Below are 214,211 nucleotides of genomic sequence, written 5' to 3'. Positions count from 1 at the left end.
TGCTGGCAGGTATGAGAAACACCCTTTCCTTCTGTAATTACAGAGACTTCAGTCTTTCTTTTTATAGAAAACTCTGAACTGAAATTCACAACTCTGCATTGTGAATATACTGGGGGGAATTACATATATATTTTTATATATATATGAAACTTTTAGATATATATACACACATATATATGTATTTGTCCCCACCCTCCCTTCCCCCTCCTCCATTCTACCACTTCTTTGCTAGAAGGAGGGAAAATGTTAACTGATAGTCACTTGCAGAGGTTTGTCACATTTATTTTTCTCCTCTCTGGAGCACTTAGGTGATTGGTTTTGGTCCATATTCCAGCAGTTAACAGCCACTCGGAGTGCTCTCTGTGAGCCCAAGCTATGCTGGGATGACAGCCCAGCCTACATGTCAAGGGTGTCTCCTCTTCATTTGACAGGTATGTGTGAGAAATTCTTTTGGTAGCTTCAACACATTTCCCAGTGGCAGCACATATAAATTGATCCAAGCAAACTGGAAGCCTTGAGCAAATCCCTTCTGTGTTGCTATTGTTTATGCAGTGTTGTGTCATGAGACTTGCACAGAAAATAAGAGCACTCTATTTCCATAGGAAAGCCTTCCAAAAACAAAAAAACCAAAAAAGAAGAAGCATAATCTGATGTCTTGTCCTATGTGAGATAAGGAAAGTCAAACTGCATGTTTATTAGGGAAAAAAAAAATGACAAAAAACCCCCAAAACTGAAACAAACCAAAAAGAAAGAAAAAACTCAAGGGAGACTTTGTAGGAACAGTGAAGTAGTGCATAAGTCCAGGCTTTCTCCCCTTGGCTTTCCTGCCAGCACCACTTCTGCCGGTGAGTTTGTTTTGTTAAGGTGCTTCAGGTCCTGCGTGGTCTTCGAGCTAAGCAGCGACCTCAAGTACTGCTCCTGTGCTGTTGCTTCCCCTCCCAAAGCGTGCCGACCGTCGGGCTGATGTTCCTCCCCTGGAGCCACAGAGGTGCTGCACCTGCTTCCTTCAGCACTCATCCTCTTGGTATATTTGTTCATCCAGTTCCTGGGATTCAAGGTGCTCCAGGCGGTCTGTCCGGCCGCTCATGATCTCGTCTGGGGTCTTCATGAACCTGCAAAACACAGAAACAAGTGCATTTCTCAGGGCTCTCAGCTTTTATCTTCAGCAGCTTGTTGAGACCCCTGAGCTCTCCAACTCCCAACATAATCTTTGCTGTATCCTCCCAAAGCCTTGGCATTTCCCAGCTTCTCCCCAGGTGGCTTCCCTCCTCCATACCTTGAAAGGAGACAGAGAAATCACCAGCCTTTACCCTGGCTTCTTGAAAGCTCAAATCTGAACAAAACCCATAGATTTTTCCAAAGAATTATATTTATTCCTTCTCCCTCATATTGTTTGCTGTTTTCATGTCAGATGGCAGCTTGGCCCAGGTGCACTCGTGTGGTGTCTGGTGACAGAGACATGAGAGGTGGTGATGATCAGTGTATTTCAAAGCACAAGCCCTTGCAAGGTGTGGGGAGGCACAGGGTTACTGGTTTGTGCAGGCCTGCGTGTAGGTGAGTGAGAACAAACAAAAAGAGGAGGAAAAAGACAAGGTCCAACTTAGAGCAAGTTCCAGGAATGGAAAAAGCCCTGAAGGAAGAAGGTTTAGGGCTAGAGAACTGTAAGCAGAGACAGTCTCTTCCTGTGTGCTTGGACAAAGTGTGGCTGCAGTGAGGCAGCATCCTCTGTGGTGAATGCCATGGCTCCCAGCACCAGTGTCTCAAGGCAGGAAGTCTGCAGGGTGCTGGGACACAAACTGCCTCTGGGGAGGCATGGCAGCAGCAGGGAATGAGAAAGGACATCCAGCAGCCTGCAGTTTAAGTCTGCAGTCGTGGTTTTTGCCAGGACACTTGTGCACAGAGGTAGCACAGAAAGGCTCTGCTTTTTCATTTTCAATTTTATGATGTAGGAAGAGAGAGTGGCACAGGAAGGATAAGAGACTGGTTTCAACACAAATCAGTTTCCCAACTCCCAAGCACTTCTGGAGAAATTAGGATGAAAGATGTTTATGCTGGAAGTGGTACAAAATTTCACAGTCTTTCATTAACAACATACTGGTTAACATGCAGCAGTATGAAATGTGTTAATTGTAGGAGCTGATTTTATTTCAGGCTGATGATACTCTCAGTGTCCTTGCCCCAGTGAAAACAAAAACAACCAGCAGGAGCCTGGTTACTAGCACTGACTCAGAATGGTCACTGCTAGAGCCTCCCAGCAAACACAGCATAGCCTGGAACTAACCTTTTGCCTTCCCTTCTAAGTTTGGAAATCATGTGCATATATGCATTTAGGGGGAAAAAAAGGGCTATGACTCACTGCTGTGTCACTGCTGGAAAAATGCTGCTGCAACAAACAGTGTTACAGTGGTGAAAAGCTTGTATGCAGGAGTGGTGAATCAGTGCCTGGCTACACACTGCACCACAGCCCACGGCCAGACTGTGCCCTGATTTAAACCCTGTGACTGTCCTGCTGATCTTGCATGGCAATGAAATCAAAACACAGAGTGGTCCCACTGCCTTGGGACCCTTTCCATGTGGGCCATGGGCTGATGTGAGCTGCACCACAGGATTCTGGATATTCCTTCTGGTCTGTGCTTTAAGCTACGTCAAGGAAACCACACTGTGGGCATTTCTAAGAGCATTTGATTACATTAAAAAAAAAACCAAACAAAAAACAACCCAACCCAGAACTGCATGAAAATTAAGACACACTATCTGTGATCTATTTTGTTGCAGAAGACACCCAGCCAACCTATTAGAAATCCTTTTCTGACTCCATCTTACTTAAAGCTCCATACAGATATCTGCAGATGACAACTGCCTGCATGTAAAGTCACATTTCCTATTATTTCTCTGCTTGCAAGGAATAGCCAAAAAAGGCACATTAATAACTTGATTTTTTGCAGCTGTTCTTTTTCTCTTCAGATATAAATAGGTCTAAGAAAACAACATCAAAAAGTTTTTATTGGGAATTGTGCAAAGAAATGTTCTGCTGGGTTTTTTTTTCCCAGTTTCCAAAGGAAATGAAGTTTATATAGCTCATGTTTTATGCTCTCTGGTGACCTTTGAATCTGTTGGTCAAACTGGCCAAGTCTGACAGAGCAACTGAGGTCTCCAAGGGCATTAAGCTACAATGGTTTTGAGAAAACAGGCAGCCTGGTTGAGAAGAGATGGAGCCCTGTTTTGTGTATGCCCCCACTGAAGGGAAGCCTTAAAGAGAAGCACATTCAGTGTTCAGCATCAGGAATTCCCCCAGGGGAAAGCAGTCTTCTCACAAGGCCACAGAGATACAGGTACCCTTGGTACTGATGCAGCAACCTTGTTTTAGCTTTCCACCAGAAAAAAATTTACTACTGAACACTTGAATTTGCCCATGGCTGCTCCTTTCCTTCACTCTCCTTCCCTGTGTTTCCTTCTAAGAGCTGACATAAACAAGTCATTCCAGAGAGCCCTTTTCAGCTGAAGGGAGTTTGAGTGCTAATGCAGTTCTGTCAGCCATTTAGGAAAACAAATTCCAAGACTGCCTTCCTATTGTTATCACGTCCAAACACACTGTTAGATCCAGGCCACTGACAGCAAAGCAGCCTTTGGGCTGAGTTCAGTGCTCTGAGGGTCAGATGTGCACTAGGATTTGCTGGTGGTGTCTGAAGAGGAGTGGAGTGCTCTCACTCTCAAGCTTGTACAAGTAGCTCCCTGCTTTAATGCTGTTTCAGGCTCTATTTCCTAAATTCTGGCTGTAGCTGTGCTGATTTATGAACAGCTCTTGCAGCTCCCTCTCTTCCTTCAAGGCAGCACAAAGACGTGGTCATTGAGAGCTTCTCTTCTGTGATGCCCTTGAGGAAATGCCTGATCCCTGCTCAGCTTTCACAGGCAGCTGTGTTTGAGAAGTCCATCTGCAGTAGGTTTTCCAGCAGTTTGACTGAACCCATTTATCTAAGGTCTTAAACAATGGCATAGCCTGCCCAAAGCAGTGAAAAGACTTCTGTTGTCTCCACTGATCATTGAGACAAGCCTGTGTTTTTTGTAAATTGGTGGGGCTGCCTTAAAAGCTGGGAAGCACTGCTCTATACAGCTTTTACATGTATGGCCAAGTTCACCTGTGTTATAACTGTGGCAATGAGGTATCCCATACACAATTCCATCTTCCATCCTCAGAAACTAACTGTCCATAGAAAGAAATTGCAAAGAAAGAAAATTACCTGAACAAAAGCCTTTGTCCTGGCTCCTTCCGGATAATATTTAATTTGTAGTAGTGGCGTAGGGCTCTGGACATTTTCTCATAAGTCATATTTGTTCTGTTCTGTTTTTTTCAAAAGAAAAAAGGAAAAAAAGTGGTGAGATGATTCATTAAAACCTTCCTAAGGCTCAAAATGAGTGGCAGAACTATCACAGCTGCCTAAAGTAACCAAGACAGTCCAAGAAATTACATGTACCATTTTTTGCTGCTTGCAGGCCCATTCTGCCCCCACAGCCCTCACCACCTAAGTTTTGTGGGTCTCTTTCCACACAGAGCAATTTAAGCAAGGAGTTTAACAAGAATTCCAAGCAAGGCTTTTCTACAGTTTCTTGGAACACAGCTAACAAAAGACTTAATTAACTACGAGAGGAGACATTAGGTGGAGGGAGATGCTCATGCCAAGTGGGATGTGACAGGCTTGTTCTTAATGAAAACACCTTTTGTAAGAGCCTGGGAGTAGTGGCTAATAGGCTGGATCTGTCAGCAATCCCTGCTTGGAGCACTGTTCCTCTGGGATTCCCCTGCATTCACTAGTTAATGCTCACAGAGCACTGTGGGGACTGAGCCTGCTTCTCCTCTTGGTGTAAACCAAGAAACCAGCTGGGTTGTACATCTGCTTCTGTGACAGCTCTCCCCTTCACTCTGGGAGCAGCTGGCCCCAAAGGCCATGGCCAGAGCACTGAGGGACACTGAAGTGTGAGATGATTCATTAAAACCCTCCTCAGCCCCCAGAGGAGATGGCTCTGCTGAAGCTGAGTCACAAGGAAGAAGTGATAGGCACTGACAGCAGAACTGCCCCCAAATTAGGGACTTGGATGAGCAGGATCTGCCCTTTAGGCTGTGTCTACACCAAGGAGCAGTGGCTGCTGTCTGGCAGAGTCTCCCAGCAGACACAACTCTGCTGGCAAATTTGTGTCTTAATTTTAATTCCTGCCATGGGCAGGAAACGCCGGACCAGGAGAAGCTCGTTTTTGCTCTGGGAGTCTCCATGTCAGGAGTTTGGCTTCATCAAAGGAGACTGATCCCCCTGCCCAAAACACCCAGTAAGAGCAGACCCCCCTGCTTGCCCTGACTACAATAACTCTGCAATGGAACACCAAGAACTCCTGAGGCAATGGAACACTGACAGGGACAAAGTTTTCCCTGCAAAATCTCCTAGACTGCTCATTGGGAACCTCCCTGAAATACTGTTTGTGCTTCTTCCATTTCTTATATGCTGAAAGGCCACTGTGTTGCCCAAATGGTCTGAAGAGGCTTCAGTTTTAGACACCCAGCATGAGACCTGATGGCCCAATTATTAATGTGCAGGTTGGGTAAGTTGGTGAGTTTCATAGAATTCCCATTAGCCCATATCTCCAGCATGTTCAGAACCACACAGGTGACAGCACAACCCTCTGGTGTGTCAGCCACTCCTCCCAGTTTTGTGTTTCTGAGAATCTGTCCCATCATCCAGGTCATTAATGGACATACAGCACTGCCCCAGAATCAATCCCTGGGGTAAAATGACTAGTGACAGGATTTTGTGCCATGGATCACCATCTTTGCAGCCCAGCAGATCAGCCAGTTTTCAATCTCCCTCACTGTATTCTTGTCTAGGTCATTAATTAGTCTGTCTTTGAAGCTGTTATGAGACAGTTTCAAAAGCCTTTCTAAAATCAAGATAAGCTATACTCACCATTCTCCCTGAATCCACTGAGCCAATCATTTTGTTGTAAATGGATATCACAGTGGTCAAAAATGATTTCCCTTTTGTAAATCCATGCTGACTATTCATACATTCAAATGAATGTACTTATACACATATACAGAAATACCTATGCATAACTCAACCCCAAACTATCAAAATCAGTAATGGCTTTCCAGAGAACAAACTAGGACCTGCCCTCTTAAAAGGAAATATATAATCCTGCAGCATTTGGTGTCTGTGACAGGGCAGCCTGTGGAATCTGGGAGTTGCTGCAGACAGGAACACAGAAAGCTCCTGCTCTGTAGTACAGAGCTCCTTGTAAACTTCATCTCACCAGAATATCCTCAGCATCAGGTTTTGAGAAGAAGTAAGATGCTTTGAAAGAGAGGGATTCTTGCACTCCTTATAATTTCATAATTACATGCATTTATAACTAAAGGCCTTTAAACCAAACCAACAAGCTCTCTCTATGAAGAATAGGTTTTAGTGCTTCAAGATGGATGCTTTGTATTTCTAATGTACATAGAATAAAAGATTCCAGTTTTCCAGCAGTAATTTATAGGCCATCTTTTCTTCTTGCCCCCTGCTTACAACTGAATCCTGTGATGCTGCAAGAGGCAAAGTGGCACTGCTTCCTTACCTTGTGGTTTCCCCACAGCCGGGCCAGCCCATTGGGATCCACTATCCGAAAGATTTTGGATTCTTTATCTTCCCATCGAATAAAATTTTCGTACCGGCTGTCAGAAAGCAGCTGATAAACATAATCCCAAAGCAACCTACAGTCTGTGAAGAGAGAAGCAAGAAAAGAATTAATTTTCCTTTTTTTTTCCCTTGTGATTAATTCTGGAAAGTTTTGGGGTGGATGGATGTATGGGGAAAGGACAGTGGGGATCAGGGCTGGAACAGCTGCTGTGACCTGAAATGAAAATGGCTTGGCTGGTATTGAGGAATGTTTGCAAAATGGACTGGAATATACAGCCTCTTCTGATGCATCCCACTTCTCCTGACACTGAGGGAGCATCTCCATCTCATCAAAAGCTGTGTGAGGTGACCTGCTGCTCTTAGTTGTGTGTTTATGGTTGTACTGAAGCACATAAAGATCACATGTTGGCCCTGATGCTGTTGCTGGCTGTTTTAGTGGAGAAATCACAAATCCTGCAAGCTGCTCTCCCTGCTTGAGGCTGCCCCTTTCTGTGCTAACCTGTGAGTCTAAAGCATGGGCAACCTTACAGCTTTCCTTTGTAGACTCCATGTGATATAAAACTGAGCTTCTCTCATTTTCAATTTTATTTTTTGTTTTACTTTTTAAGGTTCCTGAAAAGAAACAACACCTAAGTATTATAATTACTTGAGTGCTATTGAGAGGTTAAATACTTTCTATTTGGATAATTGAATTCAAATTTCCTCTTGGCAAACACTCCTTAGGTCGCTAATTAAAGGTCTAACAGACACTTAAGTTTTAGTTTAGTGTTTTTCAGTTTCATGGCAGTCTCTGGAGACTGAGGAAGCCAAGAACTGAGCTGCTCCTACTTCCTGTTTGCAATGTGGGTGTGCAGCACAGAATAACTGGGAATATGGAATATGGAATGTGGAAGTGAATTGTACAGAGCTGGGGGTACTGCTGCTGTCAGGAACAACAGGATTTTCACAGCTCAGCTGTCCACATTTCTGAGGTGGCTGTGGGGTTGCATTTTACTCTGAAAGCAATACCAGCCTCTGAGAAATGGATTGTTAAAGTTGTTCAAGGGCTGCCAACCAAAGACATCCAAATGCTAAAATGGATTCTTGTCAGCCTGTCTTTCCATTCCTGTCGGTCTGTCTGGGGCTGGCATGTGTTATAATGGGCATGATGACATGGGAATATAAAATACTTTCTGAGAAAGGCTATGAATAACACATTTAGTGAGCACACCTGAAATGGATAGAGATTTTAAAGTTATTTTCCCACTTCCAAACTGCAAAGAGTATCTCTGACACCAGTACTGTCTCTAAAACCAGAGTTTAGTTTGCCAAAGCCCTTGCTTTATTCTCTCCCTGCCAGTCCTACAAAGAATAAAGCATTTTGTTTTGAAGAGATGGCATCTGGCAAAAATCACAAGTTCCCATTCTGGCTCAATGGTCACCTCATCCCTGACATCTACAAGAGGAGGAATGTGAAAGGCAAGAGACAAAACTTTTTGCCTGGAAAAACTTTCTTTTCATTATCATTTTTCATAGAAAAACATTTTCCACAGAAAAATGTCCATCCCTAAAAATTTGGGATTTTTCTAGGTTTTAATTTAAAAAATGAAATCTGGGCACAAGTTTCCCTGGTCTGAAAATTGAAGTTGAATTCTACCACTTGAATTTCTGTCATCCCCCCTCTCACAAATTCACAAAACACAATTCCTACATTGCCTTTCTGTCAGTGTTTTTGCATACACTCACAGAGAAGAAAAAGCTTATTTTTTACACTTCATTTATGATTCAAGACAAGGGAGATTATATTGCTCTTCTGGTTTGTGCCTTTTAATATTGTGGGAGGTTTTCAGATAAAAGGGTAGTAAGGTCCTGCTTAATGGTTCTTTGACACATGTGCAATTCATTCTAGAACTTTTTCAATGCAAGAAGTGTATAAAAATGTCTTTTTTAGTGCAAGAATCCTTGGAGTCAGCTGGAGGGATGGTGCTCCTGAAGCAGCAAGTCAATGTCAGGCTTTGTCATATTCCTGAATGTTCAACCCAGGCAGACAACCTCCAATTACAGCACATTACGGATCACATTTACAGTTCTGCAGAGATATGGTTTACACTCCTCTTTACTTTCACCTCACCATTTGCAATAGGCAATGTTATTTTTAATCTCTCTCTCTCACATTCAAACACACACTCTGGGCTCCCTTCTGCGCAAAACCAAAGAAGCACATAAAAAAATCAACCTGAGATGTCCAGGTGGAAACAAGGAGAGCTTCAGATGCTAAGAAGAGCTAGGATTCAAGTGCAGATTTGGTTTTTTTTTTTATTTTTCACTTAGTTTTTAGGATGGATTCAGGCATAATATAAATACATTTCAAATGAGACAAACAGATCTGCATCTTGAGATCTTCACAAGAAAAATCCCAAGTGATCAAGGGCCCCATCCCATATTCTCAACTGACTGAGCTGCTCAGACTTGCAGAGGTATTTAACAGGCTGGTGGAATTCACAAAAAACCCCAACCACCCAAGTATCTGAGACTGCAGTTTGCTTCAACAATAAAACTGAAAATCCTTGAAAACTCTGCTTGGTTCCTACCACCACTTAAAGACTTGATTTCAAACCATATGGTTGTCTATCAGCAAATTCAGATCTATGACTCAGTTGCAGTAATTCACTGAGCATCAGGGCAACTGTGGTAACTGTGTCTCAAGGAAATAGGAAACAAAAGGCATTAAACACCAGTAGGAAAGATTCAGGCTCACTGCATTTCTTCTCCCCAGAGCTGAGAGCTCCAAGCACACAGTTAGTTATTTTGCAGCAGCTGATGCTTTGCAGCACACTTGAGCTGTGTATGAGCTCTGCCTGCACAGGCCCTAAAGCAGCTTTGCTTCCTTCTACTTTCACCTTTAGGAACCTGAGCACAGGCACTCAAGGGGTTTTGTTTGTTTTTAACCACAAATGGTTGCCATACATCTCTTTCTCCACAGATTGCACAGTAAAACATATGAGGTGTGGAGGGTTCTCCCTGACTGACAGAGGATCACTAATTAAATAATTCACCAGCAGAGACCATCTTTAACAGGACATTAGAGACAACGAGTCCAGGCTATCTGGGAACTCTTAGAGCTTGGATTATAGCAGAGCCCATCTGCAAGCCTGTGAAATTGGTCAAAACCCAAGAAGAGGTGATGCTAGAAAATGCTTTTAAAAGGAGCTTCTCTGCTAGGAAAAGAGGCACCTCCCCAAAAGGCTGCTGGAAATGACAGACAACGTGCTCAGGCACAGGGTGGGACTCTTGGGCTGCCCTGTGCTGGGCCAGCAGTGGGACTATGATGATCCTTGTGGGTGCCTTCCAGCTCAGGATTCTCTATGATTCTGTGATACAGAAAGTTGCATTTTCCAGGAAGGTCAAAAATATTTTTAGGAAGGACAGAGGAAATGGAGAGAAGGACTTGTATGTGGCTGGTTGTTTTGTAAATGTCAATCACTTGTAAGAGGGAAGTCTGGATGGTGGAAATGGCTCCATGAAGATTCAATCTCCTCCCTGGCTGTCTGAAGGCCTCTGAAGGAGCTGCTGCATGAGGGGTGTGTGCTGGCTAGTGAGTAATAGCAAAAAGCACATGGATGCTGCTGAGACCAAGCAAGTTTAGAAGTGTGGGAGATTCAATCAGGGAGTTGAGTCAGGGCTGGTACCTAAATTGTTTGAGCATGCTGTGATTTCCTGCCTTTTGGCTAAAATAAGCTTACTTAGAAAGCAACTATGCCTCCCTAGCACAGGGAAACATCATTTCCCCCCAGCACACACAAACTTTTTTTTTTAAAGTGAACTCAGATGGTTGAACTTTGCATGTTCTGCAGCAGATAGAGTTGGGACTGAGAGGCTTTAAGGTGATGTAGTTGGGAGTGGTGAATGGCCTCATCAATGTGGAAAGGGCTCCTAAACACTGGCACTTCCATGCCCTACCATTTTCTCAGCTGTAATACTGAGCAAGTCTGAGCTGTGTAATTAGCTGGGAATTAGGGCAAACTGCAGCTTCAAATGGAGAGGTATGGCTACAACCTAGCTAATGCTTCCAGAGGGACTTTTACAGTTATGTACAAGGTAGTGATAAGGTGTAGAGTGCTTAGCTGGTTCTCAGATTGTCTGCCACAAGCACTGCCCTACATGTGCAAGAGGCAGCAGTTTCCCACTCCTGCTAATAAAAACCATGTTATTATTAATTGATCAGGCAGAGTCTTCTGAATACACACCTAAAGAATACCAGCATATAAATACTTCCTAATAGCTATATGATAGTAATAAATATCCCTTAGAATTGAAATACCATCTCAGAATGATCTGTAAATGAAACATTATGGACCTTAGGTTCCTGGTATTTTGATATTTGTCCAGCCATTACAAATGAGTTCTCCAGTATCATTTGGCCAAGGTCATCTTCATGTTGCAGTAGTGAGAGGTCTCACATCTGTGCTCTCTAGGACTAAATAATGCTGTTAACAATATAGACATAGGCTCTTTTGTCCAGGATATAACATTCCCCATCACTGAAATATTCTTTAAAAGCACACTCTCTATCTGAGCTCTCTGTTGTTTAAATGGGACCCATGGTGCAGAGCTGGCCCTCTTCGTGTAGTAACTACCAAAACCCTCTGTAACCACAGAAATGTTTTGTGAGACCCACCCACATCTTGCACTGGAGAGCATTATATAAAAAGTGTTTGATCTGGCTGATGACTGCCTTGGAGCCCAACATGGCTCCACACAGGAAGAGATGCCAAAGGAATGTTGTCATACTCCCTCTGACATCAGCTGAGGCCTTACCCCTTGCTGTGTAGGTTAGCCTAAAATCTCTCCAGCATGATATCATTTGACTTAAATGGTTCTGTGATTTCTACCAGCTGAAGAGTTCTCCCAAGCTCAGCCCCATTTATTTTACAAGTTTATTTGTGCTTCAGCTGCATTTGTTCAGAGTGCAGCAAACAATGGCTGTTCACAACTGAAACTCAGGAACAGAACCCTGCAAGTTCTCTGGCACTCCGGTTTCTCTAAGTACACCTGAAGTGTGTCTGAAGACAACATGGTGATGCCCATGGTGTCAAAATGATGAACTGATGTAATTCACAGTCACTGGAGCTGGGGAAGGGCTTTCAGTCCCAGAAAGTCTCTGACCTTGGGAGTGTCACTGTCCGAGTCCCAGGAATGGTCTGACTGGGGATTTTCCTTAAGACATGCTGCAGGAGCATAGTGCTGTGCTGAGATACAGTCCAACCTCAAGATCTATTATTTTAGCAGAGAAAACCAAAAGAAAAAAGTAACCAAGTCTCATGGTTAAGGGTTCAAATGGCTCTGAGGCCTGGGGGAGCACTGGCCAATCCTGAGATGGAGCATCCTGGTCATCAATGTCTGTTAATCCATGTCCAGGTCACTGAGGGAAAACAGTTTTCTTTCTGTGAATGTTGGAAGCAGGATGGTAAGCTGGTACAGCAAAGCCAATGTTTTTGTGTGGAGAAACCTCCTGACAGACAACTGTTTGTTCAGCTCAGTAAATTCAAGCTGGGGCTGAGTAAAGAGGTTGCCAGATCACACAATACAACAGTTACATGTTGCTTCTGTCTTGTACCCAAACACTAAGTGGGAGATCAGGCAGAAGGAGAGAGGAAACCTGAGACAGTCATGCTGCTAACAGTTGTACTGTGAGGTTGTAAAAATAACAGAGCAAGATGAGGCCAAGCTCTGTCTTTGGCAATAAAAACTTGTACAGGGAAGGAGGATCCAAAATACACCTCATGTGGTTGTAGAAAAGAGCACTGAAATCACAAGGAATGTGTAATAGATGGATCACAGACCATTGGATAGATGAAGACTTTGAAAGCTAAAGACAGTTGTACCTATCTTTACAAAAAATACTGTATTTTTTCTATTTTTTCTTCTTCTCCTCTTCTTCTGCTCCATCTCCCCATCCCCACCAAACAGATGGGCATTTTCAGTGTTATCTTCAAGTGCTGTTCTTTTCCTGCTCCATCACAATGGCAGAAAAGACTCCTGCTAAAGAAACCTGATTCTCTGATTCTCCTGTGGCTTTTCCTCAGCTTTACTGCTCATGAGAGGCGATGACTGGAAAAGAAATTCAACCTCTGCCTTTTCATATGCACTTCTTACAAACACCTCACAACCTCTTTGACATCAGAAAACCAGCCAAACACATTCATGATGGGAATTGAACAATTAAGAATGATGTTTTACCTTCAGAATTGTACTTTAGAGAAGTTGGCAAAAGCAGGAATTACTTAATTGCGGCAAAGGCATTTCCAACAAGGGTAATAATTTTTAACCCCACAATGTGAGAATCTCTACTATCTTCTGACAGTTCAGTCTTAGGTTTAGACTTCTGTTTTTTTCCAGGTGCAGAAAATCACTGTAATAGATTGCTCCCTATGAACCTCACTTCTGTGTTCTCTCAAAGCCCAGAGTACTGTGGGAGGTGTGAGCATGGTTGGAGGACACAGCTCCTGGTTTGTTCCCGGGAAGTCCCTCCTGAAGGGACTTCATAAGCCATAAACTGGTGACTTGCCAAAAACAGAGATGTGACCTTCCCCTCCCCATTGAGACATGGCCTTCCCTTCCCTTCCCTTCCCTTCCCTTCCCTTCCCTTCCCTTCCCTTCCCTTCCCTTCCCTTCCCTTCCCTTCCCTTCCCTTCCCTTCCCTTCCCTTCCCTTCCCTTCCCTTCCCTTCCCTTCCCTTCCCTTCCCTTCCCTTCCCTTCCCTTCCCATGAGAACAGCCTTACCAGTTTAATGTTTGCATTTTAAGGAACATAAACTGATGTGTGTTCTTGTAAGTGATTGGTATTAAAGCCAGATTTAAACAAGCCTGTCTCTGGAGACACTGAAGTGTCAACACTGTAAACAAACAGTGTTCTCTCCTGGTTTAACTAAGAGGATTCAAAGTGATCCAAGTTTGCTTTGTAGAAGAAAATCTGAATTACTGAAACAACTCTAGCCTGAAGGAAGTGTGCAGTACACAGGGAAAATAATGGACCTGTTTCCATTAAAAGGCAAATTTCTTAAAAGAAAGTGTAACATCCTGCTGACCACCAGGGATGCTTAGGGTACTCTGAAGCCACTTATCTGTCTAGCCATGGGATGCAAATGGGTGCTACAGTACAGTAATGAGAAGAATGAAATCTAAATGCCTGAGCTTTCCTCTGGCTTGGTCAGTCCTGGCTTTTGAGTAGACCTAAATAAGCCCAGAATGCAATTTCTGCTCCTGTAACTGTGCAGGAAGAATGAGACAGCTGTGAAGACACTTCACAGAAAATCTACAACCACCTATCCAAGCCATTGCTATTCAGCCATTGTTTGAGTTGAGTGTCATTAGTTAAATTGGCAGGGAAAGCCCACTTTCATGCCCAAATTAATTGTTAATGCCATGTTAAGAAGACTCTCAAGGTTATAATGAAAATTCCTATGAATATGAGCTCTATGAGCTTGACTGTCATGCACACTTCAGTCTCTCCAGCAGTCTGGCTTTCCACAGGGGCTCCAAAAGACATGGCATGTAATGGAAATGTAAAAGTATACATTATCATTGTCATGTCCAAATGGAAGTGACAGGCCAGCATTACACCAGGATTTTCATGTTCTTGCAGGGCTCCAATCTGTCTGCATGAGCTGCTGCCCTACAGGAAGGAAGGTCAGTTCCCTGGAAAACAGCTACTACCAGAACTCCCACCACTCACAACTCAGAACTGCCAAAGAGCTGCTTTGGCTTTCTCTAGGCTGCCAGTCTGTAACATGAAATTGCTCAGCTGCTGCAACCATCCTGTCAAAGCTGCCCCCCAAAGTCTGTGTGTCACCAGAGCCCCACCAGCCACTTCTGGGCTGTCACATCCTACTGGGTTCATCACTCAGGACAGTGGAGAAGACAGCCCTGGCAGTCTCAGGTGGGTACACAGGTAGGCTCCAGTGGTATTAGCAATGTTATGTGCTGTCCTGAAATCAGCTGGGGTTTGATACACCCCAGATGTGGTTTGCCCTCCTGCTGAGCCTGGTGTTGGCCAGCACCCCCAGACCCCCCTGTGCAGGGATGCTCCCCAAGACATTTCTCTCCCCATTTCTATTTGTACCCAGCACTGCTCCACCTAAGGTACAGAATCTGTCAGTTGGAGTTGTCAGACTTCATCCAATCAACCACAGCCCAATGCTCCAATCTATACAGACCCCTCTCCAAGGCATCTTGTCCCTCAAGAGAGCCAACAGCATCTCCCCACTTTGGTACCATCAGTAAAATTGCTAAAGGTGCATTCAAGTTCTGCATCCAGATCACTGATAAATACATTGAACAGGACTGTCCCCAGAAGTGAGCCCTGTGGAACAGCCCTGTGGAACACTGCCAGCCAGATGTGGCCCCATGCCCTACAGCCCCCTGAGCCCTGCCCTTAGACAGTTCTTTGCCCAGTGTACTGGGAACCTGCTCATCCCACAGCCGTGCAACTCAATCCTGCTGTGAGGGACAGTACCAAAAGCCTTCCTTAAAATGCAGAACAACTACACCCACCACCCTCCCTCAGTCCACTAGCTGGGTGACCTTATCATACTAAGATAGCAAATTAGTTAGAAGATATTTACCTTTGTGACTGTCTGTGCCTGATGTCTGCATTATTCTTTAAATATCTTTCAATAATACCCATTATTAACTTTTCCATCATTTTTCCAGTTCTTCTGTGAGGGCTAATGGTATCAGTTACAAAAGCTGTAACTTTTAAGTTGTGCTTTGATGCTGGTTTTTACCCTCTTCACTACAGAGGCAGAACTGTTCTCTGCCTCCTTTCCCACTCTCCCTCCCTACCATCCAGCATATGCCACTGCAAACTGTGCCTGTACAGCTGTTTTGTACAGAAAGAAAAAGAAACTAATGTGTTGTAAGACATTATAAATAATAAACCAGTGTGGTGCATTTGCAAAAAGGATTTTGCTGGTGCATGAGTAAAAAAAAAACCCAGAAGATGATCCTATGATGTGACACAGTTGTAAATGTGCCATGGACACATCTGGAGCAGCCATGGGCACTGGGGCTCTGGTCCTAGTAGCTGAGTAGTGAGGAGACATTGCTGAGGTGCAGTGGTTTGAAGTTTGGTGTCTTCTCATGTTTAAACTCTAAATGTCTATTGTTACAAATCTGACAGCTCAGTCAGCTGAGCTTTTCTTATCCTCATTTATACTTTCCAGAGTATAAACAGAAAAAAATACCAGTTGATTTGCACTTTTTTAAAGCACTGTATTTGTGAAAGGGGTATTCCAGTGTCCTGTCTTTTCCCCTCCCACTGAGGTAATTTTTTCAAACAAAAGATGAGAATCCATGACTCTGTTCCCCCTCCAAACTCTATTCCCACATAAAACAATCCCCTTGGGAAGGCCTCCTCATGCTCAGAGCCCACGCCCATCCCAGGTGCTGCTCTGTAGATTTCAGCACAATGCGAGTCATTCATGGCTGATGGGCTCTTACCATGGGACTGCATTTTTGGTTTTGGCCATCAGACTGTTTTTATTGAGATGCCACTTACACATGCCTTGCCACAGGTCCATGGGGCTCATGCTACACCCCTGCACTCTCAGGATGTGTGGCACAGTGAGAGGCTGAGGTAAACCAGGAGCAAGTCTGGAGGCAGCCCTCTGTCACGACTTCAGCAAGGTAAGAATCCTGTCCATCCTCATTCCAACAGCACTCAATGGCTTTATGGGCCTAACCAATACAGTGGCAGACAATGTGCTTCCAACAGTTTAAACATTGCCTGGCTTTTCCTCACACTCCTGAAGGGGAAGAAACAAATCCAGCAGCTCACAAAGTCAGATACAGCCCAGCTGCTAAGGTAACCCAGCTGATAAGAGCAGCCGATAGATAACACCAGGCACAGGACTCAACTGCCTTCAGATTTCAGCATGCTGTGGATTAGTGAACAAGTCTTTCAGTCCTAGAGCTGCTACAGAAAAGACAATGGGAGCTGGAAATCTCAGGGATCTGCTCAGCAATGTATTCCCCCTAACAAGAACTATTCAGATTTGTATTAGTGAGTTTTAAGTGACTGAATCAAAAGTGAGGTAAATAGCACCATGTCATTACCTTAATTTGGATGTTTCTGAGATTGTTTGAATGATGTTTCATTCAACCTCTATGTGATAAAGGTTAGGATGAAACCAATCCTGTTATAGTTGGATAGTCCCATAACTGCCTCTTGCACCTTGGGGAAGTACCTTTTACAAGATATCAAAGCCCTAAAATCCTTGATAACAAAACCTTCACCTGAGGTTCATGGGGAGTAGAATTTCCAAACTGCAGAAGGGCTAATTTAATCTTGATTTAAACTGCAATTGTGTAAAAAAAAAAAAAAAAAAGAAAAAAGAAAAAATGGTATCTATTTTTATGCCATAGGGAGAGATATCCTTGGAGATAGTTTGTGGGGAACCAAGATTGACTACTGAAAAATAGTAAGCCATATATAGAATCCTGCTTGCTAGAGTCCAAGTTAGGACTTGACTACCAAAAGTGTTGCTGCTTTGAATTAGCAGTTCCAGTAGGGAAAACTCCCCATTCCCCTGCTCTGCTGAACTCCCCTTTTGAGGGGAGTATTTAGTATTTGTCATATTTTCACATGCTGTTAAGTAGATGGCTACTGATGCCTGAGTTACTTTGTTTATCCCTTGCCTGGTGTATTTACAGGGGATGCAAACCTGCTTCTTGGTCATCTCAACATGATGACCTCCAGTTCTGACAAAGTTATGCAAAAGACTTGTGCACATTGTGTTGAGAAGACAGCTAACCACAATTTTCAAAATCAACTCTAGCCAATAATGAATAATATATGTGACCTTAATGAGTAATATAAAGATACTTTATGCCTCTGGCTTTGCTAGAAAAGTGTTAAATGGCCTTAGATGAAAAGATAATAAGACCTTCAACTTGAAATCCTTTGCTGTAAAAGGGAAAGTGCTTTACCAGTAAAATTAATATTTTGAAAAATGGTATTACATAAAAAGGTAGGAAAGATTAGTCAGCCAGTGAGTAGAGGTCATTGTTTTGTCTGACAGAAAGCCCAGAGCTTTATTGATCGACCTCCTGAAAAGAGAGCATTGTGTATAGCAACAAGCAAAAACATTATTTTCTTTCTCAGCACCAACTAATTGCATGCTGCATTTAAAAACCCATTCAATCTACAAGTAAATAGATTCATGAGGCTGTTAGGTGTCTTAAGTCCAGGGAAAATTTTTCTACAGTATAAAACATCTGAGCTGGGAACAGAAGATGTTCTGGAGCACAGCCTAAGGTTTTAGTCAGCAGCCTACCAGGCTTCCCTAGCAGCTCCTCATCACCATCCCCCTGAAAATCACCTGCATCCAAGTGGTTAAGCCATAGGAAGTCAAGGCTCTCCTCACCAAGGTAAGCAGTTGAGTACTTAGCTCTGGCACTGGACTCTTGGTAAATCTTTTCACTGCCCAACCCATCAGTCATCCTCATCCAGCAAATGGAAGTAATGCCAGTGATCTCTAAAAAGCCCCTTTGAAGAATTCATCTGCATTGATGTACATTTGCAGTTTCAGAGGCACATCTCACACCTTTCATGGTCTCTCACACTGAAGTGGCAAGCATGGCTGGTCAAGCACCTCCATGTTAACTATGGCAGTAAAGGTGAGGACACTGAGATGAAAAACACATTTATGATGACATAAAAAATAAAACACTTATTGGCAAGAGCAGAGAGATGGGTGGGAAGCAGGTAGAAAGCTATTTTCTTTCTAGGGGGCCTAAGTATTGAATTCAATAGCTCCAGTGAAGTTAACATCAGGCACGAAGCACGGGCTGTCTAAATGCTTGGTAGTAATCCAGTTTTTATCACCTATAAATTAGCTGTGAGCTCTTTGGAGGGTGTCTCTGCAGTTCAGGGGCCATTACAATCCAACCAGAGAAGCAGTGGCTTGTACCTGTGCAGCAAATGAGCCATGTGAGCTTTTGCAATTAAAGGACTTGGGCACCGATAGAAGTACACTGGCCAATTTATCAGCAGAAATCTAATCAATCTAACCATGAGCTCTGTAATTCCCCAACCCTGGGCCATAAAACACTGCCCTCATCTGAACCAAATGCTTGAACACACTCCAGGTTTTTCTGGCATTAAATAATTCACCAGCTATTTCAGGTATGCCACCCTTGCTTGCGAGTCTCAGCCAAAACATGGGCCTGAAGGTGAAAGCACCTAAATCTACAGGTTTAGCTTTTGGAAAACATTTTTCATGGCTACACATACTTGCCAAGCAACTGTGTTAGGCCCAGATTTCCAAGGGCTTGGGCTCTGTTGCCCTGCAAACAATATAGGGATAGAAAGGATATGGGAATTACTGGGGCTGGTGTCACTGGACCCACTGCACAACGTGCAGAAACCAAAGATTCCCAACCATGTAAGAAAATTCCTAAGCGTAAAGGAGAAAAATTACACCACCACATACTCCCCATATTTTTTCCTACATTTATTTCAGACTTGGGTTTATTCTTAAAGAATGTTTTCTTCTGGAAAATAAAAATTAACTGCCTTGATCTCCCAATAACACTTTCTGGGAAGGAAATCTCCAGTGATGCGACCAGTAGGGTATTTTCTCTGCCATAACTTTAAGTATATTTATTAACCTGCTGAGAATTTTGTGGGTAATAAAAATCAAAAGGAGAGAGACAAATGTCAGCCTGGCAAAAATGTCAAAGGATTAATTTCTGTAACTCATCTTTCTGTTAGTGAACGGATCATGGTCCTTGCTGTGCTTGATCTTGACTAGATAGTAAGATATGTATCTTTGGAATTTAAAGTGGCAAATCTTAAGAAAACAGAAAATCTTCCTCATTAAAACTGAGGCAGCACCACATCTGTAACAAATTTAAGGCATGTAAGGACAAAAAAACCCAAGGTGTTTGTAGCTCTGTGGACAAGTGTAATACCTCACAGGAGCTGGGGATCACATCAGGTCACTGCTGACACAACTGCATGGAATCTTTCTGGGTGTGGTGTGCATTTGCATCTCTCAAAAGAAATTGGTTACTGGGGTATTCAGCGTATTTCTGAAGTGGTTGGATTCCTCTTCCCCCTCTCCCTGTTTACAGTTCCCTTTGGAGTACAAGAAACATTTTCTGTAACCTCAGCTTCCTGATTCAGTGGTTGTGATGTCAGTTATTTACGATAACAAAAGTGAGACAATGCCTGTGGTTTGTGTGGGACAAAGCCAACCTCGTTTCTGTAAAAAGGGACAGTCCTGATGTGAGGAGCCCAGGAAAGGCTATGAAGTAGGACTCTGAGGTGGTATTTCATTAGTCCTGCCAGCTTCATAATGGCCTTGACACTGCATTATTTCAAAAGCCACTGACAGAGGGTTTCTTCATTTCCACAGGGCTGGACACTAATGTGAATGGAACTCTTGGAAAATTCTCTCTTTGCAGAGCAAGGCTTCAGAGATAGGTATCTTGGGAAATGAATGGATTGCTAGTGGGTGGAGAGGTAGCGAGTGTCAGGATGCAAATATTTCAATAGCAATTACACATTCTGTGGTCACAGGCAAGTCATTCTGCACCTCTGCTTACCTGTCACGAAACTCATTTATTAATACTGCACTGCCTAAGCCACAGATGTAGTGAAACTTGCACAATGCCAGGAAACTCTTGATGTCACAGAGTAGCAAAAGGAAAGAAGAAACCCTTAAAACAAAGCATGGTTAGTTATGAATGAAGAGCCCCAGCTTTGGTGTAGCCTGTAGAATAATGTCCCTTACCTGCTATCCTGCCGATGGGCATGGCGTGGTCCTCGGGAGGGGAGACAGACACCATGATGTGGTTCATGTAAGCTAACTCTTCTCGGTGGGACAGGTTGATGGGCTTCACATCCCTGTGCAGCCCATCCTCAGACAACCTCGGAGGTTTGAAATCGGAGTGCCTGGGGTTCAGTATCAAAGGATGCATGATTGGGCTGGGCATCAGCTGGATGACCCTGGTGTTCTCCTGGCGAGGGCTGCAGGGCTTCTGGAGCATCTCGGAAGGAGGCGGGCAGTGGTTGTTTTCTATTGGGGACACTGAGAGAGGATAGGGCTCCTGCTGGTTGTTCTCATGCTGGTGCCTTGTCCCTGGCATCCTGTCGGCCGGGGACAGGCGGCGCAGGGTGCTGTCCATGGGGGACTTGAGCGGGCGCTGCTCGAGGTCTGGCGATGGACGGTGGTTGTTGGTGATGGGCGAGCGCGAGCGATGCAACAGTTCAATGGTTGGGGGGTTGTGGTGGACTGCTTCTGCAGATGGCCTCGGGGTTCTCTGCACAAAGCTATCTGTGGAGGAAAAAAACAGCCCCAAAATACAGATTGTCTACTGTGATCAAGGTGTAGGATCTACTGCTGACAGCTTGGAAATGTTTTTTATTTATGTGATCAGTAAAGTTCTGCATAAATGCAGATAGTTATTAATTTCTACACAGAATGAAAACAGTGAAAACAATCTCCCTCCACCACCATGTTAAAACACTTCCTTGGGAAACACACTAAGAGAAATCCCGTTTTGAGGAGCTGAATGAACACTTATGAAGAAAGTGTGTTTCTGCACAATTTTCTTGAAATTTTTCTCCTGCCATTCATGCCTCTCTGTGTCATTGCTCTTACTACCATAATGAGCACTTTAAGGTAGAAGGAATAGAAAAAAAGGGAAAACGTCTCCTGGAAAATACTGGGTATTAAGTTTTAGATGGTAGAGGCTTAGGTCAAGGTAGAGAATAGCTCAGCTTGAAATGTGAACGAGGTTTAAAAAAACCCTACTGGTAGGAAGCTCATTATGAAACCCTATGTTTGATCCCTGCCTTAATTTTAAGAGCATGTTACATCTTCATAAGGACATTTTCATCTCCTTTTATTTAGTCTGTAGTGTCTACTGATGGAATGCCCCACATAAGCACTTACATGTCTTCATGAAGCAGAACTTCTAGCAACATTTTTGCATGAGCACACTTTCCCAGCTGTGATGCTTAACACTAGTAGGGAGATAAATCACTAACAATCCTCTCACTAAATTAAAATTTTTGCCAGTGCAGACTTTCAGGTTAGCTAAGGCCATCAATTTTGACTTGGGAAACTACTGACAAAGAGGAAAGTACCACCAGAGCTACAGTGACTAACAGGTTTTTATCAGAAAAAAACAAAGATCAAATTTCAGTGCTGTTTGTTGAAAGCCTTGGGTGATAAGAGAAGGAAACTTCTGGGTACGTGTCAACAACTGAAACAAGTAGCTGCCTATTTGAGGCTGCCTGTTTGTTCACTCCATTTTCTCTGAATATGAAATTATTCTCTTGCTCTCTTGCCAAGGCAGTGATACCTGTTTGAAAACCCTGTTGAGGTGAAGACTGAAGGGCTCCTGCTGCTCTGGAAGCCAGGCAGGCAGCAGGAGATGGATCAGCACATACCCAGGGAAAGGCCTGAACAGGAAAAGCTCAAGTCCTGAGAAAATGCAGTGCCAGGCAGTGACATAGCATCTGTACCAGAACACTAAAGTCTACAGGAAAACCTGGAATTTTAGGCAGAACCTACATTGCTCTAGAATACTTATTAAACACACCTGTGGTCCCAGACAAGAAAAAGGCATTTGTAGGGCTGTTCAAGATACAGTGGAACAGCTGGAGGACATGAAACTCCAGAGCTATATATTGCTCTTGCTTAAACCCAAACAGTTTTAAATACAATCTGGCCAGCAAATGTGGGATAGCCCAAATGAAGATCAAAGAGGGAAAATTTACTACTGTACCTACCCTGTGTGGCTGTCTTTCCTTAAATTCCCCTTTCTTTGCCACAACAGAAAGAAAATCAACTCCCAAATTTTACAGTGTCCTATCTTCTACAGACCATCCACCCCCATCACTGTGCATTCAAATGCACTGTGCTCATTCTTGGCCTGTAAATACAGACCAGAATATTCTGTTGTTTGTCCTATTTATTTAATGCCTTGGCTGAAGAGAGCACCTAACTTTAAAGCAGAAAGGAATGCTGTGCTGTGCTTTTCACCAAGCTCTCTGAAAACATTAGCTGGGAAACTCCAAACAGAGGTGTTCCTACCTGTCTGCTTCCAAACCATGGTGATGCTGAACCTGGACAGAGAAAATAGAGACCAAGGAACTCTTGGAAAAGCAGGAAGAGGAAACACCACAAATGGATACACACTAATGGTTCACTTTCCTTCAAGATCTTTTTCTTAAAGTACTTAACAAAAGAATCCCCTCATGGCCAAAGATGCTGTTTGCCATAAAACAATTCCAACAGCTCTAAGCAGGACTGCTACAAATGACCCTGAACAGAATAAAATCCTCATCACATTCATTCCTTGGCACATCTGGTGATTGTAAGCTGAGCACATATGGTATATCATTTCAGGCAGCACTGGATTCACTCTGGATCTTCATTCCAAATGAGCAACAGTCTTTTCTTGAAGACAAAGCTGTGAAAAGAAATTCATCTCCCAGGAAATTTGCTGACCTATCCATGCAGGGATGGGTGGGGCTGCACTTTGGGAGTGAGCAATTGCTGGCATGACAGTCCCAAAGATTGGCACTCTCTGCTTAGCCATGAAAGAAGTGCAGGCAATGACAGTGGAAGCTTCCTGCATGGCATCCCATCCAGTGACTCAGAGCTCTGTCAGAGGGACCACTGCAGATGAAGGTAATTCACTTTCCATTGCTCATCCCTCTTCCAAGCCAATACCCTGAACTGCAGTCAGTTGATTTCTAACAGCCAAACCCCCTTTGTTTAAGCCTACTAAGAAACCACTAGAGAGAAAGCATTTAAAAGCAGGATCATAAGTATATAATCCATTAGGAAACAGGCAAAAGAGCCAGAAGATGGAAAAGATCACTGCAGTAAGGAGAGATTGTAATAAAGACACATCACCTGTGAAGTTTAACCACTCAGAATGGGGCCAGGGTAAAATCTGTCCCCAATGTCACAGTCTATGAGTTAGCCTGGGTTACGTTCTGCTCCTTGCATTCATTCTCCTTTTTTAGGTTGTATTTTGCTGAGGCAAAATGAAAACTCAATTGTGATAGTGTCTCCCAAGTGACTTTGTGAAACAGAAGAAGAAGTAATGTCAAAATAAACGAATTCACCTGCCTGTAAATTTTTGGCATAGAGTTTTTTGATTGCTCAGTCTTGTGGCAGGCAAGCTGTAGTTTCTCTTGCTTATTTAGAAGTTCCTCTCACAGCAAACCAAGAACTCATTTTTGTCATTATAAAGAGAAGTTTTAAGTAATAGCACAGAGTTCTCTGAGAAAAGCAGTGCTGCTATCAGCAGCCAGAGTATTGTAAGGAAGAAATCTAAGTTGTTTCTTAATCACTAGATTGTAAAATACATATTTTTTAAATGACACACATGAGAAACCAACTGATCATCCTCTCTAGCCAAAGTTGCTCCATATGTTAAATGTAGGAGTGTCTGAGAGAGCAGCTAGTATTTCTGTTTGAAATTTAGAGTGGGAACACTCATGGGTGAAGGCCAAGCTTGAGGAAAATACAGATTTTGCTAATGGTCTGAATACAGCGGGCAACTGTCTCTGGCTCAGCTCTGCCAAGTGAACCTCAGCTAACCTGGAATATTTACACAGCTGTGTGGAAACACTTTGGAGTGTCCTTCTTCCACCTGCTGCTGTCCTGCTCTTGGCTCAGTCTCAGGGTTTTGCTGGTGCCATTTGACTCTGGCTACCTCAGACTGGCCACAGGCAACTTATACAGGTCTGACAGCACTCCTGAATCTTCTCTTGCAATCCCATGTTGAATCCTGAAATAGACTCATGTCAAATAGGATAAGCACACCTTTTCTCCAGTGAGCAGAGACCAGGGTGACATCCCAACTCAAATTCTCTTCTCCTGTTTACTCAAAAAAAGAGTAACACTACTTTTTCCTCGATTTTTAAATTGAAAATTGAATTCATTTTTAATTGAAAAATATTCTTCTGCCTGATACTTTCGTGGAAAGGACTTCTGAAAAAGTTTGAGTTTTATATTTTCTATGATATACTCAAGAAATCCAAGAAGTACTTCAGTATGTGTATTTTTAAAGAAATTAAAACCTCAATTTTCCAGTGAAAAGAAGCACACTTCCATTTTCCAGTAGAAGAAGCCCAAATATGCAATTCCACAAACTAAACTATTCTTTTTCCATCACCTCTGATAATCATGGTATGTGTGCACACTACTAGACCTAAGCAAGTAATTCTGATAGTAAAAATGAGAGAAAAGCTGCAGAAGCCCACTTCTCCCACCAGGAACTGCTCACCCAGCCCATCAGCTGAGCCATGTGATGGGCTCAGTGCCAGGAGCTCTGGCATGCTGTCCTGACAGACTGCCAGTGAAGGGAGTGGGAGCTGGATATTCCCCCTGAGCCTGCCCTCCCTGCCCTGCCAACAACTGCATTCAGCTGCATCTCCAGGATACTCAAAGTCCACAAAGCAACTTTGTCTACCTAACTGGGTGTGAGGAAAAAATGAATCAATAGGGTCAATAAAATGCTCTGCTTTTTAATCTGTATCAGACATAGCTTTTAAAGGTGCTTTGGAGACAGAACAAAATAATAGGAGATAAATGGAGAAGGGCTTGTTGACTCACTAGACCATTTGATTGCTCCAAAGCTATGGAGTCAGAGAGAGGAGAGCAGCTTTATTTAAGTAACTCTGGGGCAAGAAAATGCCATAATTCCTATTTGCCTCTGTAAAGGCAGCTCCTGCAAGAATGAGACCGAGTTACCTTCATCATGATTCTGGTGCAATATGACCTCTGGCTGAGCATGGATAGAGTTCCCAGGGTGGAAGAAGGGTGTGAAGAGCATCCGAGCTTTCCTTTGCTTCAGGATTTGCTGAAGGAGTTCATACAAAACATCACCTGAAAGACAAACAGCAGGAAAAAGGAAATGAAAATGTAAATAACTGATGAGAAGACTCATTTAGCCATCTGATGCATGAATTCATGGCTCCTGGGTGCTATTTTCAGACCCAAAAATGTAGCAGTAAAATCCTGCATTTCACTGCTATGCAAAGTCCTCCTGTGAAAGGGAAAAAAGGCTCCTCACATCTCTGAGTGTGACTGTGGCAAAACAGAACAACATTCCCTGGCACTATAATTGTATCTTTCCTTAATGGAACATAACACCACAATATCCAGGAGACCAGTGGACTAACTGCTTATTTTGTGCCTTTTATAAATTTCATCTTGCATGGATGACCTTATTCCAACATCTACACCAAACACATAAGGTACTGGTGCATTTGGTCTGGTGTAACTGGTTGTGCATTTCAAAGTGAAATTGCACATCACAGGATAGGAAGTCTCTTGACTTTTCACTCTGCCAGCTCTTTTGTTTGTCACTGCTCATATTACAGAGGAACAGGCTGCAACAATTACATATTATCTGAAAACCAAATTAGTGAAGCTTCATTGAGGAAACCTTAGATTTTTTCTGGGAGAGTTTTCTCAAACATGGGGGGGTTTTTAGTAGTTTGAGTAGTTTCTATGAGATTGTATCACTTGTCCCTTGTCTCTATAAATTGCCAATATTCTAAATTGTGGGCAACTTGAGTTTCTTGCTGTGAAACTGTTAAAGCCATACTGCTTTCCATAGTTCTATTTCCTTTATTTTTAACATCTAGGCTGCTTTTACTGTCTCAGCAGTGACTTTAGGGCATTTTTAAAAGGTGATTGCAATATCTGAAAGCCTAATTAAAAACAAAGCCTTGAGCACTCAGTTACATGAAAGTCTAAAAAGTGATTTTACCACATAATTTCCATCACTGAATGCAACAGTGGCATAATCATAAATAACTAGTGCTGTGACACTCAGAGCAATAAGGTAGCAAATTTGTGCCTCTTTTGATTGGCTGGACAGACTAGTGAAAACATCCATAAAGCTATCTGTGTTTTTGGGGTGTTTTTTACCTAATGAAATAGCTGAGACTTCTGCATCACCCAGATGCAGCAGTGTTAAGATGGTGAAAAATGTTTTGTACTCTCTCCCTCCCTGGGCAGCCCCTTTCTTGGCAACACTGTGGGAGTGATGCCCTTCTCCTGCTTTAACCATCAGGGGAAATGATACAGCTTTCATGTGGCCTCAGTCTGGAAAAACTTAATGCCTCTGTGGCAAACATTATTTCACAGTTCTTCAATTTCACGTACAGTTAATTCTGGGAAATGCTGAGCTAATGTCCCTTCACCTACAGTTATCTCAACTTTTAGGGACTGACTCAGATAACCTCCATGAGGTTTATTATCAGTGGGGAATACCTGGAGGGAAGAGACAAAATGCAAGGGAGGAGGGCTTTAGCTGGGTTATTTCATTCCAAATTCAGCTTAACCTTCTGAATAAAGTGAGATTTTGCAAGTCAAAGGCTCTTCTCTGGGAACACTCTATTTCCAGCCTAGAAACATTTTTAATCCTGCTTATTTCAAGTGCCCTCACAGCACACAAGGGGAAGAACAGGAACATAACTTGCAGGCAGGAAGGGGAGTTGCAGACAACATATATAAAGGTGTCCCTTGCTGTCCTTGCCCACATTCCTGCTTTCAATACTCCTTTTGCTTCAAGCAAGGCTAATTTCTACACTCCAGGTAGTGTACCAGAATTTAAAAAAAAAAGAAAAAAAAAAGAAAAGGAGACATTTCTAGGCATCAGTTCTCACTAATGTTTTACAGTGACAACAGACATTAATGTTTGGGCTCTTCCATACAAAATTAATCCTGGATTTGAAGCACATCCTTAAAAAACTTTATATATATTAAACATAAGCAACAGTTTGTGAGGCAGATTCTGCAGGAGGATGGTTGTGGAGAGTGGCCAAGCAAGTTGGTGCAGAATCAGCCCCAGAGTTTGATTATCAGCTGGATCCCAGCAGCACCAGCTGTACTCCTGCACCTTGTAAGCCTTGCACTGGAAGCCTCCTCACAGCAATTCTGTCACCACTTGGTCCAAGCTCTTTAATCACCTACAGTGATTGAAGTGCAAGCCTTTCTATTTAACAGGAGTACCTCGTGTGGTCACAAAAAACAAAGCTCACAACTCATATTTAAACATCCCTGACAAAGGAGGGCAGAGGCTTACTCTGACTGTACACCTGGAGCAGACAGACCACAGGGGATACCAATACAGGCAGGCAACACACACATTTCTAAATCTCCTTTGTGAATAAATGAAGACATGATTTGAGCAATAGGCAGGCTGATTCACACACCTGTCTGTGCTGTGCTGAGGGCTGGACTCCAGCACATGTGAGAATATGGTAAAGCAAAGCAAAACCCACAGGGGCTGTTAAACAGAGGCGAAGTCCCCAAGGAAGGAGTTTTGCAGTCACTTTTAGCAGCACCTCAGCCAAGACAACTGGGAGGCAAAATGCTAATACAGGCTGCTTAAAGAGGCTGGAGCACTTGATTGACTTGCTGCTGTAGTTGGGTCTGTGAACAGATAAGCCTTTACAGGAAGAGCTGGAAGTCACAAAATGCTGCCAGAGCAGCTCGCTTTCTGGGAGCTCTGCAGGAAGTTTTAACTATAAACAGGTTGGATGTTTGGGTTTGAATTTGCATTCAAATATGCCTACACCTCAGGTGTATCAGGATTTCCTTCTCTCTTTGTCCTTTCAGTCCTTGCCTCATACAAGTGTCTCTGTCCTCCCTTTCCCCTCCCTTTCCCAGTCCACCTCAGCAAAGGTGACCATTTCCTCCTCTGACCCTCTCCAGCTTTTGCTGCAGCTTTCTCTCTCTTTGCAATGACAGCTTCTGTGAGTAATCCTCACCTGAATGAGGGGACCTGTATCGAAAGTCCTCTTTGGTCAGGAGCAGCAGAGCTTTGCCGTTCATCTCGAAGGTGCTGCTCTCAATGGGCCTCAAGGAAAACTCCTTCTCTGCCCACCGGAGCCACTGGGCCACATCTTCCCTGCTCCAGTAAACTGGCTGCAAACCTGGGCAGAAAGAGAGCACAGTTCTGTTACCAAACTGAGACACGGCACAGGAACAGGCAGACATCACTGAATCCCCCTTTTCTCCCCACAGCATAACCTACAGAGTCTCAGGGGAAAGGGAAGGAGAGCAATGCCATGTTGGTATAGGATTCCTCCAACCACTGGACTGCGAAACACTTTGGCACTTTGGTTTATCTGAGACACACTGAGAACCAAGAATTGACTCAGCAGCCTGAAGAAAGCTCACAGGACATTATTTCATTCCAGGTTTCCACTGTGCAAAAGGATTTTCCTCCACGTGCTCTGTCTGAGGTGCAGAGCAAGCAGCAGGAAAAGTCCTTGGTGCCATCCATCCTTGGTGTGCACATCCTCTCTTCCTTTTACAGAAAGCTCTCTCTTCACACCCATGTACATTCATGGGTCAAGAATAATGAAAAGGAAAATCTGTCAAAGGCAAAACAGACAGCCATGGCTTCTCTCCAGGAGGCTGGGGTGGGGTCTGTAAGGAAGGGCAGCTGGAATACAGCCCCTGCAACAGAGTGATTATCAGCACATGTATGTGGAGAGAGGTGCATTCACACAGGCCCACCCCTTCTCCAGGTGCCATTATGCGAGCAGGTGCCATTCCCACACTGGAGAGTGAGCCAGGGCCAAGATTGTGCCCCCTTTGGCACTGCTTTAGTCTGTGTTTCCTGTATAGCAATCAAATATTACCAATGGAACTAGGTCCATGTAAGAGGGTAGACCATTTTTTAGTAAAATAGTAGGGATATTTGGTTTAGGGACAGATTTTCCAGGGTGCCAAGGAGAATCTGGCACTCCCTTTCTGCCAACCAGCTTGTACAGTTTATACAGCCTAGGCTATTGTGTTTACCCACAGAGGCCCAACCACATTACTATCAAAGACATTTTGCCTGCTACCTTTATTGGGCCCAGGCAAAGAAGCTTGGGAGGTATGACAATTCAATATCTGTTCTACACACAAATTTAAAATAGCTTCCTACCCTGGAGAGAAGGCAGCACAGTGAAGAGCTGTTTATACCCAAGTTGAGAGATTATCTCCAATCCAATGGGCGATAAAAGCTTTATTTTCCTTTCCCCCTCGTGAGATGACTCATTGTTTGACTTGCTACAAAGCTTACCCACTGTGCACAGGAACATAAAATTTGCCATATCTGATCAGATCTCTGGTACACAGCCTCTGGCAGGAGCCAATACCTTATGCTTCAGAGGAAGATGAACCTCCCTTCCTTATATTGCACCTGGCTGATTGTACACTGCACATGGGAAGAAATTTCCTTCCTGGCACACCATCCTCTGAGATCTGATTACCCTCCTCCTACCAAGCACTAAAAGAAGCCTGAGAGAGTTGTACCACTCTTGTTTTGGTTTGGTTTTTACTTCTTTAACAGATAGGCAACCCTTTTATTTCTGTTTCAGCAAGAGGTAACATGAAGTGAATTGCATTCTGCTGCTTTGCCAGATTCCCAGACACGGCTTTGGAAAGTCCCAGAGCCACAGCTGCATACAGAACTGAATCTCTGTCAGAAGAGGAATTGAGATTGTGCCTGAGAAAGGGTCAGAGCTGACCTAAGGAAGGGATGCCTGTATGGCCATAGCAAGAATTTCCATTAGCTCTCAACTGTGGCATACTATTGTACTACAGAAACAAGTAGTAGCCTTTAATTATTTATGAAGCAAATTCTCTTCCCCCTGTGAATTAGGGCCTGCTTAGTGAGGTCAGAGTTTTCTGCAGGACCTTTATTTTTGAAGGGACTGGGGTGAGGTGTAGATTTGCTCAGAGACATGGAAACTGTCATCTAAAATGCCAGAGTGAGGCTCATCTTCTGCTGAATTAAGGGCTGTTCCTGCAGAAAATACACTCCAGACCCCAGGCTGTTGCTGTAGCTAAAAGAGAAAGGGGAGACATGATGCAGGCAGACCACAACATATGAAAGGGTTTTACAAGACCATCTGAGGAGTGCTTGAAATGCTTGTGTGTGATTTCTTTTGCCTCCCTCTCTGCCATGCCATACAAGCAATAAATTGCCCAGAGGAGAATTGTTGTGTAGAAATCTAACTGGCCTTCTGATGTGTACTTCACCTGATGAGGCATTAAACAAAAGAGAACATCACTGTGAAAATCAGGCTGACAAGGACAGAGCTGTACCATAACTTCAACAAGAGGTGTGTGCTCCCTTACAGATAACAATGTAATAAATAAATCTTTCCCTGTACAAACACAGATCAACACTTCCCACCTGCAGGTGACAGCACATTTTTGCCTTCTGTTCAATTAGTACAAAAGTACTGCGTCCAAAGAGAGCTTTAGATTGATGAGTGCTAGACCCAGAACATCCAAATAAGTTACACAGACTGGGAGCAGCCCCATGAGCTGTGCTGGCAGCTCTGAAACAGACCCAACACTTCACACTGCAAATGAGGTCTCTGCTGGGTTCCAGTAGCACCTCTGAGACTTGTGAGAAAAGCCCCAAAGTAATATGACCCAGGACCACTTGGCTTGAAATTACTGAGAAATCAGCAAGCAGCCAGTGTAATTCAGTTTGGCTATGGCTAAACGGAGCGGGTGGATGTGCCACATCACTCCACCCCTGGGGTGATCCCATAATTAAAATACTTACATTGTGTTTGGAAAACATAAGGTGCCATAAAATAAGTAAACTGCTTTTCCCTAGATGGATTTCTTATTCTCTCACTTCCCTCCCTTCCTGCCCTGCTGCTTTCCTGGGAAGTTCAGTTTCTCAAAAAAACATGCCCCCACCACATGCCCATTTGTTTTGTGAGGCTGAACCAGTTCAGTCACAGGAGGCTTTTCTAGGGGTGCACAGCAGTGCTGCTAAAAAGTGCCTCAGAAACTGTCATTCAAAAAATAATTCTTACATGAGCAGTACAGTGTCTACTAAACTTGAATGCCACCTTCTTTGACCCTTCTTAAGAAGAAGTAGTTGGTTTTGTGAAAACAAGGTCATGAGATGGTTGGCTTTGCAGCTGAAGGGATTTTACAGCACAGTGTGCACTGCTATCAGTAGGTAATGAAAATGCCTTCCTGTACTGTCCATGGAAGAAAACCTAATCCCACTTATACTATTTTTCTTCTCTGGATGCTGTTTCTTATTTTCCTCTCTCCATCTTCTTTTATTGTCATGCCCACAGTGGAGGAAAATGGGCTCTTTTTATCTCTCTGGTTTTATTCTCTGCAGAAGCTAACAGCACTGTCTTTAACTAACAAAGATATTTACCAAGGAGAATAAAGTGAGGAAAACAAGAGCTGTGTTGCAAAAAGAGAGCAGAGTTTTGCCTGCTGAACTGACTGCTGAAATCAGTGTGAAGTTTTTGCTGCTTTCACTAGGTGCAGATCAGACATGGGGGATGCTGCCTTTCCACCAGCCTGCCCTCTCGGCGGCCATGGACTTCCCAGGGTGATTTCTGACCTAAGAGTCAGACCTGGCTCTGCTCCCATCTCTGCCTTTGCACCTCTGGTTGAAATCTGGCAAGCAGTTCCCATCATGGTCTCCCTATCTGTGTAGTGCAAAAATAAACAACAACAAAAACCTCCTGAACTCAACAGCTGAAAGCAGGTTAGACAAAGTCAAGCAAACCATCAAAATCTGACTCTATGGGATCCAGTGTATTCTCTGTCTTCTGTCAGTTTCCAAGCACCACCTCCAGCAGAGTAAAACAGTAATTTACTGGCATGTTTATAGACTGACAGCTTTAGATGCGTTAAACAGGGAGCAAAATCCCTGCTCACCTTTCTAACGCTGCAGGCTGATGCACTGGTGTCTCAATAGATTATCTACTTCTGCAGATACTCCTCACCTAAGTCCTGGTTCTCACACCTGCTACTCTGGTGACCTTATAAATGATGAGGACAATAAATTCTCACACTGCAGGGCACAAGCTGGTAACCAGCCTGAGTGCTGAGGACAAATCCACTCTTTGCTCCTTTCTATTCCCAAGCAGCAAAGCAAAGCACAATGGAGAGGGACTGATGGGGTAATTTACACTTTGGAGTAGCCAGTAAACCTGTTAAGCACCAACAGGAATGCACTGGTCTGTTGGACAGTTTAGGCTGATGGTCTCTGAAGAGTTCACTTCTGACAGAGAGCCCCTCAAGAAACTGAAGCATGGTCAGGCTTTGAGGACAGAAAAACAGAGTGCTCTGCTCAGGCAGTATAACCTCTGCACTTAGAACTACACAGCCAGCAATATTTTCACCTGACCACAGACTTCTGGTAGGCTTACAACTTTGTTTTTTGAACAGATGCAGCCAATCTTAAATCATGCAAAGCACTTGCACTCAGCAACCCCTTCTTTGGTTTGGAAGACAGAGTATGCATTTTACAGTATGAGTTGCTGTGTTCAGCGAATGCAACAGATACACCTAAAATGTGAAGTATAATGTACCACAGGCTGTTTTCACCTTGACTCATTTTGGAACAATCTGAGGACACAAATCCAATGCAAAATGTGATGCACTGTGCCACCGAGAGCTGCTGCTCTGCTTTAGTTTCGAGATGAGGACACAGGCACAGGACAGCACGCACATGGAAAACAGCATTCACAGCAAGTTCTGTCTCACTTTTTGTTCCACTTCAGCTATGCTCTCCATCCTCCCCCTGGCAGGCAGGATGATGGTGTGAGAAGGGGCTAAAGACAGACCTCTCATTTATCCCTGCTTTCTGCAGGGCAGACAGAATTGTTCACACTCCCACGCCAAAAACTACTTAGCATGGTTGGGCAAACAGCAAAGGGCCAGTGCATGCAAATCAGCAGCTGGTTTCCAAACACCCAGGGACAGATGCATCATCACTGGCAGCATAGAGAAGCCAGCTCAAGTCTCTAGCTACTGTGAGCCTTTAGTGGGAAAATGATGCTGGAGAAGTTCAGAACACTTGAATGTCTCCTATCAAGTAACTCTTTAGGAACTGATGCTCTCTTTCTTTGTTATTGATTAACAAAATTTTTCCTTGTTAGATGCAAAGCATAGTATGTGCCTCTGCATGCAATGGTGTATGTCAAGCAGGAGAGGTGAGGTGGAGGAGGTTGTGTTTTGGTCTTAATTTTTGTATAAAGGCAACACAGTCTGGAAGAAAAGCATATGATTAGATTTAAATCCTTCTCTCAGGTTCTGCCAGAGCAACTTTTTAAAATCCCTTCCCATCTCACATCTTTCTTTGGAATGCTGGACTACCAAAATGCAGAGAGGTGTCACAGTGCTTTGCCAGTTAAGATCCAAAATGCTCTGAAGTGCAAATTGCTGCACAGCTGCTTCAAAGACACTGTTTCAGCATTGCCATGGTGCTGTGTGTGCTGCTCTCTGGTTCCCTCTTTGGACACACTGATGGTTGCTGCAGACCAGGGGCCCTGTTCTGGTATGTGCTTGGACATGGCAGAGCCACCACCATCACCACCACACTGCTGCCCAGCAGGGCAGTGCTGAGCTCAACAGCAGTGTGGATCATGCTGAAGGCCTTTCCAAACTGAGGCAGCAATTCTGTGCTTTCTCTGCTGGGGCTGCTGCATCCATCTCTGAACCCCAGTGACCTCCCCAAAGCACCCAGCACCCACAGGCTGCTCTTCAGAACTATCACTTCTGTGGAAGGTAAAGGCAGGAAGGGCAAAGATCTTGCTTTCTCAGGAAGCCTTTCCAGTTCCTCAGAGCTAACAGAGATCTGTGGCATGCCTAGCTATTCCCATGCAGATGGAGAGTGTAATTAGGTGCCCTCAGGGACCATTCTGGGGTTACATACATGAGGGAGATGCAGCCCAGCCACAGGGCAAATCCTGCACTGCCGGAGGTCTGTACTCCTACTTGCTGTTAGGAGTAGGGGACAGAAATCTGTGTGCAGTGATTGCCTGACCCCTTGCTCTTTGCAGCAGGTGCCCTTGGCCCAGGCAGTGGAGAAGCAGTGGCCTCTCATTGCTGTTGGCTTGCAGGGACTGCCTCATCCTACACTAGAGAGCTGGCTCTGCACTTCCCAGGCCAGAGATAAGCAAAGGTAGAAAATGAAGAAAAGGTTAATCCTGGCTAATCCCCAGAGAGAATTATTTGGGAGGTGAGTATGAAGTGGTACAAAGGAAATGCATGGCAGCAGATAAAAATGCCCCTTTACAGGTCTTGTTGAGGAAAAAAATTATTGGCTAGGGAACACAGCTGTGGCAGGAAAAGAAACCACAAGTGAGGCTTGCACATTCTTCAAGAAGGTCTGAAAGTGCCTGTAATCAGAATGACAAGGCTTTGAGGAATCTCCTACACTGCTGGGAACAGAGGGCAAACCACCTTTTTCAGTAGTAATCTGAAATAAAAGGCAGAGCTTATTTCTCCTGGTGTCCTGTTGAACAAGGAATTAGAGGTAGAGCACAAGTGCAGGTAATGCTCAGTGCACTGTGCCTGCTCTGGGGCCTCCATGTGTGCAGACGTGCAGAAACCAACCCAGCAAAGCTCTGCCATGGGTTCCTGCCATGCTGGCACTGCTGGTGTGGTGCCCTGTGACCCAGCCCTTCTCCTTCTGCTGTCTCTACAGAGACCTGGGAAGCTGACACATCCGAATCCCTCAGGGCTTCGGGGTCATAAAATAAATAAAATTGCTTTCCTAATGCAGCCTTTGGAAAGTCTGTAAGAAACATATTGATTGGAAAATGCTCGATTAGAACGAGCTCTCATACAGGGAAATAAATCTTTTCAATTGCCCACACCCTGTGCCAAGCTCAGCTTCCTGGAAGCAACCATGGCCCTTTCTGGAACTGAGGTGAAAATCCCATGTTCCATCACCTCGCCTGACCTGCTGACACTACACATGGTTTGCATTTGCTGATCAAATGCACAAGCAGGACTCTAAATCAGCTTGCTGGGCTGAGACAGCTCACTGATTAATGATGGCAGATGAAGTCACCAATACAAAACCCCACCAAATATGAAGCCACACTACAGAATTCAAAACGAAGAATATATTCTTTCGCACTCTGTGCCCAAGCCCTTTTCTATGTAGTAAAGTCAGTAAATGAAGTAACTCTCTCAGACAAAATTACTCAAATATGTCTAAGACCCCCAGCCCCAGCAAGTCAGAAAAGTCCCCAAACACTGCTGACCAATTCCTAAAGTCCTTGAAGTTGTACCTGATGTCAGACTAAAGCTCCCAGTGCAACCCCAATGGTTTAATGTGGCCAGCTGTGCTGTGTTTCTCATAACTGAGACCCACATTCGACCCACAGCAGCCACTAGGTCTCCCTTGTGTCTCCACTGCATCATCCAGAGCGAACCTATAGAATAAGTGGATATCAAGACGTCCTCTGTGAACTGCCCCCCCTTTGGGATTAGTCAGAAACAGAAAATATTACAATGACAGGCAGTTTGTGCCAGAATTCACCCAGGCCAGGACAAACCAGTCTAGATAGTGGTACTGGTTTGTGTGTTGAAGATGGATTTCAGGTTCTGAAAGAGAAAAACTACCAAAGAAGTGAGCAACCACAGAGGAGATGAAAAGACCAGTGGGTTTTCTAGGCACTCATTCCATGAGCCATGTCCAAGAGCTTTTCAGAACTCTGCAGACAGCTCCAGCTTCCTTTCATGTTGTTTGCAAAGCCTTCCTAGAAGCCTGACAAGAGCTCTCCTTGCAGGGCAGGGTGAAGGCTGGCTTTTCCCATCTGGGCAGCCCGGTCAGAGAAGGCCAGAGTGCAGCAGGGGCAGGGAGCCACGGACAGCAGGGCACTGCCTGGCTCCCACAGCTGCCCAGCAGCCAGTGCAGCACCAGCAGTGGCAGTGGGATGGGGAGGGGGCAAATGCTGCCTTGGACCCCCTCCCTGTTACAGCCTTAATCTACCCCTGACTTCTCAACCAATTTTTGGCTGTTGTCCATGGAGCAGACATTGCTCTCCTACTGCTCCCTTCCAAAAGGAGCTGAAAGAAATGTTGTCTGTCGTTTTTTTCCTTGTATGTGCAAAAGCTATATCCCAAACAAGAGCAGCTGAGCCCTGACAATGTCACAGGGTAGCTAGCTCAAGAGACAATGCTGCCAGAAGCAAACAGTTTTGCCAGTAGAAGTCAAGGGATTATAAAAACTTTCATTTTCTTCTCAGCAACTCTTTATTGTTTCAAACCAATTTTATCTTCATCCAGGTCAAAATTCCATGTCTAAAAAAGCATTCTTTACATTTTTTCTTCACTGGCTACGGCCACTGCTGATATTAAGTAACACTTGCCCATTTATACTACACAGTGCCTTTCAAGTGCAGACAAATTAGATTGTTATATCTGTTTTACAGATGTGAGGCACAAAGGCACTGGATGCCTGCCCATACACAGAGGGATCAAATCCAGGAACTCTGTTCTGCTCCTCTTTATAACTCGACACATGCAGAGCATCTTTACATCCTTTACACCTACTTTACCTTCCTACTTCTTGTATCAATTATTTGATGCATCCTGGCAACAGTAATTTTAAGGTAAACAACCCAATCCCATATTAGAAGGAACTGTCAATACATGTTGTTTCTTTCTTTTAACACAATATGGCCTTGATCTCTGGCTGAGGGGTTGAAAATTTGAAAGTAATCAGAAATAAATTGATCTGGGTAGTCTTGACCTACATGTGGTTTTATTCAAGTCTTTTGTTTGCTACCTAATTGCTGTACAGTGCAGCAGAGTGCTCAGATTGTTACCATGCTTGCACTATTTGGCAGTAATGCTGGTAACCAAACTGGAAGCTCCAGGTTTAGGAACCTGATCAACACTGCTGAAAGATTTGAAAAACTGAAGAAATAGTTGCAAGCTGCAATAAATACAGCTGCCTAAAATTAAGATGGTTCCTTTCAGCAATTTATCACTTTAACCTACCATCAGCTACACCACCTTGATCTTCTGGTGGATGCAAATTTAGAGAGATCCTGGAGTTCTGTAAGAGAGGGGTCAGAAGTCCTTTTTGTACAGCTGAAATCAAGTGGAAAGTTTTGAAATCTCAGTTTCACATATCAACAAAACACCACCACCAACATCATAATCCTCCGTATTAAGAAGCTGCCTCTTTCTCACAGGGAGATTTTGTTCTCAGCGGCTCACATCCTGAAGAAGCTGGGTCCCTTTCCCTTGAGGAATTTTGGCTGGGACTTTGTTTCCTAACTCAAGTGTGACTGTGAGAGCTGGGGAGGGGTGAGTGTGTACACAAAGAGCATGTTTTCCAGGCTGTTTCCAGGGAACATGGGGCCAGCTCCACCAGAGAACAGTCCATGCTGTAACAGCGAGATGTCATCTGCTGGCTTCCTCTGCACTGGGGCTCCTGAGCTGCAGCTGCACTTGTGCTGCTACTGTAAAAGCAGATTTTGCCAGCACAGCCCAGAACCATGGCTTACTTTGCCTGTAACCATTAAGCAAATCACCATAGGAAAAAAAAACTGCCATCAGCATGTGGTAAAAGTATGTCATACTTTTACTGTAAGTGATTTTGCTTTTGGATGTCTTGCTCCTGCAGGCTTTCTCTGTGGAGTCCTAATGCAGGAGGGCTGCTTTAGCCTGCTTCAATTCACCAGTACATAAGTTTTTCTGTGTTTGATGCAAAGACTTGCCTTCAGGTGAGATTAAATATTAAATTACTGGTGGAAACTGTACAAATTCCAACTTTGGACACTGCACAGTGTACTTCTGAACCACATCTTTGGAGGTAAAAGCCCACTCTTAGCATGCTGCATACATCTCTCGCTCCCAAGATGCTGCAAACTGGAGTTCTGACATCATTAAAAAGTCCAGATTTAGCTTCATTTCTTGAAGGTTCCTTAATGAACCAAATCCCTACAGCTCTACAAACTGTCAGGCATTTATCCAAGAAGACATTGTCCTAGAGAAAGGTGAAGAGCTTCAAAGAACAGCATCAGATGCCAGAGATCCTTTTCCACATTCAGGGGACAAGGAGGCCACTGAGATGGACTCCAAGGTGCACCACAACACATGACCCATGCAGGAGAAGTAACTGCATTACAATTCCATGGGGCCCTTTAACCTTCCAGTGCAACTTGTGCTCAGAAAGGCCTCTTGTGCTGAGGTACTTGTGCTTGAAATACATTGATAATGAGAACGAATTAAGTGTGTGCTCTTTGATTATCAGATGATAAATTATCATGATTATCTTTGCTGCATCTTGAGAATTGCTTCCTCTCCAGCATTTAACTCCTTCTTGCTCTGAAGCTAGTCAGCATACCCACTAACTTCTCATACTGGGGCCCCAAAGAACTGGCTTGCATTTATTATTTCTATGGAAGTCATACAAAGCTGGAGCACTAGTATTTCTACTCAGGACCACTTGAAAATACTGTTACAAGGAATAAGAAATGAACTTTATCATTTGGGACAAGATCCTGTTTGGGATAATTTTTGTCTCAGTGCTGGGGTGTCTGCATTAAGTACAGTGTCCTTCAAACAAGCTTGTTCTAGGTGACAGCTTGGTCAATATGTAGTGTTTAGTGACTGTGCTGACTTTGTCATGTTTTCTGGCCACTACATTGATGTGCCAGTGCATTTGGTGGAGGAGCTATGCTGTGTTATTGATGAGAGAGAGAATCTGTGTTCATGTATATCTGTACACTGTTTTTTGCCAGATCAGCTTTCTGAACACGATTAAGAGCACAATTGAACTAACAGTTAGGCCAACACAACTGGCAGGGAGGTGGCAAATTGCAAAAAGAATAACAGCTGGATGTGGTGACAGAAAATTGAGAAAATGCTTCAGCTGGTATTGTTACAGAACATGTCATTCCACTGAAAAATAATGCATGGGCTTGCTGCATCACTTGAGTTTAATCTGGATGATGTCACTGAGAAAGGCTTGCTTCCAGGAGTGGAAAAATGATTGCAATGTCAATAGAGGCAAATGATTTACCTATGCAGTTCCAGTAAAGGATCAAGCTTTGAATGAAAAGGAAAAACAAATGGATGAGCTAAATCACAAGAAGGCCATGTCTCATCCTGCTTTTAGGGTTTCTTGCCACTGTAAAGGTGCAGTGAGAGAGGCTGCAGCCACCTAGTAATGATGGGTAAGTGTATTATCCCAGAATCACAATTCCTAGTGCCACATAATCCTATTGTGCTGGTACTCAGTGACCTCGACACCAGTGAATCTATCTCCAGGACTTCTGTCCTTCCCACCCTTCCTTTCCCACAGGAAGCATGACCACCCCTGTGCTTGCTACGATCAAAGAACTGCTGCAAACGTGCCAGGGCAAAGGGACACCTGTCCTGGAGAGGGGCACTGTGTGCTCTGAGCCCCAGAGCTGGCCTGGGCTCTGGAGCTGTGACAGCAGGGAGGAGTGAGGATCTCACCCCTCAGCCCCACTAACAGGGCCATCTCTTGAAGGGGTGAGGCTAAATAAGGTTAAATAAGTTTAAGTACTGGGAAAGAGACTCAAATTGTATCACTTGTCAGAAATATTTTACAGCATCTAATGGCTTCTTTACATGACAGCTGTGCCAGGTAGCACAAAACACTGAGGCAGGAGAACCACCTGCCTGAAGAACATTGCAAAATGGGCAGACAGGAGAGGGAAGGGATTCAGAATAGCAGCATGATGGTGTTCATACCATGCCCATGTCCCCAGGAACCAACCCCAGGAAACTACTGGAGTCCTCATACACTTCATTATGTAGCTATTGAGAAAACAAAGTTGAAATGCTTTTTCACCAATCTGTCTAATTAAAACTGTCTCAGCTGCACTCCCCCGTATATTGGCAAGTTTTAGTCAGCTCTGTGAAGGACAATTGTCTAATTATTTTATCTTATCTACTGCAGAAATCCAGATTTGTAGGTCTGTCTGTTCACACACCACTTGTACTCACAAAAACTCAGACAATCACAATGACATTGAAGGCAGGAGAGCTACAGAGGTGTCTCCATGAAGTAATTTCTCTTCTATTTTTCCAATGATTCACAACTTGCTTAGTTTACAAAGTCCAAACCAGTTTTGCTTCATTCTTTTGTATCATAACTTCCAAATCATCTCAAGTTTTCGCTCTCCTGGGAAGACTGACTCACAACCAACTTGCAAAGCTTGGAACATCATTTTTAAAAAAGACAGACTGGAGAATTAAGAAGGTTGGAAGTGAACACAAACATTAGGAAAGGATGGTGAACTACACTTTGAAGAAAGGGCACCTTCTAACCTAACTTTTCAGGTTGGCTTAGCTTTTCCCTTCATGCCTGCTTTTATAATTCCTACATTACAGAAATTACTAAGCTCTCTGGTACCCATAAATACAAAGCAAGTTAACATTCCCACGTCTTTTCTTTCTTCTTAACAAGTTTCAAGTGGAAAACTACTTTTCTAAAATACTTTGCTTGCTGATGTGATTCCCTCCTCCCCCACCCCATGACTGGGGTCAATCAGTTTGGCACTGACAGCACGGGGCAGAAATGCAGACACGGGCACGTTGTCAATTTGAGGAGTGGGAGAAGCCTTCTTCAGCAATTTCACACAAAATGACATTAGGGAATGCAAAGTGTCAAAAATTTCCCGTGAAGCCCTGAGAAAATCTGCAAACTAGATGTCTCACACCTCTCAGGCAGATAATAAACACAGAGCATATGGACCCAAGTACTGAATGTTCATGAAAACGGAGTCCTCGTGTTTGAGACCATGCACAGTTTCTGAGGACATGAATGCAGTTTCACAAAAGATTTACACCCTTGTTATTCAGGTGTTTGGATAACCAACAATGCAAATTCAGAAAAGGTTTATTTGTGAGCTGGCTTATTCCTTAATAAATTACAGCATTTCTTTCTTATATCTTCTCCCAAATCTGCTGCAATGGCCATTGGTCCTGTTCAATATTGTGTCTTCCCTGCTGTGAGCAAATTTGTTGATTTAGGTCCAGAAACACTACTTCCCTGTAAGATTAACTCTCAAAAGAAAGCACTGTGATTGATTCTTAACAAAATGTTCTGTGATATCTCATTTGGGATTTTTTCTAGACTACCTCTGCCCCCCACTGCCCCTGAGGTGTGCACACTGTGTGAAGAGGAGATTCCTCTTGCCAACCCAACCTCAGCCTTATTAATTTAGCACTGTCACAAGTCATGCTTTTGCAACTCTGCTGACGGAATCAGGTGGGAGGAGGAGGAGGAGGAGGAGGAGGCTGACTCGGCAAGAGGAACCTTTTGTTTGCACGTAAATGCCTTGGTGTTATCAGAAGGAAAACAAGGAGTGAGCAGCATGCATTGTACAAAAAAACCATGGCACAGTTACTGTTTTGCCCCCTGGTTCTTTTCAGTCTTTACTCTTTTGCTTAAGTCATGCTGCACACATGGTTTATCTTTTAAGCCTGGGAAGCAGCAACTTGAATAAAGCAGCAATGACACACTGGATGTACCCTCAGCATGTGCACCCAACCCAAAATCAACAATCCAGCCAACCCCTTCATCTGACTGTACCCTCTGGTTGCCTCCTGACATCTGAGTCCAACCCCAGCTATGAAAAACCCTCACCAATACGTCATATTGACCAAAAATTCAATCCACCCAGCTGAAAGTTATAGTACAGACCAATTAGTGCCTGCCCAAGGTTTTGAAAACACTGGCTTTCAAACTTGAAAAGCATATCTGCATCTCCTGTGAAAAACATGGTAATGGTTCTTCTTGCCTTCTCCCTTCAAATTGGAAGTCAGGATGGATGGATATCAACACCTTGAAAGAAATCTGAGACTCATTCTGTGCCCCTGGCAAAGCCTAGTGGCTTCTTTGCTCCTTTCATTTGCTAGAACCTGTATGAAATTGGAAAAATGGTACTGGGATATCATCGGGGTGCTTGCCCTCTCCAAGATTCATTTAACACCTCTGCCACCCTCTTAAAAAGACATAAAAGAGGAGGCAATTTTTAATCTCCTTTCATGGTGTGGCTGCCAACAACCCAGGCTAAAGCTGCATGTCCTCAGGAAGAGGGAGCTGAGTGTGTCCATAGCTGTTATTTCCGAGTTGGCAGGCAGGGTGGAGAGGCCTTTTGCTTGCCCTGATAAGGTCATTTGCATAACCCTACTTTGCATATATTTTTTCCCTCTTCTTTTTCTTTCTCTCTCCACTCTCTAAGTTCTCCATGTGCCAGAGAAGCACTAGGAAATCTTATATTAGCTAATCCCAATATTCAGTCTATTAAACATTTACTGATTTATTTCATTTCTTGTAAAAAGCTGGTGTACATTTTGGTAACTCTATTCTTACACAATGTGAAACAAAGAAAATTGTACTGTTAGTGCAAAAAGAATTCTGCTTTCTCTGTATAGGTTTCCTTCACATTCAGTCAAAATGTCTGTGTGTTTTCTTTCTGTTTTTAAAAGAAAGCCTACTAATTACTTTTGTTTTAAAATTTGTTCAAACCAGAAGTAATTCTAAACAAAAGTGTGATATCCATACTTACATTGTAAAATTGAGATAAATGTAAAATTGCAAAGCAACCCCCATAAATAGTGGAAAGGAAGATGAATAGCAAATTGCATCAGTTTAAGTCTTGTTTAAGTAATAAACAAGACACTGAGAGCTGCATGGTTTAACTCATATTCCTGTGAGCAGTTCCAGTGATTTTAGTGGGGTGTCTCACTTGGATAACTGCCATTCAGGAAAAGAAAGGACTCAAAACCCTGTCCTCCTCTTAGTCAAATTCTTTCTTAAAAATACACATTTTATCATGGTGTTTGTGTGTCACCTTAATTCCAGATTTTTTACTCTGGAAAGGACCATGCTGAAATTTGAACACATTTCTAAGTTCTTCCTATCAAAACAAATCCTTGCCTTATTTTTCATGGCAGTTTAAAAATATCAAGGATCTTTAACTCAGTGGCCTGGTGCTCTGTTTGTACAGAAAGACTCAACACAGTTATTTCCCTACCTCCAGCAGCTCATACTGTAAGGCCCTGGTCCATGTGAAGGGCCAGGAGATGCTAATCCTAATTGAAATCAAATGACCTTTATCATTTAATTCAACAGGCCTGCATTATTACTCTGCATAATTGTACTGTCTCAGCTGCAATCACAAACCAGGACCCCACAGTGTGCTTGGCAATGCACAAACAGGAGAGAAATACTATTTTTGTCCTGAGAGCTTCCTTGGATTGTAATCTCCATGCAGAGCTATTAAGAGGATGTCATTTATTGGTATTTTTCCCAAATCCCCAGATCATGAAAGCTGAACAAAGGAGAAATGATGGGGTAACACCACAGATTTTGCTATAGAAGGCAGCATTTCGATCTCCATGGGCAGTAATTGAGGGGAAAAGGAAAACTGAGAGTTAACAATACTTGGGAGAATGGTGAGACCCCAACAAAGTTTGTCTGAATACACAAAATCAGACCCATTGAAAAAATAAAATGGGAGAAATTTGCAGTATTCCAAGGTTGGCAATAATCCAACCACTTGCATTCCAATTGCAGTCAGGATGCAAGTTCTCTTTTGTGTTTTGGTTTTGTAACACCTACTGTAAGATCTGCTTTGAGTTTTGGAGTAAGAAAGAATTTGAGGTAAGCAATATTTTCAGAAATTGTTACAAGAACCAGTTTGATAGCCAGTTCTAAAACTTCTTTATTTCAATTTAGAATATTTTAGCAAAACAGCAAAAATGTTACATAGGAAGAACTTGTTTTAAAGACACTACTTTTATAGTATTAAAAATTTATGTCAAGAAAGTTTATTGACAGATAAGGTCTATTAATGACTTCAGTTCTGAACTTTACTATTTATATTTACAAATTAAAGGGTGTGAATTCTCAGTTTACTAATCTGCCAGTTGGAGCACTTCTTTGCAGCCTTGAGCTGTTTCACTTTACTTCACTGAAAATATTTAATAGCCAAACTGTAGTGAACTTGAATTTTCCCAATACTTTATCATGTTTACACACTATATCACAGATTTCCTAGTGTATCATTAGCATTACATATTATTAAAACAAAATGACAGTTTTAATGAACAACACAGCGTTTTTTCCTGTCATTATCCCCTCTACTGACTAAGGTTTACCCTCTTTATCAGTATTTAGTGAAGTTATCCATCCAGCCCCAGAGCCCACACTTTGCAAGCCCTGCATGTGCTGATGCATATGCAAGGATTGCATAATTGGAGGACCAAGGTTCTCACAGGCAATGTTAATTCTGACATTTCTTCACCTTTAAAACCTTAGGAGCTATAATGCAGAATAAATAGATTGAGTGTAATTTTTTCCCTTGTCTTTAAATATGAGTAGTGGAGAAAAAAGAAAAACACCTCAGAAATTCCATTGTGGCATCATAATGAAACCTGCATGGGTCAGCAGCAGGAGGGTTGGGCCTTTTGCAGCCAACTTTCAGACCTTTGGCACATTTTGCTAAAGGGACAACAGATAGCAGCAGGAATGTGCTGTCATTTGTTACAGGAACCAGCACTCCAGGAGGGCATCAGACACCCTGCCATAACTCTGGCTCACCTTCCCAGCAAGTTGTGCAGCAGCAGGTGTATATGACAGCAGAAGGAAGGTGGGATTGAGAAATCCATCCTCCTAGCTCAACTTCACATCCCTCTCTCTGGAATTCTAGCTGTGCCAGTGGGCAGTGCTGATCTCCCTGACCCAGCCTCCTGGCTGCAGGCTCTTCCTTCTGCCCCACCCCAAGTTCGAGCTCTTCTCACTGCTGCCTGTGCACAGACAGACTTCTGTCCTGTCCACATGGGGTACTGAGGGTACAGGAGAGAATTCCTCTCTTTCTTCAAGTCTGTTCCAGGTCTTGGGGCACTGGACATTTGGAGAGTTCATCATCAATGTACTGATCTCTGTCGTGGCAAAGAAATTGTCAACTGCAACAGCTAAGAAGTAGAAAACCTATCAAACCCCAGTTCTTATACCGGCAACGGTCTGGAAACATGAAAAACAAGAGGATCAACCACTCACCCCAGAAAATGAGCCTGCAATTTTTCCCAGATACCTTTGATCCATGGCAGGTAACAAAATAGGGACTGATGACTACATCTAACTCTGAAGTTGTTTCTTTGCTTCTTTCCTGGCAGTTGCAGGCAGTTCCTAAGAGCTCACCAAGCTCCAGTGCTGCCCAGCACAAAATGACAAGAGATCTTGGCACTCCACTCTGATGGAGCCTGGAGTGCCATTCACAGTAAGTTGACAGTCAGAACATCCTTTTTGCACCAAGACAAAATCCCAGTAAGTGATACAAAGTGGTTCTCCAGAAACTGCCAGGGTCAGCCATGGGCTCAAAAATTATAATGGTACCTAAAGAGGGGACCCTCCCTCTTTAGGAAAACAACTGGTAGGAGACAGGCAACATTATCAAAATGTGCTGTTCTCCCATCAGGCAATGACTTTTTTCCTCAGCTGGTTGCAAGCTTCAGAGCCCACCCAGCTCACAGTGGGACCCTTTATCAGAGACTTTCTTCAGAGCCCAGTAAGTGCTGACCTCAGTGACCCATGGGGGCTCCCATGATAAAAACTCATCCACAGCTTCCAGAGACCTGGGCTCAGCACCACCAATTATGGTGCCCAGCCCAGTGAGGGCTCCAGCAGCCAGCCCACAGCAGCCGTGGGGTTTCCAGTGAGCAGTTCCCCTGTCCTATCAGCCCAGATCACTCCAGACAGCGGCTGCCTCTTCCTGCCCCAGCCTCCCCGGCCAGGTGACGGCGCTTCCTCAGCCGCTGCGGTCTGCGGCCCCCAGTGCCTCCCTTATCTGCCCCCTGCAGCCTCTCCTCTGACAGGAAGCTTCCCCAGAGTTTTCCATCACAGGAAATTTCCTGTGGGGAAGCACTCAGTAAGCAAACAAAGAGTTCCTTGGTACAAAAGAAGAGTGAACATGCACACAGCTGTGAGGAAAACACCAAATGCTGAAGCAGCAGAGGCGAGGGCACCAGGTCACAGCCCAAACTCTGAGAGGAGCACCAAGCTACCTGAGAGGCTCAGAAATTCCCAGGTGAGACCACTGTGGTCAAATCTGGCTCACAAGGCTGGAGTTTAAATGTCATAGTCAGCTTCTATGTGACTTCTCTGACGAGTCAACAGCCTTAATGCCACACTGAGCACAGACAGGCACCATTTCTGTGCCGGGGGTTTTTCTGTGGCAGTGAGGCCAAGGACTGGTACAGGCACACAACTGTCCCCAAAGATGAAGCTGTGACTGCAGTCTAGCATGAAGTGCCAAATGTCCATATCAAGCTCACTCTGCCATCACCTAGCAATGGGTTTGACACCCCCTGCATCACGAATTCCCTCTTGTGTAGGATTGAATAATGCTCTGTACACACTCTTACAAAAAATACATTTGTCTTCAGACTGGCCAGGTTCCTTTTTTATAAAATTTGTGCTCCTGGTGTCTTTTTTCTTTTGTCCTCAACTCTTTCTGCCCTTTGAACTACTCTCATTTCCTCCTATTATCCAGTTGTCTCTTCCCTTCTTTTTCACTACAGCATTTTATGTTAGTATCCTGTGCCCTTCCTTTTTTGTCTCCTCACTCCTCTCTCCAGAAACAAATCCCCTGCTCCCTGCCAGTGTTGTTTCAGAGGGCTGGGGAAGGAGATGCCCACCTGCCACAAGCAAAAATAAAGATCACTCAAAAAGAAGGGTCTTCCCTGCTGAAAGTCAGGCAATCAGCACAAGTTTCTGGCATCCCACAGATTTAATACAACATGTGGGACATGGCTTGTTTGGCAATTTGAACTTGCCTGGAAGTACCCACAGGGAAGCCTCATGCAGGGACATGGGCAAACCCTGCTGGAGAGTACGTGCTGACTGGGAATGTCTTGTAAATCCTGCAAGGGACAGTGGGGTACAAAGTACAGGTACCATGGACTCATTTCAGTGAAGAGGTCTCCTTTTAGCACCATCAAACTCTGGGACAGTACCATGTGCACCAAGTTAGTCTGTCAGGTGGGCAGGAAGGATGGGAGTATGAGCAAAAGTGACCTGAAATTTTGCATCATTCTTATTTTCTTTGGTTTTGAGAGTAATGATCTGCAAACCCACTCTGATTTCCCATTTGTTTATGCTGTGGATTTTTAAGTGTCTAGTTCAGGCTCTTCTGAGCTATGTGACTGCAAGAGGCAGTGCCAACTATTTTCCACCCTCTTCTGGTTAATTGCAGCTGTGGTAAAGGGACTTCTGCCAAGGGACCCACAATGCTCTGTTCCACAGGAAGTCCTAAGATCTCTTCCTGCACAGGAAATTTCCTGTGGTCCAACAGACATTCCTCTTGGCTTTTATCACTCACATACATTTGTTTTGGCAAATATCTGTTCTTAGGAACAACAAGAAATGGACAAAGAAAAAGCAAACACTGCCACAAAGAAGGAAAAAAAAGGCAGCTATGGTTAAGAGTAACAAGCATGATCAAATTAACCTCTGTCACACATGAAAAAATATGCTACTGGAACTGACTTGGGAGGTTTGCTACCTTGGACTCAGAAAAAAAGTCTCCTTGATATACACAGATACAGTGTTTTTTAAGATTCCACACACAAGCTTTCTTTCCCTTTTAGAACATTTTACTGTTGCATTTTCCTAGAAGCACGCTAGGCAGTGTAAAAGGAATTCTGGAGCTGTCCTCTCTTTGCAAACTTCATGTAATTATGGCCCTAGCTCTGATCTCTACCACATCATTATCAGCAGAGTTAACAGAAGGAAATGCTTAAAAAGAAATGCTTTGGTTGTATTTGGAGGAGACACACCCTGCTGCTGCAAATCAAGGACTTTCCCAATCCTAAATCATTCCTCAGAAGCACAAGAAATGTATTATTTTAGAAAGGGGAAGAGAATTCAGTTTCAATCTTGCAAATTCTTAAAGCTATGAACCCCAGGAGACATCAGATAAGATTTTCAGATGCTTTTCCATGCTTCAAAATAAAGGTAAGGGCTTAGGGGAACTCCTAGAAGTGCTCATGAGAGTGAGGGATCTAGATTGCAGATACACTCCTGAAAAACCCTAAAGGCCCTGTTTGTTACCTTCATTCACCTAAGGGAAAAAAGTCTAAGAGCAAAAGGATCAGATGGGAAAATCTTTTCCCTATGAGGACAGCCAAGTGCTGGGACAGCTGCCTAGAGGTGTGCAATCTCCATCTTTGGAGGCTGAAAAGACCCAACCTGACAAAGCACCAAGGCACTTTGGCCCCAGAGCTGACCCTGCTTATAGCAGGAGGTTGGAGTAGAGACCTCCTAAGGTCCCTCTGGACATGAATCACTCTGTGGTCCCAAATGTCTCTGTAAATGCAGCTCACTGCCATTCAAGTTCTAATTGGACACTACTTGAGAGCAGAGTTAGAGTGTACTATCCCAAATAAAAGACAGAATTTTTGAATGAACTTCAGTGAAAATAAAGGGGAACAGATGAGATCCTGTAAACGAGGTTTTTCAAATAATTTAGTGAATGCTTATGATTCCACACTCTTCTGAAAGTCACTTAGCAACTACAGCCCCTTCAGTCCCCTTCTCCCTACACCAGCTCCTCTGCCAGGCTTATTTATCCTGACAGCAGACTAAGGAGAACACTCAACAGTAACCTGACATTCCTTCCTATAGGCTTTTCCTGGGGTTTGCCAGCCTGCACACAGCACAGAATCACAGGAAAAATGAGGTTAGAAGGTATCTTAAGGCAAACCCAACTTCTGATCAAAACAGGGCCAACCAGAGGAGGCTGCTCTGGCCCACATCCACTTGGGTTTTGAGTATCCCCAAGGACAGAGACTCCAGAACCATTCTGAGGAGCCTGTTGCAGTGTTTGGTCATGGCCCACTTGAGGAGATTTTCTTCAGTGTAAATGGAATATTTTGTATTTCACTTTGTGCCCATTTTCTGTGTCTTCTTCACTTTATGCCATCAAATATTTATACATAGTGACAAGACACACCCAAGCTTTCTCCTCTTGAGGGTAAAGAGCTGCAGCTCTCACAGCCTCTCCTTCCATGTTAGATGCTCCAGCCCCTAAATAAACTTCATGGCTCTTCACTGGACTTCCTCCAGTATGTCCATTTCTTACCTGTTCTGGGGAGACCAGGACTGGACAAAGCACTGCAGTGGGAAAGAATCCCCTCTCTCTACCTGCAGGCAAGGCTCTGCCTAATGCATTGCAGCATTGGCCTATCTGTGAGACTAAGGCAGAAAAATTATATATTTCTATGCCACCATCAGAAATATTATATCCTACTATCAAACATTAGATCAGGTTAACCAAGAATTCAAACATGCAGGGTCAGAAGCAAAGCTTTTCCTTTCATTTTTAAGGAAAACAGATCACTAAGAATTCAACTTTTTTTTTTAGAGGTGCTGTGCTTTAGAGGAGTTGTTTGCAAAAAGAAAAGCAAAACAATCCCCAAGGCAAGGAAAAGACATCAGAGCTGACCGTGCTGTGAGACAAAGCTTTGTTAGGAAGCCACCAGGGATGGAATGATGGACCATGCAGGTGTGAGCACAGCCCCCAGGCTGCAGGGGGATGGCTGAAGCTCACTCCTCACTCAGCCATCCAGGGCAGGAAGGAGAAGTGCCAGAGTTAATCCAGCAGGTACTGCAATAGACATTTCCCACTTCCAAGGAAGGCAGTGTGACAGAGAACTGTCCTACAGCATAGATTAGGCCCTGGCACCAAGGACTGCCAGTTGGACACTTCAAGTGAGTTTAATGCTTACTTTTCTTCTGAACATCTAATAATACCACAAAAGCTTTAGTGATCTATTTATTATACTTTGAATATACAATTGCACCATTTCCTGGAATGTTTTGCTCTCTGGACCAGATAATTTGTTATGTTGAAAGTGCCAATGTTACACCCTGTCCAGTAAAAGTCATTACCCTTGTGCAGTTTGAGAAATGTGCTGTGGGCATTGTACAATCCATAGAGAACTTGGAATTTTATACACAGATCATTTGTACACTTGCAAGTACCCAGGGTTGGTTTCCACTCAGGTTTCCAAGACTTTTAGGGACATTAAGATTTGTATTGGGATTTTATTTTCCCCATTACACCTCCCTAAAAATGTGCCTGAGTTCTCACTATTTCCATTCTTCTTGCTTTCAGACACTATTTCCTCATTGGCAATTCCCCATCTTCCTCTCCCATTCTCAGACAGTGAGACACAAAAGCACTGAAATTTAAATACATGCTTAAACACACCCATCTGCAAGCTAACCAAGAAAGAGAAATCTAGTGCAAAGTAGCACAGGATGACTATAGTTTTGAAGCAGGCATAGTACATAGTATAAAGAAAAAAATACATCAGGTAGCCAGGATGATAACTGGCAATTTGATCATAATCAATCTTTTAAAGCAGCAACAAATTTCTGCAAGTCAGCAGCAGCTGACAAAGCAGATGCAGACACACACACACTGAATGACCTCACGAATTCCATCAGCACACACAGGTGTGAGCTAAGAACATGGATGCACTGGGTGCACATCTGATCTCACAGACTAAAATGGGCTGGCTGACTCTGAGACCTGCTGTGATCTACACCACAACAACACTCCATTCATCAGCTGTTGATAAAAAATGCACGTGCCAGATAATCAATAAGCAAGAAGAATTATTGATGTGGTGACCTCATTCAGCACCTTGTTCCTGTTTCAGGAAAACAAATCTTCACATGCTTAGAACGAAGTCCTAACAGTCAACGCTCAAAATTAACAACCCCAAGTATTTCTCAGCACAGCCCCTGAATTGAAAGACAGAACAGAAACTGAGACATAATTAAGTGTGCTTAGAGCTGTGAGCAGTGGCCATGTTGCAAGAAGCTCTCTGAGAGGGGAGCAGAGTAAACCCTAGCAGATTACAGCCTGCAACCACCAAAACGTGCCTCCTAAGGAAAGCACCAGGAAACAGAGCTGGTAGGAGGAAAATACTAGAGCTTTTTTGTCTCTGTTCCTGACAGCATTTTACTAAGTCAAAATCCATAACACCCATCATTTATGTGGCAGAAGCTCGGATGAAGTTGCCTTTAAAGAGATGACCAGGGATATGAACTCCTGAATTTTGAGAAGCTTCTGAATTTTGAGAACTTCTTCCTTTGAGAAGCTGCAGAGGACATCCCCAGTGCTATCCAGCTGTGTGGTATCTGCCTCTGCATCCACCTCAGAGGGATGTCACATTATTCACATGGCATCACCAGCAAAAGTCAAAACCCTGTGTCTCAATGTTCAAAGTTAAACATGTCCTTGCACATGCAAAGACTACTCATGCACCAGCCAGTATTTTTATAATGCAATGAAACAAGGACCTTGCCTGAATAAAGCCATGTAGCAATGGTTTTCCTGAAGTACACTTTAAAAAAAGTTTAAAAAGCAGATGCTGGACCATTAAATCATAAAGCAAATCACTGACACAGAGCTTATTACCACTTGACTTCTTTTGATCCCTATCATACCTCTAAAAAAGTGAAGTCTCATTCTTCTGGTGATACCCTTTCAGCTGCAGAGATAAGGTGGAAGGCTTTTGCAGGAGCACAGCAGCAGGGGATTGGAATGCTCCTTAAGGAACCTCGTACAGTTGTGTTTATTCTAATTGTCATTGGGATGATCACACCTTTCATGATTTTCAGATTAAAAGTATTTCAGAAACCAGGGAGAGAAAATAATGGAGACTCAGGGTTTTTTTAAGAGCTATGATACAGCCTCACTTGTTTTCTTTTTGTCTTGTGTGTATATGGAATTTACAATTTAATAGCAAGTTCCTATGAGAGGACAATGAACCCCAGTCAGTGTGTTCTGGGATACATTCAGACAAAAGCTGAAGGAGCCCTGGCACATGTGAACCTGTTTACAGGACTTCTCTTTGCCTCATACATCCTTTTAAAGCTGAAAACCGTGCCTTGCCAGGAAATAAGCTTCAGGAAAAATTGCTTCCTTGTCCTTTTTTTTCCCCTGGCTGCTCTTACATTTGAGGAGCAGAGGCTTCCCGCCCATGGATCAGTCAGCCATTATAAAAACAAAAGGAAAAAACCACTATAACCAATTAAGTACTACTATCAGGCTGTGGGGAATGTCTCTGCACTGCTTTGGAGAGCACAGATGAGGATTACCAGATTCTGCATCTTGCACTATTGGTACCACCTCTGCACTTTCTACTCATCCATGGCCTCTGTGGGCTGGGCAGGCTGGCTGAAATTCAGATGCAACACCACAAGAGTGCCTTTGCTGAGACCCTGTGCATGTTAGCTTAACCAGAGTAAAGCTGACTTGGGGAAGCCCCCAGGAGTGATGCCAACAAACACTTCAAAAGGCCATCTACCTGTACCTCAGGCCAGAGTTTTATGAGCACTTTGGGTTGGTTTAAAATGGCACTGTGACAATAAACAACTCCTACCTACTCCCATCTCGTGTTCCAGTTTTCACACAGCTCCCCTGAAACTTGTTAGTGTTCAAGTAGCTGTACAAACACTCTGATCAGGGAAATTAGCAAGGTAAAAGAACCAAACCTGACCATTTTCTCCCAGCATTAGTTTTAACCCAGAGGAATTTCTCAGTCTGAATATTTGAGCAACAGAAATTTTGCCAGCAGCCAGCATGCAGGTGGGAATAACAGCCAGAGCAGCAGAAGGGCAAGACTGGCATTTTCAGCAGGGGCATTACATGACCCTACTTTACTGTATCTGGTGAAACTGGAGCCTCCATTTCCCCTTCTCCAGAATGGACAATGGTAATAACATTAATACCCCCTTCCTCTGGGGGAACTCTCAAAGTTTTGAAAGTCCCTCAGCAAAAATGCTATTTCAGAATCTTGGTTATCATCATAACATACACTCACATTTAGCAGCGGCCCAACCAAGGGCTGCACAGCAAACAAATCCCAGTGAATGCTACATGGTCCAAGGCACAGAACACTACCAAGGCTTTCATATTGCCTCTATGGCATGTACAGACAATTAGCATGTTGTCAAGGTCTTCCACTCCTAAAGCCTGTGAAAATACATCCAATACACTGCCTTCAGCATACCAAACAATTTATTCATAAAAGAGACTTAATCTCTTAATAGTTATTTGCTGAAGAGCTCCTTGCTGTGTTGAAGAGAATTATAATAGCTGATGGTTGGAATCCTTGTACATGTTTTGTTATTATTGTTTTACTGATGATTAAAGTCCTAACTGTGAAGGAAATGCCGGGGGGTGAAGTGACTGACAAAATGCTGAGTTTTCTAATTTTTTAATTTGTTCAGTTGACAAATGGGTTTTTTCTTGGCTTCCCTCCCCCTTCTGATGCTGCACCATGCAGTTAAGCTTTCTCTATCACTTTCCATGACACTTCTGTGTCAGCAGGGAAGTCAGTGCTTGGGAAAGCAGGAAGCACCAGCCACCAAGTGTCTCTACTATGCAGACTAGAGAGGAGGCACTTTACATGACTCTGCCTCAGGCCTGGGATAACCCCGAGACACAGGGGTCATTCTGAGCTTTGAGAACCTGTTTTGCTCTCTGATTCCTCCAGGCCTGGCAGATACACCTGAGCTCGCAGATACACCTGCAGTTTCATGATAGGAGATGGATGTGCATGGACAGTTCTTCAAAGAGAGGCCAGATATCATCCATTCACTTAGCAAAAGCCACTGGATCACCACCAAGTGTTTATTTGTGATCACTGCTTGTATGATTTGGACTCAAACCAAATCTCTTCGTGTTCCTTTGATCCAGTCTGTCCCCCCTTTTCCCTGGCCCATTTTCCCCCATTCTTTTCCTTACTCTGTTCTGTGACTGAAACAAAAATTGATGCTTAGTGGGTCTTTAATGCATGCTACATGGTTTTCATACCTGTGGGTTCTGGAGAAGTGAAGATGGTGTGATGCTTTATGAAGAAAGACTATACCAAAAGGACAGAATTAAAAAAGTTTAAAAAACCCCAAAACACAATAGACAGGAGATATAAGGCATAACAAGCTCCATCATCAAAACATTTGAATTCTGGTGTGTTTGAGGATTTGGGAAGAGAGGGAAGAAAGTTGTTAGAGCAGATTCATGTATTGCAACCAGACCTTACACAGCTGAAGTTGTTCCATGTCTCTGTCTGTGCCTACATGAGAGGCTGAGAGTCAGAGGACAGGGATCATCTCACTGGAACAACTTCTCTAGTGCAGCCTGAGATTCCCTCATCTGTCCTTATTATCTCTGCAAGGATTCCTGTTTTAGTACCTTGTTTCTTGCACTACAAGCATGGAGTGTGATAAAGCAGAACCTGGCCCAGAACAATCACAGCCACCAGTAATAGAGTGAGACTGAACTTCCTAATTTCCTTTAGCATTAAGAACACCAGAGCCTCATGTGAAAGAAATGACTGGAAATGCTGGCTCTGAACCAACCCCAGCAAAACTGTTTCTTTGTTTTCTAAACTTCTTGAAGTTACCTGGACTATGAGGAGCTTATGTCCTCCACTTAAAATTGCTTATTTAAGCTGAAAATTGTAATGCATTACTGCACCAATTTTGTTGGCTCTCAACTAGCAACAACCTTATGTCCTTCCTAACTCACCTCTCTATAGTTGCTGACACCTCTGTGGCACTGCCAAGGAACATGTTTCTTCAAAGACAGCTACTGTCTTTTAATAGCCACCTCTTCATATTTACATAGTTAGTAGTCATCTTTATATTTACCTGGAAAGTAAATAGTTGGAAATATATGACTGACAGAAAGCACCCAGGTCACTAAAACACCACAAATGTGAAGTACTTCCCTTTTGTTACACAAGTGTAACATGTGCCAAGGCTTTTAAAATAAGACAAAGGTAAATATCAGTATTGGTCTCAAATACTGAAGCTTAATTCTCTTTTCCTTTTACACAAGTTTTGCACTGCTGAAGATCTTTTTCACTGAGATCCTTCTGAAATGACGTCAAGAAGACAGAAAACCCCTTTATGTCAAATAGTCGAATCAGTGGCTCTTAAAATGAATTACAATTACATTGCCTTTCATACTACATGAAACACCACAGAAAATCTGCTGCTGCTTCTATGTGCTTGAAGAGGAACATGCAGCAAAATCCCACAGGGGAAACAAAGTCAGAGCAGCTTTTTCTGAAGCTCCCAGCATGTGCATTCAACCACTGAAGTGAAAAACCACACCAACTAGTTTTGTTTAGACCAGTAGCACCAGAAACCTTTACCAAAATGCAGCCATTGTCTGTCAGTGTTTGCAGACTCCCCTGACCATCTGGGGGATGGACCATGGAGCAGAATTAATTTGTCACAACAAAGTCCTGATAACTACAATGTGTCCCCGGCTCAGTTTTGTTCACTCTCTTTGCTTTTCCAAGTTACTGTTGTGTGCTACAGACTTGCCACCCATCCAGTGCTGACTTTGGAAACTCAGATGTGCTGGAATAAGGCACTGTGGGGCTCCAGCTTCTCTCAGCATGGCTCAGGGCAAAGGCACATTGCTGCATCCAGCTACCCTTCCTCAAATGCTCTTTAAAGGCAAGCTGTTAGATAGATAAACTTCTATCTGTCAATGCCTTTTGACCCACACTCCCTATTCTTCCATCCTCTTCAGACAGAATCATTGCTAAACCCCTGGAATAATGGAAATAAGCACCTTTCACTGGTGGATTTAAACATATTTTCTAGAAATTAATGTGTTTATCCTTGCAAAGGACCTTCTTCTAAATAGGAAAAGTAAGGAGCATCATGCAATAAATTGTCACAGCCAGTAAAAGATTGCAGAAGGCTTGATAACCTGTAGATCATTAAATACAGCAAATAGGACAGTTTTTACCAATAATGCAAGCCTTGGGCAAACTCATGTAAGTGAAGAATGACATGTAAACTCTCTGTTTGACAGTCAGATAAAGAAACCACATCCATCATTCTGCTGAGGAGTCTCACCAGTTGATAATCACCCAATAAAATGTAAGACTATACTGATTCATTTATATTCATTGACTAAGCCTTCAGAAAAAATCAACTGTTTCTGCTGGAATAATGTGTTCTGCACACATTTGCAAGCCACATGATGCCAAATATGCCAGTTTTCTATCCCAGGGCAGGTAGCTCATGTCTGGATCCCTGTTTTTCTTTTTTACAGAGTAGACTGAAGGTCTCTTGCGTACCCTCCACTCTTGGGTTCACAGAAAGCACCTCTGTAATTCCCTAACTCCTCACATAATCCTTTTGCTCCTATCAATTCTCTCTCTCATCATCTCAGTCTGAGCTCTAATCCCTTCCACAAATATACACATGTTCAGTCTGCATGGGACACAGGTTTTTGTGACAAGTTATAACCATAGGAAAGTCAATAAATCTCAGGTTTTGCACACATCTCAGGCAGTCACATAAACCTTGACTTGGAAAACTCTTCTGAGAACTCCAGATTCACATGAGCAGCACACAGGGCTTTAGGGCCTCCAGGTTTAGAAGAGACCCCTAAGTGGATCTGTAGGAGTGGAGGAATGGTTGAGTGGCACAAGACTGAACGAGTTAAAAGTTTGCTGAGCTGGCAGAGTGCCTGACTCTGCCTGGATGTTGTAAAATGTACTAAGTACCTTATTCTACTTGAGTATTTTAAAGTTTACAAGCAAAACCTGTTATTGACCCTCCTGAGAATTTGGCTGTTTCTCCCATGCACCACCCAGGGTAAATCCAAGTATCTTCCCTTAAAACCATCAAGCAGGCTGGGGCCTTAGAGAATCACTCTTCAGAAAGTATCCCCAAAGTGAATCCTTTCTACACCAATCCTATTTAAAATAGTACCAGCTCCATCAGCTCCTCAGACTGCTCCAGCCATTAATCCTGCAGGATGATTCTTCCAGAATCCCACTCCTCCAACAGGTACACATCTGACATATCCCACATCAACGTGCTCATGGCCATTACTGGTTTTGGTTTTCACTCATGCAAAGGCAGAGGCTGGTACTGGATTTTTACTTACCTTAATCACTTAATTATCTTAATTTCTGTAAGACTCATCCCTACAATAGCCAAGCACCCTTGTAATAATGGAAGCTGTAGCACTGAAAGACAAAAAAGGTATTCTGCCCTTACAGGCATAACAGGGCTTGAGATGAATTTAGAGAGTGGAAACAGCAGTAAAACAATACAACCTGGTAGATCACTCATGGGAGAGTGCCTAGGATGTACTCTGGTGGGCTTAAAGTTTCTAGGTAAGAACACAATGTTATTTAAGTACAGCATGTTGCTGAAATGAATGTACATAATTTCTGGGTTGGTGCCTGCATTGCACCTTTCACAGAAATATTTGTGGTGGAGCTGGAAGTTCTTTCTGTATCCCAGAGTAGCTGCTGTCACAGCCCATACAGGATCCTATGAAAGTACAAAGGAAAATCTTTAAAGCACTAGGAAACACTTTAGACTTTCAGGGCACAGCTTTAACACCAACAGCAGCGTTGTGAGTATTTTCCCTTAGTGCTACTTCTCTGACTGCTTGGTGAATCTCAGGCAGCAGCCCTCCAACAACTCCTGTGGTTTGGCACTGCACACACACTTAGCCAGGCACTACCCATTCCCTCCTGTGTGTTAAGTCAATGAACAGGGAAGAAGAAAGGTGTATTTATTCTCTCTGTTCCAACAGCTACAGAGAATGCACAGCCCTTCAATGCGGATGCATCAGTGCTCATGTTTATTTAGTAACTCAGATTGTTTCTTGAAATTGTGCAATTCAGCCCATGGAAATTTCCTTGTTTGCATAATTCTGTCATGTCAATGTTGTTGGGGTTAAACTCAAAACAAAATATTGCAGGATGATAATTTGAAAACTAAACAATTTCTTATGGTATTAGTAAGAGGGGGCATATTTTTATACTTTTCTATTTTGGTGTTGGGGTTTTTGGGGGGGGGGGGGGGGGTGATTTAAGTTGACTTCCAGTAAGGCTCAGAGGTCACTCTGAGTTGAACAAATTGCATTCACAAGTCATGCTCTTCTGAGCATAAGCAACACAATTCCCAGAGTCTTAGACATAACAGCTAAAATGGTATTTAGTAGTTCTGGCTCATCAGCTCCCAGATTTCCTGGTCACTAGTTTAACACATACTAGAAAAACTTGAATTAGTAACAATGAAATACAGAAGCTCTATCCTACAGCTTTTCCCTTTTCTGACCAGAGTTTCTCATACATGTGCAAAACTCCATCCTTAACCCCTGCACAGAGCTCTTTGCAGCTGCTCACCAGCAGATAAAGCATTATCCTGATTTTCATGGCAAATCCAACTCATCTACTACTGTCCTGCTTGCTGTGCCTCCTTTGTGCTTTTCTTTTTCCTCTCTGAATTTTAGACTGTGGCATTAAAGTGCACACCCTCATTAATGGCAAATAACAGCAACCAGGCTTTGGCTTTACTTATTTTGTTATATCAGAATGGTTTCGTGTTTTCCAACCAGGGCCATGAATCTGTAGCTGCCAAGGATGTAAACAGGCCCACTTATGGTGGGTTAAAAAAGAAAGAACAAGGAAATGTCAATGCCATGTGCTTTTAAAGCACTCTTTCCTTTTCAAATAGTTAATAGAAAAGAGCTCCTTCTGAGTGGCCATTTTCATTAGTCACTGGTACGTCACCAACGGCCTTTTCCAGGAAATGTGTAATCAGGGCACTCCCTCAACTCATACTGGATTTAAAAATAATAATAGTTATTTCATATGACTAACTTCCTTAGAAAGGAAATTTCCCTAAGAAAAATATAATTTTGTATCTCTTAGTTTTTCACAGATATAAACAATCTTAGTGTCAGTGTGAAGAGAGAGATCACATCCCTTCGCCTGCTTCAAAAAAGCTGACTGCCCATCCTCAAAAACACTTCAACCAGACAGTTATGGTCACATTAGTCTAGCTAGGGAGAGCTGAATCTCTGACATGCGTAAAAGAGTCAAGGGAAATGCAAATAATTATGGATTCGAGACTGCTGAACTGAAAAGACATTCTGTAAAAAGGACAAATACTTTCCTTTTCAAATTCTAGCTCTTGGATTTCAGAAAGTCTTTCAAAGTATTTCCAAGGAAGCTTTGAAAGATAATTGAAAAAGTAAACCTACTGTCAATACCCCTTGCTCAGTTGAACTCTGCTTGCAACCTGTCCTGGAAAAAATTATAAGAGAAGCATAGGGAGAAAAAGATGCATATTACTAAAGACTATAAGGAGTTTGACTTTGCCTGTTTTATCTGTACCTTATGCTGTATTTTAATTCAGGCCTTCACTGCCATGTTATCCATCTTTTAGTAAAGTAAGTTCCATGAGGAGCCACATCTTTTTTCACCCTTTCCCTTCAAGTAACATTTATTCAAATACCAAGAGACGAATTTCCCGGAGAAAAGCATTACATCCTTCAGCAGTTGAGAAGTCAAACCCTTTCATATACAGTCAGACACAGTGATTGAAAATGCCTAAATAGGGATTGTGCAAGAGAGGAAACTCATGTCCCTAATTTTCTCTTTCAACCTCTCCACACCAATCCAACTTTCTCATGGGAAGCAAAAGCAGCTGGTGTAGGACAGCCTCTGTTGAAATTCCATGTTGAATTTCCATCACAGTCACTGCTTGGGCAACATACCAACCAGCACTGTTGCTCACCTCTCTCCAGATCCTCAGGAGATGAACCTATCTCAGCTCCCAGAGCTCCCTGGAAAGCTTTATTTTATTTTTAATTTTAAAGCTCTCTCAACACAAACATATAGATATTTAGAGGAAGTAAGACACAGTTGAAGTGTTTACATTTCTTTCCTGTTAACATTTCTTGCTGCAATAGATTTGTGATTGTAAATTACACTGAGGTGAAAAAGGAAGCATTTCAAATGATCAGGACAAAATCCAGCTGGATAAAACACCAGTTACTGTCCTGACAACCCACAACTTAGAACAGTAGAAGAATCTGAAGAACAGCTACCTGGAAATGATCTTTGGCTTTCCTATTCCTTCCCCAGCTTTTCCAATACCAAACCTGCTGAGCTTTCACAAACATTGCATGTATTTCATGCTGCACTGTAGCAGAAGCAAACAGTTTAGCAAGAGAAATGCCCACAAATATTTGGTAGCAGGCAAACATACAACGACAAAAGGAACTGTTCTGGAGCAGGGACATGTACCATGGCCCAGCTTTCTAATTTCATGCAGAAATACAGGCTACATGGAGGGACAGAGCTCAAGGCCCTAAAACATCATCTGCAAGAGTAAGGGTAGTAAGATGAATCCAACCTCACTTCTCCAGCCTTTCCTTTGTCCTCAAAGACCTTGCATTGGTCTTCCACAGCTATTCCTATGACAGGAGTAATTACCTACAATTTATTTAAACTTCATCATGGCTGGTTTTTAGCTGATTAGAGAAATCCCAATTGACCCACAATTTCCAGAAGTGAAATGTAAGATTTCCCCCTTCTGCCACACCAGCAAGAATGTCTACCAGGAATCTCTGAGATTTCCACATGGAAGCAGGAACAATACCTTTGGAGATCAGTTGTGATTTTCATGTCCCTTTTCTACCTCATTTCCTTCCAGCACTCTCTTGATATCAAGCCAAGAACAAGCAGTGTGTGCATTTAAAGCAATAAAAAACCAGCACAAATTGAGTGTCTTCCCACCCACATTTTACTGGAGCTATCATGAAGCTGAACAGCAACTGCAGTGGCACCTGATTAACAATGCAAACCTGTTACACACAAAACCTTGGTGAAACTGTTTTATTTTATAAGCAATTCATCACTGTGCTCTCACTCAGATTTCCTCCTGGCATGGCTATAGCTGGCACCATTACAGGATGTCACCTGGATCTTATTTCTGAGTAGATTAGAAGTAATTCTGCATAGTTTTTGCTCAGAAAGGTGGCAGAAATGAGCACCATGTTGTCTGGGGGGAAGATAAGGTAATGGGAGCTCAGTTTTGGAAAGGAGGGACGAACATCCCACAGCTGTTTGAGGCTGTGCCAAGCACACAAAGAGAGAAGGGCACATCACCCCAGTCTAAGCAGGAGGCAGGCAATATACAAAGTCCAATGACATTTCTTTGGGTGGAGATTAGCTGATACATTAGCAAGGACAAAAGAAGAACAACTTATGCAAACAGAATGTAGTTTATTGATTTTAATCATTTATTTAATGCTATCAAGAGGTGGTGACAACATAAAAGTTATGAGCCCAGTGTTTATCCACTTTGGGGTCCTTTGTACCTGACTTCTGAGCCATGTGAACACTTTGTCTAGTTTTTCTTTACATGGGCCAAAAACTTGCTTTAAATAATACAAATAGAACCTCAAATACTTTCACTGTCATGGAACTAACTCCGTCATAGGCATTTTTAAGAAAATTTTCCCAAAAACTACAGCACTTATTATAAAATCATGTAGTGGTCTGCCAGTGATTTTAGAGTTTCAAAACTCCAAAGGAACTCACTAAGAAATGGAGAGGGATAAGGCTCCCTTGGAACAACAAGGCACATAACACACACCAATTCTGGGGAGTCCTGCAAAGAATTAAAACAGTTTTAATTGCCAGCCAAATAGGAGGCAGGGAACAAAGGCTTTCTCTTCAGGGAGAAAAGAAAATCCTGATGCCACACTTGTATCAGTGCATGGCAGATCACTTTGTGGAACTAGGTGCTGTGGGCAGAATCACCCATCAAGTTCAGAGACAATACAGTTGAGACAAAGAAAGGTAACATGAAACTCTCACTTGTTAGGTCCCCTTAGCCCTGTGCCCTCTGAAATTATATCCTCCATCTGCAGGTACCACATATTTGGCAACCCCAGCAGTCTGATCAAAGCTCTTCACCCAGCCCAGCTGAGCTCACAGCTCTGGGCATCCCCTGGGGCACAGACACCCACAAGCACTCCCCTTCCCCACAGAGCATGACAGGGCAGAGCAGGGAAATGCAATGAGCTGGTTGGTGCCTATTGAAAACAGCTCTGGCCATGCCCTCCCTCCATTGTGTCTTGACCAGGATGGAGCAAAGGTCCTTTTTTTCCTCTTATTTAACAGGAAACAGTTATCTGCAACACTTCCTCCCAGATATTTTCATAACCCCACCAAGACATTCCTTACAGGCACTGACTTAAACTTTGAGGATATCTCGAATTTCTCCTTGCCACGACTGCATCAGCAGCAACGGCAGCCAGCTTTGAGGGCAGCCCTGTGCCATTGCTGTGACTTCCACCCAGGGCACTCCCCCTGCCAGCCAGCACAGCAGGGCTTAAACCAGAGCTGCCTGCTCCATGGAGGAAGGAACACATTTAGCAAACATTCCCCAACCTCCTGTGCCTGGTGGTTAGAGGGGGCTGCAAAGGACAGATGACAGTGAAGCAAATAGCAGGGGAAGGGGAAAGGAGGAGGAAAGGGAGACCTACAGGGAGGAAGGCTGGGGGGAAGGATATGGTCTACTATGGAGAATCCTGTCAGGATGCAATTTATTTTCATTCTGTGCAGGAGTATAATGGTGCACCGCCTGAGCTCTCTCAATAGCTGTTTTGAAGCGAACCAGGGCTGGTATGTCTTTAATTTATCATTTCATTATGAAACGGTTTCCCTTCCAAGAAGCCTTCAAGTCAGGAAGCTCTGTCTGCCCACACAGGAAATTCCTTTGCAGCAACTTCCCCAAAAAGGAAATTTCCCTCAGAAGTGAGCCCAGCTCATGCCTTTGAGCAGAGCTGTTTGAAGAGGCTGTGGCATGCGAGCCCCGCAAACAGCGCTGCCTGCACTGGGACTGCAGCTCTGCCCTGCAGCTCCCCTCTCCCCAGGGACAGCCAGCAGCGCTCTCAGGGCACAAGGCACTGCTTTTTTACCAGAGAAAAATATCTTGAGAGAGGCACAGGACACACAGAGCTGCCAAAGAGCAGAGCAAGAGGAAGGGGAGCTGTAGAAAAGCTTTGCAAACTATTGTAATCTCCCACTTGAAAATCAGGGGGAAAATTCTAGAGCCTATCTTTGATCTCTTCCGATGGTATGTCAGGGATTGCACTCTGTCCCTTCCATGTACTGTGGCTTTCATTTAACGAGCTCGAAAACAAAGGAGAAGGGAGGGGAGGATATACAGCGGGAAGGGGGAGAACCACATTTACAAAAATGAATCTCACAGACATCTTGTGAATCACTAAGTGGGAGAGAGCCAAGAACATCCTGGCCAGAGTGAATAACGACATACGGTATTTTATGAAGCACCTTAGCAAAGGGATACAGATCAGAAGCAGTACCAGTCTTCCAGCTAGATTTAATTTACCATTTTATATCACAAATAATACTGAATAACTTTTTTTAATCACTACACCCAGAAACCCAAACTGTTGTTTGGGGCAAGAGAGAAAGCAGAACTGAAATTCATGTTAACATTTACATGGATGTGAGACAGGCCCATAAAAAGGGGCAGAGGTTAAACTGGATCTTGGACTGAACAACAGCAGAAAAATGAAAGCAATCCTTTGAGGGTGTATGGGAGAAACAAATGCCAGGGATAACAGAATTGCATATGGGGGTGACTACAATCCGCTGGAGGCTTATATGCTATGGAGAGAGGCTCTCTGCATTTTTCCCAGTTTCAACTTCAAAATTTGTTTTTCAATCCCTTGGAGCAAACCTGGTCCCTAAAGCTGAAGCTCCAGGAGGTGGCTGCCTGCCCTTCCCTCCCATTCCCCCCTTACCAGATAGCTTTGCCCTGTTCCCTCGCCAGCTCATTTACATTACTTTTTTTTCCCCTCTCTTGCTGCCCTTGGCATTACATTCATCGATCCAGTCAGCTGTTGTATAAAAGAGACTTTTGTCAGAATTGCTTAAAGGCAAATCCCCCCACTTAACTTTTTTTCTGTGGCCTCTAGCTGATGAGTTAGTTATCACCTAAAAGAGCCCTCTGGCGTAGCATATGCGTACTGAATATATATCTGCTTGGATGGCATCCACACTACTGTCAAATCACTGGAGATGGTTATGACATGGGGAAAAATATAAAAATTACCATACTAGGAAAGATCCCCAACCCATCTACCCAAACATGTACAGCAGTTGATGTATAAGCAAAAAGTGAAAGGAACAAGAAAACATGAAGCAATCTCTACTATAATACAGATTACTTATCTCAGCCTCTGTTAATCTGTGTTTTAAGGAATTCATGAGCTGTGGTTGCATGCAGGCCACTGTTTCTTTACTGACCACATGGCCAATCCCTCTGCACAGGTTTATCTGGTTCCTTTTAGAGATCCATCCACACTTTCAGCCCTGCAAACATCTTCCTGCAATGATTTCTTTCATGCAGCGATGCATCCTCATTCTTGTTCCTTTTAGACATGTTGCCCAATGACTTATCTTGGATCTCTGGATTTGCTGTTCTGTCAGGAACTGTGAATAATCATTTCCTGGTCATCTTCTCCATACCAAGTATGATTTCATAGCCACATTATAACTTTCTCCCTGCAAACCTATTCACTTACAAAACTACCTCTTCTTTAAACTGCAGGGTCCTATTGCCCCTCTCACTTCCTAGGAATAGGAGGACTGGGGAAGTTGTCTGTTCTAAGCTCCCTAGCACACTAAAAATGACCACCACACCCACAGTGGGACAGAGTTTGAATAAATACAAAGCATTAAGACACCTCCCCAGGAATTCATGAGCTTTAACAAGCCTGTGTCAGAACTTCAATTGCCTAACAATTCTGGGGCAAAATTGTGGCATCTATGCACAGTTGCTATACAAATTGGAGTCTGGTGACTGATTTTTGACAAATATTTTTGTTTAATCTACTGTCAAGGGACATTCATAGGTATTACTGTAAAACCACATGAAAAAGTCATGACCTACTCACATCAATAATTGTTTTCTGCTGAACAACCACAACATCCTTCTGAATGAGATTGACTTGTACTGTGGTCCCATATGAAAAGCTGAGAAAAATTATCAAAATAAGGATAGTTTACTTTCATCCCAATTCTGAATGAAATTAACTAAATTAACTGAACAGTTAATTTTTATTCCTACTGAAATTAATTTTATTCCTACTGAAAATGTCCTTGCTCTTCTTGACAATTGTCAGGATCTATTGAATGCAACTGTCATGATGCTCAAATTATTTAAAGCATATGTGTAATTTATAGCTGACCAAGAGACATGTTTTGTAAAGCAAATGATCATTTTACAGCCTTTCTGTTGTTGATGTGCAGTGAAAATGCTTCAGAGGGGGGCCAAGTCATTTCAGGATAAAATTATCAGTGTGAGCTACCTTTATTCACAATAGGTTAGAATACTCTGATTTTTTCAGCTTCCAAACTGGTGCCAAGACTATTTGTGGATTAGACTTCAAATTAGTCCTCCTCAGGAAGTGGCCTATGGAGTGCATGCAGTAAGAAAGCATTAAAAACAGCTGACAGAGCCCCAGCTACAATTTGAAGCCAACTTGGAGATTTCACACATATATGGCTGACTCTGTACACTTGAACCAGTAAAACCAGACTGAAAGACCCCTTCAAACCTAAGCCTCTGGACTCAAACACAGCCTCACCCTCTTGTGTCTGCTGGTTGCTGCTGAGATGTGGGGAGGCAGCAATTCTGAGCCTGCTTACAAACTCCTGTGACACAAAAGGCACCTTCTATCATCTTCTGCACCCATTTTTTGTTTCATCATACACAGTATTTTACAACTCTGCCTAAAAGAAATAGTTGTAATGCATTCTAGGTGTTAATTAGTTTCAAAAGGAAAAGAAAAAGTTGCAGTCTCTCTGCATAAAACCTAAGTACTTGAGCAAGCCTTCTTTCCACAGGATCTAAATATGTACATGCACATGGAGATACATGTGTCAGACTATAAAAAAAAATCAAAATTTCTCAGCTTTAAAATAAATTTTGATTGTTAACTCTTGTCTGAGTTCCAGTGGAGGTTTTGTGCACGCATGTTCTCAGTGCAAATGTGAAGCAGCAGAAAGGCCATGCGTGAGAAGCTGTGCTCTGAGGGTTATTTGGGACTAGGTATATTCTCCCAGAACTCTCACAAGAAAATCATAATTATGGAGAACTCACCATAACACTACAGATCCAACCAATTTAAAAGACATCTGGATTTACTTCTGGGTGTTCTGTTGAACTGAATCAGCGCCAAACCTTGTGAGATTCAGCCATTGCTCTTGCACACACTGATAATGGTGTGGCAGGAGGCCAGCAGCAAATACTGACTCCTTTAACAGCCCAGCTGCTCCAGGTCTGCCCATCACAAACACAGCTCAGCTCACTGGCACTGCTACCTCTGCTGTCACTCCCAGTTCCTCCGCTTCTTTTGCATTCTGCATGATTTTAAAACTGAGAGGGGGTGCAAAACTTGAAGATCTACAATGTTTTTGCTCTTACAGACATTAAGTACTATCCCTTGTTTCTATTTTGCTGAGCTCCAAGGCTTCAAATCCTGCACTAAACCTACTGCATGTGACCAGTTCACCACTACTCCACACCACACACTGCATCCCTGAGAACATAAAGTGGAAGTAGAGAATGACTCCTCTGAGTTGGTTATGCTCACTTTCAACAAGCAAAAAACCACCAAGCAAGCTGTACAGCAGCGATGAGACGAGCCCATGTATTTAATAACAACATTTGTCACCACTGCCTATTAGTATTTAAAGAGCAGTAAAAGAAACCAAACCTCTAATAAAAAGAACAAGGTGCTTTGAACAATTACACACCCGGCAACACAGTAATGACTACCCAGAGTAATGAAGCTAAAAGCCCAGAGGTAGTAACACTACTAAGGAACTTTCCAGGGAAGCAAGATACAAAGAAGTACAACACAGAAAAAAAAAAAAAAAAAAAAAAAAAAAAAAAAAAAAAAAAAACCCCAAGAAAAAAAAAAAGAAAGGGAACAAAGAAGTATTTTGTACAGAGGGTTTTTCTGACAAAACGCCTTCAGTGAATCATGGAGAGGAAGCGAAAGCCAGCAAAGAAGTTAAAAATTGAAGGAGACAGGTTGCTTGGAAGAAATCAGAACAAAAGAGAGAGTAGGAAGGAGGAACTTATATATATAAAGGGAGATTTCCCCTACTAGGAAATGCACAAGGACCCACTCAAGTGGCAGAACTGAAATGAGTAACTGGTTTGTGGACCAGCAGGAACTGGGGCTACTTCCTTCTGCACTACCGAGAAGGAGGAAGTACAAAGGGAGAAATTCTCAGTATTGCACAAACCAAACAGGCACAGTCATTCTTTCATCTCTTCCCCCAAACACTGGCCAAGCAAGTAGAAGCACAGCACAAGCTTACAAATTTACTCGCACACACACGTGTTCAAGATAAAACTGTGGGAACTGCTGGAGACAGTGAAACAACTCCTGTTTGTTTCCTCAAGTCCAGTAGGTCACTTTTCACACCTATTGAGCTGGCTCAACCCCAACATTTTCACCCAGGACTTGTGCAATTTTGTTGCTGATGGTCAAGCTCTGGTTATGCTTTCTGAACCCTCGTCCTTTAGCAGCACCACTTCTGCTGCTGGTGTCCAGGGTGGCCAAACCCTGCGCTCTGGAGCCTCTGCAGAGGGAGGGTATAAATATCACAGAATCTCTCTGCTGGCTTGACTTGATAGAAACGTTCTTTAAAGCTCAGCATCAAAGGATTCACTTTATAAGCTGCAAGCCTTGGTTCTTGTGCCAGCAGTGAGTTCTCCCCATAATTAATTAATGCCGTATTAATTGTGCATGTTCCACGGGCCTGTTGGGGAGGTGTGGCAAGGCCTGCACACACAGACAGATCAACCTTGCTGCTGCAGCCAGGAGAGGAGCTCAGGAGGGGAGGTAAAACCCCTCTGGGTGCCTACAGAGGAACACAGTGTAAAGCAAAGAGTGGAGGGCACGTGCTGAGCCCTGCCATGTCTCTGCAGCCAACAAGGAGCCAGAGGGGCACGGGGGAATCTGCCACCAGCTGCGCCCTTGTGCAATCGCTCGGCGGCGGGCCAGCCGTGAGCCAGCGGCCAAGAGGAGCAGCCCATGGCAGCTGAGGGCCCTCACGCACGGGCAGGGCTTGGCCACAAGTCACAAGATCCTGTGAAATGGCTGGAAGGAGAAAGGGGGAGGAGGAAAAGGGGGATTATTCCACCTCATCTCTGTTGCGTTGATCCCCAGCTCTCTGAGGACGCGACAGCGCGGCCTTGCAGGGGCTTTGGCCATGGTTCAAGCAGGGCTGTATATCCAGCCCAGCACATCCACCTCACCACCCCCTGGCAAAGCCGGGAGTGCTCAGGACAGGAACAAGTGGGAAAGGGGATAACCCAGCTGCCAACACCCCCAGTGGCAATTCTGCTGGAGATTCCCATCCATCAGAGCTATGCAGGACATGCCAGCCTGCACAGACCCTTCCCTGCTGCAGCACAGAAACCAGCGACTGACTAAGGTCCAAGTGCTGCTCAAGATGATTTACAAAGCACTCATCCTCTACACAACTCTCAAGGCAGTGGACATGTATGTATTTTCAGCTGTAATCTGAATGACTGCTATAGTTAGCTTGAAATCTAACCTTCAAAGACTTTCACATGAGCTCTTGCAGTAAATTTATTCATCTCTGTAAATTTTCGTGGGGGTAAATAATTATTTGTTTCTCTGAAGGTACTGCATGTTTGGTGTTTGCTTTTTAAAGAACAAAAAAAAGTAGGACTGGCAAGGGAAAATTTTAGCAGAAGTCCAAAGTGAAAGCATGAAATTAAAAATACATGAAACAACTGTAAAAAGGGGGAAGATAATGCAGAAAACTCAGAAGGTTATTAAACTAACTGCACAGAATCGTCTCAGCAAGTTACTTTTAGAAAAAAGGAATTTCAGTCTAACCATGCATTTGCTACAGCATATCCACAGCAAATGCGAAAGAAATGCAGCTGAAGATCACACTACTTATTCTGAGATGACAAAGCACCTTAACAAACTATACATAGAGAAGCTCTGAAATATAGGCACAAAGCAAAAGCACAAAGAATTCTGCACAAAGCAGGTAACACTTTCCCTTCATGAGGGAGGCAAAATGCAATTTATGTTTACCACACAAAAAGGTGGTTTTTGTTCTTTTATAGTGTTGTGAGAAGGATGAACAGAAATAAACAGACATCCAGACTTTACAAAATTAAATCTATAAATGCAGATTAAAAACTTTACTTATCTGGAAAGCAAATGACTACCAAACCTAAGACTTTTATTGTACACTGTGCTTTTCTTTCAGTAGTTTGAAGTAAAAGCTAAACAGATCTCCCTACATTTTTTAAAAATAAAAAGGAAGCTATTTATAGCTGCCTTTATTGGAGCCGTTTCCTTATCAGGAAGTACGTAGCTGGGAATTACTATCTGCCTGCATCGGAAATTCTTTCAGGGATACAAAAACCCAAAAAGGAAATTTCCCTTCAAAAATATTCTGTAGGTTTTTTTTTGCTGCTGGTGGGCATTTTAAAATAAAATGTCAGTGCTCTGACCAGCTCACAGCCCCTTTGGGATGTTTATTCTGCAAACAAGAAGCTTTAAGACACCTGAGGGAAACATGAAGAAAAAATGCTCCTAAAGAACTCGAAGAGGGAGAATGCTGAGAACATAGTATGAAAATAACCCTTTTTATCAGGATGCTGAGACAGTGCAAATTCATTACCAGTGCTACAGGATCCACCTCTGAAATATGTGTGTTTGTAAAGTTCCCAGCCCCTCCTGACTGAACTTCTGTGGCTCAGCTCCTGTGTTCCCCCTGCACCCTCAGGGCAGGAGTGGTGCACAGTCCAAAAGACAGTGAAATTATCACTCTTGCTTAGAGAGGGGATGGAAAAAGCCCATACAGGGGTAGCACACCCTCCTGCACCTCACAGCACCAGGGCAGGGCAGGGGCCATGCAGGACATGGGGAGAACAATGCTTTCCTGCAGGACAGGTTCAGGTGCTCACACCCCATGGGATCCAGTGCTACAGGCAGCTCTGGATTTGGGATAGTGAATCTCCAGATACAAAGAGCCCCACAGTAAACTTCAGACTGGAAAGCTTCCACTGTCTCCAAAGCAACCCCCATAACCAAGAATTTTCCTTTATCCTTTCCCTTATCCTTCCTCTCTATTGCCTGCAGAACAGCCCATACTGTTCCTGTGGGCTCCAAAGGCAGGAAGAACATTTTGGTTAATCATTGGAGACATTAATTTAATTTTTACTTGTCATGGTATAATTTAACATTTTCATTTTCTGGTCTGTATAATTGCCACAGAGCTACCTGACCATGCTGCCAGTGCAGAGCACTTTTTTTTCCAGTGGGATACAAAAGCATAGGGAGATCAAAACCAGACAGGCAGATGGAGTAAATAAAGCAGGGAGCTTCAGGCTATTCCTGGGGTATGACTTCCATGCACAAAAACTCATGAGGAAAGATTTGGAGTTAAGCAAGTTTCCTAATGCTTTGACTCTCAAAAGCCAATCAGTGGTGATTGTTTATTAACTCACAACATCACCAACCATACGCCTATTAAATCTATAACTAACTCATAACTTCTTGAACAAGGATCACTGCTACATTAATAGGGCCATGCTAGAACCGCACAAAACATTTTACGTGAGAAGTGAGCACATTCAAATGTATTCATCCCATAAAAGTGCACAAGCATTCCACAAGGCTGGGATGCCTGATGCATTAAGAGCTCCACCCTCCCAAGAACCTCTGGAGAATGACACTGCAAAGAGGCTCTTGGCTGAGGTGTTGGGACTGGGCCTCCAAATCTGGATGGAATCATTTCACTAAAAATGTCTTCAACAAACTCAAGAATCATTTCGCCCTTCTGCTCCAGCAGTAAAATGAGGAGTTCTAAAAATGGCATAAACCCCCATTTAATGGATATTTTACCAAGCTGCATTTGTTAAGCACCCAAAGGAGTGCCAGCACCAGAGAGGAAAGACATAAAAGTACAGCAGAAAGAAATCCAGCTTCTCATAAAGGGCATCAAATAATTGTTTTCCTTCTGTGTGTGTACACACATGACCTATCACATTAACTCCTGGGACCTCAAAGCGACAGCAGCTTTCTCCTCAGACACTGCATGTCCCTCTCAGTGCTGGACAGAGCTGTTCTCTCCCAAGAGGCAGCAGCTCATCTCTGCTAAAAGATCATGATGCCATGCTGTTTCTGCAGGGTTTTTTACCACACTTGTGTTTTGCTGCAAGGCTCTCACCACACAATGGTTTCTTACTGTGGAGTTGTTAGTCATGGCTTACACGCAGTTTCTCTTCTGTGTTTTCTCTGCTTGTACGGCTGTTTATGAATGCTGCATTCTTTGCATTCATTTTATTTCTTACAAAAATAATTTTTAAAAAAGAGCATGGAAGCACTTATAACATAATACAAATGAAAAATCAAACAGACATTTGGGACGGAAAGAGAAAAGCAAGCTAATTTTAGGTACACTGATCGTGACAATGTCCCTTTAAGACAAAGCTAAAAATGCTTCAAACCCAGCAATACCATAAATGTCCCGCTGCTTCTGCTTCTTATTCCTCTCCACACTTTCCAGGGGAATTCCACAAGGGATCAAGCCTGAATCCCATATTAAAGTGACATGGCTTCCTTTCCCCTCTGAATAGAGGTGACTGTGTATTTTGGAGATTTAAAACCCTCCAGTGAAGCTCTCCAAAAGGGTAAAGGACTGGCTCAGCACCACTGGGACTCCCACCCACACTGCCAGCCTTCCAGATCCTGAAGCACAGGTCTCTCTGACCTCCCACATCAGAACTGCTTTGCAAGTTCCCACTGAGGCAGGAAGGCTCTTACCCCTCCCCACGCTTCCACTGGGAATGGCCAGAGCAGGAAACTGCTGCTAACTCTGGGCAACAACCAGGCACACTGGGAAAAATAAACCACTTGATTCGAGAATCTCTCAGGGAGCAGAAAGCAGCTCACAGCAAGTGAGCTTCCTTTACAAGTTTTTTCACAGTTAACCCAGATGCTTCTGCCATAGCCACCAGGCAGCAGCCAGGAGTGAATAGGTTTAGGCTTAAACTCACCAGCTGTTTGCAAAAGTGATAAGTGAAGGGGCCCTGTGTCACCCCACTGCAAAGCCAATGACAAGGGCGTTAGTTTCCTACAGGTTATGAACAAAGACCGTGCCAGAAAAATGCAAAGCAGAATCTTCATGATCCAAAGACCACAGTTTTCCCAGCAGAATGAGTAATGGTATTTCACCCTTCCCAGTGCAACACAGTCCATATAAAACATTAGCATCTATATTCACAGAATGACTGGGTTGGAAGAGACCTTCAAGATCATTGAGTCCAACCCAGCCCTAACACCTCAACTAAACCCTGGCACCCAGTGCCACATCCAGTCTGTTTTGAACATACCCAGGGATGGGGACTCCACCACCTCCCCAGGCAGACCATTCCAGTACTTTATCACTCTTTGTGTGAACAACTTCTTCCTAATATCCAACCTGTATTTCCCTTGGTGCAGCTTGAAACTGTGTCCTCTGGTTCTGTCAGTGCTGCCTGGAGAAAGAGCCCAACCCCACCTGACTGCAGCCACCATCAGGGAGTTGTGGAGAGAGATAAGGGCACCCCTGAGTCTCCTTTTCTCCAGGCTGAACACCCCCAGCTCCCTCAGTGGTTCCTCACAGGGTTTGTGTTCCCTCTCCAGCCTCGTTGCCCCTCTGGATGCACTCAAACATCTCAATGTCCTCCCCAGCCATGGCACAAGAGTGACTCAGACTGGGCTTCCCTGTTTGGAGGATCTCTTTGAGGCTGGCCTGAGATTCCCAGTAAAACCCCTGGGATGCAGGGTGGAGCAGGTGAGTTCAGTTCAGGTGAGCCCCAGAGGGTGCCTGTGGAACAGCCTGCCTTAGGTCAGAGGCACGATCCGTGCCTCCGCAGCTCATGCTCTGCATCCTGAAGGAGCTTTGCTGGGCTTAACCAGAGTAAGGGGCACTGAGGCTGACAGGATGGCTGGCTGGGATTTCCACACTCCACTCAGCCTGCCAGTAGATTATTAACAGTTACAAACTGAAAGCAGGAGGCACCGCTGGTTGGACCCTCTCTGAATAGCTCACAATAAAAATGTGCAAGAGTAGCCTATGGCAGAAGACAAAGATGTAACATCAAGATTAAATACTGCAATAAGGTGTTAGCAAGCAGTGCCATTGCCAGGCTTAATTTTTTTCTTTTTTTGTCATGGGTTGGCATTGGTTACACATAAGGTGAAAAGCAGATTAGGAGAAAAGGCAAGGGCAGCAAGAGCGAAGAGCAAGGCTTCAGTGGCCACAATGTCAGAGAAGAGCAAGGAGAGGTCCAGGAGAAGCCAATAATTTGAGAAAGAGGCCAGCCCAGCTCCCACGAAAATCAGTGGGAATTTAACCACTCATTTCAGCAGGACCAGGATTAGTCTCAGCCACTAATTTGACATTCTGGCCACCTCTCCCAGTCCCTTTGTCATATGAAGCTTTTATTTTATTTTCCCTGTATGTGCGTCAGTCAGTTTTGTTCCACAAAGATCCTTCCAAAGCAAATATTTTCATTGCTTGCTGCTCTAAATGTGGCTTAGGGTAAAGGGCTTTTTTTCCCATCTCACTGCATACTTTCAGTTCAGTGCATTGCATATTCTAGTAACTAAACAACAATATGCTTAATGCTTCAAAGTGGCTTTCCAGCTGCTAGCCAAAATTGTAGAATAATTAACAGGTGCCAAAGGATTAATAAAAGGAGTAGCATAATTAATAGACACTATACAGAAAAAAATGAATCCCTGGCAATCCCAAGTGTTGTTGTTTCCTCCACCTTCTCTTAATTGTTTCCTGCATTCCTTTAATAAGAAAAAAAAAAGAAAACTAGTGCCCTTAAAACACAAATGATACATATAAGCAACAATGCATGATCAGAAGAAAGAAACTGGCAACAAACTGCCTTCAGGTCTAATAAATGCCTTAGTTTAAAGAAACTGCCCAGCTACCTGTCCAACTGCCCTACTACTCATGTCCACACAGAACTTTATTGCACTGTTTGGTACAGCCAAGGTCACAAAGATGCCAAACCAACACAGAAGCACTGGACTAGTTCCCACCAAATCAGAGTATCAAATAATAATACAAATAATGCAGAAAAATTCCTATGAAACACCTACTAAAAACTTAAAGGCCTTTAATAGAATCTTTGCAGAAAACTAAACAAATCTCCTTTCTGTCCTTCATGAGGGAAGTAGAACAGACCATAATAACACAGGACAGAGAGATATCAAAATAAAAAATGTGATCTCATGAGGTGTATGTGACCAGGCCTGCAATCTATGAATTTTATCCAAATCAGCTGTGACCTGGAACTTATCACACACTGGAAAACCAAAGACCAGAACCCAAGCCTACACTTGAAACAAAAAGCACTCAGATGATTTTACAAACAGTTCTTCAGCTTTCCCTACCACCACTACACCCCAAAGTGAGTGGAGCCAAGACAACACGGCAGCCCCAAAGTAAAAGTTCTCCCCTATGAGGAGATGCATGTACTGTGACATCTCAAGTGTATCACTGCACTCTGGACATCAGTGCAGACTGTTGGGGGTTCAGAAAAAAGGCAACAGCAAGAAAAATTAGTTTTGCCAAGAATAATTGCTTTGTGTGCACAGAAAAGTGTGCAGAGTGTCATACAATGACAATGAGCTGCAGGCATGTGAAAGATGCCAACATTAAGGAGAGAAAAGTAATTGGTTCAGAGGAACAAATGAACTTGTTTTTATGTTTGTATCAAGAGAAAACTCTGAAATCTTTGCCCATGAGATCACTCTCCCTAAACAAACACACACATGTTCCCAAGAGAAGATGCCCTTCAGAGATAAAAATCAATCTGTACAAATCAACATAAGCATGCAAGGGGGAATGATGTTGCACAGGACCAGAGCATGCAACAAATCCTTTCTCAGCACTGGGATTTCTTCTGTCTCTCTTTTTGAAAAAGTTTTATATTGAGGGAAACAAAAGAAAACCATGAAGCCTGTAGCATACATATACAGTTGCTTTTTTAGCAGGCAAACCACCTTATTTTAAACTTGTGTATTACAAAAAAGGAAAAAAAGCTGTTTTCTCCATAATTCAAAGCATATTAATAGACAGAAAAAAGGGTTGTAATATCCATCTCTTACATGCTGTATCCTCTATCCAGTTCCAAGAGCTGCTTATTACAAGGCCATTGCATAAAATAAGGTGCTAATAACATTTTACCAGATGAGACAAAGAATAAAAAGAAATTTTAAAAAACACAGACCCTCACCACAAAACCCCACTAACCTTCTCTGTGGCAAAATGGAATGTTTCCCCATCGATAAGGGGTATGTAAATAATTCCAGAAGACTTCCACCTATTTCTAAATTTTTCAGTATCACAATACCTGGGCAGTTTCTGTATTATGGATAAAATCAGCACAGCCTACTCGAGGCTCATTTGCTCACTAAGCAATGAGAATTAATTTATCACACCAAAAAAAACTGCTTTACTTATTGTTCTGATACTTTTGCTTGGTGCTTTCAGAGTGATCTGGAACATTAGCAACAGTGACATTTCTTATCAGAAGGCATAAAACTGCCTGAATCCAGAGAGTGCTGTACATGTTCCATGTGAAACATTTGCCTCTGGGTCTGTCTTTGGGTCACCTGCACCTCTGGCACAGGTAGAGGAAGATGTGTGGGGTGGGACTGAACCATCAGAATGTCCTGGAAACAGGAGGAGTGCAGGCCTGACCTTTGCATTGGATCTGTGTGTGGGAGTGGAGGAATTGACCACATCTCCCATCAACAAAAACAACTGTAGGGATGGAACATAACAAAAACTCAGACCTAGAAAATCCTTGGACTTTGCAAATTTAAACCAAACCTTTACACACAGCCTGAACTAGAAATTAGTTACTTTGCCTGACTTCTGAGGCAGTTTGGATTTAAGATCAAAGCTGTACCTCAGACACATCTCTAAAAATAAACAAAAAAATAAATGACAGGAGTCCATGCAGGAACTGAAAAACCCTATATTAATACCTCTTAAAACCTCATGACACGAAATCCAAAAGGAACTGAGTTATTTCTATACACAGTATTAGCAAGACTACTGGAATATCATCTTCACTTCTGTTGTCTTCACTTTAAGAGAGATGTCTGAAGTGGCAGTCGGTTCACAGAGGTGATATAAACAGAATTTGAAATCTGAAAGCTTAACAGGAAGACTGATAGCCTTAAGAACCTCTCCTTCCTCTACAGTTTAGTCAAGAAAAGGTTAAGAAGTGACAATCTAAAAGCACCTATATCAGGAGGAGTCTTTTGACAATATTTAGCAGGAAAGGCGATAATGAGATCTAATAGTTGGAAACTGAAGCTGACTAATTCAAACTATAAATAGGACACTTAAAAAAAAGCAAATAAGGAGATAATTAAGCATTAAAAGAACATCTAGAGACCTTATATCCTCCTCATCACTTAAGTTTTTTACATGAAGAGCAGAAATCTTTCTGCACATGTTGTAGCTCAGTTGCTGGACCTAAACACAGCAGTTACTGCATGAAGTTTTGTAACAAAAGATATATCAGAGATTGTTTTAGAAATTCACAATGCCTGCTCCTGGCCTAGCTATGAAGCTATGAGTGGTTTTAACAGTGTTTGGGTGGTCTGTTAATTGACAACAGTGTTTTGTGTCAATACTGAGTGCACACTGAGCTACAAAATACTACACTGCCATTGACTACAATTAGTAAGGCTATGTAAATGTGTTCATGTTGTTTATGACCTCAGACAATAACTTTATGGAAGGCTATTTCACAGATATTTCATGATTAATCATCTGTGCTTTTACACTGCAACGAGTCAGACTGGTGTGGAAATACTGAAGGGAAAGAAACTTTGCAAGTTTAGAAACGTGCCAATCAAAAGAACAGAAAAACCAAAACAAGAGTCAAGGTGAAAGGTTGGATCACATTCTAAAAATACTGTGAGAGAAGTCTTCACTGAGAGGAAGCTGCATAAATCCAACAGTATCCAGCACGCAGGCTGGATGGGAAGGAAGCAGGTACAGCATGTACCACCACTGTCAGCATCAGGAGTCTCTGCCTCCCTGCCTTCTGCATCTGCCAGGGACAGTGGGGAGGGCAGTAACAACTGGAAACCCAGCTGTGATCCTGGCTGTGCAGTGGACACACAGTGGCTCCCACAGCAGAAGTAAACAGCACCAAGTATTGCAGTGAGGAAAAAACCCACAAGATCTGAGGATGAACAGCACCAGTATGGAAAAGAACTGCTGGAGAAAAACTGCTTCAGTGTTGGGTTTTTTGTGCCTGCTTTGGGCAAAGCACAGCAATGCCCTGTGAGTGTGGCAGGGGAACAGCTGAGCAGCCACACAGGGGCAGCCAGGCCTGGGAGCTCATGGATGCCCAGGCAGGGACCAGGCACAGTCAGAAACTCTGCAGCAGCAGCAGCTCCCATTCCCACCAGGAAGCACAGAGAACTGGGCCACACAGGACATGTGACACAGCATGGGAACAGTCACCTTGGGGCAGAGTAACTCACGGCCAGCAAGGGAGCCAGCACAGGACTACAGAAATGCTTTAAACACAGTCTGCATCCAAAAAAGGAGTGTGTGTGGAGGACAGCTGAAGACAGCAGTGTCTTGTGACAAACATGGACTTCCCCCTCTTCCCCCCGTAAAATCCCAAACCCCTTTGTCAGAGGGCAAAGCACAAAGTTTTGTTTGCTCCTGCTCCTTGTTCATTGTTGCTTAAGAACCCCAGGAATGTAACACCTGACAAAAGTTTACTTAAAACATCTTTATTTCCATCAGAACTGCTTCCCCTCCAAAAAGGAAAATTCCATTCTTCTTGTCCCCATCCTAACTCACCTCTCACTGGCCAACAGTCCTTGGCCTTTCCTCTTTGTCAAACATTAAATCACCTCAGCAAGGAAGTACCTGGCTCTGATCTTGCCCTCAGCTCCAGTTTTTGTTCCAATGTCAGTGATATGTCCTTCCTCCTTTGCAGCATCCTTCTGTGCACAGCTAAGCTCACTCCTCCTCCTTTCCCACTGCCTCTGGCAGCAGTCATGCTCTACACTAGAGAGCCTGGGCATCACAAGTATTTGAGACCCCTCAGAACCTGAAAATAGCCACAGCACAAACGCATTCCACTTGCCACAGCTGGTGAAACTCTGACCTTGTGCTGCAGAACGTAACTGAGCCATTCCAATAAAGTGGAAGGAAACACAGCACTTCCTGTCAGAACAAACCCTCCACATTTGTGCCTGTCACCAAAAACAGCCCAAATGCTTGACAAGGACTGCAGGAGATGGGAGGGGAGATTCAGCATGCTGTATTTAAGAGTCATTTTCTTCAGTTAAAAACAACAGCCAGGAAAACCAAACCAGCCAAAGCTTATTAAAACAACAAAAGAAAGTATAAAGCCAGGGACTTCCCTGCTCTCTTCCATAAAACCAGAAGCAACTCCTCACCCTGTCCCACCCCCTCCTCAGTGTAAGAGCTTAAGCAGCCTGGTGCTGACACTCACGCAGGTGTGCTGGCAGTCTGACGGTGTCGTCCTCCATCCTGATGGCTTGAGGCACTGGGACATGTAGTGGTGACGAGGTGTAATTTGGTACCGGGCTCGCGGGAGGGGTGTACGAAATTCTTTCCTGCTGTTAAAAGAAAGTGGGGGGGGAGGGAGAGAAAGAGAGAGGACAACGTGAACTTTGGAACAGAGGTATGAAACCATGGCAGAGGAGGTGGACGTGGGTGGAAGGAAGGAAGTGTGTGCCTGGTGATGTGCACTAGTGGTGCACCAGCTGCCCAGGGAGCCCCACAGCACACACAGAACACTGGCAGCCAGTGCTGGGAAGGGACTAAGAACCTTTTAGAGTGGCAGGATTACTTTTCAAGAGAGCCATGAAATTTCCAAGGGCCTTCTCAGAAATCTGCCAAGGGAGGAACGGGGAAGCGACATGCAAGTGGGGAGACTCCGAGGGCTTTTGTCAGTGAAAATCTGACAGCAAGTCCATGATACATGTGTGAGTACCACTGAAGTGCCAAAACCACTTAATCTTATGTTAACAAATCAGTCATGATCTGAACAAGCTAAGTGTTTAGCACTATACCCCTTCCTACCATTTTAAAGACATTAATCAGTAACTTTTGTCATTGCTGCAGAAAAACACATCACCAGACTACTCTATTTACCATCAAGTAACGTAGTACTCTTGTTTTTGCTAAGCAAGTTACTATTACCTTCTTTGAAGTAGTTTAACTTGCAGCCAAGTACAGTCAAATTGAGCTAAAGAGCAACTTGTGAATGTTGTATTAGTTTCATAACTGTCACAATTAGGTTCTTACCTAGGAAAATGCCTGACGAGAAATCTAAGACTGAAACTTCACGTTATCTGAAGGGAAAATTCTTCCATATTCTAAGCCTCCAATCATAGTACAAAATATACCTTTTGTAAATAAACATAGCCACAATTTTACAGAAACATAAAAACTATTATTATATGCTTCCTGGAAGGTAATGCACGTTATTCTCCAGAACAGTGCAAGAATGGATTTACATCCCTGCACACACAGAAGCAGGAGGAGGTAATTTCTGATTGCAGGACAGTACGAGTGCAGCCTCTCACCCTGACCTTGATCTCCGGCAAACGGAAAAGACAAATTTGGTGCTGAACCAAGAGAAGGTAATTGCTACCATGACAAACCACAGCATTATCACAGCCATGGGACAGGAAAATAGACTGAGGCTGATAGAGGCACCTGCAAAATGTAACGTAAGCACCCTTGCCACCAAAGGGAAGGAGAGGTTTGCAAAACCCTCTGCAGGCAGATTAGGTGACATCCAAAAATAAAGGGAACACCTAGAAAGTCGTGCAGCCACTGCTTCAAAGCAAGCCCAATTCATTCTCTTTGCAAGGTGCTGTTTGCTGCTCAGGAGCTCGGGCAGAACCAGAAGTTTACCCTCAACACCAGGAGTGCCACCACAACAGCCTGTAACCACATGGCAGAGAAGACTGACAGCATGAGAACACACTATTACAGGTTTAGACAGAGCGAGAAGACAAGTTTGTTTCACTCCACCATCACTTTGTTACTTCTACAAGTACAGCCTCTGTGTCTGTCAGCTCAGTACTTTTTAAAGAGAAATTGTTCAATCTTATGTTCCTGTCTCCCACAAACTCAGTTTCTTTCTACTCATCACTGGCCAGGCAACAGCAACCCATTAGCCAGCATGAACTCAGTTTTGTGCAGTTACCAAACAGGGATGGTCACTGTGATGCGATGAAAGATGCACCTGTGGAGCTACAAGGCATTATTTGATTTTTCAACTTCCCCAACTCCCTCCCTGACCCAAAGTGGCCGACTCTGTGCTTCCTGTTGCAGAGGTGTGGCTCCCTGTGCCCATCTGCACCCCTGCCCCTGGAGGGCAGGGACACCTGGCACTTCCCAGCATTTCCTGCTGCCATCCACAGCAGATATCAAACCTCACTGCAGCTGCTCACTGTGTTCATGGAGACATTCATAACAAAGAGGAACTCTTCTGAAACACAGCCACACAGATGCTGCCTCTGTTAATGGGCACTGGGGGATAGGTGGGAGACCCAAAGTCCTTTTCCTCCCTCCTGAAGAATGCAGGATACAGTCCAAGCTCAGGTCACACTGCATGCTCACTGAATCACCACTGCAAAGACAAAGTGGCTTCAAAGGATCTCCTCGCTGCCCAAGAGCAGGTGGAAAATGAAATTAAATCCAGAACACCCATCCATTTCCCTCAGGACCCAGGAGGTGCTGTATCAAACCAAGGCATTATGCTTCCAGTATGTGCTGCCCTTACTGATCAATCTCCTAAAGGCATACCATAACTTGATTTATACCATGGCAGTTTCATTGAGGTTTACTGTTTTAAACAAATGCATTTGATTCATTGTTTCCTAGTATTCATAAGGACAGGACAGCCAAAACCAAACAAGATATGGAACTGCAGTTACTTTTCCCACACATCTTGGATATCCCACAGTACTGTGTGAATTACTATTGGCAGAAGGCATTTTACAAGGTACCAAGGGGAGTTAGCTATCCAATTCCTATTAGTGCCTTTGAAATGACCTCTCTTGCTAATCCTGCATTTTTCTGTCAGCACCTTTAGCCTAAATATCAAAGCAATTTACAGATATTAGGTAAGTCTTTCTTTTTATTAGACACACAGACAACCTGAGTTACAGCAAGAGCACAGCTCAAATGAGCTAAGTAATTTCAGAGTTAAGCTGTCTTGAAAAAGGACAGCATGTGCCTCTCAAGGGCAATACATTTAACAATTGCATGCTGAAAGAGCTGCCCTGGACAGATTTCCAAAAGGTGTGGAATGGTAATGGCACAGGGAGGTCAAGACACTGGGCTTGTGGAAGAAATGAGCTTAATCCCAGTTTGCAGCATGGGGCACCAACGTGGCTGGCAGCAGAACTGCGAGCACCAGCCCAGTTGTACAGCCCAGCCCTGCTCAGTGCTCAGCCACAGGCAGTGCTCAGCCTGCACAAGGTCACACGTGCTCCTCCAGGCTCTCTGAGCCTTTCTGGAGTCACATTTCCAGAGGCACCTCCTGTGCTCACACCACTGAGAAGGGACTGCATCCATCTCCACAACTCCAGGAGTGCCCAGTGCTTCTCTCTGTAGAACCCACCAAACTAAAACATGGCTGGTATCTCATGCTTCTACGGTTATGCAAGCAGATACTCTGCCACTAGGAATTTTTTATTGAAAGCATTTCCTAACTAGTCAAGTTCAGTATTTCCCTTTGTATTAAGGCCAAGAATGGTAGGCTTGCTCAAGTCACAGCTTGGGAGGAAGGATAGGTAGTGCTGGTAGAACCTGCATGAACCTTGCGTGTTCCTGAGCAAACAGCCTTGCTGCAGCTTAATGTACTGGTAAAAGAAACCAAATCAATACACATTTGATGTGGTCCTGTGAGATTTTTGGTGATGAGTGCTAAGAAAGAGCTTGGTACTACCACATTCCTTATTCACCACCTGCCAGGGGACTCTATAAACACCTAAACCTACAAGGGACCAAACGCTCAGCCCCAAAGAATTACCAGCTAAGAAATTTCAAAATAGCAACTCCTGAGCATTTTGCCAGAAGCCACAAAGAGGTGACTAAAACAGACGGCATATTGCTTGCTGTCATCATTTTTGATCAGTTTCTTCAGCTCAAAGGGGTCAAGAAAGTTTCACCATGAAATTTCACGTTGCTTACAGTAATTGAAGAGCCACACTGAGTCAGTTTTCATGGAAAGCCCTCCCTGGGGTTTACTCTGGTGGCTGGTGCCCCAACGGACAAGCAGCCAGGTCTGCATTGAGCAGGACATGCTTTCACCTGCCCCACTGAGCAGGGACAGGCTGAAACACATGGCTAAAAATCAAGAGAACCTATGGGTTCTTTCTCTTTACTAAATATTCAGCTGCTGAGAATGCCACAGGTAAAGCCATCCTGTGTAAATCAAAAGCTATACTGACTGTGACTATGTAGCAGGCATTATCTAACAGCTGACTGCACTCCCAAAGCCATCAAAGGACACACTGATTTCAGTCTGAAGAATTGGGGTGCATCCTCTACTAACAAAAACTACCCAAACAGAATTTTCTCTGTCAGGAACACAAGTAATTCATACTGCTAAAATAACAATATTAATGAAAAAATCAAAGTTACAAAATTAAATTTAAAAAAAGTTTAACACTTAAGGATGAGGAAGGCTGCAAATAAAAATAGCTTCAGGCTTTTGATATAATTGCACCCTTCTAAACTCCAAAGCAACAGCCTTGCAATCTGATAGTCCTTTTGTCCCTTTACTAAGTTCACTCATATGGCAGGCACAAAGAATATACATGTTTTTGTAGAAATGAAAATAAAATATGTAAGAAAGTCTGCTAAGCATGCTCTCATGTTGTCCCACTGACATGATTATTTCAGTAGCTGGATAGGTGGCATAGTAAAACTACTTTTTTAAATTGATAAAGCAAAGAAATGCAATACCTATGCAGCAGTTTTCAGGAAACCAAAACAGGCAATGTGGTCTGCAAATACCTTGTGCTGGACAGAAAAGGCAGCTGACCTTAATCACTGAATAAAAGCTTTCTCCTGTACTGCACATAATGATACCACAGAGGGAGAAAGGAATTGAGAGTGAAAGCTGACACACATTTGTGTCCCAGGGTGCTGTGTTCCTGTGCCATGAAATGGAAAGCCAGGCCAAGGGACCAGGAGCCAGGGGCAGCCCGGGAGGGTCTGGTTTTCCCACTGTGGATCCTCACGGGAGTAGGTGGCTCAAGCAAAGCAGAGGGGGGAAAAAGGGCCTTAAAGATAAGGGTGGTTGGGGGAAAATGATGTGTTTGCAGGAAAAATTCAGAAGGCCCTGAACATCTGGGCACCCAGCAGGACAATGACAGCAAACCAGCCACAGAGAAAATCAGCCAGAGATTCAAGCAAATCAATCCTTAGGGAAGCAAGTGAGGAGAAGAGGAAAGGGAAGGAAGACAGATGCGCTGTTCACCAGTGGTTTGAGTGCAGCACCACAGCTGGATATGAAAGTCCAGAGACCACTCTGAGATGAGTTCCATGGTCTAACTTAGGGAGCAGGAAGGAATCAGAGCCTCTGATGGACTGAATGGCACATCTGGGGACCTTGGTCAGTGTTAAGAGTTTGCATACTCCAACTTCTGCCACGGACAAAGGCTCAGACCCCAAAATGAACCAACTGCAGCTCTGCAGTAGCAGGGTTTGAATTCAACTCTCCACTTCCCTCCCCTCCCCCAGCTGCTGTCGTCTTCTTAATTTCCATGGCAGACATCTCCTAATTTCTGATCCCATTAATATAGCAATTCACGTCAAATCTATAGCAGCATAATCAGCACACCATCAGTAATTAGAGAAATTAAAACAAACACAGCTCTCTGGAATGGACCTTATGCAAAGCAGCACTGGGAAAGATTAACATCTCGTTTCCTGGGCAGAAAGCAGAGATTGTGTCAGTAACCTCAGCACTTTTGTGAAGTTCAGTTCCTCCCTGGCTCCTCCTTCCAGCCTGTCCTCCCTGCACAGGGGCAGGTGATGGCTCTCCTCTCATGCCTCAGTCCTTACTCAAGCAAATAAAAAACAAACACAGTGGTGCAATGGTTCATCACAAAGGGAAGGGGAAAAGAGACACTGGGGAAGTTCATGCTTCTCCCATAGTGATTACAGCCACTGTTCTAATTAAATTAAAATTGTACAGACAGCAACACCAATGCACTTGAGTGCTATGAAAAGGCAGCTTGAGGAGGTCAATGCTGTCATTGGAAATGCCATGATACAGCTGCATTATTGTACAAGCACTCCAAAATATTTCAAATTAGCAAGTATCAAAGCAGCAAAAAACTAGCTTAACCACATGCTTAAAAAGTATTTTTTTGCTGCTAATATGGGGGAATAGAGCACAGAACAGGTTATGTGAAGATAGTATCAGGTAAAACTAGAAGATAAAACTAAGGCAAAAAGCTCAGTACAGTTCATCAAAGGATCAATCATTTATATTTATAATAAAGAATTTCATCTGCAGATATCACAGTTAGGCAGCAGAAAATACACAAGAGGCAGATTCTGGTTCAGAGTTTGGAAGTAGAATCATCATAGTCCAAACAGGGGTAAAGCCTTATCTATGCACCCACCCTTGCAGCAAGGCTCCAAGGAGAGGCAGCAAAGCTGGGACTTGGCCCCCTGACCTACTACTTCAAGGCAGAGGCCAGCCATGGATTCAATTGCCTGACATTAGGAAACCATCTGCCCCCAGCCCTTTTCAACGTGTAACTCCACAATTTGCATCCTGGGGTTGTCCCTGCAAAGCTCCTCTGCAGAACTTGCTGCTGGCCTGTGTTTAAGCAGGGCATGGAAAAAGCTGGGCCACTACTGCAACCCATAGGGTCCCTTTGGCATCTATACCATGATTTGTTGGTACACTCACGCCACAAAAAGCACCACAGAAGGCTCAAGAGAGACAGTTAATTGTATAGCTAGGGAAAAAAAATCCCACATGAGGCTTTGAAGTACTGTGGCCAGTGAGTAAGCAGCAGGGAAGCAAGGAAGGCAAGAGCAAAGAACTTTCCAGGCTTAGCTGCACGTCAGGGACATTTCAGTGCACATTTTGTGTTCTCTTTTCCAAAAGAGGCAGGGCTGGGAAGCCTCATCTCTGTCACACATGGTGGTTGTACAAGCCTGCCTGCGTGCGTGGGAATTGACACCCTGCACACTCTTGCTGCTGTCATGTGCTCATTTCAGGGCAAGGCTCCTGCAGGCCATGAAACTGAGATGGGCAGACTAAGGGGAAACATGGTGTACAGGGAGCTGCCCTCTCATGAGTTATGGGAAAGCTCCTCTTCTGCATCCCAGGGCTGGCATGGCACAAGTGTTTTTACTTGGCTGCATTACTGAGCTGTCACAGTTGCAATGTTACCGTGCACTCAAACACATATCCAAGGACAATCAGCATTTCTGATCTTCCTACCATGGCTGAGCATTGCCTTCTAACATTTCTGTTGGAGCCTCAGTTACTGTGAACAGGGTCCTTCACAAAACAGGATATCAAATATTTACACAGCACAAATCACAGGTCAGAACTGTCACACAGACCAGGTCAACTTATTCACTGTCCTGGGATATCTAATTGCCCATCAGTTAAGTAGTGAAAAAATCACGGGAGAGTAATTCACATAAAAGTCACAGCTTCTTTTAACCCTCAGTCACTGATGGAGACAGAATTCCTGTAGAGCTGCAACATCCTGAAATACACATTTTGAAAATACCACTCACAAATATAAGAAATTGCCCTTCTTGGTCCCAATACACAGCTGGATCCTGCTCCCATCTGTACCGGCAAAATTCTTCAGTGAATTTTATTTATTTATTTTAAACAGCGTTTCTTGTCCAGATTTACACTGGTGGAAGTAAAATCCACATATGGGCCTCAGTATTTCCCTTCTCCAGTAACTTAAGCTTACTTACATTGGCATACACAGCACCCCAGCATTTCCACCACAGCATTTCTCCACACTTCAGGCTTCTGGCAGACTTTCCATGAAGAAGGACATGCCAAATGCCCAGAGAAACCTGGGAGTGCCATGCCAAGGTCTAATGCTGCACCTTACAGCTTGTAATCCTGAGGATTGAAGTAGTGCCACAGTAACCCAGCACACACAGCATGGCAGGGAAGTGTGCCACATCCCCTTGTTCCAAAACACCTCTAAGTAGGTAAAAACAATTTTCCAGAGAGAATCTAGGCCAGTCTGGGAATAGGACAGCTAAAATAAGGGCTGCTGGTGAAAAAAATGGGGAGATCTACTTGAGAAAACTGAACAGAATCCTCAACAAGAGAAGACAGCCAAATAAAATACCCATTCTCAAAGACTGCCTTAGTAAGCTAGCCCAGAAACAAGGGATCATGGATGACTGCCACTATAAAATATCACAAATATTCAGACTGTTTAACTCCCAACACATTAAATGCAGAGGGAGTTCCTAGAAAGGGCCATACCTGCACTGACCTTGACTACTGTACAGAAACTGGATATGGAAGAAATATCAAATTACAATCTTCCTCTCCCCCTATGCTTTCACCTACTCCAACTACTTCAATGTGAGCAACATTAAGATCAGTGTGACTAGAAAAGGAAGCTCTAGCTGACAAAGGAGAGTATATAAAAAACAGCTGGTAGGATTTCAGAATATTAGAACAGAATATTGCATCCTGCACATTTGCAGGCTCTTCATTCTGCATCATACACACACCCACCCCTATGTATGCAAGACAGGCAAGTTTAACAACAGTCAAACAATCCAGCTTGTAAGGAAGGAATACAGGAACTACTGAGATGGACAGAAGAAAGGACAGATACAGCCCAACATCCAAAAGGAAATACAAACAGAGAAGACATATTGCAGAAGGATAAGCTCGTAAGAAGCTGTGATCAAAACATAACAATGCATTGGGAGACCACTGAAAGAAGCTAAGTTACATAAAAAAGAAACAAAATCTGCAGCAGGTCAGCCTATTAAAAAATGGACTTTTCTTCTTTTTTTAAACAAGCTATTTAGCAGCTTTTGTAAGGTCTGGAGAGTCAGCAGTCTAATAGTATGAGGATGCAAAGCAGAAGAAACTGAACACTACACTTTTTGCTGATCATCACACACCAAAGTACTACTTAGAAAAAGAAAACAAACCACGTGGGAGATAGCGTGAGGCACAGTAAAATCTTTTATTTCCTATAAAACATGGTCCTTCCAGCACAGGACCATCAGGACTGGCAGAACTTTTAGGGGAGTTTTTAAACACATTTGTAGAGAAACAGCTGGTCATGGTACTGCATATCTGATCCAAAAGAGTAGATGTGCTTTCATGTGTGTTTAAAGAGAAGCTGAAGCTCCTGAGCAAGACACCTATCACCTCTAAGAAGTGGTAGATGACAGGCAAAGAGCAGAGCCTGAATTCAACAATATGGTCTATATTCCATGGACAATGACAGGGTCAAGTGCTGACTCTTTATTAAATGCTTTCTCTTCCATTAATGCTGCACACTCTAATGATTTGCCCATTGCTATTAACAAATCTGCCATGTCCCTGCCTGGAGCTAATAAGTAATTAACTAAGCAGGTGAATATTGTGTTGCGTAAGGAGAGCTATTAGCAATCCTTTCCCAACTGCTCTGAAAACAAGAGATGCCTTCCAGGTATGACCTGTCCATGTGACAGGGTACACCCCACACAGACCTTATTCCTTCACTCTGGAAATTCCAAGGGCACTCCCAGCACTCAGCAGAGGAACAAGAAGTGGATCAGCTCCTGTACAGGGGCGCTGCACAGGGCTGGGTGCAGATGCCAGGATAAAACAAGCTCCACAGAAGAGGTTTGAAGAGAAACAGCGAGGACACAAGTTTGCCTGTTCCCAGACCTGCTGAGACTCTCCAAAACAACTTGTGGCACTACCACAGCCCTCACTGCCTTGGTTGTGCCAACAGGACAATGGGATAAATGCTGAGGTCCACAGGTGTGTCAAGTCCTGTGACAAATCTCAGTTTAGCTGCTTTCCTTTTGCCATAGCTTTTCCTGTTCATTAAGTTCCCCAATTGTTTTAATTGCTCCTTTCAACCTCTGCATCGCTTTTTGTTCTTCCTCAAATTATTATTTTGTTTTAGCTCATAATCCTGAAGCATTGGTTATGATGTTGTTTCTGGCAGAAGAGAAGTGCTGAAGTTTTCACTCTGGTTATCTTTGGCTTGTTTTCACAACCAAGCATTGCTGGTTCACCTCTGAATGGACACTGCAGTGAGAGCCACCCCACCCTTACCATAAGGCTGCCTCTGACCTGCAAATATTGCCTCACTACACAAGTGAGAAGCTTGGGAACTAAGCCAGCTGAAATAGAGTAAACTTCAGACATTTAAAAAAGAGAGTAAAGTACAAATCTTAAGCCCATTTTAACTCAATCTGAAGGCTTCTTCATGGTCCTTATTACTACACTATTTAAATATGTCCTGTAATACCTTTAGCACTTTCTTGCAATGAAAGGAAGTGTTATTACACTCACCTTTACAAGTGGAGGGACCAAAACATTAACAGATTAGGTACCCATTCAGGGTACAGAGGCTGAGGAAAAACCTACTTTGACACCTTAGAAAACAATATGTTCTCCCAAGAACTCTGTTTGGCTGGGAACTCAACTGTTAGGACTTGACATTTATACAGTGACAGCACTCAGAAGCAAACAAACACTGCACCATTGCCCAAAGTGTTCCAGAAATAGTGAGCAGAGGGCAGCCCTGATGAGCTCAAAGCCAAAATACTCAAGATAGTGAAGCACCAGAGGAAGGGCCAGTTTGAATCCCAGTTTACAGTTAGGAACTGTAGAGGTGCAGGAAGAAGCAGCAAGTCACCTAAATCCCATTTCAACACTCTGCCCACACAACCATGGTTCTGGGGTTATGCTGCTGCTCTAGAAACAGAAGGATGAACTACAAGAGAAGCAAAATGACATGGACAACTTGCAAAAGCTCTCAGAATGCATTTCATTTTGCATTTTAGCATTGATTTTAAACATCCTCCTCATGGGAGGGAACTTCTGATTTCTAACTCTCCTCCTGTCAACGCACTGACTGAAATCTCTCAGCTCACAAGCAGCAGCAGAGACGGCCTAAATCAGAAGGGAGCTTCAAAGCTGTTCCAGAAACACATCCCTCCTTTGCCACAAGAATCAGGACAGAGGCACTCCAACCCTTCCCACGGTTATGCAACGGCACAGATCCATTGGGGAAGGCAGGTTTCCTCACCCACCCCAACTCCCGGCTACACAATCTTCAACACCAGCACAGCTCTCTCCTCTACAAGCACAGCAAAACAGGGGGACATCAATCACCCCCAGTTAATCAAGCAGGGTGTGTTTGACACCAGAGCTGAGCTGTGAGACCGTCTGAGGAAATGGGGGAAGGAAAAGAAAACCAAATCTGCTTACAAGAACCATGATAAAATGCTGCTTCTGTTCCTACAGCCAAGAAGGTGACTGAGACAACAGCCCAGCATCTGAGGGAATGTTCCTCCCAGTGCCCATCCCCTCAGTCCACCTCACACAGCAACAGCTGAAGTTTTCATTAAGAGAAAATTAACCCCCTTTTTTTTTAAGCTGGCAACAAAGACATAAGACTTTTCCTGGCATTTCTCCTGTTTATACAGGACCTGCCAAACTGGTTGTGTGATTTTTATACTGCTTTCTTTTCCACAAAGTCCTTCGAAAGGCAGAATAACAGAAAGCAACTAAGGAAAAAAGGAAAAGGTTTGGGTATATCAGTCCAAAGATCAACCCTTGGTAACACAGCTGAAAAATCAAAAATTAACCAGAATCCTCCTAAATTTATTTGGACTATCTGAAGACCATAGTTGTTTACATTTATTATTAAGACTGTGTTGAAGCAGAACAGCTGTTTGGAATAGTGGCAGTCCCATTTTAAATTGTTTAACGGCTGAAGAGGTAAGTTACATGGCAGATAAAATGGGAAACTGAGTAGTTTGAAAAAATAAATTGACAAATAAAATGAAACACAGAGTAGTCAAATGAACTGCACAAGGTAAGCTGAGGCAGAGATCACGTCTTCTGAGCAACCAGGTAATTTCCTGCATATTCAGTCTGTCACTTGTACATTGCACATGTCTAATTCCCAACCAGTGCTGGGATATGGATGCCTGAACTCCAACAGCAAACAGTTCTGAACCCCAGAAACTGATGCCACTTTATCCTCCTGGAAGGCAGTAGGCAAAAAATTATTCATCATTGCCTGGCTCTAAGTGTGCTGCCAGGGGTCTGAAGATCAGAAGTGGTAACAAATGTTAGTAAACATTTCCCTCAATACATGCAATCTGGCTAAAATCAAAATGTTACACCAAAAATAGCCTTTTCAATTGCTACACAGGGTTTTTTTTTTTTAATGTTGAGGATTGTTGTTTTGTTTTTGTTTTTTTCAGAATAACAATCTTGAGTGCAGCAGTATCAAGAGTACACTTTCCACTTGGCCTTTGATTCAGAAGAAATTTCTGGTTTGATATTAATTTTGCTGTCCACTTGCACAATCCTGGAGCAAAATTAAAAGTAAAATGCAAGTTCAGCTTTCTGTTGGAGCGCTCTAATGTCAAAATCTACCCCCAGAACAACAACAACAACAAAAATATAGACATTAAAAAAAATTAAAAGAAAAGACAGAAATAAATCAGTGGAGTGTACCAAAGCAGTCCTGTCCTGTGGTGGCACATGAAGCACAGCTTCCCCCAGAGCAGCGAGGGCACAGCAAACCAAACCCTCATTTTCACCGGGCTGCACAATAAAGGGTGAGATAAACCCTGAGCAAACAAAGGGGCAAAGTTCGAGCCTCCAGCTGCTCCCCACGGGAACTCTGAGCTCACACACCTGCTGCTCTGCAGCCACCTCAGCTCCCCAAGGCTTGGGCTTTGCAGGGCTGCGATGTGCTTGCTCTCTGTCAGCCAGAGACAGCCCAAAGTCATTCACAAACAATTTGTGAGGGATAGACAATCTCAGGGCACAGCAAGTGAATGGGCACCACTGCTTACACACCTGCAACCAAAAAAAATAAAATTCAGGAAGCTGTTGAGAGTCCTTAAAATCACCTTAAATGAGAAAATAACCTCCTAACCCTGGCAAGCCCCACTGAAACAACACCTCCAATATCTGCAAACTGAGTGTCCAGCTCCCTCAGTGGCCACCACGGAGGAATTCAACAGTAATATCTGCATTCATGGTGCAAGAAAGGATCCCTCAAAACAGACTGGATGCCTATAAACCATGTGCATCAGACTTGATAGGCACAGTGAGGCCATCCCACAGACTCCTCCTCTACAGCCTGCATCCCTGAGCTGCTTTCAGGCTCAGACAGACAGACATCCCACTGATGGAAGTGTGATTCTTCACACCAGGAGAATCCAATCAGAATTAGACACTGGGCACATGATGGGATGATATCCATGCAGCAAACTGCAGCTGTCATGCAGTCAACTACAGACCACTCTATTTGCCTCCTGCCTTCAATCCAGTGCTAAAATTGCATAACTTTGTGAGCCACAATAAAAATAAAACCTATTTTTAAATTTATTTAGCTTCTCCTCTTCCTATCCCCATCCAAACTGGAATCATAGTACAATGATCCAAGGTCCCAGAGTGGAAATATTAAAGCTACTAATACATTTAAAAGCAGAGTAAGCCTGGTTTGGATGGAAAGCAAAAACTTTTTAGTGGCTTAACTGATGTAAGTGAAATAGTGGACATTCTCTCAAGCAATGCTCTTCTATCTAACAACACGTGTATGCATATACAGTTATGCTATAGATGCATATTACTACATATCTCAATTTCAACTTTAATCCTAATGCCAAAAATTATAGTATTAATCAGAAACGTGCTGAAACTCACCTGAACCTGCATGTATGCAAAAATAAAAGCAAGATCTTAATATCTGACATTGCATGAACCAAGGTGAAAAAAACCCTGTGAGCAAGCACGTACATTCCTACTGACAAGAACTAGAGATTTTGCTGAGCACTGGAAACTGCAAACATGGAAAACAGAGATACTTGAATTTTTAGGGAGCAGAACTACCTGCTGCTATCACTTGCAATACCTGATGACATAGTTTGTGATACCTTGCAGCATGGTAATACCCCTGGCCATGGCTATGCTTGTAATTACAGATCAGATGGGGAAAAAACCCCAAAAAATCAAACAAAAACCCCCACAACCCACCACCAAAAACCCCAAAGCATCAATCCTGCAGTGAGATGCACACACCACCCTTGGCACATCAGAAATTACTATCAGATGTACCCAGAGCTCCTAGTTTGGAGACAGAATGAGGAATCTTGTTACTAAGAGACAGGTGGAAGTTTAGGGGCACCAATTCTCTAGTGCATGGGAGAAAAGAAAAATGGGAAATAATGCTGTCTCACAGATGAACATGGAAAAGAATCAGATCTCACTGAGGAAAGGAAATACAAGAAACCCATGAGAACAAGTGAGAGGAAACACCACAAGCCCCCTTGTCTGTAGAAGCAGCAAAGACTCTTGCCTTCAAGAGCTGTGAATGTCAGAAGAAGCATAAACATCTTGTTTTTGCTGAAGGTGGTGGGGCTTCTTACAACCCACCTCTCTCCCCCTCCACCGTGGAAATACAAATTCTAAGAGCACCAGCTATGCAGACTTCAGAAAAAACTGCAAATCCAAACACCTCTGCAAGCCCTAAAGAACAGCCCTGGAGATGAGAGGGAGAGATGGAGTTTTCAATATTCAGAATGTAGGTGCTATTAATACAATGAAGGCAAGCATTTTGTTGAAAAAAAAAAATTATTTCACCCTCACACCCCATCAACTTTAATCCTTTTGATTACAGCAAAATTGCAAGATTTCTTTTGGTCAGCCAACACCAGCTGCATCTGAAAAATTACTTGGATAAAGCCACCTCCATTCTTTACAGAGATGCAACTCAACACTAATCTTGTTACAAAACTCATTGCTATGCAAGGGGTCATCAGGAAGCTCCTTTGTCCTGTATGAATTTGAACCAGTTTATCTCAATACTCACGAGAGCAGACACTGCAGCAAACATACAGCACGGCACTGATCTCAGCAGTGCTGTATCAGCCCAGGACAACCAGCCAAAAAGGTCATCCTGAAGTCACTGCTGGCTAGTAAATATTACTCCTGTGTTAGTAAATGGGAGTCAGTCGTAATCACATCCTTTGAATTCACCCTGGACCACAAATTCCCATGTAGCCAAAGCCCTGGGTTTAATGAACAACTGCAGGGATTTAACTCCTGCTCCTCACTGCCCTGTCACCAGGAGCTACAATCCAAAAGCATTTTAGGCAAAAGGGAATGCATGAGTGCTCTTTACCTGCCCCAGAGCAAAGTCCAGGAGGCACCTGAAGCCACTGGGGCTCAAACCCAGGCAAAAGTGACCCTCGGGTTAAGCAGAGGCATTTGATTAGCTGCACACAGCTGCTGAGTTAAGGGAGCTGGCATGGCTTACACTCTGCTGTTTTCCTGACTGGAGCTTTGGCAACAAGGAGTTTCAACCACTTCAGCTCAAGAAGAAAGCAGCACTCCAGTGGAGGTAAGGATGGGTATGCAAACAGGAAAGGGAGCAGTGGGAAAATTGGAGTTACACCAGGTGTACTGACAGAGAAGCGAGGACAAATCTTTAGTGGTCAGTGTTTGGTTTTTCCTCACTTCCTACTAAATGATGCTATTTAAGGTAAGCAATCTAGACCACTATTCAAAAACAACCAAAAAACCCCACACCACACTTTCCTACTCCAAAACATCTAGCACAGGTGATACAATCTGTATTATCATATATTATGTGCACAATTGACATATCTATGTTCCCCATATCCACAAATTATTCAACTTCTTCCAGCCAATTTGTATAGCAATGAGGGTAATCCCTGGTGCAAGCTCCCTGACACAGATTTACAGGGCAATTGTATCATTACAGAACATTATTACTCACACAACTATCTTTTTCTTTACCTATAAATTTCACACATTTGTTTCAGAGAGCAAGGGAAGAACAAACACAAAAAGCTTTGCTCACTTACAGAAACACTAAATCTAGGCCAAGAGTAAATCCTCAGCATCCAGAAAGACAGGATTAATTTCTAAACAAAAGACACTACCTGCCCATGCTAACTATCACTGAGCCATCACAATACAGATAGAAAAATCCTAAACAAGCTTTGATGACTGAGAAGCAGGACCTGACTGAACCTTGAGAGCAGACTGGGAAAGGCCACATGGATCCTCTCTGCACTGGAGGTTATTGTCATTCTCTGATGCATCTACATAATCTTTGGCCAAAATGCCAACTCTGTCTTCAGAAAACTTCAGGTCTACATATATATAAAAAAAAAATCACACCTGATTATTTCATGGGATATATGAGCACATTAAGGATGATTGTACAAACTGTAAATGTCACGTGCTGTTTCATTGCTTTTGTTCAGCTAGACTGCAGCAATATAATTCTTTATTCAAAGACCTTTGAAGCCAAGAGGGGAAATCTTACAGGAAAAAAAAAAAAACCAAACAAACCAGAAGTTATTTCTTCAGTTAAATTTTAATTGCACTGAGGCAAGATTTCCTTCTCCATTGTAAAACCCTGAAGTCTACCTGAACCTTGACCTCATTTTCTTCAAGTTTCATGCAAAAAAACAGGCTTTCAGACAACTTGGACTCTTCTTAATATCCTCACCATGGGAATGGCTGTTCACACTTCTCTTCATGGCTGCTGAAGTGTGTCTCATGTCACCCATGTTAAATTAAGATTTCAGGTGGGGAATTAGCAGCAAGGACAGACAGATTCTCAAGAAGCGAAAGATGCTGCTCTCATGGTGACATTTTAATGAAAAGTCACAGGAGAAATTTCCTGCCTCTCTCAACTATGTCAAAACAGAATTTTATCAAGTATAAATCCTGTCCAAAGTTTCTCCTCCATGGCTCTCTGGAGGTAATATTACAACATATTTCCCTTTAAACCAGTGTCAGCTGCTTCTGTCAAACCGCAAACATTTGATCATGGAGTCCTTAATAAATGTTCAGCATCAGGCAATTTGGGAGGCAGCTAAAGCATGGCACAAGAGAATGATTCCAGCACTGAAGGAAAAGCCTGTTGTTACATGACAGGTCACAGCCACCTGCCTTTGGACAGAGTTGAGAGAACCAGCCTGTCTCTCCCCAGGGTCATTCCACTAACGCCCGTGCTCCTTGCTCAATCCTGCCTCACGTCCTGCTCCACATCCTTCCCAGCAAAACATCAAATCAGCAGGAAACAGAGATGCTTTAGGGACTGCACTGAGCTGCTGCCGAGCACAGGCCTGCTCACGGCCACAACAGCTAAATTTAGTACAAAAGAGAGGGCCTGGAAGAAGGGCTGCTCTGCACCAGCCCATTTGCTCTTTTCCTCCCTCCCTTCCCCTGCCTTTCAGGAAGCAGAGTCACTTCCATGGCAGGCAGAGAGGGGCTGAACAGGGAGCTGAGCAGATGTGGCAAGCACCTGACAGAGGGTAATGAACACGAACACACAGAGCATGTGCTGGAGCAGCACAGGGACCACGGCTCAAAGGGAGCCACACCGTGACTCTGCCCAGCTGAGCTGGGATCACAAAATGCACCACGGCAATGAAATCACAGATGGGGGCTAATTTCAATTACCTGAACCTGGAACCCAGTCTGCAGCCATATGGGAATGGCCCCTCAGCCCTACAGCGCCCAGCCCTAGCCCCATGCCAGGGGTGTGTGAGCTCACAGCACAATTCAGGCTAGGAAGGACAGGAGTCTCTTTGACCCTCCCAAACAAGCCCTTCTCTACCAACAAATAAAGTAAGGCCCACTGTCAAAAATTCCCACCATCTGCTTTCCATTTTTTTCCTATAATGGAAAAATACATTCTCTGCTATTTTTAAACAGAATTTGTTTGCAGTCCTAACGCCTTTGCTTTCTAATAAACATTTTTACCTCAATATATAGATGCCACTAAGAAAGTAGGCTTTAGAGACAGGGAAAATCTGGCTCAGGAAACCACAACAGACCCCAAGTTCACTGAGAGCTAAATCTCACTGAAATGGGAATCTCAGCTTCCCAGTTTCACCATTTAATGAAAATGTTCTAACTTAAAATAAATCTGCTATCCAGAATACATTAAGGAAAAAAAAGCAAACCACAAAATGATAATTTTGATTGAACTGGACTAGAAAGCAACTAGAGAGGCAAAGCTGAGCAAATAAGCCTTTGGTAGGCAGGTGGAGTGGAGGTGGAAGGGACAAATAATATGGTGATACATACTTGAGGCAGCACCTCTTCAGTTTGGATTAATTGCAGGCAGAACATCATGTCTGACCAGGTCTTCAACCAGATTTCTCCAAGTCCAATAATGATAAGCTTCTATATCTGCTTTAACTGATATGAGCTTTTAGGACAGACTGATAGCAGAGATCTAAAGATAGGAAATAATACAGAGAAGTGGCAGATTTTCTGTTGATGGGTAACAAAATATGTCCTTATATTTATGGGGAAAAAAAGTGTTTCTCCTGAAATCAGATTTTTTTTTCCCTTTTATTAAGTTAAATTAAAAACCAACTTTTTTTTCTACCATGAAGGAAAGATATATTTAAAAAAATCCCTTTTTTTGGACATTTTTCATGGGAAATGCCATGTTCTATTTCTATGTAACAAACATGCTACAGAGAGGTAGCAGCACATGTGGTTACAAAAAATGGCACAGAAACACACTAACTCATCCTGCTATTTCCGTATTTGTACATGAATTTATGTATTGCAAAGAAGGGACTGAATAAGTTACATTTTAACTTTTTTTTTTTTCTTAACTCCTTTATTTCTGAAGTACATCCTTTAAAGTTAACACATCATCATGTAGGCGAATGTCTAAATACTATCATGTGAAATGTCTGGAATTAATATTGCATCTGTGTAGTGAATTTGCCAGTTCTCACATGAATAGAAAAGTCAGGATGTTAAAGGAACAGATAAAAAGACAAGAGTAATATGGCAGTTTGGAAAATGAGCTCAAAATGCTTAAACCTGCAGGTCTTGTTAGATCCATAAAAAACCAGAAACTGTAAAATCTCAGCCTTAAAGTCTGCTCCAAGTCCACTCACAGGATCTATACACACATTATAAAAAGAGTTGATTTACTGAGTGCTTTGATTCATCTGTAGTAGTGGGAAAAGGCAATGACACATGGCTTACTCCAGCATCTCTACATGGGGCTCCCATTAAAATGTGAGAGTGGATAGGTTTGATCCCTAACAAAGGGTAACATTTGTGCTCCCTTACTCCTTACACAGTCCTGCCATCAGATCTGTACATACAGAGTGTCCCACTGGAGCCACAGGCACAGAACTGCACCTGCACAGACCTGAATGTGGGCTCAGGAGTGTAGCCAGGACCCACAGTAAGGACTCCTGCACACCTGGGGCTGGGGAGGATGGATGCTTTAGTTCCATTTCAAAAATCACAACAACTACAATTCAGGGAAGATTCACAGCATCTGGCTGTGCTGATGTAAAAAGGGATTCACTTTAGTGCCTTTCACCTCTGTTTAAAACACCTTGCCTACAGAAAGCAAGCAAGAAGCACCAGCTATTGCAGACAAAGCCATCGCCTGATTTTTATTCCAGAGTCGCTCCCCACATGGAGACAATTCTGGAACTGAAGTATTTTTGATCCAGAATAATTATGTTGCTAGTAATGTGGGCAATCTATTCCATGGTAACTGAAGTACAGCAGGACAGCCCTTCCAGAAGAGCTGAGATGGTTCCACACCCCCACAGACACTCGCCGCAGCCCAGGCCGTAAGGAACACGTAGAGAGAGAAGATCTGAATGCCAGCTCAAAACAGTGGGAGTCTTCCCAGTGACTTCAGTGGGCTTTGGCAGAGGCACCATGTAAAGGAAATTGCTTAATTCCTGTGTATTTTTAAAAAGGATTCTAAAAAAAGCCCCCCAATCACACAGAACTGAGCCGCAAGGCTGCAGGCGTTCAGACACAGCGCGTTTGTACAACTGCTCCCGTGTGTGAGCAGCAATCTCTGCACCAAGGGCTCACACAACAAACCATTAACCCTTGGCTGGCCCACCCACAGCCACTCCAAAACTCCCAAAGCTTCTTTAAGTACAAGCTGCACCTTGCTTTAAGCTACCATTCTCCTTTATAACTTGAATAAAATATGAATTAATATGAATATTCATAATTGATATGAATTAACAGTGCGAACTGAGAGCATCAAGGTAAGAAGCACAGCAATCAATTCCTTAAAAAAACCAACCAACCAAACAAACAACCACCATACCATATTTTGTATTTCCTGAGGGGTGTATTTTGCAATTGTTTAAGTTTCAGCATCAGTGATGTATTTATTTTTTTTAAGGATAAAATCTTTCCATCTAAAAATTCTAACCAGATGTGAATTTCAGACTTCCAAATCTGGAAATGTTCAGATCGAGAGCTGTTGTTCTAGTATTTCAGCTATAATCATCACTATAAACACTGAAGTTTTTTATTATTTCACCCTCAAGTTATGAAGATGCTCAACTTATATTTGGCCAAAATTATGTTCAGGTCCAGAAAATCTCAGTAGACACTTACAGGATCCACAGAACCTTAGATCACAGAAGTTTTGTACAACTCTGGTAATCTGTTTATGAAAGTTTAACAAAATTTTGGATGCAAATCTCATGTATGGCAATTCCCTGGGTGAGCTAAGAGTAAGTTTCGAAATTGGTACGTGTGCCTCCCTTTGATTTGCATCACAAATTGCAGGTTTCTAAGGGGGAGAGGTATCTTCCTTTCTTTCTTTAGCTGGGCTCTATTACCCTCTGAGATATTGCAGAGATGAGCAATCCCCTTCTGAACCACCAGTTCTGTCTGCCCTGTGCACCTCCCAAAACAAAAGAGAAAAACGAGAAAATATTCCTTGTGTTGTGGCTCTAACTTTCTACTAACCATTTAATAAATTTAATTCAACCTTTTATTAAATCATTTAGCCACTTAAAAAATCATTATGGAGATGTTATTTACGTAAATCTTAACCCTTCTGGCTAAGGGATTAGATGTTCGTTAACTCAATGCCAACTAATTTGGTAGCACCTTTATGGCAGTGACCAATTTTTATTCTCATTCCATACAGTTGCTCTTTTTACACATCTTTAGACATCAATTCACTCCTTCAATCCTTTACAGAATTTGCTTCTCTGTGAAAACAAAGTTATCTGCATGTTCCAAACATCAAAGACAGCATCAGTCTATTGTTGCTACTGGCTTGTGCCTGTGATCTGTGGTGTAAGATGTCTGAGGTTGTTGAATGCTGCACAAGACAACAGAGGAGTATTTTCTAAATTAGATTTTTTTTCTTAAATGCAGGGATTACTGAGGCACAGGCAAGGATTCAAGGATTCACCCATAAAAAAATCTAGCTGTTTCTGGGATTGGGCAAAAAAAAAAAAAAAAGAAAACCTACTTCAGACTAACTCTTCAGACAGCCTACAGTAGTCTCTAATTTTAGAAAGTAACATTACTTAAAAGTAAATGTAGCAAGTAACAACACATATTGCATATAAAATTATTTTTTATATATATATAATCTATATTGCACTTAATGCAGCGTATTACAATAACATAATACATTTTGATCCCTAATTTATGAGCTGGAATTTACGTCAGTGGCAATTACTAATGGAAACTCCCATTGGTTCTAATCAGAGTGGATTTAAGTCCTGATGCCAAGATTGCAACACTCACAAAAATCCTGGATCTATAGATGGAAAGAAACAAAAGTATATAAAATCCTGGGATATGATCCTGAAATTTGTTCTCTCGTAAACAATCTCACCGAGAAAATCCAACCCAGATGAAAGTTCTGAATCATATCCTACCAAAATCAGTGGCAAAGGCCCCAGAATGATCAACATGCCCAGAGGGATACAGTGAACTGAGGCTGGTCCTCAGAGGAGAAAAATGAATGGTGTCTCATGTGATACATGAGGAGAATGCAGCAAATGGAGTTGTAATGCTTTCTAAGCACTGTAATCCCACAACCTTGCAAACAGCTCCTGAGCTGAGATCCTGAAAAAGGTAATTTTCTTGAGATACACAAATTGCTGCTCTTAAAAGAGGGAAGTTGGCTGTCAGACCTTGGGGCTCGTTAAGCAGCTTCCAGGGCTGACACAAGTCTGCCTGTTAGCACAATCATGAAGCATTTTATGCCAGGATAATTGCAAAGACTGAAAATCTCTTTGAAGACAGACAAGCAGATGTATTGGAACAGTCACTGCTCGTTTGGGTTGGGGTTTGGTGCTGGTTTAGGCTGGTGTTTGTTTTTAAACAGAGGTTCTACACTACTTAAACACTCAATGCATGATTAACATGGGTCATTACACTGCTGCAATAAAGTGTTTGCTTGGTGACCCTGTGCTGTCTCTGTGTGATTGTTCTGAGCTCACCTGGAGGTTCAGGAGTTTCTTCTCAAGTCAACTGCATCCGAGAGCCACCTGTCAAACAAGCTGGTTTCCATCCCCTGCAACCCAACTAGTACCACTTCCTCACTGTGCAGTGACTCCCTGCTCCACCTTCTGCATCCTTAATGATAAGACAGGTTCTACAGGCCAGATGTTGACAGCAGCTGTGTCCTGGCTGACAGCTTGGGTGATTCCAGTGGGTTGGCATGAGTGGGCACAGCCCTGCAGTTTGGGTTCACACAGAAGCACTGTTTGTGACGCTCTGAAAAGAGGAAATGTAAGGCAGCTATTGCCATGCATATCATTAAGCATATGCTTAAATGTTTTGTTGAACAGGTGCCCAAAGCACCAAGCTAAAGCAAAACAGGTTGCTATTCCCATATCAGGATTGTAGGTGCAACATAAGCTGCTCTCTTCTCACCCCTGCTCCTCTCTGCCTCAGTTTCCCCATTAGAAAACCAGGAAATTCCACTGATTTGCTTGTAAAGCCTTTGGAAACAGCAGCTAAAACACAAAACAAAATGTTTCATTGCTCCACCAAGGAGCAAGGCCTGGTTACCACTCACTACAATCTTTCAGGTAAATAGCTGCATTGTTTTCAGGAAGGACATCCCACAAGCTGGAGGAAGGGCACAAACACCACTGCAGCAGCGATGAACCACACATGTTCCAGACCTGCAACAGAGCACCCAGCCATCTCCTGCAGGGGCAGAGCTGTCACAGGCATGATCTGAGCTGCTCCTCACATCACCTCCATCATTTTTCTAAGGGTTGCACGAACTGACACGTGCAGACTTATCAGCGCTCACCAGGTCTGACTGACATGAACACAGCTGTGTGAGCAGAGTGTGCTGTGACTCAACCAGACCAGTAAAACTGCACTCACACTGCAAGAATTTGTTTCATGAGTGGACAGGCAGTGATTTTTACAGCAGTAACACTTTGCTATGCAGCCACACTTATCCTCAGACCACTCTGTCAATACTCTCTGCCTGCTATTCTTGTCCATGGAAAGCACTGATACAGCTTCAAAAAGATTTCTCTTCCTTTCCCTGGCCTGCACTCCCACACTTTCAGGAAGCTCTTTGAGCCTACCAACCTCTCATTTTCTAATCTGCTATTCCTACACACACACATAGAGTCCTCAGCAACTCTGCTTCAAACCACAAAAGGCAAAAAATCCACAACCATCACAGGAGTCAGGAGTACACAGAAACACACAGCACCACAACTAGAGATGTAAGTGGTGAGCAAGACACAGTTCCAAGAAATGCAGAGCAAGGTGCATTTGTTCTCACCGCTAAGTGGATATAAAGTACAAGCAAAATTCCTCCAGGGTCCCCCAGGGAAAGAAAACTCTTCCAGGAACTGATCCCCTTGCCCTTTCTCAAAGCATTTAAGAACCTGCAGCTCTTCACAGGGATACCCCAAAGGCAGGCAAGATGCTCAAAGGGTGCTCGTGCTCTCTCTCAGCACTTCAACAACTTTTATGTAAAGCTTCTGAGTGAAGCTCAAATTGGCACCAAAGGAAACCTTGTACCACCAGTAAAACATGCAGGAACACTCTCTGGGAGTAATGGCGGAGGAAAGAAGTGACCGGTGAAGAGTTGGAGATTATTATTATTATTGTTATTATTATTTACAGGACTGAAAACCTCCCACACACATACACACACACCTTTCTTGTCTGCAGTACTGGTCCTGAGCAGAAATTGCACAATAACATTGCTTGAGCTGATCTAATTCAAGGATGGATACAGCAGAAAAAACTCTCAGAAACTTTAGTAAGCCCAGCAGGGGCAGCTCCAAAATCTTCTGTGCATCAGCTCAAATAACCTAAGAGGAGTGTACAAACAGCTGCTGCAGCTTGGAAACCTGCCTGATCTCAGACAAGGTGGCAAACATGGATTGTTTCAGCCTAGGAAAGGAAAAGGAAGGGAATAAAGCCTGGGAGCTGCTGTCCCTGAACAGAGCTGAGAGCCCACACCAGCAGTGGCACAGGAAGAGTGGCAGGACTCAGAGAAGCAGGGAGGGCAATGCACAGACATTCAGCAGGGCGACTGTGGAAGATACATTTCTAAATCAAGGATTTCTAATCTTACATAATTTTTTTTCACCACTTCCCCTGCCTTTCCCTCCGCAAAAAATTAAAATCTCACTTCTGTATATTTAGCTCTATCTACTAATTACAATGTCCCAAGAACTAATGGCTATCTATTTATAGGGAAGGGTTAAGTTATAGGCTCTTTCCTTTCTGAAATTAAACTCACCAAAAACATTCAGCATCTGACCTTTTCACTGTCTGATATGCACTGAGCCCATGCTGAACAAGAGTACAGCACTGCTTGTCTGCACTCCTACCTTGGCACCTCTTTGTTCTGTGTCAAGTGTTCAGCAAGGAGCAACAGAATAAAGAGGAAATCACACCTCTGAGATGGGACAAGGCACAAAACCAAGAGAGACAACCACTCTAAACAAACCTGAAAGGGATTTAATAACTGGAGATTTCTTCCAATTGTTACAGTACCCACAAGGAGATGGTAATGAAATAACAGCCAGATGAATAGAAGACATCTGTCTTCTACAGCAGTCAACCAAACTGATGAGGTAGATCCTGCACCAATTTCTTATTTGTCAGAAACCTTCTGAATGTATTTTACTGGGAGGGAGGGATACAAACCTTCCCTCAGTACATGAGATTATTTAAGTTTTCCAACTTTGCAGGCAGTGCAGAGGTTCAAGGGAAAAAAAAAATAAAAAGTACCACCAATTCCTATTTCTGCTGCTGCTCTCATCATCTGCTATTCAGAAATTATCATCATTAGAGAACCTATTGTCTGTCTATATTTGGAGGGAAAGGTATTCTTTCAGTCAGCTTCTTCAAGCTGAGTCAGGAAAAAACAAATTAATTATTTGAGTTCTGAAATGCTGAATCATTCTGCTTTCTATGAGAATACCTCAAAATAAATGCAATAGTAATTAAACAGACAAGTGGACTTTGCTGTTAATAATCCCTAGGAATCTCCACAACTTCTAAGGGTTTGTTTCCTTGAAACCAAAGGCCACCTTTTTTCCTCATATTTAAGCTTTCAGAAAATGAATTAGAACTACTGATGTTGCCTGTGTGACAACATCTTTCTCTTGTCCTAACTTTCTTTATGACCAGTGCCACTGACTAATAAGGAGTTTCTCAGTCATCCCTTGCTCAGTTATCACTACAGGCTTCAGCCAAATCCTTGAATTCAGTGAAGGCTAGAGATCAGGTGCAATAAAACACAATTGCCTTACAATCTCTGTGTCACAAAGAATGACATCATTTCTCCTTTAGCTGCAGAATCTTCTTTAGCTTTTCAAATAACTTTGGAGGGAGGAGAACTTCTCAAGTCTTCACCACAACATCATCTAAACTTCTATCAGCTGGAAGAAACTATTTCATTAAAATTTACACAAATCAAGAACCTTGGTGTAATACCAAATTGGTAACTTAGTCAGTCCCAAAAAGAGCAAATTTCAATATTGATTTTTATTAAAATTTAAAGTTCATTATCCTAGCCATGATTCAGGCCTTCTTTTGTGCATTAACCAACACAGCAGCACAGTGGCATCTACAGAGTTTTTCAGGTAAGAGCTCACAACAAAAGTTTTATTAGGAGGGACAAAAAAAAGAAGGGGTGACCTATCCAAAATCATTCCCCAGTGCCCTACTACCACTAATTCTGCAGCATTAATCTTCCAGCAGGAGATTAAGGCAAGATCTTACTTATTATCTGTATAACAGAAGCACAAGCAGTTTCTACCACTCATCTGACTTCATTTTGCTAGGTGTTAACACTTTATGAAGTGGCAATCACATTAAATGACTTCAAGGTCACAGACAATACAGGGACAGAGCAGGGGCTGGACTAAAACTTCCTGTACCTCCATAGAGTGACCTTAACCTGAGCCTACCCTCCTGTCCAGGACAAGGAGTAGATGCACAGGCTGGTATTTTTATAACCACGCTGCAAGGCCAGCACAGAAGACACAAGAAATGTAAAACAAGATCTGAGAGCCGGCCTGGTTTTCTATCCAAAGGCTGTCACAGAAACCTTGCACACCAAACTGGGAACATGCACCGAGTTCCCAGAAAAGCTGTGGTAAGCACAGCTCAAGGACTGCACCTATCAGTGCCATGTTTGCATGCTTTGAGGACATCATTTCAAGAGGTAACTGAAACTCTGAAATGCCCTCTAGATTAGGCACCTGGGACAAGCTTCCTGCCCTGGCCCAGAGAGGCTTCACGCTTTGCTGCATGGCTAAACAGGTCCAGACTGTCAGCACCAGTGGTACAGAACAGACAAATCTGCAATGAATGCAGGCAGGTTTGGCTTTCAGTGCTCTCAGTCTATCTCAGAAAGCTCAATACATGCCAGTACCTCTTTTTATTAAAGCAATGAAACTGAAACAGCTCAGCCATGGTGTGCTCAAACACAGAGCAAGCCACAAGATGACTGGGAGGCTGCAGGTGACAGTGGCAGAGCCTCTCACTGATACCACAAGGCTCATTCAGACCTCCAGGAAACAGCTCTACCCTTCACTCTCCAACAGCAAACCATGCTGCTTCAGATGCCTGCTGTATTTTTTTTTTTAAGCTGAGATGGTGTCTCAGCAAAAGAACCACCAAGTTTTCCTGAACCCCTGACCACTTTTCCTATATTTAATCTACTTAGCCTGAAGGGACAGCTTTTGTAAAGAAAGTAGGTGTGAATCCTTAAAAGCTTCAATTCTGATGTCATGTAACACAGATCCAGCCAAGGTTTATTCAGAGTTTCATCAATGCTTTAATCCCAGATCTGTTGGCACCACCACCACAAAACCATGTTCCCCCCAGGCTGTGCCTTGCACCAGCACAAGCTGTCCATTTTCACCCAGGCCTGCTGCCCTGCCATGCACACATCCATTTGTGCCAGCCCATGGCAGAAGAAAGGGTGGAATGAGATCTTTCAGGGTGCCACCACCTTACCTTAAGAGCTTCATCAAACTTTAACCTCAGTGAAACAACAGTGGGGCACTTTTGTAGTGCCTTTAAAGAAAGGTTAAAAATTTATGGAGAAGTGATCAACTCAAAGCTGGCTATGAGCAAATACTCCTTCAGAGACACTGTCAGGGCAGGCAAGGATGGTGTGACTTGTACAGCCACGCTGTATAATTCAGGAATTGGCAGAGTCAACCTAGAACAAAGCCCCAGAACCCCTGCTGAAGTTACAATTTTCACATGCCTCACCATATTTTGAGCAGGACTCTTCTTTTCATCATCCTCAAAGATCCTCACCTCTTATGAGTAAGAGGAAAAACAAGAGAAAGCCAGTCACTAGTTAAACAAACATCCTAGCACAAGTGACTTGTGCCTGGAAAATGTTTGGGTTTCAGGGTTTCTTAACAAGCCCAGAGCCAGAATAATTAACAATGAACACCAGTGAGACCTGAGACTGAGGAATGGAGGGAATGCAGGCCCTGTGAGCCCACCATGTTTGCACACTGGTGTCTGCACACTGCCTTTTCCTTTTAGGCAGATGCTGTGCAACCCAGCAGCAAGGGAAATCAGACAGTCCAAGATTATCCCTTCATCTGACATCACACAGTTAAAAAGTCAAAGTACTTTCCATTAGCAGTCTAAATCAGTCCAAGTTTAGGACCATATTGCCGTATAAATTATCAAATCCTCACCCTTTTTTCCCCCACTGGAAGGACAAGATCAGACAGAATACTTCTGCTTTCCAAAACAAGGCTTATCATTTAGCTCCCATTTCAAGTGACTTGAAGAACAAACACTTCAGTCTCCCAGGGTGGTGTTTTCCCAGCATCTTCACCATCACCCCTTTTAAGAACTGTGGCTTCAAAAGTATGAAGGGTGAGGTAAAACTTGAGGTACAAACCTGCAGAAAAATTCAGCATGACTGTGCAGGGCTATCCATCTGTAATGGTGAGAAAGGGGTGGGCTGAGCACTAGAAAAGGCAGGTATGGTAAAATTGAGCTTCACCAGCCTAAAGTGAGTTCTGCATTAAAGAGTGCACCACTAACTGCTCATCTGTCACTGATGGCACTCCAGCACCATGAACACAGCAATGCCCAAAGCCTGAGTGGGAAATTCAGGAGCTAAATAGTTGGGTGCAAGTGAGTTAGAAATGAAAGATTTATCTATGAAACCAAATAATACAGCCTTTGGTCATGTTACTGTTGTGCTTGCACAGTGGGTTAAGAAAATGCCTGTCCAGACTTTGCATGGGATATAGACATACTTCACAGTATACATACTTCAATTTGCTTTTGTATGGAATGATAAAATTAACTTCCTTGTGTTTAACACTGGAAAAACAATTTCTTCAGCTATCAGCATCTTTTGGGACTTTCTGCTTCTGTTTTAATGTGTTGGTACAGGTGCAATGTCTTTAGACATTGAGGAGGCTCTGTACCAGCACCTAGAGCAGCAAAGGAAGGTCCCAGAGGTGACTCCAGGCTGCTGCAGTGGGACAGGACCTCAGGAAAATCAGAGGTGAGCAAGTTGTGCTTCACAGGCACCACAACTCAGTCCTGCCTAAAGCCAGGCAATGACACACAGTGTGAGAGCAGGCTGTTATAGTGGGGATGCCTGCCTGCTGCAGGACACCATTCCAGATGGGGGGATTTGTAAAGGTCACAGAAGCATCTGCAGGTTGAGCTTTTCCTTTTTAGCCAGCTCCCTTCTCTAGTTCCAACACAGGACAAGCACCATTTGAGAAAGAGCTCAATAGAAGGAAAGCATTTGGTGCACACACAGTCCCATGAGAAGGTCCTGTCTGCTGGCTTGATCATTTTCTAACAGTTGTGTGTAGAAAAATGAAGTCCAGGCACTCAGTAAGCAACACTTCCTTCTCAATTTTCCCAGCTTTTGGGGATTTGAAAAGAAGAGTCAGGGACTGAAAGGTAAAAAGATTGAACTATCAAAGCAAGATAGTCACTCCATGCAGGTTTCAGGCATGCCAACTGAATAAATTAATGGAAGTGCTGGAATTGTCCCTGTATTGTATAACACCTGTTCATCATGTGGTTACATGTTTGTGCCATCTGAAGAAAGTTCCATGTAAGGAACTGTGTTCACTTATCAGACATGAGAAGAGGTGTGCCTGACACAGCACACAGCATTTGAATTATCTAACAATCTAATTATTTTTTCCACCCTCTCTCAGCCAAATCTTGAGAAAAGCCTCGAGAAATAAAATAGGTCAAGGCACTTTATGCCAATAAATAGCATCACAGCCCAAGAGGAGTGTCAAGGATAGGAAAATCCCCAGGAATTTTCCCAAACAAAATTCATTTCATAGTCTGAAGAACATTCCTCTCATGAATTTCAGATGGTCAGGTTACCTCTGCTAAGGAAATAGCACAACAAGATCAAGAAACAGAGCAGAAGGTCTGATTCACATGAGAGGTTTTCCTGTTATTTTTCCACTTGTCAGAGGCATCTGTACAGAGTCAAGCACCAAATATGAAAGTCCTAAATTAAAATGGAAAAACACAGTAGTCCTGGTCAGCTCAAAGGTCTGTCTAAGCTAATACCACATTTCCAGCAACACCCAACAGGAAATGCTCAGGGTAAGAGCACAAGGAATAAACTCTGTTGCACACACCCACAGAAATCCACAGGTTAGGGTTTTTCTGAGCCAAGGAGCACAGCTGTTCTCTTTGCAGTGAATGGTCCTGGATAAATCTGTGTAGTAGGAACTGTCTTCTGAGAACAATTGCCTGCTTGGCCCTACATCACACCTGCTGGCAGCAAGTTTTGGAACCTCACTGCATGTTGTATGAAAACAGACTTCCCACTCTCCTAAACTGCCAGGTGCTTCCATCTGATCCTCCCATACAATGAGAAATAACCCTTTGCAATTCAGCTTCTCCCTGCCTCTGCCTCTCATGACTAAAGCAATTGATTTTTATGATGTTTTTATGATTTCCACAGGAGTCTGCAATGGGCCTTGCTGCTCATCATAGCAAACTCTTCATCCTCACTTTTAATTTCTTCAGTTTCAAGCCCACCCTACTTCTTTCGTTCTTGTTTTCCTTCCTACAACTACCTCCAATCCCACAGCCTAGAGTAGGTGTGCAGGATTACAGATATCAGATCTTTGCCTGGTTCAAACAGCTCCCTCTCTACAATTGTGTGGAGAGCCTCCCCATGCTCCACCTTGCAGCAGTGCCACAGAAAACCTTTAAATTTCTGTGTGTCTGGCTGTGAGGGTGGGTGGGCTGAGAGCAGCACAGCCTGGGAACCTCACTGCAAATCAAGAGAGAAATTCCAGCCCTGAAGTGCAGGACAACCCACCTGGGCTCTTACCATCAATATGTGGCTACAAAAACGTGCAGGTGAGCAGTGTGTTGGAACTTTGAAGACTGTGGTAAGTTTTCTCAGAAAATCCACAGGGACAAATTCTAAACAAAAATGCCTGTTTTTCAAGTAGATGTATTTATTTCCAGAAGCATAGATACCAACTAAACCACTTTTTTTTTGGTTTTTTCTTTTTTTTTAGCAAGTAATTTGATGAAAAGCATTCTGAGGACCAGTCAGTGCAAAGTGGCTCTGTTTCTCAGGTGTTATGTAGAGAGCAACCCAAAAATAGTACTTTCTCCATCCCCAAAAGTATCACTCTAGCCAACTCTACTAATTCAATCCCTTAATTTATTTTGGGGTTTGCTGTTTTTTTTTCCTCTTTAGAAGATGGAGATTTAAATATGCATAGACTAACTGTAATGTTTAAATGTAAATATGCTCTAAACCTCACCCCAGGCCAGCATTCAGTGTCCTCAGTAGGCAAATCATGGAAGGGACTACCTCCATGTCTGCAATCTATGGCTTTCACACCTTCCTCACTGCTGTGCCAACAACCTGGGTCTACCTATGCTCATCTTTTAACTGAGGCTAAGAAAATTACAGAATCTCAGTTGTTACTTGGGAAAAGACTTCTCCTCTTGTTCAACAAAAAGGAGGCTGAAGCCTACAGAGCAGAACAAGTATTTTTCATATGACAGGGTGCCCTGTGGACCAGTGATGGGAAACAGGGAATTATGAAACCCCAGTCTAGACTGAAGGCAAACAGACCTCTCTCTCATCAGTATTTAGGTTCACCCCATAACTCCACTCGATGAAGTGATGGTGACATCAGCCTTCACCTCCTGGGGACATGCACAGGGCCGTGAGGTTGTCACCCCAAGCAGGAAGAGCCAGCAGGAGCGATGGAGGAGCAGAGCATCACCTGCCCAGCCAGCAGGGAGGGGGACCCTGCAGGCAAAGGGCTGGGGACACCCCTGTGGGGGAGCACAGGGTCACTGAGCTGCAGCCCACGGGCACCAAGGGACTCCAGGATGCCACTCTGCTCCCATCTGGGAGACAGGACAGTCCTGGGCCCTCCCTCAGGGGGAGGGACAAGACAAACATGGAGCTAACAGAGACTTTTGGGTGTCACACCTCTCCTACAGGACATGAGCTAAAACCTGTTGCTTCTGAGCCTTTTCTTCCCAAGAACACTGCTGCCATAAGGGGTTTGGGTCATCTGGAACCAACAGCCTGTTCTGCAGCTACCACGGCTCCCCTTCTTGCTGGCAAAGCCAAACCTTGATGCCAAACTGGAGGAATCTCTCCCATCAGCTGATTTCCATTGCTGCAGCACTCTGTGGCTGAAGATGGAGCTCACCACTAAAGCATTAAATGAAAACAGTATAGAGGGTAACACGCAGAGAAGAGAAAAATATTCTGACTGGCACTGCAGTCTAGGCATTATGTCTCAACATGTACAATGTTTCCAGGCCACTTCTTTTAAAAACTGAAATTTTAAGGGGTTTGGGTTATTTTCCCCACATTTAATACAAACTAAGGAACATGAAACTAGAGTGCATTGATATCCAGGTATAACAACAATAGCAGAAAATCATTTTAAAGATAAATCTCAAGCACTAAATGCCAAAGCACATTCAAGCAAGTGGGACCCACTGTTCTACCTCTAGAGCCTGAACCTGTCAAAGAGCAAAACTTCTGGTAACAGATATGGAGAGAAGATTTTCTTCTTTCAGCTCAGGCAATTAGTTCATTACAATGACTACATAATCCAAAGCTGGGAAATGCTTTAGGGCTGCAGAAACAGAAAGCTTGTTTCCTTCCTCCACTCAACAAAAGGTGAGAGGTGAGGGTACAAAATCTACTAATACTAAATCAACATGGCAGAAAACAATCAGTACAATTAAAAAAAATGAAAATTCATGTGCTTAAGAAAAAAGCTTGTTATTCCATAATATCACTTGAAAATGTACCAGATACTTCCATTTCATCAATTGTAAACCTTTCTTTCTTCTTAAGAACTACTTTTAATGCTCAGGTTTTGATGCTGGACACTGCACTTGCAATTACATTTCACTGCAAAGCCAATCATGACAACATGCAAAATTATTACCAAAAAAATCAATCATTCAGCAAATAAAGTAATTTGTTATTTGCCAAAATAAAAACCTAACTAAATCTTTATGAGACTATCCAATTACTTAAATAGATATTTGTGGGCATTGTATAGATTAGCAGAGAGGAAAACTAAATTTAGGTTAAAAGCCATTTTTAGCTGCACATCAATACATTTTAATGGCCATCCAACACCCTTTAGGAAAATACCTAAAAACTACACATGCAAAATAATAGCAGAATTGATTTTGTATAGCCATTCTTCTGTTTGCCATTTAAAAACCAAAAAAAAAAACCAAAAAAAAAAAAAAACAAAACCAAACACAGTCAAAGCATGATGCAAAGTATACAAATGACAGCATTCCTTAGCAAGTGACACAGCTGAGTGAGTGTTTGCAACATTTGGCCAGGCAGTGAGAGCAGCAGCTCTGATGCCCATTGCTACAAGCTCCAGTTGGGACCCCATTTGTCACACCCGTGCAAAGGAGTTAATGCCTCAGCAACGCATTTCACAAGGGTGATAATGGTAATTAGGAGACCTCTGAAAAGCATGGCTAACCCACATTTGGCTCTTAGAAACAATCAATTGTCTCTTCCCCAAAACCAGAAAACTTTTTCAAATCCTGAGCTGTAATTCAAATTTTGTGCATTCCCTCAAAGTTTTCCCTTCTGGCACCTGAATCTGGGTAAATACAGAAGCAAAGCCAATCTCCTGCTAGTCCAAGCAACCTTGACCTGATGAGTCTCAGAGTCACAGACATCAACTCTTCCTTAGCTCTCTTCTCTCTAACAATTAACTACACTTCTGGAAATCAAGACTGCAGGAGCTGAGACTTGACAAGAGCCTGATGGAGAAGTGTATTTAAGACCATCCTTCCAGAGTACAAAATTTTATATGGAAGCATCTGAATTCCTACACAGCATCAGAGCAAGTCTATGATCTTATCCCCAAAGAAGTCTGTGTTTTGGGAAAGGTTTAGCACACAGAAAAAAACCTAACTTTCCCCAGGGTAAATAGAGGGAGGTTCCCCCACACACAGGCTGTTAGTCTTAGTATCTTCCTCATGTTCATCCACCCTCATTTTTAAAATCTATTTGCACTTTTAGCCTCCACACCACCCTGCAGCAGTGAGCTCCACAGCTCCACAGATGGAAGAAGCACTTGTTTTAATCTCCCTGGCTAGTAAGGTCATTGCCTGCTCTTAACTATGAACTAGCAGGAGTTGCTCTCCTTCCTACACTGCTGTGCAATTTTACAATTTTCTATTAGATCTCCCTCAGCAGTCTCCTTTCCAAGCCAAAAAGTCCCAGGCACTGCAGCCTGTCTTCCTGTAGAAGCTTCCCCAGGCAACTCCACTGCACATTTCTGTGTATTCTCCAGTAGTCAGAAAGGCACACTGTAATCAAAACTGATAAACAGAATAGATTCAAACTGCAATATACAGATAATTTCTATTTTACTCCCTGTTGCTTTCCCACTATGTTGGTAGTTTTTTAGCCTATTTCACCCCAAATCGAAAACTGAGCTCAGCTTTCTCTTACATTCACTAACCAAACCATTTCCTAAAATATGATCCCAGGTGCCAGACCAGTTCTGGGAGGTCTATCAGCAGTACTGAACATCTCAAAGAGACCTTGGTGCTTCTATTAAGCAGAAAGTTTTGAAAGTGCCCCACTCAAAACTACCAAGGAAAACCCCCATCCCTGCACTTTCTGCCCACTCCTCCAAGGCTGCAGCCACTGCCTGTCAACACAGCTCACTTGGCTGTGCTAATTGGCTCTGCATACACCATCAATTCACTCTCTTCTCACTTTGAGGTTGTAATTTGTCCCCATTGGGAGGTAATAGAAGCCAGCACATGGTCAGTCATGGATGGCTCTGATGACTCAGCTGCTGTGAGGCAGTTTGCTGGGACAGCATCTCCAGTGTACAGGAGCCCAGTGTTTACTGTACAATGGGTGATACATATCTCAAGCCACAAGCCATGAAACATTTTACATCCCAGAACCTTCTCCTGGAAGCTGCTCCCACAGTCTTCCCCAGGTCCTCTTCCAGAGAGCACATTTGCTCAAGTCATGAGACAGTGACACAACCACTCAGTCTGCCAACTGAGAATGGAATCCATACCCATCAACACTCCTGTTCCTGCAAGCTGGTGCCATTCCTGGAACCCCTGGCAGCACTGAGTGCATCCTCATCCCTCTGTGAAAGCAGCCCAGCCCTTCATTTCCTCACCTCCAGGGAGATGGTGGGTCTGCCACTCAGGTGTGCACCCAGCATGGCAAGGGCATCCAACAGCTGCACGTGTCCCCAGCAGGCTGCCCAAGCCAGCCGTGGTGCTCTGAAGTGCAGGGAGCCGTGCCCATGAGCTGGAGTGACCCTGCTGGCACCATGGCAGGGGAAGGGCAGTGGCACAGGTGACAATGGCCCATCAGCACCACCTCCTTGCCTCTGCAGGCTTTAAGCTGCAGCCAGTCTTTAACAGTGGTGCCTGCTGGAAACATCCAAGCAGCCTCTCACAGATGTGGCAGGGAAGATCCATCTGCTGAGGAATGTTTTTCTCAGTAGCCTCCAGTGACAGATGGAACCAAAAGCCTCAGCCCAGAACCTCAAGTTCCTCACACTCTAACAAAGCTCAGCTTTGGCCAGGTCAGAAAATGCTTGGCTTTGCCTGTGTTTTAAAGCACAAGGCAAGCAGGAAGATGAGAACAAGCCATTCAAGAGGGAATGTGGTAAAACAACTGTCTCCAATTCTAACCCACCAGGAGAAAAAACCTGTTAGTTCTGCCATAGAGAAGGGAAATCACAATGTAGACCTTATAGAAGGCCAGGAAAGGGCTCCCCAGTAGTGCTGTAAATGCTGGCATCACTGCATTGCACCTCCAAGAGTATCAGCAAATTTCCATGGGGCTCCACCAATGACAGAAACTAAAGGGGAAACATGGTTTGCAGCTACAGAATGCCTTGTTGTGGCCCTACTATCTGGGTAAATCCATCTCTGAATTTTAGTACTGCTATCTCTGGCACTGTTATTAGACATTTTATTTACCTAGTAGAGCTCCAAGTTCATAGATTTCCACAGAATCCCAGACCATGTAGAAAACATTCCTAGTTTCTGTTAAGATATGTTTAGGAGGATCCCACTGAAGACAATGAAAAAAAATCACTTCAGCTACATTCAGTTGAAATTTGAACCATATAAAGAACCTCACTCTCTGCTTCATTTCTTCAGTTTTAAGGATAGTCCCTAGTGGTTGTCAGTTGGTTTTCTCCAGACTAAACTCCTAAAACAAATAATCTACAATTTCTTGATCTAGCCCTACTTGAGCTGGCTAGAAAAAGCCCAAAACAAAAACTGCAACAAAAGCAAACACAACAAAAAACCCCACGAAATCATTCATTGTCCCCACTCATAATCATATTTAATTTTAGTTTAAAATTAAACATCCAAACTCTGGATTTAATATTGGGCAGCTGTTAATAGTTAAATATGGGAAATCCAGCTGCCACATCCAAAGGACTTTTTTGGAGTTGTATTAACACATCTCAATGCTACTCTTGGCAATATACACATCTTTAAAATTATCCCCAATGCTATGTATTTCTATGTGCATACATTCCATAGAACACCAACACACACTGCAGTGAGAATCTCCTTCAGACCCTTTTTCTCTCCAGACTGTCCTCACCAAGACAGTCTTTGCAAACTATACAAGAACAACACGGAAGCAAAGACACTGCATGTGGTTTAACAAGGAATAACCTTTGGAAATTCATTTAGATGAAGAATCATTTATAGCTTTCCTTAACTGCTGTACCCAGCTCCTTTAGAGCTTTGTAACATTACAGCAGATGATACTATCTATCAGTGAAAAGCTTAACCCTTTTCAAAATCCTTTATTTATCAGTGCTCCAGGACATTCCACAAACAAGTTTAACTTTGGCTGGAGTTTTCTGCATTTATTTTCCTGCCAGCAGTGGCATAAAAAAAAAAGAAAAAGAAAAAAAAAAGAAAAGAAAAAACCAAAAGCAGTCACTATAATCTAGGCTTGAGTCCCATATGTTACTAAAGAAGAAGATGAAGAATGTAGTTCTCTGTGCTTCAACAAAACACTGCCTGAAGACAAGTCAGCAACATCAGAACCAGTATGGTCTGAATTTGGCATGGGTTGTAGACCTAAAAAATAACCCACACTAGCAGGAATCAGTGGTAAAAGCACAGAAGTTTGGTCTCTGCTCTCTTTGCTCAGGCTGAACATACCTGGGTTTGGTTTGGCTGCTCCACAACTGCCTGGAGGAACATCCCACCATGGGCTGCTCCGGGCAGCCTCCTTCCTTCGGGAGGCACAGGGACACGCTGCAACTTAAAACTGAATTACTGTGGCAATGCTAGCAGTTCATCATCATCCTGTCCTCACCAGGGAAGGAGTTAACACCTGGAAGAACTGTGCATGGAACCTGCTCTGCATCAGCTTCAGGGAGCCCTGGGAAGGGCGGTGGTCAGGGAAGGTGGTGGGGATTGCTCTGGCAGCCACATCTGGCTGCCATCCCTCCCTGCCAGGAACAGGATTGTGGCAGCAACACGTGCCAGCCTCTTCCAAAGCCACCTTCCATGTAGGCTGTGGGCACAGAAACACCACCCTGCCCACGTGTGGCTGATCCAGACCTCAGGACACGCTGAAGCTCCAAGATCCTGCTCTGACTGCTCAGCAGAAATAGGGGGCCCACACCAAAAAGCAACAGCCAAACAACCACCACCAAACCCCTGCCCCCAAAGCACTGTGTGAACTAAAAAGCCAGGTACAAACCAGATCACTGTGCCTGATTTCTGTAATAAACACTGTTTGTTTCCATGCTGCATCACAAGTACTTAGCCCTGCTACTGCCCTGTATAGGAACATTTATTATTATTTTATGCTTGTTTCACAGATAGGGAAAGCAAAAGACAAGGTGATCACTTTCAGATCAATTTCAGCACTGGCTTTTGAGCTGCTGGTACTCTGGGGATGCTCAGCTGAAGGCAGTGAACTACAAAATACTCCAAAACAAACATATGCAAAAAGAACCCTAAAACAAGTTAGCCAGTTTTTGGACTGTAGGTCAAAACCGTATTACTGGCCAAAACCACCAGTCACCTCAGTTCTCTCCCTTTCCTGCAGTAAGCAGTTTATTAGGAGAACTTTTGTCAGAAGAACTCAGAATTCAAGCACTGCAGGACTCGGATAACTTTTCTAAAAGGCAGGAAGATTGCTTCTGTGTCACTGTGGAAGACTTCATGTCCCTCTTATCATCATTTCTATCAGCACAGCACCGTTTAGCCACCTCCCTCCAAAAGGCACTGTGGGATGCACGCTGCAATATGCATATAAATTATCATTAAAGTATACTCTGTTTCACTGGGGCATTTCAGATTCAAGATGCTCTTTTAATGGGTTGCCTCCCAGGAAACTGACTTCACCTGTAATGACACAGTGAATGCTAATGACCACTGTTTAATTGGGACAGTGCTAGTAAAATTTTGCTTCAGAGGGATTCAATTTACTTGGTGCCAAGGAGTTAAGTGATTAATCAGGTGTTAAATGGTATGTACTTCCAAACACTGCTCTTCTACCATTCAATCCTCCACCACTGGATTTAATGACAGCTTTGTCACTGGCACTAACAGAAGGAGGATCCTCCTCCCTGTACACAGTAAACACGGAGGAACATGCTCTGCACTGGCAGATACTCAGCCTTGGCTGAGGGCAGCAGATTCTGGCCACGAGGAGCTGAACAGTCCCTCAGCATGGGAAGCCTTCAGTGAGAGAGAAGAAGCATCAATAAGGGAGCAGGAGACATAACCCACCATCGAAAAAGTCAGTCAGGGAAAACAAAGATTGAAAACTCAAACACTACACTGATTCCTTGCCTTTGAGCTTTTTCTTTCCTCTGTCTTTTTTAAACTATTACAAAGCAAATCATTCAATCCAAATGAGCACTCTGTGAAGCCCTTCAGCTACAGGATCCTGTGCTGAGGGACTCCTGCAGCCACCCCACTGAGCTCAGCACAAGAGAGAGCACCTACATCCACCAAGCTTGCACCTACATAAAATCTGCACTGAAACAGTTGTGAAACCTGATTTCAGCGAGGCTCTGTGCCTCCTGTGCTGCCCACAGAAAGCACAGAAAGCACTCTGAGTCTCAGCTCAAGCATCAGCCAGGGGCACACAAGGGACTCTGGGCTCTGAGAGCTCCGGGTCTGCAAGACCTGAAGCAGCTCATCTGTCCCCATATCCCCAGTTTTAGTTCCCACACTACTCCACACTTGTGCTAGCACAATTGTATGGTCACATGGTAAGTCAGACTAAGCAACTGAAAGTGTCATATTTATAAAAAATAAACAAATTAAACTGTGCCCTTTGGGAGCCCTCCACTTGCCTGCTGTATTTTCAATCTCTGTATGACACCACAGTGATATTCTCAAGGTATATTCATTTCAGGCAAAAAATTAAGGAGATCCTGACAATCAGAAAGCTCCAGGTGAGGTTTTGAACAGAACTTATCACCACATAGACCTTAATTAATCACAAAAATCATCATCTGTGTCTAAACTGCTAGTCTGTCTCCCCTTGAGCTTTTGCTTTGTATGTCTTTGCCAAGATGTTTACACTCCCCTGGTGCCTCAGTTCTCCCATCTGTGGGAGGAGAGGTGAGGCCCTAAGGATCACTTGCCAGTACTGTAATGAGTGCCAACACCGTGGCACTATTTACAACAATATCATCAGCTAACTACTGTGGCTCAGGATCAGAGGAGCAGGTTTACTACCAACACAGATATTCCATCTCTGAAAAAAGAGTCTGACCGTCACAACCACACCAGACGCCCCTTCCCAGCTGACCTCAGAGGCAAAAGCCTTCAAGCCCTCTCATATTGGATTCACCACAGCCCCAAAGCCTCCCAGTCAATGCAGAGCACACTGACATCGGAAGCTGTAGCAAAAACTGAGGGCTCAACCTTCATCCTCATCTCTCACCCCTGAGATTTTACCTTCTAAACCCCAGGATGAGTTCTCTCCAAACTTTAGACCCTACACACACGCCCAACCTGCCTGCCACAAGCGCACAGTGGGTCTGCCTGCCATGCCAGGCAAGCACACACCCAAGTGCTGGCAGGCTCTGGCTATCAGCAGGGTATTTTTCATCTCCCACAGGAGTCAGCCAGCACATACCTGCTGCAAAGCAAGCACACATCAATACACAATCACACACACATACTGATAACTACTTCACACAACCCAAGATATTACTGCAAGCTTACACTGATTACCAGTAATAAAATATACACCAAGACTTCACCTCCTCAAAGTTTTCCCAAATCTGTTTGGAGCACTTCTCTAACACAATAAGAGCAGCTCGGGCACAAAGAAAGCACCAGCCTTCACCTTCTCTGCTGAACCTTTCCGTGCTCATCACCCCAGGTGCTGTGGCATTGACTGCCTGCACCCCTGTCCCGAATTGGAGGAGGAAGGGGAAGAAAGAACACCAACAACAAACCAAGAAAAGAACAAGAAAACAAGAAAACACACCCACCAGCACCACTGCTTCCCGCTCACAGGCTGCCAGTGAAAATTTGTGGCACCCACGTAGCACAACACTCCCCTACTTTTCAGAACAAGGCAGCGAAGTTGGGGTACTCTGTGCTGCTTTTTTCCCCTGCCTCAATATCACATTCCATGCCATGAGCCAGACTGGAACACTGAAGAAATTATCAGTGGCACTCATATAATCAACTAACATTTAAACAGCTCCTCTTAAATCCAGCTGCTGAACGCAATCACCTTTACAACCTGGTTTAAAAAAGTGTCCAAAAAGCAACGATAGTCAGAAAAGCTTAAGGGAAGGCTACTCAGAACGGTTAGACTGGTAAAGAAATGTTTTCATTTGAAGTTCACATTTTTGACTGCAAAGTTTTAATTTTAAAATTTGAAACTGCTAAAATAGCCAGTAACAGAGAAGCCTGTAACAGCAGTTTGTACACGTAGACAAAAGGTACATTAAAAAATAAGCTCGGATCATGTTTACAATCAGTCACTTCTTTAAAAAAATCAGTTTTCCAGTAACTGTTGAAATGTAATGGAAATGTGGCATTTGTTAATGTCAAAACTGAAGGAAAAGTCTGTATCTCTCCAGTTAGGAAACTGATTACTTACAGTACAATTCTGTAACGTACCTTAGTGACACTGGGTAAGGACCAGTTTTGCAGTTTTACAGTTCCTGAAATCAACAGCATGGTTGTTGATTTCAGTAAGAGCAGAAGGAAGCCTCCTATTTTCAAAATGACACGTCGAAAACAAGGAAATACAGCTCATATGACACAACTTTTTCATTACATTTGTGTTCTTTGGTCCAGAGAACACATCCTACCTTTCCACGGAGCTTACCAGAAAAAAACAGCAACTATATCTCATTTTATATATCTTTAGGAAGCCAATGAGTTAATAGAACACGTTTTGCCTGCATTAGCATTTCACCATAGAGTAACACACATTCAATACCCCGTTATCCAGTTTGCCTGTCTGTGTTACGAAAAGTCAAACTAGACTCTAAGCCACGAGACTTCACGGGACACAGGCCTGATTGCATTTAACTCAGCAAGAGAAAACACACCCAGAAGTTTTCAAATTGTGTTCCCACCATCCAGAAGGCAAGACTCCCCCGTACGCACACGGGACAAGCAAACAAAAGAGCATCATGCTGAATAAGTGTTTATTCCAGAGAGAGTCTGGAAGTCACCTCTTTCTTCCGGGCAGGGAGAGACAACCACTAAAGATCTCTTTCTTACTCGGGCACAGTTAGTCAGGAGCAAAAGGGAGATTCCTGGCTTGCAACAAGACAAAGCGACTCCTAAATAAAATGCAAAACCGGGGAGTGAGGGAAGGCGAGAGGAAAGCAGTGGGCTGCTAGATAGGAAGGGTCTGGACAAAAAAGGAAACTCAATTTTGTTTCCATTGTCTCCGCTTCATGCCGCCTCCACTTAAAACGATAAACTTCCCTGGGTAAGCCCTTGTCCAGCAGGCCAGGGCAGGGGGAAACACATCCCACATCCCTCAGCCCCTGCCGGAGCGGGGCCGGGCGGGCAGCCCTGGCTCTCCCCTACCTGCCACCGGCAAGCGGTGCCAGGAATCGCAACCACTAAAATAAACAGCACTAATACGGATAAGAAGGGGGAAAATATTAAAATTCAGTAAAGACAGAGAGAAAAAGACAGAGAGAAAGACCCACGACCCACCACAGGCGGAAGCAGGAGCGGCTGCATCTCCCCGACGGCAGGAAACTTTCTACGAAGTTGCTGGCGGGGACGGCGGGCAGCCGAGCCCGCGGGAGGCCGGGCCGGGCTCCGGGGCCCCCTCACAGCTCCGTGCCGTGAGAGCCACGCCGGCCGAGCCGGGCCCGCCGCCGTGTCCCCCCCGGGCAGCGCAGGGCGCTGACAGCCCGCGGCACCGCGGCCGGAGCGCCCACAAACGGGGGCAAGGACCCCCGCCCGCCCGCGTGAAAATCAGAGGAGGGAAAACCAGTTATTTCCACCAAAATAACCCTGGGCAAAGCACGGCGGAGCCCACCGCCCCGACCCGCGCTGACAGGGGCCGGCCGGGCGGAGGGACGGGGCTTTACCTTGATGCAACACGGAGCAGGAGTCTCAGACATCTCTCTGGAGGGACTCGGCGGAGCCCGACGGGGCAGGCGCGGGCGGGCAGACGGGAAGTTCTCGGGCTTTCCCCACTTTCCGCTCCTCTCCCGGCGCGGCGGCGCGGCCCGACCCGGCCCGTCCCCTCAAGGGGAAGTGGCGGCCGGGGGCGGGCGCGGCGGGCCGGGGTGGCGCGGGGGGGTCGGGCCGCGGGGCCGGGGCCGCTCCTCGCTGCTGCCGCCGCCGCTCCCCGCGGGCGCGCGCGCGCGGCCGCCCGCGCCCCCCCCACCCCGCGCGCGTGTGCGCCTTGCGCGTGCTCGCGGCTCCGCGCGAGAGGCGATGCGCGCGCGCGCGCGGGAAGAGGGGAAGAGGGCGCGGGAAGGGAAGTGGGGGGCGGGGGGACGCGGCCCCGGTCCCCGCCGGTGTTTTCCTTCCTGGAAAAGAGAGAAACCGAAAGGCGGCAGCGGGGGCCGGGCCGGGCCGGGCGCTGCGCCCCGCCCCGCGCCGCCGCTCATTGATCCGGAGTTTCGGGGCCGAAACTGACGTGGGTTCCCGGCACCCGCACCGCCCCTTAAAGGAGACGCGCCGAGAGCGACCGCCACCGCCGGCCCAGCGCCCCCGGCCCGCGGGCGGAGCGGGCGTGCGGCGGGCTCTGGCCGGGCCCTGGGTGCGCTGCGGGTCGGCCAGGGCTAGGGGAAGCTGGAAAGGCGCGGCCAAGTCGCGTCGCCGTAGCCAAGCCGGGACCGTTTGACACCGCGTGGGCCCTTTAAGCGCCGAGCGGCGGTCCCGGGGCGGGCGGGCCCCGGTGGCACAGCGAGCTTTGTTCCGCTGCCGCTCGGGCAGCTCCGGCCGGGAAGCGGAGCGCGGCCGCTGAGGGCACGGGGCGTGTGCGTGAGGCGCCACCGGCCCGGTTCGGCCCTGCCGGTTCGGTCCCGTGCTCAGAGCCCGGCCAGGCCCGGCCCGGTGCCCGTGTTCAGAGCCCGGCCAGGCCCTGCGTTCGGACCCCAGAGCGGTTTCAGGGATGTGTCTGTATCACAGGCAGCGGGTGGGCACAGCCCCTGCCTTGTGTGTGATTCCCATCCGCGACGGGGTCAGCGCCCGGTTCTGCCTGGTTCCTGCACGGTGTAGCCCCAGCCCTCCTGATGAGAGGGAAAAGAGCAGGAAGAAAGTGAAAAACACCTCGGCCATCTCTTCATCCAAATCTCTCTGATTTTACGGGCAGTTTCTGGGGGCCTGACTGGTTTTTAGATGCACCCGCTTTATTGCAAGGCCTGAAGCTGCCTGGGAGCAGGGCACTGCTCTGTCCCCGTAGGACTGCAGGGCAGAGCTGCCTCTGGAGCTGCTGGAAGGTGCTGTGCGCTGCCATAGGGGAGGCTCCTGGAAGCGATTTGGTGCTACCAAAAATGGCAAACGAGAGGGAATCCAACCGCGGTGCTCTCAGAGCAAGGCTGAGCTCATGTTTCATGGTGCCTGCCCTAAGCGTGGTGTGCTGGCACGATGCACAGCTGGTTCACCTGCATGGCCAATAGGCCAGAGTGTTGTAGGCACCCCTTGGTCCATTCTGCAAAGCAGGACCTGCTCTTTGCAGCCTCTTACCAGCTTCATTTTGGCCTTAAACTAAATGAGGGATGGTACTATCCCCTCCCAGCCTAGCAAGCAATGACCCTTTTGAAATATAGGACCAACTCAACAGTGAAGGATTCATATTTACTGCCTTCCCTCAGCACAGATGAACGGATGAAGTAGAGCTGTTGCTCTTTAAAGTCATGGAATCATCAAGGTTGGAAGAATCCTTCCAGATCATCCAGCCCAACTGTCAACCCAGCACTGCTGTATCCCCTAAATCACTGAACTGTATCACTTGGTGTCAGATCCAGATGTCTTCTAAGCACATTCAGGGATGGGGACTCCACCACCTCCCTGGGCAGCCCCTTCCAAGGCCTGACGCCCCCATACTGTGACATTTTTTTTCTCATAACCAATTTTAAAATCCTGAGTCTCAGCCCAAGGCCATATCCTGTCGTTTTCTCACTTAGGGCATGGCAGAAGGGACTGGCCCCCTTCACCCTCCTGTCAGGGAGTTGTAGAGAGCAATGAGGTCTCCCCAGAGCCTCCTCAAGACTAAACCCCAGCTCCCTCAGGCATTCCCCATAAGACATATTTTCTAGACCCTTCACAAGCCCTGTTGCCCTTCTCTGGACATGCCACAGCTCCTTAATGTCCTTTTTAAAGCAAGGAGTCCAAAACTGAATGCCAAATACAGAGCATTGCTTCTCTTTCCCCTCTTATCCTCTCTACTTCATCACCATGACATTTTGCCTTTTCACCTACAGGAGATTACCACTGGCTTTCCCCGAAAGCTGGGTTATATTATTCTCTGTCTCATGGCAAGATGGAGGTTTTTGAGATTCTTTATATCAAATATAAAAATTTGAAGTGGAAAAGATTTGTTAGGTCATCTACTCTGCTCCCCTGATGGTAGAGGATTTACAGCACTTGTATGATTTTTCTTTTAAATGCTTCAGGAACTGGAGCTTGCACCTCTTTCTTTCTGAGTCTGTTTCACAGCCCAGAAAGCCCCATGGTCAGGAAGATATTTGTTCTATATTTTCATTTATTCAATTTCACCCAATTACTTCTGGTTACACCCACGCTGTGTACTCCCCTAAACAGTTTTTCTCCTCGATGGCTGTTTGTGTTTTACACAGAGGTATCACTTATTTTCCTACTTGGTACCATCCTTTCTTTTTCTCTCCTTTCATTAATCAGTCCCTGCAGCCACTTTATTACTTATGTTGTTGGTCTTCTTTGATACCCATTCAATTGGCCATCATTTTCTCAGCCCATGGATACCCACATGGTGTCCCATCACAGCTTTGTTTGTCTGCAGGCTCCCTCAAAGGCTTGTACAGAATCTGTCACCTGACATGGCTCTGAATCAGAAGTGTTCCATCTTGCAGTTCCATTGCAATCTGGTTTTCTCCACAGACATTCTGGCGAAGATGTGCATCCCAAGTTTCAGTTTTCTGCCTGGAGTTTCAACATCTCTTCCTTCTGGGATCACTGACAGCTGCTTTTCCTCAGACTTTGATTAATTGTCCTTGCAAATACAGGCTGTGATCCATCCCCTCAAACCTCTCAACCAGCATGGATGGTTGCAAGTATCTGTCCAAGACCACAACCTGATTTAGAGCTTGTAGGATATGGGGTTATAATTATTAAAGTTTCTATGGTTCATGGTCATGAGAAGGTCGCATGGGAAAGGCAGAGCTGCAGGCTGGATGGTTGGGAGTTGATTGAGAGGTGAGAGGCCTTTATGAGTGAGAAGAAACTCAGTTGGAAGTGAGATTGTGATGGCTGAAGGAATGTATGGACAGGGTATGAGCAGGAAGGTGATTAGATGGGAGAACATGTGGAGAGCAGCGTGGCAGCTGAGCCAGCCAATGGATGCCTTCTTTCTGTTCAGTTCTGTTAAATCTTGTTTTGTCAGTTGAAATTAAAGGTATAAAAAGGGGCCAATTTTTACAATAAAGAGATCTTCAGATACATAAGTGGGTCCGTGTTGCTTTGTTCCCCACTGCTCCAAGAGCTGTTCTCTCTCAGCTCATTCTGTTTGTTTTCTCCAATACTCCACTAAATGTGAGTTCAGTGGATGGAAACTAGAAAAAGTAAGGATAGAAATGGTGAACAAGGCCACAGCCACGATTGGAGCACCTCTTCAGCCACAAGTCAATCCCACTGAAGTTGTAAGAAGGCTGGGAGGGAAATGTGGCTGCACAAAACACACCCCACCCTGTGGTGTGCCCGTGCCGACAGAAGCAGGTTTGCCTCAGCCATGCTGGCTAGGTGCTATAGACTGTGACTGGAGAGCACCTTTGAACCCTTTGAACAAGGATGCCAAACCCTGTGTCATGTGTTAGCTTTCTGCTTGGTTCTGCCCTTGTTTCTCTGCCCTGATTTCTTGCAGTTCCTCTCATTAGTTGTGTCTCTTGAGAGACAGAGCTTTAAGGTCCTGCCTGCTCTGGGCAGGAGAAGAAAACTGCTACCAAAGGTCCCAATGTGCAGGGTGGTCCATGGTTGCAGGACAGTGGTTCTGGTTTAAAAGTAAGAGGAAGCTGCTCGAGCTGTCAGCTCCCCTTTAGATCTGTGCCACGTGGAGATTGCACAGAGCGGAAAGGAAGTCCATTAGCTCGCATTTAACCTTGAACAGGCTCCCAGTGAGTTTCTTTCCCTCTCACCTAGAGGCTACTGCTTAGCTTATCTCCAGGGAGGACCCATTAGTTAGGATTTATGATCTGGCAGAGCCACCTGTCATCAACACTCCAGCCAGAATTCCCCTAACTTTTTGTTCGGATGGATGTCAGCAACACTAACACAGGCAAAAGGTGCCATGGCCTGTGAGGCGAGGCCAAGCTCCCACCTTGCTGAGGGCTCTCCCAGAAAGGGAAGGTGGGTGCTGTGCTGGGGGACAGCAGCAGGATGAGAAAATTATCAGACTGAAGTATTTCTCGTAGTGGTTTGAAAAATCTGGCTCTAGTTTGCATTGGTATTGTATTTTCTAGTCTAAAGATTGTCTCTAAAAACAGAGCAAACCCTGAAGAAAAGGAAACAAGCCATCTTTTCATTAGGACTTATAATTTTCTGTCCACAGCTGCCCAGCAGCTTCCACTGCTTCTCTGCCACCTGGGCCTCTTTCACAGCCACAAGACTCCCAGTGTCTTCTACTTGCACTTGCTCAGCAGCTAAACCAGGGGCTTTTTCACATGTCCCAGAAGGATGTTGAAGCCTTTTTCCCAGAGGAGTTTGACACTTGACCACCTACATCGAGCTGAAAGCCAAGGTTTTCATTCCTTCCTTTGTGTGTACTGTTTGTCTGGTTTCAGCAGTGTACAGCAACGCCTCAGATGTTTGCAATAATCATTGACTTTTATTAAGGAGACTTTGTTCATAGTAGGGTTTTTCCTTTCCTCTTTTTGTTTTCAAACCAGTCATTACTTCCCAGTGCCCAGTTATCATTGACTCATTCTACTGCTTCTCCTCTGTTATCTTTTCCTTCCCTTAATCTTTCTCCAGCACAACTTAACTGACTCATTTAGTGCTCACTTGTTTGCCTCACTTGTATTACTAGCTTTATTTTTGTCTTCCAGTGTTTGAGCAGATTTAAATGTGACTTGATGGGTCTGCTGACATTACTGGGCCTCAACAGAGATGACTCTTCCAAACTGAGGGACAGAGGGGTAAGAGGCTGGGCTGCACCAGGCAAAATCTCCCCACTCAACCTACTTGAGCAGGGCTGGTTGTTTAAATGGAATTTAAATCTCTGCAGATATGTGAGGAACTTCCTGGCATCACCACAGACGTGCAGTGACAGGGGCAGGGCTGTGCTGGCCAGAGCAGGGACCACAGAGAAATTGCTGTGGGCATGGGCTCATCATTTCTGCAAAGCACTGGTAAGTAAGGGAAAGCAGAAAAGGTTACCAAAAAATAGGATTTTTGGAGGACAATTCTGCAAAGCACTAGATGCCCAGCTCCCAATTTCAGGCATAAAAAGCTATTACTTTTGTGATTGGTTTTTTTCACAGTCCAGAACAGTGAAGTGTGTGTCAGTGTTTACAGCCTCTTGAATTCAAAATAATGAGTCAGTTGCATCTCACCTCAAAATCACAAGATCTTCAGGGGAAAAATTACTTTGGAAAATTCCTTGAATTGTATGTGTGTGTATTTCATTTCCTGCCTCCAGATTTTGTCTTGTAAAGTACATGTTTTCAAACTTCCCCCACAAATTTTGAATGCTAAAAAATTTCTTTCTTCTCTTTCATTCCTTCTTCTTTCTTCTCTGTTATTTTTCTCTATTCCTTTTTGCCTTTCCACCTGCCTTTTGATTTCATATGTAATTAAATTATGTGGACCAGAAAAATTAAGAAGCATTAAGTTTTATTATGTAACTCAAGGTAAAAGTAGAAAAATCATCAAGCTATATTTTGTTACTGTGAAACATTAAAAAAATAAAGAAAGAAAATAGAAACTGAAGGGACAGGGTTCAAATTCTGTGCCAGGTAAGTCCAAATTGATTTACGTTTTGCAGGTCCTATGGTTGAATTTTACTTCTTCAGTTCAGTCACCTCAGCTGCAGAGGTGAAGCAAAGTTTTCTAAAAACCCAATCCTCTCTATTAGTAATATTTTCCCAGTCTCACCCCTCCCTCCCTCGTTTTTCAGCATCATTTTCTCCACAGGGTGACAGGATTACAGCTGTCGTGCCAGTTCCAAGTTGTGCTGTGCACTCTGTCATCAATGTCATTGTAACTCTGTGTCTTACTGGCAGCAGAAGAGTGACACAAATTGTTTTCCTGCCTGATAAAAATTGTCTAGTAGATTTAATGCTCATAACCTAATGTGAGGAATAATATTGTATGAACAACAGCAGTCAATCTGCTCATAATGGTATTGTGTCCTCTGGTATTGAGGGGAAAACTGAGCCTGTGGAAGCTCAGCACCTTTCTGAGCAGTTCTGCAGACTCTGGGGCCAGGGCTTACAGCAGTGTGAGCACACAGCTGCAAAGCCAGTGGGCTTTGTGAAAACTCAAGCTTAGAAATAGAGAAGGAAATGGAAACTCAGGGCTGAGAGTTGTATATGCTCAGCAAATGGTACAATGAGACCCTGGTAGATGAAAAAAATAGCAACACAAGTACAGCTTGTTGCACAGAACTGTGATTTATCTGCTTTTATTTTCAATAGTTCCAGTGGCATCATGATGTAGGATTTTATAGCCCATTAAATCATGCCTGACATTTATGGATGTAGTTTAGAGTGCATGCATTATGGAGAGTTAGTAGCCTCTCCCTGGCTGAGCAGCAGTTTCCACTTACAGGTCTTACTCCATCCTCACTTCCTAGTATACCTTGAGCTCAGATACAGACAGATACACTCCAAAGAAAAACATTTTGGTGAAGAACACAAAAGATAAACAACTTTTCTGTTCCTATTGGGTTTGGACTGTCCTAATCTGAAGTGGCCCTTATTTCTCTTGTTGTCTCCCATTCCCAAAGGCACGTCTTGCCCCCAGAAGGGCTGACTGCAGCTTCTGCAGGCACTGCACATTCTGCACCTCCATCACAGCAAGCAACTGCCCCCTCCCAGGAAAGAGGCAGCAATCAGCCCGGGTTGCTGATGGTTTTCCTCAGTGTGTGTAGGGAGTGGCTTAATTAAGACCGGAAATTTGAGCTGACCCCAATATCAGCTTGGCAGGAGGTGCTGAGGTGGGTGGACCTGCATGCCAAGGCCTGACCTGCTTGTTACTTAGCCAGTGGTGGGATAAGCACTGCTGCCTGCCCAGCATGTGCTTCACTGCCCCTTCCCACCAGAGCTGTCCCTGCAGCCGCTGCCCAGGAAGGCAAAGGCTCTGTCCTGGGTTGTACCCATCAAGGCAGGCTGAGAGGGCACCCAGGAAGGAGGAGCAGGGAGGGCACCTTGAACTCCAGTCCTGTCGGCTGTGGAGGAAGGGAAGAGCAAAGCAACCCACGAGGTTGGAAAAGGCAGTTGTGATGAGGAGCAGGATTTTTGTTCAGAAGAGCAATTTCAGGGGGGCAGAGATAGGGAGAGAGTGATCAGGTAGTGGCTGGAAAGGCTGGACCTTGACGGGATGGAAATTCAGCCTCCTTGCCTGTTATCCTCACAGCCAGGGAGACTCCTCTGTGTCAGAGGATTATGGCACAGAGACCTTTGTGACCAGGAGAAAGGAAGGCTTTAGCTGCCTGTGGAAGATACTTCCAGATGCCAGGGCCTGAACTAAGTGCAGATTGCAGTGGTCACAACAACCACACCAAGAGATAAAGTCACATTTCACCCTTAGATACCATCTTACAAGTGGTAATTAAGTTTTTACAACACCCATGTGAGGTAAGCACACAAGAACTGCTCCTGTTTTAAAGCCAGGAGAGCAGAGAGGGTGAGTGCCATGCTGAAGGCCGGGGGTGACTCAGTGGCACTGCCACCATCACCAGCCAGGAGCTCCTGGTTCCCAGCCTGGCCCAGGAACCACGGCAGCCTCCCTGCCAAGAGAAGGAAGTGAACTGATTTTTCCATCTCTTCTTTGATGAGAGAAGGAAGGTTAGAAATGGCCTGGGGCTGTTTCTAGAGAAAGTGTCAGGGCTGAAGGAGAATTGCAGAGGAGGGGAGCAGGAAAGTGGATGGTGGTGAAGGAACTGTTGATACAAATGGTTATGAAGGGAAAGGCAGTGACAAATCAGAACCCAACAACAGGAGGAAAATGGGTCCAGAGATGAAGTAGATGTTCTGGAGAGAGGCCTTTGTGACAGAGGAGAGGTACCAGCAAGAGGAGAAAGAGCAGCAGTGGGGAGGGAGAAAAAACCACAGTGAGATGTGGCAGCATTTGGAAGTGTCAGGAGACAGACAAAAAAAAATGCCACCAAACATGGGGTCTTACAGTGCCTGGGCAATTATAATCACTCTGTTGTCTCTTCCACAGCAGCTGGAGGTCTCAGAGCCCTCCACAGAGCATCATCACCTTTGTTTCACCCATGGGAGAAGTGAGGCTCAGAGCAGTGAAGCCACCTGCCTATGGTCACACAGCAAGGCCAACACATTATTCTGCTTTAAACTATTACAGTAAATGCAACTGGGAATGGGAGTAAACAGACAGGGGCACACAGGTCTCACTGGCATAGGAGAGAAAAAGAAGAGATGATTGATGTCAGCTGCCCAAGTTTATTTTTATAGCTCTAAAATACATAATGTCACATAAAATGACATTTGGAAGCTGTGAGCTTTTGACTCTCTATGCTTTAAACTACAAGCTAAGCAATACTAAGTCAGACACACCACTATATGCACAAGTACACGTGCACACAACAGTTCTGATGTTAGCATTGATTTGTGCCCTTTAACAATTAATTTTCTCAGTTTCCCAACTTGCAGAAAAATTAAGGTAACCTACAATGACAACAATGGAGAGATGTGTATACCAGAAGACTTCCATGACACCATATATTGTTACATTCCCAAAGTCCTTAGAGATAGAAGAGAATAGAATGGAAAAGAATATCTCAGTTGGAAAGGACCTGCAATTGCCTGGAAGCTGCACATGACCACTCTCATGGTGGGGTAGTTGTGTGCCATAGCAGAGAAACTATAAGCCTGACAGCCTGTGGCTGTCATATAAAAAGGAGCATTCTCTGAAAAAGTAGAAGCACAAAAAATTGCTACCAGCCCTAGTCTGAGCTAGCATCATGTTTTAGGGCCTAGGAAAATGACATGTTTTTGTAAAAGTTACTCTTCACCTCTTCTTTCTTCTTTTCCTCACAAGAAATGAAGAGATGCAGCTATTTTTTACCATAGTTTGAGGAGGATAGAGTATGAACAGGAGCTGTGCAGTGCTACCACCCTCTGGCCATTGCCAACAGCACCATCCTCCATCTGCAGGACTGCTCTGAGCTCCATCATCTGCCTCGAGCACTTAGGGGAGATAAACGCTGCTTTTCAGAGCAGCCAGTAAAGAGAGACAGTGATTTACACCTTCTGATGCAGCTCTGCTCAATGGCTGTTTGGGCTGCTTGCTTTTGTGAAGAGATCTCATCTGGGTGAAGGATGCAAAGGTCAAACACTTGCAGATGTGTTGGTGCTCTGGGCCAGCTCACGTGGCCAGTGGCTTCATCTCCTACCTGGTCCTATGCAGATTCCAGGCAACTGCAGGTCCCTTCCAACTGAAATATTCTATTCTATTCTATTCTATTCTATTCTATTCTATTCTATTCTATTCTATTCTATTCTATTCTATTCTATTCTATTCTATTCTATTCTATTCTATTCTAAGAACTTACGTTCCCATAAGTTTCCAAAGCTACCCTTTGGAAAAAGAAGTCCAGTAGCATCTCTAAAACTTCTCAAAAACAAGCTAGACCTTCTTTTCCTCTCATCTACCCTCCTGTCCATAACTAAGTGCTCATTTATTTGAAGGACAAAAAGCTAACAGGAAAAAACACATTTACTGTGCCCACCATTTTGCTACTAAAAATATGCTTCCCAAAATTAAAACCAGCAGCTCTTGACACACAAAAACTCATTTTTCCTACTTCCATCTACAAGAGAGATCCTGGCTATCTGCCCAGATGAAGAGGAAGCCACAGCAAACTGTGGCATCTTGCATCACACTGCAATGGCCAAAACTGGCATGTCACAGTGTGTGAAAGGGAACGAATTCCAACGTCACAGGAACTTCCTACCAAGGCTGTACTTAATCTTTGGTTCCTCCCTGGACAGTAAATGAGTGTCTGCAGGTGACAATATTTGTGCAAGTAAATTTACTGCCTCTCAGTGCCAAGGTTGGACTTTGGGGGTACTGCTGCTTAAGCCATTTTCTGATGCTGATGACATGATGCATTCAATAATAATGATAATTATTAATAATAAACAAAAAAAACCAAAAAAAAACCCCAAACACAAGAAAAGCCCACACACAATTTCCCCCCAACCTGATCATGCAGTATTGAAAATGAAGTTCATCAGTAAATGATTTCCTGTGCTCAGCCTATTTGCTCAGATGATTTGTTTTCTTTTTGGGAGATGAATGCATTGCATTTTCTGAACCTGAGAGAAGCAGAGAAAAGAATGATCAAAACAATTCTTATCTCATTTGCTGCTTCTGTGTTGTGCCAAAGTAGAATGCAATGTGGAGATTGTTCACCCAAAGTGATGGGGTTTTGTTTCCTTGGCCTGTCAGGGCCTAGTGTGCATCCAGACCTGTTACTTTGGTTTTTTAAGATTTTCTAAGCTTTTTGATGTTAACGTTCTTGTAGTGAACTTTCTCACACACTTTCTGTAAATAACTCATTGTTTTGCATTCTTTTATAGAAGAAGAGAAAGTTGATAGACTGTTAGTTTGTCTAGTGTCATTGGAGAGGTGGCACTGTCACCCTCCAATCTACTGTCACTTTTAGAAAACTGTAAGTGTTGGAGTCAGAAAATAAACTTCTTTTTTTCTTCACTTTGAGAACGGCAGTTTGCACTTGTGTTCTTTCGTGTCCTATAGTGACATCGACTGTGGACCAGGGGACAGTCATGAGATTTGTTCAGTTGAGTTCTTGTGCAGTTTCAGTTTAGATATAGGGAAATATAGTATAGGATAATACAGTACAATAAAGTAATTAATTAGCCTTCTGATATCATGGAGTCCTTCTCATCATTCCTCCCACCAATCAGGTGAAATTTCGCCAATACCATTTCATTTATTATATTTGATGAAAACCCCACCACCTCTTCATAACCAAGTTAAGGGATTGGATTCTCTCACTTTGTGATTCCAAATCTCTCACCAGCAGAGTGGGTAAAAACATGCACAAGGCTGAATCCTTGTGCTTCACAGGTAGAAGTGTCTGCCATCAAAACCTGAGAGAAAACAGAGATGAAGAGAGCATGTTCTAGATGTCCTTCCTTGATACACCTTCCCACAGAGAGTCCTTTCTGAAACCTTCTTACAAGCTGGAAAACCTCAAAATATCTTTGCAACAGAAATAGCATAGTTGTGGGTTTTTTCCCCCTACCCAGTCTCTACAATACTTCTGTCTCCAGAGATCCCAAATGAACAGTCTGGTCTCTATATTGTTTATTAAGCCCCAAACCCTTCTAGATGACCACCAGCCAGCAAGTTCAACCAACACAAGATACAGGAAAGGATGGGGAGAAAAATAAAAAAATGTTATGGTTGAAAGAGACCAAATTTGTAATGAGGGAAAGTGAGGAAAATCACAAGTTCAGGCTTTATCCCTGAAAACACTTGCCACCAGCTGTCTCTATTTAAAATGCCTTGCTTGGTGCCAAATGCCACATTATTTTACAAAGAAAAAAGATAAGCTGATTGAAAAGTTGCTTCCTAGTTTGTGCAAGAGAACTCAAATCACTTAAAACTCTAGAGGTCAGTGCCATGAATGCTAGATGAGTGACAAGACTTTCTTCAGTTTGCTTAAGAAAATGTATTTTTCTGGATATGTACGAGTGCTACACAAAAGCTTCACTCCAAATAAAAATCAGAAACTGTTTTTTATGAGATTTTTCACCTCTTTTCCCAATCAGAATCAATCACAGAATCACAGAAGTGTGCTGATCTGGCACCATGAAGACAGACAGATCACATGTCTGACAATTCTATAAAAATACCAGTGTTCCTTGGATGCAGTGAGCCACCGTGGGTGAAGTGCCCAGCTGGGCAATTGTCCTTCAAATGCCAATGGGCAGCTGATAAAAGAGACAGGAACAGCTCCTCAGTGCTTTTAAACAGGCTCATGATTTTAAATCAAAGCTGCCACTTTGCCCACTGCTGATCATAAATTTGCCCAGTGTGCCTGGAATTGTTGGCCAACCCCAGAGTGCCAGACCTAAAACTGTCCCAGTGTCACCAGCAGTGACACAACAGTGCCATCCCCACCTCCAGAGAGCTGAGAACACAAAAACCTGGGGTTCAGTGCCTTCGTGGGGGGATCTGCACTTCTCTCTGTTACAGCTTTCTCTCCAAACAAAATTAAAGCAGTGGTAAAGCAGCTGAGCATAGACAGATGAAAAATACAGCATGGGAAGTAGATATTATCATAAAGCAGGAGAAAAGGTTTATTTTTTCACTCAATTTACCACCCTCAGAGACACAAATTCAGAATGCACATAAGCCATAATAAAACCAGGTCACATGATTTGAAAGGTGAACGTTTTTGAATGGATCTGACAGGTGTTAATGGTGATTTTCAACTGAAAAAGGAATCCTGGAAGACAAATTGCTTGTTAAACCAGTCTAACAGCATTGCTTTCTGGAGCCAAGTGTTGCAATATATAAAGTGTCATGCTACCCTTGTTTAGGAGAAGATCCTTATGAATGTGATAATCTTTTAAGGTCCAATTTTATCCTACAAAGTGCTGCAGCCCATGTTTCCTATGTATGGGTCATAATGAGATTAGTACAGTATAAATCTTCGTGCAACTTAAATAAATAGTCTCTCAAGTGTCTCCCATTAGAAATATATTGTTCTGTATTTGCCTACAGGCACTGATGTTGCATCCCATAATTGTTGAGTATTTATCTGTGTCATATTACAAGGCATTTGATTTAATTTTAAATGGGAGAGATTAATCTTTTCTTTGTTTTGACCATGATATAATTTGGTTAATTACCATTTGTTGGATTCTTTTTCCATTTGCCATAAAGCCTTTCAGTTAGTATTTCAAAAGTAGCCCATAAAGGGTTGCCTTTGGCATAGTATATGGAGCAGTCACTGACTCAGTACAGAGATCCCTGTTGTAATGTCAAATTTACACTGTTAATCTTGTCTTTCCAAAGTTCAATTTATATATTTTTCCACTCACACAATCTGAATTATTAACTTCCATATTGATATTCTTACTTTTTGTTCTGATACCTGGATACTTCCCAAGTTTCCTAACTCTATGGATTCATACAGTAGTGGACCATACTTAACATGGCCAAGGAGAATTCCAGGTAAAAAAATACAATACCAAATTCAGATACCCTTCCCTTCCTCAAACAAGGTTTAATTCTGCTCTCACCTTTGCTGATGGACACCAAGAAAAAAACATCAATAGAGCTGGGGGTCCAAATCAGTTGTCCCCCTGTCCCTCTGACAGGCAAAGAGTTCTCTTCCTCACATTTGGTGCAAGGCCTGGCAGAAGGGATGGGGTTTCTTTGCTCCTTGAATGACTGAGTCTGGCATGGGCACAGGAATTGATGCTGAGGTTGCTCCTCATCAGACCTGGTGTGGGTTCATGGCACCCAGGACATGGCCCAGCCAGCTGCCATCCCTCCTCACTGCACATCCATGCATCTGCCTCTGCTGGGGATTTTTAGCCTTTCTTATTTTGCCCGCTAGAATCAGTAATTCCATGCCTTTATCTGCAGCTATTATTATAATTTATATTAAAGCAAGAATCAAGTTTCTCATGCAATTACTGGGCTGTAGAACCTGAGGCTTGAAGAAAAGTAAATAACCATGGCAACTGATTGACAGAACCATGTGCAGTGCCTGGGGGACAAGAGGGGCAGTGGGACCCTGGGGTGCATCAGGAAGAGCAGTGCCAGCAGGTCAGGAGTGATCCTGCCCCTCTGCCCAGCCCTGTGAGGCACATCTGGACAGCTGTGTCCAGCTCTGGCATCAGCAGCACAGGAGGGACATGGAGCTCCTGGAGCGGGGCCGGCAGAGGCTGCAGAGATGGTTTAGGGCCTGGAGCATCTCCCTGCCAGGGAAAGGCTGAGGGAGCTGGGGCTGTCCAGGCTGGAGAGGAGCCCCAGCTGAGAGGGGCCCTCAGCCCTGGTGTCCCTGTGTGCAGGGAGGCTCAGAGCAGGCCCAGGCTCTGCTCCGGGGCCCAGCAATGGCACCAGAGCCACGGGCAGGGACTGAGCCCAGGAGGTTCCACTGGACATGAGGCAGAACTTCTGTCCTGGGCAGGGCCCAGGCACTGAACAGATTGTCCAGAGAGGGTGGGGAGTCTCCTCACTGGAGATATTCCAGACCCCTCTGGACACAATCCTGTGCCCTGTGCTCTGGGATGGCCCTGCTGGAGCAGGGAGGTGGGACCAGTGAACCACTGTGGTGCCTTCCAAACTGACCCATGCTGGCATTCTGTGAAGAGCTTAGAAGGCTGTTTTTTTTTTTTACTTTTATTTCCTGACTCCTCATCTAAACCAATTACAAGTTCTCTGAAGCAACACCTCTTAAGCACAGCCAGTTCATTTTGCCCTAGAGAGAAAGGCAGGGCCAGCTGGGGCCACCACAGTGGCAGAGTGGGACAGTTCAGGTGGTGAACTCAGAGGGATCTTTGCCCAAATAAGATCAGATAGGCAGGGCTGAGGACTCCTCTGCATGTGACTCCTCCTCAGCTGGAAAAGGCAGATGCTAAAGAGACTTTGCTAATTTCCCCTGCCTGGAAACCTGTAATGAACTCAGAGCAGAACATCTGTTAGCTTCTCCTAACTGGCAAGGGCTGAAAGCCAAGAGCCATGCCTTGGGGCCAATTTGCTGGCCTGTCTACAGTGCAGGGGAAAGTCTAAGCCCTGGAGAAAGGCTGGTGCACTCTGTCTGTGAGCAGACAAAGCTGGCAGGTGTCACTGGGAGCCCAGGGGTGACACAGCTTATGGGACAGGAGAAAGGTTTCCTTCATTCATGCAAATGTTTGTGAAGAACTCCAGTCAATCATGTCACACACATTCTATACTGCAAAAGTCTACATTTGTCCATGGATGAGATGCTAAAAAATGTCATACCTTGGCATGTGGCACAAGTCATGAGGGAGACTGCTGGATGCAAAGCCTTCCTGCCCACTGACAGGCTGAAACAGCCTGCATCTGCCCAGTGCCTGTCAGGATGGGACATTCAGAGATGCCCAGGGCACTGCAGGTAATGGAGATGCTGCAGCCTTGTTCCTGGAGTAATTTAACTGGGATTAAATCTTCCCTTTCCCAGCAAGGTTAATCATCCAGTGCTGCAGAACCCCAGAAGGGGCAATGTGTGCATCTCAAACACTGACAGCCAGAGGGCTGTGGAGCCAACCAAGGATTGTTGGAAATAGCAAACAATAACAAGCTGTGGGAAAGAACAAGGTGTGGACAGCAAAGGGGGCCATGGGGAGCTAGGGCAGCACTTCTCTGGGACAAGCACCCTTGTTCTAGCTCCTGGAGAGAAGCACAACACAGCACAGAGCAGGCACAGGGATGAGGCTGAGTGGGCATGGAGTGTAGGGAGGAATCAACACCATCCAAGACCCCCTTAGCCCTCCCACCCATTTCAAGAAAGGTCTGAAAGAAGGGACTGTGCCTAAGAATTAATTTGCACAGAAAATATAACCCTGTCTTTAGGGTAGGAAAAACTTACCTATAAAAAGGTATCCCCACCAATCCCAGGCAGCATGCCCCAGGACATCCCATGGGCTGGATCAGTATCAGAACTGGTGTTCTGTTTTTCTCTCTTTCCTCCTTTTCATCTTACCCCTTTATCCAGCCCCCACTGATGTGTGCTTATATAGTAGGTCAGGGACTAACCTACCAATTTCCATGTTAAGGGTGTAACTTACTAATATGTTTTTATGTTTTTGCAGACCCTCTGACTTTCGTTGCTCCTTTTGACCACGAGCATCTACGAATCTTGGGTGCTCTCCTCCCCTTAAGAGTGGGTTGTCACAGGTGCATGCAAACTGTGTCCCTTACTCCCAAGTAACATCAGTAAAATCAGGTGAATGTCGTGTCCCCAAGACACTGCTGGCATGGGATACCCAACAACATCATAGTTAAGGTCACCCCTCCAAGCCAGCCTGAAAAAAAATCTACAAGCTCTTAAGACATTTAGCTATATAAACATACATTAAAACCTTTCCAAGGGATGATAAAATCTAAAGGAAAATTGTTGGAAAAGTAAAAACTTCAAAGGTTGATTCCAATTTTGTGCTGTAGGTTTAACCTGGTCTACGTTATGCTGGCTTGGTGATTGTCTATGTCCCTGAAAAACATCACTGCCTAGTCCAGAGTTAAATGCTGGCAGCATCTTCCCTGTCACTTCAGCTTTCCAGGAAGAGAACATTGGTAACATTTTTCAGGTAAAATGCTGATTACTGCTACATCATCCTCAGACTGAATTTCTGCATCTTGGAACAGTCAAGATGTTTCCAGGAAAGGCTTGCAAACAATTATCACACTTTTGTTCTCCATCAGTCACCCACAGCTTAGCAAAACTTGTGGGCCACCTTTTATTTTTTGTGATATCCAATTCAGACCAAAGCTTCCAGTTTTACCTCTGTTAGTCAACTATACTTCATATTTCATATTTGCCCTTTCCTGGAGGCAGAATTATTCCAAAATAGATGGAAGAGGATTAAACTAAATGTGGAACCTTTATCACTTCTGAATGTTGCACATCAGTAACTTGTGCCCTCCAATAAACAAATGCCTGCATATCACAAAATAATCAAGCCCAAAGTCTAGGAAAACTGTCTCCAGCCAAGACCACAGGGATTTTATAATAAAGCACAAATTGTGAATGCATGTTAGTAGTATCAATCTGGAAGACACTATTTCTGCATGGTCAGTGCAAACAGCTTTATGAAAGTGAAGAAACAGCTGAATGGGCATTTATTATTTACTCTTAGGAGGATTACTAATGAGTTGCTAAGTGTTAGTTACTGTTTTAAAGTTTTGCTATTTTATATCATGTTAATAAAATTTATCATTACAAACACAGTCTCTCATATGCCAAGAGGGCTACAACTCTGCTAATCCCCTTTTACCAGTCAGTTGTTTCTTCATTTATGTCCTTATTTCCAAGAATATTGCAAAGTCTCTGGGGCAAGCTGCTTCTTTCCTAGAGAAGGAGAATGGATTTGTTCAGTTGTTAGCATTTGTGAAACAGAAGAAGTGCACTGACCAAAGCCAGGAAATTCAGAATTCATGTGCAAGGCAAGGCTCCAATTAAAAAACTCCTCATCTACCTATTCTCAACCCAAGTACCTCATTTGGCTCACCCTCTACTGAGAAAAGGGTTGTATCTTGCTTGATTAACACCACACAGACAGGAAGAAATGCCAAAAGTGGGAACTGCAATGTTCTTAGCCTGGGTCAGTGAATCAGGAGGAGCTTTCCATATGGGGAGTGCCCATTCTCTTTCTTTTTCTGTACCTTTTTTGTGTGACCCTACCTGGTAGTGAGAGGACTAAAACACTGAACAAACTTTTAAATTGCAGATTTGGATTGTTCTGCTATCAATTTGTGTATTTCACATAGTGTATCAATTATGTATTTATGTATTTCACATAATGTATCAATTAATTGATACATTAAATTAGGAACAAACTTCCCTACTACTTTCCTTGTATGCTTTGGACAATCAGCAAGATGTACTTGTAAGAAATCTGTCTTTTCTTTCTCTGAAGGACTGTATATCAGAATATATCATTAATCTCCTACTACCAGAGCAGGTTTTCCTGCTCCATTTTCAATATTCTGATGACTTTCACTAGTTTCTTGGTGTTTATACATACAAATTGATAAAGAAGAGTCTTTTTCTCAGAATAGTCACCCTTAATACTGCTTCTTTAATTTTATTTGAATGGTAAAATAACTACTGAGAAATATGTTGGAGCCTCCCAAGTGTCTTGAGAAATCAAATATCTCTGCATTGCTCTGAAGTATATTGCTACTAATAATATAGTCACAGTATCACCTCAGTGCAGGTAAGGAAAATAATCTCTATTGACTTTGAAGGTGGCTTATGCATTTGGAACAATATATTCAATTAACACACAATCTACTTATCTGATAATAGCTAAAGATACTGTGTTTGCTGAGAAAAGACAATACTTAGTCATTAAGCATCATTTAGAATATTAACTATTTTAAAAATCTGTTTGGTAATAGCAAGAATTCTACTCTTCTACTCTCCTTCCAGCTGGTACTCCTTTCAAACAATTAATTGCAATTTTTCAGTCTCTTCTGTTTCAGATGTGAACTAGTCCTTCTCCACATTACTCTGTGCCCATCTGAAACCCCAGCTGGACTGAATGCCACACAAGCTGTGGGCAGTGATGTTTCAGCTGAGCAGCACAATCTGAGACAAGCAAGGGGCTGCCCAGTGGGGAAGCAAGTGCATGAAAAAAAGCCTTGTGATCAGATTTGGAAGATCTGGTTCAACTCTAGGCTAGACTTTGAATCTGATATTAAGACAGACACTTCCCCTACCTGAGGCATAACCTCAGCTGGGATAAACTGCTGTAAACTCACAGCATCCATGGTGCTATGCCAGCTTTACACCAGCTGCTGAGCTACTCTCTTACCTCTGAATTCCCTCATGCCAAGTGATGGCTTTTTTGCATTTACTGGGGCACTGCTTGCTTTCTTTGTCCCCAGGTACATTTTTTCCTGTGAAAACTGTAACCTGCTTAAGGGAAGAAATTCCTTTTCCTCTGTTTGTACAAGACACAGCACAACAGAGAGCTGATCTTGCCTGGAGCTTCTAGGCTTTATAATACTGGTTATTCTTTAATTATAATTAAATATGATTAGCCCTTAAGAAATGAACAGTAGCTGCCCTTTAGGTTTTTTTTTTTTTTTAATGGGCTGTAAGAAAACAAATCTGGAGCTTTAGAAACTGGAAGATAGGAGAATGTAGGATTTGTATTGTAGATGACTGCATTTTTGTTTGCAACTGTGTACTGGCAAGATGTACCCCTCCAAGGAGTATTAAAAAATTTCAAGAATAGTGTACTGGATGCTCAAGCACACTTTAAGGCAGACAGCTTCAAAACTCACTTCAGCAAAGGGGGAACCAAGCCACAGCCATGGTAAAGGACTTACCCAAAATCATGTGCTGGTGGTGTGTCTAAGGAATGATGTATCCCAGTGCTCTCCATCAATCATCAGAGGCTTTTGTGCCACTCTGTAGGTGCCAATAACATTGTCTTGGTTTGGACATAAAATATTCAGTATCTCTGCTCACTAGAATGAATGAATTAATGATTCACCCATATTTTAGGAGCTCCTGCTGTATTTCCATAAAAGGCCTTTGCTACTGAGCACAAGTGTTGACATTGAGCTACCAGACCCACAGCCTTACCTAAAACCAGGATGAACTCCCTGCAGATGATGAGTGAATTAATGCAAAGTGTTTGAGTTCCATCTAGTGGTTACAAACTCAGCAGCAGATTGTTCAGCCTGGAGGAGACTTAGGGGAGACCTCATCATGCTTTTCAACATCCCCCTGAGGAGCAGCAGGGGATGGGTACTGATCTCCTCACTCCCAGGACAAGACTCAAGGGAATGGCTGGAGCTGGGTCAGGGAGGGTCAGATTGGATATCAGGAAAAGGTTCTTCCCCCAGAGCATGAATGGGCACTGGAAAAGGCTCCCCAGGGAATGGTCACGGCCTCAAGGGTGCCAGAGCTCCAGGAGTGTTTGGACACTGATCTCAGGGATGTACAGGGTGGGATTGTTGGGGTGTCTGTGCAGGGCTAGGAGTTAGAATCCATGATCCTGATAAATCCCTTCCAACTCAGCATCTTCTGTATCATCTCTCAGATGGGTTGTTCCTATCCCCTGCCCTCCCCCAGGGCCCCAGAAGCAGCTGGGCAGCCAGGACATAATATGCTTTTTACTATGTCATCATCACCTATTTGTCCTTTAATCTCTGACCAGTCTTTTAGCCTTTGCCTTTCTGAGCCATTGACACCCAGAAGCATCACAAGAGGAGAAAAGCTCCAGCCTGGTACCACAGCTGTGTGAGACACCTGGCCCTGAGAGTGGGAAAGGAGAATAGGAAGATCCAAGTGCTTTGCACTGACACCATGACATGTGGTGGGTCTGATTTTAAGCAGAGAACAACCCACCCTTGCCTATTGCTCCTGACAGTTTATTTCTTCATTCAGCTTCCATCCCTTATGACTGGAAATTTTGTGGATTTTTTTTAAATAATCTAAACATTTACTTTGTGTTGGAGTTTTGCTTCATTTTCATTACCTTCATTCATCCTTCTCTTTACACTCTTATCATTTTCCTCTGTTATTAGCTTTCTCCACAGGCTCTAAGTCACAGTAATCTTTCCCAAAGAGCTGCAGGCAACTCCTGCTGATTTTCAGCATCCCACTGCATCACAGCAAGGAGGATTACTGGAAAGTAATCCAAGGAGTTCAAGAGACTCACCATGCTGTCTTCGCTGTACCATCAACTCTTGTGAATCCAGGCTTGTGCTAACAACTGCTGCATTTTAGGTAATGCTTGTAAAGACTACACGGGAGAATGAGCCACTGGTAAAAATGGCTGCTGCATCTCCATCCTCAGTGGGAAGTTTTTACCCCATATCTAATTGGAAGATCTTTTGTTTGTGTCTGTTGCCTCTTGTGCTTTCCTTGTGCATCTTGAGGTCTGGGTCCTTTTTCTGGGTAAGCATTTGTTTTCTCCATGCTTTTCATATAGTACAGAACACACAGTAAGGTTTCACCTTCACCCTGTCTGTTCCAGGCTGGTCACACTGAGCTCTTCCAGCCTTTCCTCACTTGCCCCATGCCAGAGCTTCAAACAGCTTGGTGGTCTCTCATCACTCTTGTGCCAGTATGCTGTTGTCCTTCTTATCCTGGGGGGCCCAAAACTGGGCACAGAACTCCAAAGGTGGTCTCACCTGTGCCAAACAGAGAGGAAGGATCACTTCCCTGGGTCTGCTAGCTACATCTCACTAAAACATCCCAGGAAGCCAATGGGCTTTTTTGCCATAAGGCCACACCACTGGCTCATGGGCAACTGGTTGTCACAGACATCTTTTATGAAAGAATCCTAAGGAAAGGATTTTTCTCCTGAGAAGCTGAGAGGCCTCAGGAACAAAATGTAAACAATGATTATCTGCTGCTGTGGAATGCAACAGGTGCATCTGAGATTGGTCTCATAGAGTTGTTTCTAACTAATGGCCAATCACAGTCAGCTGGCTCAGACTCTCTGAGATAAGCTTTTGTTATCATTCTTTCCTATTCTATTCTTAGCTAGCCTTCTGATGAAATCCTTTCTTCTATTCTTTTAGTATAGTTTTAATGTAATACATATGATAAAATAATAAATCAAGCCTTCTGAAACATGGAGTCAGATCCTCCTCTCTTCCCTCATCCTGGGACACCTGTGAACATCATTACAACTGGTGGTTCACTAGGAACCTGTAGTAATCACATATCCTCTGAACAGAGAGAGTCATAGCTGTCCCAGGATTTTCCTGGGAAGCTGTGGGAAATTAGAGAAAAGAATTAAAACAATCATTATCTCACTTTCTGTAACTGTACTTTATAGATATGGTTCTCCAGAGTGTGCTATTCATTGTTCACCAATAGTGTGAGAGGTTTTTACTTTGACACCGATCGAGTCTCACCTTAGCAAGTCCCATTATAAAAGACACACTACCTTCATTAAATTGCTTTCTGATCCACCTTCTGAAGAGTGCAGTCTTTCATTCCATCCCTGACTCAAAAGCATCAGGAACCCCCAGGTTTTTTTCTGCAGATCTGCTGCCCAGACTGTCTGCCCCAGCCTGGATGTTTGCAAGGGATTGCTCCCTTCCAGGTGCAGGACTTACAGTCACTCATTCAAACCCCTCACAGGGTTACTGCCAGCCCATTTACCCACCCTGTCAGCTCCTTGTCAGTGGCAAGCCTAATTCTCTGCAGCACCTGCTCCTCCCAGCTCCACACAGCTTGAGAAGGGTGCACTCCTCATTTAACAGGATGGTAAATGAATTTCCAGGAGAGTTTATTCCATAATCTTCTAAAAGACTGCAGTTAGAACTGAGGTTATACCCACATTCAGAGTGTTTCAACATTACTTCACTTGAAGTTTTGCATTCAGTTTCCCCCCAGTATCTCTGCTCAGAAGGGTTGAGAAAAACATTACCCAGAGCTGAATATTTCCCTTTTCTTTTCCTACTACCACCAATCATGAGAATGCTACTTGCATTGAAAACAAAATTTATTTTTAGTTTAACTCTCTCAGCACAAGGCTGACCTGTGCTTACCTAAAAGATTTTCACTCCTGACTATGACAGTGAGGTCCTTTCTGTGTGCTTGTGTCCAGCACTGGAAATGACCCAAAGCAGCACACCTGCTAAAAACAAAAATTTGAGTGTACACAGGGAGTGTTTGGATCAAATACATAAATTATCTGGAAGGCAGGTGCCCCAAATTGATGATGTTAAAGGAGATTTTCACCATCACCTGTATCAAACAGATTTCAGGGAGCTTTTTCTGAACAAAGCAGCGGCATGAAAAGAACAAAAATAGAATCATGAACATTTGTGATAACTTATTATTACAACAGCTGTAAAAGGCTTTTGTAAAGACATGATCCCCACACTCTCCTCTATAAATTTGAGAGAGATGGATTTGATGAGTTGGCTGTTAGATTGGGTAAGAAAGTGGTTGGATGGTCAAATTCAGAGGGTTGGAGCCAATGGCTCCGTGTCCCAATGGATATTAGCAGCAATTGGTGTCCTCCAGGGCAGGAAGTGTCCTTCCATCCTTCCTTCCTTCCTGCACACTACTGATTTTGTCATTTTTACCTCAAAATATCCATTCTCTATCCTGGAGATAATCTCAATTTTATCTCAAATTTTTCCCTGTTGTCTACTGATTACCTCAGTTTACCTCAGTATTTTCATTCTCTCCCAAAAGATTAACTCAACTTCATTCCTAAAATATTAATTTTATTCCCCTCTGCAGATTATGTAAGTTTTTTACATTCTCTCCCCTACACATTACTTCAGTTTTTCCCTAAAAAATGCCCTATACTTGTCCCCTGTAGATTAAGTCAGATTCTTACCCCAAAGCCTTCCATAAATTACATAAATTACCTCAATTTTCCGTGCAAAATGCTCATTCTCTCCATTACAGATTACCTCAAATTTCTTCTCCAAAATATTCAGTCCCCTACTTTCTCTCAGAGAGTCTCTATTTTCTCTCTGAAGTGCCCCAGATTCTGCACCCATAAAAGGCTGATTTTGTTTCATCTATATTAATTCAGCACTTGTCTCAAAAATATCACCTCTGCTCCCCCTCACAATCCACCTTTGCTTTTCCTTCAAAAATGTTCATTCTGTCCCTGAGAAAATTCTCTCAGATTTTATCCCCAAAACATCCCCTGATTACCTCAGGTTGTTCTCCCAAGATGTTCCCTACTTATTACTCCAGTTTTACCTCCATTCCCTACTGACTACCTCACATATTAAGCCCAAGGTGTTCATTCTGTCCCTTATAGGTTATCTCACTTTTACAAAAAACCAGTTCATTCTGTGCCTTACAGATTTCCTCAGGTTTTACCCCTAGGTTCTCCCTATCTGTCCCCTAAAAATAACCTTAAATTTACCCTCAAAATGTCACTTAATTGCCTCAATCTTTCTTCCAAATATCCTCTACAGGTTAGATCAGATTGTCCTTCCAAAGTATTCATTATGTGCCCTGCAGTTTAGCTAGATTAGTTTAGCTTTTATCCCCCAAAATAAATTTATTCTGTCCCTTACAGATTAGTTCAACTTTTACCACCACAATTTTCCCAGTCTCTCTCAATTTTTACCCCCAAAATGTCCTCTACTAAGAACTTCATTTTTACCTTCATTCTTTCCCCAAGAGATTACATCAAATTTTACCACCCAAACCTTCCCCACTTTTCCACTACTACCTTGTTTTCATCTCAAAATATTCATTTTCTACAACACAACCTTTATCTCCCAAATTTTCCCCACCTTCCTCCTACAGCTCACCTCAATGTACCCCTCATGACGCTCAGCAATTGCTCTGCTCCTCCCCTGCCTCACCACAGAGCTACTTCTATTTCCTTCACAAATTCTCACATTTTCAAGCCCTTAATTCCAGTTTCACTTACACATAGAAAAGTTTTATTTGCATTTTTCAGCCTTATGGATCTTTTAAGGAGTTCTTATGTTCTAAAAATTTGTATGTAATACGGTACCGGGGGGGGGGGGGGGGGGGCGGAGGGTGTGTGTGTGGTATTTTTAAATCAATTTTTATATAAATTATTATTATTATTACGTGTTCATATATATATAAACGAGAAACTTAACAGGATTTAGCATTTTACACACACGCCCTCCCTAAGAATTTATGAATTTTCAGGGATTTTTGGGCGGTAACCACCCGGATCACCACACTGCCGTAAAGCGCGTTACGCCCTCACGGCGCCACACTGCCGTACAGCCCAGCCGCGGCCCCGCCGCGCTGCTGTAAAGCACGGCCGCTGTGTCTGAGAGACTCCTCAAAAATGATCGGGAATCCGCCCAAAATGACAATGGAGCTGCCCAAAATTACGCGAGCCCTCCCCGCAAATGACTGCGACACCCCAAGAATTATTTAAGACCCGCCAAAAGTGATGAGGGAGCCTCCAAAATTATGGAAACCCGAAATGCCGGGGCACCCCCAAAGCGGAGCTCACAGACCAGCCCGTTGTGGTTCCCATCGATTCCCCCCGCATGTTCTGCATCCTGCCGGGGCATTTTAGGGGTGAAATAGGGGAGTGTGGAAAATAGATATTTTATGATTGGCTTTTCGCAAATATGAAAATGAATATTATATGTGTTGTGTTAGAAAGTAATGCTGTATTAATTCTCTTAAGGAGTGTGTTAAATTTAGTTTTAGGTTCTAACATAATGTTAAGATAGAAACTATGTGATGCAAGATACTTTTTCAAAAAGAGAGGAATGAGGTACTCTCACCGAGCTAGCAGCCACAGGACACCTGAGTCTTTCAGAGAAAAAGCATTCATTGCTCACTCATCAGAAGAAACGAACTTCATCCCGCCTCACTCAGCCCTGAAGACGCCGTCAGGATTAAGAGGAAGAAGTTGCCAGAAAAAAAGAGGGAAAGCCGGTTTGACAGCATCATTCCAGGGTGTTTCTGTATACTTTATTTATCCCCCGCAGGGAAGAACTGCTGATGCCCTCAGAGCCACCAGGGTAGCTGGGCTGCATCAACCTTAGAGCAGGAATAGTCTCTACTTCACACAGAGCAGGCTGTTCCACAGAATCCAGTGTGTGACCACATCCTGTGCTTCCACTGCAGATACATCAGACAAGGCACATATTTTTCAAAATCTATTGTACCCTGCAGAAGTTGCATTTATGTATACATATATTTTATGTATACATTCATTTCACTCAGTTCCCCAGCTTTCATTCACATTCATTCCATTTATCCAACTCTGCTCACACTGTCAAATCCCCATACTCACAGCCTCAGAAGGGTGCTGGTTTCACCAGGATCCATGTTGCATGTAACAAAAGGGTAGATGGGCACCAACCATCACACCCTTTTGTTATTTCTTGTGTTATTTTCCACTGGCAGGGGAAAACTGCCCGTGAAAGCTTATGGGACCCAGCACTGACTGTGCTTCACAGTCTGGCTGCTGCTGCCTCCATGCACATCATGGAACTTCTTTGGTCATTTTCGGTGTTTCCACGTTCTGTGGTCTGCTCCCAGTTGAACCAACAGGAAATAAATGTTATTGGTGATGTGCTGTATCTTCCTGCTACGTCCAGCATGTCAGATGGTAGGAATGTAGGATTTTCTGGTGGCAAGTTGTCTGTGCTACAGAATGCAAAACTTCCACTTTGAGAAAAACAATTCATTTCTCAATTTTACTGCCTGAAGCTGTGCTTTTGGTTATTGAACACAGGTCATTCTTTTAACCTTTGCTCTGCTGTTACTTCTGGTGCTTGCACACAGCCACTGCCATTCATACTTTGCTCGTTCCAATCGATATTGCAGTCTCAAATCTCTGAAAGCTGATTTTGTTTACTACAAAGTCAGCTGAATACCAGAGTCAGGGCAAATCAGGAAATACTACAGCTGCAAGTGGAGGACAGCAGAGAGAAAGATTTACAGGGTAGCAAGAGGTTACAGCAATCACTGGTTTCTAACTTTAAGCAAAGGGCTTGATACTTGAGGTTGGAATCACCATGAAAATAACACCATTTTGGGACTCTTTCATACAGTGATCCCTTTTGCCTCACCCAGTTGTGTTGTTTCACACAAATTGGTTCTGTTTAAAGTTGCTAAGGAAGCATTTGGGCATTTGCATTTGCAAAACACAGTAACAAACAGGATAAATCCAGCAGTATTTCATTGTTTGCTTTTACTCAGGCCTGATCCAAAAGCCTTCTTGAATGTATTTAAAGTGGAAAATAGAACCTGCTTGCCAAGACTGCATTTGTGGTTTCTTTCTCCTTGCAGTGCTTCACTTTACTGCTCCATACTGTTAATATTGTTCCAACAAAATATGCAGCAAAACTCCTCAGGCCAGTAGTTCAGATTTCTGGATGGATTAATGCAGAAATGTATGTTTTCCCTGGAACTGGATGGATAAAGAACAAAAGACAAATAAATATAAGCAAATTACTGTGCAATTTGCCTGATTCATTATTATTATCTACTGTTTAAAGATGGTAATATATTGCTGACTCAATGTTTGGATTATTTTTGTCCTTATCAGTCAGTCCTGAAACTACCTCAAATATGGATCTGAGTTTTATTATCCTCCTGATCTGTTGACAACCTGAGAATGCCAATATCCACACCTAGAGCATAAACCAACACAGAACTATCAATTTACTTCTCTAAAGCTATGATGTGGCAAACTCCTCCTCCTCCCTCTTCTTTTCTATTGCTTTCTAAAAATCATTTCATTGGTTTGATTATCATAGGAAAGGGACAGATATGGGGAAATGTGCCCAAAGAAAAGGTTCTTACATAGCCTTCAACAACAAAGAAACAGCATACCACAGGCACTACCACCTTGGCCTTATTCCTGGAGGTGGTTCTCTCTCTATGACCTGAACAGTGGCTGTGACTTTGTAGTTTCACATGCCTTTCAAATCAGCCATCAGCAATAGGCAACACAGGCCACTCGCTTTATTTCCAAAGGGTTTCAGTATAAAACTTAATCTCAAATGGATTTAATCCTCAACCCTCTTTCAAGGCAGTATTTGCTGTGCTTCTTCCCCATCCCACAGACCCTCCCCAGCCCTACTAAAACACTAAGAGGAACCTGGCACTTCTGTCCTGGTTTAACCACAGCCAGCAGCCAGCCCAGGCAGCCACTCACTCACTCCTAACCAGTGGGACTGGGGAGAGAATCAGAAGGGTAAAAGCTGGAAAACTCCTGGATTGAGATAAACACAGTGTAATAGGGAAAGAAAAGGCTGCACACACACAAGCAAAGCAACTCAAGGAATTAGTTGCCTGCTTCCCAAGGCCAGGCAGGTGTTCAGCCATCTCGGAGACCAGGGCTCTATCACACGTCACCATGGGCTGGGATGACAAATGCTGTAACTCCAAGTGTCCCAGCCTTCCTCCCAGCTTCCCATGCACCCCAGCCCCTCCCCAGCATGGCAGTACAAGGAGTAGAAAAGACCTTGGCCTGTGCAAGCACTGCTTGGCAATAATGAAAACATCTCTCTCTGTTATCATTCCTGTGTTTTGGGACAAATCCAAAAGACAGCCCCACAGCAGACACTTGGAGAAAATGAACCCTACCCCAGCCCAAACCAGCACAGCTTCACAGCCCTGCCACGACACTCTGCTGCAACCAGTGCTAATCAGCAGCTCCCTGCCAGCCGGGAAGAAAGAAAAGTAATGGCATTGCCACATAAACTAGTATTAGAGTCATTTGTGCACGTTATGTGTTTTATCCTGCTTTATATGCTTAATGCTCTGCACCGGATTCGTGTTAGTGTAGAAGCATAGGTTAGCAAGGTGAGGAAATGTGGCTGCCTCATCTTGGAAGTGTTCCGGGCCAGGAGCAACGTGGTCTAGTGGAAGGAGACTCTGTAGGGGGCGGAACGAGATGATCTTTAAGACCTTTCCAGCCCAAGCCACTCCGCGATTCCGTGATAATAACAAGGAAACCTCACAGTCCTTTCAAGCACTTCTGGCATTATTTACTTCCCGTGTGACGTTCAGCCAAGAAGGCCTCGATGCTGGGCAGGTCCCTGCCCCCAGCCGCTGCCCCGCCCGTGCCTTCGGTTTCGATTCCCGTCGAGGGCGGCCGAGAGGCGGTGACGAGTCCCCGCCTCGCTCCTGCTGCTGTTCCTCTCCCGCCCCTCTCCCGCCACAGTCCCGTCCCGGCCGGAGGAGCGGGATGTGCGATCCGGCCGTGTCCAGTTTCCTCACCCAGACGCTGTGCGCCCATGGCGGGCGGCTGGGGCTGCGGGAGCTGCAGGAGAACGTCGGGCTGTCGGCGCTGCAGCTGCAGGACACGCTGTCGGCGGCGGGGCCCCGGCGGTTCCTGCTGCTGGAGGGCGGCCAGGTGGTCCTGGCCGTGACGGACGCGCGGGTCTGTGTCCGCAAGGAGTGCGTCGGCTGCGAGCGGCTGCACCTCTGCAAGCAGCACCTCATGGGCAGGTGCCACCTGGGGCCCAGGTGAGCGCGGGGGCGCGGGCAGACCCCAATGCCCTCAGCCCCAAACCTCTCACACCCCCAAACCTCTCACATCCCCCTAGACGCCTCCACATCCCCTCCAAACTCCCTTACACCCTGCAACCCCCATGTCCCCCAAACCCCTCACACCCCCAAACGCCCCCACAGCCCTCTCCACACCCCTCGCCCCGCTCGATGCGCCCTCCCGCCCTGGTGCCCCGGGAGGAGCGGGCAGGAATGCCCTCGGATCAGCCTCGGAGGATCCTTGCTCCGAAAGGACTCGTGTCCTGCCCCCGCCGACGATTTGGGGCTTTTTGTTTCTTTCCTTTTTGTTTGTTTAACGCGATGCTCAGCCCTCCCTGGCATCCGGGTGGAATTGTTTACACCTATTTCTCAGAAGGAAAAAGCAAAGTGCTGACATGCCCTCTGGTTTCGCTCGAGAGAGTTACAGAAGTTGAGTTTTGCTGGAAGTCATTGCTTGGCTTGTGGCCCTTTCTTTGAGAGGCACTGTTTGATCACCCAGGTGCATCAGTCCCAGTTTCTGGAATGGGGATGGGCAGGCCTGGCAGCCTCTTCTAGCCACAGGTGGCCAAAGGTGGTGCCTGGTTTAAAAAACATAAAGGAAATCAAAGGCAAATGCAGAAGAGCAACCCAGCTTTGCCACTACAATTACTGATGGAAGAACTTTGTAGTTTCAGCTCCCAAGTCCCAGGTCTGGTGCTGATGCAGTGTTAGGAATGTGCATGATCCCACTGGATCCTTCCTCTTCTGCCCCAACAAAATGGATCACTGTGCACTAAGATCTGGGTAGCAGGGAGGGGAACACCCATCTCTCTCTCTCTCATCATTAGGATGATAAGATTTTCTTATTTTTTGTTACATTACAGACAATAGAGCAAGCTCCCATGGGGTTCACTGTTGGAAATGCCTTGAGTGCAGACACTCATGATGGATGACTTTGTGTGAATTAAAGTTTGCAATGAGGCCATTACCTTCATAATGATCAGCCATCCTGCCCTCTCAGTAGCACAAAGTATTTAAAGTCACTTTGGTATGCGTTAAAAATCAGTAAACACAGACACACCTTGGAGCAGACACACCTTGAGGTAAAACTGTCATGAGGAGAGCTTCAGGAGTTAACTAGAGGCTGAAAGAGAAAGGGATAGACTTGAATCTGGTAAATTACAGGTACTTTCACTGGCTGAGTATGTCTGATCTTAAAGCTGTATCACATTATGTGTTGAAGAGCAGGACATGAGGAAGCTGCATTTTACTGCATTAAATTAATGCACATGCTGACTATGTATGTGTCTCCTCTCTGTTACTGATTTGCAGTACCATTTCAAATAGATGAAAAAAAACCTGCAATCTCCCTCTCTAATTCATACTCATCAGATTTTGGCTGTGTATCTGGCAGCACTGACTTCATTATTGTAGCTTGTTTCCTTAATCAAAACTCAGAAGTTAAACTTTCTTACCTGTTTTTGATTCTTTTTTTTTAAATAAAACTTCACAGCCACTGAAGATAACAAAATGTGTTGTTTTCAGCTTCACTGTTGCTTTTGTTTCGTGCAGACTCTTGCATGTTTCTTTACTTGCCATCCCTAGGACAACAACCTTCTATGTTCACAAAATGAAGGCTGTTGTAACTTTTGGCATTGTTGGTGTACTCCTTTGAAATTAACTTTTCCTCGGGTTGTTTAGGTTATGTGGCTTGACTTGGCTCTTCCTGGAGGCAAAGAATGCCTGGGGTCAGCCTGCATTGACGTTTAAAATGAGAAGGATAAGGTCACCACGCTTCACAGAGGAGTTTTGCTGTTTGTCCATTCTCTGGCTAATTACAGACACCATCTAAATGTTCACAGACTCTCACAAAGCCACCTTTCTCTCATGGCTTTTCCCAAGTTGTACATTATCTGAGGTTCTTCTGTAAATCAACTTGACTAAAGGAGTAAACATTGATATTTCTGTGTGTTTTCTTGCAGCTCTTGTAAGTACTCACATGACATCATGAATGCGGAGAACAAGAAAGTTCTAAAAAATCATGATTTGTCTGGCCTCAGTGAGAATGAGCTGCAAGTCCTGCTTCTCCAGAATGATGCATTCTTCCTCCCTGATGTGAGTTATACTGGTTTCTTAAGAGAAAGTTTTCATTCATTAGGAATGGGAGAGGGCAAGAGAGAATGTGGAGCTCTGATCTTAATGTCCAGCTGTTAAGATATGAAATGGGCTTAGTCAGAATGAAGGAGGAATTGGAATGGCAAAGTAAAACAACAAAAAGCCAGATCTGTGAAAGGGCTGTGTACTTAAAATAATTAAAAACCCACCCCCACAGCAGTAAATGTGTTCAATAAGTACCCAGAGTACACATGTGGAGAAGGCCCTGTCATTGGGATGTGTCAGGAGCAGACCTGCCCTCTGATAGCAGGAGGTGGGCAGCAAGGCTACAGCCTGTCTCGGTGCCAGCTCTGTTATCCCAACAGGGCGGCCATAAAGCTGCTCAAAACAAGCAAACAGAAATGTCAGCAGCTTCACCAGAGGTTTACAGAGGGTGAGATAAGCAAGAGAGAGTTGAAAGATCACAATAATTGTACATGCTTAACTGAGTTAAAGGCATGACCAAAACCCAGTTTGTTGCTTCTTCTCTGTGAGATGAAGACTAGGAAGTGAGTGCCCCTTTCCTTTTCCAGTCCATGTAGGCCTGCACGGGTCTGCACACACTTTGGTGCTTGAGGGTGTAAGAGATGAGAAGAACCTGTGAGAAAATGACCAAATGAGTGCAGTCAGTTTCCTGTCAAATCTGGCTCTTCCAAAATGCAGGGAGTTTTTGTACACTGGCTTTCTACAAAGGAATCTTTGCCCAGTTTGTATGCCACTCGTTGATTTTGTTAAATTTGGTTGAACATTCCATTCTGGTTCAGCATGTGTGTATGAGGGCAGTACTCTCTTCAAGGTATGGCTGTTTGAAAGTCAGTCATACCCTGTTCCTGGTGAAGAAATTACCAAAGTACTGCCCTTGTCTTTTGCAGGTTATCATCTCCACAGATTTGTTGACACAACAGTTCTATTGTTTCTTTGTTCCCTGCTGTGAAAGTGCTAGACTTTGACAAAGCAGATGTTTTTTTTCTTTTAAATTGTGTAGTGTTTTAAAGTATGTTTTACTGGCAGACTGAAGGAGCGTGGTGGTAAGCAAGGAGAATACTAATTGTTCCCAGTAGTGAGCAAATAGCAGCAACTGTTCTTGGTTGGTATTACCCTTCAGTGATTGCTAGAAATCTGTTCAGCCCTCACCCCTGGCAGGCATCAGTAATTACCAGTAATTGAGCACTTTAACTCCTATCATGCAGTAAAATGGCAAAACTAAGAGAAAACTGAGATCAGTACAGGCCATTCATAAACCTGAGAGTTTGGAGGTTGGATATAAAAGCTAATTTGGCTGTTTCCTGCTTAGAAATGCTGACTGGTTGTGTGTGCCATGAAGACATGGCATGTAGGAAGCTCTCAAGAAAGAGGACACTTTGGAATTTCTGACTTGAACTGGGGTTCAGAGTAAGAAAAACACAACAGCACCACAACATCATGGGTTTTCACACTTTCCTTCACCTCTCTGGCTCTCCTCTCTCTGTTTTGTTTGTTTGTTTTAGTTTTGGTTGGGTTTTGTTTTTGTTTCTTGGCCGGTGCAAGGGGACAGTGTGCTTTCTTGATGTAGCTAAGTAGTGGATTCGCTATTGTCATGGTTTAAGCCCAGATAAGTACCATGCAGCCACTTGCTCTCTCCCACCCTGGTGGGATGGGGAAGAGGTAAAACTTGTGGGTTGAGATAAGGATACTAAAATAATTTAAATAGAATAAAATATAATAACTGTAATGAAAAGGAGAGAAATCAATAAAAACCAAGAGAAACAAGTAATTCCCAGTACAGTTGCTCCCACCCACTGACTGATGCCCAACCCATCATCCCTGAGCAGTTGGTGGCTCCTGGGAAAGAGGGATTTGGAGGGGACCTGTGAGTGTCCCAGTGTGACATTAGGGCTCTCTGCCACATCTATGTGTCCTCCTCAAAGAAGCTTTCTTATTACAGGCTGCTCTGGGAACAAAACTGTTCCTGTGGTGCTTAGTGGTCAATGTGAAGGAGTTTTTGGTCTGTAATTTGATCCCTCATGATTCTCTGTGTACCTCTTTTTTAGTGAATAGAGGAATAAAGAAGTGCATTGCTTTTTTCATATATACTCTAATCTCAAAGCACTCTTCTTACCATTTTATAAGCTCAAATCTTCAATGCAGGATAAGTTTTACAAATAAGAAGTGCAAATTCAGTTTCAGCTCCAGGAAATAACTCATTTGACACAGTGAACATGTTTTTATGGAGATACTTGTTCTTTGTTGTTCATTATGCTATAGGAGTTTTTAAAATAGAATAACTGTAAACCAGTCTTTTATGCAACTGTCTTGCATCCATTTTTGGCACTCCTAAGCTTGTTGGATTGGCTTTTCTTGGAAACAAAACATGTACAACTTCAAAGCTGAAAATGCCTGAGTCAGCTTAAAATACCTGCTCCTCTATGCAAGAAATCTGTCTGGATTAAAGAAGTCACTGTAAACACATGACTTTTAATCACCATTTTTCTGCTGCATGCCTGTAGGACAAACAAAAATTCTAATTTTTCTTTTCCATTTCTTATTGTATTCTCTCCACTTTTAGACCTGCCAGTTATACAACAAAAAAGGTTCTCGCTGCGCACACCAAAGCAACTGCAACAAGCTTCATGTTTGTTACTATTTTCTCAAGGGGAAGTGTAAATTTCCTCAGTGCCTAATGTCCCATAACCTCTTGGATGACCATGCATTGAGAGTGTTGGAAACTGTAGGCATTGATGGGAAGATAGCTTCAAACTTCCAGGCCATATGTGATTACAAGCACATGGAATTCAACAGGGCGCCGAAGAAGGTGTATGGTAAGTTGCAAGAAACAGTGGTCTTAATAATGATTTTGAGTTTGATAGAGGTAGAAACTGTTCTTGCCTTACCTCCCAGCTAAACCATACCATCCTTTTGATGCTTTCAGTATCCAACTTCAGAAATAATAATTTGAAAAGGCCAGTAGTTAGAGGGACTAAAGAAGTGAAGACAACTTTGGAAACAGTGAAATGCATGCTGGATGTGCCACCTTCAAAAGGTAAATACCTAGATAATAGTACCAACTGTTTCCTTGTGGAATCAGCTTTTGTATTTCTCTTCTTGCAATATATACACATTTTTTCCTCTCTGCTATTATGCACTTGCAAGAATGGAGGAAGTCATGGCAGAGTCATATGGGAAGGAGAGCTGCACTTTTATTGCCTGAAGTACTGCATTGAAAACAGGAGTTGAGTGGCTGGCAATAACGGTGACTAGCTGGGGTTTGTAACTGTAATTGCACCTCTGTGGTATCAGCAGTGGAGTGCTAATGGAAAATCACATGTGTGATGGACATAATTCTCCCCAGAGATTGGGATATCAGCTGGCTGAGCTTGTGGCCCAGCAGTGCTGCTCATTCAGTCTTCTCACACAGGTCCCAGTTGTCACAGACATGTTTTATGAAAAATCCTTTCAATAGGATATTTTCTTCTGAGAAGCTTCAGCTTCTCCATGTTTTGCTGCTTTGAAATTTGATTTGGACAATTGTTTACCCAGCATGTGAAATTGTTTTTACTTGATGACCAATGACAGCCACCTGTGTTGAGGCTGTGTGCAGTCACAAGATTTTATTATCGTGCCTTTCCATTCCTTTCAAGCCTTCTGATTAAATCCTTTCTTCTGTTCTTTTAGTATAGTTTTCATATATAATTTTCTTTTAATATAATATATATCATCAAATAATAAATCAGCCTTCTGTAACATGGATTCAAGATTCTTGTCTCTTCCTACATCAGGGTTGTCTGCAAATTCAACACCCAGTAGCACTGCACCTGCCAAGATCCAAGACCAGTTGCCAACAGGAGCGGGAGATAAAGATAAAGGTATGGATTATTTACAACTCTCCAGTCTTGAGACCAGTAGTTTTCACTGGGCCTTGATTTCACCCAGCCTGACAGCTCCCAGTGGTAGTTGAGAGCAGCAGCTTATGTGTGTGCCTTGCTGAGTGCTGAAATCCACAGCACCTGATGGCCAGCAGAGCAGTGTTGGAATTTCTGCCCAGGCATTGTGCAGCGCTCTGTACTGTCCTGGACACGTTTTTTCCTAGCTAGGAAGGTGACAGAATTGTATCAGTGCATGCAGGATCTTTCCTTGCCTTCTGTCCATAGGGAATTACTACAGCTTTGTCAGTAGAGCTGTTGTCTCGATACACCTTCCAGTGAGTGAAGAGCAACTTGTACATCTCTTGTTCTTCTGGGCAGAAGGACCTTGGCTTTAAAGCTTGTCAGAGTCCAGTACTCTCTGGACAGGTTCTTTTAGATATTCCACACATGGATGGTGTAATGTTTCATATGAAATTACACACGTGATGGACATAGTTCTCCCCAGAGATTGGGATATCAGCTGGCTGAGCTTGTGGCCCAGCAGTGCTGCTCATTCAGTCTTCTCACACAGGTCCCAGTAGCACCAGACCTGAGCAGAGCCGAGACCACTTGCCAACAGGAGCGGGAGATAAAGATAAAGGTATGGATTATTTACAACTCTCCAGTCTTGAGACCAATGGTTTTCATTGGGCCTTGATTTCACCCAGCCTGACAGCTCCCAGTGGTAGTTGAGAGCAGCAGCTTATGTGTGTGCTTTGATGAGTGCTGAAATCCACAGCACCTGATGGCCAGCAGAGCAGTGTTGGAATTTCTGCCCAAGCATTGTGCAGTGCTCTGTACTGTCCTGGACGTGTATTTTCCTAGCTAGGAAGGTGACAGAATTGTATCAGTGCATGCAGGATCTTGCCTTGCCTGCTGTCTCTAGGCAATGAATATGGCTTTGTCAGGTCTCTCACTGAGTCTCCTTCCAGTGTCAGGGCTTACTGTTCAGTCACAAAGCCCTGACTTCTCTGTTGGGTTGTATGAGAGATGGGCAGATCCTTCGAGTGCTTGACTTTGCTACTGCAAGGATTTGACATCCTTGTTATTTCTGGGATGAAGTACCAAATGCAGAATCTTTCTCTTAAAGCAAATATGGATTGTGATGTTCTTTGCTGTAGGGAAAAAGAACAGTTCCTCTGATGAAGCTTCAAAGGACAACAAAAAAGATAACTGTGATGAGATCTGTTTGTTCTATGTCTGGAAGTACTGCAAAAACAGGGGTAAGCTTTATGAAAAGTTGTTGAAGACTTGTCTGCAGAGGCACTCCTGCTCAGTGGCTTGGGCTAGTGGTGACAGTTGTGCCTCCTCAGTAGTTTCTTTTCTTTCCAGGTCATTAATAAACACTGTCAGAATTACAAACATAATCAGAAAAAAGCCAAATGGTATACTTAACCCCTTTATCCTCTGGATAATCCCGCCTATTTCAGCCCTTCTGATGGGGGCAGGCTCTGGGTACGTTTCTGTGGCAAAGCCCTTTAAAACACCAAAGTCGATGAAGAAGAAGTCAAGTCCCAAAAAAGAAAGATGAAGAAATGCCTTTAGTTTTAGGCTAAAATTCTCTTGTAAAACTATAGAGAAGGACTCTTATTTTTCCCTATAACACTTTAAGTATGAGGAAATGAAAGTGTGCAAATTGTAAATATCAAGCAAAAACCTCCATACAGTAAACAGGTATTAAAGTAGCTACAATCCTATAAGAAGTTTAAACAGAAAAAGATAGATGAGTGATAAAGATCCTGTATCCCAAAGAAAGAAAAGATCTCTAGTCCTGGAGATAGATAATTTCAGAGATAGATATTAAGAACCTCTGCTTTTAAACAACTCATCTTTAAACCAACACCCCATAAGATGACATGGCCCATAAGCACAACTGTGATAAAATTTATAGAAAATGAGAAAGATTTAATGATTACAAATTTCCCCAAACAGATGCTATTTGTAGAAATTAAGAGCCACAAGAGAACTATTTTCTTGTAGAGAAGGCTCCATAAAATTAACAAGACTTGTCTCCATAAGTAAACTAAAGAAAGACTATTCTAAAAGTAGTAAACTAACTAAAATTTTTAGGTTTTGTCTCTCTATATCATCAATGAGAAAAAAAGTTGTAAAGGGAAGTGTCCTAAAAATTGTGTTCTGATTCTTATTGCACTTTCTTTTAGTTACTATTAATAAATTTTTATTTATACTCTTTTAAAATTTTGAGCCTATTTTATTTTTCTCCTAATTCTGTCTCACAACAAAAAATAAATCAAGACATTTTAGTAAGTGCACTAGTAATTAACCAGCACTAAACCCACCACACTAATTAGTAGATTAACCAAAAAATCTCAGATTAGCAAACCAAAACCACTACAGGTGTTCTTTCAAATAAATTTGGCAGTGTGTATATATATATATATGTATAAATATATATAATATATATATTATATGTATATGTTGCTTTTCTTGATAAGACTGCAGAAACACACTCCCCTTCTGTTTTCAGCACTCTGTTTTCATTGCTTATACCAAAGCCCAGGAGAGAAAGCCTCAAAGTAGAGAAGATGCTGGTCCTATTTTGGTTTTCTCTTGTCTTGCTCTCTGTGTTAATGATTGCAGAATTCTTGGCTATGTTTGATTTCATTACAGATAGATGCCAATCTGTTCATTACCATTTGCCATATAAATGGGAAGTACATGATGGGTTGAACTGGAAAGAACTTTCCATGATGGAGGAAATTGAAAAGGCCTACTGTGACCCAAAGAACAGCAGGTGTAGTAATGCTGGACTCCTTGCTTGGAGTTTTGTGATTGAACCTGTGTAGGAAAACTTGTGTTTTCTTCCTAAAGATGTCTGACTTCTCAGCTTCTGGTTCCTGAGCCTCTCAGAAGGGAGGATGTAAAAATAAGAATTTTTCCTTTTAAAAAAGCAAAGAAAGAATGATTGCATGAAAATCCCATTCCAGTTTTGTCTTCTAAAAGTAACAAAACTATATCTTGCCTGTGAAACTGTACAAGGTAAAAAGCCAGTGTTTAAAATACCAGTATTTCAGATAATTCATCAGTTTATTTACAGTAATGAAGTTGGGCCTTTTGACAACTTTCAGAGCTGGTCCTTCTCTATAGCTATTTCTTTCCTACTGCAGTTAGTATCTGTAGTAACAATAATAGTAATCTGTTACATACCTAGAGACATTTTATGAAATGTTTTGTGTAAGCAGCCCATTTATTTTTTCTTCTTCTTTATTTCTATTTTAGGAATGTGTTTTCCTTTTATCTCCTTTCTGAAAAGTCCCACTCGAAGTGACCTGGATTCATAGGGCACCCCAAGTTTGGCTTCACAAAACAGTATTCTAGTTTTGGTCCATGCCTCTTGGGGCACCAGATGATTTTGATTGGCAGTTTTCTGGATATATATATATATATCACTAGCAATATTCCCAAGAGGAGGCTTCCATCAAAGTCTTCCTGGATGGGAATTAACTTTTCAAGCCTTGCAGGAGTAAGAGCCCAGCTGGCTCCAGTGATGAATGCAGTTTGCAGAACTCACAGCTGTGGTTGCTGTGATTGCATCCTTTGTAACCACAGAAAAAGAACCAAGTTGATAGGCTGCAGTTGTTTACTGGCAAATTCAGTCACATACTTTGCACATCCTGCTTTTGTACTGAGAAAGACTGTAACCACACCTAGTTATCACAGAAGTTCCTTTTGCCACACTGTACTTGGAGCCTGACATTATCTGTAAAGCTGGCAGTGAGTTCCACATGTGATTGAGGTGGCATTTGGTGTCTCACAGGCCAGAGTTCACTTCTGAAGCTTGGAAATGGCTTTCAGAGCTGCCACGTGCTGTGGGAAATAAATACTCCTATTTCAGATATAACTAGGTTTGGTTACTTAATATTAAAGAAAATGACACCAGCTTAAACTGGGGATGAGAGGATAAAATATGCACTGCTAACTCTAAGAAACCTGAATTTGTCCTTACAGCTTTCCAAGTAAGAACATTAATTTCCAGACAATGACCTGCTCTTCTTCTTTGGTTCGACGCCTCTCTACACCATCATCAGTCACCAAACCCACATTCCTGCTGACCACACAGTGGATTTGGTACTGGAAGAACAACCAAGACAAGTGGATTGAATATGGAGAACCGGTGAGTTCACATCCTGTGCCTTGAGTCACTTCTGCAGGAATATGTGGGGCCTCTGCATCCTTTCCCCTTTTCTCAACAGCATTAATTGAGTCCTTGTGCTTGAATTTGACAGTGTTGGGTATGGCAGTGAAGCTACATTGTTCATAACAGATGTGATAAAATGCTGACAGGCTGGAGGAAAGAGAGCTCCCTTTTGGAGTAGTCTGTGGTTCCTATAGAGATTTAACATACAGACACTGCCTTAAGATACATGGGAAGAAGTTGCCTCTTTTCTAAGGAATGCCCTCCTTACTTGGACATGCAAGGATTGCTCTGCTCTCTCAGATCAAATGCAGTCTTTTTCCATGTATGTCCAAGTCCTCTGATGAGAAAGTAATCTATCTGAAAAATGCAGGAAAAGAAATATCTATAGAATCTCACCTTCCCCCGAGGCAGATGAGTTTATCCCATATGGTTTACAGTATAGCAGCACAAATGGTGGAACACAAAGGTGATCCAGGGGCTTGGAAAAGTACAAAGAGAAAGGTGCTGGATAGAGTTTAAAAGACTCAGAATAACCTCACAGAGTACTCAGCCTCAAAGAGTCACCCAGGTCCAGGAGAGATCACAGCTGTCCAGCTGCTCTTTAGCAGGGAGAGCTTGCAAGGAGCTCACTCAGGCTTTCCTATCTGTGGAATGAAGTGGTTGGCTCATAGTTAAATCACAAGCAAAGTAAAAGGTAAGACTGAGACTCCTTACACCTGCAATTTTTTTGTTCCTTGGCAAATTAGTCTTGGAAGAACCACCTGCTATTCATGCATTAATCACATCATCAGTGTTTGTTTCCAAGCTCATATGCATCAATGCTCACCATGTCACCCTGTTCCTTTGTGGGTTTTTAGACTAGAAAAGTGTTTAGACTAGAAAAGTTCTTGGCCTAGGCCTTTGCTTCCTTTGGAGCCTGAACCAGTGTTACTTTGGTTTGATAAGGAGTTGAGTGTACCCATCACAGCCAGTTGCAGCTCAGCCTTGCCTCCTCCCCTGCCAAGGAACTGGCCAGAGAGTGAGAAAACTCATGGCATGAGATAAAGACTGGGAATTGCTGCCAGAGCAGTGATTCCTTCTCTGCCTTGGGAACTCTGCTCCCTGATAACAGGGTGGCAAATGCTCACACTCAGTGGGATTTCCTTTTCAGGCCTGAAGGTGAAAAATGCTAAAGCAAAAATGTGTGCACAAGCAAGGCAAAGCAAGGCATTCATTCCCCTCTTCCCTTGGACAGGCAGGTGCTCAGCCATCCCAGGGAAGCTGGGCTCCATCCCAGCTCAGTCTCTTGGGAACACAAACTCCATCTCTCCAAATGTCCCCTCCTTTCTCCTCCTCCTTCCCCAGCTTTGTACACAGGAGTGATGCTCTATGGGCTGGGGTGTCCCTGTGGCCAGCTGGGCTCAGCTCTCCTGGATGTGCATCCTCCCAAGGCCTTGTGCCCCCAGTCCTGTCACTGGTGGGGTGGGAGAGGAGCAGAGCAGTCCCTGGCTCTGTGCATGCCTACACTAAACAATAACTAAAACATCCCTGTGCTCTCAGCACTGTCCCAGCACAAATCCAAATCACAGCCACTACCAGCCACTGGAATGAAATTTAACTCTACCCCAGCCAAATCCAGCACAAGTTGTTACAGGAATTTAAAGTTACTAATTATGTATTTGTGTTTATGTTATAAATATTCAGTACTCAGCCTCAGGCCACCATAGTTCTGGGTAGATTCCTTGTCATCCTACACTTGGCCTCTTCTTTCCCTCTACCCCAGCTAGTTTTCCAGGGTTTACTGCTGACTGTGTTACTTCTCATTCTCTTCATTTTTTTCTCCTCTCCCCACAAAGGAAGAAGGGACCAGCACGACCTCACCATCTTCTGCTGTTATTGAGAATTTGTATCAAGCAGATCCATGTGCCATTGTACCTTTCCAGGCTGGCCAACATCAGTATGAGCTCAATTTTAAAGGTAGTAATTTTAAAGGTTCTCATCTATAGCTATGCAGGGCTTCACAGACTCTTGCAAAGTCTCCCAGTTTTTAGAAGGTATGACTTCCTCTCCTGACACCACCAGTTAAACTTACTGGAAGTGAGGTAGTGGTGGCCCAGAGCAAATTCCTCACAAAAGGAACCTTCCCCCCTTACTCCTTGACACTCTCCAGACTCACATCTGACCAGGAATATAAAGGTTCATAGTCTTCACATAAAGTCATAAACTTTAAGGAAAATAAGTTAACACTGTGGATGGTAAAAAATACAAGTTAGGCATCTTTGTGCTGCTGTAGCAATGTTTAAAGAGCACTGAGTGGCTTGAGGGAGCAAGCAGGATAGGCAGAGGTTCAGTCACAGAGATACAGGAGAGACAGGAACCTTATACAGCCTGTGTGCAACCACTCCTCAGCAGGTAGAACTGACAGCCAATATGCAGTTTTCATTAAAGGATGGCTGATGAGGACAAGATGACCCTGTCTTGTAGACTTATAAATGACTTTTTTTTTTCCCCTTCTCTTTTTTCTCCTCAAGAAATGATTCAGACAAATACTCATTTTAAAACTCGAAGACAGGTTTGCAGGCGACCGAAATTCGTGTCTCCTGAAGATGTGCAGAAGATAAAGACAGGGTAAGTGCTCTTTAGGTTGTTGTTTCATATTTTAGGATTAATCATAAGGCAGAATGGGTCCCAGTGCTGGCAGTAGTTGTACAGAGAACACAGGTGCTGCTGCTGAAGCCTGTCCATGGGACTGAGGAGCAGAAGCTGTGTCACAAACTGCAGTCTTGGTGCCTCACCTGCTGCCTGGGGTACAGATCACTGCAGGTACTCCAGCCACAGCTGTTACTTATAAAAGCAAGTGCAAGAGGCCTGTGGTGGTTGAGTGGCAGCGTGCAGAGCCCAGCCTACAGACTGAGGCTATTTCCCAGTTTCTTTGTGGTTTATTTTGTTAATTATTAAATACAGGAATTGGCTAAAGAGGATGCTCCAACTGGAGCAGTGCTAGAATTACTAACACTTCATTTCTCTCTGTTTGCAAGCAGCCAAAGGGATTCTTCCATTCCAAATCAAACCTGTCCTAGTCACTGGGATGCATCTGCACTGCCTGACTTCGGATATAAGGTATCTTTTTTTTCTCCCCTTCTTGTAATTCTGATGGAAAAGCACAGTTCAGAGTTTAACTGAATCAGCTGTAACTGTGTGGATGCTGAGAAGGGACAGGAGTAATTTCTTGGGTGGGTGTGCTAAAGATCTAGGTGATCTCCCAGGGGCTCATGAAACAGGTGCCAAATTGTCTTGAACTTCAACTGCATTTTAGGCATTTATCTACATACCAAAAACTCAAAACTCCACACAACAACAAGACCAAAACTCACTGAGTTTGAGGCAGGAGGAGGTAAATTTGGATTGGAGATTCAGGAAAGGAAATCTCTGTATCCTCCAGTACTGTCACATAGATCATGGATCTGAGTGCAGACCTTGGCCTCAGGAGGTGGCAGAAATCAAGATCTACAACCATAAAATAAAAAAATACATTGCAATGATGTCTTCCACAAAACAAACCCAACCCCTATCAGCCCAAAGTCTGTGTTCTTATTTAGTCTACCAAGACCAAAATGTGTGGGTGTTTTTCAGATTTCTAGATCCTGCAGTCCTTCTGGAAGAGCAGCAGTTTTGGAAGTACTGCAGAACTCTAAAAAAAAAGGGCTTTTTTGTGTTACATGGGCCTTTTGTGTAGTGCTTTGAGAGGTTTTCCTTGTTGAGTGTGTCACAGGATCCTGTGTGATGCTGACCAGGTTGTGTTGGCACAGATACCCTGGGGGCTGAGAGCACCAGTGTGTGGCTGTGTGTCAGTGTCATGGGTGGAGTAAAGCATTTCACTTAGAAAAGAGGAGGAGTGCTATGTTGATATAAAATCACCATTTAACAAAACTTGATAGTGAAGGAGGCAATGCTTTAATAAGATTTGATAGCAAAGTACACTTGATTATTTACTGCATAGAGGACAGGGGCAGACAAAACTGCTAGAGAGACCCTGCTGTTGAGTCATGACTTTCATAAAGAAAAGATGAAATAATAATGAGAGTGTGTGGGAATCTGGCAAGCAGCCCATTTGAAGATTTGCCTGTGATACTTGGAGCCCAGTGGAAGTAACAAAGGAACATGCTCTTCCTTTGGCATCTTAACTTACAAGCATAAATTTTTCCAAAGAGTGCCAGAAAGGCAGGCACCTCTGCTCTGTTCAGGTCTCTTGAGCTGTGTGTACTTAATTGCTTCCCATACTTGCTCTGAAAACTTGCCTGAATTTCAGTTGAGTACATGTGTTGGGGTGTTTCTGGAGTCACTGGGGGTGAATGTGGGAAGCTTGGAATGTACTGCACAGATCCATAGTATCTTTTGGTTGTACCTGTGGGGATGTGGGAGTAGAAAGAGCTCAGTTTGGCACCTAAGAAAAAATCTCTTGAACTTGTGAGTGCCTTTCACAGGAAAGGAAAAGTGACAATGCCCATGATACCTGTTGGCACTAAAAGTGAAAGCCTGGGCTAGATGAAATCTTTCTGTGGGACCCTAAGCTTGTTTTTTTGCAGTAGGTAATATTGGGAGTGGCTGGGATTCTGCATGCTTGTGGTGACCATGTAAGAGCTGACAGCTCCAACTCGATGAACTGCCTTCTCTTCAGACATTGACAAATAATCCTGGCAAAATCTGCTGCGCTGGAAGTGATTCATTTTAAAAAGGAACCTGTGAGATAGGCAGAAAGTCATCTTGGCTTAAAATGGGAATCTGTGCTTTGGTAACATTGCTTGTTTTTTGAGTATTGCTATGTCTTAATCTGTAAGTCATTGAGAATGATTCTGTAGAAAGAAGTGTATAAAATACACAGTGGGAATTGGTAACACTGTTTGGGAAGTTGGTGTGACTTTCTCCTGTCTTTGTTTTCACAAAGTGGAATTAGTAGTTTTTAAATGTTTTAAAGGAAAAAAAAAGAATTTATTATATCCTGAAACTTCTTGCTAGGTTTAAAATTGTGTCTTTAATGTACAACTGAGAAAGTGTGTGCACTGGATGTGTGGTTTCCTGTCAGTCTGTGTGGCTGATGTGCTGCTGAATCCTGGCTGTGCAGGCCAAGGATTGCTGCACTGCACCAGGCACAGGATGCAATGTGCAGAGTGAATGTCCATTTTATAGATGTCACTTCTGGGGGGGTCACTGCCACCAACCCTGCTCCTTCCAACAAAACCCCAGTGAAGCAGAGCTCAGGGTGTGAGTGAGAGTACTGCTCTTGTGCACCATACACTGGTGGGAATTGCTGCCAGAGCAGGGATTCCTTCTCTGCCTTGGGAACTCTGCTCTTTGACAACAGGGTAGCAAATGCTCACACTCAGTGGGATTTCCTTTTCAGGCCTGAAAGTGAAAAAAGCTGAAGTTGTGTGGTTATGCCATATCAGCCTTCAACAGCAGTGTAATGCTGTGATCCTTTATTAGCACTAGAAGCATCCTTGGGGAAATAAGGACAAGCCCACAAAGATTTCATGGAAAGGAGAACAGCTTTGTTGTCAGGAGGCCATCATATGATAAAATAATGGAAGTACCTTTCTTACAGGATCAGGACTTGTGTACAGGGCTGACCCTCTGTTCTACCTAGAAAGTTTTCAGTTCCTCAGGAAGAGATCATAGAATAGAATAATCATAGAACAGGCTGAGTTGGAAGGGACCCATTGGGATCATCGAGTCCAACACCTGGCCCTGCACAGGACACCCCAAGCATCACACCATGAGCTAAAGGATGCAGCAGAACAAAAGTGCTTTTGTAGTTGAAGTGGGAATTGTTCATGTATAAGTAAATGTGCCGATGACACCAAGCTGAACACTGTAGGTGACACACCTGAAGGACAGGGCCATCCAGAGGGATGTGGAGGAAGTGGTCCATGGGAATCCAATGGGGTTCAGCAAGTACTGGTGCTGCACCTGGGCCAGGACAACCCAGGCTGGGGATGAGCAGATGGAGCAGCCCTGGGAGAAGGACTTGGGGGTGCTGGTGCTGAGAGCTGGACATGTCCTGCCCCTGAGCCCCCCTTGTGCTGAGCCATTTGCAAGGGCCTGGAGTGACAAGACAAGGGGGAATGGCTTCACACTGACAGAGAGTAGGTTTAGACTGGGTATTAGGAAGAAATTGTTCCCTGTGAGGGTGCTGAGGCCCTGGCACAGGGTGCCCAGAGAAGCTGTGGCTGCCCCATCCCTGGAAGTGCCCAAGGCCAGGCTGGATGGGGCTTGGAGCAGCCTGGCATAGTGGAAGGTGTCCCTGCCCTCCGTGGCTGGGCTCTAAGATCCCTTCCAACCCAGACCATTCAGTGATTCTAAATAAAACATGTAGTACTGCAATACAGAGACATGATCTTCATCCTGTAGGTGATGGTGAGCAACTTGGGCTGTGGTGCCACAGGCTGTGCACACAATCACTGCTTGCACATCCTGATTGTTTTGTTTTATGTGCTGTGCTGTAAAGCTTTGGAAAATGCTCCTGTATTGAGACATGGGAAATTTCACTCATTTTTTAAAGGCTTTTAAATAAATTCAAAGAAATAGTTCTTTCTTGTGCAGCTGATCTTTAGAACACTTCCCTGTGGGTGATCTCCTCATAAGTAAGTACTTAAATGTATCTGTGAAACCCAAGTTTTATCCTACTTTATTTTCTCTCTAAACTCAGCCTTCTAAAACAGGGAGTTTTTCCCTGGTAGGGTAAGATGTTATTTTCCTTGTTACCTTTTAGGATGGCCACAGCTTTCCTGCTTAAAACACTTTGGAATGTGGGATGTTGGGATCTCACTTTGTAATCTTGAGTTCTCACTTGGTTTGAGTTGTGGTAAAGTGGAAAGTATTACCAGGTGATACCAGCCTGCCAACATCACACTTCTGCAGTTTATGGAGATAAATGTTGATTCTAGAAGGTAAAAGACATAAGTTACTTTGGAGAAAAAATTGAAAATTCATGCATGACATAAACAAGCAGAAGAGCTCGAGTAATGTTTTAATTATGTTTTGCATTAAATTCTCTTTGGGAAAAATGAGCATTTCTTAATGGATTTTTAAACACAAATGTATGGATAAATAAATAAAAGGATAATGGCTAAATAGACTTTGTTTCCTTTGGGAAAGGAGATGTATTTATTTAAGCAGGCATTGGATGTCACATTTGTTTAGAAATGTAGGGTTTTTTTCTGAAGTTCATATTAAAGTGAAGCTTTCTAAGTTCTAACTTTGAAAAGGTAAGACACTACAATGCCAGGAGGGTATTTTTGTTTTGTTTGTTTAATCTTTAATAGCTGAAGCTCCTATAAATGTCAATTACAAATTATGCTGTTATCTAAGATCTTTTGTTCTTAATCACCTTTAGATATAAAACTGACACTCTCTGGATTAATCTGTCAAATTTTCTTCTTGCAATTTCTGTTCCATTGAGATTTAAAGTTGCAGGTGTCAACTCTTGGAGATGATAAACCTTTCAACATCCTTCCTGAAGAGAGGTGAGGTGTCCTTGCAAAGCAGGAGTGGCAGACTGATTTCCTTGGCATTTGGTTATTCTTGTAGTCATGACCTAAAGCATTTAATAACTCTTCATAAGCAGAGTTTGGGGACCCTTCTGGAAGTGTATCTGCTGGAATTAGGCTTCTGCATGTTCCAGACTCACTGCAGCCTCATGCCTTTTTTTGCTTTGGTTTGTATTTTATAGGCAGTGGTGATCAGCAACACAACCTCTGAATACAATGAAATAAAGCAGCTGTTTCATCAGACTATGAAAAATTACAGCATCCTTAAAATACAGAGGATTCAGAATCCATCCCTCTGGAAGGTGTTTCAGTGGTTAGTACTTGTTTCCCTGTCCTTATGAGGAGGCAGTCTCCAAGAACAGGGTGTCCTGTATGTGCTTTCTAGGAAAGAAAAGAGGTTGCCACCTGTGCCTTGACATGGCTGGTATTTTGTTATTAGAATTTCAGGAGTGAGATTGGTGTCTGAGGCCTTCCACAGAATGCCATGCTCTGTGGGGAGGTTCCCTTTGCCTGGCTCCTTGGAAGAGGGGGAGAGGAGCATGGAGAGAAAGACATGCATGATGCAGAACTGGGATGAGGATACCTACAGGGATGTGGAACAGTGATTGTCTTGGGCATGGAGCAATAACTGCTGCACACATGCTCTGTGTTACAAATCTTTATCCATTTAAGTATATGAAATATACAGTGATTGTCTTGGGCATGGAGCAATAACTGCCTGCTGCACACGTGCTCTGTGTTACAAATCTTTATCCATTAATGCTAAAAAGAGTAAAGCCTGCTTGGGCCTTTTTGTTCCAGTCAGATTTATTTCAGTGCTTTTGCTGAACAAAGTCAGTATTCACTGAGAAAGAATCCTTGTGGTTTAACTTGATGATCTCTGAGTTCCAGAGCTCCTTTCTGGTTTTTGACATCTGCATCAGTGATATGAACACTAGGTACTTAGGCCAAGCTGGATACCAGCAGATTAGAGCTGGGGTTCAGACATGTTCAAGTTAGTTTGATGTAGGATGAAGCTGTTGCTTAGAACAGTTGTCTAGTTTAAAACAAGAGTAAGTATTCAAGGACTGTATGGAATGGTAATGGAGTAGAAAAATACTGCTCAAATAAATGCTTTCACCTGCAAAATTATGGAATCCAGAAAGTTACCAGCTACTGATTCATAAAACCTTTTTATCTAGCAAAACATAAGAGACTTCAAAGCATGTAACAGTGCATATTTCTTCTCCTCCTCCAATGAGGTAATCAAGCTAAGCAGGCAGAGTTTAACATTGCCAAGTCCAGAGGATGGTGGAGTAATTTGGGTTGAAGATTCCTTAAAGCTCATCCAATCTGCACAGGACAGGGACACCTTCCACTATCCCAGGTTGCTCCAAGCCCTGTCCAGCCTGGCCTGGAACACTTTGAGGGATGGGGCAGCCACAGCTTCTCTGGGCACCAGAGTATGTTCACAGTATGTTCTCAATGAACTCAGTCCATTGCTCTAACTTTCCCTTTTCTTCCATGGTTCACCTTCTCCTCCCCTTCATTTTTATCAGGCAAAAAGAAAAGATGAAAAAGGAAAATGGAGGAAAGGAAGTGCAGGAAAAACGCCTGTTCCACGGAGCTGACATCACCTTCATGGAAACAGTCTGCAGTCAGAACTTTGACTGGAGAATTTGTGGAAGCAACGGAACTAACTATGGGAAGGGTATGTAGAAAGTGAGATGTCTGCTGAGACTCCCCTGATAGTGCAGCAGTCAAAGGTTCTGAAGTCTTTAACTGTAGAAGGAGAAAAAAAATGACAAGAATTGGTATTATGATTCTTCTGAAGAGGCCAGGATTTGCTTTGGGTTGGGGGCAAGTCTTCTCACAAGGTGTCAAGAGCATTAGTGATTTGGGATTTGCTGTAGGTGGCGTTTTCTGATGTCTGAGATCATAATTTGAACTTACAGATTGGTTTGTATGGCAGGGAGCAGAGGGGTGTGTATGCCCTCAGTGTGATCTTGGAAGGTCCTCATGTTTTCTTGTCTGTCCCTCTCATCACAACACACAGACCTGTAGTGTTCTTATTTGTACAGCTTTTAAAAATGGCTCCTAAAATAGCAGATAGTGAATGGAAATTACATAGTGCAGTCCCCTCTCTTGCAAAAATGTCGGTGGTGTTCTGTAAACTGAGTAAGAGAAGTCCTGAAAGTTGAGTCAGATACCTCCTGAAAACCCATGGGATGCTCAGATTTTGCTGTCACTGTACAGATTCTCCTCACACCCACGTTTCCATCTCGTTTTCTAGGAAGTTACTTTGCTAGAGATGCTTGCTATTCCCACACCTACTGTCAGAGCACGCTGCAGGGACACTCCATGTTCGTGGCTCGTGTTCTGGTTGGAGACTACGTGAAAGGCAACGCCGCCTACGTCCGGCCCCCAATGAAGTGTGCTGCCAAGCTGTGGCTGTATGACAGCTGTGTGGATAATGAGTTCAATCCTGCTGTTTTTGTTGTCTTTGAAAAACACCAGATTTACCCAGAGTACATCATAGAGTATAGAGAGGAGAGAATAAGTGTGCAGAAAGACACAGGAATAAATGTGCAAAAAGAGACAGGAACAAGAGTGTCTAGAGAGGAGGGAAGAAAATGTGTCATATCTTAGAGGAACGTGGCAGTTTGTGTCCATCATCTTGTTTTTCATATTGCAGGTGTTCTACTATGTGACCTTTTTCTTTTTAATACAGTTCTTCAGAATGTTAATCCAGTTTCTGCATTGAGGAGGGCTGGCAAAGCAGATGTTACATTTGTTGTGACTGCCTTATCTTCTTCTGTTCCTCTCTTAAATGAAGCACAGACATTTTGATAACCATAGCAGAAAAATCAGAATCGTGGGATGGGAAATTGAATGTTATGACTGCTGTGGGCAAATAATTGCAAATGCATCGTCTAAAAAAATAGAGAGGACTTCTCTTTGCAAACAGTTAAAAGAAAAATTAACACTGCAGTAGTTTTAAAGGAAGCTGTCAGGTGTTTAGTAGCCAGAAATTCTTTTCAGTGCAGAATTCACCTGTTCTTGATCCTCTCAGCTATCATTACTATAAACAACTCAGTGTAGGTAATAATGACTTGAGTTTGTTTTCAAAGCACTGCTTGTTAATGCTGGTACATGTTTTGAGTTAAAATGATAAACAAAAAAAGAAACAGCATATTGTAAATCCATGTTGTTAGTTCTCGAGAGTTTTCATCTGTACAATGGCAGATGGATCAGAAAGCTGTTGGATCAGATTCCTTGTGGAAATGAGCAGTAACTTGCTGTAACCTACACAAAAGCAGAGCTCAGCTGAAACTGTGAAAGCCACCACATGTGAGTAAGCAGATACCAAAATGTGGTGGTTTGGCTGCAGCTAATGGCACAAGGACACAAAGGCTGTGTCCCAAGGAGCCAGGCTTTCCAGTGGGTGTGGCCACGTAGCACAGTAGGACAGGAGAAATTCCTTAAGGATCATGGAGATGTTCTGTCCTGTTTGTGCAGTAATTTTCGTTTTTTCCAGATTAGAATGGAACCAAGAGAGACCAGTTAGGTTCTCCTGAGGCCAGTGGTAGAACTGTCCCAAGGCACTGTCTGCATGTTCTGCTGCCCACTTGCATGGGGCAGGGTGCTGACAAGTGAGAGTCCTCTTTCTGATTTGGGGGTGATCCTGGGTCAGAAACCTCTGCAATTTCTCCTGGATGTTAGCAGGGAGTCTGTAAGTGGATCAAACTGAAGGCCCTCTGTACAAAATGCCATATTCAGGCAGTTTAGCTGTTCAGAGGGAAGCTGTGAGTGAGGACAGAGGAGCAGTAATTTTTATTTCAAATAAGCTTTACAGAAAGCAAATAGCCTGTGAGGTTTTTGCATCTGTGTTAGAAATCTGTCAATCACTCAAAGATAACAAGTTCTTCCCAAGAGGAACGGAAAAGATAAATCCAGAAAATCTTACTGAAATGACTTAGAACTAAATGAAAACACGTGGAGAAGATTTTATCAATTTTAAAGATCTTTCTTTCTCGTTTGCCTGTAGAATTCCTGAATTACTGAGCTTGCTGTATTTGCAAATAAACCCTGTGTTCAGGCACTGTCAGTGTGCAGTTTGTCTTTACATAAACATGGCAAGACTAAATATGCTGAGTGAACCAGCTCCTGCCTGCATTCCCTGTGTTCATTTGGTGTTTCTATATCAGGGAATTGCACACTTGGTCTGCTATGGTAGGGTGGGTGTTTAGCTAACTGCTAAGGAGGGAATATTTCTGTACGTTAACTTCCTAACTAGGAGATGTTCAGTATTAAAGTGGTGGGGCAGTTGGGTTAGATTTCATGTAATTAAACAGCTGCTTTGAGCAGTAAATGAAGTCCTAAGAAAAGGTGAAAGAATTAAGTGAGGTAGTGGCAGAACTGTTGGTCTTAAATCTTGAAGTAGTGAGATATTGAGAGGTTCTAGGGATGTACTGCTTTAATATGCAGATGAGTAACTTTGAAAGACTCTAAATCAGGCACCTGGAGAAAGCCCCATGCCTGGGTGGGGAGGGTGCCAGTGAGATGCTGACAGCTTAGGATCAGTCCAGAGCACCACACACAGAGCAGGGACAGAGCAGTACAGGAATGCAGAGCTGTTCATGGTCCAGCCCACCCTGCAGCAGGGATGGACGCAGCTCTCTGGTGCGCAAGGCTTTGGCTTTTCCATCAGAGGGCGGGACTGGGCATCAGAGCTGCAGTCTGGGTAACTGAGCTGAAGGGGGAGGAAAGGTGGAAAATGCATAGTCTGAATGCAGGAGGATGAGAAAGAAACAATGGTTCACCCACCTTGTGGCACCTCAGCCTCCTTCTAACGCTTGGGCTGTGACCTGTGCGAGCACAGATGCTGCTGCTCTCCACTGCTGCGTGCTTCTGGCCACTGTGATGGAAACAAAGTGGGTGCACACTGCTACACATCTATGAAATTAGGCTGAAGAACACATTCAAAAGCTTCACACATGCAAAGAAGTCATGTACTTGCTTAACAAAGATCATCTTTGACTTTATTAAAGCAAAGCAGACAAAATTCTCAATCATGTTCTATTGAAAGTAGAGCTGTCATTGATTACATTGATCACACTCTGCATAGCCAGCCAGAGCTTTCTCAGGCTTTTGTTCCTTTTAAAATTTGTTACATTCCTCTAGTAAAAAGTTACCTGTCTAAAGTCATTGTCTGAAGTGCACTTATTAAAAATAATAGTTAAAATCCACTGTAAGGTGTCCCAAGTGAGCCATCCCCACCATGGCTGAGCAGACAAGCTGTCTGCTGAAGAACAGCACGCTCATCAACCTGAACACCTGAAGGCAAGGAATGCAATCCCTTACATGGTTTTATTATTCTTCCTTTAAAAATAAGCTATTTCTGCATCAGGGGAGGAGTGGGTAAAGCAAAATATCAGCAAAGCACTTCCACCTCTTGTTCCACGATGCAGGAACTCCAGGGGCAGGGCAGGGCCAGCTATGGAAGTGCCTTCTTAGGTCAAAAGGAAACTGTAGGACAAGGCTGCTGTGGGACATGGGGAAGAGCTTGAGCTGGACAGGAAGGAGGGGCAGCCTGTGAGGCCAGGAGAGCTGGGAGAAAAATTTAACATTTTATGAGACAAGAGTTTAAAAATGTACACCTGGAATGAGATCCTGAATGCAGACAGATCTGTGACTCCTGCCTGAATGGGCTGGAAGCTCAGTATGGAATTCAGTTCATGCCTGTACTGGTTCTGGCCCTGCATCTTCCTATTAGCTTTATTTCAAAGCTCCCTTTGAACTACCTGAGCAGTTTAAATTCACATGTAGGCCAAGGTAACAAACTGGGCCAAAGAAGGACTGGAACCCAGGCACTGTTACTGCACTGTGTATAATCAGGGTCAGAGGGAATGTTCAGGAAAACATACCAGAGCAGCAGTGCCTTTGGGATGCTCCAGAAAGCTTTGTCAGCAAGTTTTGCTTGCATTATCAGCAAGTTTTCTTCTTTCCTTGTGGAATCATCTAAGGCACAACCTCCAGAAATGCAACAGCTGTCTTTTTTTAAGGAAATAATTCTCAAATCTTTTAAGCTTGAGTACCTCCCTGAATTCCTTCACAGCACCCCTGCACTCCCTGCTCCCAGGCTTTGTGGGAAGCTCCTGGGTAAGCTGGAGGGAAGCCCTATGCCATGGAATGCACAGCTGCTGCCTTCCTGATCAGTCGCTCCGTCATGGGGGACTTGGGTCTCAGCAGGTCACGTTCGTGCAGGAGGCACCTGGCAAAGGAGAGGCAGGAGGGTGAGCAGTGGGTGATAAATGTGTGTTCTGCCAAGCAGGCTGTGCTCTGTGCTGAGGGGCAAGCACACGTGGCAGAGCACACCTCTGACCCCAGCAAGGCAGATGTCAGCAGTGGCACTGACTGCAGCTGCAGTTCACACAAGGGCAACAGGCTATAGTTGAAGACAGAACCATATGAAAATCCAGAACCATTGAAAATCAACTACCCTTGAACATACACAGATCATCCATCCAGGCTGAAAGAGTGACTTTTGGAACTGGAAGCTATTGTACTTTTTATCCTGGTTAAATGTTGCTACATTTAACACAAAATTTTAGCCTGAAATTTATTGGTTTGCATATATTCATTACTCCTTACTTTCAGCAACAGTGTTACTTCTACAAGTATTTATCAGGGGAATACTCACCTTGCAAGGTTTCGTTTGGCCTCTGATTTAGAATTTAAAGCAGCATGAATCAATAACAGGCTGAAAACATCTCTCTGGAAAAAAAGTCAGCAAAATACAAACTAGTAAGTAATTTATAATATATGGCTGGCTACAATGTTTTGGTTACCAAACTATTAAATTCACAGGAAGGAAACAAATCAACATTAAAAATAAGTATTTGCTAGTAAGTGTTTGCAAACAGGATTCAGTCACAAGCAGAGTTCAGCTTTTCAGTGTTTGACTGAATGAGGTAAGTGCTTCATGGTGGCTGCTAAGAGGGGACTGAGTCACATCAAAAAGTCTTTTCTGGATCTCCTTTACCTGAGCATCACTGCCTCCCACTTGGACCAGTTCGTAACGGATTGGGTAGAGCAGATCTACAGCTTTGTCACAATTGCCATTTTCAAACTCCACAAAAGCCTGGCACAGTGGCAGCCCCAAATGAGGAGCCAGGGAAAGCTGGTGGTCTTCATGAGGTGCTCTGTAGAATGAAACAGTGGTTAACTTCCACAAGCCAAAGCATAAACAGCCATATTTCAATGCCAGTCTGCCCCTGCCTGCAGACAGGTTTTTATTGTTTTGTTACTGTACAAAGCCTGATGTTTTACGTAGGTATATGGTATAGGTATTATATTAGGTATATGACTTAGGTCATATCTTTTGGTGTGGTTATGCTACTTTCACCTTTCTGTTACTCATCCAGCAATCAGTTTTTATCCTCCTGAATACACCCACAAAAGGCACAAGCCCAACCCTCCTAGCTCTGCAATAAACAGTTTGGGCTAGGCAGTAAGAAAAGTGCAGTTTCTCTTGTGCTGACCCCACCAGAGCATCCTACTGCAAGTCCTTTGTCTGGCCACATGTGGCCACCAGTCCTTGCACACAGCTCCCAGCATGACCTTGCAAGCCAGCTCCTTCTCACATCAGGGTTACAAAATTTCCTTTACTTTCACTGGGCCAGCCTTCATTTTCCAGGAGGCAACACTGCCCTATGTGCTGATCATTCCTTAAACAAACTGTGGCATCCTACAAAGATAAAAGTGCACAACAGATGTTCATTTGAGGCAGCTTGAGACAGCCAGTGATGAAAATGATGGAACAACTCCTCATTTCCACGTTTTGTCCAGCATTTCCACGGAAAGGAACCTGCGACACAACCACCAGAGAGCGCCATGGGACACCCGACAAATTCCCAGCGACTTTCCAAGGCTAAGGCCAGGCAAAAATCCCGGTGCAATGCCAGATGTTTGTGCCCAGGGTGTAACACTGCTTTCTTAACACATACAAAACGCCTCTGGGCTATCATTTATATATTACATATTTGTGTCAGATGTAAATTAATCCAATCATTCATACAGTCCCTTCAGCCTGCTTTCTCAAATAATGAAATGAAGCTTTATAATTTTTCAAATTGCAGCTAAAAATGTACACATGTATTATTAAGGCTGAAAGTAGGTGAAAGAAAGCACTGGGCAAAAGAATAAATAGCTTATATGAACACATGTTCATTAAAGCCTCTGGTGGATAGTTTTCTATACTTTATATATCCTGACATACTTATATAAATAATAGAATAAATTACAAAAGATATTTGCTGTTTTCTGCTTTAGTTAAATGAGACATATTTAGGCTTGCTTTGAAAGTTATTTGTTTTTATAAGTATTCTTAAAAGTTATAGTATTCCTCAAAACTACAAATAGGAACAAATAGGGACAATTTCAGGTTCTCCTTCCTTCCTTCTTTTTAAAGGCAAAGGAACCAACAGATGTTTAAACAGAGGAAAAAAGGGTCTAGTAGGGGGAAGAAATTGCATTTAAAGCATCTATTTATCAACCCCTTAAAAAGATAAACAAGGTAATTCACAGTCATTTAATACCTAAGGGAACACAAAACCTTCATTGTTTGGATGCAGTACTTGAATATGTAACTTTTTCAAATAACTTAATTTGAAAGTGAAATATTCTAGCTTATTACTTTAGTAGTACTTGAAACCTAATATTCTGCAGATGGACTTAACAACACATCAAAGAGTAGCCATTAGAATATCACTACCAACTAATGTTCTCTTATTAACCTTTTAAATTAGAGCAGAAAAGACCCACCACAGCCAGCTGACACATCTTGTAGAACGTTCTTATTCATACACTTTACTCCTTGTCTGTAACACAGCTTAGTGTGACCCCACTAAAAGGAAACAGACAGCAACTGCTCAGGTGCTGCCCATGACCTCAAACACAAAAGATTTCTGCTCAACAACATAAGGAATCCCTCTAGACATTAACTGAATAAATAGATAATAATTTGGATCTCCTAACTGAAGACATGCTAAGGCAGGGAGGAGCATGTTGGAGCTTCAGCAAGCCAGAGACATCACGGCCCTGAAGTTCAGAGGGCTTTTCACTGAGCCCAGTGCAGGAATTCCATTGCTTACCTGGCCAGTTCCTGCAGAGTTGTTAAAAGCTCCTCAGTAGTTTTGTGGTCTTTGGCTCCAAGGAAAGACATCAAGTAGTGCACATCATTGAACAGAAGAATGTGATCCTTGGTGTGCTTCTTTGTAACCCCAAGCAGATCATTCCACCTGTCCCCAAGCTTTACACCTAAGAGTAAAAAATACTTCTCTCAATAACATTGCCACATGAGAAGGTAAAACTCTGCAATTCCTGTCAGCCACTCAGCATAAAATGCATTCCCACTGAACTCAACATTTCCTGCTGTAGCAGAATGTATGCAGCAATAATGCTCAGCTGCAGCCTGCCCTATGTGGGCCAAGAGTTTCTCGACTGTCAGGAGTTTAAGGGCATTATTTTAGTCTGCATTGTGTGAGCTCCTGGCTTTATTATGAGATTGCTTATGCTGCTCACCATGAGCCATCTGTAGGAATCACAAGGCAGAGGGAGAAGAAGGATTTAATAAAAACCCCAATACATCATTAGTGTTTTAGCAGAGCAGTGTGCAATACTGGCTGCCCATCATGTCCCTGCCATGAACCCCAGTGTATAAACACTGACTTAAAAGGGGAAATGCCACTGAGTGAGGGGAGTACAAAAGCCAGAGGCTGATAGGCCCATAATAACTATTTCAATCAGGATCAAAAGGGAAAAAAAGGATCTAATTGGAAATTTACCTCCAGAAAGTGCTATGGGTTTTTAGAGGCTTATGCACTGGAGCTGTTATGCCACACTGGCATGGAAAATTGAAACTTCTGGGAAGAATAAAGCTTATGGACATTAGGAACTTCACATTGATGTTTCTCTCAAGTTTCTTCTGAAACACTGATCGAACTTGCTGTGTAATTTTATTGAAATACTTCCCCAACATGAATGGCAGGGGAAGAGAAAAGGAAAAAGTGATAAAAAAGAATGGCCAGAGGATATCCTACCTTCCAGATGAAGCCTGTACAGCATTGAACAGTTATCAACTATATCCAGGATGCTTCCACTTGCCAGGCACACAGGAGCAATCTGTAATCACAAGTACTCATAGGCTGACCAAGTGATGCATTAGTGGAATCTTCCTCAGATTATCAAACTTATTTTCACAGTACTAAATTAATTTTATCCTTCTATTAATTCAAAATTACTTGTTTTGTAATAGTCCTAATTCCATTTTTCTTCAATAAAGGAATTTGCAATGACAGAAACTTACATGGTTTACATGTGTTGTTTTTCTCAGTAAATATGGAGAGTCACCACAGTATGTTATTTTTCCAAAATTCTGCCACAAATATTACTTCACTGGATCAATGTTAGCAGATAGAAATCTGCCCAGCAGCTTTCCTAATGCTTGCAGTATTTTTACAATCCTTACAAAGATGTGCTATGTTATCTAAATTGATACTGCTGATTTACAAAGGTTCTTTTGAAATCCAGTTGACTTTGTACCTAACATGCAAAACCAGTTCTTTGTAGAGGTGACTTGACTAATTTACCTTTGAAAGGTATGAATAAGAAACGTGGACAGAATGGAAATCAGTACCACTGTAGCTCTTTCAAGCACTCAAACTATGTAACACTCAATCCTTGGGGCTTTTTCCCCAGAAGTGCTGAGAAGCTGTTTCCCTAAGAGACTGTGGTAACAGATGTGAACAATATTTACACACAGATCATGCACTGGGATAGGTTTCAATGTCTCACAGGAAGCAGGAAGAAAGCACACATCAGCATCACATCATGATCTTGCATGATCTCAGTAAAGATAAAAAGGCCCCTACTCACATGCTTGTCATAAATTGTCAAAGCAGCTTCATATTCCCCCTGGAAAAGCAAAGGAGGACTGTGGGTTAATGTGCAGACACAGCAACCAGACACAAACACATGAACAGACACCAGAACAGCTCCTCAGCACTGCCTCATCAAAACAAACCAAGCCAAAGAAACCTTGAGGTATTCAAAGCAGAAAAACCTGGATTTAATAGGCAAAATGATCAGTATGTTGAGGTTCCATCTAAGAAGAAGTACCAATACTGGCACAAGCTGAGCAAGAAGGAGAAACATGGAGGTATTGTCTCTCATTCTAATGTTCCTTCCACAGATGTTTGCAAAAATCAGTGCATCCCATGGTGCATGCAAAGAGATGGGAAAAAAATCAGTTTTAAGTAGCCTTCAAAAAGTTATGTAGATAGGAAGTGACAAAATAAATAAACTGTTGGACTCCTGTTGAGAATTATGTTCCTCCTGTGTTACTCTTCCTTCTGGCCAAAGGATGCTGCCTTCTCAGGGATGCCACATTTATCCCCCTCTTAAGCTGAACCCACAAGTGCTAAGCATTAAATCCAAGGAAATTCTGACAGGCTGGGTAAAATTTCAACCATTTCTAAAGGCTTTCAATAGTAAGAATTAGTAACAATAATTAAATTGGCAACCCAATTTAGTTTATGCTCTCTTTTTTTATAGTCAGCAAATTTTTGGGCCAGAAAATGAGTGCTGAATTTGCTTAGAATTTTGTTAATTTTTGTCTCAAAATTAGAGATCTGTGTTCATCTTGCTATCAAATAACTGTGCTAAATGTAATTAGTGAGACTATTGGATCTTCAAACATGCAATAATCTCACAGCAATATTTCAACATTCATAGAAAGATCCTGAAAGTGCTGACCAAAGCAATTAAAATTCTCAAAATAACAGTAATAAAGAACTATACCCCTTTGTAAATATAGACTTGTGCTATTTTATAAAAACATCCCTTCAAATAGCTGACCCCCCCAAGTAAATGTTAGTTCTGCCTTTTAAAGAGCTTTAGATGACTTATCTAGACCACAAAGCACATTTATGAAAATATCTCATACCTTTTCAATGTAGTATAAAGCCCAGTGCCAGTAATTATGGCAAGCAAGCATATCACTGCTCTGGAGAGAGAAAAAAATTATTTACAAAATAACTCCCCTTTCCAAGTTATCTAGTCAGATTTCTGTTTCCTCCTTCAGGAAGACTGAGTACTTCAGGAGACACAAAAGAGACAAGAAATTTAAATCAGCTGCCAGGACACTTTCTCATTTGGTACACTTGTAGCCATTCAGGGCAACATCTCAAACCTAAGGTTCCCCCCACATAATTTTTCAGATAAGAGTTTCACTTGGATGCCTCAGAACTCACCTTTCTTCAGCACCCTTTTAAAAAAGAAATTTCATCCACATCTCTAAGAAGAGTAAGATTTGTCTCATCTAAAATTTAGGCACCTTGTCTGAAATAACCTGGCCAGACAGAGGAGAGATGAGGATATGGAGGCTTTATTCATCCCAGCCATCTAGAACCTACCTCACACAAGGAGGAATCACTTTTTAAACAAGTTTTACTACAGGCTACAGAAGCTGCAAGAGGTGCCAAACACACTGGCAGCTCATCAGGTGAGATGAATTTTTGCTGCACTGCCCCAATTTCACACTGTCCTTTCCAGCTGCCACCAAAACTTCAAATCCCCTTCCCCAGCCTGCAGCTCAAGGCAATTGCAGCTCATTTTTGTGAATGCATTAAAAACAGACAAATGTAATTCCATAATCCTTCGGTGAAAATTAAAATACCAGAAAGGTTCAGCCCTCTCCTCCCACTCTCTCTTGGTTCTGTAGTTAAATTTAATGGTCTCACAAGTGGAAAAATCATCTTTATTGTCATACTGACAACTGTAACAAGCACTTTCAGGAAGCACAAAGGTAAAGGTTCCCAATAAATGTCAGGACTTCTAAGATAAACATTCTGGTAATCTTTGCTTGTTTAATATTAAATCATAAACCAAACCCAAGCAACAGAAGCAGGTATGTGCTTGGCATAAACACTGATAATATCAAGTTGAATATCATACTGCCATTCCAAATGTCATACAAACAAGATCATGGAATTACCTGAATAAATAAAGCAAAACCTTTTCCCTGCTGCTAAATTTGAGTTCTAAAAAAGATTCAACTGCTAGAAACAAGTGGGCTTGCACTTGATTTTGGATAAAAGAGTAAGACTCTTTTGGTTATTTAGATAAAAGGGTAAGAATCATAGAGACATGCAATTATTTGAAGAACCAAGAGTTAAAAAAAAATTATCCAAAAATCACTGATTGGGCTTTTTAAGGTATCACCCAAACTGTCAATCACTGTTTCATTAAAACTTCTTTTAACATATTAAAAGAAAAAATGCTTTCTGGTGTGATCTTCAAGCATGAGTTTTCTGTCTGCACTTCCAAGCCCAGTATCTGAATGCTTAACTTAAAAAATAAAACAAGCACAAACCCAGGCTTTCTAGTCCCACTGCCCATCTTGGTGTGAGGTGGGACAGTCAGCTCAGATGACTCTAAAATAGACTCTTGTAGGTTCCAGCAAAGGGAAACCTCACAGCTCTCAGCTCTCAATATAACAGACTTAATCACTGGGTAAATGCTATCAAACACAAAATAAAACCTAATTTACAGCAAAGGACCACATAACAAACTAATTAACCTGTTCAATTCTCTGAAAGATGGTATCAAACATGTTGGATATATAAAGGTAACTGACACACTAGAAAGTAATTAGTACATTAGAAAATATATAAGAGCATAATTTCTCTTTTCTTTGTTCTTAAAATCCCCTCCCCATCCAGAAGCAAACAAGTATTTTAGTGTTTTGAAACAGCTGATTTGACTGTGTCATTTTTCATCTCATCTGATGTCCCATGAGGAGATTTAGCCAGGTCCTTCAAATGACTGTGCTTACTTCAGCCTAAGTAAAAAGCTTATGAAAGAATCAGTGGTCACTTTGGTTTTATAACCACAAACAGATCACAAATAGGGACAGTCACATCCCTCATGACATGCCACTTCCTCCTGCCTCTTGGTTAAAAGCTGCATGGAGGGTAGCAGCACCTCAAAGGAGGATTTATATGCAAACTCTGCCTTGATGGTAACAGGGCTGCAGGCCTGACTCAAGAACTTGGCTGCAGGAATTAAAGAAAAACTAAAAATAGCTTCCTCAGAGATGCCACAAAAACATTTACCTTCCAGTTCTTTTCTGTTTCCTTCATGAATTTTAAGCCTTTCTCCACCTCAGCTTTCATTTCATTGACATGAGCTATGGTATGGACAGACCATGCATCTGTCTGATTTATAGCCAAAGCCTGTGAGAGAAAAACAGGAAAACACAATGAGCCTTACAAACTTGCAAATACAGACATTTATCACTGCTTATCTAGAAACAAGAGACTACTTTTAACTTGCTGCATGTTAAGTACATCCTTGTACCACCCCAACTAACCACAGCCCACAAGTCTGATTTGGACAGAAAAGGAAGAGAATGTTTCTTGGCTGACTTCACTTCTCAGCATTTGCTGCAGGGAGATGAACACCTGCTAAACACTTTAAAACACAGGCTGAGATGATGACTGTGAAATGACATCTATTTCACAGACATGCATCAATGAAAGAACTGCAGGCACAATATATTCCATGATATCGTGCCTTGCAGATAACTATTTCTTTTCCAAAAATGGCCAATTCCTCTTCCTTGGTCCAAAACTCCCACTAGGCTTTTTGCATGTTGCAAAGTTTATCATGAACCTAGTAAAGGTCAAATTTTAGGGTTTAGTCTCTGTTTTCACTTTCAGCAATTTGATGTACCAGAAGTTTTGCCAAGAACACCCATCAGAGATTAATTGTGTCTGAGACTCCTGGAGGACAGGGATAACCCTGAGCACTGGAGAAAGTGTAATTACTATCTTCATAGAAAGGAAACAGGCTGCCTGATCCTGATCCCCAGGAACATTGTTACAGTTAATTGTTCAACAATCCAGGAACAAGCATCTGGGAAAACAAAAGGGAGCAGGAAGCCAAACAGGAGTGATTATGTCAAAACAATCCAACATTCCTTAATAGGAGCAAACAGGCAATTATACATGTGGGAAGCAGCAGGTGGCTGATATGGGGATTTTATAGGGGTGTTCTGACCCCATGTGACAGGGCATGCTCATAAGCAATGAGGGGAATGCAGTCCATGAAACTGCCTTGGTGGGGCATGTTGGAATCCCTAAAGGTAGAGGGGTTTTAGGAAATGGTTAAAAGGCATACAGGCCTTTGTCTGGAGTTTGTTAGCATCTGCAATTACATCAGAAAAGGTTCCCAAACAAGCAGAAAAGTTTCCCAAGCAGTAAAGCATACGTGACAAATAACAATAGGCCTCTGTAGAATTGGCTTTAGGATGGCAACAAGTTTATTTAATGTATATTTTTAGAAGGTTACCATGAATAAAGCTCTGTTCTTTGTCTCTTATGAAATAGTCTTTGTTTTAACTACCATTATGTATGTTTTATAAGACTGGATAGAAGGCTTGTCAATATGTCTTGTTTTTGTGTGATTGGCTGAAATCTAGACTGAGATGATTTTATGTCCTTCCGTATTACCCCACCTTCTGGGACATTTCCCTGTAGACCAGCAAGCTGTTAACATCTATCTCCATTGTAACAATGTTCTGGGACTGATGTGCCAACAATAAAAAAAAAAGGCTCTTCCCTGGTCTGGTTTTGTCCAGTGTTGTCCATATTTGGACTTTTTGCCACGGCAGGTGGGTTCCTCTCTTAAGACGTGGGTTCCTGGCACACTTGGACCTCTAGTTACCCTTTTACCCCAACAGGGCAGAGATGTGAGAAGAGTCATCAACAAGTCTCACAAAGGTCTGTGAGCATTTCCATGTGAGCTGTGTCTCTTTGCTGCTTTGACCACCAGCTGGCAGGAACCAACACCCTGTGTGAGAATCCTCAAGCCTTTCAGCACCAACAGCAGGCAGTTTACCTCATGGGCAACCTTCTCAGCACGGTCATAAAGGTTTGTTTCCACCAGTCCAAAGGAGTAGTAGCCCTTCACATAGCTAACAGAAGGGGGAGAAGAACACATCATCCATTTATCACAAGGTTTAGTCCAGGACTGAAAAAACACACTAGAAAGAGCATTTAACTCAAAAAAGTCCTTGCAGAGCAATTTACAACAAGGTTCAAGCTCACAGGATACAGAACTACCAAGCTAATTCTCAGGGGAAATGAGTGACCCTGAGACACCAGTATGGCAAACAGTGACAAGATGCACATCAGAATGGACATTTCCATCTCTGGATGAGATGGAATCACCAGCTGCAGAACCAGCTGCTGATCTCCATAACAGCTGCAAGATGCAGAACAAAAAGGCTAGAAGTGAGACACTGCTGTCACCAAAGCTATCTGAGCATCTCCAAGGTAATCTACATTTTCCCCAGTGCCCACAAAACACCAGGAGGGTACTTTTACATGAAGTGGCCCTTTAAAACTGGTTGTAAATCATCCTATTAAGCCATAAAAATAAAGAAAAATTAGGGATGTTATGTGTACCTTATTGATTTAATGGATCAAGATGAATAGTATTTTTTTGGAAAAAATGAAGAAATTTTACCACTGTTCTGGGTAAGGACATGATTTTATCCTATGTATTACATACCATGTGTTATATTTGACACTCACTTAGGAAAAATCCCTCACCAACAGTGTCAAGAGGGATACTCAATACATGTTCTATCCATAGTCAAGTTTGATTAACTTCTAGACTCCTGATTTTTGTCTGCATGTCTTGTTTCCAAAAGATCCTGAACTTGTAAATCTGAACTTAAAAACCACATAGTCCTTGAACACCAGGTAAAGAGGAATTTCCAAGTGAAGCATGACTCACCTGCTCAGAGGAACATCAGGAGTCCAGAAAGGATAAACACGGGCAACAGAATCTCTCATCTGGCGTTGGTACCCCAGGTAGAAATAAGTGTCATGGGAAAACTTGAGGGCCAGCAGGTCAGTGGGGTGGCTCTGCAGAATCTGCTCCCATAGCTCACAAGCTTTTGGAAGTTGGCTAGAAATAAAAAAATTATTTCCATCACCAAAGAAGGCACAGACGCCTGCCCCTACTGTTAGTCCTGAACTCAAACTATGCTGAAAAATAGAAAATTCAGCACCAAATGATTTATTGTCTTCCTTGAAGGAATCCTTTAGTCTTTTCTAAGATAATAATAGGATTATCTTCATTTGGCACCTTCTGAGAAATCTTATGAAAGAAATCGTGCTGGGTTACACCAAATCACTGTAACACACAAGGAAAATGAAACAAGCTTAAACCATAAATCTAAAACTTTTCCTCCAGGGCTGAATAGTTCCTAGAAGGACCCACCATAATTAATGGAACTTTCTTCCCTCTCCTTTTGTGGGAATCAAACCCAGTGGCAGGGCCTCAGTAGCTTACTCATTTCCTCTGCTGAGATGTGAGGCAAACCCATGCTTGCCCAATTGTTTGGCAAACAAATAATGAAGGTGAATCATTAGCCCATATGTTCTGCAGTTCATACAGATTTATCATATGGAATGAAGCAGTGTGCCTCTACAGCACACAGCGTGACACTCTTACCTCCCTGTTTTACAAGGAAATAGGTTTTGACAGGGAGACAAGAGAGAGAAGCCTGTAATTTTCTGTCTGTGCATCTGAGTCTGGACCCTGATGTAGCCAAATACTTCATTTCCTAATTCTAAACTGATGGATCTGTGGCACATTTTAAACTTGGAGTGCTCAATGCTAGGAAGTGGTGGCAATAGAGCACAGTGCTGCTCCCCAGCTAGACATGGCACTTGGGGTGGAGAGAGAAATTCAGGGACAATCTGTGACATCTCACCCTGATCCTTTGCTAGATGTCAGCTACCATGACACACCAGCACTGCCAGCCTTCAGTTCTGCCTGCAGCAGACACAGGAACTGTTCCCAGTGCCCTGAGCAGGGTGGCACAGGACTCACCCCCTGGCAAACACGTCCAGCGCTGACACATGGAGCCTCTCCCTCTCTGTCAGCGGCTGTGCCTTGGAAAGTGCCACCATGGCTGTGACGGCGCTGCCCAGCTCCCTGTCGAGCCTCACGCTCCTTCCAGTGCCAATCAGCTCTAAGCCATTGGCAAGGACGTGTCCCATGGCTGCAGGAAACAGCACAGCACCAGCTGAGCCCACAGCACAGCCTTCAGCTCCACAAACACCACAGGAGCTGAGCACTTTCAATAAAACTGACTTGTGGACACAGGGGTCCAGGAAGCCTCCCAAGCCTAAAGTTCTCAGAAGGTTTTCATGACAGCCACTCAAATATTGGGTGAAATGAAAAGAAAAAAACATCACATAAAAGCATTCTGCCTGCTCTACAGTTTGAGGAAGTTTTACAAAATTCCATAAATTATCACCTTGCCCTTGCATCAACCAAGTCAGTTAAATACCAAGACAACAAGCATTAATTAACCCAGCACTTTCCATGCTCAGAATCAAAGGTTATACTCACTAAAGTTTGGATCTGCTGCTTTTAGCTTGGAGAGACATCCTTCAATACCTCCAAGGCTCTCATTATTGGTCCAAGTTGCATACTGTAAGAGAGACAGAGCAAGACAGGGTGGAGAAATCCTCTATGGTAAGGAGGATTTTTTCTTTTTGTTCTCACCGACACTCAAAATTCAAAAGCAGGGCAAATGACTAAAAGACAAATGTTGCATTTGGGAAGGTTTAATGTAGTATAAAAATAGAAAAACTGGGGTTTAATTTAATTCAGTCACCAGCAGAACCTATTACCCTGGAGCTCTGCAGGGTTTTGGGCTGATTTGTTGGTATCAAGTGGAATGAGCTCACTGGCTGAGGTTTCACCACGGCTGCAGCACCTGGTGCAGCCCTCTGCTAAAAGGGTTTCCTGCAGCCAGCTAAAGGCTGAACTCCTGTGCTGGCCTCATTTTGAGGCTCTCCCAGCTGATAAGGAATTTAAATATCAGCTGCAGTAAAGAGTGTTCCATGCATGAATCCCTTCAAATCCCATTTTCAGTCATACCTGTGTGAGCACAGCATCAAAGAGCTTACAGGCTTCATTGCTGCTCGTGGACAGGACAAGTCCAGCATCCTGCCAGGCCTGCACAACAAACAAACACAAACGTGCTCCTGTTACACCCTCATCTTCCTGACACTGCCAGATGTTCACATTGATGCTGTTCTGGTATTTTCATCAGCTGTGCACTTCTAAAAAGAAAAGCTGGAAGTACAGTGTGAGGCAGAAACAAACCTTTTGTTCAGTTGCAGTTACATTAACACTCAATTAGTTGGAGCTAAAGAAGCCAACAATTCCCAAGTGTACCAGAAAATCTCGATGGGTTGCCCAGCCCATAATGACAGCACCATTCTGAACTCATTAGAGCTGCTGGTGAGTTCCTCTGCTACAGGCACAGCTTGTGTGAAGCAGAGACATGGTAAAATAAAACCCTGTTCTCCTATAATCTATGAATCTGTAATCTTCTTCAAACAATAATGTTCCTCAGAATCAACTTGCAGACCAAACAGCCTGGCAGAGCAAATCCACTCAGTCTCTGGAGTTAACCAACTGAAAATTTGGATCACATTCATACACAAGCCTAACAACAACAGGAACATGGCAAATGGATAAAGCTAAAAAGCAAAACAGAATTGGGCTGCCAGTTTCTAGCAAGATAACATGACTGAGGCACAACATCTCCTGGCTGGCTGCTGGCAAGTGAGCAGAGTTCATTTGAGAAGCTGCCCCAATCACTCCAGCATTACTTTAATGCAGTACACAGAATATGGAGGATAGATAACTACTATAAAAACAGACCTGGGCCAAGCTAATTCAGACTTCTCCTAATGGGGCTTAGTCCTTCCTGATGCTGCAAGAATTCAGCTCTTCTCATTTTACACTTTAAAGCATTTCCTAGCTATAATAATCTGTCAAAATTTTTAAGTAACCAGGCAAAGACAACTTTGTTAATATATCCTAAAGCTTTCCCACTGTGATTGGATTAAAGGCTCACATTCCAACAGCTAAAGCAATTGAGTCTTCAAATTACATGCCTGAAAGACTAGACCTGAATCTAAAATTACATATTTTCTTTACAATTCATACTATATCCATGACACTGAAACAGGCTGGAATAAACTTCCTAACACAATTTGAAGCACTAGGAAGCAAGCATTTGTTATCTCTTTGTTCTGTGGGTGTGGTGAGACTTTGCAACAAGCTCTTCCTTTATCCATCATAATCATACATATTTATTAATACATGCTTCTTATCTAATACACAGAACTGATTCCTAGAATGAATTTTCATGCATCTGCCTCCTATTGGAAGTTCTTTTCTAGCCCTGGAGAGTCATAAAAAGGGGTCTCTGGTGGTTGTATTCACTGAATGCTTCGATATTAAAGGTGACCTTTCCTTGAACTTTTTCTTTGGACATGTGCTGCTCTTTCTGTGTTACATAAGTTGCCAAAAAACCACTGCAGTCCTTCTTATCTGTTTCTCTGTTTCTCCACTGGTTCCAGCCATGTTTATAATCCTGTGTGCATACCTTTAAACCTTTATCTTTATATATATTTATTTTTTTATAAATATATCTTTGTATGTTTATATATACCTATATAAACCTTTATCTTTTATATATATATATATATATATATATATATATATATATATATATCCCGTTATCTCTTTTTGCCAGTTAATCCTTAAGCTCTATTCAGCAACCTCAAAGGAGCTGAAAATTTTTATTCTCTATGTCATTTGTCATCCAGAAAAAGAATAAAGAGAAAAGCCAAGCAGGTAGCAAGGTTAGGCCTGCTGCTTACTGGCTGTCTTCCATGGTGCCCTGCAAAGTAGGCCAGGAGCCACCCTCAGCATCAGTCATCAAAACCAAGCTTTGTTTGGAGCAGGACTCTGCATCACTGCCTGTTTCACTGTTTTACCCAACAGCCTGAGGTGCTTGCCAAGCAGAAAATGATGTCCCATTCTGAGGGGACTTGATGCAGATTCACAAAAATGGAGAAGTGTGTGAGCACCAAAACAAACCAGCTGAACAAGGGTTAGTGGAAAATGTGTCTGCCTCTATCTCTAAGGACAGTGCTGGTCTAGCTGAGCTATGTGCTATTTCCAGCCCCTCTGGAAAGCCTCTGTCCTGCTATGGCTGCAGCCCACCTGACTCACTCCTCACTGGAAAACTCCCACTCTGGCAACAGAAGAATGGCAGCAAGACTGTTGTCACACCAGGGATGCCACTGCTCTGTGCCACTACCAGCACATCTGGACAATGGGCTACAGGGCAGAACCACCCCACAGCAGCTTCTGGCTCCTAAGAGATGTAAAAGATGTGCTCCAAGCCTTATCTGTCATTGCCAACTGAGAGCTAAAGAATTACTGGGACCACAGAAAAGGCAGCACCCCTTGTCCCCTAGGACATACATAAGGGGTCCTGCCCAGAATACTCGGGACACTCAGGTCCTGGGGCTTCTCTCTAGTGAGGTATCCGACTGTTACTGAAGAAATCCAGGAGGGAATGTGAGTGGGCAAAACTCAGCCTCAAGAGTCTGTAAGGCTCATCAGTTCCCCTTCCCACAGAGGCTGCCTTTGGGTTCTGTTATACTGATCTCCCACAGCCCTCTCTCTAACTCCGAGAGTCATGGCCTTTGCTCTCCTCACTGCTTCTTGGTGAGACCAAAGCCTTGCCCTTTCCCCTGCTCTAAGATTAGAGTTCAGTCATGAGATCTGGTGACTGTTTATTTGTATTTTCTCCTCTGCTAGAATCTTAGCTGTCTCTGAGAATTGTGCTCTCCGTGGGCTGCAGCCGGCACCTGCTGAACTCCTTGCGTGACAGATCCCCAAAGCTCTGTCAGTCACGCACCTGTCTCACGCAATCTTCGAGACTTTGTTTTAACCTGCCACTGCCCTAATTAACCAAAACACAACCATAAAAGGAGTTTATCAGAAAGAGAGCATTCAAATTACTTAATCAGTAAGCAGCTCCCGCAGGTTGCACCCTTTGACCCGTGGCTGATTTAGAGTTAATCGAAGGCCTGACCTGCTTCTGAGGCCCACGGAGGGGACAGGTGGGTGCCGTGGGAACAAGACCCAGAAATGCTCACACATGCCTCTGCTTCCCCGGTAGAAGAGACGGGTGAAGGGGAAGTCCTTTTCCAGATCCCAACAGCAGCTTCCCTCCTCCGAAACACACCCGAGTGTACGAGGCTGAGCTCCAGCCTCAGCTCCCCGCCCGCCACAGCCCAAAGCCCGCCGGCAGCCTCCGGGACCCCACGGAGGCCCCGCCGCCCGTGGGCGCAGGGCACGGGCAGGACCGAGCCGCGCTGACTCGGCGCCTCAGCGGTGCTTTCCCCCGCAGCCCCCAGCGCTGCCCTCACCCCGCAGCCCCCCCGCAGTCCCTCAGCGCTGCCCTCACCCCGCAGCCCCTCAGCGCAGCCATGGTCCCCCCGCAGTCCCCAGCCCTGCCCTCACCTTGCAGTCCCTCAGCGCAGCCATGGTCCCTGGGCAATCTCGCCGCTCCGACGCGGCGGGGGCGGGGCCGCCAGCGGCGCGAGCGGCGGGCGGTGCGTGCCGGGTGCGCGCGGAGCCCCCGCGCCGTCGCTGACGGACGCAGGCCACAGCTCGGTGCCGATTATTGACCCCTAAATCTTTGTTCCTTCTTCCGGCCCGGCCGGGCCCGGTGTCCGAGGTTAAATAGCGTTCTCACCAGCTGCCCTGCGGAGGAGGCTGTGGTGCCCTCGGGCTGCTGTCCCAGCCGTTGGGCCACCCCAACGAGCGGCCCCGGCAGGCCACGCGTCCTCCGCCCCGTCCCCTCCGGCCGCGATGGCCGCGCTCCTCCTCCTCCTCCTCCTCATGCAGCTGCTCGCCTGCTGCCGCCGGGGCTCGGTGGCGTCCCCTGTCCGTCTCCAGCCGTCACCCCTACGGGTCAGCTGCCCGGGCCCTCACGGCCAAGTCTTCCAGCGGCAGGACAACCAGCACAGGGTGTCGTGCCTGTGGAACAGCACCGTGACCCTGCATTACCAGCCCGCCCCAGGAGCAGGGCTGGAGGTAGAGGAGGAGGAGGAGGGCCAGCCGCCATCCCCACCTTGCTGCCTCTGGTACCTGAACGCGGCCTTTCTGAGGAACATCTCACGCTGGTCAGGCCGGGTGGTACTGCAGACAGAAGCTCCCTCGCCCGGGGCCTCCAGCCTTGTTACAGTGCAGTGCTGGTCTGCCTCCTGCGCTGCGCCCGAGTGCTTTCACCGCAACGTGAGCGTCGAGATCGCGGAGCAGGATATGCGGCTGTTCGTGCTTTGGCCGCAGACACGCGTTATCCAAGCGTGGCAGCCCGTGGAGCTGGGCTGGTGTGCACGCCTCAAGAACGCTGCCTGGCAGTACCGCTTCAGCAGCCGGGGTGGTGTCCCCTCGAGCCTTCTCCTTCCCAGCAGTGAGCACCAGGACACAACATCACCTGCTGTCTATCCAACAGTTGAGTTGGAACAGACCTGTGCCACCTACTACAGCTACCGCTTGACTGTGCGCTACAGGCACCCCGGGATCCACGTTGCTGTGGTCAGTATTGAGCAGATGCCCCACATAAGCTTCAACCTCTCTCTCAAGGTGGAGCCTGACTTGGTGCATGTCCTCAGTGTCAGCTCCAAGCTCCTCAGTGTTCCTCAGCAGCCCCTTAGCTTGTCCTGGTGGCTTCAGCCCCTTAGCCTGAATACACTTGCCTACAGACTGGTGGACACACAGGCTGTAGGAGGGTGGCTGTGCTCCTACAGTTCATTTACACTGCCAAGCAACTTCTGTGCCATTTCTACACCTCAGAGCCTGGATGAGATGGTGGTGGCCAGCGTTTACTTCCATGTTGATGGAAAGAGGTTTGAGGAATTGATGGGGGAACTGCATCTGCTCAATGGTACCCTGAGCTTAACTGCTGGCAAAGAAACTCCCATACATGTCAACCTTTGTCCAGGGAAGACCAACAGCAGCACTTACGTTTTCAGGTACAACCAGGGAACATTTTACACATCTAAAGACAACAACAGCACTTTTTCCACAGATCGTCCTAACACACACACTGTGTTCTACCAATACAAGGAGCTCTCCTACTTACTCACCATAGAGTTTCTGGCCTTACAGTGGTACAAGTTCAAAATGTACCTTTATATGAATCAGAAGAGGGCTTTGATTAGGTCACTGGCAGAAAGAGACCTTGACGTCCACGTTTTCAGCAGTGCCCGTCCTTCTGTTCTGCAGAACTTTAGTTATTTAGTGTGGTTTATCCCTACCCAACATCCGATGCTACAGTGTGAGTGGACCTTCTATCTGCAGCTTTTTGGCACAAAAAAAGACCATATTGTCCAGAGTAGCACGTACACATACAATGACCACGTAAAAAATGCCACACGTTTTGTCCGTCGCTCTGCTTTACCCTTTGATGCAGAGAAATACACGGGGTTTGTGGCAAAAGTGAACTGCACCAGCAGTGCACCTATACCGGCTCTTTTAAGTGTCAGGGTCAACAACCGTACTGCAAAAACCATAGAAGCACCAGTGGTTTGTGCGCAAAAAAACTGTAGGATAGTCAGGTGTTGGATTCAGAGACCTACTCCCAATTCCAATATCTTGTACAAGAAAAGGGCATTAGAATTTTTCCTCTTTGTCAGGTTGGACGTAGAGTGCGACACTGGCATATCTATCAAGCCTCAATGGCAAGTCTATCCTGCTACGGACACAAAATCTGACCCGGACTGGTCAAACCCAGTAGACACTTCTAGCATGTTTGGCGTGAGAATGATACATTTAACTGTTGCCGCTAATAGTTTAGATTATGGGTTGTATCTGTTTTATTTCACTGCTGAGGTAATCCTAATTAAGACCTCAACAGTCCTCAAGGCCCATGATATGGTTTATGTTCAGGTTGAGAGAGCTGATCTAGTGGCAAATATCTCAGGAGGCTCGGTCCGCACAGTGAAATTTTCTGACAGATGGACTCTTGATGGTTCTGGATCCTCTGATCCTGATGCAGCGCAAGGACCAATGATATTTACTTGGTACTGCACTAAAGACTTTGAAGACTATAAAACCATGAGATTCAAATGGAAAAACAGATGCCATCCATTGCAGAAGGATTTGAGATGGGTAACATCCTCAGGTCCCATTCAAACAATACCACCAGAATACCTCCCAGGAAGCACCTTATACTACTTTCGCCTGGTGATTAAAAAGGGCAGAAGGACGGCTTATGCTGATCAAGTTATAGAAATAGATCCTGGCCCTCCACTCATTCTGGATATTAAATGCATTGAAAACTGTGGTGCCAGTTTAATTCCAACAGAGAGATTTGCCCTATCTGGAAAATGCTCAAACTGTAAACCGAGCAACAAGCCACTATATTACTGGACCCTTTTTTCAGACACCTCTAAAGAAATTGATTTTGATTGGGCTTCTAAAACATCAACGGGGAGGTTTGGGGCTTACCTGTCTATACATGCTCTGACTTTCATGAAGCCTGAATATCCAACCTACGTACTTCACTTAAGCGTAACTACCTGGGATGGTAGGTCTGCATCCTTCAGAAAAGCCTTTGCAGTAAACACTCCACCTAAGGCTGGCAGGTGTAACATCAGACCCCGCTACGGGTTTGCCTTTCAGACAAAATTTGTTGTTAAGTGTAGAGGATTTTCTGACAGCCATTTACCTCTGACATATAAAGTGATAGTAGCTTCCAACGTACCCCAAACCACCACAGTAAGTTCTGTGGTGGAAAACACATTTGGCACAATTCTGTACTTTGGTTCTGAGCCTAAAACTCCTCCATCTTTTCTCCCACTTGGAATGCCCTCTCGTTGGTACCGTGTGATACTTCATGTTCAAGTCCATGATGCATTCAGGGCTTTTACCCAGGTGAGTTTACGTGCCTATGTGAGGAAGCCACACAATACTCAACCCCTTGTACGTGAGTTTCATGACCTGCTGGATTCAGCAAGCCATTTAAGCGTGTCCACATCTGCTCAGCAGCTCAGCGATCGTCTTAGAGGTGGTTATTTGATTTATCTTGCGGCCTCACTCTTAAACTACGTTAAAACCACACCAATTGTCCAGCTCCCCCAGGCTCACCTTCGGGAAACTGTGGTTAAAGCAGCCTTGAATATTTCAGTAAATAGCATCATGGAAATCAACCAAGTAGTGGCTATTATTTCTGAAATCACAGAGTCAATTGAGAAAATGAATGTTAGGTCACAAGACCTTGCCATTGGGAAACTGACAGAAGTAACGGGAATTCTGAAGAGACAGAGGAGTCAGATCAATTGGTCTGAGGGAGCAGAAATTCAGACCAGTGGAATACTAAGATGCTTGGCCAATGTCCTAAGAGCTGATCTTCTGCATCTCAAGAATGTCAGTGCAAATGGAATTCAACATGTTTTCTCCATCATGGAAGGTGTAACAGAGATAGTTTTCTGGGGAAAAGTCCCTCAAGACATAGAAACTGTAATAGAAACAGGACACTGGAATATCACTGTGAAGAAAAATGAAGCCTGGAACATTACAAACTGTTTGCCTGAAACAGACACCTGCCACAATTGTTTTTATCCAATAATAAGAAAAGGAAACGTTTCAGGAGTGGCGCCGGACACTGTGTTTTCCACTGCTGTTTTTGAATTTGATGAGAGCCCCTTCCCATGGTTAGTTTACACATCAGATATTATATCAATGGTCATGGGGTTTAAAATGGCAGAGACTAAGACTGATGGGGATCTAATTCCATTCATGCCTGAAAGAGCAGACATTTTTCTTGCCAGGAAAGGTGGAGTTGCAACTTTTAATTTACTAATGGGACCCGATAAAACACAAACTTACACAACTGGAGGATTTCTTTTTGAGATCAATGAAACTGCCACGAGCATGTACTTCCAGATCAAGACAAAATTAAAAGTTACTTTCAAGGTGCTGATATTTACAGGTACCAATCTTACTGGCGCTCAGCCCGTGGCCTCATTTATTGCTTTTCACAACAGGAAAACAATTGCAAGTGAAAATGAGACACTCATTGATGACTGCAGCGTTAAAGGTCCCTACATAGTCTGTCTCCCAAAGTCCCTGCTGGAAAACATAGTGCAGAATAGTGGTGAAGGCGCTGAGACCATCACTGTTATCTTGGAGACACACTATATCTTAAGGTACCCAAACCAGAAAATGGTGAGCATATACATTTTTAATGACCAGTGCCTGTTTCTGAATGGGATTGAAAGCGAGTGGAGCCAAGAGACATGTGTGATTGGTCCCCTGACCAACTGGGAGCAGGTGCACTGTATCTGTGTCTCCACGCGGTACCGCAGGAGTGTGACAGCCCTTGCGGCACCCAGCATCAGGTTCCTGGCAGCCAAAGTAATAGTTCTTCCCAACACAATAGATCTGGGGAGAAACCTGATAGCAGACATACCTAAAAACCCACTGACCCTCATAACGCTGCTCTGTATTTTTGTCATCTTCTTGCTTTTGTGCTGCTGGGCTATAAGAAAAGACAGGGCTGAGAGGCAGATCAAGTACATTATCGTTCTGCCAGACAATGAGGCCTCTGATGATGGGAGCTTTTTGGTCACTCTGTACACAGGCAGTCGCTGTAATGCTGGGACCAAAGCAGAGGTTTTCCTGCAGCTCATCGGCCAGCACGGCAGGAGTAAATTCCGTTGTTTGTGGCACCGGCCTTCTCCAGCTTTCCAACGGGGAAACATTGACTGCTTTCTGATAACTACTAAAAAAAAATTGGGAGATATTAGTTCCTTCAAGATCAGGCTCAATAACGATGGCAAATCTTCAACCTGGTTCTTAAGCAGAGCTGAAGTTGAGGACATGTCCACCAGGAAGGTCTGGTTCTTTCTGTGCAGAAAATGGCTTTCCCTTGACAAGAACCATCCCTCACGAGCCTTGAAATTTTCTGTCACAGACCCCCAGACACCTCTACCCAAAGCTGACTATTTCCTTATTCATTTTAACAGGAGACTGACAGAGTACCATCTGTGGATCTCAGTTTTTGCTCCTGTTAACGCTGGGGCTTTCACCAGGTTCCAAAGGTTGTGTACATTTTTAGCAGTGCTGTTATTCACTATGCTTGTTAACATTATGTTCTTTAATGCTGAAAAGGATGACGAAGCTCCAATATACCTGAGGTATGCGAGATCAATAGCAGTAGGAATTGAATGTGCTTTGCTTACCCTCCCTGTGGAAATGTTAATAATTGTCTTATTTAAGTATTCCCAGAAGGATCCTCCTCCTGTTGTGACTAAGATGTACCCAAAGGTAGATTCTAGGTACTGGAATAATTGCATAATATCTGAAAAAGATGCAAATGTAATTGACACACAGGAGGAGACGACACCTGAGAGTTCCCCTGAGATGGATAATAAGTCCCAGAAGCCAGGTTCCAATGTCCTAGAAGGGAGCATCTTGTCCAAAGTAAGGAGACTAAGCACGACCATCAGGCAGCTCCGCAAGATCCCGGAGAGTGAGCCCTTGCTGTGTTGGTGGTGTGTCCCTGTGGCCTGGGCCCTGGTTCTGACCATAACCGTGCTCTCATCCTTCTTCATCGTGCTCTACGGCTTGTCCTATGGCTACCAGACTTCCCGGGAGTGGCTCATAGCGTCTGGAACCTCCTTTCTTCAGAACGTGTTTTTCAATTCAATTCTGAAAACCTTGTTTTTCACAGCTATAAGCACAATTCGCCCAAGATACTGTGAAGATATCAGATGGGTAACTCGGGAAAAGCATGTGGAGTTTAACTCACCTGAAGAAACTCAGAGCACAGGTCGTCGAAAAAACTCGGAAGATACCGGACAGGTAACTCAGGAAAACCCTGAGGAAACTAACTCAGCTGAAGAAACTCAGAGCACAGTTCATCCAAGATACTCTGAAGAAACCGCAATGGAAACTCAGGAAAAGCCTGTAGAGATTAACACAGCTGAAGAAACTGAGAAAGATACCTGAAACTTGCTGATGTCAGAGGCACCAAGCAATATCAGCATTTGGAAGCTGATGAACGAAAACTTGCTGAGAAGGCCAAAAGTTAAAATAAATGCACTTATTTTCATGAAAGTTTTCATCCATCACCTTGCCTTTTTATCACTGCTATTGAATTTCCCACTGCATATTCCACTGAGAATGCCAACAGTTTCCACTACAGCCAGTCCCTGAACAGAAGCTGCTTTCAAAATACTTCTCCCACCCAAGTTCTGTGGCTAAGCATGACCTCGCTTCTCGTGCACTATCAACTCTGCCCAGCTCGCAGAGGTGATGCCCGTGCTGAGCATCACATACTGATGTAAGAGCAAAAAAAAAAAAACGTACCCTGAGGGCTGGAAACACCGGCGTGTCCGTCCCGGGACCGGGAACGCCTGGGTGTCCATCCCGAGAGCTGGGGACACGCTGGGAATGCCGGGGTGTGCATCCTGAGGGCTGGGGACACGCTGGGAACGCCGGGGTGTCCGTCCTGAGGGCTGGGGACACGCTGGGAACGCCGGGATGTCCCCAAAGCCGGAGCAGGGCATGAGGGAAGGCGGGCGGCGTTCGCGGGCGCACAGCGCCCCCTGCCGGCCGCCCGGCGCCGCCTGTGAGGGAACGGGGAAAGGGAACCGGGAACCGGGCACGGGAGCGGGAACGGGGAAAAGGGGTAGCCCCGGTAACTGGGTGGAAAGTGAGCGCTGGAGGGAACTGGAGCCAGCGGGAAACAAGATCGGGAGGCAAACAGGAGCTCGGGATGGAGCGGGAAATGGAGGCTTGAGGAACCGGGAATGGGGAGCAAAGGGAGCTGAGGAGGGACCGAGGGATGGGAGACGGGGCGTAGGGGTGGAAACGGGGACCTAGGGACAGCCTGAGGGAACTGGGAACCGGGAATTGTGGGGCAAAGGGGGGGCCGGGCAGAGAACGGGATCCGGGCGGGGGAACCGGGAGTGAGGGACTGCTGACGGGGAGACACTCACAGTTCCCGAGCTGGAAGTCGCTTCTTCCAGCTCCAGGCACCTTTGAGCCTAAGAAGTGGATCTGTGCATTAGCAGGTAGTAAGGATATAGAACTATATTCTTACAACTGAAATGGCGCGCTTTATGTAAACGAAATTTAAGACCTTCATGCTTCTGGGTGCCATACCACAAATATTTTCCAAGTGCCTTAACTTCTCGTGTTACAATAAAAGCATTAGTGATGCCTTGTTTCACTTTGTGTCCTGCCTCAAACACAGTCTGTTATCTCTACGAATATGACAAGGTTTTGTCAAGGGCCACATGAAGGCTCCCCTGAAAGTTTTATTCTGCCCAGATGCAGCAGTCTGAGGTTATTCAGACCAAAGATGGTTTTTGTTTGAGGAGAGTTGTAGGAAAATACTTGGATTCTGCTGATAAAGGCACTTGTAACGGAGATGTGCTTCCCAGGCTGGTTGAGATACCAAGCTCTCTAGCCTGTGCATCACCTTTGCACTGATCTGTTGACTAAATCAGTGGTTTTACTACTACAAAAATCACTACACCAAAAAAGGTGTAAAAAGCCCCCAGATTCCCAATAGATAGGCAAAACCTGAGATTTGGATTAAGAAAGGAATGGATTATCTAAGTGGTTGCAATGGTTTGGGCTTGTCTATTCTTCAGTCCAGGCCTGGAAAAAGCAAGGAGTGGCAAGTGGTTTTTGCTCCTTTTGTCAGAGCCTGGTGAAGACGTCCTCACCTGCTCTTTCTGTTTTCTTTTTTGCTGCCCATCTAACACCTGAACCATGCTGCCTCCTTTGAAGTCTGCTTTTAACTGCAGGCCATAATAACTTTGCACTACATCTTATCCCCCAGCTGTTTGTTCATTTTGTCACAATTTTCCCAACATGAGTGAAGTAATTACTCATTAACCATGCTTGGAGTCATGTATATGTGCAGAAGAGAAGCACACATTTAAATGTGGCATGAAACATCAGTGTGTTTTTAAGCCTTCTCTACCTAGACCTTTGAAAAACTTTGAAAAACATGGGCAACATACAATTTCTGTCAAGACTCCATCAGCTTTCCTGATTAATTAGCTCTACTCTGAGCCCACACTTTCTTTTTGGACCTCAGTGAAATCCTGGTCAGACCTGTCTGTGTGTACTGGACAGATGGAGATCTAAAGCCAAAGAAAAATTTATTAAATATCTGTGACATGTTGAGGATGCTGCCAATTCTTAGTGGATTTTGAGGTCCTTGGGTAAAAAGTCAGAACTGTGAAAATTTTCTGTGTCTGCCTTCCTAACATGTGACCCAGGAGGAGCAGTCCACTCTGGTTTTAGTGAATTCTAGGATCCACACATCTCCAGCCATGATTACATTTGCCATATGAGAAAAAGCCATTTTTCTTCTGTTTTACCTGTGATGAACAGAGAAGTAAATTTGTCCAAGAGAACTTCTGGAAGGAAAGAGCATGAATATAGACCCTCTGGAGAACAGACTGTGCAGGGTGCAGAGCATGCACAAAAGGAATGGCCTGACAGTCAGTGATAGTCTTCAGCTACCTAAGAACACATATTTCTTTGAGTCCTACAGAGAACTGTGGAAGTGGTTCTTGCATATGTGCCTTGATACCTGTTTGATGCATCAGGTGTTGAAAGAAGTGCAGCCTCAGTACCTGCATGTTTTTTTGGCAAAGTAATCCAAGTACTAGTTGGGAAGCCAAGTCTTTCTGACAGGGGCAAACAGTAACCTGAAAACATTGCTAAAAATTCAGGAAGTCTTGTGCCTGCCTGGATTCACCTTGTTCCATATTGCTGCTTGGCTAGAAGACAGGAATTTAACACAGGTGTATGTTAGGAGGTTTGGAAGCTGCTAACTCCTGACTAAAAGTCTTCATAATCTCCACTGTAAACTGAAACCAATGAAGTGACCTTGGTGTGAAGGAAATTTGCAATTTTTGGTGACAAAAAAGGACTTTTTAAGGGTTGGGTGGTGGTGTGCTTTGCTCCATCAGATGTGCTGCCAGAGGATGTCTCTGCTGCTTTTCTGTGCTCACTGTTCACACCAGATGGGATAACAAACCTCGAGGAGCATGTCCCAGAGGAAGTGAGCATGGCTGCAGAAGGTGTGCTGAGCCATATACATGTAGAAGTTTTAGGCAGGGACATGCCTGTCTTTATTGCCAGGCTTTCCTTCACCCCTCTGGTAGTTTTGTTTGCTTTTCCTTCTGGATAAGCCTTTTTTTGCTTCATTCTGCAGTCCCCAACTCGAGCTCAGTCCTAACAAACTGAGAGTTGCAGTCCCACTTTATTGGAAGAAATTCCCTTTCCCAGGTATGTTAATGCTGAACATCTTCCTGGTCACAGGAGAAATTTGGCACCAGCTCCGCATTGTCATGGGCTGAGTCTTTCCTTATAGTCCCAACTTTGCTTTCTGTAGGGAGATCAATCACTGGAGCTCTATTTCTTCCTTTCAGGATTATGTCAAATGGCAGTGACTTATTTCCTGAAATACTGTGTTAGCCTCTCCTCCTGTATTGCCACAAAATCTTGGTGTTCCTATTTTTAGGCTCTGTTGGAAAGTATTGCACTAAGTTTAGGTTGTGCTTAACCAAGCTGATACTTTCAGTGGTACTTGTGTGGCCCTGCACTTCACTTTTTTTAAGGACAACTTAAAAAGTAGTGGTCATCACTTATATTAATAGAGCAACTTGCTCTTCCCCACTATGGCTGTTAATGTAACAAATTTCTAATAGGGAGCTGCAGTGTGGAAGGGAGACAAAATGAGTTCAGAACAGAGGGTTACTATTGCTGTAGATTGATTTTTTTTTATAGTGGTTGAACCAGAAGGAGATTTAATGAAATCTGACCTCAGGTCTGTTTTTTACATTTTGGCAAAGAATAACTGTTCTGTGATCCAGAATTGATGATCACTTCAGCAACACTTCAGTGTTTGGATCTCTTGTATTATGGATAGATGATGCCTTGGGCAGCCACCTAAATTAAGATTCTTACTAAATGCTGCTAATTTAATTTAAGATTCTTACTAAATGCTGCCTAATTCAGAGCAAGCATCTCTGAGTCAGGAGCACTTGGGCTTAGTTTTTGTTGAGTGTTGGTTTCTCAGCTTTGTGAAATCCTGGGTCTTAGCTATAGATGACTTTTTGAGATTCACTGTGTGTTCAGAAGGCCTTTATACCTAAGGAAGGGGTTTGATTTTCCTGTCTGTGTTACTCCTCTGTCCCTACAACTGTTCAGAAGACACCCTGGCTTTCACATCTGTGACCACCTAGACTGTTTATCCTGCTGCTTTGTGACCCATGGCTGGAAGGAAGCCTGCAGGGATCTCTGTTCCTTCCAAGCAGAGGAAGCCAGCACAACCCCCAGCCTGGGGGAAAAGGGTGCTGCAACAAATCAAGGTTTAATTCAATCAGGTGATCTTTGGGAGAGGGAGTAAGGATGAAAGTTCTGATTGTTCACACCTTGTGAAATTGCAGTCCTGGGCTAATTCATGCTGAACCCAAGGTAAGTCACCTCAAAGGAAGAACAGGGAGGCAGCCACAGGTGACCTGAACATGCCTTCAGGGCTGTAGCATGAAGGAACAGGAGGAATAAAGTTGTTCACCTGAGGATTAACAAGCAAGTCAGAAGGTTCTGCTGTTTTATCTACTGCCTGATCAATTAGGCAGCAGATTTTCTGAAGAAGGCAAGCTGCTGGTGCTGAAGTGTGTTTGTCACACCAAACACTGGCACATGCCAGGGTATGGACTGCCCTTCTACTAGAGAGCACTCCTACATGTAGAAAATCGAGTTGTGGATATTTTAATAGATTATTGTCATCAACAGTGAATTCTGCAGGAAAATCCTGGCAGGTAAAAGAAACAAGGGTTTCGTAGAAGAGAATTAAGGGTGTGTCAGTGTTGGTTTTATCTGACAGCCTCTCAAATCAAAGTCTGCATCTGTTTATAGGTACTTTGTTTCTTCTATGGTTTCTCTTGTTTATCAGTGACTCAGAAATACAGGAGTCTCCTGTGGAGTATTAAGAGGGGCTTAACCTATGCATTGTAAATACTTGTGCTAATGAGGTTTGAAGCAAAGAAAATCAGATTACTTATCTGTGCTACTGCCACTGACCCTGACAATTTGAGGGTGATTTATGATTTCTGGCATGCCTTCCAGGCCTCTGAGCAGTGTGTTCCAACCCGAATTGCCCTTAAATCTTTAGGAGTCTCCAGAGAACTGGACTGAGAGCCATTTCCCCATGTCTGTATCAGGTATCAGTTGCAGACAGCACAGAGAATCACTCTTTCAGCACTACCTAACCTGTGCCTTTCTTTTACTGCAGTTATTTCCTTACTATGGCACTGAAATCTGTGTGCTTCACCTTTTGCCAGGATATGTGAGCCAGCCTCATACACATCCTGCAGCACTCTAGGCTAGACCTAGCAAGCTTCTGCAGAGCTTGTTGGTTCAGTGGTTGCCCAAGCATGTGGATATCTGTGTTCTTTCCAGAAGAGCTGGGCATGTGTGTCAGGTGTAGATGTGTTAAAATACCTTGTGGCTTCCAGGCAGAGTGGAAAGTGCTCAGGCAGAATTCAGTTCTAGACAAGCTGTTGTCAAAGACCCGCTCAGCATGTGTCAGACAGACAGACTGGTGATGTGTTACTGGGAAATGGTGCTGCTTCAGAACATTCCAAGGTGAAAAAACCCCATAGTGGTAGCACCTGGTGATGGTTTGGGCTGCTTAGTAATGACAAATTTGTCTGTCATTACTAAGAAGGGACATTTTCCTCAAAAGGTCCTTTATCCTGCTGCTGGTTTGCTAGAGAGAAATGAGTTCTCACTCTGCTTCACATGTCTGGAGGGCACACAAACACCTGGCACACTGTCACATCCTGCTAGGATGGCATGTAGTGCCAAACCAATGAGCTGACCAATGTGATAAACTTTTGGCTCAGCTGGGTTTATGGCATAAAGCCATGGTTATTTAAAGCAAATGAACTTTTTGGAAGCCACTCTTTGTGAGAAAGTGCATCTCAGGACTTGTCTGCTTGGCAGTTTAGACTAAAGGTGTGAAGCACATGCATGAACTTGACATGAAATATCTTTCTTCAGAAGGAAATGTCTTTACTTTGTTGTACAGCAAACTTGACTTCTGAATGGGAGCATTCAACTCTGAAATCGTGCATTCATTGACCTCACACCTTTAGTTAGGAACCTTAACTTTCCCAAATGCTGATGTGTAGACATGCTCTCAGGACAAATGATGTTCCCAGTGAAATAAAACTTGGTACAGCTGCTACCAGTGACTTGTAAGCTGGGAGTAAGATGGAAAGCATCATAAATTCATCTGTGCCTTGCAGGCAGGATCATATGCTTTTCAACTGGCATAGCCAAAAATGTGTTTGCACATAGATATCATTCCTTCCCAGTGGTAGGCATTGAACAGATTCTGTTCTACATGCCTTGGTCTGTGAGAGAGCAGGTGTTTCTATATCTAATGTGCTTCAGCTCTGAACCCAGGGCTGTTATTTTAACTTGGGATCAGGACACATTCATTCCAAAGTCTATGACCCTCACTGCCATAAATACTTCTTTTTTTGTTGTTGTGGTTGTTGGTGTTTTGCAGTATTTTAAAGAAAAAGTCAGCATTATAGTCTTCACAATTTGATTCAAGTGACTTTCCATACTCTACTTCTTTGAGGGTAATGATTTCTTCTTTTTAAGGAAGACTGATTACAGAAAGGCAGGGTTCAAAAAGCAGACTTCTTAGCTGAGTTAGCTCATAGTGTAAAGAATCTGAATTACAATATACAGGGAGAAATGGGTAGCATGTACATGTCATACAACTAACTGACAAATCTGAAAGCACTTGAGTTAATTAAATGCTCTCAATCATCCCTGTGAGGTAGGGAAAGCACATCATATCCAAGGGTCAAATAATTTGTGAACAAATAGCTTCCTAAGGTGCTCTCAAGGTGAATTTATTTATAAATCCAGTGTCCAGCCCCATTTGTGTTATATCTGAAGAACTCTCTGCTACTGAAATGCCAGGAATGGCTGTGGAAAGGCTGGTGGTAAAGGAGTGATGAGCTAAGGGAGATTATTTCCAAAATTAGGTTTCAGGGTTTAACAGGCTAGGACTTTCTGAATTGGATGCCTGTCATGAAGCCTCTGTAGCCTCTGAGGATCTCCCTGTTCTTCTGGAACATTAGATGACAAGTAGTCCCAGCTCTGCTTCACCTTGCCCCTAGTTCACCTTGTCAGCAGATGTCTCTGGGGATTCAGTTTCACTCTCTTGGGCAAGCAGAAATAGCAGCCCACTGTCACCAAAAGAGGGATGTGCAGGTCCCTCATCTCAGCCCTGCCTTTCTGCTGGTGCTGCAGTTCTGCCTCTCACCTTGTGCTACTGTTAGCAGCTGTTGGATTCCTCTGCAAGCCAATTGAGTTCATTAAAAGCAATAAGGAAAAAAAAATTGGAAGAAGAAAATGAAAAAGTTTGGCTGGTTTTTTTTTTTTGTTACTGCATTAGTAACTAGTGTGATTCAGTAAGACAGAAACCATGGACCAAGGTGTTGGATACCAGAAATATATGGGTGTTCTCCAGAGTCTTCCCCTTCTGCCTGTTTTCATCAAAGTTATAATACCTAAACTTTTTTAAAGGTGACTGCTCCTTTGTCCCATGTGGCTGGAAGGGGCCAACACTTTATCAAGGTATAGAATGATTCCATTGGCCTCATTCCCATAGAAAGCCAGATGGGAACAGGGAGTCAGGGGTAAGCTTCCAAAACTCTATTCCAAGGTGAACCAGAAGCAAAGAAAAAGACACAGTCTTTTCTTTGCAAACACCTTCCTGGTACCTCCTCCTGAGTGAGGTCCAAAACCCTTCCATGGCTCCAGTTTGAGGGAGGAGATGGGCATTGCAGAACTGGCTTGGAATTCTGCAGAGAGGGAGCAGTGTCCTGGGAAGCACTTAGGGAGTGCAGACCTCAGCTGAGCAGAGATCACAGCCATGTGCTTTGTCACCTGAGTTATTTCATGGATCTTCCAAATTAATAGGTGAACTTTATAGTTAGGCTCCCAGTCTGCAGTTTATAGACCTGTCTAAGGAATTTGCAAATTTAACTGGAACATGGGAAAGGAACTTAATTTGGGAGAAAATATTTACTAATCAAGGTCTGCAATTGTCAGTTTTCCTTTGGGTTTTAATTTGCAAAGCCAGATGTCTCAGGTCGCTTTAATCTTCTTGCAGATATGTTCCCAGCATTGCATTTTGAGGCTAAAAGATTTTTTTGTGTGTGTGTTTCTTGCAGGTAGCTTAAAAATGGATGCTCCAAAGAAGTTCAGACAGCAGGAGAATTCAGATGTGAGCTGTGTGAGTTATCAAACTTGTACACAAATTATGGGCAGATGTCACCAAACTCACACTCAATTATGTAAGTGCCCTCTGAGATCACAGACTTCATTTCTGCTAGGAGCATTAGAATCCTTGCAGTGTGCACTACATAAGCTCAATAATGTGCTCTACTGACCCTAAACATGAGGCTTGGTGCTTCAAGTGATCTCCTTTTTTCCAAGGGGAAGGAATGTTAAAAATTGTCAGTGCTGGTAGGAAAAACAACAATAAGTTTTTGTGCCCTGCTTCAATACCATGCAGAAATCTGTATTTAACCTATTTCCTAGCCTCACTGACTACTCTACCAATGTTTTCTTGCTAGAACACTGCTGACTGCCAGCTTGGTATTTCTGGGAATATCCCTTCCCTCACTTAGCCTCCCTGAGCTGAGCAATACATGCACACAGCATGAATGAAATAAATATGGCAAAAACACTTCTTAGAGCTCTCTGGCTTGGTGTGGAGTTCTGACCAGCAGTGCTTTTTGTGTGGATTGGACAATCCTTTGTCAGACCGTGCAGCATCAGGGTGTGTGGCTGCTCACTATGTATTTATATTTTCAGGGACCAAAGCCTTTTCTCTCTCTGCTAAGTAGGGATAGTTTTACCAGGAATTATGCAGTTACAGCTTTGCCTGCAGACATTAAACTCCCCATAAAATAAAGCCCTTTGCTTTAAATGCAAGAGTAGCTTGGTGGGGGCCATCATGGTCAACAATGACTTGTTCAGGAACTCTGTGGAGCTGGAAGTCAGGCTGTACTCAGCATTTCACCCCAATAAGACTGTTCAGTTTCTTAAAGAATGGAAACAGCTGTTAATCACCACCTGCTGTGGCTGTTGCCCTTGGGCAGCTGTCTTTTTATCATTCCAAACCCCACAGTGCTACTGGTTTTCCCTCTCCCACTCAGCAGAGCAAAGGCTCACCTTTGATCAGGTCCATTCCTGAAGGGTCTGAATGTGAATCTTAATTTAGGTTATCCAAAATCAGAGTTTTAACACCCCAGCTTTATTTGGATTGCTCAGGTGCCAAAAGCAAAAGAATAATGCTGAAGCATCACACTTCTATAGATGCTTTTAAGAAACAGCTTCACACCCCATCTTTCTTGGCTTGCTCACATCCCAAATGCAGTGCTGCAGGAAATGTGCTGGACAGGGGCCCTCGTCAAATGGCTCTGCACTGAGCAGGGCTGGGAATCCTGCAAGGGGAGCTTTGCAAACACAATCCTGCCTTTGTATCCCAGGGGCTTGTTGACAGGGTGATCTGCCATGATAAGATGCCTGATCTTTTCTAACAGTAGAAGGCTCTGGCCAAATCATTTTCTGTTTGAGTGGACAGAAAAAGGAGAGAGGAACACAGTGCTGGACACACTCCTGCACACACTTTTGTGTGTGTGGAGACAAGGAGAAGGCAGTGCAAGTTGACAGAATACCTTTTATCCATATTATTCCCATAATCCAATTTTTACTTAAGCCCAGGAGGAAGCCAGGTGCCCTTGCTGTGTGCCCTGTGCAGACTTCTGTATTATTTTGCCTGGAGCTCCCAGAAAAAATAAAGCTTTAGTTTTTCCCAAGCAGGTTGCTAAATTATTATTAAATGCACTCCCCCAACACCCTGGAGCAAGCAGTGCAGTCTGTGACATAAAGTAAGCACACTGGGGGTGACTGTAAGGCTCTGTGCTGGTGGCTCCTGCCTTCAGGAGCTGGGGACCTCAGCTTTACAGCAGCAACATAACCAAGAGAAAAAACCTTTGTGTTTCATACTCACATGCACACAGCTTTGGAAGAGACCCTCTGATAAAAAGCTGTGCAATTGAAATGGTGGCTTGACAAGGTACTGAAGGTACAGAAGTTGGCCATGCTAAGGAATAGCTGTTATAAAAATGGAAGATAGTTAAGGCAGAGCATTGAGAAAAGCTTAGTAAGATAACACTGACAGGCTCACCAGTTGCTCTGCTTTTGGAAGAAAGAAAGGAAGTACAGTGTAGGACTGAAGGCAGCTGCAGAGTTGAAGATTTTGAAAAGGAGATGCAGAGCTGCTGCATTGCTTCGTGCACAACAGCAAGAGGAGCAAATCAAGTACAAAGGTGATAATTTTTCAGCCTCCACAATTTCCCCCTCTTAAACATCCCCTACTGTGAAGTATACACTTAAAAAGCCTGAAATTATTCTTTTTCAGGCTTTTGGAAGAAGCCTATGACATGAAGGATCCTTTAACCCCTGGCAAGGACAAGTTCCTCATCATTAGGTCTCACTGCAGTTTGTGCAGCAGAGCAGTGTGTGTTGGTAAAGAAAGTAACAAGCAAAACAAGCTGCTTCAATAATTTCTTTTTGTTCCAGTCCTGGTGACCTGTCAGAGAAAGATCAAGCGGCAAAATCCCAAACAATCCATTTTTAAGGCAAACCATTCCCCCTTGTCCTACCACTGCATGTATGTTAATTGTTCATAATTGTATGTTCTTGTGGATTCCACCAGGTGAACCTCTCAGTATTAAATTAAAATGATCAGCAACTGTGAGTGTTCTACTTACAGATAAGCACAGTCCAGCCTCTCAAGCACAAGGAGTGCTCTTTTCTACTTTCTTAGCACCAGGAAATGTAATGGTGTAGATCACACACAGTCGTAGATCGGGGGTTTTTTTCCATAAAGGGAATATAAATGTCCATGGATTATTAGGTTTAGATTCACAGCACAGGGCTTCATCCTATTTGCAAAAGTTAATATTTAAAGTGAGCAGGGAAGAGAGTTGTACCATGCCATGCTTGCTCTCTGAGGAAGAATGAATTTAAGTAGCAGCTGGAAGGAAACCTTAAACTATGAAATCTGAGTGCAGTCCAGAAAGGTGGTGTAAAATTACTTGTCTTAATTCCTTGTTCTCAGTGCAGAACTGGCCCCTTTGTTTGCTGTGAGTCTCAGATTTTGGGAGTTGGGCAGACACAGCCAGAAGGATCCTGGCTCACTTGGCTCAGTTTAGTTGCTATTCTGACTTGTGGCAGCCAGCACCAAGGATGGGCTGAGAGGAGCATGCAGTAACACCTTTCTCCTGATTTGGTTTATTTCCTTGTTAAAGAAACTTCTTACCCAGGTTTGTCAGGTCCAATTTCAGGAAAAAAAGGTTTAATACTTGAATTGTGCAGCAGCAGGAACAGCTCAGGCTGCTTCCTCTGGGAGGGGCCCCAAAACAAAGGAACCCCTGGGCTTTTATACCCCTACAGTCTGTGCACCTGATGCCATGGGGAATTTTGGGTCTGGGGTCTTCCTGCAGAGTCTCAGGGTGACCAGTCCTCTCCCAGACTGTGATGCAGAGCCCTGAGCCCTTTGTTAGGGCAGGGATCTGTGCCCATTCCTGGCATGGGGGCTCCAGTTGTTTCCTGCCATCCATGGCACAGAGTGCAGCTGGCATGGGAGCTTGCCCACCCAGCTGCCTGCACTGGGAGTATTTCTCAGCATCCTATCTCCGAAGTCTCTTCTGACATTTAAATGACTCAAAGTCACCAAAAGTGATTGCAGCTCAGAGGGTTTGGTTTGGTTTTTTCTATTCTGGAGCTACCAGTAGGCTGTGACTAGGTGAAGTGCCAGCACTTTCTGGTTGTGGCTGTGGTGGCTGGGCTCAAGTTTCCAGAGCCAGGTTCTCAGGGCAGTTGTGTGGAGGCAAAGCTGACATGAGCAGGACCTTCCCTGCTGTCCCTGCTGTGGCAGGGGCTGACTCCCTCCCACACAGCCCAATGAGGAGCCAAGAGCAGCTACTCAGAGAATTTGGGCTTAGGGGCTTGATTCCTGCCCTGACATGCCAGGTTTATTCTTCCTTTTTAACAGCAGAGGAATTGGAACACAGACATGTCTGGGACAAACTTGAGCACATTTAACTCTTCTCATTCCCAAATCAAGTGTCTTGAATTTAGGAAGGATTCAGCAGATATTTCCAAGTTTGAGCTGTCAGAAATAGAGCATTTCAGCCTCTCAGGCTCTTTGCACACATTGTGCTTTTCTGAATGAAGGTGGGGCTTTTTCTTTGAAAAGATGTGTTTGTTTCAGTAACCTGGGTTTTGGCAATGAATGGAAGATACTTGCAGTGAGCTAATGGAAGCTTCTAATCTTTTTGAAAGTCCTGCTTATTTTGCCTGTTGTGGAAATCTGTCAGTCATTTACTGCTTGTTATCTGAGTTTTCAAGATTCCCCTGATGGTATCACTCAAAGTAAAACATTGATTGTAAATAATTGAGAATGAATTTCTTACCGAACTGGCCAGGCCAGATAGTGAATCACACATATGACTATGGTTTCAAAATGAATTTAGCAATACTGCTTAGGTAACATTGAAAGAGATCTGCAGAAATGATAATTAGTGCTTTAAACACCCACACCACAAAGTAAGTAAACACATACTATTTCTCTTCATGTAGGGAAAATAAAGTCCAGAGAAGTAAAAACTTATCCAAGGCAATAGAGAGAGACAAAGGTAGAATAATATCTTTATATTGGCTGTGGTTCCTCCTTGTGCTTGACCCAAGTACATCAATTCATTCCTGAGCTAAGTTAAATGTTAAAACATAGGAATTGAAGCTGAAGAAAATCATCCTTTCTTGGGCCGCTTTGCAAAGAAGCTGGACCAATTGGAAAGGTTTTAGTGACAGGTTGCTTTTTAAATTGTGGTAATTCAGAATAGAATTAACCTAACATGTGGCAAAATTAAGACTTTTCTGACCTTGAGAGACAGATCAGATTTTAGGGTTTTCATGAGACAACCCATGCTAGCTGAAGTGTATTTCCTTTTATTGTGCCAGTAAAAGTCATGGTTTAGAGCTGTTATGTACAGTGTTCATAAACTTAAATATCTCCAAATATCCTCTGAAGCTTTACTCAATTTACTTCAATCATTTTGTAGCCTGTATCACCCTGCTCAAGTCCTTTATCAGAGTGCCTTGGTAAGTGCCATTAGTTCTGATCCAACTGGGAATAATTCCAATGATTATCTGTCATGTCTTAAAACATGCCAAAACCACACAAAAAGGAAGATAATAAAAATGCTTTTAAAAGTCTTTGGGCAGGTTGAGTGCCCTTCTTCCTATTACCCCTTCAGAAAAGGGGAGAGGAAATTATATAATCTGACCATATTAGTAATTTAAAATTATTACTTGTATTTTTTTGCAACACTTTCTAAAGACATGGAAAAAAGGTGGCTTTTGGAGAAGAAAGGAGGAAAGGGAGCAAGTTTCATCTGTTATTGCTCACCTCAGCAGAAGGTGATTGAGCACTGACCTCAGACAGGATTGTAGGCATTAAGTGATAAATGTAATACTACAGCTGCTTCCCACTCAGCTTCCAGTCATGTGGGGTCAGTCCTGGACAGGGACAGGCAGAGCCTTTCCTTTACGTATTGTGGTAGATACCATCCCTATATATATATTACTTTCAGCCATGATTCATGTCAAAACAGAAATAAACTATGGCAGCATGCTTTGCCAGCTGTTTTGCCTGGATTGGACTATTAAATTTGGAATTGAAATGGCCCCCTCCTGCCTTGGTCATGGAAGGGAGAAAACACATTAAAGAATCATCTGATTAAACACAGAACTGTATCAGGATAAGGGGTTTAAAACAAAGGCTCAATTCTACATGGTAAGTTTAATTTGTAGGGCATTGAAAGAAGAGTTAGGCTGAAGATCCCAGGACTGAGAGAGCAGGACTATGGTTACAGGGGTTCATAGTCATGATTTCCCCAGTTCCTGTTGGCCAAAATCTGCACTAGCAACTCGTTTCAGCCAAAAGAATGCAAGTTGAGCACCTGTTTTACCTGTGAGGAGCTGCATCTTGACAGTGGGGATCCCTCCTGCAGGAACAGCCTCTCCCCCCTGTGCCATGGCCCAGTGGCCACCTTTGTGACACTGGGGGCTGTGTGCCATTTGGCAATGCAAGCAACAATAGCCAGGCCAGCTGAAACTCTAATCTCCCCCTTTAAACTGGCAGCTTAATGTATTAAGGACACCAAGAGACAAAAAACAATAGGCTTGGAGGTTGTGCAACTGAAATCCACTTTCAGGGCTTTTCAGAGACTGAGGCCTCACACTCATTCCTGAGGGTGAAGGGGCCGGGCAGGCAATGCAGAAAAGGACAATAGATGGAGACAAGTTGTTCCCCAAGCTTCCAAGTCACATGGAAGCAGCCTGATTGTGATTTTGATATAATTATCATCTGAGTCTGCTGCTAAAACCCAGATAGTGACATAAGAAACAAAAACAAGGAGAGGAACACAGGGATAGCCAAGCCTAGCTCCCAGAGAAAGGCCAGCTGCAAATGACAATGGCAAGGGGAAAACTCTACTATTTAGGTAAGACCCAGGGAATCCATTTGTCCAGTTCTATCTAAACTGATGTCTTTATTCATTCTTAAATCCCCAAGAATAATCCATCAGCAACACCAATTCCAGCTTACCCATGAAATCCTATTTGGAATTTGGTGATCAACACATCAAGAGAACCAGGGATGTCAAGTCTCGCTGCAGAGCAAAGGAATAATACATTAATTAGTTTCTCTTCCAGTTGTCCAAACTCTGTATTGCAAATATATTAAAATGTTCTGTCAGTTTTGCTTCTTTCTATTTAATTATTAACATCTGGTCACAGCTCCTGGGGAAAAAAAAAATATTTGGTATGTATGAGCTGTGAACAGAACAGGGATAACAAAAAATATTTGTGCACAGCAGCTTTTATACTTTGCCACCAAGAGTTCAGAGGAGAGCCATTAGCTCAAACTTTAGTACCAGGTGTGGTTCTAGGTTTTAACCAGTGAGTACATTTATTGAGGGTAAGGGATGAAATCTCACTTGAATTTTGAATTGTCTCAGATGAATGGAGTTCATTTAACTACTCTGGTTATTGGACACCTCTGTGATATTGATATAATAGTGATACCTTTTTGTAGTCTCCTAGGACAATACAAGTGCATGGGTTAATGGAAATAAGAACAGGTTTTTTGGGAGTTATGGAAAAGATGGTCTGTTGTGAGAGCCTCCAGCACTTGGTACTTGTGTGGGTCTTTAGGCCATTTTTGTGAAGATTGGTGAGGAAGAGTGGGCTGAAGCTCCAAGTCTCACACACCATTGCAGGGATTTGGAAGATCTTCCCAAGAGGTAGAAATCTTCATCAAGCAAGACTTAGAGGAAAACTCTGCTGTTTCAGTAAAACCCATGGAATCTCTTACACCTTTATTCACTCTCCATCAGCAACACCAGCTGCAGCTTAGCCATGAAATCCTGTTTGGAATTCAGTGAGCAGGCCAGGAAACCCATGCATGGTGCTGGAAGGAGAAGGCAGCTGAAGGAGGGGTGTTGCTGTTCCCTGTAGCAGGGAGCTGGTGAAGGTCACTTTAATAGGAGCAGTGGGACAGTTGATTTGGGGGTTTTATTTTCCACCCTGTTGGCTCTAACCACATGTTAGAATTATTGAGTAAGAAAAAGTTGAATTGCTGGAATATTTCAGCCTAGAAGAATAATTCATTTTAGAAGTATTCTAAATATAAATGCAGTTTAATGAGACTGGAATGTAAGCATTTCCATTTTGTGTAGTAATGGTAGTTATTTTCTTTACAGAACTGTAGTCTGTTCTACTCCAAACGTTTCTGCCTCCCCTGTGTGAAGGAAAACCTGAAGGCCTTTCCTTTGGAAATACAAGACATGGATAAAAGGAAACCCCAGCAGAAATCCTGCAAATAAACGGATACGAAGCATAAATCTTGAAGGCCCAAGAGCGACAGTTCTTTGGCTGGGGTTTCTCCTCTCTGCTTGGAGACTATCATGTTGCTCCTTTTAAAGCAGTGACCTTCATCAGCTCACTACTGCCGGAGAGAGCAGCACATTTCCTTGCCCTTGGCCTGCGTTCAGACATCCCCGTGCAGCGCCCGCCGCGCCAGGGAGCTGCTGAGGAGCCAGAAGAGAGGCAGATGAGCCTCCTGTCACCATGTGGAATGCTTGCAGCAAGAAACCAAACAGCACACACACAGGAACCGTGGCCAGGTTTCCACATTTGCTATTTTAGTGCCTTGTGTTGCTCTTGACACTCCCTACAGGGTTACGAAATTCCAAAACAGATTGGTCTGGCTTAATTCAGAATATACCCAAGCAAGTCAGTGTACACCAATTGTTAATCTGGCAGTGCTGCCCTGTAAGATTACATAAGGCAGGGAATTTAAGTCTGAAATAAAAGTGCTGTGAGAAAATGTCCTAAATATAATACCTACATTTCTCAATATGGTAATCTTAGTGCTATCACAGCATTGAGACTTGAGACTTTGAAGGTTGGTGTTTCTGCAATCAATAAAAGTATTTAGAAGTCCCTTGCACTTGCAGTCACTTTTCACTTAACCTTCCAGTCCATGTCAGCACAGCAGCTGGAGAGGACCCTGAATACATTTGGTTTATTCTTTACAACAAAGGTGACTTCTTTTTCACTTTCAAAGCAGTTAATCTGGAAATAGAAAAGTTCCATTAATGTACTCAATTCTTTCCTGAACCAGACAAAATAAACTGTAGCTCTAATAAGGATGTCAGAAACACAGTTTCAGGTAAAAATGTAAAAAGTTAAATGGAAACAGCATTTTGTTTAGCTCAAAAATTAGCTTCTTCAGTTCTCTCTTTTGATTGTCTTAAGATTTAGGTGGCTTTTATGTAAAAACCAAGTCACATGCCTTAAGGATACATCTAGAATGCTCCCTAATCACAAAATCACCTTTTTTTACTCTAGTTACTGCTGGTCATTGCTTCAGAATCTGTTAATACTTTGGTGAGCATCTCTTTTTTCCAACACTTCCATCCATATAATCCATCAAAAATCCATCATTTTAGTAGAATGAACCTGTGTTTGTTAAAAGAAATCAACATTATTTCAAGGAGTTGTATTGAAGTATCCTAAAATCTTTCTTTTTTTCTGAACTTACTACATTGGTGCCCTCTGATCAGGACAGAAATTTCTTGCAGTGACTGGAGGAGCAATACTGGACCTATTAGTGGCCTTTTCAAGC

General features: G+C 43.7%; 5 protein-coding genes across 12 annotated transcripts; 3 read left to right on the top strand and 2 right to left on the bottom strand.

The window, feature by feature from the left end:
* Positions 1-657: 657 nt before the first annotated feature.
* ETV6 (ETS variant transcription factor 6) lies at positions 658-121,358 on the bottom strand. Of its 2 annotated transcripts, none has more exons than XM_064730326.1 (8): positions 121,189-121,358; positions 79,004-79,130; positions 28,461-28,625; positions 25,429-25,563; positions 20,443-20,985; positions 6,604-6,746; positions 4,239-4,339; positions 658-1,112 (listed from the first exon to the last, which is right to left on the bottom strand). In XM_064730326.1, the coding sequence occupies exons 1-8, from the start codon at positions 121,219-121,221 to the stop codon at positions 1,007-1,009; spliced, it is 1,353 nt and encodes a 450-aa protein (XP_064586396.1). In that variant the 5' UTR covers positions 121,222-121,358; the 3' UTR covers positions 658-1,006. The 2 variants fall into 2 exon arrangements, with proteins under 2 accessions (XP_064586396.1, XP_064586406.1); XM_064730336.1 differs by having other exon boundaries at positions 873-1,112; positions 79,004-79,127.
* A 28,177-nt stretch (positions 121,359-149,535) lies between these two features.
* Positions 149,536-171,961, top strand: LOC135460149 (protein mono-ADP-ribosyltransferase PARP12-like). 6 transcript variants are annotated; one of them, XM_064736852.1, is made up of 14 exons: positions 149,539-150,149; positions 152,132-152,264; positions 154,849-155,101; positions 155,212-155,322; positions 156,717-156,779; positions 157,306-157,407; positions 158,816-158,939; positions 160,154-160,319; positions 162,179-162,299; positions 162,854-162,950; positions 163,361-163,442; positions 168,052-168,182; positions 169,408-169,559; positions 170,142-171,961. In XM_064736852.1, exons 1-14 carry the CDS (start codon positions 149,575-149,577, stop codon positions 170,495-170,497), a joined length of 2,466 nt encoding a protein of 821 aa, XP_064592922.1. In that variant the 5' UTR covers positions 149,539-149,574; the 3' UTR covers positions 170,498-171,961. The 6 variants fall into 6 exon arrangements, 5 of the variants coding, with proteins under 5 accessions (XP_064592935.1, XP_064592945.1, XP_064592922.1 ...); XM_064736831.1 differs by having other exon boundaries at positions 156,717-156,785; XM_064736842.1 differs by having other exon boundaries at positions 149,540-150,149; positions 156,717-156,785; positions 163,364-163,442.
* Positions 163,671-190,486, bottom strand: TTC38 (tetratricopeptide repeat domain 38). Of its 2 annotated transcripts, XR_010443171.1 has the most exons (17): positions 190,334-190,486; positions 186,878-186,955; positions 186,344-186,425; positions 185,819-185,990; positions 184,715-184,888; positions 183,812-183,887; positions 182,026-182,145; positions 179,856-179,915; positions 178,787-178,825; positions 177,952-178,033; positions 177,004-177,169; positions 174,894-175,053; positions 174,552-174,625; positions 173,776-174,122; positions 172,676-172,766; positions 167,085-167,262; positions 163,671-163,829 (listed from the first exon to the last, which is right to left on the bottom strand). XR_010443171.1 is itself a non-coding variant. In XM_064736889.1 (14 exons), exons 1-14 carry the CDS (start codon positions 190,355-190,357, stop codon positions 174,029-174,031), a joined length of 1,401 nt encoding a protein of 466 aa, XP_064592959.1. In that variant the 5' UTR covers positions 190,358-190,486; the 3' UTR covers positions 172,825-174,028. The 2 variants fall into 2 exon arrangements, 1 of the variants encoding a protein (XP_064592959.1); XM_064736889.1 differs by lacking the exons at positions 163,671-163,829; positions 167,085-167,262; positions 172,676-172,766 and having other exon boundaries at positions 172,825-174,122.
* Positions 190,487-190,633: 147 nt separating this feature from the next.
* Positions 190,634-197,169, top strand: PKDREJ (polycystin family receptor for egg jelly). Its single transcript, XM_064729926.1, is given in 4 exon segments — positions 190,634-196,655; positions 196,820-196,883; positions 196,885-196,987; positions 196,990-197,169. Coding segments are annotated over 4 exon segments (6,318 nt in total). The 5' UTR covers positions 190,634-190,684.
* Positions 197,170-197,365: 196 nt separating this feature from the next.
* CDPF1 (cysteine rich DPF motif domain containing 1) lies at positions 197,366-212,931 on the top strand. Its single transcript, XM_064729913.1, is given in 5 exon segments — positions 197,366-197,683; positions 205,121-205,239; positions 207,375-207,481; positions 212,569-212,573; positions 212,785-212,931. Coding segments are annotated over 5 exon segments (696 nt in total).
* Positions 212,932-214,211: the final 1,280 nt, after the last annotated feature.

The sequence above is a fragment of the Zonotrichia leucophrys genome, chromosome 1A, assembly GCF_028769735.1.
Source record: "Zonotrichia leucophrys gambelii isolate GWCS_2022_RI chromosome 1A, RI_Zleu_2.0, whole genome shotgun sequence".
In the NCBI taxonomy this organism is placed as follows: domain Eukaryota; kingdom Metazoa; phylum Chordata; class Aves; order Passeriformes; family Passerellidae; genus Zonotrichia; species Zonotrichia leucophrys.
This window is presented reverse-complemented; position numbering and strand designations above follow the sequence as displayed.

Coding starts and splice junctions, on each gene's coding strand:
- TTC38 (XM_064736889.1), bottom strand. CDS start 190,357: ATGGCTGCGCTGAGGGACTGCAAG. Junction 186,956..190,333: donor CTGCGCTGAGGGACTGCAAG/GTGAGGGCAGGG, acceptor TTTGTTGTGCAG/GCCTGGCAGGATGCTGGACT. Junction 174,123..174,551: donor GCCAAACGAAACCTTGCAAG/GTGAGTATTCCC, acceptor CTCCTTTGCCAG/GTGCCTCCTGCACGAACGTG.
- LOC135460149 (XM_064736831.1), top strand. CDS start 149,575: ATGATCTTTAAGACCTTTCCAGCCCAAGCCACTCCGCGATTCCGTGAT. Junction 155,102..155,211: donor GGCGCCGAAGAAGGTGTATG/GTAAGTTGCAAG, acceptor TGATGCTTTCAG/TATCCAACTTCAGAAATAAT. Junction 163,443..168,051: donor TGCCTGACTTCGGATATAAG/GTATCTTTTTTT, acceptor TGTATTTTATAG/GCAGTGGTGATCAGCAACAC.
- ETV6 (XM_064730326.1), bottom strand. CDS start 121,221: ATGTCTGAGACTCCTGCTCCGTGTTGCATCAAG. Junction 25,564..28,460: donor ATACAGGTCCCCTCATTCAG/GTGAGGATTACT, acceptor TTTGTCTTTCAG/GTGATGTTTTGTATGAACTC. Junction 4,340..6,603: donor GGCTGTGGGGAAACCACAAG/GTAAGGAAGCAG, acceptor TGAAAAAAACAG/AACAGAACAAATATGACTTA.